General features: G+C 46.6%; 8 protein-coding genes across 42 annotated transcripts; 3 read left to right on the forward strand and 5 right to left on the reverse strand.

The window, feature by feature from the left end:
- Nucleotides 1-370: 370 nt before the first annotated feature.
- LOC133385673 (folate receptor alpha-like) lies at nt 371-20,205 on the reverse strand. Of its 6 annotated transcripts, none has more exons than XM_061629171.1 (5): nt 19,985-20,205; nt 8,487-8,628; nt 6,711-6,899; nt 4,583-4,772; nt 371-965 (listed from the first exon to the last, which is right to left on the reverse strand). In XM_061629171.1, exons 2-5 carry the CDS (start codon nt 8,622-8,624, stop codon nt 694-696), a joined length of 789 nt encoding a protein of 262 aa, XP_061485155.1. In that variant the 5' UTR covers nt 8,625-8,628; nt 19,985-20,205; the 3' UTR covers nt 371-693. The 6 variants fall into 6 exon arrangements, with proteins under 6 accessions (XP_061485155.1, XP_061485156.1, XP_061485154.1 ...); XM_061629172.1 differs by lacking the exon at nt 19,985-20,205 and adding an exon at nt 19,746-19,824; XM_061629170.1 differs by lacking the exon at nt 19,985-20,205 and adding an exon at nt 13,276-13,353.
- A 4,919-nt stretch (nt 20,206-25,124) lies between these two features.
- On the forward strand, nt 25,125-31,891 carry ANAPC15 (anaphase promoting complex subunit 15). Of its 6 annotated transcripts, none has more exons than XM_061629179.1 (5): nt 25,125-25,230; nt 26,947-27,072; nt 27,349-27,408; nt 29,115-29,255; nt 31,476-31,891. In XM_061629179.1, the coding sequence occupies exons 2-5, from the start codon at nt 26,953-26,955 to the stop codon at nt 31,521-31,523; spliced, it is 369 nt and encodes a 122-aa protein (XP_061485163.1). In that variant the 5' UTR covers nt 25,125-25,230; nt 26,947-26,952; the 3' UTR covers nt 31,524-31,891. The 6 variants fall into 6 exon arrangements, with proteins under 6 accessions (XP_061485163.1, XP_061485160.1, XP_061485161.1 ...); XM_061629176.1 differs by lacking the exon at nt 25,125-25,230 and adding an exon at nt 25,247-25,334; XM_061629177.1 differs by lacking the exon at nt 25,125-25,230 and adding an exon at nt 25,319-25,401.
- A 1,904-nt stretch (nt 31,892-33,795) lies between these two features.
- On the reverse strand, nt 33,796-38,594 carry TOMT (transmembrane O-methyltransferase). The gene is made up of 3 exons (XM_061629173.1): nt 38,333-38,594; nt 36,032-36,228; nt 33,796-34,827 (listed from the first exon to the last, which is right to left on the reverse strand). The coding sequence occupies exons 1-3, from the start codon at nt 38,592-38,594 to the stop codon at nt 34,507-34,509; spliced, it is 780 nt and encodes a 259-aa protein (XP_061485157.1). The 3' UTR covers nt 33,796-34,506.
- Nucleotides 38,595-42,227: 3,633 nt separating this feature from the next.
- On the reverse strand, nt 42,228-50,080 carry LOC133385677 (secreted frizzled-related protein 2-like). 3 transcript variants are annotated; one of them, XM_061629182.1, is made up of 4 exons: nt 49,989-50,080; nt 47,290-47,789; nt 45,830-45,907; nt 42,228-44,571 (listed from the first exon to the last, which is right to left on the reverse strand). In XM_061629182.1, the coding sequence occupies exons 1-4, from the start codon at nt 49,991-49,993 to the stop codon at nt 44,264-44,266; spliced, it is 891 nt and encodes a 296-aa protein (XP_061485166.1). In that variant the 5' UTR covers nt 49,994-50,080; the 3' UTR covers nt 42,228-44,263. The 3 variants fall into 3 exon arrangements, with proteins under 3 accessions (XP_061485166.1, XP_061485167.1, XP_061485165.1); XM_061629183.1 differs by lacking the exon at nt 49,989-50,080 and adding an exon at nt 49,769-49,862; XM_061629181.1 differs by lacking the exon at nt 49,989-50,080 and adding an exon at nt 49,378-49,706.
- A 7,235-nt stretch (nt 50,081-57,315) lies between these two features.
- LAMTOR1 (late endosomal/lysosomal adaptor, MAPK and MTOR activator 1) lies at nt 57,316-70,484 on the forward strand. Its single transcript, XM_061629209.1, has 5 exons — nt 57,316-57,647; nt 65,551-65,696; nt 66,613-66,690; nt 68,243-68,369; nt 69,566-70,484. Exons 1-5 carry the CDS (start codon nt 57,606-57,608, stop codon nt 69,656-69,658), a joined length of 486 nt encoding a protein of 161 aa, XP_061485193.1. The 5' UTR covers nt 57,316-57,605; the 3' UTR covers nt 69,659-70,484.
- Nucleotides 69,561-87,706, reverse strand: LRRC51 (leucine rich repeat containing 51). Of its 11 annotated transcripts, none has more exons than XM_061629200.1 (6): nt 87,082-87,140; nt 79,764-79,789; nt 78,454-78,551; nt 76,650-76,855; nt 75,237-75,385; nt 69,561-72,485 (listed from the first exon to the last, which is right to left on the reverse strand). In XM_061629200.1, exons 1-6 carry the CDS (start codon nt 87,082-87,084, stop codon nt 72,344-72,346), a joined length of 624 nt encoding a protein of 207 aa, XP_061485184.1. In that variant the 5' UTR covers nt 87,085-87,140; the 3' UTR covers nt 69,561-72,343. The 11 variants fall into 11 exon arrangements, with proteins under 11 accessions (XP_061485184.1, XP_061485183.1, XP_061485186.1 ...); XM_061629199.1 differs by having other exon boundaries at nt 87,064-87,140; XM_061629202.1 differs by having other exon boundaries at nt 78,454-78,546; nt 87,082-87,126.
- On the forward strand, nt 87,283-210,206 carry NUMA1 (nuclear mitotic apparatus protein 1). Of its 12 annotated transcripts, none has more exons than XM_061629184.1 (27): nt 87,284-87,525; nt 144,956-145,026; nt 147,467-147,552; nt 151,438-151,517; nt 152,627-152,709; nt 153,057-153,137; nt 153,663-153,747; nt 154,925-155,036; nt 157,874-158,031; nt 159,300-159,417; nt 160,435-160,552; nt 162,754-162,894; nt 171,718-171,843; nt 173,867-177,325; nt 178,379-178,420; nt 183,023-183,091; nt 185,029-185,139; nt 195,394-195,612; nt 196,992-197,152; nt 197,527-197,764; nt 198,692-198,986; nt 200,154-200,290; nt 202,472-202,690; nt 204,016-204,135; nt 206,797-206,961; nt 207,782-207,836; nt 208,463-210,206. In XM_061629184.1, the coding sequence occupies exons 2-27, from the start codon at nt 144,985-144,987 to the stop codon at nt 208,651-208,653; spliced, it is 6,711 nt and encodes a 2,236-aa protein (XP_061485168.1). In that variant the 5' UTR covers nt 87,284-87,525; nt 144,956-144,984; the 3' UTR covers nt 208,654-210,206. The 12 variants fall into 12 exon arrangements, with proteins under 12 accessions (XP_061485179.1, XP_061485168.1, XP_061485171.1 ...); XM_061629187.1 differs by having other exon boundaries at nt 206,800-206,961; XM_061629190.1 differs by having other exon boundaries at nt 197,527-197,740.
- Nucleotides 210,207-213,383: 3,177 nt separating this feature from the next.
- Nucleotides 213,384-222,816, reverse strand: IL18BP (interleukin 18 binding protein). Of its 2 annotated transcripts, none has more exons than XM_061629658.1 (6): nt 222,785-222,816; nt 221,615-221,683; nt 220,669-220,728; nt 217,832-217,961; nt 215,380-215,596; nt 213,384-214,129 (listed from the first exon to the last, which is right to left on the reverse strand). In XM_061629658.1, exons 1-5 carry the CDS (start codon nt 222,798-222,800, stop codon nt 215,392-215,394), a joined length of 480 nt encoding a protein of 159 aa, XP_061485642.1. In that variant the 5' UTR covers nt 222,801-222,816; the 3' UTR covers nt 213,384-214,129; nt 215,380-215,391. The 2 variants fall into 2 exon arrangements, with proteins under 2 accessions (XP_061485642.1, XP_061485640.1); XM_061629656.1 differs by having other exon boundaries at nt 213,384-214,260.
- Between the last annotated feature and the right edge of the window lie 15,111 nt (nt 222,817-237,927).

The raw sequence follows: 237,927 nt of genomic DNA on the forward strand, positions 1-237,927 counted from the left end.
CTGACAGGCAGCAGCTCTCCAGGATTTCAAGGCAGGGAACATTCCCAGCGCCCTACCCGGAGCTGCCGGATATCAGACCTGGGACTTGCTCCTTGCAAGGCAGATACTCCTGCCTGGAACGTTGCACAGGAGCACTCCTGCTAGGGAGAGGGGATCCAGCACAAGCTGCATTTTGCAGCTGCCACTTGTTTGCTTCCTAGTTCTGAGTTTGGAAAGTTTCACTTTTTAGGCACAGATTAATCCCTCTCCTCTGCCCCCCCTCCCATTCTCCACCTAGTAGTACCACCTATTTGCAGTTAAGCCCTGAGGCTGAGGCAGTGCTCTTCATCCTTACAGTTAAGGAGAGCAAAGGATTAAGGCACAACAGAAATTGAATTTAAGATCCAGACTTTTATTCTTTCTTCCAGCCCTGCATTTTCAGGTGCACCTCCCCCTTTTAAAAGGGCCAACAGCTCCTTCCTTTCAAGCCTCTGTAAGCTGATGGAGCTTGCAAAGATGATAGGAGCAAATAGAAGCAGAAGCTGCAACAACCCACAGACACAGTTCTGGGGAAGAAACCTTTTGCAAGCAGCTAGAGAGTTGTTTCCTGGGAACCCGGAGCAAGAGCATCCCACCATGATTAGAGCAAGTGGGAAAACGCAGCGCAATTGCACAAGGCCATGAGTCTTGGGGTCAGAGAAGGCCTTGCAAAGTTCACAACAGGGCTGCCAGGAGTGCAGGAAAAAGCAATACCAGGAGACTCTGTGGCAAGAAGTCTGCCCCTGCGTCGGCATAGTACTTTGCCACTGCCTCATTGGGGTTGCCTTGTGCAGGGTCAAACCACATCTCGATGCAGCGCCCGCTGCCCTTGGTGAAAGTGGTGTACTTGTAAGAGTTGCTCCAGATCTTTTCGCACAACAACTTTGCAGAAGGGAAGACCATCTTCATTGGTTGACACTTGGACGCAGCAGGGCACTCGTTTTTCCCTGGAATTGAAAGGACAAGCAGTCAGAGATGACAACATTTGTCATTCCAAGACCCTCAGAGGGCTGGCACCTGCCTCAGAGCCAGGACAAGAGTTGATAGGTATCCAGCGGGCATTAGTGGACAGAGCAGAAACCTAGTTGGACCACCAAGTCCACAGACTCTCGCTTGCCTACAAACCCAAGGAGACCCACATAGGCTGGCCCATTAGGGCAAATGGGGCATTGCCCCACCACCCTCAGTTTGCCAGCCTACTTGCTCTGCCTTCCTACTTGCAACCAGTCCAGGGGGTGCCCTTGCAGAACTCCAGCAGGTCTGAGGATGGGGGACAAAGCCAGCCTTCTCTGGCCACCTACTTTCTGCCCTCCCAATCCCAGGGGACCCCCACTTGGCTATGCAGAAACAGGGCTACCTTACCCCCCCCCGGTTTGGTTTGGTATGTGCATTCCTCTGTGGGGCTGGAGCCAATAAAGACACCCACATCCTAGGTGGGAGCGAACTCTTGCCACCAGACATCTGGATGCCGCTGTCTCCTGAACCATCACAAGGTCTACCCCTTGACGCACGGCCTGCTGTCCTGCCCAGAGACTTAGGGCCAGAAGAGGCACAATGTTGGGTGTCTGTGAAAAAGTCTCCCAGCAGTTACTTAAAGCACTCAAGAGCAACTATAGAAGACTCAGATTTTTACTGCAGTAGCAGCAGCAGCAGCATTTTAACCCCTGATTTCCCTGGTCACAAATTCATAGAGAGAGAGAGAGAGAGAGAGAGAGCATTACAGAGTTTGAAGAAATGGATTGCCTTCAAGTCGATCCCGACTTATGGCTACCCTACAAAAAGGGATTTCATGGTAAGCGGTATTCAGAGGAGGTTTCCCATTGCCTCCCTCTGAGGCTAGTCCTCCCCAGATGGCTAGGGCCTGCTCAGCTTGCCACAGATGCACAAGCCAGCCCCTTCTTTGTCCGCAACTGCCAGCTGGGGGGGGGCAACTGGGCTCCTTGGGACTGTGCAGCTTGCCCCCGGCTGCACAGGTGGCAGGGCACATCACCCCTGAGCCACTCACTGTGGGGTGATCTCTAGCTGGCCCTTGACACCCAGGAGACACAAGCAGGGATTTGAACTCAGACTCTGGACTCCCAGCCAGGCTCTGTTTTTAACCCAACCAGCCTAACTGCATACTCGATCTCTCAGTGAGCCTTCGCTAACCCATTGCCCTCCAGATGTTTTGGACTGCAACACTGATGGGAGCTGCTTGTTAAGATGCTTTTAAAGCTTCCATGGCACAGAGTGGTAAGTGGCGGTAATGCAGCCGAAGCTCTGCTCACGGCCGGAGTTCGATTCCAACGGAAGGAGGAAGTCGAATCTCTGGTAAAAGGGGTCGAGGTCCACTCAGCCTTCCATCCATCTGTGGTCGGTAAAATGAGTACCCGGCATATGCTGGGGGGTAAAAAAAGGCCAGGGAAGGAACTGGCAATCCCACCCCATATATACGGTCTGCCTAGTAAACATCGCAAGACGACTCGCACTATAAGTGCGGGGATACCTTTACCTTTTTAAAGCTTCTTTAAAAACTTTTTTTTACAGTTTTGTCTTAATATGTTTTAAAAGATGTTTTGTTTTTATTAAAGTCTGTTTTTATCATGTTGTGAAATGTTTTTGGTGCTTTTGATTGCAGCCCGGGCTCCTACTCCTAATAATAAATAAGGCTGGCGTATATATCAGAAAAATGCAGTGGGCGAGGGTTTGAACACTCCTCCTCCCCAGGCTCCACTGCTCCAGTTAAAAACCCAATATCTCCCTTCAGCTAAGAGCATAAGAACAGCTGGATCAGGCCGAAGGAGGCCCATCTAGTCCAGCCTCCTGTTCTCACAATGGCCAACCAGATGCCCCAAAGCGAGGTCCCCAAGCAGGACCCGGGTACAACCGCAGACTCCCCCCTCCTGCGGCTTCTAGCAACTTGCATCCAAAGGCATAACATAGCCATTGTGGCTAGTAGCGATCAATAGCCTTCTCCTTCACAGATTTGCTGAATGCTCTTTCAGAGTCATCTAACTTGGTGGCCACGAGCACTTTTATTTTTATTTATTTATTCATTTATTATTTAATTTGTATCCCGCCCTTCCTCCCAGCAGGAGCCCAGGGCGGCAAACAAAGCACCAAAAACACTTCAAAACACCATAAAAACAGATCCCAAAATACATCAAAACAAAACAGCATCAAAAACATTAAAAAAAATTTAAAAAGGGTTAAAAACAGTATTAAAAAACATATTAAGCAATTCTACCACAGACGCAGACTGGGATAGGTCTCAACCTAGAAGGCTTGTTGAAAGAGGTAGGCCTTCAAAAGGCGCCGAAAAGGTGGCCGAGATGGCGCCTGCCTAATATTCACTTTTGATCTCCCAGCTCATATCTGTTTGGACACTGAGCACACAGGGCTGCCTAATGATCAGGCCAGGCCATGGATCCGCACAGTAAGGCGACGCTGGGCCCAGCGGCTGTGGCGGAATACCCGTCTCGGGCAGGAGCCTCTGCAATCTCTGCTATCAGAGACTCTTTTAGGTGGCGATCTGGGACCTTGTGCACCCAGCACATTTTGTTCCCTCGCTGAGCCATGGGTGCATGAGAAAAAAAGCTGGTGAGAAATTGCCAAGCAGTCTTCTCTCTGCAGCTCATCCTTGGCCGGTGCACGCATGCACATGCACACAGACATGCCATTAAACCATAGCTTGAGTTTAACCTGCATGAGCACTTGCCCCCACACACCCTCCTGACTGTGCCATGCAGGGGAGGAAATGTTGCTGTGACAATGTCAACCTGGGTTCATGGTTCGTTTCCTCCAAACGAGCCACAGGTGGCCAGGCAAGACAGACAGCTCACAAGCCCAGGTTCACACTTCACCAACAACCAAGGCTCTGGCTATGACACAGTTAAGAGTGAAGAGCTCGTTAAACCACAGTTTAAAGCAGCAGTGGGGAGCCCGCACCCCACGGACCTAATCAGGCCCACCAGGCCTCCCTGTTTGGCCTGCGAGGTCACTTTGGTCAAGCAATGCCTACCTGCCTTGCACCCAGCGCCTTGTATCTTCTTAGGTGTAGGGCAGGTGAAGACGCAGCTGAGCCAAAAGAGGGGGTGCAGCCAATTGCTGGGGCTTGCAAAGCCCCCTCCTTCAGAGCAGTGGAGGCTGGTGCCTGCCAATGCCAGTGAGGCAGGGAGTCCGCTCCGAGTTTTAGTCCAAATTTTCAAGGAGCTGTCCAAGGTGCAGCATTTTAGAAATCTCCTTGAAAGTTCAGATTGAAACCCGGAGCGGACTCCACCAGTTAACACTTTGCAAGGGCCAACCATCAGCTGATCGCCAGAGCTTCCATGCACTGGGCTATGCAAAAATTAGTCACCTGACACCATACCCACCTGTCAAACATGGCCCACGGGGAGAGGAGGAGATATTCAACCATCCTGCTGGCCAGATCCAATTCTACACCTCAGTCTAAAAATAATGGTTTAACATGATGTGCAAGTTGGCTCCCTGCTGACCAGAAGTGCCACACATCTAACTCTTCCTGGGAGTGGGGAGCGGAGGGAGGAAAAGCAGGGAACGGTCACTCTCTGAAGCTCCTACTGACCTGTGGACCAGTCCCACCCCACGTGCCAGTTGTCCTTGCAGGTCATGTCATCCTGACAATCGCCCCACCATGTCTCACAGTCTTCTTTGCACAGCGGCACATGTAGGATCCTTTCTTTGCGCCAGCTGTTATCCACCTGCATGTGACGGCAGAAGATTTTATGTTGGAGTGGCAAGGGTGGGAGGGGGCCCTGCAACCAAAACAAAAAGATCCTGCAAGAACCAGAACCACTTGCAGTTCAATCTTGTTGGCTCCCAGAGCCAGGTCTCCCACTCAAGAAATACTTTGCCTCCTTTGAGCCCAGGTCAAGGAACGCAAGAAGACTCTTGCAGCTGATCAGACCAAGGAGGGCCCTCTGTTCCAGCAACCTGCTTCCCCACAATCTGTCTAGCAGACTGAGCTGGACAATCCCACACGAGAATGAACCAAGCTTCAAGTCTGGATCCTTTAGTCTTCAGAGAAAGACACCATTTTATTCCTTTGACTTTTTCTTGCAGTTCCAATCCTGTGCTTTCCAATTATAAATAAAAACATGTTTGCCAAAGCAAGAGGAAGGCATTCCCTCTCAGAGGGCTGGTAGGCAGGATGGTCAAGCAGGGCCAGATTATCCATAAGGCTTAGTAGGCTGAAGCCTAGGGGCCTGGAGTTCTTGGGGGCCCACGGGACACTGGCCCAAGGGCCCCTGGAGCTACAGAGGGCCCTCCGCTCTCCTTCCACGATCCACGGAAGCAGGACAGGAGCCGCGGATTGCGGTACAAGAGCTTCTGCACCGCCCGCCATCCCCCCGCTTCACTTACCTTTTTCTCCACTGTTTTTTGCGGTTTGCCATCAATCAAGATGGCAGCCGAGGTTTCCCTAAGGGGCTGAAGCCTCTGCCGCCATCTTGCTTGATGGCACGCATGCATGCCTAAGAGGAGAAGGGCCCCCCAAACACCAATCAGCCTAGGGGCCCTCCTCAGCTTAATCCGGCCCTGTGGTCAAGGCTTCCCTCATCTCGCTTCCCCTCAAAATCTCCCCTTCCCCAAACAGGCTGCCTCATTTGTTTTATTTGCGCATTCCCTAGACCAACCGTGGTCACCCACAGTGGGTGCAGGGCAGTTTCCATCCCAGTGTAAGTCGTCATGTGGAAAGAGTAAAATAGCCCAAAGCAACATGCAAGCCAGTGGGGAACAGAAAGCAGATCAGGAGCCACTGCTAGGTCGCTGGATGATAGGCAGGAGATAAGTTCTGACTCCCCCATACAGTTAAAGAACAGCAAGTAATATTGAAAGTTAAAAAGAGTTCTCTGCCATGGCAGTCTTTCTGTTGATGGCTTCTTTTAGTCTCAATGTCCCTAACCTGAAAAATACGCATATTAATTGGTTGCCTTCGTGCAAGACATACAGGCCACGTAAAGAACTGTGTGTTAGAATTCTTGACCTATTAACTCAGGCATAGATCTGTATTTGTCTATACAACGTGTAGACAAATAGCAGTTCAAGTAATTGACCCCACTACACCCCTCCCCACCTCTATTTCCACCTGGGGCTCTTATAAAAATCTACACTTGGCTGGGGAGATGATGATGATTATTTTATTTATATCCCGCCCTTCCTCCCAGCAGGAGCCCAGGGCGGCAAACAGAAACGCTAGAAACACTTTAAAACACCATTAAAAGACTTTAAAATACATTAAAACAAAACAACATTAAACATTTTTTTAAAAAGCTTTAAAAACATTTTTTTAAAAAAGGGTTAAAAACATATTAAAGAAAACATTAAAAGCAATTCTAACACAGACGGACACTGAAACAGAGATGTTTTGGAGACTGACTTGGAAGCACTTGCAGGGGAGCATTTGTGGGTGGGAACACATTAAGTAGCCCTCCTGTCAAGTCTCCCCTGCAAATGCTCCCCTTTACACACATACAGCACAGGGTTGGGGCCCCTGCATTTCCCCATCACATCTAGCTCCATCCTGATCATGGAAGAGACATCACTGATGATGGCCATCAGGGAGACCCTCTTTTGAATGCATAGTCTAATCCCTCTGTCAAGGAAAGGCAGAGCTGGGTGCACCAAAAGCCCAGCAAATTCAGTTTGATTGGACGGGGGTGTACACAGGTGAAACCCTGAGCCTCACTGCCCACCTTGCTAATCCACGGCCCCAGGTTGGGCGAGCATTCGTAGAGGCAGGTGTCCTGAATGAAATGCTGCTTACACTTGGACGACATGATTCCACAGTGATTCCAGGTGAAGTTGTACAGGAAGGACTGGTCGTTATGAGCTGCGTGGCTTGTGTTGGTGTAACAGCAGGCATTTTTCTTCCATGGGGAGCACTACAGAAAGAGAGAGAGAGAAAGAGGTACACCAAAGAATCCAAGTTATCTGGCAACCTCATGCTCTGTTTTGTTGCGAATAAAGCACCAACACAGAGGGAAGCAGTGAGTGACAATTGCCTTCTGTCTGTCTATTCTTCCCTCTGCTGATTCATCCTCTAAAATGGTTGTTGTTTTTGCAGGCTTTGCTCCTTACATTCTCCCTCCCCCTTCCTGACTTTGTTGTGAGCCCTGAGTGCAGGCTGCATGGCTGCTTCAGCTTACCCCTTTGTAGTAATAAACCTTAAGTTCCTTTATTATTTCAAATATTAGTCTAATAGACCAGTTAATTCTACACTCTGCTGATTTCATATATATGTGTGTGCATGCACATGCATGTATGAAAATTAACACATTTCCCCCTCCTTACAACAAAGGTGCAATGTGTCGGAATTGCTCTCTATTGAGATGTGTAGCAAAGTTGCGGAACGGAGAGTTTTGAGCGAGCTTAGTGTGTGTGTTTGAATCTTTGCTAAGATTCTACCTTCCCTGCAAATTAGTCAGACAGAGACTTTAAGCTGTAAAACAAGAAATAACTACGTTATTCTGGAAGTACATGTTTGATAGGAAAGTCCTTACATCTAGCTAACTAGCCATGTTGGAGCAGTCTGCACTTGTCCCAGTGCAGCTCTCATGCTGGTTGAGAGGAGAGACAAAGAGAAGATGTCTGCTCCCCTCTCGAGAGAAAGAGAACACAGAGAGAGGTGGGAAGGAACTGAGATCAACATTCCTTTGCTTATCAAAGGGATAGGTATAGCCTCAACCAACAAGAGGTCTAGGCTGCCCGTATTAACCCCATGCAGCCTCAACCCACCAAGTTGGAGTTGAACCTCATATATTCCAACACAATGTTCCCACGTTGCTTTCCCTCACTTGCATACTGAGCACTCCTTCCCATGCACAAGGCCCCATTAAGATCTGCCAAGGATACCCTGCCAAGGAGTTACCCACATTGGCAGGAGGGCCCCAAGGAACAGCTGCTCTGCTGTGGGCCTGCAATGACAAAACATGAGTGGCCCACCCAGCCATCTTCAGAGCTCTAGAACGGGTGTGGGGAAGGCATGGCCCTCCAAATGCTGCTGAACTACAACTCCCATCATCCTCCCTGGTCATTGGCCATGCTTGCTGAGGCTGATGGGAGATGCAATTCAGCAACGTCTGGAGAGCCACAGGTTCTTGACATCAGCTCCAGATGTTTAAGTGAAAAGACTTCTTACTTCAAACTTTTCCAAAAAATTATTGAGAGTACTTTTTTTAAAATGCCAGGAGGATTGCTATTTGATTTTTTACTATTCCGTTCCTTTGCTGCAATTCTATAAACTTTTTGACCTTTTTTTAAAAAATCACACACCACCTGCCATCAGCATATTAACCCTGAAGTACACTCAGGCACATGTTTTACTCATTTACATTCATTCAGGTCAGGCAAGAGGCCTCTTATGAGCACTGAGCACAGTGTACTTTGCTGGCATACTGCAGCCTTCACCAGCCTGGTGTCACTCAGCTAAAAGAAGGGAGCTGCGAATCTCATTTTGGGTGCACACCTACCTGTTGATGCAGGTCATCCTCTGAACCAGGCTCTGTTTTGTGATGCTTGCCATCCATGCAGGTGTTCAGCACAGATTCCCTCGCAGCCCCAGCTGCCAAAACAGCCAGCAGCCCCAGCAAGGTCCAGCGTGCTGCCATCTCCCTGAAAACACAGAGAGAGAGAGAGAGAATCAGCACAAAGAGCTGCCCAAGAATTCACCAGGCTTGTTAAGGCTAGAGAATGCAACTTAATGTGAGCTGACTGCAACTCTCAATGAGCTGCTTTGGGATTTGTGAACTGAGCACTTTTGGCCCTAAACATGTAAACTGGTAAAAAGGTGAAGGTGGGCGATTCCCAGCATGCCCCACTGGTCTCCATTTTCTCAGTCCCATATCTGGAACCCAATAACAGCTTGTCGTGTTACACTCACTCCCCATCCTCCCCCACTGACTTTTTAAAATACTTAGCAATGCCACTAGGCAGTAACTCAATAGAAAGTATCCTATTTAGAGTCTAATCATTATCACGCACTAGAGACACTGTTCAAGGCTTAAGTGGGGGTGGGGGAGAATAAACACATCCGGAGACAGCACTACAGCATTCTGGTATCTTTGTAAAATCTGGATCCAGAGGGTTCCCCCCCCCTTCATCTACAGATGTAAAATACAAAGCTTTTATGGGCCAACAGACTCCTAAGGCAGATAGCACAACTACTAGTCCTGCATTAAAGGTACAGGTGTCCCCGCACTTGTAGTGCGAGTCATTTCCAACTCTTAGGGTGATGTCTTGTGACATTTACTAGGCAGGCCGTATATATGGGGTGGGATTGCCAGTTCCTTCCCTGGACTTTCTTTACCCCCCAGCGTATGCCGGGTACTCATTTTACCGATCACGGATGGATGGAAGGCTGAGTGGACCTCGACCCCTTTTACCGGAGATTTGACTTCCTCCTTCCGTTGGAATCAAGCTCTGGCCGTGAGCAGAGCTTCGGCTGCGTTACTGCCGCTTACCACTCTCCAAGACTAATACAGCTCTAGTTCTCAGCTCCAATTAAAATGGCAAAAATTCTTCTAGTTATCTCTGCCCCATACGACACAGGAAGCTGCCTTGAACCAAAATCAGGCCATTGGTCCTTCTAGCACACCTATTCTTCAAGATTTCAGACAGGGAACATTCCCAGGTTTTCCTGGATATGGCAGGGCTTGACTGGGGACCTCGTGAATTTTGCAAAGCATGCACTCGAACAATGAGCCACACCCCTTCCCCATTGCGTACTGCATTCGAATAACTGAAGAGAGGGGTGTTAAGGATCATCCATTCACTTTTTATTACACTTCTGACCATCCATCAGATTAGTCATGCAAAACTATACTGCGATCATCACAGCAATAGAGACAGCCATATTCATAACACCACTTTTAAAGAGGAACTAACAGATGCGCAAGATCCCATGGCATAGTGCATAGGCGAACACACTGTCACTTTTAGCCAAACACAGTTTGGAACACCACAGGAGCCTGCTTATCAGAAGCAGATGGGTGTACACACCTCTAGCAGTAGCAAACCCACCTTTACCAAGGACCTAATGTCTCCAGCCAGATTCCAAACTGCAAAATCAACCCTCTTCGGAGCAGAGCCTCAAGGATATACACCCCCAAACCCACAAGCAAGTGTTAGGTCCAAACCCAACACGCAAGCTGCCCTGTCTACCCCAACTCGCTTATTACACCCGGGAAGAGTGCAGAGTTGAGTGCAAATGAACCCACTATCAGAGATCAAGTAACACAAGACAAAAACCTTTGCAAAGGGGACCCAATACTTACAAGCCGAAGCAGGCCAGCATGGGAACCTCATTTATTGGTGTTCAAGGGTTTATATAGGCTTATCCCGAAGTTTACAATATCGGGTTCAGTCATAAAATACAAAAGAAGCAATTGCTAACTGTCATAGCTTTGGGGCATATGTAAGGAGGTAAAGGGGTACAGGGGGAAGGACAAAGTGGAAACATCAAGACTATCTCTTAGACTCTATGTCTGCATATTTCGCATGTCCTTGAGATAAGCACTATGCATGAGCAGACAAAGGCAACTATTGAGGGGAGGCCCAGCTGCAACCGGGCGCCCCCTAAACCAGACACAGACATGGCATTATGCAGCTTCCATATCAAAAGGAGTGGTAAAAGTCAAGGATATGAGGGGCATTGGAATAGCGTTTGACATTTCTATGCAAGGCACATTAGTAACAATAAGCAAGGCCATAAGCATAAACATGATACAGAAATGCATAGTAGGGAAGTTTCCAGCTTAAACCGGCTTTTATTATGCGAGCCACTGGTATGTAGGTAAGGGTCAGGTCACCAGGAAATAAACCAACATTTTATATCAAAAGTCAAATAAAGGCCACTTTGGTTCTATTTCCCATAAAGCCCAAGCTGGTTTGGATAGGGCAAGTGAACTATAGTTTACAAGCACTGTGGATTTTGATTTATCCCTAACACAAGCAGACAAGAATACTGTTGTCAAAAGAAGGTCAACCCCAGATAACTGGAAGGTGCCTTGCAAGCCCCCAACAACTTCAGGAAAATAGCAAAACTGTAAAACAGAGCAGTTGAAGGAATCCCCCTAATTTTTATTTATTTATTTATTTATTATTTGATTTATATCCTGCCCTTCCTCCGAGCAGGAGCCATGGGCAGCAAACAAAAGCACTAAAAACACTTTAAAACATCATAAAAACAGACCTTAAAATACATTAAAACAAAACAACTTTAAAACCATTCTTTAAAAACATCTTGAATAAAAAGGGTTAATAGGAATAAATGTGACACATTTAAATGTTTTTTCTTTTCTTTTAATAATGTTATTTGTTATTTAATTTTGAGAATTGCATTATTGTATTTATGCTTTATGATGTGTTATATTCGTGTTTTTGTAAGCCGCCTTGAGGGCCTTTTGGCCATAAGGCGGGATATAAATTTAATAAATAAATAAATAAAATAAATAAAAATATTGTTTATGGGGGAAAAGGTTTAAAAAGCAATTCCAACACAGACTGGGATAGGTCTCAACTTAAAAGGCTTGTTGAAAGAGAAAAGTGACACCAAATTCATGCAATAATCATGCTGCAAGTTACTGAGTTATTGTACCTATCCAAGCTATCATGCCTTTAGCTGCTGCTGCTGCCAAATTTCGTTTTGTAGAGAGCCAAAGAGATGAAATGGTCCTGGCATTTTGAAGGTTAAAACAGGAATCCAGTTTGACTACATAGCTCACTGACTGGCAGAGCGTGCAGAGGAATAGTCCGCATGTTATGAGGGCCCAGGGACATACATTGCACCCAGCTCTTTGCAGGATCCCTGTCCACTGTCAAGAGGCAGAGGACAGATTTTGCCCTGAGTGTAGCCTGTCAGTCCTGCCCCCTCCTGAGAAGTGAACAATTAGGATTCTGGGAAGATAGAATATAGGAGGTTGCCTTATATTGAGCCAGGCCATTGATACATCTAGCTCAGTATTGTTTACTCTGACTGGCAGCAGCACTGAGGGGTTTCAGGCAGGGGGCATTCCCACCTTATCTGAAGATGCTGGATATTGAACCCGGGACCTTCTGCATGCAAGGCAGACGCTCTGCCACTGAGCTATGGAACATACAAAGGAACACAGGAAGATGGTTTGTACCAAGTCAGACCATCAGTTCATCTAGTTCAGTAATGTCTACACTGACTGGCAGCAGCTCTCCAAGATTTCAGAGAAGTCTCTCTCTCAGCCCTACCTAGAGATGCTGGATATTGAATCTGGGGCCTTCTGCATTTAAAGCAAGTGCGCTACCGCTGATCCACCGTTCAGCGCAAGAAATCCAATGCAAAGCTAAACCATCCTCAAGAAGTGGCTGCCAAGCCTCTGCTTAAAGACCTCTGGCATGGCAAAGCCCACCATCCCTCTAGGCAAGCCTGTAGCCTTGCCACAGCAGTCCATGCATTTGCAACCTCACATATGAACTACTGCAATTCGCTCTTCATGAGGCCGCCCTTGAAAGCAGTCCGGAGACAACAGCCCTAGAGTGACTGCGTTCTACTGCTGTACAAGGTAGCGGAGGTTTATGGCTACGTAATGCCATGAAGTGTATGTTCTAACCCAGGGGCTCCCAAACTGTGGTGCATGGGCCACCAGTGGTGCATGAGCTTCGTTCAGGTGGTCCATACCTTCCTTGCCCACATGAAATATTTATATAATTTTCAATTGCATTTTTTCATGCTTCTTTTATTGTATTTTATTACCATTTGAATTCTATAGAATGCAAATAGTAATTCAGTAAAATACAATGTCACAAAAGAAGCAGGAAAAACACAACTGAAGATCATACAGCACCTAGCACAGCGCATTAACATTACTACAACAGGCAGAAAAATCGTTAAGTGGTCCACCAAGACCCTCACCAACTCTCAAGTGGTCTGTGGGGGGGGGGGGAGTTCAGGAACCACCGTTCCAACCCAGTGGATGATCAGGCACCTAATAAAAGCAGTGTTGCAGTCCTTAAATCCCCTTCTAGTCTTTGTCACTAAAGCTAGAGACAGAAAGGCAGCGTGAAGGGTCACCAGGAAGCAATCCAACCCACTCCCTCAGCAGCACCATCCTTTGCAAGCCCACCCCTTCAAGCCCCCATACCTCACAACAATCTCAGGGCCCTCACAAAACTCACGCTTGAGATCACACCAGGGAAAGATAACCACTGAGCTGGGCCTCATCCACTTTTGAACCAATGGTACAGGCAGATCCCAAGAGTCTGCCTAAAAGCAGCTCATCCATCCCCTACCTGCACCTACAGCCACTACGGAAGAGAAGCCTGGAAGCAAGTGACCCTCCCAGCAGGGGAGCTTTAATACCTGAGCCTTGGCGGCTCCACCTGCTGCCTCTTCCACGTGGGCTCCTCACAACAGAGCTAACGAGAGTCAAGCCTGAGCAGCAGAGCTCATTAAAGCAGCTGGCTTGCTGCTGGGAATGGAGCCGGTTGTCTCTCTACCAAGAAACCAGTTTCAAAGATCAGTGGGGAAATCTCCGTCAATGATTGTACAAGACGGACTAAGCCCCCACCCCCCGCAGTGGACTTTTTCCTGCCAAGGGTGTGATGTAAGAGGGGGCAGAGAACACCACCTCTGAGATGCCCAAAGATGTCTTCTCAGCTGTGCTGAAACTCCCCTGATGAATGCATTTTCAACATCTGGCTGGGGACCATCCAGTGAAATGGGACCTGAAGATCCTTCATGCACCTCAATGCTATGCATGTTTCCTAAGGGGAAAAGGTCATAGAATCGTAGAATAGTAGAGTTGGAAGGGGCCTATAAGGCCATTGAGTCCAACCCCTTCTCAATGCAAGAATCCAAATCAAAGCATTTCCGACAGATGGCTGTCCAGCTGCCTCCAGTGTCGGACAGCCCACTACCTCTCTAGGTCATTGGTTCCATTGTCGTATGGCTCTAACAGGAAGTTTTTCTGAGTCCTGAGTACAAGGGGGATTACTCCTAAGAAAACTGTGCAAAGGATTTATTTATTTCCATTCATTAATTTGGATGGCTTTAAAAGAGAATCAGGCAAATACATGGAGGATGAGGCTATCAGTGGCTACTAGCCACAATGGCTATATTCTACTTCCAGTGTTGGAGACAGAATGCTTCTGAATGCCATTTGCTGAAAACTGCTGGAAGGGTGCATGCTCTTGCGCTCAGGTCCTGCTTGCAGGCTTCGCATAGTGGGTCTTGGGTTGGCCACTGCCAGAACAGGGTGCTGGATCAGGTGTGCCACTAGCCTGATCCAGAAGGTTTTTCTTCTGTTCCGATGAAATATCTTGAAGTGATTTCTCAGTAAAAAGAGGTTTTGCAATAAAAGCAGTTACACAACTTCATATATGGCAACAATTTTTCATGATTTTATTGGATTTTTTGAATATATTACAAATGTTAGCATAGGACACAAAATATGCACTTAATGCAAATATTATAAAATGTAACCTAGAACTACGATCAAGGCATCTTTAAGGGTGTTAAATATACAAATAATGAAATACCAAGCAAAGAGTGGAGTCAGTCCCAAAAAGAATAAATAAAAAACTCTTGGGGAGAACCAGTCGTATTTATGTTCTATTCACAGAACATATGGGAACACTGAGTCCATAATTATTGCCTGGGAGCCTTTTTTTTTTTAGTCAAGAAGCAATTACAACCGTTATAAAACTATTTAAACACATTTTCATATGTAAAGGAATTTCAAATCCAAGCTGGGATACCAGCTGGGATAAAGGGTTGCTGTCTTAATCAGGGGTGAGGGGGAACATCACATACCCCATTAAGGATGTCACTTTAAGCCACTTTCTTTGAAGTTAATTCTCTTGAAAAGATGCATCAGTCTGCATATGTGACTGAAGTATTTGAGGCTTATTTCTGAGTAATCGTGCATGGAATCTGCTTGGTGTGTGGAAAGGCCTTATGCTAATAAGGTCATGATAAGGACATAACAATAGTCCAACTGCCTTGTCATATCAGGCCAAGGTGCATCTGGGCCAGTCCTTGATCTTCTGTCTGCCAGCCAGATGCATCTATGACCTGCAGTTGCACTTGCACAAGCAGAGCAATCCTAACCAAGCAGATCCTCTACCACTTCTGAGCTCTCCAGCACGGAGTTTATGAGAAACAGATTATTAAATAATGCAGACTAGACCTTTGAGACAAATTATGGGTTCTAATTCCAGGAGGGAGTGGCTTGCTTATTGCCGAACTGTATGGCTTGCATTAAGGTACTAAAAGCAGGCAGCATTGACTGTAGTCACTGCAGGTCTCCCTTTTTATGGAGTTTTATCTTTAAACCAGATTCAGACTGGATGGCACAGTAGAGGACAGGGCCACCCTAAATGGATGTTATTATTATTGTTTGATCAATATACCACCTGAAGACATGATTCACTAGAAAGACAATAATGCTGGGAAAAACAGAAGGGAGTAGAAAAAGAGGAAGACCAAACAAAAGATGGATTGACTTCATAAAGGAAGCCACAGACCTGAACTTACAAGATCTGAACAGGGTTGTTTATGACAGATGCTGTTGGAGGTTGCTGATTCATAGGGTCACCATAAGTCGTAATTGACTTGAAGGCACAGAACAACAACAATATACCACCTAGATGCCAAAATGGCTTGTGAGTGGTTTACAGCACAAAAAACCCTGACAAAAAATGATTAAAATAGATTACAATCAAAACATTAAAACTTCTTCAGTTAAAATATACAATTGCCCATCAACAGCTGCACCTGCACAAGCTGAGCAATCCTAACCAAGCAGATCCTCTACCACTTCTGAGCTCTCCAGCAGGACGTTTATGAGAAGCAGCTTTCTAAATAATGCAGGTTAGACCTTTGGGCTTTTGAGACAAATTATGGGTTCTAATTCCAGGAGGGAGTGGCTTGCTTATTGCCAAACTGTGCGGCTTACATTAAGGTGCTACAGCATTGACAGCAGTAATTTTTATCACTTGGCAATTTGAAGGACTTTCTCCTGACCATGGGAGGAATTTGAATTCCTTTTCAAACACAGAAATGAGACACGCCAAGGGAGCTGTTTCATCTGGCTGACTTTGTTTGCTTGCTTGTCACCGAGGAGAGGTGAGAGGAGAGGAGAGAGGAGAGGCATTCTGCACATGTGTTTGGGTTGCTGTTTTTTAAATTGCTACTTCCCATATTCTATCTGGACCCTGACACTGAAAAGTGGCAGGCTCAACACACGGTTCAGAAGGGATTGGAGCTCAGGAATGTCTAGCAGTAATAAAAGCGGGCAGGCAGACAAGCTACAGGCTGTGATGAAACAGGCCGGCACTCTGACCAGGCCGGGGTGGGGGGTGATTTATAGGGAGTGGGGAAGTACAGGTAGGGGAACAGAGCCCATGAACAGAGCCCCATTCCCTGCTACCCTCCCCTGAATACAGGGTCCCCCCCCTAACAATTGTATTGGCTGTTGAAAAATGATTTACAAAGAGCTCTCACAACTGAAACCCTCAGCTATCCTGGGGGTTAGGGTTGCCAGGTTCCTGGCCTGAGACTGATCCTGTATCTTTAGGAAAAGATAAAGTCAGCCAAGTGCAGGTGTTCTTGCAACCCTGTAATGGGAAAAACCACAAGATGAAAGTCTCCCCTCTGCACAACTTTTAAAGATACAAAAGACCTCTTGGTTGCCAGGCCCAGCCTCCAAGAGGTCTTCTGTATCCTTAAAAGTTGTGCAGGGGGAAGGGAGAATTCCACCTTGTGGTTTTTCCCATTACAGGGTTGCAAGAACACCTGCACTTGGCTGACTTTCTCTTCTCCTATGAAGTCAGAGACGTTATAAGGGAAGAATGCATAAAGACAATACCTCTAGTTAAAAAGAGAGAAAGACCTCAATGGATGACTGAAGAAACTCTTCAAATGGTTAAAGAGAGAAGGAAAGCAAAAGCAAAAGGAGATAGAAACACCGTCAGAACCCTAAATGCAACAATACAGCGACTAGTACGTAGGGACAAAGAGAACTATTACAAGTTATTGTACAGAAGTAGAAGAGTGTAAACAAAACAAGTAGGATGGAACCTTAATGAATACCAAAGGTAAAAATAAAAAATAAAAAATTAAGGTGAATGTAGCAGTATAAATCTGAAAATATTTATTATAATAAGGTGAAATAAACCAAGAATTCATCAATATAACAGAATATATCTCAATTTAAACATGAAAAGTTTTTTACAAAAATATATGTCAAGAACAATATATAATAATAATAATAATAAATTTAATTTTTGAGTCGCCTATCTGGCCGAAACCACTCTAGGCGACGTACAACATTAAATTTAACAATACATAATAATACAATACATAGTAAAACGCAGTCAACAATAACCATTTTAAAAAGCGGCAGTACAGGGCCATCAATAGACAATTTTAAAACAATATAAAGAAATTAGCCCACCCCGGGGACCCCAAAGGCCTGTCCAAAGAGCCATGTTTTTAAGGCTCGGCGAAATGTATCTAGGGAAGGGGCATGGCGAAGATCGAACGGGAGGGAGTTCCAGAGAGTGGGGGCCGCCACTGAGAATGCCCTCTCTCTAGTCCCCACCAACCTAGCTGTTTTCATTGGTGGGACGGAGAGAAGGCCCTGTGTGGCTGATCTGGTCGGGCGGCTTAATTGGTGGTACTGGAGGTGCTCCTTCAGATAGACTGGGCCGAGACCGTATAGGGATTTAAAGGTTAAGACCAACACCTTGAATTGGGCCCGGAAAACAACTGGAAGCCAATGTAGATGAAATAACACCGGCGTGATGTGATCACGGCGGCAGCTGTTTGTAAGCAGGCGTGCCGCTGCATTCTGCACCAGTTGTAGTTTCCGGACCGTTTTCAAGGGTAACCCCACGTAGAGCGCATTGCAGTAGTCTAAACGAGAGGTAACCAGGGCATGTACCACCAGTGGGAGCTGATGAATAGAAAGGTAGGGTTTCAACCTCCGTATAAGGTGTAGTTGATACCAAGCTGCCCGGCTCACTGCCAAAATCTGAGCCTCCATGGACAGCTTGGAATCAAGAACAACCCCGAGGCTGCAGACCTGATCCTTCAGGGGCAATTTTACCCCATTAAGATTCAGGTCAGCAACACCCAACCTTCCCCTGTCACCCACAAGTAGCACCTCGGTCTTATCAGGATTGAGCTTCAGCCTGTTTCTTCCCATCCACCCACTCACAGATTCCAGGCACTTGGACAAGGTCTCTACAGCCAACTCCGGTGAAGATTTAAAGGAGAGATAGAGCTGCGTGTCATAAGCATATTGGTGACATCGCAGCCCAAAACCCCTGATGATAGCTCCCAGCGGTTTTACATAGATGTTAAATAGCATGGGAGAGAGGATAGAACCCTGTGGTACTCCACAAGTGAGGGGCCAAGGGTCTGAAACCTCATCTCCCAATGCTACCTGTTGATGCCTGTCAGAGAGAAAGGAACGGAACCACTGTAAAACAGTGCCTCCTATTCCTAATCTCTCCAGGCGATCTAACAGGATACCGTGGTCGACGGTATCAAAAGCCGCTGAGAGATCCAGGAGGACAAGAAAGGTGGATTCTCCCCTGTCTAGGGCCCTCCTCATATCATCTACCAGAGCAACCAAGGCTGTTTCAGTACCATGCCCAGTCCTGAAACCCGATTGGTATGGATCTAAATAATCCGTTTCATCCAAGTGTGCTGACATATATAAATATGAATATTGTTTCTGATATGGAACAAGATTGGTAGGAAAAATCAAATTCTAATGTGGTGAGGATGTTTTCAAGATGGTCCAGCCAGACGCGTTTCGACACAAAATGTCTTTTTCAATGGCTATAAACCTGGCTCACAACATGAATCAAATATAATTCAGTATCCAATGAATTATTGCAATTAATGCTTAAAATTTGTGGACAAGGACAATGTGCTAAAAGCATTAATTGCAATAATTCATTGGATACTGAATTATATTTGATTCATGTTGTGAGCCAGGTTTATAGCCATTGAAAAAGACATTTTGTGTCGAAACGTGTCTGGCTGGACCATCTTGAAAACATCCTCACCACATTAGAATTTGATTTTTCCTACCAATCTTGTTTCATATCAGAAACAATATTCATATTTATATATTGTTCTTGACATATATTTTTGTAAAAAACTTTTCATGTTTAAATTGAGATATATTCTGTTATATTGATGAATTCTTGGTTTATTTCACCTTATTATAATAAATATTTTCAGGATTTATACTGCTACATTCACCTTAATTTTTTATTTTTATTGTTACCAGAAGTAGAAGAGGACAACAAAAAGGGTAGAACAAGAGCCCTATTCCAAAAGATTAGAGAAATGAAAGGGAAATTTAAACCAAGAGTAGGGATGTTGAATAATCAACAGGGGAACACAATGAATGACCGAGATGAAATAAAAGGAAGATGGAAGCAATTTAGGGTTCTGACTGTGTTTCTATCTCCTTTTTCTTTTGTTTTCCTTCTCTCTTTAACCATTTTAAGAGTTTCTTCAGTCATCCATTGAGGTCTTTCTCTCTTTTTAACAAGAGGTATTACATGTCCCACTTTTTAGGCCAAATTAGTAATCATGCACCATTCAGAAACCTTTCCCAACTTCCACACAGAAATGCAGCCTTTTTCTTAGTCATCCTAGTTGTAACTTATCTATTTGTCCCATGCCTGCCACAATTTCTTAGTCATTTCCAGTCCCACTGGAAATTCTCCGTCCCTACCTTACGGTACTGGTACCCCTTGGAATTCCCGCCTTTTTGCAGTGAGGCCGTCCTGTGACAATCCAAGCCCTCTTCCTTATAACCGGGACAAAGCAGGCAATTCTTACACGAAAGACAAACAAGCCACACCATGCAGTCAAGGTCTCAGCATTCACTCAAAACAAAGCAATTTTTATCAGGGGACAAAATGTTTTAATTCCAAACTGCTGTAAAAATAAAACCACTTTATAGCTACTTACCCCAGAGCCCGTGTAAACGCCACCTTGAGACTCAAAAGATCTCGTGCCGGCTTTTGGGACGGTTCACAGCCTCCTGGATAATTCTGGCATGCGAGAATCTCCTGGCTGGCTCGCCAAATTGTTGTGGGAAAATAATGTTCGTTTCTCGCTCTGGCTCAAAACAAGATGCTAACAGCAGTTCAGGATAAAACTTAAAAATAATTTATTAGAAAATAAGCAGCACTCACACCAGCAATTCAGAGTGAGTGCAGTCGACCCAGACTGTCTTGTTCCCCCAATATTTCTGCCCTTTAGTAAACAACTTACAGGAAGCTTACAGTAGGAACTCCATATATGGTAATATTACAGTGTGTTACATTGAACTATAGTGTATTCCCTGAGTCATGCTTCCGGACATAGTACATGAACAGCTTATATTACTAAGATGGCGGATATAGACATCCGTTGCAAGATGGCGGTGCTTAATCAAAACAGTAGATAACTCTCAAGGATGACCCTCAAGGAGGTGCTTTAGTGTGTCAGAGGAATTAACCCTTAAAAATGGTTATGTTAATAGGTTTCCTGTTTAATCTCATTGATATCACTCGCTCAGACCTTGCGTTGTAGCTCCTAATTGCTTTTGCTACATCACTTCTCACTATTAAAGCAACCCCGTTTCTTCTTGATTTCTCATTTCCTGCATAAAATGTTTTGTAGTTGCCTGATTGGAAATGTCCCATTCCAGTCCATTTTAATGCACTCACGCCAAGTATTGTAATGTTGATGCGCTCCATTTCTTGCTTGACAATTTCTAACTTTCCCTGGTTCATGCTTCTCACATTCCATGTTCCTATCGTGTGCGTCGTACAACTCCAGACTCTCTTTTCGCATCTGTGCCCATCAGCCTCTGGATTTCCTTTTGGCTTTGACGCAGCTGCATCATTAGTCACAGCTCTACTCGTACTTGTCCTTTGTTCTTCCCCAGCAGCTTGGTGAGTGCCTTCTGACCTGGGGGTCTCATCTTCCAGCGCTATCTCGTGTTGCATTTTGGATACTCTGTTCATAGGTGTCAGCTCTTCACTGAGACAGCAGTGTCGGTGGGGGGTGCAGGCAGGGCTGGAGATTCCTTGGTAATTGCCAGGCCGTAAGTCCTCAGTCGGCAGCTTGGCTATAAATCTGCCAGGCTAGCAAAGAGGAAGCAAGATAAGGGCAGAGGCCGTTCAAAGCTTACGTGCCAAGCCAGAAATCCAGAAGAGACGTCAGTGAAGGTCTGGGTCTAGTTTGCCGAGAGATCAGTCCAAGTCAAGGTTCAGGGGATAGGAAGACACACAGTGGTCACGCCTGATGTTGTAGACAACAACAAGCTGAAGCCAAGGTTTGACTGTTAAGGAGCAGGTTTGTCAGCAGGTGTGAGCCATCAGCGTTTTGGCCTTAAGTGGACAGGCCTGCCCCTCTTCTGCCTGCCCTTCTGTTGTCTATGTTCTGCAGGTGAGGGGGGAGTATCCTGTTCACTGTCTGCGTCTGGCTGAAGGGCTTCAGCTGTGTCTGGGGTGCTCTGCAGCTGAGGGGGAGAAGGAGCTGGGTTCTCAGGAGTTTCCTCCATTTCTCCTTCTGAGTCTGCTGCTTCTGGGTCTGCTGCTGTTACTCCCGAGTCATCCTCATCTGATGAGTCCTCTGACGGGGCCATGACAATAGGGTTTTCATGGTAAGACGTATTCAGAGGTGGTTTACCATTGCCTTCCTCTGAGTTTGGATGCATCTTAGTCTGGTGTCTCAGCTTTGACCATTCCGCCTTGGGTGACCCTGCTAGGAGTCTAGCCTCTTGGTCTAGACTCCTGATGGGTGCCACAGCATCTGATTGTCCTGATGCGCAACGTATACTCTTCACAAGAGGCTACTGTAAGGACAGAATATGCAAAGATGTATCACTGAACACTAAAGTCGGGATCATTCAGACCATGGTATTTCCAAACTCTATGTATGGATGTGAAAGTTGGACAGTGAAAAAAGCAGATAAAAGAAAAATCAACTCATTTGAAATGTGGTGTTGAAGAAGAGCTTTGCGGATACCATGGACTGCGAAAAAGACAAATAATTGGGGGTTAGAACAAATTAAACCAGAACTATCACTAGACGCTAAAATGATGAAACAGGCTATCATACTTTGGACACATCATGAGAAGACATGATTCACTAGAAAAGATAATAATGCTGGGGAAAACAGAAGAGAGTAAAAAAAGAGGAAGACTAAACAAGAGATGGAATAATTCCATAAAGGAAGCCCCAGACCTGAACTTACAAGATCTGAACAGGGTGGTTCATGACAGAGGCTGCTGGAGGTCACTGATTCATAGGGTCACCGTAAGTTGTAGTCGACTTGGAGGCACATAACAACAAAAGATACAGGATCAGTCTCAGGCCCTGAACCTGGCAACCCTATTCTGTACCCACAGGGTAAGTCCAGCTCTTCCAAAGATCAACAATGTACATTCATGCTGCCATCAGTAATTTAGAAATTCTTTAAACTTTACATCCATTTTGTCATCTTTAAATAAAGTATAAACAGTTTAATTAATTAATTAATTAATTAATGCAGTGTGGTGTAGCTGTTAAGAGTGTTGGACTAGGTTCAAATCCCCATTCAGCCATAAAGCTTGGTGGGTGACCAGAAAAGATCAGAAAAGATCAGAAAAGGTACCGCCAGGGCCAAGAAGATGCCAGCATGGTTAACGAGCAAAGTCAAGGAAGCTCTTAGAGGCAAAAAGTCTTCCTTCAGAAAATGGAAGTCTTGTCCAAATGAAGAAAATAAAAAAGAACACAAACTCTGGCAAAACAAATGCAAGAAGACAATAAGGGATGCTAAAAAGGAATTTGAGGAGCACATTGCTAAGAACATAAAAACCAACAACAAAAAATTCTATAAATACATTCAAAGCAGGAGACCATCTAGGGAGACAATTGGACCCTTGGATGATAAGGGAGTCAAAGGTGTACTAAAGAACGATAAGGAGATTGCAGAGAAGCTAAATGAATTCTTTGCATCTGTCTTCACAGTGGAAGATATAGGGCAGATCCCTGAACCTGAACTAACATTTGCAGGAAGGGATTCTGAGGAACTGAGACAAATAGTGGTAACGAGAGAGGAAGTTCTAAGCTTAATGGACAATATAAAAACTGACAAGTCACCGGGCCCGGATGGCATCCACCCGGGAGTTCTCAAAGAACTCAAAGGTGAAATTGCTGATCTGCTAACTAAAATATGTAACTTGTCCCTCGGGTCCTCCTCCGTACCTGAGGACTGGAAAGTGGCAAATGTAACGCCAATCTTCAAAAAGGGATCCAGAGGGGATCCCGGAAATTACAGGCCAGTTAGCTTAACTTCTGTCCCTGGAAAACTGGTAGAAAGTATTATTAAAGCTAGATTAACTAAGCACATAGAAGAACAAGCCTTGCTGAAGCAGAGCCAGCATGGCTTCTGCAAGGGAAAGTCCTGTCTCAGTAACCTATTAGAATTCTTTGAGAGTGTCAACAAGCATATAGATAGAGGTGATCCAGTGGACCTAGTGTACTTAGACTTTCAAAAAGCGTTTGACAAGGTACCTCACCAAAGGCTTCTGAGGAAGCTTAGCAGTCATGGAATAAGAGGAGAGGTCCTCTTGTGGATAAGGAATTGGTTAAGAAGCAGAAAGCAGAGAGTAGGAATAAACGGACAGTTCTCCCAATGGGGGGCTGTAGAAAGTGGAGTCCCTCAAGGATCGGTATTGGGACCTGTACTTTTCAACTTGTTCATTAATGACCTAGAATTAGGAGTGAGCAGTGAAGTGGCCAAGTTTGCTGACGACACTAAATTGTTCAGGGTTGTTAAAACAAAAAGGGATTGCGAAGAGCTCCAAAAAGATCTCTCCAAACTGAGTGAATGGGCGGAAAAATGGCAAATACAATTCAATATAAACAAGTGTAAAATTATGCATATTGGAGCAAAAAATCTGAATTTCACATATACGCTCATGGGGTCTGAACTGGCGGTGACCGACCAGGAGAGAGACCTCGGGGTTGTGGTGGACAGCACGATGAAAATGTCGACCCAGTGTGCGGCAGCTGTGAAAAAGGCAAATTCCATGCTAGCAATAATTAGGAAAGGTATTGAAAATAAAACAGTCGATATCATAATGCCGTTGTATAAATCTATGGTGCGGCCGCATTTGGAATACTGTGTACAGTTCTGGTCGCCTCATCTCAGAAAGGATATTATAGAGTTGGAAAAGGTTCAGAAGAGGGCAACCAGAATGATCAAGGGGATGGAGCGACTCCCTTACGAGGAAAGGTTGCAGCATTTGGGGCTTTTTAGTTTAGAGAAAAGGCGGGTCAGAGGAGACATGATAGAAGTGTATAAAATTATGCATGGCATTGAGAAAGTGGATAGAGAAAAGTTCTTCTCCCTCTCTCATAATACTAGAACTCGTGGACATTCAAAGAAGCTGAATGTTGGAAGATTCAGGACAGACAAAAGGAAGTACTTCTTTACTCAGCGCATAGTGAAACTATGGAATTTGCTCCCACAAGATGCAGTAATGGCCACCAGCTTGGACGGCTTTAAAAGAAGATTAGACAAATTCATGGAGGACAGGGCTATCAATGGCTACTAGCCGTGATGGCTGTGCTGTGCCACCCTAGTCAGAGGCAGCATGCTTCTGAAAACCAGTTGCCGGAAGCCTCAGGAGGGGAGAGTGTTCTTGCACTCGGGTCCTGCTTGTGGGCTTCCCCCAGGCACCTGGTTGGCCACTGTGAGAACAGGATGCTGGACTAGATGGGCCGCTGGCCTGATCCAGCAGGCTCTTCTTATGTTCTTATGTTGTGGGTATTAAATTAGCAGGGAGAGAACCACGTATGCCACTTTGAGCTCCTTGGAGGAAAAGCTGGATATAAATGCAATAACAAATAAATTTTCTGTATCTGCATAATCTAGCTTTATTGACAATAATTTAAACGATATGAAGTTTAAAATGAGAATTAGGAATATATATATAATATAAATAAATCTTCCTCCATTCCTCCCTTTCTTTCTTATTAATAGTTGTAGTAATTATATTGTAGTAACACTTTCCCTCCTACTCCTCCACACAGCCCTACTGCGCAAGCGCGCAATCTTCCGCCTGGAAGGGGCGGGGCCCGGAGGTTCTTCCGCGGCTGCCAGAAGAAAGTCGCCGGGAGAAGCCCCACAGTGCGCTTGCGCAGCGGGCACTTTGCAGACTTAGAGATACAAATAGGTGAGAGTGAGACCCACTTCCGGAATATTTGAAAAAAAACAATGCGACGAGTGCTTCCGGCCCATGGCGGTCGTGGCGTAGGCGCACTTCCGGAGCAACTGCAGGTTCGAATCGGGACCAGCTTTTTCCCGCCCCCCACCCCAAGGCTTCTCCCGCAGCCGCGAGCGGGAGGTGAGACGGGCGAAGGGAACGGCGGCGGAATTGAGAGAAAAAGGACGGGGAGAGGGCTGCAGGGAGCACCTTCTCCAATAACCCGGATGCTGTTGGTCACCAGCTACCCCTTTCCCTGGGGAGGTCATGACCTTTCGCTGTGCATGGGAGTCCATCCCCCTTCAGTACCTAGAAGGGGTGGGGGGTCTTGCTTCATAGCCCCCCCAAAAGGGTCCTGCCAGATATTCCTGAGCTGAAAGAAAGCGGAGTGGGGCGCCCCCCAAATGCCCTCAGTCAGCGGCTGCTCGCCCAGGCTTGCCTCCTCCGCCTTGCAGGGGTCTCCAGGGTTACCTCGCCCCCCCCCAGCCGCCCCCTTTCCACGTGGAGCTGCCTTCAGGGATCCAGCCTAGCCAGGGTGGCTCTGCTCTGCCACCGCAGTCAGAGGCTTTATGCTTCTGGAGGGCAGCTGCTGGGCTTCACAAGCAGGAAGAGTTGCTGGTGCCCTCAGGGCCTGCTGGGGCATCTGGTTGGCCCCTGTGAGAAGAACAGGAGGCTGGACTAGACGGCCCCCCTGTGGCCCGATCCAGCTGCTGCTGCAGGGCTCTTCTTTGTTCTTATGAGCCTGGGGCCTAATGACTGCAAAGCAGCTGTTCTGTCCCACTGGGCCGCTTTGCCCTCCTCCCACTGGCAGGGACAGAGGAGGCACCTTGGGGCTCTCTCCTAAGGGTTCTGCTTTAGCATTGGGCACAGGTTACGTGTGGATGATGCTGAGATGTGCCCAGGGACAGAGGCAAGGGGAAAGCTGCCTTATGCCAGGTCAGGCTGTTTGCCCAGGATTGACAAATGCGAGAGCGAAGCGAAGAGGGTGGCAACAAGAGAGAGGGCCTGAGGAACACTCTCCCATGTGATGCCTGCCTGGTGCCATCACTTACATCTTTTCAGTGCCAGGTTAAGATTTCAATTGGGCATTTTCTGGAATGCGATCCAGCTGAGAAGGTTCTATGTTAATCCTATTCTGAGTTGCTGACAAGCCCCCCCTCCGAAGTTGATGTTTTATAATTTGACTGTTTAAATTCTTATGCCCATTGTTTTTAACAATTTTGTATGTTTTTCAACTTGATTGTAAGTCACCTAGAAGCTTTGCCCCGGGCTCTGCTACGGAACTAAAGTCCTAATCCAGGCCTAGTTGCCAACTACATGTCTTGCCAACACCACTGGATTTGCATGCACGTATTAGCAAAATTATTTGCATGTTTGCTTGTGGATATCATTTGTCCTTGCTCTCTGAAGTGCCAGTGAGAGATTAAATCCAAAACAACGTGAAAGGAATCAGTGTTAATTCACTTACATGCATTAACATGAAATGCCCGTTTTTATAGCACTGACACTGAAGAGCGTTTGGTCAGGACCATCTCTTGGGTATGGCTTGCATCTGCCACAGTGGGCTGTGCAGCTGCTGCGTGGAGGATCTTTCCTTGGGAATGAAGGATCAGACTTGATGTGCCTTTGCTGCCCCTCCTTGACTGACTACAGTACTCCTCTCATTGCTTTCTTCCCTGTCCTCAGGAAGACATGTCCACACTCTTTCCTTCCCTCTTCCCACGAGTCACTGAGGCCTTGTGGTTTAACCTGGACCGGCCATGTGTGGATGAGAATGAGCTTCAGCAACAGGAACAGCAGCATCAGGCCTGGGTGAGCAGTGCAGAGAGCAGAGGGGATTTTAGGAACAAACAAGAGGGAACAGCAGGGATTAAATGTTAGAAATTAATTCAGATCCCCAAAGGCAATGCAAAACTTTGTCTGGCTACTGGGAAGCCTTTTTTCTGTTTTCCAAAGTGAGCTAAGAAATGAACAGATTCACCTTCCTTGGTCCTGAGCATTCCTTTTGAGCGTCCTTGATAATTTCTCTGTACTAATGTTTAATCTTCTCTTAAGAGAAGATAATAATCGTCTCTTATTTTACCACAGCTGCAGAGCATTGCTGAGAAAGATAACAACTTGGTCCCAATTGGGAAACCTGCCTCCGAGGTAACAACCATGTTGGCGTACTCCTGGGTGTGTGTGTGGGGGACTGCACCTAGATTGGGAGGGTTCATTCAACCCTCCTTCCCTACCGTGTCTCTTGGGTGTTGAGATCAGCAGAGAGGGCCCTTTTGGTAGTTCTGCCACCCTTGAAAGCTCGGGGTGGTGGCCCGGGACAGGGCATTCTCTGTGGCGGCCCCTAAGCTGTGGAACTGCCTCCCCAGCGAGGTGTGTCTGGCAACTCCATTGTACAACTTTCGGTGAATGTTGAAGATGCACCTCTTTGCACCTGGCCTTGACACCTGGGATGTATATTTTTAGGACTCATCCTATTTTTTTTGATGTTATTTACGTTGTTTTTAACTGTTTTTACTTACATGTTTTAAAATTGTTGTAACCTGCCCTGGGACCTCTGGGTGAAGGGCAGGTAATAAATTCTAATAATGATGATGATAATAATGATAATACTAGGCACTATGAAGTTGGGCAGGGAAGCTTTTGCTTTAGGAGTGTGAATATGACTGATCCACGGACGATGATGTCATAGTAAAAGAGAAGGCGGTGTTGTGATGGCATTCCCCCAGCACTTGTCCCTCATTTCTTGATGCACCAATGATTTGCCTTTTTTCCAGAGGTCCTCTCCCCTCACTAGCTAATTTGCACCAGGAACTCACAACTCCGAGCTCAGGTGGCTAGCCTCCATCCAGCCTTTCTGTGGGCTCTTAAGATGGAATGTCTCTGTTCTCCTGGCTGCTGTTACAATCTTCCTTTGCAGTGTGAACAACAGAGCCAGCCCCCACACCTTTGGGGGCAAAAGCATATAATCTAGGCTTAATTAAGAAGTCAGCAGTTCTAATGTTAGGAGATTTGAAATGGAAATGGACTGCCTTCAAGTCGATCCTGACTTATGGTGACCCTTTGAATAGGGTTTTCATGGTATGCAGTAGAATATAAGAGGTGAGAAATTCTGGACTCTTTAAGAAGATTGAGACATTTTGTAAGAGAGGAAAAGATATTGAAATGGGGATTTCATATAATTTAGATTATGAGCCTGCAGGATAGAGATGAATGTTTTAAAGCTGTAATCTACCCAAAGCCCTTAAGACAGGGTGGGATGTAAATAAAATGTAATGCTGTCTTGAGGGCTCATAAGCTACATTATTATATATATTTTTAAATGTTGTTATACTGCCTTTAAAGGTAGCAGCCATCTCAAGGCAGTTTACAAAATATAAAACAGTAATGTATACAGTAGGGCCCCGCGTACTGGCGCTTTGCATTCCGGCCTTCCGCTAATGTGGCGGCTTTCAATTAGGGGAAATTCCCCGTTTTAAAGCTGTTTTTGCACTTTTGCGGCATTTTCACGTGACGCGCCCCATTATACTCAATGGGTTCTGCTTTACGGCGGCAGTCCGGAACGGAACCTGCCGTATAAGCGGGGCCCGCCTGTATATATAAAAAATACTCTAGACAAGACAAGGAGTGGGTGGCACAGCGGGTGATGCTGGCAGGTATGGAGGGGCCAGTTGTGGACAGGAGCTGGAGATGTCCAGCTGCTGGGCTGGAGAAGTGGCTGCCAATCCGGGCCTGGGAACAGAAAGCGAGGAGGAGCATCCCAAGTAGTGGACAAGGACTCAGCGGGGTGCAAGAGCAGGGATAGCAGGAGGAGAGGCTGGCAGGGAAGTGAGAGCAGTGCCTTTGCTTTGCCTTAGCAGACTTATGATGAGGAGGAAGAGGAGGATGACGAAGACGACGAGGACAGCGAGGAAGACTCTGAAGACGACGAGGACATGCAAGACATGGACGAGATGAATGATTACAATGAGTCTCCGGACGATGGGGAGATCAATGAGGTGGGTAGGGAGCCAGGAGCAGGGGATGGTGTCCTCGGAGAACCACCCCACGGGGTCCGCTGGGGCCTCCTTGTATCCGAACAGCAGCAGACCTCAGGGAGATGGCAGCAGAAACGTTTGGATGCATCAGGAGAGCCAGGGCAGCCTGCAAAGGACCAGCGCTTGTGTGTCCTTCCCCAGCTCCCAGCTTGCAGGATTATCCTGCCAGAAAGGTGCTGCGAAAGGCAGCCAAACTGTCCTCCCACGCAGGGTCTCCCATCTCTCGTGGGGAGCTGAAGCTGAGTTTCCCCAATCTGGGATGTTGCTTCTAAGAAGGGAATAGTCCTAGTTCCTAGTGTGAGTCTGAAGCTGAGATCCTGGATATGTTTATTCAGGACGTGTGTTACTGGTTGATTTATTATTGCATTTGCATCCCGCCTTTCCTGCCAGGAGCTCAAGATGGCTTACGTGGCTCTCCCCCTCTCCATTTTTTCCTCACAAGAACCCTGAGAGGTAGGTTAGCCTGAGAAGCAGTGACTGAACCAAGGTCACCCGGTGGAACTTCATGGCTGAATGGGGATTTGAACCCAAGTCTCCCAGGACATAGTCCAACACTCTAACCATTTGCCACTGTATGCCCCCTTCCTGGGCATTCCGGTTTCCGAGGTATCAGAGAGATGAGTCAGGCAGACTCAGCCGTAGGTTTACTTAAACGGAGACAGTTTATTGAGTAGCTTTCGACCCACAGATGTACCCAATACACAATGGGACAGGCTGCCAGGCCCTGCACGGACATGGACCAGACTGAACCCTGCACTAGGCAACCAGGGACCCCTTTATAGGGTACATTATTTATTATTTTTATTATTTATTAAATTTATATACCGCCCAACTAGCATAGCTCTCTGGGCGGTGAACAACAGATTAATACAAAATACAATAAAATCCAATAAAACGAACCACAAAGTACAGAGAATGGGAGATCTAAAAACAATTACAATTTAAAACAGAATTAAGTTAGATTAAAAGCCCTGGAAAAGAGGAAGGTTTTAACCTGGCGCCGAAAAGACAGCAGCGTCGGTGCCAGGCGTACCTCATGGGGGAGACTGTTCCACAGTTCGGGGGCCACCACCGAAAAGGCCCTAGTTCTTGTAACCACCCTCCGAGCCTCCCTGTGGGACGGAGCTCGGAGGAGGGCCTTTGATGAAGAGCGCAGTGTACGGGCAGGTTCATATTGGGAGAGGCGTTCCAACAGGTATTGTGGTCCCGCGCCGTATAAGGCTTTATAGGTCAAAACCAGCACTTTGAATTTAGCCCGGAAGCAAATTGGAAGCCAGTGCAAGCGGGCATGTTTACAGCACAATAATAAGCAACTAATTACTACAAGGATTATATCATCGCTTTCCCAACATAGCCCTTCAATGATGGGGCTCTTTCCCAGGGTCACACAGCATCACAATAGCTGATAAGCAAAGCCTCTAATTGCCTGGAGAAGCATTAACTGCTCCAATATCTACACTATCTGGTCAACAAGGCACCTTCCCAGCATCACACAGACACTCTTGGCAGAGCATCAGAACTTTGCCTGTTAGGAACCCCAGATTAGACCCCAGGTGGCTCTGAGCTATACATTGACCGTCCCTTGACCCATCTTCCTGCATATGCTTAGATGCTGAATGCTAAACTCTAAAGAGAACTAAGGCTGGGGGAGGGGAATACAAGCCCCCCTTGCCTACAGGCAGCTATTCTGCTGATATAGCTGCTGAGCTTGCCCACGGGCCGATACAGCCACGCTGAACACAGTGAGACTTGCAGCTGAGTAAATGCACTTAGGATTGCCTTCCATGGTTGATTTCGACCCAATAGCTGTCTGTGTGCCACTGTCTGCCTAAGGACTGAATTCTGCCCTCAAAAGGCTTTTCAGGGCTCTGCATTCCACAGCCACAGGCCATAAGGTCAGAAATCAATACTAGGTGCGAAAGTCTGCATTGTGTGACTCTCAGTTTTAACTCTTTTAAAAGGTTTACAGCCCTTAAGACTGGGAAGGTTCAAAGTATGGAGGTGATGTCATGTGAGACTTCAAAAGGATCTAAGCAGGATTCCTCACTCTCAGGGGGCAGGGCAGGTAGTTTACTTAGTAAATTCTCAGCTTGTATCCTCACTAGAGTTTACCCATTCACAGTGGGAGTTCCCTTCAGCTTTGCCTCTTAAGATTTCATCATTTTCTTTCTCTCTCCCAAGGTGGATATGGAAGGGGCTGAACAAGATCAAGACCAGTGGATGATCTAGACTCGGGGGTAAAAGGAGCTCATTCCAGCCTTTGGAGGCGCGTCTGACCTCTGTGAAGCAGGAAAAAGAAGGGACTCTCTCTGTCCCCAGCTAGCTAACGTGGGCGTTCCAAGCCTACCCTAGGTCCTGGCTGGGAAGCAGGATGCGTTCCTGTCACCATCCCTGCCGTGTAAGTGCTGCCCTGCTGGGTTGCTCCGTTGTTCTGCTGAACTGTTTTGGGCCAGCTGAAAACTCCAGAGAGGGAAGGACTTGAGGGTCAGCACCTGCCTTTGGCAGCAAGGGCAGCCTGCGTTGCGCTTGTTTGCATACATCTGTGTCCCTTTCTGTTCTCAGCAGAAACTATTTTGTCAATAAACCGTTTCTTTGTTTGCTTGTTTTCTGGCCTGTGTTTTTCTTGTCCTTTAGTGTGGTTTAAGGCTCTATCACGATGGCAGGGGGGGCCTGCGCACCTCTCACTACATTCCAGGGCCATGTTTGACATCTTTATTCTGAGTTGGCAAGGGAGGAAATGCTGCAGGGGAGCTGATCCATTCTGAGGTCCTGATAAAAGTCAGAAACAGACTCCCAATGATAAATAATGCCAGGGGACCTTGCTCCAGTTCTGGATGGTAGCCCCGAGATTGATTGTACTTCCCCCAACCGGGGGGGGGATGAGGTGCCAGTGGGGGTGCAGGGAAAGAAAGTAAGGAAGTGATTTGTGCTCAACAAAGTCTTGCTTTGCATGATTCTCCTCCCCCACCCTAATAATGAAGAATTATCCTTGAGTATGGATATGGGGCACAAGATGACAAGGGTGTGACTTGGGGCCAAATAGTTGGGGAATGGCAGTGTCACAGATTGCCACCTCTCTCCTCAGGCAGCTTCTAGACTAAAACTCCCTCACGGGGGTGGGGGACGGATTACTGGAGAGAGGGGGCAACACCTAAATTGTGAGAATTCCTCCCTAGACATGTGCACTTAGCACCTTTTAAAAACTTCTTTTGGCCCCAGGCCAAGTCAGTCCTGTTCTCTAATGACTTTAAATAACGTCTGAGTCCCTTTTTAATAATATTTTGTTGTTTGATGTTTTAATGGCCTGGTTTTACTGATTTTCCCCACTCTGCTGTTTTTATAGTAGTTTTTAAACATAAATTCTGTTATTGTAGGGTAGAAATCTTGATTAAATCATGGAACAATACAAGGAATTTGCGGTATTTTCTTTCTTGGTTCTTGGGGTGGAACAATGTCTCAAAACAATCACGATGCAATAGAATTAATTGCTGTTCTGAGATGGGACCATTCAGTTACAGACCACTAAACAAAGCCTATCCAAATGTCCTAATTTCTGGCAATCTAGGAAAGGCAGATTTAGCGCACTCCTTCCTTAGTTGTGAAGTCCTATCCATTTGTCCCAAGTTTTTCTGTCCTCACTGAAAAAAATATGAGAAAATCAGGGCAAACAGTTTCCTTTCATTCAGGTTATATTTCTAAATATAATGCAAAGTGAGCAGCATCTTGAACTAGATTAAAGTCTTCTGCTGTGTTAATAAATTTAAGTCTATGAATCTGTTTTAGTTGGCAGGGAAGGTTTGAAATGGCTAGTTAACTGCAACATCCAAATAGCTACATTGCCTAGTTCTAGCATCTGGCAAGGCCTGCCTTTAGGATTGTAGATCAGCATTACGCAACTGCTCAAAGTTCCCAGAGCGGGTGATAAAGAGATCAACTTTAAAAACTTGCTGCCTTACATTTGGAGAAAAGAGCTGGCAGGTCTGCAGGCTCTGAAAAACTCAGTTGGGGTGGGGATTATATATCTATTAAAACATCTAAAGTAATAAATGCATTTTTCATCTATATATAATTAAAAATCATAAAACATTGTTAAACAATCATATATGGCAATAAAATATCCTTAATCCATTCTGTGCATTCAAATCTTATACTAGATCTTTTCCATAATTCATTCCATGCATTAAGATCTTGAACTAGATCTTTCCCAAACGTGTTTCAGCCTGTAAAAAAGCTGGCTGACAAGTCATTCAAGTGAGTTTGAGAGGCCTACATTATCAAGGATTTTTACCATTCATTCACTAATCCAAATTAAGAGACTGAACAAGTTACACTTCTGTCTAAGATATGGTGTAGGTCAGATTCATTACCTACAAGATCTAAAAACATCAGATGAGCTCAGTAACATCTAGCCAACAAAAATCCAAAGTGCCCACTGAAGAAGGCCTTTATAGGTTGAAACACATTTAGGAAAGATGTAGTTCAAGATCTGAATGCATGGAATGGATTATGGGAAATATCTGGTACAAGAGTTGAATGCATGGAATGGTTTAAGGATATTTTATTGCCATACATGATTGTTTTGAACAATGTTTATGATTGTTAGTTATTATGTATATATTAAAATTACATTTATTTAGATGCTTTAATGGAGATTACCTAGCCCAAATGAGTTTTCCAAAGGCTACTTATGTTGAGTTTCTAATCTTTTTGGTTGAGGTCTGCAAAAAAACAATGAAATGGGCTGCCTTCAAGTCGATCCCGACTTATGGGCGACCCTATGAAAGGGTTTTCATGGTAAGCGGAATTCAGGGGGGGTTACCATTGCCTTCCTCTGAGGCTGAGAGACAGTGACTGGCCCAAGGTCACCCAGGGAGCTTCATGGCTGTGTGGGGATTTGAACCCTAGTCTCCCAGGTCATTGTCCAACACCTTAACTACTACACCACACATGCAGGCTCACAAAAAAAAAATGGGAAATTTGCACTAGAACAAAGTCATTAAAGTGTCCAACTTGTTTTGTGCTCTGTGCAGTTATATTTGTGCCATTTCCTGACTGATTGCTTCTGTGTGCAACCAGGACAGGATCTTTTTTTCCCTCCTCCTAACAAGGAAGGACCCCTCACATACACACACATACACATGTGCTCTTTATGGCTGCATCTCAGTCTCTGGAGGAGGGAGGCTGTCCAGGCCCCCATTAGTGACCACTCTCATCATTGCAGACCCGTGTAGGTGAGCTGGGCCATGCCATCAGGTATGGCCCGGAAGTACTGCAGGCTGGTCCTGTGAATTCTCCACTTGTACTTGCTGCAGGCCTTGACATACTGCAGGAAATGAGGCGCCCCGGGGAAGATGACGTTGTCGGCCAGGATGGTGGCCCCTTCAGGTAGAAGGCCGTGGGCTTCCAGCAGTTGCAGGTCCCTCAAATAGCAGCGCTTCCAGTGGTCCATGAAGACCAAGTCCACTTGGGGTAGCCCATACTTCTCTTTGAGCTGGGGGATGACTTCCTCCGAGGGTCCCACAATTAGCTCCACCTGCATGGGAGCGGAGAGAGGAGGTCAAGACGAGAGAGAGGCAGCCTGCTGTCAAGATCCAGCAGCCTCATCTAGCAAGAGAGATGTAAGCGAGCATTGCTGAGTTGGATCAGCTCAGAGATCCATCTAGTTGAAGGATAGAGAAACCTGTGGCCTTCCAGATGTTGTTGGACTCCAACTCCCATCAGCCCCAGCCAGCATGTTCAACTGTCAGGGGTGATGGGACCTGGGCATTATAGCATGTGTTTTTAAATTGGTTTTTTTAAATGTGTTTTTAAATTTGTATATTTGTTTTTAATGTTTTTAATTGTTGTAAACCACCCAGAGAGCTTCGGCTATGGGGCGGTATACAAATGCAATAAATAAATAATAAATAAACTTCTGGAGGGCTGCAGCATCCTTATCCCTGGCCCAAATAACTGTAATCTGATAAACACAGTGTTTGCGCTTAACATCTGACCAATTCATTCATTCTGAACAGCAGGCAGAATGGCCAGGAAGACATCGTCTTTGTAATGTGTTGACTCGGTAGCTGTTGGAGCTTCCAGTGGAATCAGAGGTAATTCTGCAGGACAGCACCGGAAGGGCTGTAGCCCAATGCTAGAGAAGTCCCAAGTTCAATTCCCAGTGTCATCTCCACGTAGGAATGGGAGAGACTCCTGCCTGAAACTCTAGAGAGCCGCTGCCAGTCAGTGTAGACAATACTAAACTAGATGGACTAAGGGTCTAATTCAGTATAAGGCAGCCTTCTATGTTCCTAATGTAGGGATAGCAAAGTGTGGAGGTGAGCTCAGTTCCAGTGACCGCTCCAGAACAGAATCGCAGTAACCCCATTGATAAATGTCTATGCTGACAGCTACCAGAGCTTGTGTTTGTCTGGATGCGACTCCACACAACTGGAAAGCCTTGCTACTTAATCCCAGCTGTGTGGAAGCAAGCTGCAGCCACTAAATACTGATCGAACAACACACTGCATATGCTCAGAGGCATTGCCATATCTTTCAAGGCTGGGCAGGTGCTAGTGGCCTTACTTGTCTATCGTTAGACTAAGGCGGTGTGTTCTCTACTCCCTATTAATATCACTTGAGAATATTTTCTTCTGATGGTTCTGATTGGCCTTGCTTGATCGTCTCTCAGGCGCACCTCCCCAAGGCCATACGACAGGGGTCTTACAAGGGCTGCCATGGAATCAAAAGTCACTCACTGTGTCATCGTCAAAGCCAGCAAGGCGGATCACCTTCTCAGCCAATGATGCTTTCTGTGCATCCATCTCCACAGTGTACAGCCGGGCACCAAGTGGTAGCGACTGAGCAATGAGGATGGTGCTGTAACCACAGTATGTGCCCAGCTCCAAGATGGTGAGGGGGGCCTTCTCGTAGATCAGCCGTTCCAGGATCTTGGCTAGAAGGCACCAGATAAATATCACATTGAGGGATGGTAAGAGGAAGTGTCAAGCGTGTCCAGCAACTTCCACTTCCTGGTTTCTGCCTAACAGAAGGGTTATTGTTTCTAGTATGTCCTTCACCAAGCTGGTCCCCTCCCCCCGCCTGATTATTTGGACAACAAGTCCCATCATCCCCAGCTGAAGGCTACCAAAGGCTCTCCAAGACTGCTACAGCATGGTGGCATGAACAGGCTGGGCTCTAGGCACATCATTGCCCTAAGAATAGCCACTGACGTAGCAGCCCTAAAGTCTCACGCAGTTTGTACAGCTGTAGCAACTACTGAAGACCTGCTAATTTTGGCACAGCAGCCTTTTGGCACAGCCTGTCCCTCACATTGATCAAGGCAGAAATTTAACTTTTTTTGGCTCCAAACCAAGGGTTGGGAAATGCGAGTAGGCTGTGGTTACTCAGTGCCACAGGAAAAGACCCTCTATGCATCCTCAGAGGTGATTTCTCCTTTCCTGTAGGGATGTGTTTTGGCACTGGAAACTGATTTGCATTGGCATCTGACACACTTAAGCTGCCTGCCAGAGTGTGTGCAGTTATTTATAGCTGTGCTGTTGGCTCTTTGACCACAGACAGGCACTAGGCACAGGTCACAAGAAGACCTGTTATATGCAAGGATCATGTTTTCTTGCAAGTGTTGTTTTTTTGGGTGGGATTTTCTGGAGGGGAACCATCTTTCTGTGCCGCTTTTGCAAATGTTAGTTCACTTAAACACGTTGAAAATCATCCCTCAGTAGTTAAAGGCTAACAAAGTGGTGGCCTGGGTGAGTTTGAACGCTGCTCTAAAATGGGGAAAATCCTGGACCCACTGCCATGTAATAAATTTAATTTATATGACCCTCTTTTACATTTGTAGCCTGAGTGCCTTCCAGCATAAAGGGAGAACAATAAACATAATATAATAATAGTAGTAGTAGTAGTAGTAATGCAATTAACAAAGGTTGTTAAAACATACAATATGATCAGCCCTAAAATGCCAACGGCATTTAGGCTGAAAGATGTTACAATTTAATAGCTAGTAATGGAACTAAAAGATATGGTCTGTTTAAAAAAGCCAATTGAAATAATATTGTGCTCAGTATCTGACAGTTATTGTGAATGGCCCCAACACTACGATTTTGTTTAATTCAGCAGCAGACGGGTGATCCGGGGATTTACGAGCTGCCTTCATGCTCCTTAATGGGGGCAAATCTGTCTCTAACTTTTGGAATGCCACAATCTTCTAGTAGGAACAGTATGGAGCAGTTTAATAGGCAAAAAGATCTAAACTTACTTACTTATTAGTTGTACGTTTAGCCCTCCCTTCACCAAATGGTCCCACAATGGGTAACAAAATATCACAATTAAAATTAGTACAATGTATTATTAAACTAATAAAACCACAAAATCAGCCACAGCTGTAAATAACAGCTCCACTTAGTTAAAAGGAGGGTGGGGGCTGTTCCAATGATCGTTTAGGAGTCTGATTTAGGATCAGCAGTTTTGCTGCCTGCTAGAAGTTTAATTGCTTCCGCTGTGCTCTGCTTGTAAATTTGTAGATACACACCTAATAAACGGACACCTGAAAAGCCACAGCACATAGTTAAAACTGCAGAATTCTCTCCCACAAGAGGCAGTGATGGCCACCACACTGAATGGCTTTAAAAGGGGACTAAACTAGCCCATGCAGGGTAAGGTTACCAATGGCTACTAACCCTGATGGCAATGTACTAGCTGCCTCCTCTGTTGGAGGTGGCAAGCCTCTGAATACCAGTTACTGGGACTCACAAGTGGGGAGAGTGCTGCTGTTGCACCCGGGTCCTGCACAACTTTTAAAGATCCTCTTGGAGGCCGGGCCTGACAACCAAGAGGTCTTCTGTATCTTTAACAGTTGTGCAGGGGGAAGGGAGAATTCCACCTTGTGGTTTTGCCCATTACAGTGTTGCAAGAACACCTGCACTTGGCTGACTTTCTCTTCTCCTAAAGATACAGGATCAGTCTCAGGCCCTGAACCTGACAGCCCTAGGTGGATAAGCGAGAAGCAAAGGCCGAGTATCCGTGTTGCGAGCCCACACCTTTTTGGGGTCCCAAATTGCTGAGGTACTCGCAGTGGTAGCTCCACTGGTCAAAGGTCTCCAAGATGTGCAGTGGGTCGCCGGGAATGGCGTGGGTTAAGACATACTGGAAGGCCCTCTCCTCCCTGGGGATCCCCGTCAAGTAGTCCTGTAGCCGCCGAACCAGCACCGCTCGGTAAAAGAGCAGGAAATAGTGACGGTAGCGGATGAGCAGAGTGACCACGAAGGGAATAAAAGCCAGTGCAATGGCCGGGGAGACCATCGCTGGGCGCAGGGAAGCAGGCCGGGGTTCTCAGACCTGTCAGAGAGACAAACAGGGCAGGGGAGCACTTGCTGCATCCCAGCACAGGTTCAGTCTGCAATCCTATGCCTGTTTACCTGGGAGCAAGTCCCACTGAACTCAAGAGACTTACTTCTGAGTAGACACGTGTAGGGCCGACCTGTTAACTGTGAATGTCAACAACCACACAGGAACCCTGACAGCCAGACTCATGTCAATTTCCAGAACATCTGAAAACTCCTGTCTGCTTTCCCTTATTCCAAAGATATATCGGTGAATTCTGACAAACTCTGTTATGTCTGTCAGTTGTTATTTTTAAGTTATTGATTTATTTATTAACTTATTATTTGATTTATATCCCGCCCTTCCTCTCAGCAGGAACCCGGGGCGGCAAACAGAAACACTAAAAAACACTTTAAAACATCATTAAAAGACCTTAAAATATATTAAAACAAAACAAAGTTAAAAAATTTTTTTTGAAAAAAGCTTTTAAAAACATATTTAAAAAAGGGTTAAAAACATTATTAAAAAACATATTAACAAGCAATTCCAGTACAGACGCAGACCAGGATGAAGATCTCCACTTAAAAGGCTTGTTGAAAGAGGAAAGTCTTCAAAAGGCGCCAAAAATATAGCAGAGATGGCGCCTGCCTAATATTCAAAAGGAGGGAATTGCACACGCTTGTGCCCTGTCTTCCTTCTAAAGAGGTCATGTTCTCCCTCCCCCCTGATAACAACCCTGTGAAGTAGGTTAGGCCAAGCGATAGTCACTGTCTCAAGGTCACCCAGTGAGCTTCAGGTCTGAGTCAGGATTTGCACCTGCTCTCCTCAGCACTCTACACTCAAGGGTAGCTAATCTCTGCAGATGTTCCTGGACTCCAGCTGCCGTCATCCCTGGCCATTGGACATGTTGGGGGGGGAGCTGATGGGAGTTGGAGTCCACCAACAGATGTTCGCTAGCTCTGCTCTGATGGCTTCCACTACCTTGTGCTGATGGCACTCAGTTCCCCGGCAGATCTGGGGTCTTGGACATTCCCAACATTTGGCAGGGACTGTCAGCATCCACATGGGAATAACAATCACCAGATTTGGGACTTTTCCTGTAACATTTACCTAAAACCATTTGAAAGTGCAAAAGAAAGAGAGAGTCAGGTGGTGTACCAAAGCATCCCTGGCAGTTCCACCTCCAAAAGGAGGTTGATAAATACAGCAAGTGAGACCCACCCACCCATAAAAGTGGCTAATGCTTTTAACGTCTATATATCTATTAGGGATGGGGGGAGAAATTTGATGCAGCTTGCATTTAAAGCCAAATTTATCAAATGCACACTTTCCAAAACAATATGAGAGCAGAAATGCAGCCAGCCTTCAGAGTTTGCACTTATTTGAATTTTGCAATGCAGTTCACCAACCAACCAATGTTTACTGAAAAGGCACATAGCAGAGGAAAGTGTGCATAAACATGAATGCATTAGGGAAAATATACAAAATTGCATTATATTAGGAGAAATTGCTTGCAAAAATATGAACATTTTAGACAAAAATGTGATTATTATGAGAAATTCGTACTAAACTATTGAAGAATTTTCATTAGGATTTTTTTAAATTGCAGATTTAAATCTATATGCAAATCTATATCTACATCTAATGTATGTTTTTAATTTGGTCCCCACCCTGAGTCTCCAGAACAGGGATAATGAACTAACATCAGTTCCAGCCATCAATGGGTAAATATAGTTAGTTACAAGATATGTTCAGCATGTGAAATCAAAGAGAAAACAATTATCTGGTGGTCGCTTTACTATCACAAGCGAATGTGGGCACAGGGCCCACGCAGATGGGGAAAACCCAATTCACATTTTCCAAAATTCCTCTTGAAGAGAGGGAAGTTATAGAGCAGCTAAGAAAATGAAGGGGATTCTTGAGCAAGCTGGTAGTGTTTGGGATTCTGGCTCTGTGAGCTAGTCTTTTTTCTCTCTGCCTCACCTGAAACAGCAGAGGCAACGTTTCCCTGAGGATGCCGAGGCCCGGGGGAGCTGCTCTTACCTGCTTGCAGCTGTTGACCATACCCTACCTGGAGGCTGAGATGCAGAGCCCCTCTAAGCTGCCCGAGGCATTTGGGGTGAGTGTGCAGCATCCTTCCTGCCCATACCTATAAATGATTGATGGTGTCACCTAAGCTGCCTCTTGGATTACCTCTTTGCACCTGTCATCCTGGAGCAGGTTAACAAGGAAGAGGAACTGCAAAGCTCTCTCCAGCCTCATAATCAGCATCGCTTTGGGGCTGCAAGCTTTGGTGGGTTTTTCTTCTGTGCAATAAACAGGCGGATGTTTTCATCTCAGGTTAAAATTTCCTCCCCAGTGAAATGGAGAGCTGAAAAGAAACTCCAGTTCAAAGCCGGGACGCTCTTGCAGGGCCACACAGACATGCTAGCACCTTTCTGTTGGGGAGATTTTGATTAAAAAACCCAACAACCTGTATTTTAAATCTGGATCTTCACAACACTCTAAACATGCAGGGTGTGCCCTGTAGTCAAATTGCTGCTGATAATTCACAAGAGGAGGGGGAATCAGGTCAGGTCAGGTCAGGGTATATACAGCCGTTTGTGATTGATTTTTCATGTAACATAACAGTTCCCTGCTATCCAGGGGAGGAAAAACATTTTGCGATACAAGAAGAGTAAACAGAATAAAGCCGGTAGATGCAAACTAGCCCACCTCACAGGGTTACTGTGAGGATAAAAAGGGAGTTAGGTTTATTAATGAATCCTCAGAAGAAGGGTGGGCTAAAATTGCAGCAAATTAATAAAACTGAGTATTTTGAAAGAACAGGAATGCTGGTGCGTTCCAACAAAAAAGCTAGCCTTTTGCAGCTATGTTCTTGATTAGGTTTTTAGAATCAAATTCCTCATTGTTGAAGAGCATAACTGGAAACACGTTGGAACGAATTTAATTTTGCTCCATTGATTCTGTTCACTTTGATCTCCAAAACAGACCCTGCAGGGTCTTGTTCTCCTCTGATCCCATGTACAGGTCTGGGCTTGACCCTACTACGCCTTTAACAGCTACAAGGCAGAGAGTAGCCTGGCTGGAGCCTAGGTAGAACACTGCAAGGAAAAGAGAGATTGTATCTGTTGAACTCCTGCCTGCCACACTGCTTTCAAAGGCACTATAGCATCCTTTGGTTGAGAAGCACCACCAGTGTTGGTGCAAATGCGATCTGTTTCCAGGCTGGCTGAAAAAGCTGCTCTGTTGACGGCGGGATGCCTGCAAGATGCTTTTGTACACAGACACACACCGTGACCTCCCCACAGATCTTAACTTGGCAGAGCTCAGCTGTCTGACCTGTTCTAAGGGCCAGAGTTCGGATCTAAAAAATGTGAGCCTCTGAGTATGTGCAGAGTGCCTTTTCCTGATCACTGAGTTAATCAGAGTCTGTTTCCTTCCCTTTCTTTAAGAGCAAGTCTGGGATTAAGGGACAGAGCTTCCACGTTAGAGAGAACATAATTTCTGCTAAGGCACAACCAGAACCTTAGGCCTCCTCAGGGCTCTTTCGTAGGGCAGCTTAAGACATATTTAGCCACTCCTGCCCCTGAAATAAAGAAGCAGCCGGAATAAGTGGCATTTTCAGTTTATTAAAACAAAGGTTTTAGCTAATAAACAACATAGTCATGAAAATCAAACATACAGTGTACAAAATGTCAGATTTCAGGGAAAATATCCAACCATGCCCCCCCCCCAATATAGCATTATTTTGAGACTGGGGAGAGACTATGTCTTTCTTGGGGTTTTGAAAGGGGAGCCAGTGGAGGGCAAAAAGGGCTGGCCCTCAGGGTTATAGCCCAGGGGACCACAGGGAACAAGAGATGATGGGCAGAGTGGCAAGGAGGGTAGGCAACTTCACCTGGGCTGGCATGCCGGGATCTACCACAGACTCCTTTTTTTCTTCTTCATTTCACTTTAGAATGTATATCATCCTTTTTCTACACCAAATTGGTGCTTATGCCAAAGTAAATTTGTTTAGCATCATGGCAGGAAAAATAAACTTCATTTTATTTCTGTAGCCACGATTTGAAATACAGTGCTGGAGGAGAGCTTTGTGCATACCATGGACTGCGAAAAAGACAAATAGTTGGGTGTTAGAACAAATTAAACCAGAACTGTCACTAGAAGCTAAAATGATGAAACTGAGATTATCATACTCTGGACACATAATGAGAAGACATGATTCACTAGAAAAGACAATAATGCTGGGAAAAACAGCAGGGAGTAGAAAAAGAGGAAGGCCAAACAAGAGATGGATTGATTCCATAAAGGAAGCCACAGCCCTGAACTTACAAGATGTGAACAGGGTCGTTTATAACAGATGCTCTTGGAGGTCACTGATTCAAAGGGTCGCCATAAGTCTTAATTGACTTGAAGGCACATAACAACAACAGCCACGATGGTGCTATGATGATTTTAGTTTAAAATATGAAACTGCACATGCTCAGAGTATGTCTTTTTTTAAAGGCTTTGCCCCAACCTCCACCCATGTGCTGTAAAGTACAGAGCAGGTGGCTTCACATGTGTTATGTCACAAATGTGTGGAGGTCAGGGGAAAGGCTCCTGTCATGATTCTGGAATGGGCATGAGGAGCAGACACACACTGCCATCTCACTTTTGCCTCCAGTCAAACAGGTTTTTAAGGTTTCAAAAACCTGCAAAGCCTATTTGACTTCAGGACACAGTGAGACCAAATTCATGACGTGTATACCCTGGGAAGCAAACTCTTTTCCAAACTACTTCTAAGTCCCTTTCAAGCAGTTGTCTTCTCTCCAGTTATGAGGAAATAGATTTCTGCTCGTCCCCAAATGGATGCTTGAGCCTTGGCAAGTTTTAAAACATGATGAAAGTATAAAATGTTGATGTCCTAGAGACAAAAAATGGCTGGGATGGGATGACAGGACTTTTGTAATGGGTAGGGCAATGGGTATTTATCTTGCAGGCACTGAAGCTGCTTTTGTACCTCAAATTTAGCATCCTTAGTACTACTATTTCTGTGTTATGTGCAAAGGAACCGCCCCCCAACCCATTTCAAGCATTCCTGCTAGTGTTGCCACTTGGCCAGTTTCTGTTAGCTGTCCTGGGTAGATTTGTTTAATTCACAGTCTCTGTTTTTGTTTAATAACCCTAAACCAGCCATCCCCAACCTGGTGTCCTCCAGATATTTTGGACTATAACTCCCAGCTGGAGACGCCACCCCAAAGTCAAGAGATGTTCCCTGTGCCCACGCTGGCTGGGAACTAGCCTCGAAGCTACAGTTGTGTTTTCCCTTTATTTAAGTACGCCCCCCATTGTCACTGGACCACAGCATGTGGGGAGGAGAAGTGTATCCCCACGCCCATCCCTTGTGGCTGAGGTTTCGGGGGGAAAGGGTCCCACTGCCCCCAATTTCCTAGGGAGTTTGGGTTCCTGTGAATTCACTCATTGTTGTCCCAAAAAGAATCATTCAGAAGGTCAAACCTCCCCCAGATTTCTGTCCTGCTGGATCCCATATAGCGCACTTTCAGGAACTGGAGGAATTCTGATGTCAAGGCTAAATTTAAACACGCTCTCTGGCTTGAACCATAAAGATAAACTGGGGAGGGAAGGGGGGATGTTGGTGCCTCTTAACACTGCAGCTTCCGCACAGCCCTGGTGAACTTCTTCAGCTCCTTCTCCCCCCTCCGCCACCGCCTGACCCAAGAGATGACGAGTCGCCCGGCCACCCTGTGCCCCATGGCGAGGGCCACAGAGCTCGGGCCTGTCACCAGCTCCTCGCAGGAGCAGGCGGCTCCATCGGTCAGCCACAGGACTGGCTTTTTCAGCTCCTCTTCCGACCAGCCATCCTGCTTGTAGAGAGTGCGGCCCCGGAGTTCTGGAACCACTCGGAAGTCCCCTTCGATGCCGGACAAAGATTTGATGCTCATTTTTAAGGCTGTGGGAGACAGAGATGGGAAGGCACGGACAGGCTGAATGGAGAGGCTTGCCCTGCAAAGGGTGGCTTCCTGCACCCACCCCTGCAGCTTCTCTGCTCTTCAGCGTCTGGTGGCTAGCACCCTACCCCTGTTTCCTCACTAAAATGTAGACAGGCAGGAGGGCAACTAATTCAGGTGTGGGGAATCTCTGGCTCTCCAGCTGTTGCTGAACTACAACTCCCATCAACCCAAGCAAGCAATCCTAACAGCAAGCAATCCCATCTGGAGGCCAAAGGTTCCCTGCACCCAAACGAAGTCAATGCACGAGCAGAACAACTTCCTCGAACGCAATTCAATTCCCCTTCCCTCTCCTCTCCTGTGTACCTCTGAAATCTGCCCTGAGGGCTCCTCAGAGATTTGGGGGTGGTGGGAGTATTATTTATTTATTATTTATTTATAAGATTTATATCCTGCCCTTCCTCCCAGTAGGAGCCCAGGGCGGCAAACAAAACCAGTAAAAACCCTCTACAATATCGTAAAAACAGACTTTAAAATATATTACAAGAAGACATCCTTAAATTAACATATTAAAACAAAAAATCTTTTAAAATATCTTTTTTAAAAAACAACTTTAAAAACATTGTTAAAAGCAATTCCAGACACAGACACAGACTGGGAAAAAGGTCTCTACTTAAAAGGCTTGTTGAAATAAGAAGTCTTCAGTAGGCACGGAAAAGATAGCAGAGATGGTGCCTGTCTAATATTTAAGGGGAAGGAATTCCAAAGGGTAGGTGCTGCCACACTAAAGGTCCATTTCCTATGTTGTGCAGAACAAACCTCCTGATAAGATGGTATCTGTAGGAGGCCCTCACCTGCAGAGCACAGTGATCGACTGGGTATTTAAGGGATAAGATGGTCTTTCAGGTATCCTGGTCCCAAGCTATATATGGCTTTATACACCAAAACTAGAATCTTGAACTTGGCCCAGTAGCTAATGGGCAGCCAGTGCAATTCTATCAGCAGCAGGGTGACATGTTGGCGATACCCTGGCCCAGTGAGCAGTCTTGCCGCTGCATTTTGCACCAGCTGTAGCTTCTGGACCAACCTCAAGGGCAGCCCCACATAGAGCGCATTACAGTAATCCAGCCTGGAGGTTATCAGTGCGTGGACAACAGTAGAGGGAGGGGAAGTTCCATTGCATTAGAGAAAGTTGTTCTGCTCACCCAACCTCAGGAACGCAACCGTCACCACCTCCACCCCCCTGGGGACAGGACTCACCAAAATCCTGGGTGCAAACATTTTCCAAGAATTCCTTCTCACCATGCCCAGTATCCAGGCAGGCTGTGCACACTGCATCTGGAGAAAAAAAGGGAAACGGAGGTGGGTAGGAGAGAACAGGGGGCCTGGGATGGTAGTGGTCAGAGGCTGGAGGGCAAGCTGAGCTACAGCTGGTGGTGAACACATCAGAGCACCACACCTGGCATTCAGTCCTTCATATGACCTTTAGAGAAGCATCACAAGTTGTACCTTTGCCCACCAAAGGCAGAAACGCACCTGCACCAGCAAACTTGTCCCTCCTAAAAAATGCACCAGCAGTGAAAGCACCTTGGACAGCTCCTTGAACGTTTGGACTAAAACCAGGAGCGGATGCCACTGCCCCACTGACATGGAGCCACCAGCCGCCAGTGCTAAGCTGGATGGACCAATGGTCAGCTCAGTATAAGGCGGATTCCCATGCCTCTATGTTTGTTCCTACATTTTGCCATTCTGCATCATTGGATGCCGCTGGGGTCAAGGAAACACCTGATGTCAGGCACGACTCAGGATAAGCTTTGCTACACGTTGAGAATGTGTGTGTGTGTGTGTGTGTGTGGTTTTTTTTGGGGGGAGGACTATTTCCAGCCCCATATTTACTGTGATGCAGAGTACTACTCTTCGGCTACGTCTAACACCAGCAATGCAAGCCAGTTTTAAACCCCTTTCAGTGCCAGGGCTATTATCCCTGAAGAGTGCCTATGGGAAGTGGTGATCAGTGAGGGTGAGACCATTTGGACACAGAACCACAGGGGCCAGAGCCTTGCAGAAAGATATTCCTCAGGATCCCTGGGGGCAGAAGGGCATGATGCAAACCAGTCTGCAGTGTAGACGAGCTTTCGGTGTTAATGTTAGTACCTCATTAAAGGGATCAGCTGCAAAGTCTCCCATCCTTGTTTGGGCAAACATTTTACAATGGCCCTCAGGGCCAGCCATTATCCCACCTCTTCTCCACAACGGAACCCTTTCTTTCTTTAATCTTTATGTACACAACATAGATCAGTCATTACTCCCATTAACTAATCTTCCTTTCTTTCTTTCTCTCCCCCCTTCCACCGCAGGCATTGCCCTCACACTTTTAAGCGTTATCTTCATCGCCCTCACCATGACTAGACGCTTTTTTAAAAAAATGAAAACTGAGGTTCTGAAGAAGCTGGGTTCTGCAGCTTGTATTCCAGGGCATGCTTTCTGACGGAACCGCAGCATATGCACTGAGTCTGTCAGGGTAACCAGCCAACTGAGCACTTATGCACTGCGATGGGAAGTAGTGAAGGAAAAGGCCAGCGTAGAGCTAAGGAAGAATAGAGCCATCTTCCCCTGTAGCGGCCTGCCTCCTAGCACTGCTAGCAATTCATCCCTGCACCCGCTGATGCACTCCCCGCTGAGGGTGGGACTGTCTCAACCAGCCGGCCAACTCCTCCTACCTTCCTTTGGGAGCTGCACCCTGTCGTCCGGGCCAGCGGGAGGGACACAGAGCTCATTCCCTCGAGGAAACCGGCTGCAGTTCAGCATCTCTGGCCAAGGGAAGCCAAAGGCGGCCATGACTGGGGTGCAGCTGTCACGGACCGCCTCGCAGAGGGACCTGCAGGGGAAGATGGGCTCGTCCAGCTCACTGATGCAGACAGGAGCGAAGAGGGAGCAGAGGAACTTCTTGGTGTCCCGGTGGCACTGCTTGGTCAGGAGGGGCACCCAGGAGGCGGCCTGCTGCAAGGCCTCCTTCATGGTGTCGTGGCCCAGGAGGTTGGGCAGGCGCATCTCGCTGTAGCCCACCCCGTGGCACAGGCTCATGCTGCTAGGCACGGGCTTGCAGCTGCTGCGCCGGGAGCTCGGCAGGGCCAGGCGGTACGGGAAGGCAGATGAGGAGGAGGAGCAGCCCCAGGCGGCCAGCAGGAGGGCGAGGGCCCCCCGGATGTCCATGAGGAGCCTGGAGGAGAAAGAGAGGAACAGACTTGGTGGAGATTTTGGAAAAGAGCAGCGCCGCGCATAACCCTTCATTGCACACACCGGGGGAGGCTCAGAGGGTTCATTTCTCCCCAGATGGAAGGCTTCCAAGGGCAGTCCTGGGAAACAGCCGGAGCGTGGTGGCAGAGCACCTGTTTGGCATGCAGAAGGCCCCAGGTTCAGTTCCAGCAGCATCTCCAGGTAGGGCTCGAATGTCCCCTGAGCGTGAAACCCTGAAACTCCCCCAGTCAGTGTGGCCAGTACTCAGCTGGATGGACCAATGGCTTGACTCCACAAAATCATAGAATCATAGTGGAGTTGGAAGGGGCCTATAAGGCCATCAAGACCAACCCCCTGCTCAATGCAGGAATCCAAATCAAATCATTCCCCACAGATGGCTGTCCAGCTGCCTCTTGAAGGCCTCCAGTGTCGGAGAGCCCACCGCCTCTCTAGGTCATTGGTTCCATTGTCGTATGGCTCTAACAGTTAGGAAGTTTTTCCTGCTGTCCAGTCGAAATCTTGCTTCCTGCAACTTGAGCCCATTATTCCGTGTCCTGCACTCTGGGACGATCGAGAAGAGATCCTGGCCCTCCTCTATGTGACAACCTTTCATGTACTTGAAGAGTGCTATCGTATCTCCCCTCAGTCTTCTCTTCTCCAGGCTAAATAGGCCCAGTTCTTTCAGTCTCTCCTCATAGGGCTTTGTTTCTAGTCCCCTGATCACCCTTGTTGCCCTCCTCTGAACCTGTTCCAGTTTGTCTGCATTGAAATATGACACTCACTCACACACACACCGCTCATCCCCTTCCAATTGAAGTCTGTTGTTGCTGGACATTAGACTGGAAACCCCTTGGGGCAAAGACCTAGCAGCAGTGGCTGTCCAGGATGTTCAGACAAGGGTCTCACCCAGCCCTAACTGGAGATGCTGGGGACTGGTCCTGGGACCATCTGCACGTCCAGCAGGTGCTTTGTGAGTGAGCATCAGACCTTCCCCAAATTAAGAATCATATGGAGCATCGAGGAAACTGCCTTACACTGCGCGAGACCACTGGTCCATCTAGCTCAGTATTGTCCACACTGACTGGCAGCGGCTCTCCAGGCTTCCAGTGAGAGATTCTCGGCTGACCCTACTTGGAGATGCCGTTGGGAACGGAACCCGGGACTCTCTGCAAGAAACGCAGCAGCTCTGCTACGAAACGACTTAAGACACACCTGGCAAACAGAGAAGGCTGCCTTTTACTGAGTTGGGCCATTGCCCCATCTAACTCAGTACTGTCCCCCTTGACTGGCAGCAGCTTCCATGCAGGGATGCCCCCAGCCCTAACTGGGATGCTGCAGTGCTGAGTTTGAACCCGGGACCTTGTTGCTCCGCCACTGAGCTAGGGCCCCTTGGCAGCTCCAGAATGCGTCCCCCTTGCAGGGATGCAGCCGTCGGTCTTCCCGGTCTGGGGCTCCCTCCTTCCCCTCCAGCGGCTGGGATGCGACGGCCAGCCCACCCACAGGGCCACCCCTCCGTCCGCCTCCCTCCGTCTTTCCTTTCCTTTTGAAGAGCCCCCAAGTCAAGGCTTTACCTGGAAGCGGCTGGCTTGGCAGGGAGTCCTGGCCGAGGCCGTGTTGCCCCCTGGGAATCAGAGGCTGGAGTGAGCCGCCTGGCGAGCGCAAAGACGCGTCTGGTCTTGCATGAGCGAGGCCGAGCATTTAACTGCTCGAAAACCAAAGAGGCTCGCCGGAGGGATTGGAGAGGGGGGATGGGCTGGCGGGGAGGCGGGGAAGGGAAACCTGCCCTGTAATTGCACCATAGTTCTTTCTCCAGAACAATAAAGTTAGACCTGGAGGCTGCTTCGCCCCCCGACACCCCCTTCTCTTTGCTTTGGAGAAGGGCCATAAGGCACGCGAAGCAAAACAACGCCGCCCCGAGCACCAGCCCCTATCATTCCCAGCCATCAGAAAAAGAGGCCAAACCTTCAACAGAAGAAAGAGAGCTGGTCCCCCAGCAGCGATGCATTTCCTTAAAAGCATAGATAAGGAGGGATCCTGTTCTCAAAGGCCGCGCCCGCCCCCGCCAAGCACACAAGCCTATGCACATTCAGTCTGAAGTACATCCCACAGTGTCGCCATAAGTCGTGATCGACCTGAAGGCACATAACAACAACAACAGCAAATGTCCCTCAGTGGGGCTTACTCCATAGTGTGTACGTCTAGGGTTGCAGCTTTAAAATCACTCTTCCTCTCCCTCGTTTTTCCACGCCAAGGTGTGTAATTCAAATGTGAAGTGTACACGGGGTGAAATCCAGCATCGCTATTCTGCATTAATTGCAAAAGGAATTATCAGTGATAGTAATTACAAAGTTCAGAAGAACTCCCTGTGGCTGATCACGACTGTATCAAATAGAAAATACGCACTATTCTGTTTTTCTCTGGATTCCTGACTTGTGCAGAGTCAAGAGAATGGGATATTTTGTTAATGAAATACCTGCCAGAGGCCCATGATTAAAATATTTGCATCTTTGCAGCCCTCTGAAATGCTTTTTAGATTGCTGCTGAATTGTAAGATGAATCTTTTTTTTCCTTCATAGTGCCCCAGCACACCAGAATCTTCTGCAGGAGGAACCCTAACTCTATAGTCAAGCCTTCATTTTCAGATACACGCTTTCTTTGACTGAGGTCAGAGCTAGTGTCCTGCACCCCCTGGGTGACCTTTGCCCATGGGAGTGGGGAAGCTGTGGGTGGCCCTTCCAGACTTGGTTGGACTCATCTTGGCCACCAGGCTAGCTGGTCCTGATGGGAGTTGAGTCCAACAACATCTGCAGGGCAGTGGCTATGTGATCTATGAACACAATCCACACACTGATCAAAGAAATTTTGTTCTTCCCATTTTATTTATTTATTTATTAAATTTCTGTCCTACCCTTCCTCCCAGTAGGAGCCCAGGGTGGCATAAAATAGGTGCAACTGTGTAGTACAGCTACACATAAACATGAAGCAGGCCCCAACCCTGCTATGTTTCCGGCATCTGTCAAAAACTTTAATTTTTCCCTAAATTAGCCTGTTTTGTTTCTGTTGTTTTTAATTCTTGTTGGCTTTCACGTTTTAATTCTGTTTTGCAGTGGCAGCTTGTTGCTCTGTGTCAGCACCTTGACAGCTCCTTGAAGATTCAGACTAAAACCTGGAGCAGATTCCACTGCCCTACTGACATTGGAACCACCAGCAGCCCTGGGGCTGTTTTATCATACATATGTATTATGTTTTATACTCCATTCCTGTACTACACTTTTAATGCTAGTTTATATTTTATTGTCAGGTGGAAAAGGTTTTATTGGAGATTGCTTTATGGAGGAAGTTCCTCAAAAAGTAAGGTACACATTTTTAAACAAACAACTTTCAAAAGCTTTTAAAAAAAATGTTTATAAAGATGTTTTGTTTTAATATGTTTTAAGGATGTTTTGTTGTAATATACTTTAAAGTCTGTTTGCATGATGTTTTGGAGTGTTTTTAGTGCTTTTGTTTGCCACCCTGGGCTCCTGCTGGGAGGAAGGGCGGGATATAAATGAAATAATAAATAAATAAATAAATAATAACCTGTGTGATTAATGATGATGGTGCAATTCCTACAAAATTCAAGCAACGGTTTAAAATCCCCTCCCCCATATTGGGTATGTATTCTGCACATAAACATTTAAACGAGTAAATATTTTCCTAAACTACTTGTGAAAACAGCTTTAGTATTGTGACGCGGCCAGACATAGAAGTAATATAACAGCTTCTTATGACTCTGCTGCGCATGTTTTGCAAATGAAGCATGATGGACATTTTAGGGTGCTTGATGGAAGGCATGCAGCATGATGCCACTTTCAGGAGCTGCAGCCTTCTCATGAGAACTTGCCAATGAAGATGTCTTCTGCACATGCCGACCATCTGCTGATTTCTTAAATTTCCTGCACGTGCAATCACAGTGCAAACGATGCATTTTCCTCTCCAGTTTCTTGCATGCCTTTTGAGTGCTATATCATATGGGAATGTATAAGGATGGTCTCCTGGGAGTGAAATTACAGTTGTACAGTTGGCCCAAGTACATCCATTGTTGAGTAGTTTAGTAAGCTAATGGCCCCTTAATTGCCAGCAAATAAATATCTGAATGCCAAGGAATGTAATTGGTGCCCGAGGAAGCTAACAGTATTTTGTGCTGCTGACTGCAATGGGCTTTCATTATCTGTCTGAGGGTCTAAGTGGTTGCCACCATCTATACCCAACCTATATATTTGTCAACAAACCAAATCTTGCAAAACTTAAAGCCATAAGCCTGCTGTGATCTCCTTCCAAATGACATCTGAACTGGTGGTAAGCAATCCATGCCAGGGAAGTCTCACTGCTCAGAGAGTTGGGACTGGCACAACATGCCAACCTTCTAGGTCATACTTTCCTAAATACTAATGTGAAGCTAAATGGAATTAAAAAGAACGGTCCTTTCCTGCCTGCATTTTCAGCACTAGACTTTAAGCAGGAATTAAGCCAAATATTACAAAATGCCATAAGTTCTGAATTTAGACATTAGATGATCTCTAAAGAGCAGGCAGAGGAATTTTATATTCAATCCTTAGCAGTAAGCACCACAGCACTACATCCTCTGCTTGTTCTTTAAAGGCAACGTTTCCAGCTGTCGCTACCCTAGTGCTGAAGTGGTAAGAAATGCTTTTTATTCTTAAAGAGCAGGCAGAGGGATTTATCTATGTTCTTAACAATATGGTACTTAGTGCTAAGATTGGAGATAAAAAATTCCCCTCTACAGAGCATGAGGAGGGATTTTATATCCCAGTTAGATTGGGAAATAAAGATGTGGTGACAGGCAGACCACTTCCTGTGGATTGGTGGGCTAGGTCCAGCCACAGGCCACATATTAGCCACCCCTGGTTTGACCTATGCACTATATAAAGAAGTATCTCCCTTTGTCTCTCCTGAAGCTTCCAACATTGTTTCATTGGATGACCCCATTGACCCCAGTGTTATGAGAGAGGGATAAAAGCTTTTATCTATATATTGTCTCCATGCCATTCATAATTTTATACATTTCTATCATGTCGCCTTTCTCTAAATTAAAAAGCCCAAATGCTGCAACCTTTCCTCCCGGGGGAGTAGCTCCGTCCCCTTGATCATTCTGGTTGCCTTTTCTGAACCTTTTCCAGCTCTACAATATCCTTTTTGAGGTGAGGCGACCAGAACTGCATGCAGTATTCGAAATGTAGCTGCACCATAGATTTATATAATGGCATTATATCGGCAGTTTTATTTTCAGTTCCTTTCCTAAATGCAGAACCACACAGGTTTCAAGATGCAGCCACCTCCCCACGCTTTTCTTCTGCTTTTGTCTGGCTGCCAACGTAAGGAAGAATTCTGGAAAGATTTAGTGATATATTGGTTTGTACTAATAAAGGCATTGACTAACCCTGGATATTTGTCTGTCTTTTCCTGATGAATCAATGGCTTCTTTTGTTTTTGAAATGCACTGCAAGTTTTGGGTTCTTGCCTCAGGGCTATCAACAGTCATTCTTTTGTCAAGTGGTCTGTGCTATTGCCGCAGGGCGGAGGACAACAGTCACAGCCCTATGGGAAACCCACCACCACATTATCCACCATTCCCCATCAAAAACAAAGTTGTAATGTTGATCTGATCATAAGCAGACAGACAGCAGCTGGCAACAGCCTGTCTGCACGCCTTGCTAAGCAAACTGAGCAAGGATGTGGATTGCTGCAGATTGAAGCAATCAGCAAAAGCGGACAGGCTTGCTCTTATAATCTTAGTTATATCCAAAAAAGGGGTGCTGATGGCAGAGAGCCTTAATCTAATAGGTTCACAGAGGTATGTTTTGTAACTTTTTAAAGGCACTCTGTCAGGTGCAAAAGAAGAGCCCTGCAGGATCAGGTCAAAGGGGGCCCATCTAGTCCAGCATCCTGTTCTCACAGCGGCCAACCAGATGCCCCAACGGGAAGCCCACAAGCAGGACCTGAGCGCAAGAGCACTCTCACCTCCTGTGGTTTCCAGCAACTGCGGTTCCAGGCTATGAAGGCACATGTGGCCAGCACCCTGCTGAAGCTAACCAGGGTCAGGTATGGTCAGTGCTTGGATGGGAGACCACCTGGGAACCACATGGAAGCCGCCTTTGGTTTCTTTCATGAAAAGAAAGGCGGGGTAGAAATTAAATAAATAATAATACAAATAATAAATAAAACTGCTATTCAGAAGCATACTGCCTCTGACTGTGGTGGCAGAGCCATCATGGCGAGTAGCTATCTAGCCTTATCCTCTATGAATCTAATCCTCTTTCAAAGCCATCCAAATTAGTGGCCATCACCGCCTCCTGGGGGAGCAAATTCCATAACTTAACTTTCCGCTGCATGAAGAAGTCCTTTATTTTGTCTGTCCTGAATCTTCCAGCATTCAGCGTCATTGGATGTCCACGAATTCTAGTGTTATGAGGGAGAAAAACTTTTCTCTATCTGCTTTCTCCATACCATGCATAATTTTATACACTTCTCTCATGTCGTCTCTGATTTGCCTTTTCTGTAAACTTAAAAGCCCCAAATGTTGCAATCTTTCCTCATTTAGAGGAGTCGCTTCATCCCCTTGATCATTCTGGCTGTCTTTTTCTAACACTACAACATCCTGAGGTTAACTACTAGCTCTAGTGCTAGCACCCCCTGCCTCACCGTGCTCTTCAATCCTGATTGCTTTTCCTTAACCCCCAAAGTATTATATTTCTGTCCTGAGGAATGGTAATGGAAACCATCTTAAACTGGAGCTGAATCTAACCTGTTTATCAGAGTGGGAAGGCTGGGGAGGAAACTGAATCATGTTCAGTAGACATGTGTGGAGAATACGTCGTCCAGCAGAAGGAGGGCTGATAAGACTAATGCCCTGAACAGTGTCTCAACCGCAAGGAAGTCATGGTGGAGTGATTACTGCTAAATTAAATTACCTCCCCAAGGGATATGGGAAGGAGCCAGCTTAGTCCCTAGTGAGTCTGGCTGCCCTCCCAAAATCATAGAATCACAGACTCGCAGAGTTGGAAGGGACCTTTAAGGCCATCCAGTCCAACCCCCTGCTCAATGCATCCAACTTAAAGCATCCCCGACAGGTGGCTGTCCAGCTGCCTCTTGAAGGTCTCCAGGGTTGGAGAGTCCACCACCTCCCAGGGTCAATGGTTCTATTGTTGTACCACTCTGACAATTAGGACCAGTTTTTCCTGGTGTTCCGTTGAAATCTGGCTTCCTCTAACTTGAGCCCATTATTCCATGTCCTGCACTCCCCTCATCTGGCCCCTGATAATCTTTGTTGCCCTCCTCTGAACCCATTACAGTTTGTCTACATCTTTTAAAGTATGATATCCAGAACTGGATGCAGTACTCACAATGAGGCCTAACCAAGTGCCGAATAGAGAGGAACCAATACTTCACGCGATTTGGAAACTATACTTCTGTTAATACAGCCTAAAATAGCATATGCTTTTTTTGCAGCCACATCACGCTGTTGGCTGTTTTTCAGTCTGTGATCAACAACAATCCCAAGATCCTTCTCACATGTAGTATTGCTGAGCCAAGTATCCCCCATCTTATAATTATACATTTGGTTTCTTTTTCCTAGGTGTAGAACTTTGTACTCATCCCTGTTAAATTTAATTCTGTTGTTTTCAGCCCTTTGCTCCAGCCTCTCAAGAGGCCTTTGAATTTTGTTTGTCTTCCAAGGTATTAACTATCCCTCCCAATTTTGTATGATCTGCAAATCTGATAAGCATTTCCTGCACCTCCTCATCCAAGACATTAATGAAAATGTTGAAGAGCACTGGGCCGAGGACCGAGCTCTGTGGTACCCCACTCGTTACCTCCCCACAGTTTGAGAAGGAACCATTGCGTACTATTCTGTAGCCAACTGTGGATCCACCTGAGAGTTATTCCATGCAGCCCACATTTACCTAACTTGCTAAATATCAGGGCATGACTGCAAGGAAGTGGTATAATGGCGTTTGTGAACAGACTGCATTCTCCAACTTGGTGCCCTCCATATGTGCTAGCTAGGGCTGATGGGAGTTGGAGTCCACAACATCCTGAGAGCATGAGATTGGCAGAGGCTGGTAAGCCATCAATAGACAAATGTAGGGAGGCGGCTAGCACCACCTGCAAAGAGCAAGGAAGCTCTTAGAGCTGCAAGTGACCCTCAGCTGTACCTGCCAGACAGAGCCAGGGGTGTGTGAAAAGCATACTTTCTTCTCCCCTGGTTAAGCTCCGATTCTGCACCTGTAGCACTTAATACCTGTCTTTCAGCTGTTCTAGACTGCAGTTTCTTCCAACAGGCACGATCTGCTGGGTGAGGTGGGACTTCCACAAGAACTCAACCTAGGCCAGCCCCACCTGCATAAACAACCAAGGAGGCAGGAAGGACAGAAGCTCCCTGAGCCCGCTTCGCATGCAGGGGCCCCAGGTGCAATCCCCGACTGCATCTCCAGGTAGGGATGGCAGCTCCCCTGCTGGAAACCCTGGGGCTTGCTGCCAGTCAATGTAGGGAATACTGAGCTAGATGGTTACCTCAATATGGTTTTCTTTTATCCAGTATGTTAACAATAAAGAGCACAATCAAAATCCACCATTGGTATTATGCTAAAATTTGGAGCAGCTAACGTTAAACAAATTTAGTTTTTTTTATTTTGCTCACCTGCTTCATCCACCATTGTTTCTCCCCTTTCCCCTTCTCTTTTTCCTCTTCCACTCCACATCCCCTTATTACTTAATGCCACCTGGTTGGGGGGTGGAGGGGATTGTTTGAGGGGCTTGTAATTAGTTGCATTGAAGTTGACATTTGTGTAGAAGATGCATGTTCTCAATTAACTACAATGTGTGCATTACCCTCTTAGCAGAAACAACAAAAACTTGTTGCATCATATTGTAAATTTTATTTGGAAAATCAGTAAAACATTATATACCAAAAAAAATACTGAGCTAGATAAACCAACGCTCGGACTCAGCATCAGGCAGCTTATCGGGATGGGCGTGCGTGCGTGCTAATGGCGCAGCTGGTGCAACAAGGGGTGCGTGCGTGTGTTCAGCGGACGGCGAGCAGACAGCTTTGCTACTTTTCCTTATTACTGTAAGCTCCTTGCGGGCAGGGGCCTGCCTGCTTCTTGCACAGCGCCATACACATTGGCAGCACTGGTTAGGTTAAGAAGGAATTAAAGGCGCTGTACTGGGTACACCGATTTTTCATGCTTGGAGAAGAAAGACCGGCCACTGCGTCAGCCCTCTGGAGCATGCGCAGTAGGTACAGACGATCCAGAGGCGAAACCAAACACACCACATGATCCGGAGAAATGGAAAATTCCTCTTCCACCAATTACGCACGCGCGCGCCCGTCCGAAGAACTGATTGGCGAGCACTTGGGCCACGTGATCAGCGCCGGTGTCCCAATCCCGGGAGGGAGAGGGCGGGATTAAAAACACTCACGCACACACCCGTCTTGAAGCTCCGCCTCTTTCCCTCTTTGCTGTGCTTCGAGCTCCGTTTAGAATCACGTGAGCTCGCTTCTCCGCTCTTCAGGTCCCCGGATGTTGTAGCGGCGTGGTCACATGACCTTCCCCCTCCCGAGAGCGAGGGTCACGTGGCCGGAAGAAGGAAAGGGAGGCAAACAGGCGCCTGGGGAGGGGAAGGAGCCGACGGGCCGGACTAGGTCGGGGGGGGTCGCCGCCGGGGGGGGTCTGGGCCGCGCCCCATGTGACCCGCGGCGCGCGCAGGACGCCGGAGCCCGTCCAGCACGGCCATGGGGTGTTGCTACAGCAGCGAGAACGAAGCCTCCGACCAGGTGAGGGAGGGGCGTGGGGTGTGTGGAGCCACCTGGGGGCCGGGCTCGGGGGCCAAGCACGAGGCGCCTCCGTCCGTGGCCTTCCCCCGCTGTCCCTCATCCAGGCCTTCTCTGCCCCCCCCAGGCGCAGGGGTGCAGCGGGTGGGGTGCGAGCCTTCCCTTGCTCCCTCCCCCCGGGCGTGTCGCCTTCGGCCGGTGTCACCTTCCCCTGCGGGCCGCGGACGGCTGCCCGAAGCGGGCAGGATGTGGCGCTGGGGCCCGGCGGCTGGGGGTGTGCGTCTCCCGATCTGTGGGGAGGCGGTTTTGGGGCTTAAAGGGCGACGGGACGGGAAGAGACCCGTGGCGGGGACGCGCACGTGAAGAGGGGGGAGGCAGGCAGGCGTGCGGGCGCGCCCCCCCAGGAGCTGAACGCTCCCTCCTTACCACCCCCACTCTGTTGGAAAAACGCGCGTCGGTTTCGAGGCTTGCACATCTTCCAGCCTGTAGGGCCGGACCGTGTGCGCGTGTAAAGGTGGAGCACAGCAGGAGGGCTGGGGCGGGCTCGGCGTATTTGCCCAGGAGAGCATTTGGGGGGAGCAGGAGGAAGCGTTGGGGAGGCTGCCACTGAAGGAAGGAACGCCCCCCCCCGTGCTGCTTTCGCCAGCCCGCGAGCCTTGCAGCTTCTCCGTCGCTGTGCCTCCTTGCGCTTCCTTGCGCGCTGTCCACTTGTCCCTTTCCATTGTCTTCCCGTGCCAGTGCCTTAGGAAGGGGGGGGTCCCTCCTGTCCAGTTGTGCTGCTGTTAGGTTGGTATTGAAGCCTTTTGCCTTCTTCCCTCTCCTGATCTGGTGTGGCACAAGGCAGTGATGGTAAACGGGACTAGGGTCTGTTACCTAAGAAACTTCTCTTTCTAAAAAAAAAAAAGCTTTAACTTTAGACACCAAAGCAGCTCTCCTTGCCTGCCTTGGTAACTGGTCACGTCTTCCTCCCTTGCGCTTCCATCCCACCTCCAGGTAAGCCCTCCGCATGCCAGGTAGGTGGGGCCAAGAGGAGCCTGTTCTTCAGCTTTCTAGCCTACCTCTCCTGTGTGGATAAATATGCTCAGTCCCAAGTGGCCCTTCAGTTGTCTCCTTCTAGTACTTACTGGCTGTGTGATGAAGCCTCTCAGAGACCCCTGCCCTTTTCCGTCTCCTTGAGGCCCTGGGTTTAGAATTCCCTTTTATCTAAAGCACAACTTCTCAAAGGCAAGTCGTATGACATTCTGTGTAATGAAATGTGAGAACTTTCACATTATCAGTGGTCTCAAAAGGGATCCCAGCCAGGTTTGCAGAAACATTTTGTATCCCAAGGAGCCAATATGAAATGGTGAGGAGCACCTTGACCACCAACTGGCCTTGGAATTGACTCCAGTGTGTTTTTATTTGCCTGCCTGCCTGTCCACACTTGCTTAGGTAGCTTTTTGTAGTGAACACAGCACTGGAAGACTGAAGGAAACAAAACCTTGGTCACTGGAGGCAGTCCTGTTTGCAGTGACCAGACGAGTGGCTGACATAAGGCACACCGTATAAGGTTATAATAATAATGATTTAAAAACATAAAACTTCTAGTGCATTGCTATCCACCCCAGGAATTTTTGAAGCATAGGAGAGAATCCTCCTTCCTTTTGTAATGGATTCTGCATAGAATTTATGTCTCACATGACCAAAATAGAGAAGTCTTCAAAATGGAGAAATAGCCACTTTCCTTTAGATCTGATGTGTCTCTGCTCTGCTCTTTGCCAAGTTGCGTGTATTTGGGCTGGGAGAGGAGCAAGAGTGTTGAAAATATGGGGGGGGGCGGGCACTGAGCTTGCTGCTGCCTGTCACTTGGCAAGCCCCACCAGATCAGCTGTCGGGGGCTGTCAACGTGCTCACTTTCCTTCTCTCCCACAACTATGCCTAGTGCCTTCTGCCCCTGTTGTCTTGAATGGCACCTGTGAAATAGTCATCAGAACCTGCAAAGGGTTGTGCATACAGTGTATGTGAGAGTGATTACCCAAGCATTTGTAGTAGCCTTTTGAACAAATACATGTTACTAGCCTCCTAGCAACATTATTTATTACTTACTTTTATTTAAAATACTTTTATATTGCCTTCAAGGGTGCATCCACAATAAAAAAAATCATTAGAGTTTGGATGTTTCCTCCCTCTGTTTACTTATCTCTGCTGATGTTATCACAGTGATGGGAGGACAGGATCACTTTGGCTGTTTCCTGGAATTGTCTTGTTTACTTCTGGGACATTTTGCATCAGCTTCAGGCTGCTAGCCATTACTGTTTAAGGGCACAATGTGGCAGATCTCCAGTTGGGCTACGCCAGCATAAGTCCCTCAGCCAGGGCCCAGCAAGCTCAGCTGAGACCAGCACAAGTGGAGCCAGTGTAAGCTGGTGTAAGGCCTGAAAAAGGGGCACGCGGGGGGGGTGTTAGGGGAGGGGCTGAGGTAAGGGGGCTTAGGCCACTTCCAACTCGTGTTTGGAGCGCTCCCGCAGGTCCCAATCCAGGCAAAAGTTATGCCAGGAAAAATATCCGTCTAAGAAAATAATTGCAATAGAAGTTAATGGAGAAGGCTTGCTCCCTGGTAAGGGGGTTTGGGAGATCTCGCTTTTACTTTCTGGTCCCTGTGTGCTGCTCCAGGCTGAGCTGGTGTTCAGCCACCCAGAAGCTCCTGAATGGCAATTAGATGATGTGGAATTTTCTGCCGGCTTCTCATGCTTCAACTTATGTTGGCTTCCCCCTAGTTTGATTGATGTGTAAAGTTCTCTGCGTTGTTCTGTTACTCATGGGTGGAGCATGCATAGCCTTAAAGGGAGAAGGGACCACTACCCAGGCTCTCTTCCAAATTTCAGTTCTGCCAGCTTGTCCTGAGGCAATGGTCTGACTTGCTAGATGGCCACTTCCTGTAGTGAAATGACAGATAACAAAATAGCTGCTTAGGTCTCATTTTCAGGCATGTCCAGCACTGTGGTTTACTGCAAGAGGTGGGAAGGCTTTGAGATGGCACAGAGTTCTTCAGAGAGAACCAGGTGACCTCTTGATGCGAGGAGTGTGCACATTCCTGCATCAAAAGAACGGGTAATTCCATAAAAGGTATTGCTTTGTCCATCCTCCACAGCTTCATAATCGGTGCAGTGGCTTCTGGCAAGACAAGGGGTGTCCTGTGGTTCCACTTCTTAGCCTTGGCCAAGAAGGAGAACAGAGCTTCCCACAAAGAGCTTCACTTCTGGTAAAAGCTTAAGAGCGTTCTCTAAATAAACCTTCCTTGTGAGTTATTCCGTTCTCTGTGGTTCAAACCCTGCAGGAAAGAACTGAAAGTACTCTTGTGAGGGAGTGACTTTTTTTCTTCTGGCTTCCAGCCTGTCCAAGTCTCATAAGGGGCCTCACAAAAGAGCAAGGAACTCTTAAGCCATGGCTGACCTGTTGCACATGGAGATCCTCTTTGAATGTTGCAGGGCACCCTTGGAAGTCACGCTGGGCTGTGTCCTATGAGGCTGGCTGCCTTGATTTTGTTTGGGACCAGCCCAGCAGCCCATGCTGGAGTGTACACTAATGTGGTTCCTTCTCTGCTCAGGTGCTGGTAAGGCCCATATATAGATGCTGTGGGACGGAACCAAGTTTCACGGGCCTTGAGGAGCCTGTCCCAGAGCCAGGAAAGCTGTTTTGTCACTAGGAGTTTTGATAGCGCTTTTGTCAGGTGTTGTTATGTGGACTGAAAGCCCTCTCCTTGGGAAAAGCTCAAGAGTCTGATTCATGTAACAGCAGGGAAGGTGACTCAGAGGTTCAGGTGGAAAAAGCCTCTGGTCTCAGGATCCCCTCTGCAGACAGAAGAAGCATTCTCTATCCTGCCCAGGGTCTCAAGCTGTTGGTTGGGCCCCATTTGGGGGATTTGGTGCACATTATGGAGGGATGCAAGCGCTGGTGGAAAACGAACTCTGTGTGTTGTGGGATCTCTGAGGCCTGGAGCAGGAACTCCACAAATAGCAGCTAGAGGAGAAAGGATTTTTCCTCTGTAGCAGGTGTGGCCCACCAGGTGTTGCTGTGCTAAAACTCCCATCAGCCCCAGCAAGCATGGCTGTTGGCCAGGGATGATGGGAGATGTAGTTCAGCAATATCTGCAGGGCCAAAGGTTTCCTACACCTGCTCTACAGCACGCTGCTCAGGTTATTTAGTGCTTGGAGCAGCCAAGTAGACTCTTGCCAGGCAAGAGGAGTGATATGGGGAAAAGGGCAGCCCTTCTGCTTATTATGTCCTTAGTATTACTTTGTCTTTACCTGCAGATTCTTGTGTGCAGCAGGATTTGTGCCACTCTGCACAAGAATCTCCATGCCTGCCAAGCAGAGTGTTGAAGAAGCTGAGAGCAATGCCGTCAGGAGTCTAGACCAAGAGGCTAGACTCCTAGCAGGGTCACCCAAGGTGGAATGGTGAAAGCTGAGACACCAGACTAAGATGCATCCAAACTCTAAGATGCTTCCAAAGAGGAAGGCAATGGTAAACCACTTCTGAATTCCTTTTACCATGAAAACCCTGTGAATAGACTATCCAAAATGCAACATGAGATAGTGCTGGAAGATGAGACCCCCAGTCAGATGGCCCTCAGCGAGCTACTGGGGGAGAACAATAACAGGTGCTGTTGGAGGTCGCTGATTCATAGGGTCGCCATAAGTCGTAATCGACTTGAAGGCATATAACAACAACAAGCAGTTTAGAAAGGGGGCCTAACCTCAGAGTATGTGGGGGGAAAGGGTGCAGTAGCACCCATCTTCCAGACTTTCAGAACTCCTGACGACAATTTCTAGGGCCCATCCTGCAAATAACTGAAATCTTGGAATTTGGCAGAATTTGACTATCAATACTAAGTTTGGTTATATTCATTTGGTTTGGAAGAGGGTGTTATATAATCTGCCCTTGAAAATAAGCCACAAAAGTTAGTAGCATGTCAAGAGGCTAGTAGCCATGCTGGTCGTAGGACAGGGAAAGCCTTGCCCTCTGCTGCTAGGAAGGAAATGCAGGATGTTAGTTTCTTTGCAGGTTGGCAGAGGAGAGATGAGACACATTTTACTTTTCGGTGTGTCTAACATGGAAACAAAGTGGACTGGTGGGGTGTGTGTAAAGGGATCTGCCCCTTTCCTTCCATCGCACTCACTGGTCTCCGTGGTGTCCTACTAGGCAGGCTGTGAAACACAAGGCTGGTATAATATGCCCAAACATGGACATTGACTTGACTGTAAGTAAAATGTAATCTTACTTGTCCCAGCGTATTTGATGTTTTCATGTTTCTTATTTAATATTTTATTTGTCATAGAACTCTTGCATCATTCTGCGTAGATTAGACTTACTCAGTTTTATGTATTGCTTCATACGAAAGGAGCCTCAAAGCAGTTTACTTACCAGGGGCAGCAACATGCGACATTGTGCAACTCATGTTATTTGAAAACTCTGAAGGACCGTCTCCTTCCCTACAGACCCTCCTGGGTGTTGAGATCCTTAGAGGGGCTCTCTTGGCAGTTCCACCACCCCCAGGCATTGGGGGGGGCAGCCTGGGAGATGACATTCTCTGTGGCAGCCCCTAAGTTGTGGAATTTCCTCCCCATGGGGATGCATCTGCCGTTAGGTGAATCTATCGCTGGTGTATGCTGACGTCTGTGACCAGCTAGATTGAGACTGGCTTCCCGTGCTGCCCTCAGAGACTCAAGGCCTTTGGACCCCATTCAAGTTGTCTGCCTAACATGGGCAGTAATAGACCCAGGCCCCAATCCAGCAGGAAGCTTGTTTTTATTTCTAACCTACTCTTCTCCCATCAAGGTGCTACAAGTTGGGGTTTTCATCCAGCCTCTGACCAGATCCAGGTTTGCTTAATTTCAGCAAAGGTACTGCATCGCTACCTTCAGATCACAGCTCTTGTGCAACTTCGTGTTTGTGTGTCCCAGTGAGGAGTGCTGTAAGAGCACAGCTGTGTTTCTTTCTCAATAGGGCTTCTGCAGGAGAACTTGCCGCTGACTTGTGCCCCTTTTTGCATTAGAAAGAGGGGGAGTCTCCAGAGTTAGTCCATTTGCCTTGTGTATTTACTCATTCAAATCTGCCTGCATTGACTGGGCTCTAGGATTGACTCTTGCACAACACTGTAAACCCAGGGTTGCATCCAGTGCTGCATGAGGCGTCTTCTGTTCATACTTTTGCGTGCCTCCCCAATCTCCGAGTGGTGAGATTTCTGGGGTCCCTGTGCTCCTCCAGGGTTTGGTTTCCTTTGGGAAGAAGGTCAGCGGAGACTGCGGTGTCTTTATGAAATATGGTTTGTTTATTTACACACCTTCCAACCTGAGCTTAGGATGGAGGGGTTCAGTGCATCACCAGCTTCTCCATCTGGGTGCAGGGGCATCCTATAGCCATGATGCAGAGGGATAGCCTCTCTGCGTGCCTGCAGCCCCAGCCATTCTCTAGAACACACTCAAAGTTACAAGCACCAAAACTCTCCTCGGCTCCAGGAGGAGGGGGGGAATGCTCTCCTGAAGAGTTTCAATAACAAAAGGATCTTCCTGGCCCATTTCACCAGTTGCCGGGGCAACTAAATAGGCCCATCATCTTACCTGGCCACTCTGTTTGATGAACAAAGGAGATTCCACTGGCTAGCAGAGCCAGCCCCCAGGGCAAAGGATTCCAAATCAGAGGCTGGAAAGGGGACCCCCAGGAACCATCCATTCCATGCTCATAACAGCACATTGGCACTTCCCCTTCCTCTCCTCCCCCCATGCATCTCCCCCTGTGGGCAGGGAGGTAACGGGAGAAGAGAGCCTGTGTGGGGTAATGGTTAGGGAGCTGGACTAGGACCTGGGAGATCAGGGTTCGAATCCCCACTCAGCCATGAAGATCACTGGATGACATTGGGCCAGCACTACCTGTCAGCCTAACCTACCTCACAAGGTTATTGTGAGGATAAAATGGAGACAGGAGCAGAACCACATATGCCACCTTGAGCTCCTTGGAGGAAAGGTGCATATAAATGTAATAAATAAAATTAGAGGGGGGAGTTCCACTGCCAGAGTGGAAGCCTGTTGCATAAACAGAGCAGACGTCTGTTGTGCAGCCATTTGACACAACCCCAAGCTTTGGGAAGAACTACCGTTCAGTGGAAGAGCACCTGCTTTGCATGCAGAAGGCCCCTGGTCCGTTCCCTGGCATCTCTAGGTAGGACTGGGAGTGCCCCCAGTCCGAAACCCTGGAGAGACGCTACCAGTCAGTGCATACAACACAACACAATGCCAGCCCCTTAGAGAAGCCTCCGCTGCCATCTTGGTTGATGACAGCCCTGTGCGCACAGTGGCAGAACGCAGGAGACAGGCAGGTGGAACAGGCAGGAGCCTCGTGCCTGGGGCAGGGTGGGGCCCAGTCATGCCTGGCGCCAGCCCTGGAAGTAGCATTGGATTACACAAATGTGGTCTTGTGTGTGTGTGAGAGAGAGTGACCGACCGACGACTGCTAGGCATGGAAGCCAGTCAGAAGCAGTCTGTGTTCAGAGGAGGGGGTCTGTCTGTCTGTCTCAAGCAGCAGATCCTGCAGACCAGTGGGGTGGAGGTGACAGTGCCGTTATTGGTCGGCAGGATGATGCCCTAGGCAGTTTGCGTGGAGGTCTGACTGCGGTGGTAGGCTCTCTGCGTGGTGAAAACTGCTTCTCCATCAAGCAGCTGTAGTGTTGCTCACCCCCCCCCCCAAGTCTGTGAACCAGGGTTGTGCTGGGCAATTCTAACTTCTGCTATTCAACTCCTGCGCGTGTATACAACCTGCAATAAGCCAATACTGCAGGGGCTATTCCCTCGTCCGTTTGTGGTCCCAGGCAGGTGGATCCCCTGAAACATACGTACTTCATATTTTCTTCTTCTTGCTTTCCTCATTCCAGGGGGAAGAGTCGAAGCCCCTGTTGCCACCTGCCTCCAGCCCACCCAGCAAGTCCTTGAATGGGACAGAGCCCAACTGCTACAGCCTGCCTTCAGCCCGGACGGATGAACAAGCTCTGCTGTCATCGATTCTCGCCAAGACAGCCATGTGCGTGTGCTTTCCTTTTACACAAAGAAAGCCCCCCCCCCCCGGATCTGCTATACTAAAAGCAACGTTCCCCAACCTGGTGCTGTCCAGATATTTTGGACTATAACTCCCACCAGCCCCATACATATGGCTTATGTGATGCTGGGGCTGATGGGAGTTGTAGTTCAAAACATCTGGATAGCACCAGGTTGGGGAAGGCTGACCTAAAGGATCTCTGGTGGGGAGACTGTTGGACCATCTTATGTAGAGCCATTACAGCTGAAAGTAGCTTCCATGCTCAGAGGCAGTCTACCCTTGAGTGCCAGTTACTGGGGGATGGGGGAGGGAAACACCGGGAAGGGGCTATTCCAAAGAGGCATCTGGCTGGCCACTGTGTTGAAAAGGTTGCTGGAGTCAGATAAGCATCCAGCTGGGCTGCTCTGAGGAAGGAGATTGTGCAGTCCCCTAGAGAGAAAGAGTCAGTTCTTCAGTGAGTGCATCTTCCCAAGGCTGAACCACAAACACATAGAATTCTGCACTGACAATGGCTAAATTCTGCAACGCGTGAGAAATCAGTAGTAGTATGTGGAGCACTGAAGGTGCATGCTGGTCCTCAGGATGCTGGCAGATGGGGTTCTTTCACAGTTACCCATCAGCTGCTTGGCGTATTTTTAATTTTTTTAAAATTAAAGTTAAATCCCGCCCTTCCTCTGAAAGGTGCCGGTGGTGGCAAACGCATCAATACTAAAACAATACAACTAAAACTTCTAAAAAGTTTTAAAAAAACTTCTAAAAATCCAGTTACAACTTCTTTTAAAAAATTGCCTACTTTCACAGGGTGGGAATTTCAGGGTTGCCCAGAACAGTGTCTTTCAGATTCAGCAGGAGGTTTACCTCCTACCTGCCCGTGGCCTCACCCTCTTCTGCTTTCTTGCAGCAACATCATTGATGTTTCAGCTGCAGATCAACAAGGCATGGAGCAACATGAGTACATGGACAGAGCCAGGCAGTACAGGTACGCCACAACACAACCCAGGAGGAGCTCAAAGCAACTTTTATTTATTTATTTATTTGATTTATATCCCGCCCTTCCTCCCAGCAGGAGCCCAGGGCGGCAAACAGAAACGCTAAAAACAGTTTAAAACATCATAGAAAGACCTTAAACTACATTAAAACTTTTCACTTAGGTAGCCATCCTCCCGTCCCCAGAATGCCCTTTCCTCCTTCATCCTTGCAAGAAGTTGTGGTGGCACCTGCTCCTCTGCACCCCACATTGGCAGATGCAAGAATCCCTCCCATGCAGGCGGAGGGGGAGAACAGTGCTTACCTGTTTTATTAAGGCTCCCACCTGAACACAAATGCTTCACCAGCTACAGCTGGTAAGACAGTTGCAGCCGTTTCTGGACCGGGATAGCCTGACCACTGTTGTCCATGCACTGGTAACCTCCAGGCTGGATTACTGTAATGCGCTCTATGTGGGACTGCCCTTGAGGTTGGTCCAGAAGCTGCAGCTGGTGCAAAATGCAGTGGTGTGACTGCTTACTGGGGTAGGGTTTGGCCAACATGTCACCCCGCTGCTGAAAGAATTGCACTGGCTGCCCATTTGATACGGGGCCAAGTTCTAGTTTTGGTGTACAAAGCCCTATACAGTTCAGGACCAGGATACCTGAAAGGCCGTCTTACCCCTTATATTCCCAGTTGATCACTGCGCTCTGCAGGTGAGGGCCTCCTGCAGATACCATCTCATCAGGAGGTTCATTCTGCACAAAATAGGAAACGGACCTTTAGTGTGGTGGCACCTACCTGTTGGAATTCCCTCCCCTTAAATATTAGACTGGCACCATCTCTGTTATGTTTTCGGCGCCTTTTGAAGGCCTTCCTCTTTCAACAAGCCTTTTAAGTTGAGACCTTATTCCAGTCTGCATCTGTGTTGGAATTGCTTTTTAATATATTCTGAAACCTTCTTTTTAAAATGTTTTTAATCTTAGATGTTTTGAAAGCTTTTTAAAAAAGAAATGTTTTCAAAGATGTTTTGTTTTGCTGGGAGGCAGGGCGGGATATAAATCAAATAATAAATAAATAAATTAATAAGAGGTGGGCTCCTAAATACATGAGTTGGGTACCCCAGAATTGAAAGTCATTCTGGCCCTTGACAATTGAATTCCAAACTAGCTTGGGACTGAGATACTTCACAGGACTGGTCACACTTTGCCCAGAAGTGAAAATAACTCTTTTCCTCCCAAGTTTTTTTGCCATTTAAGAGCATTGATGGGCAGACCTCTAAGCCCACGGTTGTATTGAGTAGCAAAATGATCTTCCCACACAAAAATCCACTCCTTGTTTACCCATACGCTATTCATTTCAGTGGTATAACTTAAGGTGAAATGGAGGGGGAGTAATTTTGCTGCTGCTGTTGAACGTTTAGGAGCCAGAGATCCTTGCTGCCCTATTGCGATCACCCAGATACCCCTTTGAGCCAAGAGGTGAGGCCCAGTCCCCTTTTAGCTCTGCTGTTTTCCTGCTGGTCTGATCTTTTACTCTTTGGCCTTTCCTCTGTTCCCGTCCAGCACCAGGTTGGCAATGCTGAGCAGCAACTTGATGCACTGGAAGAAGCTCTCGACGCTCCCATCGCTGACCACCCAGCCACATCAAGTGCTTGCCAGTGACCCCGTGCCCTTCGCAGACTTGCAACAGGTTGGTACGCTGGCTGGGAGAGTGGGCCCCTCTCCCATGGCTGTAAGGCTCTGTTGTGCACTGCACCATTTCCATGGTGTGATTGCTTGAGTCAGGGTGGGCCTTCCAGGTGGTGTTGGAGTACAACTCCTGTCATCCCTGAGATTTGGCCTCGGTAGCTGAGGCTGATGGGAGCTGGAGTCAGGCAGTGCCAGGAGGACCGCCAGTAATTCCCCAGCCCTGCTTTTTAGCTCTAAGTTGAAGTGGATGGAATGAGCCAGGCACTTGCACCATTCATACTAGTGTGGTGGGCTGGGTCCATTCTAATCAATAGGTTAGATCCCTTTTAAAAAGGGGAGTTGGGTGGACTCTCCTCTCTGCACGTAAGTATTTATATCCCGCTCTCTCATAAAACACAGCAATATAAAAACATTTTTTTTAAAAAAAAATAAAAGCGGTACAAAATGGCTGGCTACTCAGAAATGTTTTAAACAGCTGCAGAGGCCTGTCAGCCCAAAAAAAGTGTTAAAGAGACAGCTGAAAGTCAGAAGTGAGGATGCCTGCTGAATCTCTGCCGGAAGAGTGTGTTCCACAGCATGGGACTGGTGACACCAAATGCCCAACCTTGGCTGCTTATGTCGCATTGTATATCTTGCTCCAATCTTAAGATGATGATTTATTGAATGTATATCCTGCCCTCTCCCCCCTGAAGGAGCCCGTGGTGGAAAATATAAACAAAATAATTTAACAAGAAAAAGAAAAGCATACTAAAACCAGATCAAAACACCATTAAAATTGAAAACATTCTTAAACATAGTTAAAGATATTGTAAAACACAGCTTAAAAACATTCTTTCGTCAGGGATCTTCAGGTTGCCAGGAACAGTCCTTTTGAGCCATCAGATGCCTGCCTGGCTTTAACAGGAATGTTTTCAAATTTCCACATGTACTGGCTGGGGCTGGTGGGAGTTGTGGCACAGACTATCTGGGGGAGGGCGCTGGGTTGGCAAAGGGTGAAGAGAGGCGCAGTTACTAGTAAACCTTTGAATAAGTTGCATAAGTTTGTGGGGTCTTAAAACTTCTGCCTGGTGCCATGCCTTGTTTTCCCCCTCAAGGGGCTTTTCTGCGATTCACCAGGCACACAAAGAGAGTGGTGGGCCAGCTTGGAGATGTTCTTGCGAAGCCCCTCTTCCTTTCTCTCCCCCCCTCCCTGCCCAGGTCTCCCGGATAGCTGCATATGCCTACAGCGCCCTCTCCCAGATCCGAGTGGATGCGAAAGAAGAACTGGTTGTACAGTTTGGGATCCCCTGATGGCTGCTTTTCATTCATCTTCATATATATATATTTTACCCCTCATCTTCCTCTCTTTCCTCACCACAATTGGCTTGTCACCACAGTGGGACTTGTACAGATATTGACAATACACTGAATTCCCTACAACTTGCCACAGAGACAGTAACCTATGGATTGCCACCTTCCCCTTCACCCCCCCCCGAGGGGCTGATCCTACCCACACGTCTCCCCTCTTCCTACTCCTGCTTTTTCGTGTGTGTTGGGGTCATGTTTGGGCAAGCCAGCACATGAATGGAGGAGTGGGAGAGGGGGCAAGCCCTGAACACTAAGCTCAGCTCCTAAAGAAGTGTGGCTCTTTGGGCCAAAGTGGATGCCAGCGGGAAGCCTGTAGCCCACAGCTGTGTGTATTGGGGGGGGGGAGAGGGGCAGCTGTGATGGTTTCCTTCATTCACTTTTTTCCCTGTTAAGGCTCTCAAATTCTGACCGGTGGGAGTGGGAGGGGGTAAGGAGGAAGAGGAGTTGCCATGTGGGCGGCTGCTTGTCGCTTCCCACTTGGGTTTCCCTGCATCGCTTGCCCTTTGCTGCCAGCACGTGTGGGGTATTTTTTAGGATTGGCGGGTGGAAGAGCCAGTGCAGAGTGCGTTGGATCTTCTTTTTTTAAAAAAAGGGAGGATGCAGCACAATAGTTGAAGAGCAACTTGCTGGGGGTGAGTGGGAGGCAGCAGTCCCTCTTCCTGGGGTCTCACCCTCCACTCTCTTTTACATGGCTGAACGGTCATCTTGTTTTAATTTTTGTTAATTTTTTTTTGCTGAAGTAGATTAAAATATAAATACATTCATCCAAGCAGAAGGCTCTTCTTTTTGTTGGTTCTGTAAGGGGCAAGGGGAGGGCACAGTTGTCTTTGGGATCCCTGGAAGGATTGCAGGGACGGCACTGCCTCGGAAGTGCCTTGTGGATGGTGGGGTTGGCAACAGAGTCCACGTGGCGGCCGGATGCCAGGCAGCTTGCCCTCCCCTGCCTCCTTGCTCTGCCCTGAAGTCCAGCCAGAGGAGCGACACCCCTTCATTGGCCAAGTAGGCACATTCCCCAAGCCCCAAGGATTTGCAAATGCTGCTCTGCTCTTTGGGAGGATTGTTGCTCCAGCTGTTCTTGCGGGGGGGGGGGTTGTGATGTTGTTGCCTTCTCAGGCTCAGTGCAGTTGCAGTGACCCTCTGTGCCCCCGACCTCAGCTCCAATCTGGAGAGGAAAGCAGGTGCTCCTCATCACCGTTAGGCCAAAGGGCAATGAATGACTTGGCAAGTGAGTGGGTGTGTGGGCTGCTGCCTGGGTTGCCACATGCGGACTTGGAGGGAGATTAGCCGGCAGCCCTAGTGTAAGGCAAGGCAAGGCAAGGCGACTGAACCTGGGTACTGTTCCAAGGTCAGCAGAACCAGAGAGCTGACCATTTGGGCAAGTTTTTGTTGGATGAGAAGTCTGTGAATGCCAGTGAAAATACATAACGGTGCACACAACCCACTGGCTGCACAAACGTCACCGAAAGGGTGTTGTGGGAGCCGTACAAGGAACATAAAGCTGCTTTATAGCATCTCTTCAGTCCAGCATTGACCAGGAGCAGTTCTGCCGGGGTATCTGGCAGAGAGAGGTCTTTCCTGTCATTTACTGGGAGTTTGAAATGCTAAGGATTGGATTTGAGGCTTCCTGCATGCAAAGCCTGTGCTCTGGCAGGGAGGGTGAGGGGCAGCCATTTTCCTGCTGCATTCCCTGGTGGGAAACTGTCAGAACAGGAGCCACAGCTGGGGGTGGTGAGGGACAACCACTTGCTTGCAAAAGGCTTCCGAAATTAAGCAGAGGGCAACATGCTGCCTGCCCCTGCACTAAACTAGTGCAGAAAAAAGTGGGCCTGACAGCTCCTTTCCTGCTGATTTAGATGCAGGTGGCAAGGGGCTGTGGCCTTTTTTTGGCCTCTACTTCAAAACTGTCTTAGGATGGCTCTATGGTAGCGCTGCTGCCTCTTGGTGTAGGTGTCAAATCCATGTGGTAACCAGGATAAACAATATATAGATTGTGGCAATTCTGTTTTGTAATGGTGAAATAGGATAACCCCGAGCCGTGGGGTGGGGTGGGGCAGGTGCTGTGAAAAGTAAGCCTTATTCCTCCCTTTACTTGGTCATTCAGGGGGGTCTCTTCTGTCCCTGCCCTCCCCAACAGTTTTTTTCAAAAGTGACCCAGGGTTTAATTGGGTGCTTGCCTCCCCTACTTCCTGTGTAAGCAACCAGGTGATGCACGGGCTTTGGTTCCCAATTGTGAACACCAAGTGTTTTCCCAATTTGTGTGGCAGATGCAGATACGTTTATTGGGGGGCAGGGAATCTGTGGCCCTCCAGATGTTGGACCACAACTCCCATCATCCATGCTAGCTGGGGCTCTTACCAGCTGGAACATCTGGGGGCCCACAGGTTCCCCACCCATGATGTATCTCCGTACGCAAGAAGGCTAAGGCTGTTTGGCACATCTACGTTACAGAGAAACTGCTCAAAGTGCTGCTCACCCGGAGCGCGCTCCCCTCCACAAGTGGGCCTCTGGCTCTTGTTGCCATCCACACTCTGCCATGCAAGGCTGTTCTAATGCTTTATTCCTAAATGAGGGTGCAGATGGCAAAAGCCCCCTCTCCCTGCCAATGGGGGAAGCAGAGGGGCATGGTGTTCAATAGTCATCCCGTCTCTTCCGGACCACCTTGGGCTTGATGTTCATCCGTCTCCATACGGCAGCCGTCGTGCGGTCAAGCTTTGTGACGCCGCTGAAGTCGAAGGACTTCAAGTTGGGCAAGGTAGACAGAACGTAGCTCCTGTTACAGAGAGGGCACAGAGCCACAGTCATTTCTGCTCCAAGCCTGGGCAGCGGGTGCGAGTTCTTTCTCCCACACAATGGCAAGAGGAAACAGCAAGTGAGACCCGCTGCCAAGATCTGGTGATTCACAAGCCACCTTGTGACACTGCAAGCCAGTTAACCCTCTCACTTTGGGTCCTGCCCCTTGGACTAACCTAAGCAGACCTGTGTTTATCCAGCACAATGGTGGTAGTGGGGTGGACCCCTCCCTGCCTCCCACCAACGAAAGGCAAAGGGGCAGCCATCCTAGTGCTTGTAAATGCATTGCACAACTAGAGCAGCTGCTTGTCCTACCCTGAAAAGCTCTACTGCCACTTCAGGGTACTAAAAAGGGGGAAGTATGACACTATGATGGCTGCTGGGCTAGCTGCAGGATGAAGGAATGTGAGGGTCACCCAAGACCCCAGGCCAAGTCACTGACAATTCCTATGGAGAGGTGGCAGGATGGGGAAGCTCTTCCTACACTTGGTTTCTCTCAAAGGGAAAACAGCTGGCTTTCAAAAAAAGGAAAAGGCTTCATACTCTTTTTTTTTTAAAGAATCAAGAGCGCCCCCAATATAAACAGCCAGTTTGGACATGAAGGGCCAACAGTCAGATTATGGGAACTAACACAGCTGTATCTGGAGGGCCACAGGTTCCTGATTGCCGATCTAGACTCGTGTCCTGAAGAGGATTAGAAGCACCATGAAGACGGGGCAAAAAACACATGGCTGATGGCTATCCTGTTGAAAGGGCTGAGGAAGACGGATGAATGATTTTGGAGGGTGTCCAAACAGAATATGATGACATACACATGCCCCTCTCTTGGAAATGGAAGAGATTTCCCCATCTAGTTTGGATTTCTGGAGTTCTTTCCTTGGAATCCCTATTGATCTCATTACGGTGAATATTGCCCTTTTGCTAGATACCTGATATATGCTTGTTTTTCATAAGCAAAGTGCAGCTGTTGGGCCATCCTTGAAGACAGCCTGTTTTCCTCCTCCCATTTGGGAACACTTAGGAGCATTCTCCTAACAGGCTTGAGTAGGCAGTTCAAGATGGGTAGAGGCTGTGAGGGCTTGTTTTTGCTCAAGAGAACTTGCTCTGTGCCAGATCAGATGACATGGCTGATACACGTGCTCCAAACAAGGGCTGAGGTCCACATCCCCTCCCTGTTCTCCACTCCCCCCATTTAAGAACACAGAAAGCTGCCTTATGTGGAGTCTACCTCAGTACTGTCTACACCAACTGGCAGTGGGTCTCCAGGGCTTCAGACAGGAGTCTCTCAGCGTTCTACCAGGAGATGCTGGGGATTGCACCTGGAACCTTCTGCATGCAAGGCAGATGTTCTGCCACCATCTGCTCCCTTTACATACGCCTCTGCTATCCTGGCCCCTGTGTTTGCAAACCTGTCTGATTCCTTGGGTTGCAAACTTTAATTGACTAGTTGGATGTCTGCATCTGTGTTAGAATTGCTTTTCATATGTTTTCTTTAATAATATGTTGACTTTTAAAAAAGATGTTTTTAAAGCTTTTTAAAAAATGTTTTTAATGTTTTATTTTAATGTATTTTGAGGTCTTTTTATGATGTTTTAAAGTGTTTTTAGTGTTTCTGTTTGCTGCCCTGGGCTCCTGCTGGGAGGAAGGGCGGGATATAAATCAAATCATAATAATAAATCAAACATTAATAATGTATCAATCTAATCCCCTCCCAAAATCCTTTAAATAAACTAAGGTGGTGCCTTGATTAAATCAAGGATTTTTTAAGTGACAAACTATACCTGGCAAAGCACACTTCTCTCTGACAGGCAAGAATGCCTCTTCTAAGATTATACATGCACGTGTGTATAGCAGGCATCATGTAAGAACAAAGCCTGCTTTTTGTTTTGTATTTTTGAACAATAATTTTCACTCTGCATGCAAATTTAATTGACTAAAGAAATCTTTTGCTTATTCAAATAGATTTTAGGTGAATGACAACCATACTAATTTCTTATTTTGCATAACTGCTTCTCTTAATCAAGGGGAGGGCCAAGGAGCTCTGCTAGCTAGTGCGTTTTGCCACCAACCACCTTATGCAGAGTGTGTGTGCGTGCGTGTGTGCGTGTATATGCACACACCCCCTTCTGAGTTCTCACCAGGTCCTCTCTACCTACTTCACTGGTGCAACCAAAAGGGCTAGAAACATTTTTATAGGGCTGCACCGTTTATCCTATTGATCATTAATAAATTAGAAACATTTTGATTTAAAAAGGGTCTCCCATATAATGAAAGTTTAAACTTATACTAAAATAGTTTTAAAGTTGTAAGTATTTATTTAAACAGAAGAGGGGATGTGCCACCTTAGAAGAAGCTTTTTTCTGTGTACCTGTTTTACCAGCTAAAAAGAAAATAACTTTTTCTATAGAATTATTGTTTCTCATACACAAGTTTATGCAGATCTAATAAGTTAATTGATTAGCCAACTAAAGTTCTACAGATGTGAATGTTTGGGGGGGGAAGCAGAAAAAGTTGGGGGGGGATCCTCCCCCTCCATATTTTTCCAGGGTTTCCCCCCAAAACCTTCATATTAACTAGCACAGTTTTCTTTAATCAGGTAAGAGCCTTGGTGTGGAGGCCTTTTTATGATAATGGGGACTGTGCAGTCAAGACAACAGTCTGCTTCTGGTGAGGTGTGCTGTATGACCCCCACACACTGCCTCTGTTCTCTGGGACCATTTTTGGTGTTTACCTGTAGCCCTTCTCCTCTTCAATGGGGTTGCCGTGCAGCGTTAGGCTGCGCAGGTGTGGAAGCACAGCCAGTTTGTCGACTTCAGACAGCTGCTGAATAGCGTTCCCATGAAGGTTGAGGTTGTGAAGGTTGTAGTAGGTGGTCAGCACCTGGGGAGAGACCAGCAAGCAGCGGACTTAGAAAAGCCACAAAGAAAGAGGGAAGGGCCATTGTAGCTGAGTGGCAGAGCATCTGCTTTGCATGCAGAAGGTCCTAGGTGGTGGTGGTTATTATTGATTAAATTTATATCCCACACGTCCTCTCAGAAGCAGCCCAAGGACGGCCAACAAACGACAAAGCACATCTATAAAACCTCTTTAATTTTTTAAAAAAAAGAAACCTTCAAAAACATCTTAAAAAGCAATTCCAACACAGAAGCAAACTGGGATAAGGTCTCTACTTAAGAGGCTTGTTGAAAGCAGAAGGTCTTCAATAGGCGCTGAAAAGATAAGAGATGGCACCTGTAATATTTAAGGGGAGGGAATTCCACAGGGTAGGTGCTGCCGCACTAAAGGTCCGTTTCCTATATTGCACAGAACGAACCTCCTGATAAGATGGTATCTGCAGGAGGCCCTCACCTGCACAGCACAGTGATCGACTGGGCATATATGGGGTAAGACGGTCTTTCAGGTATCCTGGTCCTGAGCTGTATAGGGCTTTGTACACCAAAACTAGAACCTTGAACTTGGCCCAGTAGCAAATGGGCAGCCAGTGCAATTCTTTCAGCAGCGGGGTGACATGCTGGCAATACCCTGCTCCAGTGAGCAGTCTTGCAGCTGCATTTTGCACCAGCTGCAGCTTCCGGATCAACCTCAAGGGCAGCCCCACATAGAGCGCATTACAGTAATCCAGCCCGGAGGTTGCCAGTGCATGGACAACTGTAGAGAGGCCGCAGCTGTCTTACCAGCCGAAGTTGCTAAAAGGCACTCCTAGGCAGAGGTCACCTGGGCCTCTAGCGACCAAGATGGATCCAGGAGCACCCCCAGACTACAGACCTGCTCTTTCAGAGGGAGTACGAGCCCATCCAAAGCAGGCAACTGACCAATTACCCAGACTCTCGAACCACAGGGTTCAATTTCCAGGTTGGGCAGGGAAGTTTCCCTCCCTGAAGCCAGTCAGGGTCAACAGTGGTCTGAACTGGCATTTGGCAGCGTCCTCTGTCCAGGTGCTGCGTTCTGCAGAGATCGCTACTGATTTCCACATTCCACCTCTCCTCTGCAAGAACTCTAGCACCCAATGAATGCAGGTTGCCCCAGTTAGCATGGTGGTAGCTCCCCCCCCCCGAACTTATCTGATGGTCACGATGATGCATCACTGTGCTTTGTGGCGTAACCACTAATCTTTTTATGAAGTCCAGGGAACAGTCTACGGTACCGGGTCAATGTTGGCCAGGTCATTGAAGGAGAGATCAATCCAGTAGATATCATCGGGATACTCCAGCAGCTTTGCCATGATGTCTGTGAAGTCAGTCAACTCGCCAAGTGTGTTGTTGTTGAGCCAGATGGCCTGGGTCAGCAGCCGCCCCCCCTCTGACCGCTTGATGGGCTTTAAACCGGGGCGTGGCTCCTCAGTTAGCATGTCTGGTGAGGAAAGCGCAACAGGGAAGTGAGGAGAGTGCATCATGGATTGGGGAAAACAGCGGCGGAAAGGAGCGCAGGGGAGGTGTGTGGGTGGGTTTAAGGCCACGCTTAGGCTGTGGCTTGCATAATGCGTGGCCCGGTTGTAGCAAAGACCTGCTGGAGCTAGTGAAACAACACAGTCCCTTTGAACACATGCAGAGTACATTTCCCTCACCACTTTGCAAGCCTCTGGCTGCTCGTCACATTTGTAGACCAATTTGCTTCCTAACGCATCTGCCCCCTTTCTGATGTTCCAGATTGCCTTGATTTGGAAAGTGACTCTAGTGGGGTGCTTGCTCTCCTCACATATGCTCCCCTTTCTGAAAGGGGGGGCCAAGCTTGTCTCCACTTCTTCCTGGATGTGATTTAATGTTGTTGTTGTTGTTATGTGCCTTCAAGTCAATTACAACATACTGCGACCCTATGAATCAGGGACCTCCAAGAGCATCTGTCATGAACCACCCTGTTCAGATGTTGTAAGTTCAGGTCTGTGGCTTCCTTTATGGAATCAATCTATCTCTTGTTTGGCCTTCCTCTTTTTCTGCTCCCTTCTATTTTCCCCAGCATTATGATCTTTTTTAGTAAATCATGTCTTCTCATTATGTGTCCAAAGTATGATAATCTCAGTTTCATCATTTTAGCTTCTAGTGACAGTTCTGGTTTAATTTGTTCTAACACCCAATTATTTGTTTTTCACAGTCCATAGTATCCGCAAAGCTTTCCTCCAACACCATATTTCAAATGAGTTGATTTTTCTCTGATCCGCTTTTTTCAGTGTCCAACTTTCATATCCATACAGAGTCTGAATGATCCTGACTTTAGTGTTCAGGGATACATCTTTGCATTTGAGGACCTTTTCTAGTTCTCTCATAGCTGCCCTCCTCAGTCCTAGCCTTCTTCTGATTTCTTGACTATTGTCTCCTTTTTGGTTAATGACTGTGCTGAGGTATTGATAATCCTTGACAAGTTCAATGTCCTCATTGTCAACTTTAAATGTAGAGGAACAAATTCCCGAATGTGCAGAACCCATCCAGCAACTCATCCGAAGAGAAACTGGACCAGGATGTACATCTACACAATGGCCTGTTCTCCTCTTTGTTCATAATCCCTGGCGCCTTAGGGCTGCCTGAGTGTGCAGAAACAACCCTTCCGTACACTACAGGTTGAAGCCAGGGCTGAACAGCATTCCCTGCAGTGGATGTCTGGTGTGTGAAAGCTCACAAGAGGTGTGTGTGTGTATGTCCTATGCTGACATCGGTTTGCAATGTGTGTACACATTAAAACTAATGCGTGAAGTTAGGCTGAGACCACTTAAATTGGACATAAGCAGGAATTCATGGAGGGGTAACTGGAATCTTACCTCAGCATCAATTAAGGACACGTGCTACTTACCTCTGGCCAAAACTAATTTCACGTGGGGGGCAAGGGGGGAAGGGGAGCCACAAATACAGCTCCTAAACTCTGCTGTCTGTTCTGCTTAACTTGACATTTTTCTGGTTTGATCAGCTTGCCAATGCTTCCAGTGACAGGTGCAGCCAGCGACAGAATTTAGGCCATACCTTGCATGAAGCTGATTCCCCGGAAGGAGTAATCCAGAGGAGGAGCCTGTAAGGAGGCCGTACTGTAATTCCACCGGGTGCACATCTTTCCTGCTGTGCTAGCAAGACACAAGCGCGCACACAGAAAAGTTAACACCAGTTATCAATGGGGCTGCACAACTGCCACTGTCCTGCCCTCTTGGAACCTCTTAGCAATTTTCTGAGGAGCAAACTGAGATAAACTCCCCCCATCAGGAAAGGATGCAATGTCACAATTTTGGGGGGCTTATTATTTTAGAGAAAAGGCAAGTAAGAGGTGACATGGTCTGATCCAGCAGGGCTCTTCTGACGTTCTTAAGAGGGTATCCTGAGGGGCTTATTCCCAGCATGGTCATCTTTTGCTAAAAAGCAGGGAGAGCCTTGATGTCAAATGAAGGCAAGGGGGGAATGATCCGATAGCTAAAGTTCTAGGCTTGAATCTTGAAGTCCTGGGTGCAAGTCCCTTCAGAGCTTGGGCAAGCCATTATCTCCTAGACTTGCCTTTCCATCTGTAAAATGGGAGCATCTGTAACCCCTCTGGCACCGTTGGTAGCAGTGAGGACAAAAATGACCAAGTTTCTAAATGATGCTTCACCTGAGTGGCCAGAGACAGTCTCCTGCCCTCTTGGTTAGTGCTAAACCAGACGAAGTGGAAGCATTCTGAGGTGCAGTGCTCCCTTCCCTTTTCCAAGAGGCACCTTTCCCAAGGACATCCCAGTTGTGGTGCCATCACAGCCCTCCTGTGCAGGCGGGCCTGGCCCAGGAGCGTTGGGGCTTTGTTGGTGGTTAAGCTGCCCAGTTTTATCCAGTGGACGGCAGCAGCATTCTCTCTCCTTCGGTTCAAAGGGAGAGCGTGGCAAGGCTGGAGTTGGCTCAACGCACAGATTTCTCTGGATGCTGCCAGCTACTTGGCCACCATCACTGCTACCGAAGCAGACGAAGGTGTGGGTAGGTGGTACGAATGAGGCCTTTAGACACTCTTCTTCTCCCCTCCCCAGCCCCATGCAAATACTTTGGTGGTTTTTGGGCTGCGACTCCCAACAGCCAGAGTTGCAATCCAAAACTTCTGCAAGGCACCAGTCTAGAGAAGGCCAGTGGTATACACTGACACGGATTCTGAATTGGCTCTCACTAACTAGGAAATCAAACTTGGGGGTAATAGTCGAAAGCAATCTAAATTTTTAAAAAAGGGAAAATTCAGCGTTAGGAATGATTGGGTAAGGATTGGATACTGAAGCAGCCCATTAACCTAATGCAGTTACATAAATCTATGTGTTAAGGTCATTACCCACCTGGGAAAGGACAGAGCTGAACTAGTCTGCAGGAGATACGAAAAGGAGAAAGAAAAAGTTATTAGCAGCAGGGGAGACAAATCGGGCGTCACAGTATACACCAGGAATGGGCTGCTGACTCTGGCTCCTCAAACCATCCAATGTGTCTGTACCGCACCCTGTGTGGGCCCCAAACTGTCATCAAAGTGTGGGTTGAGAAGTCTGCCCGTCTGTTTCACTCTCATGAGAAAAACAAAACGGTCTTCAAGTTACTTTCAAAACAAAACAGGAATTTGTTAGGTTAGGAACATACTGAATAAGACCATTGGTCCATCAGCTCAATATTGCCTGCATTGACTGGCAGCAGGGGTTGAGGTGAGGGACTTTCCCAGCCCTACCTGGAGATGCCACTGGGATTGAGCCTGGGACCTTCTGCACGCAAGGCAGCTGCTCTAACAAGGAGCTAGGCTCCTCTGCATTACGCTTCTCTCTCTCTCCAGAGTTTTGTAGGAAATGTGCCTTCAAGTCGATTACGACTTATGGCGACCCTGTGAATCAGCGACCTCCAAGAGCATCTGTCGTGAACCACCCTGTTCAGATCTTGTAAGTTCAGGTCTGTGGCTTCCTTTATGGAATCAATCCATCTCTTGCTTGGCCTTCCTCTTTTTCTATTCCCTTCTGTTTTTCCCAGCATTACTGTCTTCTCTAGCAAATCATGTCTTCTCATGCTGTGTCCAAAGTATGATAACCTCAGGTTCATCATTTTAGCTTCTAGTGATAGTTCTGGATTAATTTGTTCTAACACCCAATTATTTGTCTTTTTTGCAGTCCATGGTATCCACAAAGCTCTCCTCCAGCACCACATTTCAAATGAGTTGATTTTCCTCTTATCCACCTTTTTCACTGTCCAACTTTCACATCCATACATAGAGATCGGAAATACCATGGTCTGAATGATCCTGACTTTAGTTTTCAGTGATACATCTTTGCATTTGAGGACCTTTTCTAGTTCTCTCACAGCTGCCCTCCCCAGTCCTAGCCTTCTTCTGATTTCTTGACTATTGTCTCCATTTTGGTTAATGACTGTGCCAAGGTATTGATAATCCTCATTGTCAACTTTTTTTTGTTATGTGTTTCCAAGTCGACTACAAGTTATGGCGACCCTATGAATCAGCGACCTCCAAGAGCATCTGTCATGAACCACCCTGTTCAGATCTTGGAAGTTCAGGTCTGTGGCTTCATTTATGGAATCAATCCATCTCTTGTTTGGCCTTCCTCTTTTTCTACTCCTTTCTGTTTCTGTTTTCTACTCCCTTCTGCCCCAGGTATGCCTCGGCATATAAGCTCCATTAACCGTGGAGGCTTTCCTGAAACCGCTGTTAGGAAGCCTGCCTGTTTATGCTTCTAGAGTTCAGGCCGCTGCCTGAAGAAGAGAGCGGTCCTCAACCAGTTGGCCACCCCTGCTTGACAGCGTTGGGAATCGAGGGAGAAATGACAGTATGGCATGTAATAAAAAGAAAAGCTTCTCAGACCTGTTATCAAGAGACCCAACCCTGGAAAAACCTATTAAAAATCAGGCAGCAGGCTTAAAAACAAACTTAAGTATTTCCTTTGATAATGTATAACTAATATAATATTACTATCAAACAGCCCTCCCATCGTGCCCTCCAGATGTTTTGGACTATAATTATTTATTATTATTAATTGCACTTATATCCCACCCTTCCTCCTAGAAGGCGCCCTGGGTGGCAAACAAAAAAACCCTAAAAGCACTTTGAAACATCTTCAAAACAAATGACTTTAAAACATATTAAAATAAAACATCTTTAAGAACAAAAGCTTTAAAAACATCTTAAAAAGCAATTCCAACACAGATGCAGACTGGAATACGGTCTCTCCTTAAAAGGCTTGTTGAAAGAGGAAGGTTTTCAGCAGGTGCTGAAAAGATAATAGAGATGGCACCTGTCTAATATTGAAGGAGAGGGAATTCCACAGGGTGGGTGCCACTACTCTAAAGGTCTGTTTCCAATGTTGTACAGAATGAGCCTCCTGATAAGATGGTATCTGCAGGAGGCTCTCACCTGCAGAGCGTAGTGATCGACTGGGTACATAAAGGGTAAGACGGTCTTTCAGGTACTCTGATCCCAAGCTGCAGCTCCCATAAGCCCCACCCAGACAATGCCTCTGTCTAGGAGGCATCTGTTAGACAAAGCTGACATAGCTAAGACGTTGTGAAGGCCTTTGTCGTCATTGGAGAAGTGGCTGAGCACCTGCCTTGCATGCGCAAGATCCCAGGTTCGATCCCTGAAGGCATCTCCAAGTAGGACTGGAAGAGATCCCTGCCTGAAACCCTGGAAAGCTGCTGCCAGTCAGTGTAGGCAATACTGAGCTACATGGACAAACTAGTCTGACTCAGTATAAGGCAGATTCCGGTGGGTTTTTAAAGCCATCAGTACTTACATAGAGCTTTGCACATACCATGGACTGCGAAAGAGACAAATAATTGGGTGTTAGATCAAACTAAATCAGAACTGTCACTAGAAACTAAAATGATGAAACTGAGGTTATCATACTTTGGACACATAATGAGAAGACATGATTCACTAGAAAAGGCAATAATGCTGGGAAAAACAGCAGGGAGTAGAAAAAGAGGAAGGCCAAACAAGAGATGGATTGATTCCATAAAGGAAGCCACAGACCTGAACTTACAGGATCTGAACAGGGCAGTTTATAACTGATGCTATTGGAGGTCGCAGATTCACAGGGTCACCATAAGTCAAAATCGACTTGAAGGCACATAACAACAACAGCAACAACTTACATAGATGGGCCTGTTGCTGGCTAGTAGCCAGAAGTACTGAACTCCCATGTTCAGAATCTGGATAAATCTGATCATTATTGGGGACAGATATCCCACTAGTTGCTGTTTGTGAGTCTCTCTACAGTATTGGGATCGACCGCTATCAGGAGGGAGGATGCTAAACGAGGTGGCCCTTTGGCCCACGGAGACATTTCTAAACATAGCAAGAGAGAGCCACAAAGAAGGATGGGCCTCACCCAGCAACCATTATCACGAGAACCTGTGACCCAGAGTTTATTTTATTTTATTTTTATTTATTTATTTATTATTTGTTTTACTGTAAACCGCCCAGAGAGCTTCAGCTATGCGGTGGTATATAAATACAATAAATAAATAAATTTATATCCCGCCCTTCCTCCCAGCAGGAGCCCAGGGCAGCAAACAGAAGCGCTAAAAACACTTTAAAACATCATAAAAACAGACCTTAAAATACATTAAAACAAAACATTAAAAACATTTTTTTAAAAAAGCTTTAAAAACATATTTAAAAAGGGTTAAAAACATTATTAAAAAAACATGTTAACAAGCAATTCTAACGCAGATGCAGACTGGGATAAGTTTCAACTTAAAACGCTTGTTGAAAGAGGAAAGTCTTCAAAAGGCGCCAAAAAGATAGCAGATGGTGCCTAATATTCAAAAGGAGGGAATTCCACAGAGTAGGTGCCACCACACTAAAGGTCCATTTCCTCTGTTGTGCAGAACGGACCTCCTGATGAGATGGTATCTGCAGGAGGCTCTCACATGCACAGCACAGTGATTGACTGGGTGTATAAGGGGTAAGACGGTCTTTCAGGTATCCTGGTCCTGAGCTGTATAGAGTTCTGTAGGACCTGCTCCCACTTCTGACTGAATTGCCCAGGGTAAGGTAATAATCTACCTGGCTCCCAGTTCGGGATGCTCAGTTTCAGGATATCTAATCCCTTCAGCAGAAGAGCCTGGCTGCTGGGTCAGACCAAAAGCCCACCTAGTCCAGCATCCAGTTCCCACAGTGGCCAACCAGGCAGACGCTTTCAGTCCAGAAACTGGCATGAGACAAGGAGGCAGCAGGGTCACTCTCTGGCACAGGGGAGTCCTGGGAGAAGAGCAGTCTGCCCTTCCCAGGGGCTACAGCAGCCTTTGCCAGCCAGGTGCCCTCCAAATGTTGCTGGATTCCAGCTCCAATCAACCCCCCTTGCCACCAGGATATGTACGATGCTGGAGCTGATGGGAGCATGCCTGTGCTGGCTGGGGCTGAGATCTAACAACATCTGGAGGATACCAGGCTGGCGAAGGCTGGGCCATAGCCTCAAACTAAGAGCAGAAGAGGCAGCTTTATGGCAATGTCAGTGGGGGCGGTGAAATCCGCTCCAGGTTTTTGTCCAAACTTTCAAGGAGCTGTCCAAGGTGCTGAAGCAAAACTGGAGCAGATTCTGCCACTGCACTGACATGGAGTCACCAGCCACCACTGGCTTTCATGCTTGCCAAAGCTGACGCTCAGCACAGTGGTCAGCAAATTAGTGGCCAGCCTGGGGGCCGAGTGGGCTACTCCCTGAAATCTCCGCTTGCCTTGATTTGGGCACCCTCAGGCTGCCTCCTTTCCTCTCCCTCCACAAACAGTCTCCTTTCTTTGATTTCAGCCTTATCTCCAAAACCCAAGGGGGCCCTTCTTTCACCAGCGCTTGCGTGCAGGCAAGCCAGCACTCGCATCTGGCAAAACTGTTTCCCACTCCCAAAGTCCCACAATCTTCCCACGAGGGGCAGGAGGAGGGTGCAAGACCCACGTCGCCAAGGGCAAAGGCTGCTGGCAAAGCCACCCCTAAGACATTTGGTATGCAAAAGGGGCGGTGGACTGAGACAGGACTCCCTGCCCAGATGGACTGCCAATCTCTACTTAGCAGCCAAGGCAGGTTGGGCAATGAGCCAGAGGTTCAGCTGAGAATGCCAATGCAATGATAGCGCTACACCACGGTACTAGTGTGCCAAGCCTGTATGAATACATGAGGAGAAAATGCAGGACTTCTAGAGAGGTACTACGCTAATGAAGGAATAGTGAATCTGCCTTACACCCATGGATCCATCTAGCTCAATACTGTCCACACTGACTGGCAGAGGCCCTTCAGGGATGATCCTCTCCAGCCCTCCCTGGAGATGCGGCTGTGGACTGATTGATTGATATATACACATAGCTGAAGCTCTCTGGTGGGACCTTCTGCATGCAGAGTGGAGGCTCAGCCGCCGAGACACAGACCTCCTCCTTAATTTAGTAGTAAAGGTATATCCCGCCCTTCCCCCTAGGAGCAGCCCATGTGTAGAATTAATGTGTAGAAGGAGCGTCATGACTGCAGCAGGAACCAATCCCCTCCGCCCCTGCTTATTCTAGAACAGAGTCCTCCTGGTTCAGAATCTTTGAAATGGCTTGTAGCAAAGCCCCCCTTGGTAGCTGCCCCACAACTCTCTCTCAAGCTGGGTCAGTGCAGGCCAGGGCAATTTTGGATCCGCAGCAATGCCGAATCCCACCGCCCCCATCCCCCTTCATGTGTTGCTTCTAGAATCTTTGAAACAGGCTGTAGTCCAAGCATCTGGGTAGCAGATGAAGAACGGTGGGGTACATCTTATCATAGGCACATAGGAAGTTGGCTTTATATTAAGTCAGACCAACGGTCCGTCTGGCTTAATACTGCCCACACTGACTGGCAGCAAGTTCCCAGGGGGTCAGGCAGGGGGCGTTCCCAGCCCTACCTGGAGATGCCACTGGGGACTGAACCAAGGGCCTTCTGCACAGAAAAGCAGGTGCTCTGCCACTGAGCTCCCCTCCCCCATCAAATTGCTCTGAGTGTCAGCCTGAGCAAATCTAGAAAATGCTGCAGGGAGGGTGGCCCGATCCAAAGATGGAGGGCTGGGGCTGATGGGAGTTGCAGTCCGAAGCATCTGAAGAGCACCAGGTCAGAGGAGGCTACTTTAACAGATGGGTTGTAGAGGGGGCCTGCTGGATTTTCTCCTTGTACCCCATTCTTAAAGGTACAGGAGCCCTTGTATCCCACTACACTTCCCGTAAGGCAAAGCTGGGGACCCTGTGGCCCTCCATACGCTGTTTATTTATTATTTGATTTATATTCCACCCAGCAGGAGCCCAGGGTGCCAAACAAAAGCACTAAAACCACTTTAAAACATCGTAAAAGCAGACCTTAAAATACATTAAAACAAAACAACTTTTAAACATTTTTTTAAAAAGCTTTGAAGATGTCTTTTTAAAAGAAAGGTTAAAAAACATGTTTTTTTAAAAAAAAGGTTTAAAAACATATTAAAAAGGAATTGGCCTACAATGCCCCATCATCCCTGACTCCTGGCAATTTGGTGGGGGTTAGCAGTCCAACAACATCTGGAGGGCCATGGGCTACGGGCCATACCCCACCGCCTCCTGCTCTGTTGCAGCTTGCCTAGGTTGCTTTTCAACAACTGGCATTAAAGCTGGTATTATGGGATCACTTCAATATATAACACAGTATTTTTCAGATGATTATAATTGTTAATTCCTTGTTGTTGCCATCAAAGAAATATGGTTTGAAAATTGCAGGTAGTAATTTAAGCCTCTGCCTAATTAATGACATTTATGACGCCCATGCCTACCAATGAAAGTTTTCCCCCTAGACAGATGATGAAACGCCTGGGCTTCACTCATGTCATGCATATTACTAAGCTCAGTAATGGCTTGTTTGCTTTTTTCACGTGGTCTCTGGGAGCAAAGTTGTCGTCTGTTCTTAGCCTTGAACCGGGCAGAGGGATCTTCGTCTTCATCATCATCATTATAGCAAAAAAGTGTGCAAAAGACAAAACATAAAAATGAAATATGCACCAGTGCTGGGGGGGGGGGCTGAGGTCGCTGCTGGTGCAAGTGGTGCGTTGGCTTGTCCGCTCGCGCTTCAACTTCGGCAGGCAAAATATTTGCCTCATCCGTCAGTTGCACAATGGTGCTGCCTAGTTAAAACAGGACCCCCCCCTTTCTTTTTTTTTAGCAACAACACAGCAATAAAGCAATCCCAGAACTGGCGGCACCATATCTTATCCGCCCCCCTCCCTAGGCGCTCAGGGGCGCGCTCTACCAAGGCTTTGCAGGGCCCGCGCAGTGCTGGCACCTTTGTACGTTTGTACGTCGCAACTTTGGCCAACAACTTCTCACCGACCGAGAGATTTCCACGCTTGTTGTAACGGAGCGCAGCCAAGGCTCGTGCAGTTTCCCACTCCACCGGCGGCTGGTTCAGGTTGCACGGATTTTTCACTGCGCACTGTTGCGTGTAACACCGGCATAATACTCACGCTCCCCTGTGCACGCTCCCTTTTCGCACTCTCGAGCAGCGACGCGGCTGCACGGATCCTTCTTGATCCTGGCCGTTTTGACGCCCACCCACCCGGGCTGACGCCTTGCACTGATTTATTCCCCCCTCTTCTCCCCCTCCATCCTTAACGCAAGACGCAGGTACACACCTTTGCACGCTCACTCACCATCGCCGCCGCTTCGCCCCTCGCGCTCTCTCTCTCTCCCCGCTTCGCACATTGGAACGGGGGGGGGGGAAAGGCGGGGCGGTTGCCACGGCAACAGAAACACACTGCCGGAGCCTCCCCTGCCCAACCTGGAGGCGCCGCGGAGGCTGCCGGGAAGAGTAGTCTTCTGCTCCGGCGGGGGCCGCCGGGAAATGTAGTTCTTTGCTGCTGGAATCGAAGCGCTCGACGTCGCCGCTTTTGCCAGGGTGTGGGCTCTCTCTCTCATTCTCCTCGTCATTAACCCCCCCGGTGCTGGCGCGCGCGAGGGCCGCGAGACGACGGCAGCCAATCGGGAGGGGGCGCCGTTTGAATCCGCGCGACGCGGAGGTGGGTGGGGGCAAGGGCCAGCTGCCGGCCCGCCGACTCGTGAGGAGGCCCCGAGCAGAGAGGGGGAGCGCCGCCGCGGTACGTAGCGGGCCGGCTTGGACCGGCAGGGGCCGACGGGTTGGAGGCCCCGAAGGGCGGGTCGGCGGGGAAGGAGATTTACCTCAGGAGGGAGACGGCGAGGCCCCCGCCCCCCTCTGCCCCTCACTGTGGGGGCCCCTCCCCCCAAACAGGAGGGCAGCAGCCACCCTCGTCGTCTTGCTCGTGTGGAAAACCCTCCGGGGGCCGTGACGGGCCGGAGGGGGAGGGGAGAGGGTGCCCACCGGCCCGCCTCTGAGGCAAATCTTTTTATTTGTTCAGCGTTTCTGAAGGCTTTGAAGTAATTGCATTTCTATATTGCCTTTTGGCTCTAGAAGGAGCTGCTGCTTCCCCTCTTTAAAAAGCCATCATTGTTATATCTGTTTTGAGGCTTACTCCTGCTTTTTTTTAAATTACCATTTTCTTCCACCCACAATGACCCTGGGTTTGCATTTGGTTCCATTTTACGCTCTTGACAGCCCTGCAAGGTAGGTTAGACTGAGAGAAGGACTCACCCACCCACAGTGAGTGGCTGGCCCAATCAAAGTGGAAGTTCGAATCCTGCCCTAGTCTGATGCGCTAAACCTCTACACTTACTTTATTGTGTAAAAAAGAAAAATTTTCCGTCTCTGTCTTAAAAACGTAAAAGATCTCTCCCCACCCCTGTGCAAGGTAAATGAATTGCAAAGCTTGGTGATTAAATCACAATTAAGTTTTAAAATATTAATTTAGCCATGATATAAATATTCTGTTATCCAACTGACCTTTGCCAATCCTCTACAAAGAGTCACATTTTTTACAATGCGCAGTATTTCAGATGAATTGTTGTTAAAATATTTTGGCATCACAGTTGTAGAGTCCCCTCTTGAAAGATGGGAAGATGCCTGCTTGGCCTCATGGCTGCTGCCCTTCCACAATGAAAACCTCTCAGCCTTCTGAATTTGCAACAAGAATACTGTGTGTACAAGATGTCCTAGCATGCCTTCAGTACTCCTGACTGCCTGATGGAGTATCTGACACTTAATAGTAATGATAATAGCAATTAATAATTCATCTGAAATGTTTATCATTGCTCCATATAAAGAAAAATCTCCTTGGCTAGACATTTGTGCCTAGTTACCTACTGTAGTTCCACTGACCCCAAGTTTGTGTGGGGGTGAGATGCTGAATTAGAATGAAGATGTGTGGTCCCAGTCTGGGAATCAGGCATCATCGTCTAAAGTAAGAGCCACTGTGCTGTAATGGTCAGGGTGTTGGACTGGGCAACCCAAGGTTCAGCTCTCCCCTTAGCCATTGAACCCCTCTCTATCAGCCCAGCCTACCTCAGAGGGCTGTGTGGATAAATATGTGGGAAAGAGCCTTGTACACTGCTTTGAGCCCCTTGAAGAGCCAGGACACCAATGGCCCTTTTAAAAAATGCCCCACCAGGATCTGTGTGAGGCCAATTGGTGGGTGTGGTTGGTGGAATTTTTTTAGTTCTGCTTAGCAAGGAGAGGGGCTGAGGGTGTGATGTCAGATCAAGTACCACCATGTGGTGGGTTATCCCCTCCCCAGATGGCTGTCAGTTTAACTTATGACAAGTGGCAGCCAGTGATAAGGCCTTCAGATAAGAACGGTGTAAGTGGGTGGGTAGGGGGTGGAGAGTCTGTCCAGGGCTGACTTTGTTTAATTTCAGGTCCCTAGTTAAAATTACTATGTTTTTGCAAATCTTTACTGAACATTGATGATGATGTTTATCAGTCCTGTGGAATTGTATTGTTTTACTCTGGGTTTGTTCTGTTTCCTGCTGTTTTGATTATTTTGTCCCATGCTTGTGTTTTATGGCTGCCTTGTCAATGTGTTGTTCAAGCGAAAGGCAGGATACAAATAATGTTGCAAATGACAGACAGTCCCAGGTATTCACCACCTCTCTGTGGTAGGAAAACAAGTGAGGCAATTGTAAGAGTTTTGTTACTATGCCATTGCTATTAGGTGTCTATGATTAGGTTGTTTTAATTGTATTTTAATTACTAAATACAGACTGGCACAACAGATCACTGATACCTTATGGATTGTTATAGCCTTTATTATGTTGGCCAGCAACTGCACTTTTTCAAAGTATGTATGGCGAAAGAAAATAATGCCACTCTGTGTTCTTCTTTTACAGTGTTCCTCTTATTCGCTCTATTTTTTTTAAAAAAAAACTACTTCTCCCCCCCCCACACACACACCTTCTTGATTCCTGGAGTGTGTGCCTGTCCAAAAATATAATTTTAAAACCAATGCAAAACACAGCTGCTGTGCAAAGCACACTAATTTGGGTTGGATCTTTTATTAATTTGGTATTTTGTATAGTAATGTTAGTTGTTTACTGCATTCTCTTGCGTTGCTTGGTCTTGTAAGTTCACCGACGCTATCCTTGCTTATCGGTTTTGCTGACCCCTTGAAAGCATCTGAAGAAGTTATTGCCTCAATAAATTTGTTAGTCTTGAAGCTACCACAGGACTCTTAGAGCTTGTCTGGTTACTGCTTGCTGTTCTCTATGCCTAGCTCCCCTTACAGAGGTACAGATAGCTGCTAGGGGAGGTTGCAGCAGGATTGACAGATGGAAGCGATAGACTTGTGTGGACTGCTTCTACTGTCAGTTCTTAACACTTTGCTGCACCCTCCATTTTGGAGCATCTTGGGTAATGCATAGTTGGCTGTTTGCTAGGCTTGCTTAAATATAAGGTTCTGCACAAGGTAGATTATTGGGCAAGTATCCACAAGCCCCTTTGCAGCTGCTCTATTTCTGGGAAATGCTGAGATCCATCCTACTACTTTGGAGTTGGGAGGCATGAATTGGCTGGCTGGCTGACTCTAAATCGTTTTCCAGCGGTTAAGTTTAGATTTAGTCACCCTCACGTTTTTGTGTATGTGTGTTTGGTTTATCTCATAATACCTACAGAGATTATTATTATTATTATTATTAGATTTATATCCCGCCCTTTCTCCCACCAGGAGCCCAGGGCAGCAGATTCTTCAGTTTTCCAGGCTCATCACTCTTGCACCTCCCTCTCCCCCCCCCTTATTCCTTTCTCTCTCCCCCCCCATCCTCCTTTTTGCCCCTAATCCACATCTCTTTGAGATACTGGCCAGGCACAGACTTTTTAGGCCAGAATTTCCTTGCCCTTTGTGCCTTTGCCCTTGCTACCCCTTATATAACTTTTTCTATAAATTTAAGTACTTTGGGGCCAGGCCCTCACAAGGTGACTCGTATCATCTGCACATATAATTGCAACATTGTATAAAAACATGCCTGGAACTTCCTCCCAGAATAGGTATGTAGGGCCACCTCTCATTCAAATCCCTCTTCAAAAGCCACCTGTTTCATGAAGTCTGTGACTTAACTCCTTATCCTCATATCTAAGCAAAGCCTCATATCCTTGTACCCAGCTTTAAAAAAGGAGAGAGAGAAGGGTGTGGTCAGGGGAAGAGAAGCCCACCCACACATACTTGTGACCCTGTCCAGCATTGGTGTGTCTTCTCATAGATTTCCCTCAAGGGAATGCAGCTGAAAAAGGGTGGCCACCTCTGCTTTAGATCCACCTATCCTGTGCAACTGTGGATGCATGGAGTGAGTTGTAAGCATGCTGTAAGATTGTCTTCATGGCTGGCACATCATGGCACCTAAAGCAGGAACCATAACTTACAGTCTCAATGCCTCTTAGTGCATCAGTGAATTTGTAAAAGTCTAAACTTTTACAAAGGCCTTGTGTTCCTAGATTTTAATATTAAATGACAACAAATGCTACGTGGGACATGAATGGAAATCTCTCTCTCTCTCTCTCTCCCTCCCTCTCTCTCTCTCTCTCTCACTCACTCTGTTTCATGGCCACATCAAAGTCTTGAAGATGGCCGTTAAAGCCCTAAATGGCTTAGATCTAGGGTACCTAAGGGACCAGCTCTGTCCATAACAGTCTGCCCTGTCTGAACTTTTGGCAGAGTCGCCCTTCTCTATGCCCTTCCCTGGTGGAAGCTGCTATGATAGGGACTGCAACTAAAATGTAGGACATTTTGCCCCAGGAGGTTCAGTTGGTTCCCTCCCTTATGCTGTGTGTTCATTGGACAGATAAGATTTTATCCAATGCTCTTGTTTTAGTCTGCAGCACTTGTCTCTGATTCCATTCTATCCTATTGTTTTGGAATTGAATTGCATATCATGGTTCGGTTTAATTGTTAAACTGATCTAAGGGTGGGATTTAAATCGTTATAAAAATGAATAATAAATAATGGGGTAAACATGAAAGGGCAGAAAGGGCTTGTAAACTAGTAGTAAAGAGGTCTGATAACAGAAAAAAGTACTGCCATTGCTCTCTGCAGGGCAGGGGGAGTGTGTCCCTGTTAGTTCTACTGGACATCTCAGAGGCTTTCAATACCATTGACCATGGTATCCTTCTGGACAGCTTTGCTGGGGTGGGACTTGGGGGCACCGTGTTACGATGGCTCCATCCCTTTCTGGAGGGACGAACTCAGAAGGTGGTGCTGGGGGACTCCTGTTTGACTCCTTGGCCGTTGACCTATGGGGTCCCTCAGGGTTCAGTTTTGTCCCCCATGTTATTTAACATCTATATGAAACCGCTGGGAGAGGTTGTCCGGGGGTTTGGGGTTCAGTGCCATCAGTATGCGGATGACACCCAACTCTATTTCTCCTTTCCACCTAAAGTCAAAGAAGCTGTCCTGGTCCTGAACCAGTGCCTGGCATCAGTGATGGACTGGATGAGGGCGAACAAATTGAAACTAAATCCAGACAAGACAGAGGTGCTCCTGGTCAGTCGAAGGGCAGATCAGGGAATAGGGATTCAGCCTGTGCTGGATGGGGTTACACTCCCCCTGAAGACACAGATTTGCAGTTCGGGTGTGCTCCTGGACTCAGCTCTGAACTTGGAGCCCAGGTCTCGGCCGCGGCCAGGAGTGCCTTTGCCCAGTTAAGACTAGTGCGCCAGTTGCGCCCATTCCTGGAAATGCCTGATTTGACTGTGGTGATGCATGCCTTAGTTACATCCCGTTTAGACTACTGTAACAGGCTCTACGTGGGGCTGCCTTTGAAGACTGTTCAGAAACTTAAACTGGTACAAAGAGCTGCAGCCAGAGTATTAACAGGGGCTGGTTACAGGGACCATACAACTCCCTTGTTACAACAGCTCCGCTGGCTGCCAGTTTGTTTCCGGTCACAATTCAAAGTGCTGGTTTTGACCTTTAAAGCCCTATACGGCCCAGGTCCAGGCTATTTGTCAGACCGTATCTCCCTATACAAGCCTGCCCGGGCCCTGAGATCTTCAGGAGAGGCCCTTCTCTCAGTCCCAACACCCTCACAAGTGCGATTTGGTGGGGATGCGAGATAGGGCCTTCTCGGTGGCTGCTGCTAGGTTCTGGAACTCCCTTCCTAGGGAGGCACAAATGGCCCCCTCCTTGCCATCCTTCCGTCATCAAGTAAAGACTTTTTTATTCCGACAGGCTTTTGGGATGGAAGGTGTTTAGTATTGGGCTTTACAAGGCTTGTTTTATTGTTTTATATTATTATTTGTATTATTTTAAATTGTTTTTAGATTTTTAAGTGCCGTTTACGGTTTTAAGGTTGTGCATAATTTAATTGTATTTTAATTGTATGTTTTTCTATGTTTTTAACTACATGTAGTTCTATTTGTAAGCCGCCCTGAGTTCCAGTTTGGAAAAAGGGCGGGGTAAAAATAAAGTTTCCGTTCAGTTCAAATTCTTGTGCTGGATCTGGAAGCTGAAGTTTGTGTAGAATGCTGCAGCACAGTTGCTGACTGGAGCGAGACCCTGTCAGCATAGAATACCTCTGCTCAGACATCTGCACTGGCTGCCAATTTGCTACCAGGCCAAGTTCAAGGTGTTTCTACTGGTGTTTAAAGCCCTTAAAAGCTTGGGACAGTTTACATGTAGGATCACCTTACCCCATCGCCCACTTGATCCCTTCGATGTGCAGAAGTCACAATATTACAGGTGCTATGTAACATTCTTTCTGCACCTGTAAGAAATTGATCTTTTAGTGTTGCAGTACCCATACTTTGGATCTCCCTGCCTATCAGGCAGGCACCTTTGCTGTACTCTTTCCTACTTAAAACATTTTTGTTTAGGCAACCCTATCCAAACATGTAGAATGCTGACATGGGTTTTAATCTTTTTGCTCACGGTTGATTTTAATTATTTTTGAATGTTTTTAAATACCTGTTTTTAACTGTGATTTATTGAGAATTTTAATGTTTTATTTTTTTGTAAATCTCTTAGAGGTTTTATTAGAATCAAGCAGTACATTTTTTGTTGTTATGTGCCTTCAAGTCGTTCAGACATTTGGCGACCCTACGAATCAGCGACCTCCAGCAGCATCTGTCATGAACCACCCTGTTCAGATCTTGTAAGTTCAGGTCTGTGGCTTCCTTTATGGAATCAATCCATCTCTTGTTTGGCCTTCCTCTTTCTAAATGTTGTTAAATAAACAAAAGAGGAGGCCATTGTTACCTACTGAAGGCGTCTCAGAAGTGGGTTTGAGAGAGGGTTTGTAGAATCAAGGAGATGTGGAAGCCTTTCTGAAGCAAAGGGACTTGCTGGCAAAAGGGTGTTGACTTGGAAGAGAGGAGGGTTGCCTGGAGAATTTTCTAAACTAGAAGTGTTGCTGTTAGGATTCTGCCTCAAAAAGCAGAGGAGTAAAAAAGGGAACAATTGTGTTTCTCTGTCTCTGCTGTGTATGCCACGGGTGGTGGTGGTGGTTGCTCAATCCAGGACTGGAAGAATTCCAGGACCATGAATATCTGTGTTGATGCCTAAGAACTTTTGGCATTTTTTCCATCCTTGACGGAGCCAACTCCTTAAACGTTTTATTTTGGCTGGGACTTAAGAAATGGATTCTAACACACACATTTACCCGGCTCAACACAAATTCATTTGAAGGTGGGATTTGGTGTGTGGTACAAGGTTGAAGCTGAAGTACTAAAAAAATATTATGGGGTGGTGGGATTGAGTCCAGCTATGATCGCCTCAGTGGGAGCCTGGTGGTTCCAAACATTTGAGTTGTATCCTTGCATCCAGTGTCATTCTCAGAGTAGACCCACTGAGATTAATGGACAACTTGCTCCACTTACCTGAGAATAAGCTCCTTTGAATTCAGTAGGACTTCTGAGTAGACATGGTTAGGATTGCATTCTATCTTATGCCCACTCATCTGAAGAGGTCTGCTCTGAGAATGACTAACATTGGACACAAACTACTGTCACAACTCTTATTTTGTGTTTGTGTGTATTACGTTCTTTACAATCTATGGGTGGTAAGTTTTATTTTTTAGGTTAAATCATCTAGCCTGCCTAATGCTGATGGACATAATTAACTCAGTTAATTCTGATTGTAATGTCTCAAATTAAAAGCAAATGGAAACCTATCTCCAGCTGAGCATAATTCCATCCAAAAATTCAAAACAGTCTTATCAAGTGTGACCTTTAGTGATGAGTCTTTGATTTACCATTCCAACTGCTTGACTCAGAAATGCAATGCAAATTTAAATCATAGGGCATGTCCTTCTTCCCTCTAAGAGTTCATGTTGAGATCATGAAGGCTGCTGCTGCTGCTACGATGCTTCATATTACTACACATTCCTGAGTGGGATGTGGCCTTGGAGAAACTTGAGTCAGAAGTGAGGTTACCCTCCTGCTCTAGAGCACAGGAGCAGTGCTTGTCATCAAAGAGCATGGGTACACCCTTGACCTTTTAGGGACATTTAATGCATTACATATTCCTGCCCAGAAAAAATGGCAACTGGTCAGACCATGATATACTCAGGGTAAAGTGTTGGGGGAGCCACTTCCCCATCTTTATCCTGGCCTCTGACACCTGAGATGTATGTTTAAGGACAAACTTCAGTATTTTGGCTGTAAATTGTTTTTATTTTTATTATTTGATTTATATCCCACCCTTCCTCCCAGCAGGAGCCCAGGGCGGCAAACAAAAGCACAAAAATTACTTTAAAACATCATAAAAACAGACTTTAAAAAACATTAAAACAACTTTAAAAAAAGGTTTTAAAAAGCTTTGAAGACATCTTCAAGCATATTAGAAAGCATATTTAAATATAATATTAAAACATATTAAAAAGCAGTTCCAACACAGAAGCATACTTCTGTTTTTATATTGTAGCTTTACATTGCTATAACCTATCCTGGGACCGTATGATGAAAGGTGGGTAATAAATCTGAATAATCATAATCTACCCTGGAGCTACCTAAAGATCCGGATGAAGACAAGGAGAAGCCCAGGCCAAGGGACTTCTGTCAGCAGGTTCTGTGAAGATCATAAGTGGCCTGAGAAAATTCTGTCGTTCTGTCGTTCTGTTGTTTTGTATTTTGTATTAATTATTTTTTTGTTTTTGGAATTTAATTAAATCACCTTGAGTGAGCTGGCAGAAAAGCAGCAGTGGTCACTTAAATTAACAGTGAGGGTTAGCACCAGTGCCAGTCAGTCTGCTCTGACAATTGAAGAAATTGATGTTGACATGTTCTGGTATGTTAACAGGTAAATCCAGTTGCACGGGGTATGCTGTGAATAAGTACCATGAGCACTAAATGTTAGGCATGCACCATCTCTGCTATCTTTTCGATGCCTATTGAAGACCTTCCTCTTTCAACAAGCCTTTTAAGGGGAGACCTTATCCCAGTTTGCTTCCGTGTTGGAATTGCTTTTTCATATGTTTTTAAACCTTTTTTTAAAAAAACAATGTTTTTAAACCTTTTTTTAAAAAAACAATGTTTTTAAACCTTTTTTTAAAAAAAGCCTTCAAAGCTTTAAAAATGTTTTTAAAGTTGTTTTGTTTTAATGGATTTTAAAGTCTGTTTTTATGATGTTTTAAAGTGTTTTTAGTGCTTTTGTTTGCCGCCCTGGGCTCCTGCTGGGAGGAAGGGTGGGATATAAATAAAATCAGTAAATCTATGGCAAGCTGACCGGTGATGACTCCTCAGTGTCTTATATAAAATTGTTTGCTGTATGTGTTCTTGTGCATTCAGCTAGAGTTGTGAGTCTGGGTGTTAGACTGACCTCTTTCAAAGGAAGGAGAGATGATTGTTTGGAAAGACTCCCTAGCAAAAGAAAACTTGTATGTGTGAGAGCGGGGAGCAAGCTGCAGATTTTGTCTCAGGCAGGTACCTGCATGCGTGTGGCTTACTGTAAACCTTGGATAGTACAGCCAGTAAAAGCTCATGTTGCATTGAAAAACTCCCTGGGCTGTGCATGTGAATGACTAGGCTATAGTTTCACCTGTAACCTGCTTAGGTAAGAGGGTTTCAGGTGACCAGTGGCAGACATATTTGTGTAGCCTTGAGCAGGAAATATTTGCAGTGACCTTGATAATTATTTTTTTACAAGGGAATGCAAATGAATTATTGCATATTCGATGCTTTCCTATAAGTAATTCAGAGTGACGTACAATGTTTTGTTCTCTCTGTCTCTCCACAAAAAGCTATTCACTTGCCTTTTTTCATTTCTGGGTATATTATCATGTCAGGGTTGATAATTCTCTATGCGAAGATAGACAAAATCCATAGCTTTCCCTAAATACTTCTGGCTTGTGAATGACACAAGGTAGGGAGCAACAATGTGAAGTTGAAGCAGAGCCTACTCTGCTAGAATGGCTTGTACAGAAGGATCCCCTCTGGCTCTTTGGTCATGAAACAAGCCATGGATAGAACTTCCAAAGTGACGGGGTGGGATTTCTGCTTGTGCAACAGTGTGACAGTTACTTTGTCCAGCAGATCATGGATTGCTTGATCTGGTCCTGCTTTTTCTACTGTGAACTAAATTTAATATTTCCCACTCTTCCTTTTAATAAACTTTTTTTGAGGGGGATATATTTGCAATATTTCAGTGTATTTGTTTCCCAGTGCTGTGTCATATAGTTGCCAGCTTAGGTGTGTTACTGATTTGCCAGAGGCATACTTGCCGATAAGGATAGCTCCCCCCCCCCTTTGCCTAGGGTATAAAGAAATCATTGGCCATGAGATCTGAATGGTGCAAAACTGGGAAGCAAATAAAAAATCTATTAAAGTGCTTCTGTAGCACTTTAAGACTGCAATCTTAAGCCCCATACATCTCAACTGAACTGAACTTCTGCATAAACATTTACAAAATTGGGTTGTATGTTGGTAAGTACCTTGCAGTCCTTTTCTCATCAATTCTGGCAATATAGGCAAAGTTTGTTCCTTTTTAAATTACAGACAGGGAACTGAGGCTGAGTGAATTGTTAGGCTACGTAGTGAATATTTGGCTTATGGCCAAGACTGTGGTCTCTCTTCCATACGTCACCTACTTTGACATTCTGCTTATGGGCTTCAGCTTGTATAATTCAAAAGTGTGTGTTTGCAGGGGTTCTGTGTCAGGGAATGTGTAGGTTCTGAGTTTGAAAATCAAAGGCAGGGAGACCTGGGTTCAGATCCTTAATCAGCCATCCCTGGGAGATATTTTGCAAGTCAGACTATACCTGTTTCAAAGTGGTTTATAGTTATAACTTTTAAAAAAAACTTCATTAGTCACATTTTAGGGTGAATAGTGCTTTGGCAATATATAACTATATACCTAACAAGAAATATATGCTGCTCTGAGGTGCTCTTTGTGATATTTAATCAACAGATGATAAAATGTGCAGTTAGCCCTAAGTAAAACTTTTTTCTTTGGGGTTTAGAATTCCACCAAACTTAAGCTGCAACTCTTCTATAGCTCTTCTGGCATACAGTGAACCTGGGATGTGGTTATAAAGCTCCAGCTGAGATCAGAATGTTGCAAGTGGCTAGATCTCATTGTGTAACAGATCACAAAGCAGGAGGGCTTGTAGAATGCTATGAGCACAAACATTAATGAATTGCTTTCTCCTGGTAATGCTGTCAGGTGCCAACCAGAGATCTGCTTGGCCCTGTAAACCAGGGTGGGGGGCCTTTTTCAGCCAAGGGGCACATTCCCTTCTTGGCAACTTTCCAACGGCTGTATGAGAGCGGTTGGGTGGAGCCAGTGGCAAAAGTGGGCACAGCAACAAACCTAAATTTTACCCGCATACAGTAGGCTAGTTTCTACACACAGACACCTTTCTCTGTCCAGACAAGCAAGAAGTGTTACCAGAGTTCAAAGAACACATTGCAGCCAGCCAAAAACACTTGGTATATGAAGCAGGGCTGGTGAGAGGTATGGCCTGGGGAGTGGAGTGGTGATCTTGGAAGAGTCCCAAAGGCCAGATAGAAAGGCCTGGAGGGGCTACATTCAACCCCTGGGCCTGAGATTCCCCACCTCTGCTGTAGGCAAGCAAAGGAGGTCACTGATGGAGGATGGGGCAGCTATTTGTGCCTCTTGCTCTGTTTATCCATGAGTTGCTTTGCTTGCTGCCCTCCTGCTTTGCCTGTTGTAGCAGCTGGGATTCCAGTTTTACCGTACAGTAGGAAGGAGTCAAAAGTGTTGGTATGCTTTTCTTCTCCATGCCCCTCCATCAACCACCATAAATCACATGGTCTTTGATGTCTGTATACTAATGTCCAGAGTACAGGAAACAAACAGGGCGAACTTGAACTCTTAATACAGGAGACACAACTAGATAGGTATAACTGAAACTGGTGGGATGACTCCCTTGACTGGAATACAGCAATTGAAAGATATAACCTGTTCAGAAAGAACAGAAGGAGTAGAAAGGGAGATGGAGTCAAGCTCTATGTTAAAAATATATATTCCTGCACAGAAATACAGGAGAATAAGCTTGATAGCTCCACTGAGAGTATCTGGATTAACATAAATGGGGCAAGTAATAAAAGGATATGTAATAAAAGGAATGTGGTGCTTGGAGTCTACTACCGACCACCCAGTCAAGGAGAAGGTAAAGATGAAACATTTGAAAACCAAATTGCCAGTGTTTCGAGGAGGCATAATATAGTAGCAATGGGGGACTGGAAGATGGACTGCTGACAAGTGATGGGTTGCACCTCACAAGGACTGGGAAGAATGTGTTTGGCCATAGCATGGAGAACTTCATCAAGAGAGCTTTAAACTGAATCCTAAGGGAGAGGGAGACATAAACTTGGCAGAAAACACTAACAAATCACTCTGAGCATCTGGTGAGTGGTGGCAACACCTGCTATCTCCAAAGATGGAGAATGACATTTTTGTATGTTGGTGGTGTTCTTACTTTGCTTCTTTCCTATTGTTACTAATGTTTCTACAGAGAGTCTAATCTAGAAAATTTTATTTCTCTTATTATTCTTCCTAGAAATCTGTGTCAAATTTATTTTTATTAATTTCAAAGCTTTTTTATTGGTCAGTGTCACATGATGATGAAGACAGCCTTTTGTGTTTCAGATTGGAGGTTATGTTCAATTTCTATTTTGGGTGCATTAGCAGTTGAATCTGAAACTGCAGTTTGATGTCAAATCAGACTGATTACAATATGTTGCTAGTTCAGCAATAACTAGATGTTGGAAAAAGAGGATGCATGTTTTCAGCCTGCTATGTTTAAACCACATCATTTAAGGCAAGGTGGCCACGGTCAATTAAAAACATAGAGCACACCTAGGATTTTGCTAGAATATATTTCACCTCTCACTGTTTTGCCTTGTGCAAACTGAGACACGCCTGATGTCCACTGGAGACTATTCTGCAGAATAGTCAGTGCCATTATTCCACAATTATTTTTGGAGTCTTTTTAGTGTAAATTTTGCAAAGTGTTGCTGTACTTCACATATTCACAGAAATAGAAACAAAAGAAAATGATTTCCTATAGGAAACTTCACTAAAATTGCAAAGTAAATCAGATATATTTAGCGACCATCTGAACTATATCAAGTGTCTTAATGTTGCTTCCTCCCTGCTAAAACAAGATCAGCACAGCACATGTCTTCTTTCTATTGTTTGGGCTGATTGCAGGTGTTGTCACCACTCACCATATGCTCAGAGGCACATGTTACCAAATTCTTCCAAGCTACACGGCAAGTGGATTGGACTGTGAAAGACCAACCCAAATTGTGTTTGCATTTTGACAAATTTGTAGGGCAGACCAATATCTCAGAGAGGTCAGGTCTCCTGTTCCCCTGGTGCATTCTCTATAGCTGCCCAATTTCCTTGTTTTTAAAGTTTGATAGAAATATCTGTGGGCTATAGGTATGTTCTTAAACCGCAAGGTTCTTTGCCTATTAGTGAATTCTTATATTGGTTCTTCATTGTTTAAGTAATTGGTATGAAAGGTCCATTCTCTATATGTGCTTACGTTGATGGTTTATTGTACAGGTACTGTACTGTCCATCTGATGGAGAGGTAGGACTCTTCACTATGAAAATGTTGGGTTCCATTTGCACTGTCTTTGCATTGCAGTATCAAGGGGCAGAAAGATAATACCCTGTGTGTTCAAGTAGGCCAGTGAGTTTTTGGATGGCCTGCATGCCGCTTTGTGCTCAGTTTCCTATCCAATCGTAAGAGATGAATTAAATCCCAGTCCCAGACAATGCAAAACTTCACTGGTCCATATCATCACATCGCTCACCATTTCCCTGACCCTTGATGCTGTAATGCTAAGATAGTTCCATTTGGTGTAATACTGTAGATCCTAAGGTTCAGAAACCAGAGGGCCAATAAAAGGACCCCTGACATTCTGTTCATATTGGCTCTTTTAGGGTCTGGCTAGTTGTGCCCTTCAAGGGTTAGCAATACCAGGAGTCTGGGTTTTCCAGCTAGCTAGAAGAATAGTGTTACCCCTTTTCCCAACATATAATCATAGAATAGTAGAATTGAAAGGGGCCTATAAGGCCATCAAGTCCAACCCCTGCGCAATGCAAGAATCCAAATCAAAGCATTCCCAACAGATTGTTGTCCAACTGCCTCTTGAAGGCCTCCAGTGTCGGAGAGTCCACTACCTCTCTAGGTAATTTGTTCCATTGTCATATGGCTCTAACAATAGCCCTAAAATGTTTTCCCTTTCCCCCTAGAGCCCTGACTCTCTGAGCAGGAGTGGGGGGAAAATAACAATGGCAAAAGCCCCCAAGCTGATTGGGTATCTTACTGAGCACTCTTCAGCTGCCTCTGTGAGGAAAATAAGCCTTCTTGCTTCTCTTCACAGCAGATCAGCAACTGAACAATCATATGATGCAGTGCAATCTTCCATTTTCTTTGTAGGGTTTCAGCAAAAACATTTCCAGGACATGCAGTCCTGCCTTGGGTAGTTTATTTTATAATATTTACAAACCACCTTTCTCCCCTATCAAGGGCCCTCAAGGCAGTATACAGAAACAAAACATTAAAAAAACCAGAGCAACACATCTTAAACCAGTGTTCCCTAGACAAACTTTAGATTTCCTTTCAAATCTTTTAAGATGCCAAGACCTGTGGGCAAGATATTGCCTTTTGGGACAAGGATGGCTTGTATGTTTATTTCTGTACTGCTTTCTGAATGCTGCATCATGAATACAAAATTAAAAAACAGTGAGCAATAAAATTGATAAGCACCATGACTGCCGATTGTTCAAGCTCAATAACAATAGATTTTAATTATACTATTTTAATCTTGGCCTTTCTGTTAGGAACTCAAGTCAGATGTCCCCTGCCAGTTTTATTTCACACCAACCCTCTGAGATAGGTTAGGCTAAGACACAGTGACTGTTCCAGGGTCACACACTGAGCATCATGGCTGAGCAGGCATTTGACCCCAAGGCTCCCCAGTCAAAGTCAAATATTTAATCCATTACCAAGGTTTTTGCTTTCATGTAAATGCCAGTAGAGAAGGTGCTGAAGACGGGATCTATTGCCTTTCTTGCAGTCTCTGCAAATAGCCAATCGCCTGGTTCCTTGTGGTCAATAAAGATTTCCTGGGATCTCGTTTGTGCCCCGTTGTTCCTTCTCCGTTCTTGGGCGGTTTGGCATCGAAAAGCGGCGAGGAGAAGCACTGCTTGGCTGTGCCTTAAAGGCCAAGAGGTGCAGAGCGCTGCCCCCTCCTGCCTCGGGGAAGCATTTTCCAGGAGTGGGGTCTGTCAGTCAACCGGCGGGCCGGCCAGGCAGCAGCTCCTTCCCTCGGCCAACTTAGTGCGCCGGGCGCCTTTAAAGCCTGCCGATTCCTTGCTGTGACGTCCGCCTGGCTGCTGGCCCGACGAGGGGAGGAGCGGTGGCTCTGCTGGTGCGGAGGGACCTTTTCCTCCTCCTCCTCCTCCTCCTGTCAGGCCGCCCGAGAAGCGAAGCAACAACTTTTTCTTTTGTGTGTGTGTGCGCGCGCGCGCCTTTACGCTCCCCCCTCCCTTCGCTCTCATCTCCAGATTTTAAACCCTAATGACGGATTAAAAATCTGGCGCCCAGACACTGTGGCTTTAGAAGTCCGGTAAGGCCTGAACAAAGACTCTTTTTTCCTTCTTCCGCTCTGTCTGCCTCGTTTGATTGGAACACAAGGGGGGAGGGGGGCGTTCTTTTCCCCTTCCCAAAGGAGCCACTCTTCCCTTCCCCCCCCCAGCTCCCCTTTCGCCCTCCGCAGCGCAAACAAGGATTTCCCTTCTGTAGCGTCTGGGACCAAGTTGGCTTGCCAGCATCCGGGAGTTGGGCTTGTTGGTTGCTCGCCCCAGAGGGGAGGGGTGTTTTGGAGTGGTGGCACCGGCGCTTTTCTCTGCCCCTTCCCCCCCGCGTGCGCCCAGGCCCGTGGATTGCTTCGAAAGAGCGCCGGAGAGGTGCTTGCGCGCGCCCCACTGAGCCAAGTGGCGAGCATTTAAGCTACGTGCTGGCTTGGCTTTCTGCGAGCGGATCCCGCCCCTCCATTCGCCTCTCCTTCCCTCCCTCTTAATCTGTGCCAAGGCTTGGAGGGACAGGAGGGGGAAAGAGATCATAAACAAGGGCGGGCGGAGGAGGAAGAGGAGAGCGAGCAACCAACCAGCAGCGCGCTCCCCTCCAGCCCCTTCTGGAAAGGCGCGCGGGTGGGGGGTTCTGTCGTCGGTAGGAAAGCTTGGCCAAAAAGCGGCCTGCGCCGCTGGTCCGCCGTAGAAGCCTCCTATTGGCTGTGCGCGCTGCCGCCGCCGCCATGACAAGTCCGGCCTGAACCGCCGCGCCGCCTGCTGTTCTCTTCACAAGCCGCAGCGGGGGGCGGGGGTGCCTTGTCCACTAGCTTCCGGGATCGTCGCACAAAAAAAAAAAAAAAAAGGTGTTCGGAAACAGTCTTTTGCTACGGAGATGCCCAAGACGCCTTGGCCTGGGCTGGCAGGTGTTCAGCAAGGCAGAGCCTTTCTTTCGCAGTAGATGATCAGTTCAGCTGCATTTTTCCATCGTGGCCTGCTGACCGGTCTTCTCCCTTCTTTGAGATTAGGGAGCATTGCCAGAGCTTCGACTCCTGTTTTCTGGACCTGCAGTCACTCTAAAGCACTGGGAGGAGGTGCAGCGCTTCCTACCCAAAGGCAGGCCTCTTTTTGTTCTCTGCAAGCGGGAGTGGGTGGGGGAAATGCCATGCTACATAACTGGCGAGATTCATGGCCTAGCTTGAGATCTAAGCCTCGGGGTGAGGAAGGAGCCTCTTGGGTTTCACCTCTCTTGGCATATGTGTACACGTTGTTGGAATGTGGCGGTCTAGTCTAACTGTGCTGTGCTCCTCTTTAGAATCCAAATGTAGAGGAAAACAAGTGGGTTTGCACCAAAACATTGCAGGCTATCTCCCCCTCCCGTCCTAAGAGGAGAGCTGCTGTTCAGGGCTCCAAACAGTTTGGAACAGTTAAAGGAGACCTCTCCTTCCCTTGCTGTACTGTTGAGTGCTAGAGGGCTGCCAGTCCCCACCTGAGGATGTTAATGAATGCAGTGTATGTGTTGGTGGTGCTGGAAAAGGAGTCTCTTTCCTCTGGAAACAAACCTATCTATGTAATGAAAGGAGGAACATTTTATTTCATTTTGCATCAAATATCCCCTTAACCCTAATTCCTTCTTCCCTTGTGGCTGTATCTGTGCAACATTAATCCACTTTGTTGAAGCTTCATATTCCCATGATTGTGATAATTTATTTGTTTATATACCTCTTATTTTTATCTTATTTAACAAAATGTTAATTGATTGTTTTTGCTTGATTGTTAAAGAAAAACCTCTAAGTGGTTTATATGGCAGAATGACTTCTCAGTTATCTCGGTAACAAATTAGCCAACATGCTTGGGGGCATATTGTTCAAGAAGGCTACAAAAGGTAAAGTGCTCACACAGATGTTTATTCGTCTACTTCTTAACACATACTTACGTTAGTCATTTGTGGCACATCATTTGTGTGAAGTGCCCTGACTCTTCTCCAGTTCACATCATCTTTCTGATATGGGTACCTGGAGACAGTTCTTTCCACTAGTGGCAATCAGGCAAATGCTGTTGTTGTTATGTGCCTTCAAGTCAATTATGACGACCCTATGAATTGGCGACCTCCAATAGCATCTGTCATGAACCACCTTGTTCAGACCTGGTAAGTTCAGGTCTGTGGCTTCCTTTATGGAATCAATCAATCTGTTGTTTGGCCTTCCTCTTTTTCTAGTGCCTTCTGTTTTTCCCAGCATTATTTTCTAGTGAATCATGTCTTCTCGTTATGTGTCCAAAGTATGATAACCCCAGTTTCATCATCTTAGCTTCTAGTGACCGTTCTGGTTTAATTTGTTCTAACACCCAATTATTTGTCTTTTTCGCAGTCCAAGGTATGCACAAAGCTCTCCTCCAACACCACATTTCAAATGAGTTGATTTTTCTCTTACCCGCTTTTTTCGCTGTCCCAACTTTCACATCCATACATAGAGATCGGGAATACCATGGTCTGAATGTTGCTGACTTTGAGTATCTAAAACTGTGGATTCAAAAAAAATTCCTTATGGAGAGCGTTCAGCAGAAATACGTTGTATTTATGTGGATTGGATGAGACTCGCATGTTTTACAAGTGACCCTCCAGCTAGTACATTGACTTCAATCCTTTCCTCAGATTTGCCTGCTTAATACCATCTTCCTTCCCAGAGCGAACAAGGCATTGAGCAGAGGGTTGGACTCGATGGCCTTATAAGACCCCTTCCAACTCTATGATTCTAAGGTAGCAGAACTGGATAGAATGTCTGTGTGATATGGGTGGTGGTGGTGAGGAGAGTCTTGACCTAAGACCAGAAGGTAGTCCTGTGCTTGTTTCTTAATTACGGCTAAATGAGGTTAATGGGACTTTGAAACATTTGGCAGCAGGTTTGACTCTGTGGATTGTAGCTAAGTGTCCTCAAAAAGAAATCATTGTAGATAGCGAGTTCTCTGACAGTTCGGATTCTTGCCTCTCTAGATCCTAAAATATTGCAGCTTTTCCCAACCTTTGGGTCCCCAGATGTTGCTGGACTTCAACTCCCATCAGCCCCAGTTAGCAAGGCCAGTAGCCAGGAATTATGGGAATTGTAGGCCAGCAACATCTGGAGACCAAAAGGTTAGGAAAGGCAGATATTTGCAGCATAGAGGTGGGCCGCCATTTCTTGCTTTTTTATTGAAGTTTTGAGGCTAAAAAAGATTTTGGAAGGAACTCTTTCCATAAATAATGAGTTCTTAACTCCTGTAACATTTGTGGGTTAAACAGGACAAACGCACATCACATTTACCTCTGTCATTTTCCACTTCAGGCATAGGATGTTGCTACCATATCTGAACTCTAGGATGACTGCTTTTCTGGGGATATTTGACTGGCTTGCTTGTGTCTGGTGACAGATTAGTTTCCCTCAAAGTTTTTTGTCTTGCCTCTGAGCAATAGGGTAAAGTCCACAGGTGTATTGCAGAGTGCTGTAGTGGCAGTTGTTCCAGTCATAGGTTAGGTCTATAGGGTGTTTATTGGATTTGTTTTTGAGCTGTAGAAGACAATTACAGTAGGTTTACACCGAGCTAAGCACAGCAAAAGAAAAGCTGCAAGCCAGCTGTGGGATGAAAACTATTTTTAAAGTTTAGGTAGGGTGTGAGACAGTATCCAGTCACTGAGCAGCCCCCACATCCCTACCACTGAGACAGCCTTGCAGGCAGATACAGGTGGTGGCAGCATCATGCCTGCATTGGCCAATTTAAAGGCAACATGGTTGGTGCAAAGTGTATTCAAGTCTTTTCATGCAGTCAGTCTTCATGTTCTTTTTCCTTGGCTAATATGCAGAAATTGTGAGCATTGCTCTTTGTGCAAAGTTGCTCACTTTCTCTAGGTTCCTTCTGTTGCTTTTTTGAATAAATAAATACTATAAATGTACAAGACATACTTTTGCTATGTCTACAAATCTTTAACCATTTATCAAAAAGATAGTGACACTGTGAATTTATAGAGAATAAAAAATAAAAAGGGAAAAGAAAAACATTTCTTTCACCACCCCATTTATTAAATACTTTTATGTTAGCATCAGCAGCAGAAAAAAAGTTTTACATGCATTTCTGCCCATGTTGAATTTCTGGTTCAAATAACCAACAAATAGAATCTAGGGTCTTTCAAAAAGTTATTTTCTTGGTCTTCCTTCACTTAATTGCACCAGTTTTGGTTTAGAAAAAAGGTGAATAAGGGGGACACAATAGTGGTTTATAAAATTATACATGGTGTGGAGAAAGTGAATAGTTTTTGTCCCTCATAATATTAATACCGAGTGAAGCAGTATGGTGGGAGATTCAGGACAAATAAAAGGAATTTCATCTTCACATAGTGTGTACGTAAACTATGTAGTTATGACCACCAATTTGGGTCGATTTATTTGTTTATTTAACAACATTTGTATATCACTTGATTGTAACAACAACCTTCTAAGTGGTTTACAAAAAAAATCAAAATATTTGATAAAACAGTTAAAAACAAGTAATTAAAAACTTTTAAAAAACAATTAAAACAGGCAACAGCAATAGGCTAAAGGATTAAAACACCTCAACAGTTATGTGTCCGGATAGGCTTTAAAAGGACAAATGAGAAACATCATCAGTGGCTGCTAATCGTGATGGCTGTGTATTACCCCTGAATACCAGCCACTGAGGAACAATAGCAGTGGAGAAGAGCTACTACTTTGATGGGCTTCCCAAAGGCATCTGGTTTGCCACTATAGGAAACAGAATGCTGGACCGAATAGGTCTTTGGTCCGATCCAGCACGGTGGTTCTTACCTTATAAAAAGTGTGCTGTTAAGTTATGCATAATTCAAGACAAACCAAACAGTGCTAATTATGAAGTGTACAAGATGTACATCCTTTTGCATTTATTCAAACAAAGCTATATATTGCTGTTTGTTAGGATGGAATTTACAGAGAACAGGTCTCTGTTCCTAGGGAACTTATAATCCATTTTATTTACTTGATTGACACATTTATATTCCACCTTTCTGTTGACAAACTCAATGTGCTTACAATTTCAAATATTAGAATTAAAAAAAGATACAAAAGATGGAACAATAAAACAGAAGTCTCTCCTGCCCTTGGTGGTCTGTCCAGGAGCTCGTTTGCCAGGCGCTTTCCTTCTGGCCCTCTCTCTCTCTCTCTCTCTCTCTCAGTTCACACAGGTCTTTAAGCAGCCCATGTCGATGTGTGTGTCCTGTCCCAGTTGAACTATCTCAGGTCAGGGATGGCCTTCTCAGGAGTTGATGGCATGAGCTTGCTTTCCTGGGCTTTTCCTGGTAGTGATGGGGCACTAGGGTAATGCACCTTGAGGTATCTAAGCATACATCTTTGCCACTTGTGCATTAGAAGCAAACAAATGTGGACTTACAACAAAATTATTGTTAATGTTACAGTGAACCCAGTATGGCACAGGAGCCTTGAGGCAAGGCTCACAAAGGACACCTTTTGTTCTTTCCCACCTTCCTGGAAACTTCCCCACCTATGTTATATATTGCTAAAGGCACCAGCTATTCCCTGGTGTGCCAGCTGCTCCTGTTTCTAGGGCAAGATCTTTGTTACTTCAGATTGGGCTGCTGTAACATACTCCGCGTGGGGTTGCATTTGGAAGCTTCAGCTGCTGCAATATGCTGCAATGAAAATTCTGACCAGGGCTGGTCTTCCAGAGCATGGGATACCTTGGTTCCTCCGAGATCATTGGCTTCTGATTGGTTTCCAGGCTCAGTTCAGGGTGCTGGTCATTATCTTTTAAAGCCCTAACAGTTTGGGACAAGGATAACTGAAGAACTGGCCCCGCCCATAGAGTACTACCCTGCTTTTTGAGGTCAACTGGGAAGGCTGTGTTCCATGGCCCTCAGGGACCTGCAGTGCCTCTGGGTAGGAGCACGCGAGAGTGCCTCAGCTGCAGCACATGCAGAGGAACTGTCTATCCATTATGACACCAGACACAAAGTTGAAAATAGGAGGCTATGTTAGGTGTGGTATGCACTTGCTCAGGCTGTAATGAAAACTAGCCTTTCCATGAACTAGTTTAGGTGTGGAGAACCTATTGCAGCCTGAGGGCCAGACCTTAACCAAACTGCTGGGGTACACATTCCAGTGATGGGCCAGCCCCCCCCCAAAAAAAACTCAAGAAGAAATGTATGTACCTCTATCTTCCTCCCCCCCAAACACACATGCACTCGGCATACACTCTTTCCCTCTCTAAAGCATACATACAAACATGCACACACTCATAAATACACTGTCATATACCAGGCAGGTGCATGCATATACACATACACAATCTCCGGTCTTCTCTACTCCACCACTGGGGTGGGGCTGGAAATATATCTTTGACTACTCTTTAAAGAATAGGCTGAAGGATTTTATCTCCCCACCTTAGCGCTAAAACTCCTGAAACTTACATATATGTAAAGTACTGGTAATTTTTGCCAAATGTTGTATTTCCATTTTAATTGTTTGGTTGTGACAGTGTTATAAGTATTAAGAATCTGTATGCTCTAAGTAACTACGTTAACCTTCTGCCCATCTGATTGCGTGTGTGTAGTTTGAGTTTGGCAAGTTACTGTCCCTGTCTGGATTGTAAACTGTAAGACTATATTAGGCTTTTGATGGATTGAAAGATCAACAGAGAACAATAGCAAAAGTTCAAATAAATATTTTGCTATTCAGTCTCAGTGAGTCTCTTCAATCTTTGTTGGTTTTCCAATAATCTGCACCTCTGCTACCTAAACCATATTCAAATGATTCATTTGTGGCACAGCGGTAGTGAGGCAAAAAAGCCTATTTTCACACATCTTACAAAAGCTTCTCTGTCTGTTCATCTGGACACACTTCTTACGACAGCTAAGATGCCAAGTGACAGTTTACATACCAGGTATTGACTGCTATGTCTGAAGTGTTTCCAAATAGCAAACATCCACTGAAAAGTAAGTGTTTTTACCATGTAAAGGTATTTGACCATATGGTTTGACTCCTCCAGAGAATTTGGACAGGTTTGTTTGGAGAGCATTGTGATGATTTCATCCACAAATACAACAGTTCTAATAGTGCCTGGGAAGCAGGTCAGAGTGAGTAGGCCTTCAAATTGGGGCAGCTGGCTCATCATTTTCCTATGCTGTATAGTTTTGATTTTTCATTTAGTATCTCTACAGAATACGCCACAGCCATTGCTAGGGAGCTTTCAAACGGGATACTTCTACAAACAACATTAAAAAATATATTTTTGTTCTTACCCCTCCCACATCGTAAGGTAGGTTTCAATGTGTTGTAGGAAACAACATTTTATATTTGAACATTAGGCTGTATATTTTGGCTGTTTTATTAGTTGTCTGAAAGATTGTTGGCTTCTTGACTGTGAACCAAGGATGCCAGAACCCTAGCATTAAAAAGGAACACCACATTCGCACAAAAGCACATTTTTAATCCTTTTAAAATACCAGAGTGCCTAGGGAGGGAATTTCATGCCCAAGCAGCCAGATATCACAACTGGAATTAATATAGCATGTATTGGTTAAATAAAATTTGGGATGTTTTGGTATGGTGATGTGGCCAATAAGCATGAAATTGCATAGGGTCAGTGTTGAGCAAAGGGTGCTATACAAGGCATACAAATCTGCCTATGCTGGAAGCTTTTAAAATTTCTGAACCTTAAGCAGGTAATTATAGCACACTTGCATGTTTCAACCTGCAATTATGAAATGTAGGAACTTCCCCTTTTTGTTTTGTGAAAGCTTATGCTGTCACAGTTTTAATATCTTAGCACAGAATCTGATATTCACATGAAAAAAGCACATGCTCCACAAAAGTTTATGCCCTAATAAAATGGTTAGTCTTTAAGATGCCACAAGACTCTTAGTTGAAAATGGGATTACATACTCTTAGCACTTAGGGATTGTTCAGGATGATGAGTTTTCTCTTCTGTATGGTTCAAATAAATTTTTTATGTTTATTTTCCCACAAGGAGAACTTTTAAAAATTCTGTAGTACCCAAATTTGAGCTGGCATATGTGAGAGAAATCTAAAACCGTATTTTTGAACACCCCCCCCCAAAAACCCTATTAAAAACAACATAGCTATCAGGATACCTGAAAGACCGTCTTACCCCTTATATACCTAGTCAGTCACTGTGCTATGCTGGTGAGGGGCTCCTGCAGATACCATCTTATTGGGAGGTCCATTCTGCACCGCATAGGTAACAGACCTTTATTGTGGTGGCTCCCTACCCTTTGGAATTCCCTCCCTTTGAATATTAGGCAGGCGTCATCTCTGTTATCTTTTTGGTGCCTTTTGAAGACTTTCCTCTTTCAACAAGCCTTTTAAATTGAAACCTATCCCAGTCTGTGTCTGTGTTGGAATTGCTTTTTAATATGTTTTTTTTAAAAAAATGTTTTTTAAAAGATGTTTTAAAAGCTTTTTAAAAAATGTTTTTAAAGTTGTTTTGTTTTGGTGTATTTTAGGGTCTGTTTTTATGATGTTTTGATGTTTTTTTAGCGTTTCTGTTTGCCACCCTGGGTTCCTGCTAGAAGGAAGGGCGGGATATAAATCAAATAAATAAATAAATAAATAAATAAAAATATTAGTAATATATATAAAAAGTATAAATCAGCAGCTGGATGACTTCCAGAGTAAGTGAATTTTGTGCTCCTTCTCTCCCCCCCCCATGAAAGGACACATGAGAAGGGCAGCTCTAGACCTCGGGGTGATTGATCCACAGCATTAGGGCTATTACAGAAAACATCCTGTTTCTTGCCTTCTGAAGTTTTAACTTTTCACATAGTCTGGCCTTAAGTGGCAGAGCACAGGGTGGGGACTCATGTTGGATGCAGACTCCAAAATATGTAGGTCATCCTATCACCAGGCTTGGTGGAGAGATTTAAACCTCTTCATCAAGCCCAGCACTGCAGTGGGGATTAGTGAGAGAGAGAGTCTATGTATGTGTGTGATGTGTGCCTGTGTGTCTTAACATGTATATGTGTTGGTTGTTATGTGTGAGTGTATGTGAGGAGTGTGGTGCCCATGTGTGTGTTGTTATTATTATTAGATTTATATCCTGCCCTTCCTCCCAGCAGGAGCCCAGGGCAGCATATGGCCCTCAGAGGGCTGGCCAAATTTGAATATAGCCCTTGGGCTGAAAAAGGTTACCCACCCCAGTGTATGGCTTTAAAAGCAAGCATTAGCCCCTTTGATTGTGCCAGAAAGCTGACAGGCAGTCCGTGTAACTGATGCAATACTGGGAGTGCTCATCCTAAATAGGTGCCTGGAGGTTGTGAAGGGCTAACAAACAGAAACTGGTTGCTGGTCAAGGGGAAAGCTGTGCCAGGGATAGGGCTGCAACCTGTTCTGGATGGGGTCACACTCCCCTTAAAGGAGCAGGTCCGCAGTTTGAGAGTACTCCTGGATCCTGTCCTGCTGCTTGAATATCAGATGACTGTGATAGCCAGAAGTGCTTTTGGCCAACTTAAACTGGTCTACCAGCTGTGCCCATTCCTGGAAGCAGTTGACGTGACCACAGTGCATTGGTGACATTGAGGCTTGATTACTGTAACACACTCTACATGGGGCTGCCTTTGAAAACGGCTTGGAAATTGCAGTTGGTTCAAAATGCGTCAGCCAGAATGTTAACTGGATCGCAGCAAAGGGATCTTGTCATGCCTCTGCTTTATTGACTCCACTGGCTTCCAATTTGTTTTCAGGCCCAATTCAAAGTGTGGGTTTTGACCTTTAAAGCCCTAAATGTCCTTGAACCAATGTACCTGAGGGACTGCTTATGCTCATATGTACATGTCCATGGTTGAAGATCTGCTGCCTCTGGTCTCTACATGCATGGAATGACAGATGTCACACTGGCAAACACGGGACAGAGTCTTTTCAGCGGTGGCCCCTAAGCATTGAGATACCCTACCCCAAGAAGCCTGCTCTGCTCCCTCCTTGAAGGTGTTCTGGAGACTTCTGAAAATGATCTTGTTCTGGAGAGCCTTTAGGAGGGACTGAAGGTAGAGCCTGAAACTGATTTTATCCCTCCCCCCCTTTTTTGTTTTGTTTTACCTCTTTGGTCCCCTTTGAATATCACTCCCCTAGATTTCTTAACTATATTTTATATATTTTTATCTATTTTAATTCCCCCCCTGATTTTTATTGTATATGATTTTATTGTGAGCTGCCCTGAGTGTCCTATTGTAGGGTAAGAAGGGCGGGATAGAAATGTTTTAAATAAATAAATAAAAATGCTTCCTCCTTACAACTGACAGGCGATCAGTGATGTACTGCACCAGCTGCACTTCTGAGTTCTCTTCAAGGGCAGCCCCATATAAGTAATCTATCCTAGAGGTCACCAAAGCACAGACGAGTGTGGTAACATCCCTTCCCTGCAATATGGGTGAGCTAATGCACTAGATGAAGCCGATAAAAGGCACTTCTGGCTGCTGCCACCACATCCAAGTGCAAAACAGGGTCTAGTAGTACTCCAAGCTCTGTACCTGCTCAGACGGGAGATGGTTGACCTACTTGACCCAGGCCTAAAATGTCCCACCAGTGTACTGGGATTTACCCACCAGTATCTGCCTTGCCTAGATTCAGCCTCCCTCACCACCTCCACTTGTTCTCGGTCTCCAGAAATGAATTTAGAGTGGGGACAACTGTTTCTAGATGCTTGGCTAATGAAATATAGAAATCATGTTCACCGAGGAAATGTGAAGGCCCATGTAGTCCATTATTCTGTTACATAAGAACATGAGAAGAGCCACTGGATCAGGCCAAAAGGGTCCCATCTAGTCTAGCATCCTGTTCTACAGTGGCCAACCAGTTGGCCATGGGAAGCCTGCCAGCAGGACCTGAGGGTGAGAGCACTCTCTCCTGTGGTTTCCAGCAACTGGTATTCGGAAGCATACCACCTACTTGGTTCCCTCAGTAGCCAAGCAGATGCCCCAATAGAAAGACCACAAGCAGAACATGAGGACAACGTGGAACCATCCAGAAGTCACCTCCCCTATGCTTTATAGAGAGGAAGTTGTTCTTAGTTTTTATGATGGAAAGAGGCATTCTGAAATGGGGTGGGAAGACTAATATGTAAATGTTCAAATGGATGATTTTTTTTCTAATAGCCTTAAGAGATGCTCCCATCTTGCTCATAACTTTTATCTAAGTCCAGAATGAGAATAAACATTTCATTAAATGTTTTAAAAACTTAAATAATAATTTGTGTAAAAAGACCCAGCCGAGCAAACTTCCAAGGTTTTATGGCACAACTGCAGTCCTGTAGATTTTCTTTCCCTGGCAGTACTTGAAGAGGAACTGATCACAGTAATGAACTCCTCATTGCTCCAAGGTGTTTGACCTCCTTTTGATAGCTGTGCTTTGATAGGAAGCAAAGGTTGCTCTAGCCAAGGTGCCATGGGGAAAGCTAGTAAAATTGGAACACCTTGTGTATGTGTCCATGCATGTGCACGCGCTTGTGCACACACACGGAATAGGACTGGGCAGTAAACTTCTCTTCTTCTGCTTCGTCCTGATCTTTTGACTGGAACCTTAGCATGTGGCTTCTGTCTCAAGTCAAGAGAAAATCTTTAACTGCTTAAGAGCTTGTTCTTTGGTGCTATAGTATTTGGATCAGTGGCTATGTTGGATCTTTCCCTGGTGCAGGGTTTTGTAAACTGACATGAACTTTCTTCATTATAGTTCTGTAGTGATAGGATAAAAAGAGTTGCTTGCAGAAATGACAGTCTTCTTCATGGTGGTCTTAATAACACTCAAGTGTTTCATAAAGCTCTAGAGCAGGCTCAGTAGCTTAATTGTGGTTTCCTATTAATACCAGAAAATTTTATGCTTTAATTTTATGGATAGTTTAGTTTCTACCACAAACTAAAGCACATATGAACAAGCCATTGGTGCTGTGACTTTCTTTTCAGCTCGCCTTAATTTCCTCCCCACTTCTCAGTGCGTGAAATGCATTATGACAGAGCAAGTCTTTTGAGAAGTCTCTTCTTTCCATCATGTTGGGGGGTTTTGTTTGTTGTTTGGGGAGCATGGCTAATGGAGGATGGTGCCTCTTTAGGAGCTTTTTGGACTGTGTCCTGAGTTAATGTTAACATAGACCAATATTGAATGTTCTGGGCCTAGATGTGCCATGACAGAGCATTTTGCTATAGCATTCTAAAGCTTTGAGTACAGTTCTCTCCGTGTACTCGAACAGGCAGGCAAGGGGCAGCCACCGCCACCACCCTGTGCTGGGTATCTCTCTCTCTCTCTCTTTCTGCCATCCTCCCCTACACTTGAGTACGTGTCTGCAGTAAATGGTGCTTCCAGGGCACCCGAAGCACTGTTTATTGTGGAGGCGTCTGCGCCACCATGGAGTGCCGTTCCAGCCACTCGTGAGAAAGAGCTGACTGCAGCAGCCGCAGTCCAATACACAAGGACCCATATTCTGACTATGTCAGAGTGTGTGGCCCCCCCTTGCCCCTGCGCCCAAAAAATACTTTGTTAAAAGGATTGCTGGAGGATTTGTTAACTGAGCTATTACTGTATAGACAGTACTGAGCTGGATGGACCAATGGTCTGCTTCAGTACAGCAGGGCCCTGCTTTTCGGCATTCCGCTAATACGGTGGCTAAAATTAGAGTAAGGCCCCACTCATACAGTGCTTGTTGCGCTTTTATGGCGTTTTTTGGGCATCGGGCGTCATTTTATTGAAGGAGTTCTGCTTTTTAGCGGGTTTCGCTTTTGGGCGGGGATCTGGAACGTAATCCACCATATAAGTGTGGCGCTACAGTATATGGTTGCTTCCTATGTTCCTAGACCAGATCAAAGAAAATCCTCTAGAAATCGGACATTTTCTATTTGACCTTGAATTTGAGTTAAAATATAGCTTGTTGACAAATGTGTATGTGATGGGTCTTAAAGTTTGGAGAAAGTTTTTTTTTAAATCCTACAGTTACTGGTAGTGACTTACCTGCATGGGGTTTGGGTCTAAATCTTCCCTGGCCAGACTGAGGCATTTTCCCAGTCCAAGTATGCACAGCTTGTTCTTAGAGGTTCATCCATAGGAGAGAGGATGTAGCACCACAATGACTGCATTTTGTGGGCATTTTGCAAAGTGTGAATTCCCTTCTCTGTCAGCACAGACAGGTATTCAGATGATAACATGAACCTGCTTCACACCATGATGTCTGATTCTTGTTTGCAGCCAACCACAAACTGTTCTTTGACTGTTTGGACATAACACTGAACTAAAGATTCCTTCAACCATGGTTTGATGTTGCATCTTGGTATCCTCAAGACTGGATTACTGCAATGTGTTCTATGTGGGCTGCTTTTGGGTCTGGCCTGGAAGCTCCAGCTGTTGTAGAACGCAGCCACTAGATCAGCGATTCCCAATGTGGGTGGCAGTGCCCCCCTGGGGGGCATTACAGTCTTTCAGGGGGCGTTGTCGTGACTACAAACTTTAGGGGGGCGTTTGGGTTCATTAGGGGGGGCTTTGATATTTGGCGGTCTGATGCGACAGTTGAAGCATTTAAGTTTAATTTTATTTAATACACAAAGCATTACTTTTTAAACTGTTTTGTCCCCAGTTAGAATGTATTTAATAGTCTCAGTTCATGGAAATAACACTATAAATAGTGTGAGCTCTTTAGTAAAGAAATTCTGAATAGCGGCCAGTGTCATATCAAGGAATGGGGATATTAGCCACGCCCCAGCACTAGGTAATGTTCCGATGCTGTCTTGAGGGATGTTGGAACCAATCACGAGAGAGTGTTTGATAAGCTGGGTGTATTGGTGGAGGGCGCATTCTTCCAACGGATGAGTGCCGTGTGCAAACGGGTGATGCAGACAGTCAGTTATTCGCTGGTTTTCTTCAGGAATGGGACACACTTGCTACCCGTTGTTTCTGTGATGTTTAAATGAACTAATTTAACAAAACAATGCCGGTAATCTGAATGAGTTTGTTGTGAAGTAACATAGATATACTCCAGATATGGTGAGGTTAGCCAAAACTCATCAAGCTCAAGGATCACACTAGTATTTTATAATAAATCTCATTTTATTTACTTTTCTATAACTAAGTATGTATATTAATAAATCATACTAAGAATTCAATGTGTAATCTAAGTGCAATAAAAAGGCATGATAAAAATGATCAGTAATAATCATTGAAAATACTTTTTGTGCATTACTCATATTTTAAGGGAAGAATAGGAAGCACTGGCATATACTTAATCTGAGGGGGGCGTTGGGCACAAAAAGATTTTGCAAAGGGGCGTTGGGTCGAAAAAGGTTGGGTAACGCTGCACTAGATTGATGATGGGGGCAGATCGCCGACAGCATGCGGCAACTCTTAATAAAACACCTGCACTGGCTGCCTATATACTCTCGGACCAGATTCAAAGTTGTTGATATACAAAGCTATGAACATCTTGGGTCCATGGTTCCATAAGGACTACTTGCTCGTGTGTGTGTGTTATGTGCCTTCAAGTCGATTATGACTTATGGTGACCCTATAAATCAGTGACCTCCAGTAGCATCTGTTATAAACCACTCTGTTCAGATCTTACAAGTTCAGGTCTGTGGCTTTGTTTATAGAACCAATCCATCCCTTGTTTGGTCTTCCTCTTTTTCTACTCCCTTCTGTTTTTCCCAGCATTATTGTCTTTTCTAGTGAATCATGTCCTCATTATGTGTCCAAAATATGATAACCTCAGTTTCATCATTTTAGCTTCTAGTGATAGTTCTGGTTTACCTTATTCTAATACCTTATTTGTCTTTTTCACGGTCCATGATATCCTCAAAACTCCTCCCACACTACATTTCAAAGGAGTTTTTTTCTCTTATCCACTTTTTTCACTGTCCAGTTTTCACATCCATACATAGAGATCGGGAACACCATGAGCCTGAATGATCCTGACTTTGGTGTTCAGTGATACGTCTTTGCATTTGAGGACCTTTTCTAGTTCTCTCATAGCTGCCCTCCCCAGTCCTAGCCTTCTTCTGATTTCTTGACTCTTCTCTCCAGTTTGGTTAATGACTGCGCCAAAGTATTGATAATCCTTGACAAATTCAGTCTCCTCATTATCAACTTTGAAGTTATATAAATCTTCTCTTGTCATTACTGTAGTCTTTTTGACGTTCAGCTATAGTCCTGCTTTTGTGTTTTCCTCTTTAACTTTTATCAGCATTCATTTCAGATCATTACTGGTTCCTGCAGGTCGCATGGTATCATCTGCATATCTTAAATTATTGATATTTCTCCCTCCAGTTTTCATACCTCCTTCATCTTGATCAAATCCCGCTTTCCATATGATATGTTCTGTGTATAGATTCAACAAATAGGGTGATAAAATACATCCCTCTCACACCCTTTCCGATTGGGAAGCAATCGGTTTCTCCATATTCAGTCCTTACAGTAGCCTCTTGTCCAGAGCATAGGCTGCACATCAGAACAATCAGATACTGTGGCACCCCCATTTTTTAAAAAGCATTCCATAGTTTTTCATGATCTATATAGTCAAAGGCTTTGCTGTAATCTATAAAGCACAGGGTGATTTTATTCTGAAATTCCTTGGTCCATTCCATTATCCAACGTATGTTTGCAATATGATCTCTGGTGCCTCTTCCCTTTCTAAATCGGGCATTTCTCACTCCATATATGGTAAGAGCCTTTGTTATAGAATCTTGAGCATTACTTTACTTGCATGGGATATTAAGGCAATAGTTCTATAATTGCCTTCATAATGGCCCCCACCCTGTAGAACTCCCTCCCAAATGATGTCCGCCATGCCCCCTCTATAATCAGTTTCCGCCGGGCCATGAAGACCTGGTTTGTCAGGCAGGCTTTTGGGGTGGGCTAGATTTTATTATCTTGTGTCCAGATTTTTAATGTTTATTGTATCTGTATGCTTATTTTGTACGTCGCCCAGAGTGGCTGGATAGCCAGCCAGATGGGCAACTAAGAAATTCAATCAATCAGTCAATCAATCAATCAATAGCTAGCTAGCTAGCTGTATTCTCTGGTATCCCCTTTCTTTGGAATTGGCATATATATTGAAAGCTTCCTCTCTGTGGGCCATTGTTTTCCATATTTGTTGACAAATTTTTGTCAAAATTTGGACAGATTCAATCTCAGTAACTTGTAGCAGCTCTATCGGTATGTCATCTGTTCCTGGTGATTTGTTTCTTCCAAGTATTTTAAGAGCAGCATTCAGCTTACATTCTAAAATTTCTGGTTCTTCATACAGTTCCTCCATGAATAAATCTGTCATCCTTACATCTCTTTTATATAATTCTTCAGTGTACTGGTTCCATCTTGACGATGTACTGCTTTGTCTCTTGACGAAGGGTGGTCTTGTTGTTGTTATGTGCTTCCAAGTCGATCACGACTTATGGCGACCCTATGAATCAGCGACCTCCAAGAGTATCTGTCACGAACCACCCTGTTCAGATCTTGTAAGTTCAGGTCTGTGGCTTCCTTTATGGAATCAATCCCATCTCTTGTTTGGCCTTCCTCTTTTTCTACTCCCTTCTGTTTTTCCCAGCATTATTGTCTTTTCTAGTGAATCATGTCTTCTCATGATGTGTCCAAAGTAGGATAACCTCAGTTTCATCATTTTAGCTTCTAGTGATAATTCTGGTTTAATTTGTTCTAACACCCAATCATTGGTCTTTTTTGCGGTCCATGGTATCCGCAAAGCTCTCCTCCAGCACCACATTTCAAATGAGTTGATTTTTCTCTTATCCACTTTTTTCACTGTCCAACTTTCACATCCATACATAGAGATCGGAAATACCATGGTCTGAATGATCCTGACTTTGGTGTTCAGTGATACATCTTTACATTTGAGGACCTTTTCTAGTTCTCTCACAGCTGCTCTCCCTAGTTCTAGCCTTCTTCTGATTTCTTGACTATTGTCTGCATTTTGGTTAATGACTGTGCCGAGGTATTGATAATCCTTGACAAGTTCAATGTCCTCATTGTCAACTGTAAAGTTACATAAATCTTCTGTTGTCATTACTTTAGTCTTCTTGACATTCAGCTGTAGTCCTGCTTTTATGCTTTCCTCTTTAACTTTCATCAGCATTTGTTTCAAATCATTACTGGTTTCTGCTAGTAGTATGTTATCGTCTGCATATCTTAAATTATTGATATTTCTCCTTCCAATTTTCACACCTCGTTCATCTTGGTCCAATCCTGCTTTCCGTATGATATGTTCTGCGTACAGATTAAATAAATAGGGTGATAAAATACACCCCTGTCTCACACCCTTTCCGATGGGGAACCAGTCAGTTTCTCCATATTCTGTCCTTACAGTAGCCTCTTGTGCAGAGTATAGGTTGCGCATCAGGACAATCAGATGCTGTGGCACCCCCATTTCTTTTAAAGCATTCCATAGTTTTTCATGATCTATACAGTCAAAGGCTTTGCTGTAATCTATAAAGCACAGGGTGATTTTCTTCTGAAATTCCTTGCTCCGTTCCATTATCCGGTGTATGTTTGCGATGTGATCTCTGGTGCCTCTTCCCTTTCTATATCCAGCTTGGACATCTGGCATTTCTTGCTCCATATATGGTAAGAGCCTTTGTTGTAGAATCTTGAGCATTACTTTACTTGCATGGGATATTAAGGCAATAGTTTGATAATTACTGCATTCCCTGGGATCCCCTTTCTTTGGAATTGGGATATATATTGAACGCTTCCAGTCTGTGGGCCATTGTTTAGTTTTCCATATTTCTTGACAGATTTTTGTCAAAATTTGGACAAATTCAGTCTCAGTACATCTCTATTGGTATGCCATCTATTCCTGGTGATTTGTTTCTTCCCAGTATTTTAAGAGCAGCTTTCACCTCACATTCTAAAATTTCTGGTTCTTTATCATACGGTTCCTCCGTGAATGAATCTGTCATCCTGGCATCTCTTTTATAGAGTTCTTCAGTGTATTGCTTCCATCTTCCTTTTATTTCATCTTGGTCAGTCAGGGTGTTGATTATTCAACATCCCTACTCTTGGTTTAAATTTATCTTTCATTTCTCTAATCTTTTGGAACAGGGCTCTTGTTCTACCCTTTTTGTTGTCCTCTTCTATTTCTGTTGTTGTTGTTATGTGCTTTCAAGTCGATTACGACTTATGGCGACCCTATGAATCAGCGACCTCCAAGAGCATCTGTTATGAACCACCCTGCTCAGATCCTGTAAGTTCAGGTCTGTGGCTTCCTTCATGGAATCAATCAACCAATCTCTTGTTTGGCCTTCCTCTTTTTCTACTCCCTGCTGTTTTTCCCAGCATTATTGTCTTTTCTAGTGAATCATGGCTTCTCATTATGGGTCCAAAGTATGATAACCTCAATTTCATCATTTTAGCTTCTAGTGACAGTTCTGCTTTAATTTGTTCTAACACCCAATTATTTGTCTTTTTCACAGTCCATGGTATGCGCAAAGCTCTCCCCCAGCACCACATTTCAAATGAGTTGATTTTCCTCTTATCCGCCTTTTTCACTGTCCAACTTTCACATCCACACATAGAGATTGGGAACACCATGGTCTGAATGATCCTGACTTTGGTGTTCAGTGATACATCTTTGCATTTGAGGACCTTTTCTAGTTCTCTCATAGCTGCCCTCCCCAGTCCTAGCCTTCTTCTGATTTCTTGACTATTGTCTCCATTTTGGTTAATGACTGTGCCGAGGTATTGATAATCCTTGACAAGTTCAGTGTCCTCATCTGTCATCTGGGCATCTCTTTTGTAGAGTTCTTCAGTGTAATAAAATAAATAAAGAAATAAATCTTCCTTTTGTTTTATCTTGATCAGTCAGTGTATTCCGCTGCTGATTATTCAACATCCCTATTGTTGGTTTGAATTTCTCTTTGATTTCTCTAATGTTTTGGAATAGGGCTCTTGTTCCACATTTTTTATTATCCTCTTCTATTTCTGTACAATAATTATTTCTGTACAATAATAGCTCTCTTTGTCCCTCCATGTTAGTCGCTGTATTATTGCGTTTCAGGTTCTAACCATGTTTTTATCTCCTTTTGCTTTTGCTTTCCTTCTCTCTTTAACCATTTTAAGAGTTTCATCAGTCATCTATTGAAGTCTTTCTTTTTAACTAGAGGTATTGTCTTTTTGCATTCTTCCCTGATGTCTCTGATTTCACTCCATAGTTTCTCTGTCAACTATGTTTAAAGCCTCAAATCTGTTCCTTATTTGATCTTTATATTCTTCTGGGATGTTATTTAGATTGTATTTTGGCATTATGAGTGCTTTGTTCTTCTTCTTTAGCTTTACTCTGATTTTTGATATTACCAGTTCATGATCTGTACCGCAGTCTGCTCCTGGTCTTGTTTTCGCAGAAAGTATGGAACTTCTCCATCTTCTGCTTCCAATTATATAATCGATTTGATTTCTATACGTATTGACCATTTGGTGATGTCCACATGTACAGTTGTCTTTTCAGTTTCTCAAAAAATGTGTTTGCAAGAAACAAATTATTGGCTTCACAGAATTTGATAAGTCTTTCTCCTGCTTCATTTCTATCTCCTAAGCCCCATTTTCCCACAATTTTAGTTCTTCTCTCTTCCCTACTTTTGCATTACAGTCCCCCATGATTATCAGAGCATCCTGTTTTGGTGTGTGATCAGTTTCTTCCTGTACTTCTGTGTAAAAGCTCTCCAATTCCTCTTCTTCTGCGTTTGATGTTGGAGCATAGACTTGGATGATGGTTATGTTAATAGGTTTCCCATTAAATCTCATTGATATCACTCTCTCAGACCTTGCATAAAAGCTCCTAATTACTTTTGCTACATCACTTCTCACTATTAAAGCAGCTCCGTTTCTTCTTAATTTCTCATTTCCTGCATAAAATATTTTGTAATTGCCTGATTGAAAATGTCCCATTCCCGTGCATTTTAATTCACTCACGCCAAGTACAGTATTGTAATGTTGATATGTTCCATTTCTTGCTTGACAATTTCTAACTTTCCCTGGTTCATGCTTCTCACATTCCATGTTCCTAATGTGTGCGTCGTACAACTCCAGACTCTCCTTTCGCATCTGTGTGCGTCAGTCTCTGGGCTTCCATTCGTCTTTGACACAGTTGCATCATTAGCCACAGCACTACCTGTACTTGTCCGTTGTTCTCCCGCAGTAGCTTGGTGAGTGCCATCTGACCTGGGGGTCTCATCTTCCAGCACTATCTTGTGTTGCATTTTGGATACTCTGTTCATAGGGTTTCGTGGTAAGAGAAATTCAGATGTGGTTTACCATTGCCTTCCTCTGAGTCTGGATGCATCTTAATCTGGTGTCTCAGCTTTGACCATTCTGTCTTGAGTGCCAGGAGTCTAGACTCCTGACGGCATTGCTCTCAGCTTCTTTGATATTCTCAACCTCCCTCAAGATTACGCTTTCAAACCCCCTCACCTTACATTGATTGATTGATTAGATTTATTTTCTGCCCTTGTTCCCAGTAGAAGCCTACACATATCCCAGCTTGATCACTGAGGTCATCTGGAAGAGTGTTGTTTGCTGTCCCTGGTGTTACAGAGGCCCGACTGGCCCACAACTAGAAGTTGTTGTTAAATTTATATCCTGCCCTTCCTCCCAGAAGGAGCCCAGGACAGCAAACAAAAACACTAAAAGCACTACAAAACATCTTTAAAACAAAAGAGTTTAAACATATTTTAAAAAATCTTTAAAAACATATTGAAACAAACCACATTTTAAAAAGTTAGGCAATCCCATGCCTAACTCTTCCAGCAGAGATTTGGCAGGCATCCTCACTTTTGACTTTCAGGTGTTCCTTGAAGGCTTTTTTTATGGCAGCAGGCCTTTGCAACCCAGTCACCTTAATGATTATCTGTATTTTTAGGTTTCGTTTCTAATTTTTTTACGTTTTAGCATCGTAAACCACCTTGATACTTTATGACATGGTAATATAGAAATACTTTTGTAAATAAAAATAAACAAACATGCTGTCTTTTCCCCTTAGCGGGCCCAAAGCCATTCTTAGGAAATGGAGAAGGTGGGTGACTGGAGCCTTGCCAGTGCTTCCCTTTGAAGTGTGCCTGCCAATTTCTAAAACGCTTAAGACAACAAGAAAAGAAAGAGAAAAGGGATGCCCCTGCTGCTAGGCCGGTGGGAGCAATGTGGCAACCGGGAAGGACAGGGGCGGGGTGTGTATGATGGATGAATGGTGGAATGTGTGTTTAGGGGGATTGTCCTGCAACAGAAAGAGGGTGGGGGTGTGATCCTGAGACAGAATGTCTTAGAGTGGGTGATCCTGAGTATGCATGTTGGGTGGTGATATTGGGGAGAATAGGATTGCATACATGTTCAGGTGGTGGTCCTCAATGTGTGTGTGCATGTTAGGGTAGTGCTTTGGGGGCAGTTGGGGGAATTGGCTGCAAGAGAGAGAAAGTTTGCCTTCTGTGAAATGGGTGTTCTGCTGAGGTAGGAGACTGTGGGTTCAAAAGAGAGGTTTCTCGTACCCCATCTCTACCTTATACTCCAGTTCTTGGGCAAATTATTTATCTTTTAGCCTCACACTTTTGCCTTCTGTGAAATGGTGTTTTGTGAGTAGCCACGCCCCACAACAGTAAGAACACCCTCCGTGGCAAACATTTTATAATGATGCTTACGACACACATTCAGAATTCTAAATGGGCCCAAGAAGGTGGGGACCCCTGATATAGTTTGTTGGACGCTGATCCGTATGATCAGGACTGCCCTCCCCCCAAATATATAACTCCAGAGTACTGGAAATACTCTTTCTAGCAGTACAAATGGTTTGTTTTTATTTATTAAAATACCCCAGCCTTTCCATTTTTACAGAAATTCCCAGGATGGTTTACAATATAATAACAAAGTGCAATAAAATGATAAAACAGCAGACATAACATGAATTCAAATAGTCAGTCGGTTTATTGCAGGCAACCAAATACAGGTTTTAGCCAGATAAAACGCTGATATACAGAGGCAGTATCTAATAACAGTGGTATCTAAAACTGTAACAAAAATTATGAAAATTATAACATTATGACATTTTAAAAATTCAAATAGTAAAATAAATATAGATGAAAATTCAGACTAAATGTCAGCTTCAGGGCTGGGGGCTGGGCAGTAATGAAGCAGCCGGCAGTTAGCTGGCAATAAATCAGTCAAGGCCAGGCAGGTAACGGAGGCCGGCTGGCAGAAGAAAGGCTTGACAAACTAACCAGTAGCAGTGTCCAAGAGCGTTGTCCAGGTAGGGAAGCAGAGTTCAGAAAGCCAGGGGTCCAGTCCGAAGGTCTAGAGGCTAGTAACAGCACAACCGATGTAGTCTGTAGTCTGCTGCAGCCACGAACTGCCTTTTATGACAGACTCCCTAAGCAAGGTGCCCGTGATTAGTCTCCCAGCTGCTCAGAGCTGCTTGGTCTTAAACGACCCGACCTCTTCCTTCGTTGCTGTGCTACTCGCTGGCGTCTCCTTTCTGCAGGGGGCAGGGGAGCCTCCTGTTCATACCCAGAATCCGATTGAGGGGCTTCAGCCAGGTCCTGGACATTCTCCAGCTGCGGAAGAGCCAGAGTTGTGTCCTCAGGGGTTCCACTAGTTTCTTCTCCTGGGTCTGCCAACTCTGCCTCTTCCTCCTCCTCCGAGTCCTCTGAAGGGGCCATGACACTAAATATTTAGTAGGTTGGCAGATTAAATGCCTCTCTGATAAAGACATTTGTTACCCACTTCTAATTGTTTATGCCACAGTGCTGCTGACTCATATGCTTTCTTTTCCCCAGTTGTGCCACAGTTCTCCTAATTTTAAACCACATGAGATAACTTAACAGTTTGGAAGATGCTGGTGGGTGGTACCAAGTGGCAGCCCAAAACACTCCTGTCCATTGTGTTATTCTTCTTTATCCCTATATTGCCTGTGCTTCCAGAAAGTTCCTTGGGGTGGATGTTCTGTGTGCCTACCTTTTCAAAATGAGTAAGATTAATGCTGATTTAATGTGGGAGTAAATAGTTGTATTTTGCAAGTCACACAAAAAGTAAAGGTAGCTCTGTTGGCTGAAATGCTAATATCCATATTATGTTGACCAAATAAGGATTTTGGAATGTTTACTTTGGACATTTATAAGCTGCATTCTTAGCCAAATGGTGCTTGAAGCTGCTTACAATAAAAAAATAAATGCAAAATATCAGGAAATACCAACCTGGAAGCAATCTTGATGTTGGTTTCAAGTCACTTCTTATGTTCTACTTGCAAACTGCCCACACTGTGTCTCTCAAGCCATCCCAGGTGAGGATGGCATAAAATATTGGTGAATCTGGCAGCAGAACTTCTAGATGGACATTGCTAGTGTGAATCCCTGCTGTCTTTTGCATGTTGGAGTGAAGTCCTATCTTGTTTGGATTAGGGTTGATACCTTTGGATACTAGAAATGAGATGTGCAAACTGAGAACATAAGAATCCTGCTGAGTCAAGCCAATGGCCCATCTAATTCAGCATCCTGTTCTCACACCCAGGCAGGACTGAGTACAACAGCTCTCTTCTCACTCTTGATTCTCAGCAACTGATATTCAGAGGCATACTATCTCAGATAGTATAGAACCTAGCCAATGTGGCTAGTAGCCATTGATAGCCTTATCCTCTATGAATTTGTCTAATCCTATTTAAAAGCCATCCAAGTTGGTAGCTGTTACCACATCTTTGTTGTTGTTCTGTGCCTTCAAGTCGATTAGGACTTATGGCGACCCTATGAATTAGCGATCTCCAACAGCATCTGTCATGAACCGCGCTGTTCAGATCTTGTAAGTTCAGGTCTGCGGCTTCCTTTATGGAATCAATCCATCTCTTGTTTGGCCTTCCTCTTTTTCTACTCCCTTCTGTTTTTCCCAGCGTTATTGTCTTTTCTAGTGAATCATGTCTTCTCATTATGTGTCCAAAGTATGATAACCTCAGTTTCATCATTTTAGCTTCTAATGATAGTTCTGGTTTAATGGGTTCTAACACTCAAATTACCACATCTAGTGGGAGCAGATTCCATTGTTTATCTATGTGCTGTGTGAAGAAGTTCTTTCTTTTGTTTGTCCTGAACATTCAGCTTCACTGGACGGCCCCCGAGGTTCTAGTATTACGAGGAAGGGTGGAAAAATGTATCTCCATCCACTTCTCCGTGCCATACATAATAATATGCACTTACGCATAATCTTGTACAACTCTGTCATCTCCCCTACATGCTTTTTTTCTACACTAAAAAGCCCCCAATGTGTTGTAACTTTTTGTCTGCATGCCCTTGATCATATTGGTTTCTCTTCCAGGAACACACTACTGCATTTCCACACATCATTAATGCTAACATGCACCACAACCACCGACTTACCTCCTCCAGTGCTTATCTACCAGACTATCTAAACAATGACATCCGCAGCCTTTCCACAATCACAGACCTAGTTACTTATGTCCATAATGACTGAATCACCCACTACCGGGATCCCCTCATCCCCCTGAGGAGGCTCTTTAGCGCAAGAGGACAACTGCTAATCTCCCAAGGAGTTGATCCCTTCTGAGGGCTCATTTCCCTGTTCCTCAGAGTGACACTGTCCTTGCCCCAGACCCTCATTTTCCATGACAGAACAGAAGCTGCCCGCCTGGGAGCAGGACGCAGCTATCAAGTCTCTGAAATCTTTGTCCACCAATTTCTCTGCCTCTCTCAGCTTCTCCAGGTCAGCCATCTTGGCCTCAAGGGAACACACTTCATCCTTGAGGGCCAGGAACTCATTGCACCGAGCACACATCCACAACTTCTGTCCAGAAAGCAGATAGTTCTGTATGTGGCATTCTGTACAGTACACGGCATAGCCTCTACACCCCTGCTGACTTTCTGTCTACATGACTGTTTTTGTAGGTTATTGAGTTGGTTTATCTGGAAGCTTAGGATTTGTTAGGTCAAAGGGAGGAAGGCAGAATATTCTGCCCTGGCTGCCTCACTCTGCTGCTGAACTCATACAGTTGCTTAACTTGCTTGTTACCTTGGCTTGACACTTTTGTCACTGGAGCTGAGATGGTGCGTCAGCCGGGGCTCCCCTCTTGCTCATGGAATGGGCTCCCTCACTAGGTCTAAATTTATAGTCCTGTCTAGGCTCCCCCAGAGGTTTGTTGATTAAGCAGTATATAAATCCAGATAGATAAATGGTGTCGGGTGATTGGTAGGCAGGTAGTTCCGTCCACCTGTCAAAGTTGGCCCTTGGGGGGTGGAGGAAGATTGTGTAGAATCTGGAATCTTCAAAATGCAAAGAGCTTTCCTTCTTTTTTATTTTAAGAGCCTGTGTGGTTGTAACACAAACCCTGCATTTTATGGACAATGTTGAGGAAAAACTGAAACTAAACGGGTCCTCTAGTCCAGCTTCCCCTGACACAGTAACATTTGAGGTTCCTAGTATTTCCTCACAGACTTGATTACTCAGAGTAAACTTGGGTGTCTTGTCACTTTGGAAGTGAAATGAGGCCACCCCAAAATAAGGTAGTGGCTTCTGTATATTAGGTACACAGTTGTATTTTTTTTAAATTCACACATAACCTCTCTCCTTCACAACAACAGCAACCCAAACTGCCTGACAGGAATATGTGAGCTTACACAATGTTGAGTCTTGGGAAGTGGGGCGTGCAGGCAAAATGTGTGATGAGCACTAGTAGCCTCTTTCCCCCTCCCCCTTATTGGTTATGATTTACACATGGGCCATTATTGAAAAAGGAAACTTTTAGAAGCTTCATAAATGATATTTTAATGTGTTTCTTTGTGAACTTGATGCTTGCAATAGATTACAGTGCAGAATTACTAATGCCGTTTCTGAACTCATGCCAAATACTACAAATGCCTGTTTTGCATGTTTCTATTTCAGCTCCATAATTTGGTGTACATTAGCACAGGATTCCAAGCCAGCTGCCCACACGTTTCCTGTTAGCTAGCTGCTTTTTATGTTGAAGATTCACACACTGAAGGAAAAGCCCATCTAAAATTCTAGAATGAGGAAGCATTGCAGAAATCGAGGTTTGCCTCACTTGTGCCACAAGCAAACCAGGGCATTTGTTGCAGGTGTGAAGTGAGCATGCTGCTTTTTCTTGATTTGTGCTGCTGGCCTGTATTTTCCTGTGCTTTAAAATGGAGACTATAGCTAAATAGAGTTGCTATTTTCTGGAACAGTGGTCTCTCTGAAACCCTGTAAAGAGCTCAGAGGGACATGATTTGTGCTTTCTTGTGGAAAGAGGAGTCTCTTGAGTATTGTTGGACAGTTTTGGCCTAACTCAGACTCTGAGCTTGGAGCCAGGAGTCCTGGTTTTTCAGTCTTCTGTCTGGATCAGAAATGCTGCTCTTAGGGTCGAGTAATGCCCTAGCTTTTGTTCTTCCAGTAGGTACAATGATGAATACTGAGCTCAGGTCTCTCATCTGTAAAATGAGAAAAATAAATTACCTTCTTCTCAAGGTCAGGTGGATAAAAAACAATGATTTAAAATAAATAAATAAGTGTAATTAATAATAAATGTACCTTGAAATAACCTGGCTTAAAATGAAATCAAACAAATCTCTGAAATCTCAAGGAGGCAAGAAGTAGTAGTGATGGGGGACTTCAACTACCCGGATATCTGCTGGGAGACAAACTCTGCGAAGCACAAAGCCTCCAACAAATTCCTGATGGGCCTTGCTGATAATTTCCTCTTTCAAAAAGTAGAAGAAGGAACAAGGGGATCGACAATCTTGGACCTGATCTTAACTAACGTGGACAAATTGGTCACGGGAATTAAAGCGGTCGGTACCTTGGGGGAAAGTGACCACGTAATGCCGGAATTCGGGATTCTGGGGAAAGCCAAAGAAGAATATAGTCAAACATGGACCTTGGATTTCAGGAAAGCCGATTTTAGCAAGCTCAGGCAAATGATGGGTAGGATCCCGTGGCTAGATAGACTAAAGAAAAAAGGAGCCCAAGAAGCGTGGGAGTTCATGAAGAACGTATTACAAAAAGCGCAATCGCAAACAATTCCAAAGAGGAAGAAAAATGGAAGACATTGGAAAAAGCCAATGTGGCTACACGGAAGACTGGTGGAGGAGGTAAAAGTAAAAAAGAGCATGTATAAAGAATAGAACATAAGAACATAAGAAGAGCCTGCTGGATCAGGCCAGTGGCCCATCTAGTCCAGCATCCTGTTCTCACAGTGGCCAACCAGGTGCCTGGGGGAAGCCCACAAGCAGGACCCGAGTGCAAGAACACTCTCCCCTCCTGAGGCTTCCGGCAACTGGTTTTCAGAAGCATGCTGCCTCTGACTAGGGTGGCACAGCACAGCCATCATGGCTAGTAGCCATTGATAGCCCTGTCCTCCATGAATTTGTCTAATCTTCTTTTAAAGCCGTCCAAGCTGGTGGCCATTACTGCATCTTGTGGGAGCAAATTCCATAGTTTAACTATGCGCTGAGTAAAGAAGTACTTCCTTTTGTCTGTCCTGAATCTTCCAACATTCAGCTTCTTTGAATGTCCACGAGTTCTAGTATTATGAGAGAGGGAGAAGAACTTTTCTCTATCCACTTTCTCAATGCCATGCATAATTTTATACACTTCTATCATGTCTCCTCTGACCCGCCTTTTCTCTAAACTAAAAAGCCCCAAATGCTGCAACCTTTCCTCGTAAGGGAGTCGCTCCATCCCCTTGATCATTCTGGTTGCCCTCTTCTGAACCTTTTCCAACTCTATAATATCCTTTTTGAGATGAGGCGACCAGAACTGTACACAGTATTCCAAATGCGGCCGCACCATAGATTTATACAACGGCATTATGATATCGGCTGTTTTATTTTCAATACCTTTCCTAATTATTGCTAGCATGGAATTTGCCTTTTTCACAGCTGCCGCACACTGGGTCGACATTTTCATCGTGCTGTCCACTACAACCCCGAGGTCTCTCTCCTGGTCAGTCACCGCCAGTTCAGACCCCATGAGCGTATATGTGAAATTCAGATTTTTTGCTCCAATATGCATAATTTTACACTTGTTTATATTGAATTGCATTTGCCATTTTTCTGCCCATTCACTCAGTTTGGAGAGGTCTTTTTGGAGCTCTTCGCAATCCCTTTTTGTTTTAACAACCCTGAACAATTTAGTGTCATCAGCAAACTTGGCCACTTCACTGCTCACTCCTAATTCTAGGTCATTAATGAACAAGTTGAAAAGTACAGGTCCCAATACCGATCCTTGAGGGACTCCACTTTCTACAGCCCTCCATTGGGAGAACTGTCCGTTTATTCCTACTCTCTGCTTTCTGCTTCTTAACCAATTTCTTATCCACAAGAGGACCTCTCCTCTTATTCCATGACTGCTAAGCTTCCTCAGAAGCCTTTGGTGAGGTACCTTGTCAAACGCTTTTTGAAAGTCTAAGTACACTATGTCCACTGGATCACCTCTATCTATATGCTTGTTGACACTCTCAAAGAATTCTAATAGGTTACTGAGACAGGACTTTCCCTTGCAGAAGCCATGCTGGCTCTGCTTCAGCAAGGCTTGTTCTTCTATGTGCTTAGTTAATCTAGCTTTAATCATACTTTCTACCAGTTTTCCAGGGACAGAAGTTAAGCTAACTGGCCTGTAATTTCCGGGATCCCCTCTGGATCCCTTTTTGAAGATTGGCGTTACATTTGCCACTTTCCAGTCCTCAGGCACGGAGGAGGACCCAAGGGACAAGTTACATATTTTAGTTAGCAGATCAGCAATTTCACCTTTGAGTTCTTTGAGAACTCTCGGGTGGATGCCATCCGGGCCCGGTGATTTGTCAGTTTTTATATTGTCCATTAAGCTTAGAACTTCCTCTCTCGTTACCACTATTTGTCTCAGTTCCTCAGAATCCCTTCCTGCAAATGTTAGTTCAGGTTCAGGGATCTGCCCTATATCTTCCACTGTGAAGACAGATGCAAAGAATTCATTTAGCTTCTCTGCAATCTCCTTATCGTTCTTTAGTACACCTTTGACTCCCTTATCATCCAAGGGTCCAATTGTCTCCCTAGATGGTCTCCTGCTTTGAATGTATTTATAGAATTTTTTGTTGTTGGTTTTTATGTTCTTAGCAATGTGCTCCTCAAAAATTTTTTTAGCATCCCTTATTGTCTTCTTGCATTTCTTTTGCCAGAGTTTGTGTTCTTTTTTATTTTCTTCATTTGGACAAGACTTCCATTTTTTGAAGGAAGACTTTTTGCCTCTAAGAGCTTCCTTGACTTTGCTCGTTAACCATGCTGGCATCTTCTTGGCCCTGGCAGTACCTTTTCTGATCTGCGGTATGCACTCCAGTTGAGCTTCTAATATAGTGTTTTTAAACAACTTCCAAGCATTTTCGAGTGATGTGACCCTCTGGACTTTGTTTTTCAGCTTTCTTTTTACCAATCCCCTCATTTTTGTGAAGTTTCCTCTTTTGAAGTCAAATGTGACCGTTTTGGATTTTCTTGGCAATTGGCCATTTACATGTATGTTTAATTTAATAGCACTGTGGTCACTGCTCCCAATCGGTTCAACAACACTTACATCTCGCACCAGGTCCCGGTCCCCACTGAGGATTAAGTCCAGGGTTGCCGTCCCTCTGGTCGGTTCCATGACTAACTGGTCTAGGGAATAGTCATTTAGAATATCTAGAAACTTTGCTTCTTTGTCATGACTGGAACACATATGCAGCCAGTCTATGTCCGGGTAGTTGAAGTCACCCATTACTACCACATTTCCTAGTTTGGATGCTTCCTCAATTTCATATCTCATCTCAAGGTCTCCCTGAGCATTTTGATCAGGGGGACGATAGATCGTTCCCAGTATGAAGTCCCTCCTGGGGCATGGTATCACCACCCACAACGATTCTGTGGAGGAGTCTGCCTCTTTTGGGGTTTCGAGCTTGCTGGATTCAATGCCTTCTTTCACGTATAGAGCGACTCCGCCACCAATACGTCCTTCCCTGTCCTTCCGATATAGTTTATATCCAGGGATAACCGTATCCCACTGGTTTTCTCCATTCCACCAGGTCTCCGTTATGCTCACTATATCAATGCTCTCCTCTAAGACCAAGCACTCCAGTTCTCCCATCTTGGTTCGGAGGCTCCTAGCATTAGCGTACAGGCACTTGTAAGCAGTGTCTCTCTTCAAGTGTCTTTGGCACTTGTGGTTAGGCCTGTGGTAATTTTGCTCTTCTGAATTTATATCCTGTGCCCCTGCTCTCACAATGCCTACTTCTAGGCCTACCCCTTTTAAAAGTTCATCATTTCTTTGGTTTTTATCCCAGGGGGGAGGTTTATTCCGAACCGGACCTTTCTCAGCTCCTGTCGGGTTTCCCCCCTCAGTCAGTTTAAAAGCTGCTCTGCCACCTTTTTAATTTTAAGTGCCAGCAGTCTGGTTCCATTCTGGTTCAAGTGGAGCCGGTCCCTTTTGTACAGGCCCGGCTTGTCCCAAAATGTTCCCCAGTGCCTAACAAATCCAAACCCTTCCACCCGACACCATCGTCTCATCCACGCATTGAGACTGCGAAGCTGGGCCTGTCTGGCTGGTCCTGCGCGTGGAACCGGTAGCATTTCAGAGAAAGCCACCTTGGAGGTCCTGGCTTTCAGCATCCTACCTAGCAACCTAAATTTTGCTTCCAGGACCTCACGGCTGCATTTCCCCATGTCGTTGGTGCCAACGTGCACCACGACCACTGACTCCTTCCCAGCACTGTCTACCAAACTATCTAAATGACGGGCGATATCCGCAACCTTCGCACCAGGCAGGCAAAACACCTTGCGGTCTACACGCCCATCACACACCCCACTGTCTATGTTCCTAATGATCAAATCACCCACTACAAGGATCCCTCCACCCCTTGGAGATATATCCTCGGCACGAGAGGATAGCTGCTCATCCCCCAAGGAATGGGTCCCTTCTAAGGGATCGTTTCCCTCTTCCTCAGCTGGATGCTCTCCTTCCCCGAGACCATCGTTGTCCATGATAGCAGGAGAGCTATCATCGTTGGAGTGGGACACAGCTATAACGTCCCTGAAGGCCTCCTCCACACACCTCTCTGCCTCTCTCAGCTTTTCCAGGTCCGCCACCTTGGCCTCAAGGAAATGAAGTCGTTCCCGGAGAGCCAGGAGCTCATTGCACCGAGAGCATACCCACAACTTCTGTCCAACAGGCAGATAGTCGTACATGCTGCAGGCGGTGCAAAACACTGGAAAGCCCCCACACCCCTGCTGGCTTCTTACCTGCATAGTTTTGTTTAAGGTTTATTACGTCAATGGGTTGGAGACTGCGGTTTAGTTGAGGTCAGGGAACAGACGGGCAGAGTGGGGGGCCGTGGCCTCCTCGCCCTGCTGCCGAACTCGCTCTGCTGCTTTACTTGCCTTGACGCTTTGTCAGCTGGGGCCTTGACGCTTAACTCGCCTTGATGCTTTGTCAGCTGGGGCCTTGACGCTTTGTCAGCTGGGGTCTTGACGCATCACCAAGGAAGAGTACCGACGAGTGGCTTGGGCTTGCAGGAATAGCGTAAGGAAAGCTAAAACCCAGAATGAGCTGAGGCTGGCGAGGGAAGCGAGGAACAACAAAAAGGGGTTTTTCAGATATGTTCGAAGCAAGAGAAAGACCAAGGAAACGGTGGGACTGCTGCTCAATGAAGATGGCAAAATGTTGACAGATAACGAGGAAAAGGCAGAACTGCTCAACACCTATTTTGCCTCCGTTTTCTCCCAAAAAGGGAACAGTGTGCAACCTTGCATCGGTAGCAATCTCAGTAAGGGGTCGGGAGTGCAGTTCAAGATTGATAAGGAGATAGTCAGGAAATACCTAGTTAACATAAATGAGTTCAAATCTCCAGGGCCTGATGAACTGCATCCCAGAGTATTGAAGGAACTTGCGGATGTACTCTCGGAACCTCTTGCCATCATCTTTGAGAAATCCTGGAGAACGGGAGAAGTGCCGGAGGATTGGAGACGAGCAAACGTCGTCCCGCTCTTTAAAAAGGGTAAAAAAGAAGATCCGGGGAGTTACAGGCTGGTCAGTCTGACTTCAATACCGGGAAAGATATTAGAATGGATAATAAAAGAGTCCATTGGCAACTATCTAGATGACAATGCTGTGATTAGTAGGAGCCAGCATGGGTTTGTCAAGAAAAAATCCTGTCAAACTAATCTCATCTCTTTTTTTGATCGGGTCACCAGCTTAGTAGATGGTGGAAATGCTGTAGATGTCATCTATCTAGTTTTCAGCAAGGCGTTTGACAAAGTCCCCCACAACCTTTTGATTAGCAAACTACTCAAATGCGGACTAGATGGAAATACTGTCAGGTGGATTCACAACTGGTTGGAAAACCGTACTCAAAGAGTGGTCGTCGGTGGCTCTGCTTCGGACTGGAAGGAGGTCTCGAGTGGAGTGCCACAGGGTTCTGTCCTGGGGCCGATACTCTTCAACATTTTTATCAATGACTTAGATGATAGGGTGGAGGGAAGCCTTATGAAGTTTGCGGATGATACGAAACTGGGAGGGATAGCTAACACAATGGAAGACAGGAATAAAATCCAAAGGGACCTGGATAGACTAGAAAATTGGGCTGAAATTAATAAAATGACATTCAATAAAGACAAATGCAGGATTCTGCATTTAGGCCACAAAAACAAAATGCACGGGTACAGGATGGGAAATACCCGGCTTAGCAGTAGTGCGTGTGAGAAGGACCTTGGAATTGTAGTGGATCGTAAGTTGAACATGACCCAGCAGTGTGATGCTGCGGCAAAAAAGGCAAACGCGGTTTTGGGCTGCATAAACAGAGCTATAGTTTCCAGGTCGAGGGAAGTAATAGTCCCACTATATTCTGCATTAGTCAGGCCTCATCTGGAATACTGCGTTCAGTTCTGGGCGCCTCATTTTAAGAAAGATATAGACAAGTTAGAGCGGGATCAGAAGAGGGCGACGAGGATGATAGCCGGTATGGAGAACAAGTCTTATGAGGAAAGGTTGAAGGAACTTGGCATGTTCAGTCTGGTGAAGAGAAGGCTGAGGGGTGACATGATTGCACTCTTTAAGTACCTGAAGGGCTGTCACATAGAGGAGGGTACAGATTTGTTCACTGCTGCCCCAGAGGGTAGGACTAGGTCTAATGGTTTTAAGTTGCAGGAGCGTAGATTCAGATTGGACATTAGAAGGAACTTCTTGACAGTAAGGGCAGTTCGGCAATGGAACCGACTGGCTAGGGAGGTGGTGGGATCCCCTTTGCTGGATGTCTTCAAGCAGAGGCTGGACAGCTATCTGCGGGAGATGCTCTAGCTGTGGATTTCCTGCTGTGAGCAGGGGGTTGGACTCGATGGCCTACAAGGCCCCTTCCAACTCTATGATTCTATGAAATCTGATTGTCTCATAAGTATATGGCAGCCTATAGCCATAATATTTTAAAAATGAATACCTGACCCTCAGTTAGTCACACTGGGTTAAAGTTCTGCAACAGGGGTGGCTAATTTGTGGTCTATGGGCTGCTTATGTACCTCTGAGAAATTGTTTGTGGCTCACCCCAAAATGCGTCATTTAAAAAAAAAAATGAAATGGATTGTAGAGTTGTAAACTGCCCAGAGAGCTTCAGCTGTGGGGCGGTATACAAATATAATAATAATAATAATAATAATAATAATAATAATAATAATGATGATGATGATGATGATGATGATGATGATGATGATGATGATGCTCCTGTGGGCCCCACACTGTGCTGCCAGCGATTCCCCTGCCTCGTTCCTCCCATTTGTTTTTTACTGACTGATCTCATAGGTACCCTGTCGTGATACTGTGATGCCCAAAGGTTTTGTGTCCCCCCCAAAGTCCCTCAAAATGTAACCATTTTGAAAGACAAGATGACAACACCCACTTTGCGGGAGAGCCATTGTCGCTCAGCGGCAGAGCATCTGTGTTGCATGCAGAAGGTCCCTGGTTCAGTCCCCAACGACATCTGCAGGTAGGGCTGGGAGAGATTCCCTGTCGGAAACCCTGGAGAGCTGCTGCCAGCCAGTGCAGACCACTGTTCTGCAACCCTTGGTCCTCAGATGTAGTCAGACTATGACTCACCTCATCCTTGGCCATTGGCAATGCTGGCTGAGGCTGATGGGACTTGTGGTCCAACAACATCTGGAGGCACGCTGGTTGGGAAAGGCTGCCTTAGCAAGTTCAATGTCCTCGTTGTCAACTTTAAAGTTACATAAATCTTCTGTTGTCATACTGAAAAGCAATTCCATCACAGACGCAGACTGGAATTAAAGTCACCGCTTAAAAGGCTTGTTGAAAGAAAGTCTTCAATAGGCACCAAAAAGATAACAGATGGCACCTGTCTAATATTTAATAGGGGAAGATTTCAAAGTGTCAGTGTCACAACACTAAAAAATTGCTTCCTATGTTGTGTGGATAAGATGGTATCTACAGGAGGCCCTCAGCTGCTGAGCTCAGTGATCAACTGGGTATATAAGGGCAAGACAATCTTTCAGGTATCCTGGTCCCAAGGTGCGTAGGGCTTTGTACACCAAAACTAGAACCTTGAACTTGGCCCAGTAGTTAATGGGCAGCCAATGGGTGGGATATAAGGTGTGGCTATCCAGACATTACTTGCCAACTGCATCTCCCTGCCACAGGTTGGAAGCTCAGCAGGTGGGGCTCTTTGAAGTAGAGAAGCACAAATCAACCTTGTGGTGTATTGATTACATTTACCTGCCTCCATGAAAATCCATCCAATATTCTACCGCTCTTTGCTGACCCCTGAGGAACTGCCACATCCAAATCGGGCACCCAAGCCACCACTCACTCCCATACCTGTTTATGGCTAGGAGGAATATGAGGTGGAGCAGATTCTCGATTGTTGACGACACTGAGGGAAGTTGCAGTACTTGATTCATTAGAAGGGGTTCAGCCCGGAGGAAAGATTCTAGGAAGCTGCTTCAGATGTTCATGTGCTGGACTTGGTGAGAGAATTCCATGAACACTACCCTGGTAAACCCAAGCCTTTGGCGTATGGGGAGGATTGGCATGGAATGGGGGATGATGTCATGAGCCCTGTGGAAAGGGTATGGGGTGGTGAGAAAGTGTAGGAGGAGTCGGACTTTGACTGGGAAGAAGGCACCAATGACATGTCTACGGGTGTGCTGGAGTCTGAGAATTCCGGCCCTGTAGCCAGTGACAGCTCTGCCCCTATGGATCCTGTTATCAGCAAGTAAGCCCAACCCAGTCAGGAAGATAACTCTCCACCTGCCTTTCACCCCTTCCTTCACCTGCTCCACTGTCACCACTGCACAGGCCCTCTCCTCCTATTGGGTGGTCCAGCCACCCTTACCTTGGACTGATATGGTGTGGTGCCGGCAATCTCGATGAGCCCTCACTGTCCCTCTGAGGGGGAGTGCTCATCTGTGCACGCACTCTCCACAGTGACACTCAGTCCACTCAAGTAGGGTGCCAGCTGATCCTTACTTAAGCTCAGTAAGGAGGCGTGTTTACTTGCTGAGACGTCTTAGTGCTGTGTAGTTGTGCCTTGTTTTTCCTAGTAATGATTCTGAATCCTGTGTAACCTGTAAACTGATTCATGAAGCGCTCTGAACTGAAACTTTCTGTTAAAAATACTGAAGGAAAGCACAACTATGCGTTCATGTCTGACTTCAGTGGGTTTGGGCAGGATAGGCTATGTCATCTGAAACTGATCCCAAGAAGTTGCAGCAGATGTTGTACTGGACACCTCGCTGGGGACTACAGTAGATGTGGATGGGGCATCAAGATTGTCACGGAGGCAAGCAACTTTACTCTCGAAATGCCTTGCAAACAATTCATAGTGGGCTTCCGAAGGGTCTAAAACTCCAGTTTCCTGGAGTTATACAGAAATACGAAAAAGCTCTGCTTGACAGCTACTTGAGGATGCAGTGGAGTCAGAGAAGTGGGCCTTCTTTGTCGCACTCACCGCCACACAATCGATTATGATGTTTTATTCATGCCCGATCAGCCTCACAGCATGTCTTTCACCACTTGCACTCTAGCTGTCATCCATCCTGTTCATTGCCCTTAGTTCACTGATGTGCCAAAGTGGAAACCAGGCCCCACAATGCCGAAGAGGGCGCTCGGGGGCAATCATGTCAAGAGCCTGACACACCTCACTATTCCAAAGCGTAACAAGGGCTTCAACAGAGTCACCTGCTCTGTCTACTGGGAACGCCCTCAGGACATTCAGGGATCCAGTGGATTCCATTAGTCTCCAGGGGCGAACCATCTTAACCTGTCCACCACAGACTTTGTTAACCAAAACAGCATAGATGTTTCCTTTTCATGTTATGATGGAGCATTGTTCTGCCCAATAATTACATATTCTTACTTCTTGCTAGTTCTGGGCACTCATGTCTTCAAGTGAGTGAGCTTCTTTGTGGTCCCCTCATGTGCATAGTGAAATCCTTCTATTTCACCCTTGCTCCTGTAAGTAAATGTAAGTTCTATACGTGTGGGCGACATGACCAGAGGTTTTGGATTATGCTGCTAGGTAGCATAAAGGCTCTGTTTCATTTCAAGCAGACATTTTAAAACTTTTATATACTTTATTTTAACGTAAACAACTAAGATAGCATTGTACATTCAAAAAGAAGATACTTCAATAATTCTAGGACATGCAAGGTTTTATATCGATTGAGAAAATGTTTAACGTGCAAGACAATATTGAAAAAGAATGCATTATCAAAGAAGTTTGCAGTGCATAGTTAAACTGGAATTCTCTCCCACAAGTGGCAGTGATGACCACCAACTTGGATGGCTTTAAAAGAGGATTAGACAAATTCATGGAGGATAAGGCTATCAACGGTTACTAGTTATAATGCCTATGCTCTGGCCCCACAATCAGAGGCACTAAGTTCCTGAATACCAGTTACTGGAAACTACAAGAAGGGAGAGTGCTCTTGCACTCAGGCCCTGCTTTTGGGCTTCCCATTGGGGCATCCGGTTGGCCCCTGTGAGAATAGAATGCTAGAATAGATGGGCCACTGGCCTGATCCAACAGGCTCTTCCTATGTTCTTCAGTAGACCAGTAAAAATCATAAGGTTGTATCTAACGCTGCTGTTCTGTTTATGCAGCAAACGTCCTGTGCGCTAGAACTTCCCCTTCCTTCTCCCTGCAGCCCCCTGTGCACCCTCAGATCTGTTCTAGAGAGTTGGACTCTCTGAAACAGATTTTCAGGACACGTGGCAGACGAGAGGAAGGGGAAATTGCAGTGAGTGAGCAGAACTATGTGCGGCACTGAATACAACCCATGCTGTATAGGAGGTTGTATAACATGAGACTTATTCTCAATAAAACCAAGGATATCTTTTTGGTCTGGACGCTTCAGGATTAACTGATCCCTTGGACAGCCACATTTTTTCTTTGAAAAAAAATCACCTTCCAAAGTTGGGAAACATCTTTTATTTGCTGTGGCGGCCAGTCACCATGCATACTTGCTGAAAAGCATGTGCGTATGAAGTAGACATAAGAACATAAGAAGAGCCTGCTGGATCAGGCCAGTGGCCCATCCAGTCCAGCATCCTGTTGTCACACTGGCCAACCAGGTGCCTGGGGGAAGCCCGCAAGCAGGACCCGAGTGCAAGAACACTCTCCCCTCCTGAGGCTTCTGGCAACTGGTTTTCAGAAGCATGCTGCCTCTGACTAGGGTGGCACAGCACAGCCATCATGGCTAGTAGCCATTGATAGCCCTGTCCTCCATGAATTTGTCTAATCTTCTTTTAAAGCCATCCAAGCTGGTGGCCATTACTGCGTGCTTCCCCCAGGCACCAGGTTGGCCACTGTGAAAACAGGATGCTGGACTAGATGGGCCACTGGCCTGATCCAGCAGGCTCTTCTTATGTTCTTATGAAATGAAACAAAGAATAAGAATAAGTTTGGCAGAGATTCATAAAAATCCCATTCTCCCACTCTGAGGAACACAGCCAGAGGAGGGCGGGGTAGGGGGTGTTTCAGCCCTGGGGTGGGCAAGAGCCACGCTGCCGCCGCCACTCTCTGTCTCTCCCTCTGGCTGGCTGCAGGGATGGGTCCTCCTGGCCCCAAGGCAATGAGAATTTGGACAGATTTTGTATTTATATATTATTGCATGTATATCCCTCCTTTTCTCCATAGAGCTTAAGGTGGCGTACATGGTTCTCCCTTTCCACTTTATCCTCACAGAATTTCTGTGGGTCAAGTTGAGTGATTGTGACTGGCCCAAAGTCACCCAGGGAGCTTCATGGCTGAACGGGAATTTGATTCCTGGTCTCCCAGGTGCCAGTCAGACTCAAACCACTACGCCACATTGGCTTTCATTGCCCCAGTGAGATGAGTGTTGTGCGTGCATGGATTATATAGCTGCATGCACAAAGTTCCTAACTTGATTATCATCCCAAAATATGAGATGCATTACGGATGGGAAATAAGAGAGCCCTTGGTTCTGGACTGGGGCTGTTGGTTGCGGTGTGCATGTGTGCGCCAGGGTCCAGGGCAGGCTGGAGCCCAAGGGCCCCAGCATGCTTGGGGCCAGTCCTGGGTATAAGTGCAGACGGGGCTTTCAGCTCCCCTGTTCTGTCTCCAGCGTAGTTAATCTTATAGCTGTTTATCTATGTCTGGGAAAGGGCCAAACTACTTATAAGTAGCCAGCTTTTTTGGAAGTGTGTCTAAGAGCCCCTAGTTAAACTGCTGCTGCACTTTCAGTCTGTATCTCTAGGTAATTCTGAAACTACAAATAAGAGCAGGTGTTGTTTTGGACAAATGTGAAAATCATGGGCTTTTTTTTGTTTTGCTGCTTGCTGAATTTTTGCAGGGGTTTCCCCTGTGAGTCAGAACAGAGAGCGCATGTGTATAAAATGCTCCCTTCCCCATTCAGGCAAGTCACCCACCCTTGCCAAGAGGACAAAGAGGATGTCTTCAGCCACAGGTAGGGAGCCAGCTGTGTCCATCACTCCTGCCTCTGCCAAGGCTTCCTTTCAGGGGGCCCCTCAGAAGTCTCTCTGCCTAGATAGCTAAATCTATACACAAATACATGTCTACACTTTCCTTTGCATGCCGTGGGAAAGATAAGCAGGTAGGCATGAATCACAGGGGGGAAAGGAGGGGAGGGAACTCCAAGTCCATGAGAACAACTGTTTAAAAGATTTATTTATTATTATGATCATCATCATCATCATCATCATCCCACCCTTCCTCCTAAAGGAGCGCAGCGCAGCAAAGGTATCAGCAAAACAGATGAACAATTAAACCCAATAAGCTTCAAACCGAGTTCTTTCGCAGGTGCATTCCTGAATGACCATTTTCAACCTGGTGCCACATCTAATTCTTATTATTATTAATAATAATTAATAATAAGCCTTTCTACTAAGGCAATTTACCATTGTAAAATACTAAGACACATTCAGTAAATGACACAAAATGTAGAGTTGGCCCTGCGTGGGGAGGGGGGCAGTCTGACTTTATTTAAATAAAATTAGTTCACCCTGTTTAGGATTGATGTGATGAATGAATGAAATTAGGATTACTGTATAAGGGCTCGGGTATTGGAGTGCTGTGCAAATGAATGATAGATGTACCTATTCTCACAAAGCTTTCTGTAGAAATCAAAGCTCAATTTATTTAAAAAAATTAACTTCTCCTTCAAGATGGTATCAAATTAAGAAAAAGCTTCATATCACTAGTTATCAGTGGTTAATGTCAAGTCCTTCCTTTCCCTTGGACTCCTGGTTCATAACAGGGCTCAAAGAAGGCCTGTCACTACTAACGGAAGGCAAGCTGAAACTGGCCTGTTTCCTCCCCCCCCCCACACCGCTAACAGTAGGGGCAAATAGCAGTCCTAGCTTGAGGCAAGCTAAATCTTGTTTTGGTTGGGGTAGGAAGAGAGATGTTGTGCTCACTTTGCTTCTGGGCAATTTTTTTCTACCTCTCATTCAAAGTTACTGTTCACAAAAGCACTACAATTTATTCAGTAAAGTTCTTGACATCCCATTAATTTGTTTGGTTCCCCCTCTAGTCACAACTGTTACTTAAGCCTCCTTGGAGCCAGTCTTAAGCATCCACGTGTCACTTGTTAGAATACTGATTAGGACTGTATTACCTTATGTATGCTTGTGGGGATTTTCATATATGGATGTTCACTAGCATGTTTTGCCTGTGCAGGGCACTGTTAACATAGCAGAGCTTTCAAATGTATAGTCCTCCTCATGGTCATCTGAGATGGTACAGTCCTCTGCAATTAAGATATTACCTGTTTGTTTTGTTTTGCAAAGTAGACTTGATTTTGGTCAGACCAAAAGTTAACTGACTCAGTTTTTACAAAACTGTTCCAGGGAGGCGTGGGGACGTCTGGATGGATTGGTTTTATATCACTGAAAGAAAACCTGTTTGAATCTCCTTTAGCAAGCGCGATTGGTGGGGACGTAAGATAGGGCCTTCTCGGTGGCTGCCCCCAGGTTCTGGAACACTCTTCCTAGGGAAGCACGAATGGCCCCTTCCTTGCTATCCTTCTGTCGGCAGGGAAAGACTTTTTTATTCCAACAGGCTTTTGGACTAGAAGCTGTTTAAGATAGGACCTCATAAGGTCTGTTGTATTGTTCTATGGTCCTATTCTTAATGTTTTAAATTGTCTTAGTATTTTAAGTGTATGTTTGTATGCCCTATAGTAGCAAAATATCTATGTCAGCTAAAAGATAGCTTTAGCATATTTACTTTAGCCTAAAGGATTATATTCCCCCTTTAGAGCCCCAGCATCCTTGGGCAGCCAGATCACCTCAGGCTCACCTGGACTCTAATCTAGGTGTTTTAATGAGTACATGATGGCTTGCCCAGTATGATACTGGGAAGGTATCTCATTAATCAAGACATGAAAGGAGCCCCGTTAGGCATCTAGTCAAGGCTAAGATTATCAGTTGCTCTGAAAGTATAAGTTATGTCCCTACGAAAGGTGGATGAGTCAAGGGACGGTCAATGATGGGATGGGGCAGGTGAGATAGCTGTGGCTAGTTGAAGGATGAAAGGAAGATGAAAATAGATCTTAGCAATAGACAGCTAGTTGGCAATTTATATTGTATTTTAAGGTGTCCTGTTAAAGGTTAGGTATGTGCAGGTGCCATAATATATTATTTTTGATGTCTGTATACTCATTAATCATTTATGTAATATTCTAGTTGTGTGCCAGTTTCTATGCTATAAAAATGTTTCTCGTACCCAATGGGAGTGTTCAGTCTGACACCAGCTACTGCAGAGCTGTGTGGCTGATCCACTTTTATTGGGGATACTTGGCTGTATGGTTTGTAAGTAAACTCAATAAATTTTAACTCTTTGTAAGCAAACCTCATGGCTGCATCTCATCTTTGGTAACCCAAAACAACCTGAAGGTATACAATGTTTCATGGTTTTAACGTTACGAATAGTTTAATTCTATTTTAATTGTATATTTTTGTATGTTTTTTACCTGTGTGTGGTTTTTATTTGTAAGCCGCTCTGAGTTCCAGTTTTGGAAAAAGGGCAGGGTAAAAACAAAGAGGAGTAATAATAATAATAATAATAATAATAATAATAATAATAATAATAGTATGTCATGTTTATACAGAAAAACACGTACTGTTTGGCTGGTGTAACCATGAAGCATTGTTAATCCAAGCACACACTTTGCATTCATAAGTTGTCAGAGTCCATCCGCAGTATCTTCACTTAAAGGCCAATACGGGGGTCGAGGAGCCGATTGGCAGACCCTCTTATAAGGTTGCTTCGTATGGTCATGTTGACAGTCTTGTATAACGAAATAGCCTGACTATTAAGGAATGTGACACTAAACCTTTGTACATGCCTTTGGACTGCAGTGTTCTATTGGTTAAGAGATATGAGACAGGAGAAGTGGTTGTATATGGCATCCATGTGTTTTTCTTTGTTCCGGCAAGACCAGTGAGCAAAGCCATGTACCCAGAACTCTTCAGAAGCATTACAAAGCTTCAAGCCCACTTTCCCTTTTCTGAAAGATGTTGAGATTCCCACAAGGCATAGGAAAGCTGCAGTGTTATGTTACTTACTGTTGGACTGTAATTTCTTGAAGGGAGCATGTGAAAACCTATCTGCCTCAAAGCTTTCAACTCTTCCCTTTCTCTTGGCCTTTCTAGGTTGAAAGGTAACCTGGCAACACCCGAAGATGTCACTTCACAGCACCAGAGCTTCTGTTCTCCTTTCCTGGGTAAGGTCTTCTTTATTCTTGGTAGCCACTTAGGATGCTGTTCCTTCTTGAGTTCTGGTACCTCTTCTTCCCTCTGCCCTTGTTGTCCTCTGTGAATTTTATCCAAATCAGTTGGGTGGCTGATAGTCCCCTTTGCACGGCTGCTGTGCCAATCCAGCAAATCTTCCTTGTGAGAAACAAGTTGCTGGGATGTGAAACATGCTAGTCTAGGAAAGGCAACGTTGACATAATAAAAGTTGTAGTAAGAGAACCAGCTGTTTTTCAGTGACAAAAATGGGTTATGAAATGAAGGCTGGAGAAAAGTTATAGCTCAGTGGTAGAGAGTCTGCACTGCACACAGAAGGTTTCAGGTGCAATCCCTGACGTCTCCAGGCAGGGCTAGGAGAGAGCTCTCTCTGTAATTCAGGAGAGCCACTGCCAGTCAGTGTAGACAGTGCTAGATTAGGATGGAACGGTGGCCTGACTCAATGTAAGACAGCCTCCTCTGTTCCTGAAACAAAGGATGGAAGATCAAGGGACATTAGCAGTCCAAGTTTCCAGAGACTGGAAATAACTGTATTTATCGTGAAGGTAAACTAAGAAAGTTTAATCTGTGTAATTCTGGGGGCAAAACATGGTTTTGTCTTGTGGAATTTGGGTGATTTGGGAAAAAGGGCAACGCTGTGCCATAAAGTTGGGGAGGCATTTTCTACTCCTGCTGTGTGGGAAAGGAGAGCCAGCCCATGTCTCCCAGCTGTGAGGATTGCTTTGACCTCAAGAACAGGATTGGCCAATGTTTGGAGGGGGGGCGGGGTAGGGTTGTTCAGTCTGTACCTCCAGTTGTTTTTCTTTATTTTAGGAATATATCCCCTCCTCTTCAGTAAATTAAAACAAGCAAACAGGATGGCTTTGTTTTAAAACCATACAAATTAAAAACAGGACAAAACAAAAACAGTAAAATCAATGGGAGCAGCATAAAAACAACAAAACATGTCCAGGATAAAAAAAAGGTTAAGTTAAAATGGATCAAGTGAGTTAAAGGGCCTGGGAAAATAAAAAGTGTCTTTGGTTTGTGTTAAAATGATGTCGGAAAAGGTGCCAGGCAAGCACTTAGGGAATACTCTTCCTTTCCCTGGTGAGGCCCTTTCCCTGATAGTCACTTTCTGTACCTCAAATGTATATTTGGAAAGACTTGAAGGCAATGGCCAATTTGAGAGCTGCTTAAACTGAGTGTGCTCTCACAGGAAAGAAATATCAGGTGCCCCCAGGCAGTCATGGGGAATGAGAGCTGAGGGTTCATTTGAGCAATGTCTTTCTGTGGCTCTGCCATGAAATGCGAGGGCAGAGAGCCTTCAGGTTTGCCACATAGATAGAACTGCTGGTATTAGTTCCTCCGTGGAGTTAGGTTACCAAGGCAGAGGGCATAAGAAAAGCCCTCCTGAAACAGACCAAAGGCCTGGGAAACGGGACAAGCAGGACATGAGAGCAGCAGCCCTCTCCCTGTTATGGAAATATGCAGAGATACTCAGCGTCTGAGCTGTGTGTGTGCCGATGTGTGTATTTACCTAAGTAGCAGGCTTTTACCGTGCATTTACATCACTGAGACTTAAGACTTGGTAAAATAAGAAAAGCTGCTTGATTTATAGAAATACATAGTAGATAGGAAGGCATACCTAGTTCTAACTAGCTAACTAAGTTGGAGGCGCAAAACGTGGATATTGCCCTCATGGCTCAGGAGAGAGGGAGAGAGAGCAGAGACAAAGATGTCTCCTGTTTCCTCGGACAGTTGAAGAAGACAACAAAGGAAGTAGGGTCAGGTCAGCTTCCCTGAGCATATCAGTTACGGAACGAAGTTAGGTACAGAACAGCACAGGTAAAGGTAGGCAAGCCTAGCCAGCTAGGGGACCCTAACTCTACCTTCCTTCTGGAGTGCACACAAAAGAACCCAAACAGGAGTTGCTCTTGCCCCTCTTCCAACAGTTCCCCAGCAACTGGTAACTCAGGCATGCTGTCTGTGATCCTGGAGGTAGCATATAGCCACCTGGACTTGTACCTACTGATAGACTTAACCTCCAGAGGAATAAAACCCTGTATGAACCAGGGTCAGTTGCAGTGCAGCCCTGTTTAGTTTTATTTTCACAACAGATTTTTTGAGCTAAGAGCTGTTGACTTGCTCGCTCATCTTTGTGGCTGACCTGAGATTGGAATCTGACTGAATCAACACTGATGATATGAGACCCAGATCCAGATCATGCAATGCATATGTATCTACTACTAACTGCCTACATGTTTACCTTTATGGGGGTTTCCATGAAGCATACATGTGGGCAAACTGTGATTCAGAGGGTTGATACCTCACCACAGATTATGCATTTGACTTAGTGGTAAGATGTTGACCCATTCCTTAACTTGCATGCTAGTGGGGATACCTAGCTTGTGACTTGGTTTATTTTTTCTCCAGGTGAACAGTCTGAAGCTGGACGACACCCTGAATTCATTGTCTCAGCTCCAAGACTGCAGCATCTTCATCAAGATAATCAACAAAATGTAAGCAGCACTGAGGACACTTTTCCTTCCTACAGTACAAAGTGCATGCTAATGTAAAGGGACTTTTTACTCTTGGACAGTGGCTGAATGCTACAGCCTGTGACAAGCAACAACAAATCTATGCAAATGTGGTCAGTACAACTCTTAGTCATAGGGAAGATCAAGCTGTGCAGGGCATTGAAGGTGTGTCTCCTGGTGCTGGAAAACCTTCCAGTTAGCTCCCTCCCTTGGCTTCTGTGGAGCCATTAAGCCCAACACTTTTAAGTTCTCTCTTTACAGTAAGAAGTACTTAGAAACCAGCTGCTTAAATAAACATGTGAACATGCCCCCAAATGGCAATTCTAATACAGATCTATGTATTTTTGCAAATGCACAGTTTCGCACAGCCCTGCTAGTGAATTTTCTCTCTTCCAGTGGGGTTCAAGTGCATGGCCTGAATCGGTGGAGTTCCATCAGAGTCTTGGGAATAATCGTGGTAGAACTCGCAAGCTTTTAAGAAATTGTAGCCCAGTTTGCTCGTTCAGTATTCAAATTTATTTCTGTAATGCTGGACACAAAGCACATAATCTTATCTGCACCTCTAGGCTGGGCGAAACTGCTAGATGAGATCGAAAGGCCATCTGGTCCAGCACTCAAGCTCCCACAGAAGGGCAAAATAGTATTGGGCAAAATAGTGACATCTGTCCCCTGTAGTTGGTGGAATTGGTGGTATAAATCATGCCAATGAATTTAGAGGTTTTGTTTCTGGCTATCATGGCTAATATCCACTGATAGATACAGTCATAGAGAATAGGTCTACTATTTCTGAGCAGCAGTCATGGTAGTGGCTGTTTCAGCTTAGTGGGGGCACTGAGTTTTAACAATGCCTTGCCTATATATTTTCATTAGTGATAAACTACTTATAATTGGTTTTATTTATTGATGCGGAGTTCTGGTGTTGTGATAAGGAAATATCTTGTCTCTCCACTCTCTCAGCGCTGTTCATAACTGTACACATCTCTTTTGCGTCCCTCCTTGGTGGGTGTCTCTTTTCTGAGCTAGAGAAGTCAGAACTATTTAAGGCTTTCTCTGTTGGCATCAGAGATAACAAAAAGCTTCTCAACTAGATTCTGAATTGAATACAGAATATGTTCTGATATAGCATTCTTTTATTTGATGGAAGTTATTTTTGTGTTTTTCCAAACTGGGAACCTCTTTTGATGACTGTTGGCTGCTGTCATCTCTCTTGCTGGACAGCTGGAGTTGCGTTTTAGAAATGGGTCCCATTTGTGTTGGAGGAAATGGGGAAGAGGAATTCCTGCATTTGGCTACATTTAGTCAAGCCCTGCTTAATCCCCTTCCATCTGGTTTTGAACTCAGATTAACAAATTAGCAAAACAAGCAGCCAGGCTAGGTAGTCTGCCTGCACCTGTGGGGTACACTGGCTGAGGAGACTGGATTCAAAAGAAGCACCTTGGGAAAGGGGTGCTGGGTTTTCCTGTAAGCTTCCTGGCAGGTTTCAGGAATCAGGTGTCCCTCTGTTGGAGTTTGGTAAATATTTAATCTTCATCTTCTTTTGGGGGTATATTTTCTAGGAACGCATTGGAAGTTTGCAGGTAGCCTGACCATCTTCTCTTTTGAAACTCCTACACTCCTGGGATTCAGCTAGCACTGCCCAGATACCATTTTAATGCTTTATCTGTCTAGTGCTCTTACTGTACTAAGATGTTTGTTTAAATGATATAAATCACATTTCTTCAAATGTACCCAAAGCAACATATACAGATAAAAATTAAAATACTACAGGCAACCAAACAACTGCAAAACAGCCAACAGACAAAACTCAGAACTCTGAAACAGGAGGACACGCTTAAAAGTGCTTGTTATTTTTTTTTTCTTGAAGTTTACTCTGGTACCTAAGTACTGTTAATGAAGGTGCCAAAGAAATCTGTTGGTGTTCCAAAAAGCAAGTGCTACCATGCTGTACCCACTAGGCCTTGGAAGTTCACAGAGGTCCGTCGGATATGGGTGAAGGTGCTCCCCAAGGGACCCCGTCCCGGGATATTTGCTATTCTTCACTTACCTGCTTCTAGCAGCTTGCAGTGAAGCAAACCCATTCCAGAAATCTTTAGAGCTAATATTTTAACTTCTGGCAGGTTTGCTGTGTCAGACTCTGAAGCTGTTTGGGTTCTGCTGGGCTATCTGAACATGGGTGGTTGGCAAAAAAAAAAAAAAAGACCACTGTCCAAACTAGATTACTCCTGAAACTATGAAACTTGCTTCTCAGATGGTTAAAAATTAGTGTTGCAAACTTGAGAAACAACACAATTGGCTCCCTCTGCTGGCTCCTTTGAATGCGTCATCATGCACTCGCTGATGGGCGTTGCTCATAATACAAACAAGGAAGCAAACAGAGCTGTAATCACTGGAATTGGGCCTGGGGAGTTCCACGTTTGGAAGCAAAGTATAAGTGGAGGACCCAAGGGATGGTGGCCATCTTTCTGAGCGTTTGTTTGTGGTGTTCTCTTTGGCAGTCTGCAGCCTTTGGTTTTCAAGTCTTCCTAAAATGATCTTGCTCCAAGATCTGTGTTGTGCCTCTCCTACTCTCCACTGAGAGTTTGCAGTAAGAACCCAGTCATGCTCCAGTTGTTTCTGGCCATGCTCAACCAACGACAACTGATAAGCAGTTGGCAATTATCATTAGACCAGCCTTCCTTCTCAAGCCTAGTGTCACGTGGCCATGCTGGCTGGGGCTGATGGGAATTGTAGTCCAAAAAATCAAGAGGGCACCAGGTTGAGGAAGACAGGTTGGGGTCTGGCATTGCTAATAGCCATTGACAGTCAACCCTCTATGTTCAGAGGCAGTCTATATCTGATTGCTCTGTGGTGGGGATGCCCCTTCTTCTTTCGAGCCTGCAAAATGATTTTTTTGTCTCCTTAACATTGTCTTCTAGCTGAATCTCCTGCTTTGTTAATTGTGTTAAGATTGAAACATTCAGACTCTTTCACTGAATGTAACTAAATGACACTCCCCCCCCCCCCGCACCAGCCTTGCTATGTATTGGAACTGGCCACATCCAGATTGTCCATTTTCTCAAGTCAAACAGCTTCAGGCTTTGAAGATAAGAACATAAGAAGAGCCTGCTGGATCAGGCCAGTGGCCCATCTAGTCCAGCATCCTGTTCTCACAGTGGCCAACCAGGTGCCTGGGGGAAGCCCGCAAGCAGAACCCGAGTGCAAGAACACTCTCCCCTCCTGAGGCTTCCGGCAACTGGTTTTCAGAAGCGTGCTGCCTCTGACTAGGGTGGCAGAGCACAGCCATCATGGCTAGTAGCCATTGATAGCCCTGTCCTCCATGAATTTGTCTAATCTTCTTTTAAAGCCGTCCAAGCTGGTGGCCATTACTGCATCTTGTGGGAGCAAATTCCATAGTTTAACTATGCGCTGAGTAAAGAAGTACTTCCTTTTGTCTGTCCTGAACCTTCCAACATTCAGCTTCTTTGAATGTCCACGAGTTCTAGTATTATGAGAGAGGGAGAAGAACTTTTCTCTATCCACTTTCTCAATGCCATGCATAATTTTATACACTTCGATCATGTCTCCTCTGACCCGCCTTTTCTCTAAACTAAAAAGCCCCAAATGCTGCAACCTTTCCTCGTAAGGGAGTCGCTCCATCCCCTTGATCATTCTGGTTGCCCTCTTCTGAACCTTTTCCAACTCTATAATATCCTTTTTGATAAGTCTGTTCAAGATGGCACAGGAAACAAGCTAGGCTGTAGATGTGAACTGCCTTAGTGGGCATACCTCTTCCCCATTTGCTTCTGGTTCCCGTCCTCCCTGTGGTCAGATACTCTGCTAGGAGTGAGTTGGTCTCTCTGTTGAAGTGATTGCTTTGTTCTCTTCCAGTCATGGCACTGAAGAGGGACGGGACCCTCTGCAGCAGAGTTTGCCGGACCGGGTTGCCTATGTCGTCTCCTTCCTCAAGAGTAAGAGCTCCTGCCGCTTGGCTCTTTGTGAATTAAGATAAGCTGTCAGTCAGAGTCTGTTGTCCACACACCTGCCTAAGCCTCCCTCTGCCACACTCCCCAATTCAGAGGGAGCTGGCAAACAAAGTTGACATTGGTGCACAAGCCTTGGATGTTCTCCCCCATTCCTGGAAGTTAGGAAGAGGATGGCGAGGGGGCAGCTGCCACTGTTTTCCATAGCGCTTTGCTAACAGTGGCTGCTAGTTCCCCCTCCCTCTGTTAAAGTTAACAAGATCTGGTGAGCCCATGTGCAGCTGCCATAATGATACTGCGAAGACTGAGTGTGGGAGAAAGTAGCCAGCCAGCCCTTTCTGCCTGTACAAGGCCAGGAGCCGCAAGGGGCACAAGCATGGCAAGTCTTTCTAGGCTGAAGTTCTCCTTCTGCCTCCCTGTCCCCCTTGTGCAGGAGAGAGAAAACTCAGCCAGAGACACCTAGTCGTCTGGAGGTGGGTCTTTCTTACCTTGGGTAACCCAGGGAAACGCCATTCCAAGCCGGATCTAAGGTGTAATCCAAAGATGCTCATGAATCTGTGGCCCCCGCCTCCTCCTCCATGCATGAGGACACGCTCCTGTGGAACTGCCTGCCAGTCAAAGCCTAGAAGTAGTCCACTAAGCAAGCTGCCAGGGCTGGGGGAGGAGAAGCCATTGCAATGTATATACTGCTTCTAAGCAGTAAGTGCCCTAGTGACTTTTCCCGGAGCAGATAAAAAGACAAAACATGCATAGATGTAACACAATCTATTTATTTATTAATCATTTGATTATATCCCGCCCTTCCGGGTCCCAGCAAGAGCCCAGGGCGGCACTAACCTTTAGAGTCTAAAGGGACACAAATGTAGTGGTTGCACTCCCCAACTCTGCTGCCAAAAACCTGTGGAGATCTTTTTTTGATAAACCATGACCACTGCCCTGCAATCCTGTGAGGCTCAGTTTGGCACCCTTGCTACCTGAGGATGGGGGCAGGGCTTGTCTTTGGGTTCCATAACTATAGTAGAGCGCTTTTCCTAGGGTTGATGCTGTGATGGAATTCAAGGATCTATTCTTTTTTTTGTCCACTTTTCTCCTTCCAGAACTTGGTAAGCACAAATCTACTGCACAGAACGTGGTATCTGAGCAGAAGCTTTTAGCAGCTGAGGAGTTGGAACTAGCCAAGGTATGAGCATGTCTGCTGCTCTCTCTATTCAGGGCCTCAGCCTGAATCTTATGCAACAGGGCAGGGGGCAATGGTTAGCAGTGTCATAAGGACAAGCCATTGTTTTGAACGCCTATGCAGGTGGTGTGATACATGGGAGGAGCTGTTCCAGCTATGGTGGAAAGATCGCTGCCAGTTCTGAATCTGCATGCAGCTTTTCTTGAAAAAGTCCTTAGGACATCTGTAGAAAGCTCACTATGATATCTTTGCATCTTCTGTCTGGTAAAGCACACAGCTAGTGCCAGCCTTGCCCATCCTTTGTGGCATGTGATATTACTTCTCTCTCTCTCTCTCTCTGCCTCTCTCAGGTGGCCATGTTGCTGTTTTACTATGCTTCCATGAGTGATAAGCTTCCTAGGGAATGGACCACAGTTGATTATGACCTCCAGGTAACATAAACCTTGTTCCTCCAACCACAGATTCATGTTAGTTAAGTGGCTTGTTTGGTTTATCCTATCCTGTCCAATCCATCACTGCCACTAATTTATATTTATATGGGATCCTGGTCAGCTTTTCTCCTTTGATGCCCACGAGCGTTGGAAGAATTGTCTGTGGTGATGATTGGAAGGATGGGGCACATTCCAAAAATGAGAGCAGAGTCAAAAGCTATATAGAAAAGCCTGGTCAAGGGGCCAGAGGATAGGCATATTTCCCCCTTGATCTCTTCCCCTGGCTTCATGTGTGCCCAGGAGTGCCAGTTGCTGAGAATCCCAAGTGGGGAGACCGCTGTTGTGCACAGGTCCTTCTTGTGGGCTTCCCCCATTGGGGCATCTGGTTGGCTGCTGTCAGAAGAGCAGGGTGCTGGACTAGATGGGCCCCCTTTGGCCTGATTCAGCCGCCGCCACAGGGCTCTTCTTACGCTCACAGTTGCTCATGCTGCCCTCTCTCTCCCTTCCTCCTTCCTGTTCCCTCAGGCGGAGATGGCCAAGTTCCTGAACTTTATGTTGTACAACGAAGATTGCCTTGGTGAGAATCTGGAGGCCTTTCTTCAAAAGAAAAGTAAGTGCCGGGTGAGCATGGGGGACTGAAATGTAGTGGGACAAGGCTGCCAAGCCAGCTACAGTGGCCCAGCTCAGGGCAGTTCACATGGTTTGCTCTTGAAGCTGCCTCTCCGAAGGTTTGTTGACATGCGAATGAGCAGCAGTGCGTCTTACAGCCTCCCAAAATGTGTCTCCTGCAGCACTGGTGGATCTCTGTTAAGACTGTGCTTCCTGTAGGATGGCCTAAAGAGAATAAAGACTGAAATAGCTAATAGTGTCATTTGGTGAGCTGTCTGTTGAGACGAAGGTATTTAGGCATCTATTCAAAAAGGCCTTGTTGAACCACTGTCTGTCCTTTTCACCACCGCTTATGAAGCAAAGTAGGAGCCACGTATGTCAGTATTAGCACAGCAGAAGGCACAGAGAATGGGAGTGTTGAAGGGGTGATGCTGGATGAGCTTCTGCAAATTGGCCAGAGTGAGCAGGAGCTTTAAAGGCTGGAGATACATGTTGATGCAGAATTACTGGGGTTGAGGGCTGGCTCAAAACGTATGGATCGTATTTGGACGCTTCTGACAAACCCTTGCCTGTGTGGATGCTCCATCTGGTGGGCAAAGCCAGTCCATGGGCATGCAATATCTGCTCACCATTGGTGTACATCCCTGGCATTGGCCACATCCTGCGTCTGCACATAGATGAGCGAGAGGATTTTAAGCACGGCTGGCTTTCCACGGTGGATACAGAGCAAATACTACTTAGCAGCCTCCATATGGGGGCCACAAACTGCTGAGAATACTGGAGAGGGGTGCTAGTTGTCATCCCAAGATGCCCAGTACAGAGTTCCGAAGGTAGATTGTGTTTTCCTTTAGACTGACTGCCTCTTGCTGTCAGGGAATACCCCTTTATCTTTTTAGAATTAATCTGTCTCCCCCCCCTTCGGTATTCCTAATTCTATAAACCTCTCATAGCCCCACGCGTGTCTTTTTCTTCCTGCGCTAAAGGCTTTGAATATTGAAGCCTTTTCTTCATAAGCCAGTGGATTTATCCATGTGATAAATTGAGTTGCTCTTTTCATGAACGTCTTCAGCTGACCAAAGCTGGTGGTGATAAAAACCAACTCTGGACTCAAGGTTTTGCTCCTCTTTGCTCCAGCTAAACTTGCTCTGACGTCCAACATGCTCTTCCTCTTCCTCCAGTGCAACAGTCATCCAGTATCTCCAGCACCAGCTCGGAGGAGAACACCCCACCAAGGCGAGAGGTACACTTCTTGAAGCTGCAGAAGGTTGCGTCTTCATCCAGTATAAATAAGTAAGTGGTTCATGGATTGCTTCCCAGTTTCACAGGTATGATCCCGGTGCTGTAATGCCACAACAGCAGATTAAAATCCCTTTCAGGTCAGTTGAAAGATCTGACCTAGGACCTGCCAAGTGAGACTAAGTGTGATGCCAAAGTGACACCAGATCTTTGTTTCAGGTCTAAGTAAATTGCACGACACTTTTCTCTCATTTTCTCTCCGACGCTGGAGGCATTCAAGAGGCAGCTGGACAGCTATCTGTTGGGAATGCTTTGATTTGGATTCCTGCATTGAGCAGGGGGTTGGACTCGATGGCCTTCTAGGCCCCTTCCATCTCTACTATTCTATGATTCTATGATGGTAGAATCTAGGTTTTTGCAGAATTCTGAGAGACTGTTGGATGCATGGAATTCATAGTGTGCAAGGAGAGTGAAGAGGTGTTGCAGGGGTGATAGGGAGTTGTATAGGATGGGAAGCTCCTCCACGAGGCTCTTGTTGGTGAGGTTTGGAGGCCTGGAATGGTGGTGATTCTTCCACCAGGGTGCCCGCCACCATGTGGGCAATCGGTGTGTCAGCCGCATGAAACCAAATGAGCAAATCTCAATTCACACATATGGGTAGGCTAAGAGATCTTGCATGTTACACTTCTGCATGAAGTTTGGAAAGTACATGTATAGCTGCTTCGGTTATGTTTTTAATAGTATACCCTAGAAAGAAGATTACATTTAAATCAACTTTACAGAAAGTTTTTAACATAGAAGATAATAAAATAAAATTGTAGATGAATGACAGTCTATCAAATATCATAGATTATAGTCATCTGGGCAGCAATATGACTTCACAAGGCTTTGGGTCTCAAAGGTTCCAGTTAATTAATTAACAAAATTTATATACTGCTTGATTGTATTAAAACCTCTAAGTGGTTACCAAGAAATAGTAAAATTATCAATAAAATTACTTGAATTTATTTTTTGTTAGATTTAGATTTCTCTCCACCATGTTTTTCCTGGTGGCCAGTTCAAACAGTTTGAAGGAAAACTGGGGAAATTACAATGCACCCTCAACAGTTTTCCTTTAAGCAGCTCTCACTCCAGACCTCTAAATAGTTTCAGGTTAAATTTTAAAGAGCAGTTTTGTTAGGTTCTGCTTGAACATCTCTCTTAGGGGAAGGGCCGTAGCTCAGTGGCAGAGCATCTGCCTTGCAAGCAGAAGGTCCCAGATTCAACCCCTGGCATCTCCAGGGAGGGTTGGGAGTGACTGTCAGGATCCCTCCTGCTGCCACCACCTGTCAGGTCCCACCAGTCAGGATCCTGGTTTTTATTTGTTCTCTCACCGGCTCTAGCACAGGTCACGCAAGATCCCACTGCTAGGCAGTACCACCAGCCACTCCCTATTTCACAATATTGCCTTGAGACTTTGCCTTAGTCTCCTTCTGGCTTATTGTTACTTTGTGTTTGGGTGCACTTGCAGGCCACAACCCCCCTGTATCTTTGTGTCTATAAAGCATACAGCCCTGGGTTGCTCTGGATACTTGATGATGTTACACTATCTCTTCACGGCTGCCACCATTTGATACTGTTTCCCAACCTTGGTAAATACCTTGCCCACCCTTCTGGTCTGTGAAAGCCCCAGCCAAGGATCAGGCTTTTGGTAAACCAAGGAAATATTTATTTATAAACACCAGGAAATAACAAGATTACTTAAGGTATATTTAACAAGCGTATGGTTTCATATATTGCGTTACTCTTTATGTTTCTAGTCATATATAATCTGCCTCAATACCAGCCTAATACAATCCAACCCACAACCAACTCCAACCCACAACAACAACCGACCCTCTCTCAACTGTCACCCTCTCATTTATACCTTCAGCCACTCAAACGCTCAGCCAATCATCATACAGCATTCTCTAGCATTCTAGTCCATGTACTCCCCCCTCTCACTCAGTCCACTTACCATATATACTGTAATAAACCTGCAGTTACCATATTTACAGTAATATCTATATACAGGGACATCACAGTGACCCCTGCCTGAAATCCTGGAGAGCCACTGCCAGTCAGTGTGGACACTATTGAGCTAGATGAGCCAATGGTCTGATTCAGTCTAAGGCAGCTTCCTATGTTCCCATCTGTTAGTGATGCACAGGAGAATTCTGGAAGCATAACTGGGAGATGAGCACTCAACCAGCAGTGATGGAGATGGTGGTGCATGTTGTAGACCCTGAACGTTGTACTGTGCTTGGCACTCCCTTTGTGATCTCACAAAGGGCCTTGTTCAGCTGGGTTTTCATTGTTATCTACAGTTAGAACTGCAGTTGTGATTAACATTAGCTCTGCTCTCATTGAATGAATGGTGCCAGATAAGCAGGGATTTGAACTCTGTTTCAATCCCTTCCATGGTAGTATCCCTGGTTCTCCCATTGCTAGTATTTGCTGAACTTGAACAAAGAGGAGGTAGGAACAACTGCCTCCATTGTCTTGCTCTAGATATTCTTCCCTGGCCCTGATTATAACAGTTGTGGTGATGGTCTGCAGGACCTTATCACTTGCCCTGTGGCTTGAAATGACCTTCTGAGTGAGGTTAGCACAGTGTGTCTCTGATGGCACGCTTAGAGACACTGCAAAACATCCCATCTCTTTGTGTGGTCTCTGTCAGCTACATAAGTCAGATGGCTCTCTGAATGTAGCTTTTATTGGCACTGTGTGGGATTTTTAATGGAGGTTGTTGAATCTGAATTGTTAAGCTTTTATTCTTGTTTCATTTTAAATGTCATAATGTAAACCACTTTGGGAAGAGTTTTTTCCATTTAAAAATAACATTCACATGTGCATGGGTTGGTACTTTGCAGATTGCTCCCTGGCTCATCTACCTCTCCCATGGGTGACATCATGCAGACACCCCAGTTTCAGATGAGGAAGTTGAAGAAGCTGCTGGAAGCTGAGAGAGAAAACCGAGACGAACTAGAGCACGAGTTGGCTGAGAATCGAAAGCTCATTGATGAGAAAGGTGAGGGAGCCACTCAGCAGTGTGGGTGGGTTGTTGCCAGGGATTTTGCTCGAGAAGGGCACTGTTAAAAGCACTTCAGTTTGTCTCCCCCCCCCCTTTTTTTTTTTGGTGGCAAGAAGCAATGCAAGTGCTCCTGCACCTTTGAATTGTAGTGTGAGAAGATGGGGGGGGGGCTAACGGGGTAGCTTGACAACAAAAGCAACTCAAGCAGTTCCTTGCCGCAACATCTGACAGGCCACTCCCCATGGTCACTTAAGAGCAAAAGCTGCCTTCTACTGAGTGAGCACATTGGTCCATCCAGCCCAGCATTGGCACTCTGACTGGCAGCAGCTGCCCAAGGTCTCTGGCAGAGGTCCTTTCCAGGCCTTCCAACAGATCTCCTTTAGCAGACGATGGCCGAGACTGAACCTGTGACATTTCCCATGCAAAGCATTTATGTTTTGCGGCTGACCAGGGCCGTAACTCAGTGGTGTAGCATCTGCCTTGCATGCAGAAAGTCCCAGGTTCAGTCCCTGGCAGCATCTCCAGGTAGAGTTGTTAGGGATTCCCTGCCTGAAACCCTGGAGAGCTGCTTCCAGTCAGTGCAGACAGTACTGAACTAGATGCACCATTGGTCTGACTCGGTATAAGGCTGCTTCCTATGTCCCCATGTGCCATTTCTCAAAGCAGCAAAAGGCCTTTTGACTGCTCATGGGACTTAAAGACCATCTAGCTGGATAGGCTGCTTTGAGACAGGACCGTCTGCTGACTAGTTCCCAGAGGAACCTACACCTGCAAGCAGAGAGATGGTTATTTGTAGAGGATATAGCTCAAGATTACTCATGCACATAAGCTCAGACAAGCCATGTAAATGGCAGTTGCTAGATCACCCAGGTGTTTGGTACCTGAGATTTTTTAGCAGCTTGGAGATCCTTGATGTATTTATAGATGTTCTAATGTTTTTGTTGTTTCAACCTGATGTTGTGTGGCTGTTCTGGTCTCCTCCCCCCCCCCTTCCAAATTCTGCAGTCAGATAAAGATTTTGCCAAGTGAGCAAATTGCCTCAGACATCCAAATGATGTTGTCATTTTTCTTTTCCCCCCTGTCCTGCTCTGTCTGTGGTGTAACCATGTTGTTTGATTGCTAGGAAGCAGAAGATCACACAGTGCCCCTCCCTCACAGAGTACCTGGATCTGTATGGAGATGGGCACGATTGCTGCAGGGAAAGCCAACATGTGCCTTTTAGATTCTAAACTGTGTGTGTCCTCCTTCCTACTCTCCTGTTCCAGAAACACGAATCCTGATGATGAAACAACGGATCGACCGTCTGACTCTCCTCCATGAGAGACAAGCAGCTGATCAGCTGGAACCCAAGGAAATGGAGGAGCTCAGAGAAAAGAATGAGAGGTGCTTCCTCAGGCTGCCCTTGTGTGCACTGCTGAATTGTTTTGGCACAGATTTGGAGTGCTTGATTGCTTTCCACTTGTGTTTTGAAGCTGAGCCATTGTAACTCCCTCAGTCTCTCCTTCCGTGTTCTCCTTGCTTCCCATCTCTCTCTCCACTGTTCCATTCTCCTTGTTCTTCCTTCCAATCTCATTTGTGCCCTAATGAGCTCCCTTTTAAGAAATGGTGGGGAGCCATTTAGTTGCTGCTGCTTTGTACTCAGGTCGCAGCTGGCTTGTGATTGCCTCCATCTGCTTAGACTTGATTCTGATTTAAAGCCTCTGAGAACTTAGGTGTGCTCTTCCTCTTTCAAGTGTGTGGCTGTCATTCAAGTTGGAGAGGAAGACTAGTTTTCTTTCCCCTTGGTTACTACTCCCTCTCCTAAGCTCCTGAGCACTTGCTTGGAAGGGGGAAAGATCTAGAAAGTTGGTCCCTATTTATATCCTAGAGAACTATGGAAGTGGTAAGCAGGAACTGATTTATTCAGTCTAGGGTTTCTTGACCTTCTGCTAATTCCTTGAGTAAACCTCTTTTTTCAGAGGTTGACCTGAGCCCTGAATCTGTGGGATGCTGGTTTATCAGCCTTGAAGAGCCTTGTACAAATGGCATATTTCAAAGACCTTTGCACTGGACTCTTGACACCTTCCTAGTAATTAGAGGGTAGCTGAGCTGATCTAAGTTGGAGCTCTATAAAGCAGTCACAGCACCAGCATTGCCTTTGCAAGCCTTACGAGCTGTGGAATGAGGCAGGCAGCTGGCATGTCTTTCAAACTGAAGAGCACCTGGCCTTCTAGGAGAAGCTCAAGCTCCAGCTGGGTGTCACCTGCTTCCTGTGATCTGCACCTTGTGTTGAAGGAGCTGACCTAAGTCACTGCCCTGCTTTTGGCTCCAGAGCCAGGCCAAAGCTGAAAGCTGCTTTGTCGCTGCCCTCAAGTAGCTCTCTTGCTTCTTGTCATGCCTGCCTTCCTCTTTCTCCCTCAGCTTCCTCATGCGCCTGCATGAGACACTGAAGCAGTGCCAAGACCTGAAGACTGAAAAAGGCCAGATGGACCGGAAAATCAACCAGCTCTCAGTAGAGAATGGAGATCTCACTTTCAGGGTATGAAAAGCACCTGTTTTGTGCTGCAGCGCTGCAGTCTCCAAACATGGGGGCAGGGGTGGCACTCCAGTATTGGACCTGCAGGCATCCTGTTTGGAAAGGAACTGAGCTAGGTGGAGGTGTTGCCTCTGCTATAAGCTCAGGATTCTTTTGCCATGCCTTGCCATCTCTGAGACGTTTTATTGAGTAACTGGACATGATTTTGGCCTTGGAATAGAAGGGTACTGAGGTGGCACCCTGGAGAAATGTGACCTATTCTTGGCTCCAATGTGCCAAGCCCATAGTGAGCCTTGAATAAATGGTTTACTTATTTACTAAAAATATGTATAACCCACCCTTCATCTGTGCAAATACCAGGGTGTGGTACAATACATAAAATAAAACAATACAATAATTTTTGTATGGTTACCTCCCCCAAGTTTGAGAAGAAACCATTGATAAGCACTCTTTGGTTACAGAGGTGTACTAAAAAGCTTATCAATGGTTTCTTCTCAAACTGGGAGGGGGGCGGGTAATGAGCAGGGTACTTCAGGGTTAATTCCTGGGCCCAGCGCTCTTCAACATTTTTATTAACAACTTAGATGAGGAGGTGCAGGGAATACTTATCAAATGTGCAGATGACACAAAATTGGGAGGGATAGCTAATATCCTGGAATACAGAAGCAAAATTCAAAGTGATGTTGATTGGCTGGAGCAATGGGCTGAAAACAGAATTAAATTTGACAGGGATAAGTGCAAAATTCTTCACCTAGGAAAAAGAAACCAAAGGCACAGTTATACGATTGGGGGGGGGGGATACTTAGCTCAGCCATACTACAGGTGAGAAGGAACTTGGAATTGCTGTTGATTACAAGCTGAATATGAGCCAGTGATGTAATATGGCTGCAAAAAAGGCAAATGCTATTTTAGGCTGCATTAACAGAAGCAAAGTCTCTAAATCACATGAAGTACTAGTTTCCCCCTATTTGGCACTGGTTAGGCCTAATCTGAAGTACTGCGTCCCATTCTGGACACTGCACTTTAAGAAGGATGCACACAAACTAGAACGGGTTCAGAGGAGGGCAACGAGGATGATCAGGGGACTGGAAACAAAGCCCTACGGAGGAGAGACTGAAAGAACGGGGCACGTTTAGCTGTGAGAACAGAAGACTGAGGGGAGATAGGATAGCACTCTTCAGTGTTGCCACACAGAGGAGGGCCGGGATCTCTTCTCAATTATCCCAGAGTGCAGGACATGGAATAATGTGCTCAAGTTGCAGGAAGCCAGATTTCGGCTGGACATCAGGAAAAACTTCCTAACCGTTAGAGCAGTGTGACAATGGAGCCAATCACTTAGGGAGGTGGTGGGCTCTCCAACCCTGGAGGCATTGAAGATGCAGCTGGACAGCCACTTGTCAGGGATGCTTTAATTTGGATTCCTGCATTGAGCAGGGGGTTGGCCTTATAGGCCCCCTCCAACTCTATGATTCTATAGACCTATTAATTTAAAAAGTGGTGATTTGGATGCTTTGATTTGGATTCCTGCATTGATCAACAGATTGGACTCATAGCCTTAGAGGCCCCTTCCAACCCTCCTGTTCTAATCAATCATAAAATTAAAAAACATGGCATCAAAGTAAAGAGAGGCAAGTAAAAATATCAGCAGAGCAGGTTAGACTCTGAAGAATGTACAGGGGCATGTTCAGCCTCCTTATACAGAGTCAGACCACTTGTCCATCTAGCCTAGTGTTGTCTACTCCAAGTGGCAGTGGTTTTCCAGGGCCTCAGGCAGAGGCAGGTCTTTCCCGTCATCTGATGCCTAAGGTCCTCTTGACTAGAGATGCCAGGGGCCAGACCTGCAACACCTGCCACGAGCAAAGGATTTACTCTGCCTCTGAGCAATGGAGCCCTTCCCTGAAAGGGTTAAGTCCTTTTCTCCTCTCCCCCCCCCCCCGGTGCATGGGCTTCTCTTGGCATTGAACGCAGGGTGTCCTTGCACTGGGAAGAAATCCTATTTCCCCCCTAGCCCGACAAGCCTGACCCAGGTATAAGCAGCCATGTTCTGCCAGAGTGTTAATGCCTGGCTTGGTCTCCTGCCATCTTTTTTCTTGTTCCTGTGTATCATTACAGTTCTGTATTTGTTTTTGAAGGTTTATTCTCCTTGGTCTGTCAGCAAAAATTGAACAAAGTCTGTCCCTGTGTTGTTGTTTTTGGTAACTCAGCTGCGAGAATTTGCTCGCAACCTCACGGAAATGCAGGAAGCCATGAGCGAGCTCTCTGAAGAACACAACGCGGCTCTGAGGGACTGGGAGGAGAGGAGAAGCCGCCTGGAGACTGAACTCCACAGTGCCCTCAGCGAGAAGGTCAGTAGGCAGGGAAAGGCCCCTGCGAGCTCAGGGCAGGAGGTCTGGCGTCTCAGGCCATGTAGCCCGTCATAGGGAGGGCCAAAGGAGTAAGTGTGTCCTTTGTATGCGCTGGAGTGTGCCAAAAAGGAATGAGTTCCCAAGACCCCTGCTCCTGGTCAAAAGCATTTGCCTTTTCACCTTTCAGCAGATGCAGAGCTTGAGTCTGACTCAGAGGGGCAGGGTGGAGGGTCACTGCCATCCAGAAAAATCATCTCCCCGGCCAGGAGACCAATCCACACTGTGCCTAGGTTCAAGGGGCTGTTTGTGGTGTTGGGCCAGAGAGACAGAATGGGGATGTTATTAGTGTACCGCTCACCCCACTGCACTACAGCCTCTTTGACCAAGCTGGCAGAGGTACTCTTGGACACAGTGTTGGAGATCCCCTTCACAGCAGCATTGGGGGACTTCAGTATCCATGCTGAGGCTCCCTCAAGTGGGCTAGCTTGGGACTTCATGGTCTCTGTGACGACCGTGGGGCTGTTTCAGTGCATCCTTGGCCCAACACATGTACCTGGGATGTGCCCTTGGCCTGGGTTTTGCCACTGAGTGGATTGCTAATACTCTGTTGAGTGGGGGTTTGTTTTGAGCCTATAGTCACGGATGGATCATTCCCTGGTGTGGTTTGGGCTGAACGTGGCTACCTCACGCTGCAGGGATTGGGGACCTATGGAGATGGTCAGTCCTCAGAGACTGAGGGAATCTGATGAATTCCTGAATACTCTGGGGAAATTTCCAACTGACATGACTGGCGGTCCTGTCAAAGCTCTCATCACGCTGTGGAATGGTGAGGTCGCCCTTGAATGCCCTCAGCATTGCTGTGGAGCATATAGGTCACCTTGGTACTCTAGTGACCTGTGTGCAATGAAACGGGAAGATAGATGGCTAGAGTGGAGATGGCGTAAATCTCAGCCTGAACCTGGCCGAGCACATACATTATTGTACTTAACGTGTGGTGCCAGTGAAGAAATCCTACATCTCCACCACCGTTGCACTCCCAAGGAGCTGCCTGGCAGAGCATTTCCAAGTGGCAAATGGTGTTTTGTTACCTGACCGAGAGAGCGTTGCTCTGACATCCTCAGAGGCCTGCTGTAACAATTTGGGAGGCACTTCAGGAACAAAATCACTCTAATTTGGACAAAGTTGGATGCCACAAGTCCAATGGAGGCATCCAGAGCACTGTCTGTCCCATCTGTTCTGGATCAGTTTTGATTATTGTGGCCTAAGTATGTAGACAGGCTGATTGAAGAAATGTGGCGGACCTCTTGCCCCCTTGACCCTTGTCCATCTTGGTTCCTTAAACCTAGCCATGGGGAGCTGACTGGGTGGCTCCTGGGAGTGATCAATGCTTCTCTGGAGGAGGTTAGAGTACCATGTCCACCTTGAAGGTGCCGGTGGTGCGTCCCCTCCTTAAGAATTCTCCTTGGACCCAGAAGTGTTGCATAACTATTGCCCAGTGGCAAATATCCCTTTTTGGGGCAAGGTGCTGGAGAAGGTAGTGACAGTCCAACTTCAGGCATGCTTGGAGGAGACCGAGTATCTAGATCTATTTCAGTCTGGCTTTAGGCCTGGTCATGGCACTGAAACTGCCTTGGTCAGCCTGGTTAATGACATTTGTCAAGAGAGAAATGGGGGGGAGTGTGACCCTGCTTGTTCTCCTTGATCTCGACTGCTTTTGATAACACTGACCATGGCATCCTTCTGGAGTGGCTCAGGAAGGTGAGGGTTAGGGGTCACTGTACCTCAAGGATATTTCCAGAAAGTAGTTATGGGAGGGTACTGTTTGGCACCATGGGAGCTGCCTTGTGGTGTCTGTCCCACAAGGTTCTATCTTGTACCCCATGCTATTCAACATATATATGAAGCCACTGGGAGTGGTCAACAGGAGTTTGGAGTGACGTATCATGAATGTGTGGATGACACCCAGCTCTGTCCCTCTGTTCCATATGAATCAGGAGATGCAGTTGAGAGGCTAGACAGGTGTCTGGAGGGCTGGATGTTGGCCAACAGAAACTGAATCCTGAAAAGACAGCGGTGCTATGTGTTCCAAGTTCTTTAGGAGATGAGAAGACAGTCTGTTCTGAATGGGGTTTCACTCCCCTGGAAAGAGTGGGTTTGTAGCTTGGGGGTACTCCATGATCCAGTGTTGTCACCAGAGGCTCAGGTAGCCTTGGCGGCTAGGTGTGCCTATATCAAGCTCCAGCTGGTTTACCAGCTACGGACCCTTTTGGACAGATATTACTTGGCTGCAGTGCTCCGTGCTCTGGTAACTTCTAGATTGGATTATTGTAATGTGGTCTATGTGGGGCTGCCATTAAACACAACTCGGAAACTTGAACTGGTCCAAAATGCAGCGGCCAGATTACTGGCTGGGGTTTATTTTATTTTTATTTATTTTAAAAGTTTATATCCCGCTTCAGTTCCAAAGAATTCTAAGCGGCCAAAAACAATAACATAGTGCAAACACATCATACAATATACAATATATAAAAAATATAAATTATCTCTCACGCTACAATTCAAAAGCTAACCGAAATAAAAAGGTCTTAACTTGGCGATGAAAACTAATTAGAGAGGGGGAAGAACGAATTTCCTGCGGAAGAGAATTCCAAAGAGTTGGTGCTACCACCGAAAACAATTTATTCCTAATGCCAGTCCGATGAATTTGGGAAAAAGAGGGAATATTAAGGCCAGGGTCTAATGAAGATCTTAAAGGACGAGCAGGCTCATAAAACGAAAGACGATTTGAAAGATAACTAGGGCCTGAACCAGATAAAGCTCTAAACGTTAAGACTAGAATTTTAAACTGAACTCGATAAGGAATTGGAAGCCAGTGCAGTTGTTTTAGGAGCAGGGTAGTATAGACTCGCCAGCCTGCTCCTATTAGCATCCTGGCAGCTGCTCTTTGGACTAGCTTCAGTTGATGAAGTATTTTAAGGGGAAGTCCAGTATAAAGCGAGTTACAGTAGTCTAACTTAGACGTAACCAAGGCATGGGTAACCGTGGTTAGGTCAGAGAGTTCCAGGAAAGGGCGCAATTGGCGAACCAATTTTAGGCGGGCAAAGGCGCGTCTGGAAGTTGCTAAGACATGGGCCTCCAAAGTCAAGGCCGAATCCAGAAGGACACCCAGACTACGAACCTGGGTCTTTAAAGGGAGTGAAACTCCATCTAATAACGGTACATTCCCTATTTCCAACTTGGTTCGGTTCCCAACCATCAGCACCTCTGTTTTATCTGGGTTCAGTTTCAGCTTGTTCTGCGTCATCCAGGTCTTAACTGCTGTTAGACAATTATTTAAAGGGAGGATAGCATCTCTCGTATCCGGAGGGAAGGAAAAATAAAGCTGGGTGTCATCAGCATATTGATGAAATCGAATTCCAAACCTCCGGATAACCTCTCCCAGCGGTTTCATGTAAATATTAAACAGCATCGGTGAAAGCACTGAGCCTTGTGGTACTCCGCATGACAACGGCCAGGGATCAGAGCTAAAATCCCCAAATAGTACTCTCTGTGATCTGCCCTCCAAGAAAGAGCGGAGCCACTGAAAAACAGTGCCTCGTAAGCCCATCTCAGAGAGGCGGCCCAAGAGAATATCATGGTCGATCGTGTCAAACGCTGCTGAAAGATCAAGAAGGACTAACAGAGAAACTTTCCCCCTATCTAACTCTCTCTGGAGGTCATCCACTAAGGCCACCAATACGGTCTCAGTTCCATGACCCGGCCTAAAACCAGACTGAGATGAGTCATAGTAATTTGTCAGCTCCAGAAAACTCTGGAGCTGAGAGGCCACCACTTTCTCAATAATTTTACTTAAAAAAGGTAAGTTGGACACAGGACGAAAACTGTCTAAGCAGGACGGGTTCAAGGAAGGCTTTTTTAATAAGGGAATAACGATTGCTTCCTTTAGGCTTCCTGGAAGGTGGCCTTGCTGAAGGGAAGCGTTGATCACCTCACTGATCCGGTCTGCGAGTCCCTTTCTGGACTGTTTTATCATCCAGGAGGGACATGGGTCCAGTGAACACGTGGTGGGTCTCATCCCTTCCAAAAGATTATCTATATCAGCGGGATGGATGAGCTGAAATGAGCCTAAAGTGGAAGAGCAGATAGTAACTGTAGTAGAGGGCATAGCATCGATTACAACATTATTAGTATCAAGATCAGAACGAATCTGGGCAACCTTAGTACTAAAATATGTGGCTAGTTCTTGGCAACGGGAGGCAGAATGATCGAAATTCGGCTTATGTTGATCATGATTAAGCAGATCCTTAACCACCCGGAAGAGTTCTTTTGGTCGGCTGTCAGCAGACGAAATGGCAGCCGAGAAAAAGGCTCTTTGTGCCGTAAGTCTAGATGTCATATAATGCTTCAAAAAATTCCTAGCCTGAAGTTGGTCAAAAAGGTTCTGTGTCTTCAGCCAACGACGCTCTAAGCCCCTGTAAATCCGTTTCATATCTGCCAGCTCTTTAGAAAACCATGGGGCAACTTTAGATCGAGAATGAGTAAGTGGACGTAAAGGGGCAATAGCATCTATAGTCCTGGACATTGTATTGTTCCAAGAATCTACTAAATCAACAATAGAATCACTAGTTCGGGGAACGAAAAATTTTTCAACAGTAGATAAAAAAACAATTGGATTTAATAATCTTTTTGGGCGAATCATTTTTAAAGGATTCTTTCCTCTAAAAGGAGTATGTAATGGTGGTATTTTGAATTTAATCAAGTAATGATCTGTCCAAAGTAGTGGGCGAATAGATAAGTCACTAATTGTCAAACCCTCTTCATCAGAGCCAGTATAAAAAACAAGATCAAGAGTATGACCAGCTCTATGTGTGGGTTCCTTAATTAACTGCAGTAGTCCCAAAGTGGTCATAGTCGTCATAAAATCACGGGCCGCACCATATAAAGAGGAGTTGACATGAATGTTGAAGTCTCCCAATACTAACAGTTTAGGGGACACCAGCATTAGTTCCAAAATCAAATTCGACAGCTCCTGCAAGGTGGTTATAGAGCAACATGGGGAACGATAGATCAATAAAATTACCAAACCATTCTGACTGCCAGATTTTAGACTAAGGGCTTCAAACCCAGGGAGAGATGGGAGCGGCATTCTAGTCAAAGAGATGGTCTCTCTGTATATTATTGCTACTCCACCTCCAGGATCCCCAAGCCTGGGTTGATGTAAAACCAAGAAGCCGGGCGGGCAAAGACTGATCAAGTTCACTCCGCCAGCTTCATCTAACCAGGTTTCGGTAATGCATAATAAATCAGCTTGTTCATCCAAAATAAGATCTTGGATAATCACAGATTTCCTATTTACAGATCTTGCATTAACAAGCAGGATCTGAGATCCAAAAAAATTATTTGGAGAAGAGGTCTGTCTCTCTTTTTGAGCTAATTGTACAGGAATTAGTAAGTGGCGGTATGCTCTACCTTCCGTGGGGCGGTCATATGGTGTCAGCTGATTATAATTCCCTCTACCCGATATTGTGGGGATAGGATTTCTATCAAAGACCCTTGGTAAACACCCGCCCTGATTCTCCGGGAAGGGGGGCATACGAGAGGAGGTCAAATCTAATTGTGATGAAACTCAAAAGGGAGCGGCACCAGATTCTGATAGAGATCTATATCTAAGAGGGTCTAAAAGCGATTGGTCTCCAAGGGAAGCAGAGAGTGCCGAATCCGCCATAACAATTTTTTCTGAGGAGCCACAGGCAGTTTCAGCTACTAAATGATGATTAGAACTTTTTGTACTCTGTGACAACCTGTTATCCTGCAACAGCCTAAGGAGATTGTGCAGGTCATCAATGATGTCTTGTAGACCCATGTCAGAAAAATTAGGAAATTTGGTCACTAGTTCTTCAACATGGAGCCCTTGGGGTATCAGAAGCTGACCAGCTGGCTCTATTCGTTTAGGATACTCAATTAAAGATGGAGATACAGCAGAAAAAGACGCCGATACTTTATAGTCATTACAGTTGGTTGAGGAGTCCCTAGAACTCATCAAAGCACCTAGGCTAGGAGAGGGTGAGGGAACAACACGATCCTGACATGATTCTCTTAAAAATGGTGATTGATCGTAGGAACTCAATAGGGCTCCTGACCACTTAATAATCAGGGGGGAAGGAGCCGCCAAATTTAAAAAGTATCTATGTACAGAAATACCTTGCTCCCAGAGCCAGAATTTCTTGGCTAAAAACAAATTGACCAATTTACAAGATACCAAAGAAAACAATACTGTAGACTCAGTGGGAGAATTAGACAAGACAACAAATTTAACTAAATCTTTAAAATTAATTGGACCGATATGCCAAGATTGAAATAATCTCAAATAGTACAGTTTTGGATTAGGCGGTTGTACACAGAAACTAGGGTATGGTAAGTGCGAGAGAACTATTGAATTCTGCTGGAGTTGTAAAGACCAACGATATATAGATTCTTTCTTTACAGAGATTTGATTCTGCTCCGTTGTCTGTGTCTTCATAGTGGAAGGAGAAGGGGATATACCTCTCAAAGGTGGTTGCAATAGCGGGGGGGGGGGATGCTTCGTCGGAGATGTCACACCTGGTATATGAGCTGAGGAAGATTGTCCTGAGCTCTTCCTAGTATGTTCAGATGAAAGGGCATCCTCTAATAATTTAAAAAGTTTACGAAAATCCATCTTTCCCCCCCGGGACGTTTATAGTTCTTTATATTCTTTGTTTTCTTTATTTGGATTATGTTCTTAGATCGTTTCTTCTTTTGCCCTTGATTTTGGGACACTTTCTTCTTCATAATCAGAGAAGAGAGATTAGGCAAAGGATTCTCAATGGGAACATCCAGTTTAGTTGGTGATAGTGACTTCAAGAACTCTTCAGTGAGGGTTCTTAAAAGGTTGTTGGTAACAAAAATAAAATCTATTATGGATTTCAATTGTTCAGAAAATATGGCCAGGTGAAGAGATAAAACAGAATCATTCAAGGGAAATTGGAGAAGACTTCAATCATCATTGGAGACAGAGGGATTTTGGATTTTTGAAAGATCTTCAATTTGAATAGAAGGTATCTTATTTGCCAGGGATTGAACTGTTTGAATTAGTTCTGATTCTCCTGAATGCTGCCCAGATCGAAGCTCCGCCTGAGCTAATTCCACCACTAAATTTGGAGTGGTTGGTACAGAAGACTCTTGCAATAGGTGGAATACTTTAGAGTCTAGGGACCAGTCAAGTTTTTCATTATTTAAAGTATATGCTGGAATGGAGCTAAGATTCACATCAGGGCTTGGCTCCTTTAAATCTTGACCTGTTGTTGAGCAGGAAGAAGGGTGCGGTCCTTCTGTTTCCCTGTTCTGTTCTGATTCTCTGTTCTCTCCATTCATTCTATGTTTCTAGCCAAAAAAGTGAGTAATCTTAAGTTGTTTCTTATTCTTACTCTTTAAGATATCCTTATCTACCAGTATTGTTTCTTGCTGGAGTTCTTGCTGGAATTCAAGGTCTCGGCACATTCTCCTTGTGAAAACCATAATTAAGCAGCTGGGTAAAAATAGAGACTGAGTGGGAGTTGTGGTTATAATTTAGAGTTTAAAATTCACTATCCCAGTAGCAGAGCCACCACAACATAAACAGAGGCTATTAAAATAAAAGTTTAAAAATAAAAATTTAAGAAATTAAAATAGAGGTACTCAGACTACTCAATTCTCCTCCACAAGGCCTCAGAGGACATCAGGCAGCGTCTTTCCACCAGCAGCCATCTTCTCCCCATCCTGCTTTTAGAACTCCTATAGCCCCTGTTCTAAAACAGTTGCATGGGTTGCCAGTTTGTTTCCAGGTCCAATTTAAGGTGCTCATGTTAGTGTTTAAATGACTTAGGCCCAAATATGTCAAGAGACTGTCTCCTTCCCTATAGACCCTCTTGGGTGTAAAGATCAACAGAAGGGACCCTCTGGGTAGTTTCACCACCCTCAGAAGTTTGGGGGATGGTGGCGTGAGAGAGAACTTTCTCTGTGGCAGCCCCTAAGTTGTGGAATTTGCTCCCTACAGGGGTGTGTCTGGCACTTTTGCTATACAGTTTTCAGTGAATTCTAAAGATACACCTCAGGCTACGGAAAAGAGGTGTATGTTTTCAGGACCCACCCTACTCCTGTGAATGTGATGTGTTTTAGTGGTGAAGGACAGGCAGCAATAATAATATTTAAGAAGGTTGTGGGTATCTGAAGTCATCATGGTGGCTCTTCCAGTTGTTGTGCTGCACACAGTCATAGAAACATAGAATCATGGAATTAGTAGAGTTGGAAGGGGCCTATAAGGCCAGTCAACAATGAAAGCCTCTCTAGAAACACTAACAAGCACTGTTGAAAGTGCCCCCCCCTTTGAGAGAGAGAAGGTCACCTCTGTGCTCAGTTCCAGAAGTCAACCATGGGCAGCAGAAGTGATCAGGTGGGGTGGGGAAAGAGGTGCAGATAAGCCACATGGGGTTTTTTCCTTGATTGGCGCCACACATAGGCACACGTGTGGCTGACTAGAAAGGCTCCCTGGATGGAAAGGAGGAACTGAGCGCTCATGCTACAATGCTACATCTGTCACGGAATCATGGAACAGTATAGAGTTGGAAGGAGTCTATAAGGCCATTGAGTTCGGCCCCTATTGTTACCTTTGCCTCCCTGGATCAGAAGAGGTATGAGCATGCAGATCTGCTTCCAGCAGCTAGAGGTGATGTGGCCCTTGGTGGGGGGGTTTGGACTGATTGGGTTGATGGTCCTTCTCAACTCCAGTTCCGTAATTTCATTCCTCATTTGTGTGTCGTTGCCCAGAGATGCTTGGAAGAGAAGCTGGAGATTCTGCAGGGGAAGAACTCGGTGCTAGAAGACCAACTGGCAAAGCTGAAGGACAACAGTTCTCTTCCAGAGAAAGGAGAGGTCATGGGTGATATCTTGAAGGTAGGAACAGGGGCCGGATAGGGCTTACTAGCAGCAGAGGGCTCACGTGCAAGAAATGGCACATGGGAGCTGTGGGTGTTGGGGGAGGAGGCTGGTAGGTTTTCTCTTGGTGGGGTTTCAAACTCACCCCTAAAAAAACAAGCATTGGTCACTTTGCAGTGTAGCTAAAGAGATCTCCCCAAATTTTGACCTACTTGAAAATGATCCTTGAATTCTGGGTCTGATGATTACTGTAATGTAGTAATTTTTGGACACGGTCCAAAGCCCTAAGCCAGGGGCGGGGAAGAAACAGTGCATGAGAGCAGTTTCTCAAACCTTAAAAACTTTGGCCCGCTTCTAAGGCCACATGTTTTATTTTATTTATTTAACAAACAAATTAAATAAATAGTAATAAATACATATTTTAATTGGTATTGTTTGGACTTATATACTCTGCATTTCCATAAAATATTCAGGGCTGGTTACAATCAGAATCAAAACAAATAAAAAAAAAAGCCTACCCATCAAAGCTCTCTTCAATGCCCACCTAAAAGTAAGCAGTGAATGGGCCATTCGTGGGGCCTTCCTCGGGAGGCAAGATTTTGGGCACCACAGCTGAAACTGTCTTGAGTACCAATCTCAAGAGTACCCTGTATCAGGCAGCAGGGAGAGTCAAAGCAGGATCTCAGAGAAGAAATGAGGGTGTCAGGCGGTGTCTTGTGGAGGAAGCCAATTCTTGCAATATTCTGGTCCCAGGGAACTCAGGGCTGTAAAGGTCAAAATCAGCACCTTGAATGAGTTGGCCACCAGTAATGCTGGCACAAGATCAGCACAACTCAGGATGATTGACTGGATGCTATCTGAACTCTTGCAGTTGCATATTAAACCAATGGAAGCTTCTGGAATGTCTTGTATTTGGCACCAAATTTAAACAGTGCCAAATGCAAACCCTGCTGCCAAGCAACAGTTGGGAGTGTACTCTTGATTGTTCCTTGCCAGCCACAGCTTCACATGTCCCAAGCCTGACATCATTTGACATCATTTGAGTGATTGGGCAGGGGCATGGCTGGCAGAATATGGGCCGGAGATTCCTCAGTACTAAATTAGACTTAAGAGTTGCACTTATTTCTTAAGATATGCCTATGGTAATATTTGTAAAGGGATTCTGCAACTGCTGTGCTCCAACATACAAGCCAGTGACTCATATACATCATGGACAATTCAGGCCACCCTTTACTAATTGCTTTTGCAGAATTAATGCAGATGTTCATGGCTTTTTAGTTCTCTACAAAAAATATTTATAGGTCATTGCACTTTTTAAATGTTAGCATTGGCATTGTTATGGAGACTTTGTCAAAAAAGAGCAAGAATAGATAGAATGTGAGTCTCTGTTCTTGCTAGCAATGACACTGTTAACTTGGACCATCTTAAAAATATTTTCTTCAATTGCTATTAATAATGAAATATAATTAACTTGGAAAAAAAACCCAGATATTATTAAATGGTGTTTTGATCTATTGAAGGTTAATTGGTTTAGCCACCTTCAGCTGTACACTAGAAGTACCTTAGAATTGGGAGTCACCTGCTCTCCCCTCCTCACCCCCTCAGCTTCAGTCTGCATTTGCAACCTTTTTTAGCAGACTTACTTGAGGCAGGTTGTCCTTTTTTTAAAAAAAGAAAAAATCGGAGCCTAGGGAGCAAGTTTAAAACAGCATCCACATCCATTCCCTGGATCATTCTGCACTTTTAGTTTGTAAAGGTACAAAATGGCCTGAAGGAGCAGTGGGGGAAGTGACATACATGGTCAGCCAGTTTGGTGCTGTGCCTGGCTGGCTTCTGCTGCACACAGGAAGAGCTGGTGTCCCTTGAGTGTAATGTTGAATGTAGAAGAGTGTAAATCATGGCGAGTGTCCTTTCTCGATGGGCTCACTGCCCTAGATACTTGTGTCTGGACACAGCCCAAATACCCCTGAGTATTGGAGGGGGAAGGGACAGTGATCTTCTCTGGATACATAATCTTGTTTATTCTTGCTTGTTCCATCAGCTTGAAGAACTGAATCAGCAAGTGGCCTACCTCAGTGGCAAGCAGGCTGAGCTCCAGGCAACTGTTCGTCACCTCGAAGAGGAAAAGCACCTGCTTGAGTCCACCCTCCACTCTGAACGGAGCAGCTTTGAAGCAGAGAAGCTCCAACTCACAGGTCTTCTCACTGAGCTGCAGAATTCTGTCTCTGAGATCTCTCGAGCCAAGGAGAAGCTGGAACAGGACTCCCGTGCGCAGGAAGAGAGCTTGATTGCTCAGGTCAACACCCTGACAGCAGAGATAGCCAAGCTGACAGGCTTCCTCCACCAGAAGGACCAGGAGCTGCTAGTTTTGCACCAGCAGAAGGGCCAGCTAGCAGAGGACTTGCAGAAAAAGGAGCACATGTCTAAGGCAGCCCTTCAGGAACGGAGTCTTCAGGTGGATCAGCTGAGCAGCGCGCTGAAGCAGAGCAACGAGAAGCTGGCACAGGTGGAATCGGCAAGTCAGGAAGAATACAACAAGGCTGCCCAGGAGAAAGAGCTGGCGCTCAGGCAGCTCCAAGAGAAGGAGGCACAGCTCTCTGCCCTGACGGAACGGCTGCGGTCTCTGGAGCGATCTCAGAGTACCTCAGCGGCAGAAGCCCAGAGAGAGAAGGCTGAGCTGAGCCAGGAGGTCCAGGAGTTGAATGCCAGGGTCTTGGCCCTCGCTGCCCAGTGCCAGCAGAGCGAGGCCCAAGCAGGAGCCATGTCGGCGCTGAAAGGGCAGCTGCGCGAGGCCCAGCAGAAACTGTCTGACAAGGAGAAGCTGGCCAAGGAGAACACCCGTCTCCAGGAGCGGCTCCTGGTCTTGGAGGAGTCTGTCTGCAACACCGAAGGCATCCTAGAGGATGAGAAGAGGCGGGCTGCAGAGTCCCTGGAGAGCAATCTCCGGCGGATCACAGAGCTGGAGGAGCAGACCCAGGAGCTGACCAAGCACCGGGAACAAGCGGTGCAGGAGATGGGCAAGGAAAAGGCAAAGAGGAAAACCCTGGAGGAGCAAGTGCGGCGCCAGGGGGAAGAATCCAAGGCCAAGGTGGAGCAGCTTCAGCACCAGCTGACGGAACTGACCTCTGCCGCCGCCACTGCCGCCACCGCCAAAGGAGAGACCGGGGAGGGCGGGAGGCTGGAGGAGAAGGTCCGAGCCCTACGCATGGAGCAGGAGCAGGCCCACCTCAGGCTGCAGGCTGAACAGCAGAGAGTGACGGAACTGGAAACTCAGCTGAAGCACCTGAATGCCAAGCACCAGGAAGCCCTGGTAGAGCTGCAGGCGGATGCCTCTCGTGCTGCTGCTGCTGCCACCTGGGCCAAGGAGAAAGAGGAGGTGGAGGAGGGGCTCAGGGCCGAGGTTGCCTCTTTGCAGGAGAAGGTGGCGGCGGCTCGGCAGGAGGCAGCCCAGAGTGCGGCAAAAGTGAAGAAGAGCGGGCGTGAGGCAGCCCAGGCCCTTGAAGCCACCACCAGGGAACTGGCTGAGGAGAAGCTCAAGAGAGCAGAGCTGGAGGCTCAAGTGCAGCAGGTGGGAGAGCAGAGCCAGAAAGACCTGCACACGGCAGAGTCCATCCTGTCCAGCACCAGAAGTGCCCTGGAGGAGAAGGAGCACAAGGTGGAACAGCTCTCCAGCCAGCTGAAGTCCCTCAAGGCCAAGCTAGAGGAAGCGGCTCAGCAGCAGAAGCGGGAGCTCACCCTGCGGGATGAGGAAGCGAAGCGGCTGGCGGGTGAGGAGGAGCGCACCAAAGCGAAGCTGGCTGCCGAAAAGGCCAGCAAGACAGCCCTGGAGGTGCAGCTGCAGAACGTCACCAACGAGCACCGAGTGGAGCTCTCTGGTCTCCAGGAAGAGGTGGCTAGGGTCCAGGAGCTGGTCAGCCAGAAGGAGCGGGAGCTGGAGGAGCTGCGCTTGAAGAACGTCTCCCGCAGCGAGGAGCTGAGGGACCTGCAGAAGACAGTCAGCAAGCTGAAAGGGGAGCTGGCCTCTGCTGAGGCCCTGAAGGAGCGAGCAGCCAAAATGGAGAGCGAGCTGCAGAGTTTCCTGGAAGTGGCCCGGACCCGGGAGGCAGAGATGGATCGCATCAGCTCCATGATGCACTCCAAGGATGCGTCGCTGAAAAGCCTGGAGGAAGAGAAACGGCAGCAGGAGCAGCAGTCCACGTCCAGCCGGGAGCTGTACCAGGAGCAGCTGAAGGAGTGCGAGGCCCTCCGGGGCCAGCTGGGGAAGCTGGAGCGGCAGTGCAAGGAGCAGCAAAGCACCATTGCCAAACTGGAGAAGGTGGCGGCCGCCTGCCAGCAAGAGCAGCAGGCAGAGGCACAGGTGCTGAAGCGGGAAGTGGCGCAGCAGAAGGAGCAAGCCGCCGAGCTGGAGAGGCTCCTGGAAGCTTCCAGGTCCACGCAGGAGAGCACGGTGGAGAAGCTGAAGCGGGAGCTCCTGGAGAAGGGGAAGGAGCTGGCCCAGAGCAGAGAGGTGGTCTCAAGAGCAGAGAGGGAGCTGGCCGCCCTGCGTGCCTCAGCTCAGGAGAAGGGCAAGTCAGAGGAGAGCTGGAAGGAGCAAATGTCGTGGTACCTCCAGGAAGCCGAGCGGAAGGCCGGCCTCATCAACAGCCTGGAGCAGGAGATGTCCCTCATGCACAGGCAGCTGCTGGAGAAGGAGGCAGAGGGCAAGGACCTGAGGCGGCTGGTCGTGGCAGAGTCCGAGAAGAGCAGGAAGCTGGAGGAGAGGCTGCGGATCCTTCAGTCTGAGATGGCGACTGCCGCGTCCCGAGCAGCCGAGAGGTGCTCGGCTATGAAAGCCGAAGCGCAGGGCTTCCAGGAGCAGGCCGAGAAGCTGAAGCTGTCCGTGGAGGCACTGAAGAAGGAGCTGAGCGTGGCCTCCAAACGGGAGGAAGACCTCTGCAAGGAGCTCGAGTCCTGGCAAGAGAAGGCCTCCCAGAAGGAGCAGCTCCTCTCTGCCCGGCAGCAGGAGCTTGCCGGTGCCCAGGTCCTGATTGGGGAGCTGATGCCCATCAAGCGTCTGCACCAGCAGCTGCAGGCGGAGCAGGCCTCTCTGGAGAGCAGGCACCGAGACAGGGTGGAGCAGATGCAGAGCGCCACCAGCCTCCTGCAAGCCGAGCTGACCAGAGCCAAGCTGGAGCTGTCAGAGCTGCTCTCTGTGAAGGAAAGGTTCCTGGAGCAGGAGCACGTCGTCCAGCAGCTGCAGGTGGAGAAGGGCGGCTACGCTGAGCAGCTTGCCTCGCTGCAGCGGGCCCAGGCTCAGTTGGCCGAAGAGAACCGAGGGCTGCAGCGCCTGGATGTGCAGCTGGCACAGGCCAAGCAGCAGCACGCCCGAGAACTGGAGGCCGCTCGGCTCGATGCGGAGAAGCAGCAGGCGGCGGGCAAGCGGGCGGCCGAAGAGGCCCAGCAGAAGCTGGAGGCCATGACTAGCAAGTACAAGGAGGCGAAGCAGAAGCTGCTGGTGCAGGTGAGACCCTGCCTGGTTCACCCGCGTTGGGAGGAGATGGGGAGGGGAAGGGGTTCCATTGGGAAAGGCTGGACCCCGCTGCATCTGTCGGGCCCTTTCTGGGCTGCGTCCCAGGGGAGCAAATCCCTTCCTCCTTCAGCCATCGTCCATCCTGCTCCCTTCTCCGTCTGGGACAGCCCTTCCATTGGAGACTGGGCAGGGTAAACCCCATGGGATCTGATCTAGATTCACCTGCCTGACAGATGGTGGTGGCTCTTAGCAGTTTTCCTGCTTACAGATTTTGCTCCAGTTCCCTGAAGGCATGGGAGAACTCTGTAAGGCCACCTTTTTAGTGATGAAAGCATCTCCGTCAGGGTTTGATTGAGCCAAAAGGCAGCTGTGGGAGCACCTCACTGCTTTCTGATTGAGAGAACATGCAGACATGAGGGGTGGCCTGTATTCTGCTTCCCTGGGTCTGGTGACTCTTCCCTGGGGAGGGTGATTTCAGTGGGCTGATCACAAATGCTCAGCAGACCTTGCTTGGCTCATGGGATGCTTCTTGAGCAACATGCTGAGCCTCTAGATCAGCCTTTCCCAACCTTGGGTCCCCAGATGTTGCTTGACTACAATTCCCATAATTCCTGACTATTGGCCATACAGGCTGGGGCTTATGGGAGCTGTAGTCCAGCAACATCTGGGGACCCAAAGCTTGGGAAAGGCTGCTCTAGATCTTTGGGCCTCCAGTAGAACTATGATGGATAATTTTCCTGAGGGGTGGAACATCCAAGTCACCAAAGGTGATGCTGTTGCTCCCGCCTCCACCTTGCATTGGGACAGCTAGACCCCCTTTTGCTGCTGCATGTGCACTCACAGACATGCCCCTCAGGATCCAACAAGTGGTCTTATTTCAACACTATGCCCTCTTGGCCTTTTAGCCTTTGGGGAGGGATGAGGAACCTCCTCTTGGTCTGGATTGGGTCGACAGTCGAGTTTCCACCAGCTGCCCTAGCTGCCTTTTGTGGTGTTTTCACATCTGCCTTCATTGCTTCCTCTTCCCACCCCCCAATCCTACAGGTGGAGCAGCTAGAGGTATATCAGAAAGAGCGAGCTAAGCAGGTAATGCATGCCAGGTGTCAGCTGCTTAAACGGTGACAGTGCATGGCATAGCTGCTGCTGCTGCTGCTTCCCCTCCATCGTGGCGCCATCTCCTGTTGTGAACTGTTTGCAATGGGGGCTTGTGGAGGACGAGTCTGGAACGCTGGTTTGCTCCCAGTAATAAGGCCACCACCATCCTCGCTTTTGAGCTCTGTGGTAAAACAGGGCTTCATAATCTCTATCTAAACATCTGCCTTAAAATGCTGCACCTTTTACCCAGATGTCTCCTCACACAGGTCAGCAAAAACATTTCTTCTCTTACTAAAAAAAGCAAAAGAAATAGAGGTGGCAAGAGCAAAAAGGTTAATGCCATCTGCCCCAAAGGGTTCACATCTAGATCAGCCTGTGGAGTCCAGTGCTGTGTGGCAAGCAGAGTGAATGTGCTTGCACAGAAAATAGCTCCGGCAGGCAACAGAGTTGCTGTGCTTTGTATTATTATCCTCTCTCCAGGTTTCCCAGTAGCGATGGGGTTTGTTTGATCCACAGGCAAAGTCAGGCAGTGACGTTTTACTGGGCCAGCTTCTATGGTGAGGTGTTGTGCAAGTTTCTGAGCTCCACAAAGCAGCTATCTAGACAAAAAGACGCACTAAATTTATAAAGGGATGAACACCTTTCCTTGACCACATTTTTAAAAAATGTCCATTTAGTGCCTCTTCTTCTGATGGTGCAGGGGTTGCGCTGGTGACTGTCTGGCATCACGTAACATCCTTTTTGATGTCTCCATCCAACTACCTTCAAGGAAGCCTTGAGAATCCCTTCTGTGAACAGCAGCGTGGGTGGGTTGCTGAGAGCATCCCCAGGAGAATTACCAGTGTGTCACCTTAGCTGCTGCCTGCCTGAAGGCCTAGCTCCGTGTTCTTTTGTGGGTCAACGAGTCCAGCAATGCTCCTCCTGGCCCTGTTATTCCCTCAATGTGCTTAACTGCGTGGTCAGGGTGTGCCTTGAGGGGAATGGGGAACAGTCTCACAGCTGGAGGAGAGAATGCCAAGAGATGTAGTAGCTGAAGTATGTCATAGAGTTGGAAGGGATTTGGAGATCATCTAGGCCAACTCCCTGTTCAGTGCAGTATCTGTAGTGTAGGATGCGACTGGCCATCCCTGACAGATGGTTGTCCAGTCTCTGCTTAAATGCTTCCAGGAAAGGAGAGCCCGCCACCTTCTGAGGCAGCCTGTTCCTGCTGTCAAATAGCTCTTGCCGTTGGGAAGTTTCTCCTCATCTTTGGTAGAAATCTGCTTCCCTGCAATTTCCCCCCCCCCCTCCGGGTTCTAGTTCTGTCTTGCAGAGCAAGAAGCCTGCTCTGCCTTTAGTGTGACTGGCAGCGCTTCAGATCTTTAACGGCCGCTGTTGTGTTTCTCCTTAATCTTCCCTTCTCCAGCTCTTTTGCCTGTTCCTCGTAGGACTTGGTTTCCAGCCCTCTCACCTTTTCTGGTTGATGTTCTCTCTGCACAGTCTGGTTTGTCAATGTCCTCCTTAAAAGGTGGTGCCCAGAACTGGATGCAGGACTTCCCTAGATGTGGCCTGATCACCACAAGAATAGAGTGAGGAGCTCTTACAACTTGTGATCTAGACACTCATCTAATATTAGTGCAGCCTAAGATTGTGTCCACTTTTTTAGCAGCTGCATTGTGCTGCTGGCTCGTACTGAACTTGTGAACAAGAGAGACGGGGATTGATACTTTGGGCGTGTCACTGAGGCGTCCCTAGAAATGCTGAGAGCATGTTGGTAAATGGAAATAGTTTGGTCCAGTGACAGACAGAGAGAGAGAGAGAGACACACACACACACACACGCGGTGCTGCCTGACAAGTCAGGTCATTGAATGTGTTGAAATTACAGAATGCTAGAGCAGAAAGGGATGCTGTCACTCACTTCTCTGCCCTGAGGCACCATTTTGCTAAAACACAGATATTCTGGGAGGTTTTCTTCTAAGTCCGGATACTGGATTCAGGATGAAAGTTTATTTATTTATTTATTTATATTCCGCCCTTCCTCCCAGCAGGAGCCCATGGCGGCAAGTTCAGTGGGATCTGAAAATAAAACAAAGAGAAAGATTCTTAGGGACGCAGGAAGCTGCCTTATGCCAAGTCCGTCTAGCTATTGGTCCATCTGGCGCATTATTGCCAACACTGACTGGCAGCATCTCTCTGAGGCTTTATTCAGGCGACATTCCCAGCCCTGTCCAGAGGTTCCAGGGATCAGACCTGGGACCTTATGCAAGGAGAGCAGATAGAAGCTCTCCCACTGAGCTATGACCCTTTACCTTCTTACAAGGTTCTCATGAGTTCTGCCATTTGAGGCTTTGAGAGACCCATAATTGCATCTGGTTGCAGGTGAGCCTGGTTGCTTTCTGGAGCTTTTTGCCCCCTCCTGCCCTTCTTCTGCACAATACATGAGGCTAGAAGGTTCTCAAGCTGACCAGCTGGACTCCTGATACTTTAGCTCTTCAGAAAGGGAGTATTTTCCTAGAAGACGTGGTTATGGTTAGGAAAGGGGAGTTAAGATGTCCTGGCCTTGCTCAGAAGTGCTGGTGCTGTTGTTCCCAGCCAGCCCCAGCACCATTCATGGAGATTCCCGGCTTCCGTCTTGCAGTGGCCCCAGATGCTGCTAGTGTGGAAAGAAACCACCACTACGAAAGAAAAAGGAGGAGGACCCTAGTGTAGTAGATCCTTGTGGTTGTGGAAAGTGGAGTGATTCAGAGCATGTTGACAGACTGAAGAGTTGGAAAGGGATCCCGCTGTTGCTCTAGCCCATTGTGGATATATCTCTGCCATACATGGAATTCTGAGTTACTTCTCCTCTTGTTCAACTCTGGGGTCAGTGAAGCTGACTGAATATACAGAGTTGCAATAATGGTGTATCTGACCCAGCGCTGTTAACTCAGATTGGCTTGAAACCTCCCTCCTATGTCAAAAGCACTCAAGGAATCTTGCTCCCTGAGATCTTGTTAGTCTAAACAGGAGGCTTCATGTTTGCCCCCAAAGTGGAAGCTCTGCACCGAGTTTTACCCCCTGCCCCAGCAGCTCTTCCAAAACCTTTATAAGAGTGGGTGATTAAAGGAAGTGGTCTAATACATGTTTTTCTCTTGCACAGAAGAGGATCACTGTGAATCCTGCTTTTGGGAGGGGGTGTTTGGTCATTGGGCACATTGTAGAGGCTGCAGGGTCTATGACGCTGGATGGCTAGCCCTCCAGCTCTCAGGTTTAACAGGAAGCAAAAGAAAAACCCCTTCTTGACTAGCCATCTGCAAATGTAGCTGTCCCCAAAATCCAGTCGTACTCGAACCCTCAGCCTTTCAGTGACATGGAGAGCAAACCAGCTTACATTAGAACCCTCTGAACCTGCCCCCTTCAGAAACCCTCTTGATTCTAATCTCAAATGTCAACGTGGATCCCTGATGTCACCCAAGTGCCCAAGAGGCAAACAGTTGGCAATGGAGACTCTGCTTTGGGGTTGCAGGAAAAACCTGTGGGGTGGGGGAGCAGGGGATTGCTAACTCATCTCCTGCACGAGTTTCCTAACACGGTCACAGCTCCAGGGCTGCCTGCTTGCAGCATGTCACAGCTCCTGCTTGTAGAAAGCTACTCTTCTTGCAGGGGGAGGTGCTAACTCATTTGCACCATTTCTGCTTCTGAAGGCCGCTGGCCAGCCCTGTGACTGACATGCAACGTGTGTGGGTGGAGGTGGCTGCTGCTTTGAGGCTCTGTGCTGCTCCTTTCAGGAAGCTTTTGCAAGTGGAGAATGTTGGGAGAGTGAGTGGGTAGGCGCTCTGGCCATGCTGATGCTGCTTCTGCTGGGTGGAAGGAAACCTGTGGGATGACCTGTGTACCAGAAATGGCGTGGGAGGGATGTGCATCCAGGTGTGTTGGGCCCTGGTCTGCAGGTATTCTTCCTGTGTTCCTGCAGTAACTCTGAAGGTGTGCCATTTGGTATCTGATGCAGAATTCAGAGTCTCACATTTCTAACCCTTGTAACTGCAGAAAGACGCTTGAAAAGGTGTGCAGTGCTAGTGAAATCCCATCAGACAAAGGGAGGCTGAACAAGTTGCAGTGAGTTGAGGCCTCAAAGCTGTGTGCAGCTCTCTTCCCCCTCCTCCTCCTGCTGGCTGTCAGAATTGTTATGCAAAGGCGCATGCAGTTACTTATTAGTGTAGGTTTTTCCAGGTGCAGAACTTGGCCTCCCCGCAGTCCCTTTTTTTCTGCATGGGCCTTGACTTACTAGAAAGGTATTTGCTGCTGAAGGGGCCAGGCTAAGTAACACAGACTGTGGCTCCAGAATTCTCCTTCCCACCTCCAATCAGGAACTTTGCTAAGTTAAAAGGAGGCAATCTCCTTGGTCTCTGCCCAGTCTGTTTCCAGGCATGGCTATTCCCGTTCAGCAGATCCATAAAGAAATGGGGGAGGGGTCACAGAATGACTGGTTCTCTGCAGTGCCCATGGGGTGTGGAGCTTTGGAGAGCCAGGAGGGGTGGCCAGCCAACCTCTTTGAGCTGGAGCGAGAGGGTTGGAATAACTGTTTTCTCTCTCTTTGTTTCCTTTTCCCTGTCCCCAACCCCATGTTCTCCAGGTGGAGGAGCTGCAACAAAAGCTGTCTCAACAAGAGAAGGTTGCTCAAGCCCAGCAGCAGAAGGCCAAGGTGAACGTCTGGGAGACAACTCCCGGTGTATCTATGTGGGGGTGGGCTTTCACCCCAGCAGCCCTTTGGGGCCTCGTGGAGATCCAGTTTCAGGTCCCCATGTAGCTGTGAAGCTTCCCTGGGGGTGGCCTTGGGCCAGCCGCTCCAGCCCTATTCTGGCATAATTGACCTAAGAGGGAGCACAGGTCCAGTTGGGCGGGAGGAGTGGGCCAGCTTCACCCCTAAGGCTGTGTTGAATTGTCCAGGCTCCTCCTCTGATGAGTGAACCTCTACCTTTCGTGTCTGTGGAGCCTCCTGGCATGATGACTGACAGCCCTGATCTTTCAGGGTTTTCAGTTGCACGTGGAGCTGCCTCCATAGGTGCAAAAGGCTCCCCCCACCTTAAAGGGTTTGCTTTCAGGACACAATGGGGCAGGACTGAATGCCCAGCCCCACTGTGCTCAGTAGTGCCTGACGAGAGCTTTTCTCTCAGCTCAGCTTACCTCACAGAATTGTTACAAGGATAAAGAGCAGGGAGTGGGGAGGGAGAGGGCCTCCTTGGAGGGAGGGTGGGATGCAAAGGCAATGAATAAAGGAGCACATGGGTGCCCTGTGCTTATTCCTCAGCGTGCAGGGGCTGTGGGCTGCTGCTGCCCTCAGCAGGGCCAGGCAGCCTGCAGGTGTAGAAGAAGACAGGCCGAGCTGACTGGGGCACAGCTCCAGAGGCCAGACTGCCCACCCGTGAAGTTCTGATGAAGGGCTGGATTCTGGGTGTGGCTCTGGAGTAGAAGCCGGTTGCTCAGAGGGCTCTGCTGACGGAGAGCGGCATACAGGGAGCATACATGGACTACTCAGGCAGCTTGTAGAGCAGGAAGTGCGTGAGAGGCCTTGGGCTTTGCATATGCAGCACTTCTAGACTTCTCCCTGAGCACCAGGCAGACCACACCAAAGGTGGTTGTCCTCCTTTCCTGGGAGGGTGTTGGCATTTTTTCAAAACGTCTAATCTGGGCATTCAAATAGGGCATGCAAAGCATTTCACATTTCAAAGTGCAAGTAATTCATTATAAAATCAAGACCTCAAATCCGGGACTGCAATACAAAAAGAAAGATGATAAAGCATCACGCTATCTGCCAGAAACACATCTTGACGGAATCAGGCGAGTTTGAGGGAGCGAATTTAGCGGTTGTGGGACCACTTCTGAGTAATTGTAGTTTAGCCATGAGGAAGTTGAAATGGATGAAACGGGAGGGTGTATGGCCTGCAGCTGTTTGCAAAGAGAGTGTGCCTTTTACTGCTGCCACCCCTCTCAATTACACAGCCACCTGTATTTTCTGGAACCAGTTGAGTTGTATGTAGTATCCGCATGCACCTTGCCTCACACAGCCCCTGCAAGACAAGAGGGCACTCAGCGCTTGGCTAGTGGAAGGCTGGAGCTCAGGCTTTGTTGCTGAAGGAAAGGAAAAAGAGGAGGTTGGTGATGGTGACAGCAGCAGGATAAAAAACCTTTCATGGAACCCATGTGTTGACACTCCTCCCTCTGGGGCACTGAGTAGCTTGTCTTTGTCCCTGCTGCCAAACTGAGGAGGTTATGATCCTGTGCGTGTCTGCCCAGTGCCTGTCCAGTTGCTCAAGAGAGGTTCACAGAAAAGTTCACAAGGCAGAATGGAAACACCAACGGGCCAAGTTAATTCTTCCTCTTCGGTAGTTGGTGATGCACATTATCTCTGATCATAAAAAGGCTCACAATAGTCTTGTGCCTCCATTTAAGTGAGCGGCTGCCGCATTGTGCGGTGGCAACGTGTTCCTTTGGCTCTTGGTAGGACCCGAACATAGACAGACTTTGGAGAGAGTACTTCTGGTGCAGCCTTCCTCCACGGGTGTACAAGAGGTTAGGGGAAGAAAGACAATCATTTCTGCCTCTGGCACTGTAAGGAAACATTGGGTCTCTCCTAAATAGGTGCGTGAAGAAGAGCTGCAGGCAGAGATTAAGCACCAGAACGAGAAGGTGGCAGATCTCCAGGCTCAGCTGTCACAGAAAGAGCAAGCTGCTGAGCATTACAAGAGTCAGGTACGAACAGCTAAGCTGGCTTCCTGCAGTGGAGGGTGAGAAGAGCAGCCACCCTGCCTTTCCACTGCTCCATCTTAAACAGTTTTCCTGTTACAAGCCTCAAAATCACATAGCTTATGAAAATGGCACATATTAAGCTAATAGTTTGGCACACATTAGCCACCTGATGAGGTCTACAAATGTGCCGAATTTCAAACTGATTCAGTGAAAGGTGCCTCTTCACAGCGTGTTAAAAAGTGCTGAAATTAACACTGTGACCATTTAACTGCAATTTCTATACAGGGAATATAATGTGTTTTATTCCAGTTTTGGTGAAAATGATTGCTGTACTTTATTCAGGCCTGTCCAGGAACATCTGCTTTTTTGTATTGGTTTGGTGAAATTCTGAGCAGTGGTTTGGAAGTTATTGAAGTTTCCCTGCTCCATTAAAGCCTGTGTCAGCAACAACTGGCCAAATAATGCAGTGCGTGCCAGATGAGATTTTTGAAGTGAAAATTTGCCAGGGCTTGAATGTTATTTATTTATTTCTTTTATTATTTCCTTTATATCCCGCCCTTCCTCCCAGCAGGAGCCTAGGGCAGCAAAGAAAAGCAGTAAAAACACATCAGAAAAACAGACCTTAAAATACATTAAAATAAAACAACTTTAAAAACATACTTTAAAAAAGCTTTAAAAGCATCTTAAATAAAAAGGGTTAAAAATATTGTTTAGACGTTTTAAAAAAACATTATTTTTTGTTGTTGTTGTTATGTGCCTCCAAGTCGACTACGACTTAGGGCGACCCTGTGAATCAGTGACCTCCAAGAGCGTCTGTCGTGAACCACCCTGTTCAGATCTTGCAAGTCCAGGTCTGTGGCTTCCTTCATGGCAGACTGGGATAGGTCTTAACTTAAAAGGCTTGTTGAAAGAGGAATGTTCATGGAGGACGCCATCTAGTGGATGTTATGTGCAATGCCTGCTCCACTAGTGATGGTAAATGACGATGTGTGCAGTGGTTAGACAGGTTGCCATCCTTCACGAGCCCATGCGCACATGCCCTGTGCCACAGAGGCACCAATGTCCGATATGAAGCACACACAGGCACCCAAAACTGTCTGAGGTAAGAGCAACAACACATTTAACAAAACATAGTATTTTGATATATTTCCTTTTCAAAAACCATGTGATAAAAAACCCGCCAGCCCAGCTTCAGACCTGATTTTTTCTCATGTTGGTCAAGTTCTGCAAAACTAGAAAATTGGGAGCTAAGCCTGATGCCTCTTTAACAGGCATGCCCTGAGACCAGCAATGTTGTCGCGCCATGTCACAAATGATGCTCACTGACAACTTGCCTGCATGCACCCACAGTTTTCCTTGGTCTTTAAGGCCCAAATCCAGATGCGGAGGGCCTGGGACCAGCAAAGATGCCCCATGTTATCCTAGTCCTGTATTTCCTTATGGAGCATCTGAGCTTTACTGTATTGCTAGAGGATCCCTTCTGCGAGTTAACGCATGCCTGTTTGTGTCTTACATTGGCAGCTTGCAGGATGGGTTAAACAGAGGGAGGTGGGGCTTTACTCTGAGGCAGTGGGGGGTGACAGCAGTGTGGCTGCTAATGGCTTTCTGGGATGTGTTGCTGTGTTTCCTAGCACCTGTGTGAGTGCTGATGCCTATAATGAAAAATCCAGTTTTGAAAATAATTCATCCGTTTCAAAAATATAAAGAGGTAGCAAGAAAAGATGCATCTTTATTGTATTGTATTGGTTTATTACAGTCAAAGACCCAAGAAATATAAAAGTTCACCAGTAATACAGCAACTATAAAAACATTATAAATCATTAGTACACATATACACTTTAAAACGAGGGAGATTTTCTTAGCCTCTGCACTAGATTAAAAAATTTGGCAACAGATTGTGTCGATATCTTATCAACGTCTGACATGAGATAATGCAAATACCAGTTGGAGGACCTACCGGGGAAGCGGTTAATAATAGGAAAGATAAGTCTAGATCGTTCTGCGTCATACAAGTTACAACGGAGCAAAGTGTGGGCAAGGGATTCAATCTCAGTAAAAGTACAAGGACAAAGGCGCTTCGCCAGTGGGATACCTTGAAAGCGACCTTCAAGGATAGCAGAGGGGAAACAATTAAATCTTGCTCTAGAGAATCCCAGACGATAAGTGGAGGTAGTTAAGTTTGCCAAATAGGCAGCATGGTTGGGAAAAGCGAAATTCAAGCCTAACGACAAAGGAGAACAAGTGGTGTTGGCCCTCGATCTAGAGTATTGGAGATCAATATCTTTGATACGTTGTTCTATGGTGTGCTCGGCTAAGGACGGATCCATAACAGATAGAAAGTCTATTGAAAGGCCAAGCATCTTTAATTTATTCTGAAAGTTCTTTGACCAAGAACTGGTAAAAGGATCTTCCCATAGAAGATGTAAATAACCCTTTGAGGGATCAGCATAAATTACTTTAATCCAATACCAAAAGGCCATAAGCCACGCCATGCATTCAGTGGAGTGGAGCCCAGCCTCAAGACGGAGAGCAGCAACAGATGCACAGCATACCAAAAATAGATCTCAGAAAGCGAGATAAAACTGATTAAAGCCCGGGGCCCAGATCGGAACTCCATATAAAAGTTGAGAAAAGATTTTGTATTTAAAAACTTGAATCGCAGCAGGGATATATTGCCCACCCGTGGTAAAAAAACCCCGGAGTATAGCCTTGGAGGTGTTCAAGGCAATTTGAACCGCAGAGGAAATATGGGCAGTCCAAGAAAGTGTTGCCTGAAATATATTTAAACTGCCTGACTTGATCGATAGAATGGCCCTTAATAATCCAAGGGTGTATAGAGGTCCGGCGAGAAAATACCATGATCTTAGATTTAAGAAAATTGATAGTTAAAGAATTTTCGGAGCAATAGCTCATGAAAGCACGTAGAAGCCGTTTTAAGCCAATATTCGATAAAGACATTAAAATGGCATCGTCGGCATATAATAGCAAGGGACATAAAATTCCAGCTAATTTGGGAGGGTGAAAATGATCAGACAAACAACAATTACTCAAATCATTAAGAAAGAGGTTAAAAAGTGTTGGAGCCAGGATACAACCCTTACGCACCCCCCTAGAGGCCAGAATGGGATTAGTCAGACTTCCGTCAGTGCCACAACGAATGCGGACAGAGGTACGATGATATAGGCAACTAATAAGAAAGAGCAATCTCTTATCTATGGTGGAATGATATAATTTGGACCAAAGTTTTGTTCTCGGAACAGAATCAAAGGCCGCTTTCAGGTCCATAAAGGCGACTGATAGACCGTTGCCGAAAGAGGAAGAATACTTCTCACCTAAATGTGATAATATTAAACAGTGATCAGTCGGAGACTTACCCTTTCTAAACCCGGCCTGCTCATTGCCCAATATGTTTTCTTCCTCAATCCATGCTAGGAGCCTGAGATTAAGAAAGCTAGCATATAATTTACCCACAATAGATAAAAGACTAATAGGCCTATAATTAGCGGGTTCGCTCCTGTCGCCTTTCTTATAGACAGGGATAATTACAGCCTCAAGCCACTTGGAGGGAATTTGGCCGGAGTGGTTAATGTGAGAAAATAAGTTGGCTAATAGGGGAGCCCACCAATCAATGTGCGTTTTTAACATTTCAGAAGGGAAGGCATCAATGCCTGGGGCTTTACCTGACTTAAGGTTGTTAATCAAGGAGATAATCTCCAACGAGGCCAAGAAGGAAAAGAGGCGAAGTCCGCAGATGACAAGGGACACATTAGGGGACCATCATCGTCAGAGAACAAGGCAGAAAAGTGCCATTCCCAAATAGCAGGGGGGATATTGCAGTGAGAAAATGAATGGGAACCGAGAGCATCGGTCACTAAAGACCAGAATAGTTGGGTATTGTTATTGAGGGAAGCGCTAATTAGGGACTTCCAGCTGTTATAGAGAGCTAATCTCTTCTTAGAGGCAAGTCATTGCTTATATTTCCTTTTAGTAGTAAAATATTGAGGTGGAAGTGTGGGGAGATTCTCTAATCTGTAATATTTATAGATCAATCTGAGTTGGTTTTTTGCCTCAAAACAATCCTTGTCAAACCAACGGGAAGTAGCAGGCCTAACGTCAGCATTAGGAAGGTTAGAGTTAGACATTAGAACCTCATATAAGGCAGAGGATAATGACGAATAATCGGCTAAAACAGCGGAGGCATCAAAGGAAGCACCAAAGGTAACATCCAAAATTCGAAATCTAAAAGCAGTGGCAGAGGGGGAAGTAAGGAAGCAGGCTACCTTATGCGAGGAAGCAATAGACCAGAGGAAGCAATAGACCAGTGTGTCCTCTTGTACCTGGGGCAAAGGGCCTTAGTTGCAAAATGCAGGTAGGCAGCAAAATGGCCGGGTTCGGCCAATGACAATGTAAAGTTTAAGGGAAAATGATCACTATCGAATTTATCCGCTATTGTAAAATCAGAGGTCCAAGAAATCAGGGGGGGTAAGAAGTTAGAATATAATCAATCACACTGCAGCCAAGGGGGGAGGTGAATGTGAATTCTGCACTGTTACCTAATTCTACATGACCGTTTAAAATCAGGAGATTAAGTCTAGCAACAAACTGAGTCAAACAAATTCCGGCATAATTTACTCTAAGATCTTTAGAGGACCTTTGATAGCTGGGTGTATAGGGGCGACCTTAAAAGGGCATTGTCATTTGGACCAATTCTCGCATTAAAATCCCTGAGAATAATGATGTTTGCCCTGGGATGTGAGGAGATAAGATGTAAAATAAATGTCTCCAAAGTATCCCAGGACAGTTCTATGTCCTTCTTAGAGACTGCAGGGGGAATATAAATGTTAATCAATAAGAAGGAAACAGATTGGAATTTCAATAGGCCCGCAAGAGCAAAGTTAGCACAAACGCCCAGCACCGTGAAATTTGTACGGAAGGAAGTGGATATAAGAATCACTAAACCAGCCCTGGGTCTGCCCCTATGAGTAGCAGGCACAGCGAATAGCTCACTTGTGACATATCCGTTCAGGTGGATGCTATTGGTGGACCAAGTTTCCTGAAGGCAAATCACCTCGTGCTTCTTGAGGAACTCCAAGAGGTCCAAAGAAAATTTCTTTGAGGCCCATCCAGCGATATTCCATGAAAGGATCTTAAACGAATCCTGGGGAGTATCTACTCTACCTTGAGGGGCCTGTAAAGCATCAGCGCATGGCACAGGAAGCGAATCGGGGGGGGGAGTTATGTGAGACGGAGATTGTCATTCCAACACAGTAATCTGATTAAGATCTCCCTCTCTGTCCACAAACACAGAGCCCACTCCTCCAACGAAGCCAGTCACCAAGGGCTGGATAATCTCAGGAGGGGGGGGTCTTCACAGGGGGGTGACCCAATTCCTCCGGGTCAAGATATCTAGCACGGAGCCATTCAGTACCTGATGTTAGGGCCAGCGGGTGGAGTTTAGGATGTTTAGGGGGAATCAGCAGATCACTAGAGCTATTTAATGTATTTTGTTGAGGCATGGGAAAAGATAAAGAAGGTTGAGCATGAGTAGGGGAAGGAGGCTTAGCAAAGAAATGTTTCTGATTGCAGAGGCCGGCCATCACTTCAGACTTGCCAGGCTTAAAGTTGGTTATCGGCTGATCGTTAAACAATATGTGAGGCTGAAGTGGAATAATCTTGTTATGAGGAAGAACTTGGGTAAGAGTATCGATTAAGGAGATAAGTCTATCAGTAATCTCCTGTTGAGATTGAAGGGGCAGAGACTGAAAAGATTTTAGTAATTCTATTTCTTCAGGAACCAGGGCAGAAATATGATCGAAGGGAACGGATCTTAAGGGAGATCCATTAGATTTAAAGTATAAGGAAGGATTACAATTATTAAGCTGGACAAGGGAGTCACAAGTTAGAGGGGTCCGATTCTTTGGAAAACAAAGGAAGAGGGGTTTGGTTAATGAACAGTCTAGCTATATATATATTTGCTTTAGAGAATAAAAATTTCTGGTTATATAACAAAAGAGCAGAGGCCGAGGACGAAAATGTGACAATAGCACGGGCTTTTCGGTAATTATAGAACAAATATACAATATCAATATCAAGCTGGCCACATTGAGGGGCTATTTTACGCATCAAATTTAAAACATGGATTTTGTGTTGAGAAAAAGAAAGCCATCCCTTGGGTTTGGGGTAATTTAAAAAAAATAATTTTTGGTTATTTAAAGTCAGATTCCACTTTTGCGTCTCTAAAGGAAGCGGTAAATATCGTGGTGACTGTTGCATGAGAGGAGCAGTCTCTAAGATATGTTGCCAAGGGTCTTGAATTGCAACCGATGGAGGTTCGGTTTCCAAATTTACTTTTAAAGATGGCATCAATGAGTCTTGTGGAGGCTCTCAGGGCAAATCCGAAGGGCAAGATGGATCAGGTGCAGAGTTTAGATGACAAGTAGAGCGGTTAGGCTTATAAGGCTGAGTAGAAACTTTCTTTTTCTTACTCGAAGGGGCTGTGGATGGTTGGGAAGAATCAAGGAGATTGAAAAGTCTTTTGAAGTTTAGCTCTTTACGTCGTTTTAAATTTTTGAGCCTGCCATTCTGAGTCTTGATGTTTTTTGGCTTCGGCTGAGCTGAAGATTTGTGCTTTCCTTTGCGGCTGAGACGATTTACCAACTTCTTAGAGACTCTTGGAGCAGATCGCTGCGGCACTGAAGGATTTGGCAGGTCATTAGCAGCAGCTACTTGGCCCAGAATGATTGCATAAGGATAAGATTTATGAAATTCAGCCAGGACTACCAGGAGATCATAACAGTTTGATAAAAAAGTTTTAACTGAGTCCAGCTCGTTAACCAAGAGAAGAAGGGAGGCTTCCAAATTAGTAGTCCCAGGGGAGATGGGGCTCATCTCTGCCACTTGCTCGGAAGAAGTCCGTTGAGAGGTGTGCTTGGTTATATCACAGAGCCAAGGAGGAGAGGAAGGCCCCACTACAATGGGGCATAGGTGAGTTGGTGTAGAAGGTAGAGACTGGCCATCTGAGTAGATAGAATCACTTCCCGTGCTCAGAGTAGATAAGGCAGGAGAAGGTGCGTAGAGATTAGACAGTCTCTCCAAAGGACAGCTTGAAAGGGTTGCTGTCTCAATTTCAGAGGCCAGAGTAGGACCCCCGGAAAGCCTTTCGGGGGGGTACTACTCCTTTGTTGAAATCCACTGACCAGTCTTTATTGTGCGGAGATAGGGGATGTGCTGGTTTTGAGCAGGAACAGGTTCAGGGGAAGGCAACAAGGATGATCAGGGGACTGGAAACAAAGCCCTATGAGGAGAGACTGAAAGAACTGGGCATGTTTAGCCTGGAGAAGACTGAGGGGAGATATGGTAGCACTCTTCAAGTACATGAAAGGTTGTCACATAGAGGAGGGCCAGGATCTCTTCTCGATCGTCCCAGAGTGCAGGACACGGAATAATGGGCTCAAGTTGCAGGAAGCCAGATTTCGACTGGACAGCAGGAAAAACTTCCTAACTGTTAGAACCATACGACAATGGAATTAATGACCTAGGGAGGTAGTGGGCTCTCCGACACTGGAGGCCTTCAAGAGGCAGTTGGACAGCCATCTGTGGGGAATGATTTGGATTCCTGCATTGAGCAGGGGGTTGGTCTTGATGGCCTTATAGGCCCCTTCCAACTCTACTATGATTCTGGGAATGCATTGCTTAAGTATGTCTATTTCAGGGCAGGTGTAGGGCAGTACCCCAAAGGTGCTCACAGGAACTTGCATAAATACAAAGTTTAGACAATTGAGCTCTTTTCTGTTGTGAAGTGGTGTTGGAAGAGTGCAAGTTGAAGCATGGAAGTAGTATTCTGGAAGAAGATACTTATTCCTTCCACTTATTTATTTACTTTACATAAGTGGGGGATGCCCGGTTCGTCCCTATTTGTGGAATGTCCCCCCAGTGAGGTGTGTCTATCTCCTCATTACTGACTTTTAGAAAGAATTGAAAAGCATTTGTTTGTCGAGGCATTAGATGTCTGACAGATACTGTTCCTAGCAACCTTGAAATCTCTCAACCTAGTTGAGAGTGTTTTAACTGTTTTTAGAATGCTTGTTAAAAAAAAAGACACTATTACTGTGTTTGCTGCCCTAGGCTCCTTCAGGAGGATGGGCAGGATGTAACTTGAATAAATAAATAACTATTATTGTTATTATTATTATTATTGTTGTTATTATAGTTTATTTATACCCCTCCTTATAGCCAAAAGGCCCTCAAGGCGGCTTACAAGAAAAACATAAATATAAAAATACATCAATAAAACAATAAAATTTACAAAAAATAAATAACTAAGAAATTGTTTATAGAAAAAATAAGCTGAATATGAGCCAACAATGCAACATGGCAAATGCTGTTTTAAGCTTCTTTAACAGAAGTATAGTTTCCAAATCACGTGAAGTATTGGTTCCCCTCTATTTGGCACTGCTTAGGTCTCATCTTGAGTACTGCTTCCAGTTTTGGACATCACACTTTAAGAAGGATGCAGACAAACTGGAACAGGTTCAGAGGAGGGTAACAAGGATGATCAGGGGACTGGAAACAAAGCCCTATGAGGAGAAATGAAAGAACGGGGCATGCTTAGCCTGGAGAAAAGAAGACTGAGGGGAGATATAATAGCACTCTTCAAGTATATGAAAGGTTGTCACATAGAGGAGGGCTGGGATCACTTCTCGATCGTCCCAGAGTGCAGGACACAGAATAATGGGCTCAAGTTGCAGGAAGCCAGATTTCGACTGGACATCAGGAAAAACTTCCTGTTAGAGCCATGCGACAGTGGAACCAATGACCTAGAGAGGTAGTGGGCTCTCCGACACTGGAGGCCTTCAAGAGGCAGCTGGACAGCCACCTGCCGGGGATGTTTTGATTTGGATTCCTGCATTGCACCAGGGGGTTGGACTCAGTGGCCTTATAGGCCCCTTCCAACTCTACTATTCTACAATTCTATGATTAAAACCACGGCTAGACCCCTTCCGCTAAGGAAAAGAACTGCTTCAGAACATCAGAGCACCCTTGCTGGATCAGACCAAAGGTCCCTCAAGTCCAGCATCCTGCAGGGGCCTTTGGGAGAGTCAAGTGCTTGTTTACTGCTTTTACTGTATTCTAGGCCCCTTCCAACTCTATGATTCTATAAACTGCTTAATTAAAAAAACCCTCTTAAGTGGTGTACATAAAACAATCAAAACAATTGCCAATGAAATGCAGATAAAAATCAGCAAATGTTAAAAACTAGTATACGTGATGTATCTGGATAGGCTTGCTGAATTTTTTTTTAAAAAGTATTCAGCAGGCACCTAAAACAGTATAGGCAGAGAGTTCCAAAGCTGTAGGAGCTGCTACACTAAAAGAGCTCATCCTAGCAAATGCAGAACATACGGTACTTAGACCACTTCTTTTCAACTGCAGGACTAGACCACCCAACCTTGGTTTATCTCCAACAAGCATCTCTGGTTCCAAAGGAAGCCCAGATGTCTTACAGCATGCATGCTGGTGGAAATCTCAACATGGATGTGAATTAATATTTTTCTCTTGTTCTTCATGTTGCAGTTTGCAATCTAGAATAATAAACATTGGAACTCTCATGACATTGTCTTACTGTAGTGCCCCACACAAACCTCTGCGGCAAGCCAGCGTAAGGATGGTGAAGGGTGCTAAAAGCGGCCCCCCATCTCCCAGTCTTTAACCCATCCTGCCAGCTACTGATGTAAGGCACAAACAGACACAAGTAAACTTACAGGAGGGTTTATCAGTATAGTAAAGCTGAGGTGCTTTATAAGGCAATACAGGATCAGGATAACATGGGACACTTTTGCTGGTCCCAGGCACGCTAGCCTCCTAATCTGGATTTGGGCCTGAAAAGCCAAGGTAAAACATGGGTACATGAAGGGTAATCGCAATTTGTGACGTTGCATAATACTGTTGCTGAAGAAGGGGCACGTCTGTTGTTGTCATATCCTGCCCTCCCTCCCAGAAGGAGCCCAGGGTGGCAAAGAAAAACGGTAAAAGCACATTAAAACATCTTAAAAGCAAAAGACTGAAACATATTCAAACAAAACATCTTAAAAACATCTTTAGGAGGTATTAGCCTCAGCATCCCAGTGTCCCATTTTTGCGGAGCTTGAGCCATCCATAAATTGTCTTGTGGACTTAACCTGGTAGGTGTTTGGATAGTTGCATTTCTGAAAAGGCCTTGCCTGTGTTTGACCGTTGGCTCTCTTCCTCGCCCCTCAGATGGAGAAGGCCAAAACACACTACGACGCCAAGAAGCAACAGAACCAAGAGCTGCTTGCGAGGTTGGGAGTCCTGGAGGAGGTAGAGCGGGAGAACGCTCAGCTGAAGGCTGAGTCAGAGCGCCTCGTGAAGGAGCAGCAGGATTTGGTTATGCAAATGAAGGAGGCGGAGCTGACCTCCAAAAACCTCACCAGCCGTGTCTGCAGCTTGGAGGCACAGGTGAGGCAGAGAGGTGATGGCTGATGAGACACTGTGGTAACCGGTTCCTTTTATTCCAGGCATTCATCTGTGCATTTTCCCTAGCAAGAAGGGTCTGTGGCAATCTATACTGGAAATGCCTAGAGGTGGGGAGGTGTCTCATCCGGTGCTAGTCACGATATTCATGAACCGAAGTTAGTCATGTCCAAGAACTTTAGTGGGTCTACTCTGAGTAGAACTTGGTTTGATCCCTGGTGGAGGCTCTCCTGGGTACTCTGCTGAGGCCAATGAAGAGAGGTGTTTCCAAGCTGATTTGGTCTCAGTGGCCGTAGAGCACTTGCTTTGCATGTGGAACACCCTGAGTCCAGACCCAGGAAGCATCTCCTCCTGAGACTGAAGAGCCACATAAGATTATATGGATGGGTACCTAAAGACTATCTAGTTCAACCCCCTGTGCCCTGCAGGAAGCTCAGAGCTAAAGCATCCCCAGCAGATGAATGACTGCCCAGACTCTGCTTGAAGACCTTCAGGGAGGGAGAGGGCCCACTGCTCCTCTGGGCCATCGGTTCCATTGTCCAGTTGCTCTTGGCGGAAGGCAGCTTCTCACATTCAACTGAAACCTGCCCTCCTGTAACCTAAGCCAAGTAGGGGAGCAGAGAGCCATTTGCCCTCAGAGTAGATAATACTGGACAAGATGGATCCAGTGCGACTTAGGAGAAGGCGGCTTTGTAGAGCCCCGCAAGAGAGAGAGATACTTAGTCATCACTTGGGATTGGGCAGCCGTTGCCCACATGCTTGAAAAAACCAGTCATCAGGGCCAATAACGTCAGTGGAAAGACTAATTCATACAGACAGTCTTTCCCCCCCACAATCGCAAGACCCCATTTCTTAATACATTTCCATTTGTAACGTAACTTTCCTGGCTAAGATGCCAAGCTTTAGTAACACTGAACCATCCTTTTCAAACTCTGTGCTGTTTAATCTTAGACTTGCCCTGGAACTGGAGTTGAAAAACCTGCTGTGTACACAGAAGGCAGGAAGGAGAGCACCAGGAAAGAGCATCCTGCGTGTCTCATCAAGAAAATGAAATATTGCAGGAGTTCTGCATCTTGGCCTGTTTCCGGTATACCAAGGATGAGGAGCCTGTGGCCCTCCAGACATCGTTGGACTCCAACTCCCACCAGCCCCAGCCAGCAAGACAAAGGCTCAGGGGCGATTGGGGTCCAGCAACATCTGGAGAGCCACTTGCTCCACATTCACTGAAGCGAGGAGGACTCTGTCCAATTATGTAAACATATGCAAAGACGTTTGAGAAGCACTTCTGGTTTTAGCTGGCGTATTGCCCTCTTGACTTTCTGTGACTGGCTGCCTCATGGCTCTCTGCCCCTTCCTGAATGCAGGTGGAATTTGCAGATCGGCAGCTGCGGGAGCAAGGCAAGTCACAGGTGGCCACAGACCCACTGAAAAGCCGCATGACCTTCCAGGAAAGCCCAGCTGACGTTAGCACAGACAGCCTCGACTTGAGCACCAGCGATGAAGTGCAGCCACTCAACTCCACCAGGTACAAGCCTTCAAAGCCGAGTGCTGCTTAAGAGTCAAGCACTCTGCAGGGCCTTGCCACAGTACTGAAGAGGTGCTTGGCTACAGCAGAACAGATCAGCTACCTGCCCTTCTTCCAACCTGACTCAGGGCTGACAACTTTGCAGCTCTAGGACCAAGTTCACATCTCCCCAAAAGTTGCCATTCTCGGGGTCCTTCATTCGGTAGCCCTGTCAGTGAAACGCCTTTGGAAAGATGCACTTGGCTGTCACAACGGAGTTGCCCATGTGGGATAGAGACTCCTCAGACTGATTGTTCCTGAGAATGTTAAGAGAGAGTTTTGAGTTTGTGACGGCTGTGTCAGTTTCACGATTCCCTTCTTGTATCTCTTCACAGCAGGAAGTCCCGTCGTTCACTCTCTGAATCTGGGACCGGCGAGCCATCGAAAACCTCACAGCTGCCTCGTAAGGTGGAGTCTCTGGAGAGCCTCTATTTCACGCCTATCCCCACCCGCACTCGGTCCAAACTGGAGAACAGCATTAGCTCTATAGGCGATGTTTCCTTCGAGTCGGGGCGGAAAACTCTTTCTGGTCGCCGGCGTACCACACAGGTCATCAACATCACCTTGACCAAAGTAATGTGGGGGCCACCTAGGGATGGGAACAGAGGCATTGTGGGAGTGGCTGCAAAGATTGGTGCCATTCAGATCTGCTCATGTGTGGATTTCCCATTCGGCATCCAATTCCGTCATACTCTTTTAGCAGCCAAGAAATGAAATTTTCTTGCTTGGGTATAGGGACCAGCAGATGACGCTTGAAGTTAGGGATGGATTCAGGGATCCTGGGAGTGGCCCTCCAGATGTTGCTTTACTAGGAATGTGCAGGGAGGTGCCACCTTCGCTGCTAATGCCAAAGTGTTCAGGGATTGTGAAGAGCTCCAAAACGAAGCTCTCCAAACTGAGTAAATGGGCTGTAAAATGGCAAATGCGATTCATTGTAAACAAGTGTGAAGATATGCATATTGGAGCAAAAAAATCTTAATTTCATATGTATGCTCATGGGGTCTGAAGTGGCTGAGATTGACCCAGGAACAAGACCTCGGGGTCATAGTAGGTAGCTTGATGAAGATGTCAACCCAACGTGCGGCAGCTGTGAAAAAGGCAAACTCCGTGCTAGGGATCATTGGGAAAGGAATTAAAAATAACACTGCCAATATCATAATTGTAATGGCATTGTACAAATCTATGGTGTGAGTGCATTTGAAATACTGTATACAGTTCCAGTCGCCTCACCTCAAAAAAGATAACTGTGAAGTTGGAAAAGGTTCAGAAAAGGGCAACCAAAATGATCAAGGGACTGGAGCAACTCCCCAGTGAGGGAAATTCACACAGCATTTGGGGCTTTTTAGTTTAGAGAAAAGGCGAGTAAGAGAGGGACGTGATGGAAACGTATAAGATTATGCCTGGTCTGGAGAAAGTGGACAGGGAGGATCTGGGGGCAGGGCAGAGTTAAGTAGCAGCCAGCATTCCTTGTGCTCACCCTCTCCTCGTGCTTCTTCACAGAAACATGCTGATCCAGAAGTTTCCAGCAGTGCTAATGCGTCCTTCTTCAGCGTGCAGTCAGCGGGGTCTCAGACAAGCACCTCAAGCCAAGAGCCAGTGAAGACCCGCCTGCGTTCCGCGGCTGCTTCCTCTACCCACTCACTTGCCAGCCTTCCCTCTCAGGAATCCCTCACCAGGCTGGGTGCCTCTTCCCCCGACAAATCAGCAGGCAATACCACCTTGATGAGCCTGCCTGGCTACCGGCCTGCGACCCGCAGCTCTATGAGACGCTCCCAGACTGGAGGGGCAAGTTCTGGTAAGTGCTAGGGATTGTGGCAAGACCTTGCAGCAGCCTCCACATGTTTTGGACTACAGCTCTCATCAACCCCAGCCAGCACGGCTGGGTGATGCTGGGGCAATGGGAGTTGTTGTTCAAAATCTCCAAAGGGCAGCAGGTTGGCAGAGGCTGCTCTAGAGTTCCACCCTCTGTAAGAATGTGGCAGTTGCTGTGTTGGGTCAGAGAAATCCAGTGAGCTCAGTGAACTGCAGATGATGCCTGTGTTTATTCTTCTTCCTGCCCACCATCCTTGGTCCTTAATGACTAACAGAGTCCCTAGCAGGCAGTCGCTGGAGGGGTATCAAGAGAGCTGTGTGTGTGTGTGAGAGAGAGAGAGAGAGAGAGAGGTGTTGACTTGTGACTGTGGATGTTCCTTGGCTTTCCCTTGCAGCACATGACTTTGCCCATTGGGCTGAGTCCTCCAGAGTTGCTTCCCCCTCAGGACCCTTTTCGCAGAGCATGTGCTGTCTGTCTCTGTGGCATGTGATTGCATAAATAGGAAGGTGGCCCTGCTTGGTCCCCTGTATTCTCCGGATTAACCCTTTTTAAAAGCAACTGGTTAATAACCATCGCAAGGCCTTTGGCAATTAATTCCTTGGATCAGCCTTCCCCACCTGAGAACGGCCATGCTGGCCGGGGCCAATGTAGTGAAGCTGAATGTTGGAAGATTCAGGACCGACAAAAGGAAGGACTTCTCCACACACAGCGTAGTTAAGCTACAGAATTTGCTCCCACAGGAGACAGAGATGTCCACTAACTTGCATGGCTTTAAAGGGGGATTAGACAGATTCATGGAGGGTAAGGCTATCAGTGGCTACTAGCCATGATGGCTATGCTCTGCCGCCATAGTCAGATGCAGTGCGTTTCCGAATGCCGGTTGCCGGAAGCCGCAGGAGGGGAGAGGGCTGTTGCATTCAAGACCTAATATAGGAGGGCTGTCCTTAGGTAGTCCAAAACACCAGGTTAGGGAAGGCTGACTGAAATAATTGTGCATTGGGTGCAACCTGTTGCTTGATTTGGGTTATTCTCAGTAGGGTCGGCTCTCTTGTAGAGATCACCTTGGAGGGACTCCCTTCTGTGTGTCTGGTGATGCAGGCTAGAAACCAAGGAGCTGCCGTTCCTTCCTTGCCACTTTTTCATTCCCAGGGCGCAGCAGCTTCTACATGGGCACATGCCAGGAGGAGCCTGAAGTTTTTGATGATTGGAACCGCATTGCTGAGCTCCAGCAGCGCAACAGGGTGTGCCCACCCCACCTGAAGACCTGCTACCCGCTGGAGTCCCGGGTGAGTGTGACCAAAGGGCCGTCTAATCCGACCTTCCTCAGTGGCTAACAAGGTATTTCCAAGGCGAGGGAGTGGAGGTGGGAGAGAGCCAGGAGATGCGATGCCTCCACCAGCTACTACTGATTTGTCAAGGCCTTGAGAATTCCTCCAGTGAAAAAATATGGATTCTGCAATGGAGATTGTAACGTGGTTGGGGTTTTTCCAGACCTTGGCTCTTACGAGGGCTAGTGAGTAACAAGTGGTGTGTGTGGTGTTTTTGCCATTTTGGGTTGGGAACTGATTATGTGTGCAAAGAACTATCCCCCCACCTCTTGCCATGCCAAGTAAGAACATGGCAACAGCCCTGCTTCTGGAGAAGGGTAGTGGCCCATCAAATCCAGCATTCTGTTCTGCCTGTGGCAATCTTTCAAACGGTCTCTCCACTCGTCATTCCCAGCAACTGGTATTGCAAGGCATGCTGCCTCTGGCGGTGGAGGGAAAACATAGCCGTCGTGCATAGCGAGCACCCATCGACAGCTGTATCCACCACGGTCATGATGATGATTAAATGTATTACGCACCCTTCACCAAAAGGTCCCAGGGTGGGTCACAACAATATAAAATACAATATTAAAAACAGTTTAAAATAATGGTGGTTCAGGGGCTGCCTTTAAGCATTAGAAACCACAGGATTAGGTGGGCCAGGGAATTTGGGCTATTGTAAAGTTTATTTTAGTATGATTATTTGATTTTTAAAAGTTGTTTTAATATTGTATTGAAATTTGATATATTTCTTTAATTTTTATTTTTCATTTTCAAATGATACAAAAAAGAGCTATAACGTATCTCCCCTGAAATTTGGTATTTTTATACCCCACCCTTCATCCACGTCCCCCCATGCTGGAGCAGGCGGTCTCTATGCGACTTCCTAACGTATTTCTTTCTGAGGAGGCTGCCCCCCCCAACTCCAGTCCAGGTTCCTCCCTCACAGCGTGACTCTCATTTGCAAGGTCATTGTCACAATAAATAAATAAGAATCCAACAGTTGAGGGGGGGGATCTTCATGGCACTCGTGCTGTGCAGAGCAACTGGCAGTGTCAATTCTTTGTTTTGGCTCCTCTGACTGTTAGCCACAGAGGGGCAATGCTGCCACCCACCCTTCCCTCCCAGGAGTTGTGGGGGGGCAGTGGTTGATTGGCAGCAGGAGAAGTTGTTGGCCACCGCCTCCTTCTACTCATTGCCGGCTTGAAAGTTGTAGCTGAGTGAAGGGATTTTTTTTTTCCCACCTGAGGGAGCAGGACCATTCTCCCATTGCCTCATCAATTGTGGCAGTGGCCCAGGTCCTGTGTTGTGGGGATGGCAACTTCACCTTAGCCTCCAGCAGCAGGGAGGGGTCCCTGGCCTGGGGCTTTCCATAGCGAGGCAAACGGGGCCCAATGGTCCCAGGAGCGGCCCACCTCCGTTTCTTCCTCTTCTTCACTGTCCTTGTGAGGGTGGGAGAGACGGGCACATCTTTTGAGGGCAGCCCTGACAAAATGAAAAGAGCAGGAAGCATACCCAGCAACGCTCCTGCAGTGCATCCAGCAGGGATCCTCACACTCGTCCCTGACTCTCTAATACTGAAAGGGGCGACAGAACAGGAGGGCCAGGTCTTCGTTAGGGCCCCTCCATCTCTCACCTGTTCACCCAGGCATCAGTCCTCTCTCAAAATGTGGCTCTTTGGAAGGACAGAAGTGATAGGGGAGGCACGGCTTAGAATTGTTATAAATGAAAAATAGGTGGCTTTATTTTTTTTACAATTAGTTACACCACTGTTCATAAAATGCATCACAGCAGATCGTAAGTTTAACAATATAGCTAAATAACACTTCACTAAGTAGAAGGTGGATTTCTGTTCCTCCATTTATACCGGCTGCTTGCCTCAATCTTGGCCAGAATTTTCCAGATGCTCCAAAGTCTGAACTTGCGTGGTGTTTGTCTAAAGTAACAAAAATCTGCAGAGTTTGTCATTGTATCGAGTGCAGACTGTGAATGCAGCTCCGGAGCAGGCCTTTAGCCCTAGTTCTAGAATGTGTGATGGTTTGGCTGTGACTAGCAGACGTCGTCTCTTGTGCATTTGGGGTCGTGTGTGTGTGTGTGTGTGAGAAGAGCCTTTGTCTGTTGACACATTCCTTGTCTCGTCTCTTCCCCCACCCCCTACAGCCATCTCTGTCGCTGGCTACCATTACAGATGAGGAGATGAAGACTGGGGACCCAAAAGAGACCCTCCGGCATGCCACCATGATGCCCTCTCAGTTTGCTGAGGGCCCTGCCACCCGTCGTAGCACGCTGAGCTCCACCTGGGCTGCAGGAGGCATGGCCACTCGGCAGCAAAGGAAGCGCATTTCAGATGAATCCCAGCAGGCGCCAGGAACCCCTGAGGTGAATGGCTCTGTGGCAGTTTTAACCAGCCTGACACACTTTCTGACCAGAGTGGGAAGAAAGGCTGTGCTGGGTATATCGGCTTGGCCTGGGATAGTTGGAGCAGATGTGCTTGTCTCCTCCTCTGCAGCAGGAGGGGGGAACCTGCAGGCAGCCTTGGGTAAACAGTTCCTGTTGTCCCTGACTGTTGGGCCTGCTGGCTGTGGTGGGTGGGAGTTGCAGTCCAGCAACATCTGGGCGGCCCCATGTTCCCCATCCCTCATCTGGAGCTTGCAAGCATCTTGCTGGTGACTCCCCGTTGGTGATAGGCTGTAGCCTGGACAGCGTTGGTGGATTGATGGATAGCTGGGGAAGCCGATTTTGATTGATTGATATGAATATGTGTAGGCTGCCCTTCACCTTATGGTCACAGGGCAGGGGGCAAAAATAAAACAAGTACAAACTTAATAAAAACTATTGCCAAATTAAAATTTCAATAACATAAAAGAGCATCATCATAAAACAATAGTACAACGGGAGAAACTCATCAGATTTGTCAAAATCATCCTACACCCCCCCACCCCAAAACCTTGGTGGGAGAGGTGCATCTACTCTTGTCATCTAAGAGCATGACGTGGCGGGATGCCCCTCAGTGGGGGGAGAGAGAGCTCCATGTTCTAAGCAGAGCCACCACTGAAGGGTTAAACGTAATGGCCTCTAAGTCCAAAAACTAGGTACTCAAGGCTCCCTTGGAGCATCCCAACAGCGCCAGAAAGGCCTTTTCCTCTATTTGTTGCTCTTTCATTTCATTAAATTAAGTTTATATCCTGCTTCTTTAGTTCCAAGAGCGGATCTTCAAGGCAGCTGTCCTGGCAACTCTTTCCCTGTCAGTTGTAACCTCGTGTGTTTAAGGAACAAAGGGGGGGGGGAGTGAGGGATCTCTCAACTAAGCCACGTTCTTCATGGCTGTCTTCCGGGGGCTTGGCTGTTCCAGACATCCTGATTCATGTGTTAGGGACCAGACCCTCCTATCACGAATGTTGTCATCTTAGAAAAATTCGGCAATTCGGAAAGAGACACTTCTTTGGGGGGGGGCATCCTGGGCTGCGGTGGGCATTGCAGGGTGCCCTTTGGGCTTGAGTGAGCAGAAGTAACCATCACGATAAATGGGTCCTGCCTTTCTCTTGTGCTTCTCCATGTTTTCCTTCCTTATGGTATACCTCAGCTGGAAGGGAGAGAGGAACGGCCCTTGAGGTTTTCAGGAGTCGTCGGTTTCCTCCAGCCATGAAGCTTTTGCTCAGTGGCATCAAGGCCCAACTCTTCCCCCCCCCCTTTTCTCTCTGCAGTCCAAGAAGTCTGCCAGCTGCTTCCCACGGCCCCAGACTCCCAAAGGGCGGACTGAGGAGCGCAAGCACAGCACCCACGCAGGAGGCAAGAAGAGCAAAGCCCAGGCAGCTGACAAACGGGTAAGGAAACCCCAGAGCCTGGCAGCACAGGAGGGCTTGGAGCATCTGAGGCTGCAGCATTGCTTCCCCATGTGAGACCTCCACAGACCGCTGGGTAGAGAAGCCCATGCAAAAGCGGCACAGAAGTAGAATCTCTCTCTCTTAACCACACACACTCTCTCCCTCATCTATCTGAGACACATCTATACAGACACACACGTGCACTCATCAGAAGCACCTGCTAGAGCAACGCATTGGCCCATCTAGTCCAGCATCCTGTTTTCACAGTGGGCAATCAGTTGCCCATTATGCGAAGACCCCAAGCAGGACCTGAGTGCGAAGAGCGTTCTCCCCTCCTGCAGTTTCCACAAATTGGTATTCAAAAGCATCCTGCCTCTGAGTATGGAGGGAGAGCATCATGGCCAGTAGCCACTGAGAGCCTTCATCTCCATGGATTTGTCTAGTCCTCTGTTAAAGCCATCCATCACTGGACTCCTCTGGGAGTGTGTGAAGAAGTCCTTCCTTTTGCCCGTCCTGAAGCTTCCAACATTCAGTTTCATTGGATGCCCACAAGTTGTAGTGTCATGAGAGAAGGAGAAAAACTTTTCTCTATCCGCTTTCTCCATGCCATGCATAATTTTATACACTTTCTATTGTTGGGTGAGATTCAATATCAATCTCACTGTGCCTCCTTCCCCAGGTAAGGCACGAGCTGGATTGGCCCTGAACCTTGCTTAGGAAGGAAGACACATTCACACGGAACAGATCCTTGGCCAAAGGTTCCACCCACACAAAGCAGCCCTCAGTCCAACCAAGCGACAGCCTTGGTCAGATGGACGAGTTTATTTAGGAAGCATCAACACTTTATAGACCACCAAGGCACGGTAAACAGTAAACAGATGAGAGACAGAGTCATAAACAAAGGCGTAAACAGACGTAATAAGAGAACAAAAGGTGCATGTAAAATTATGCATGGGATTGAGAAAGTGGATAGAGAAAAGTTCTTCTCCCTCTCTCATAATACTAGAACTCGGGGACATTCAAAGAAGCTGAATGTTGGAAGATTCAGGACAGACAAAAGGAAGTACTTCTTTACTCAGCGCATAGTTAAACTATGGAATTTGCTCCCACAAGATGCAGTAATGGCCACCAGCTTGGATGGCTTTAAAAGAAGATTAGACAAATTCATGGAGGACAGGGCTATCAATGGCTACTAGCCATGATGGCTGTGCTGTGCCACCCTAGTCAGAGGCAGCATGCTTCTGAAAACCAGTTGCCGGAAGCCTCAGGAGGGGAGAGTGTTCTTGCAGTCGGGTCCTGCTTGCGGGCTTCCCCCAGGCACCTGGTTGGCCACTGTGAGAACAGGATGCTGGACTAGATGGGCCACTGGCCTGATCCAGCAGGATCTTCTTATGTTCTTATGTTTTCATCCTCCCTGTCTTCCTGTTCTTCTAACAGATCCTATCAAAAAGTTATCACCCCCCCCCTTTGACGCAGACCCTTCATGACTTAGTGTATTGGAAAAGAACAGACATGTTTTGTTCTTTTCAGGGTTAAATGCGTCTCTGCAGGGAACACATTCTTTGCCTATGTCCTAGATACACAAGGCGACTTCAGCAGATTCTAAATGCCAGTACTTTACAAAGAATTAACATATACTTAGCTCAAGCCTGCAGGCTAAGGAGAGATGCATTTTAGACAGAACTTGGAAAAGTTACTTTTTTGAACTACAACTCCCATCAGCCCAATCCAGTGGCCATGCTGGCTGGGGCCGATGGGAGTTGTAGTTCAAAAAAGTAACTTTTCCAAGCTCTGATTTTAGAACACTCATCCTACAAGGGGATAGTTTAGATCCATTTGGGTTTGCCACTTGAGGCACTCATATTTTCCACGCCAACGTCTCCTCTGACCCGCCTTTTCTCTAAACTGAAAAGCCGCAAATGCTGCAACCTTTCCTCCCAGGGAAGTCATTCCATCCCCTTGATCATTCTGGTTGCCCTTTTCTGAACCTTTCCCAGCTGTGCAATATCCTTTTTGAGGTAAGGTGGCCAGAACTGTACACATAGTTCCAATGTGACCATATCATAGATTTATATAATGGCATTATGCTATTGGTAGTTTTATTTCCATTGCCTTTCCTAATGATCCCTAGCATAGAATTTGCCTTGTTTCATAGCTGCAGCACACTGGTCAACATCTGCTCCAGCATTCTCACAAAGAGACCTGAGATTTGGCAAGCCAAATTGATGTCATTTTATAGTTGGATTTCTCTTGGGTTCAAATCCCTCCACAGTCTCAGCCTTAGTCTGGAAAGCAGGGATTTCACAGGAATTGGATGTGTGTATGTCCTTTCAGGTCCAATAATGCCAGTGAAGTGCTGCTATATTAGATACAGTCATTAATAAAGACAAGATACAAAACTGTGTGCACAATGGGGCAAACTATTTATTTCATTTGCATACTTAAAAGTCTGGTTTGCTGTTTGTTCTTCAAGGAGCAGCTAGCATCAGGTTCTCCCAGGTGGTCTCCCATTTGTGGGCAGGGATGTGGAGTGCATGGCTTGCAGTGGTGAACCAACTACTTCTCTGCAATAGTTGTTCTTGGGGATGGGATGTCAACAAACATAAACTCTTTCTCGAGGCCTAGTAAAAAGTTTCAGAAATAATCCTTTCTCTCTCCCAGCAGTCCAACAGGCGTCAGTCATTGGCTTTCAGCATTCTGAATACACCGAAGAAATTGGGCAACAGCCTTCTGCGCCGTGGGCCAAACCGCAAAGTGACTCCTAAAAACTCCCCCCGGAGCAGCAGCCGGAGATCCCCGAGGGCAGCGGCGTCTCCAAAGGGCAAGGTAGGCGAAGGTGGAAGCGATTTCCTCTAGGGCTCTCTTGAGTCTCTCCCTCCAGATCCCTCTCCCGGTGTTCTTGACCACAGACAGCCTTCTCAGATAGCGTAAGCCATGAATTGCAGGGAGCAGGGGATATTTTGCCCTGAGTGCGATGCGGTATTTTAATATATTTAAACTAGGGGCTTTTGCCCCTGCATGCTTGGCACATCAACACTACCTCCAAATCCTAGGCGTCCTCTACCCCCCTCGCCAAACTACCTAGTGCCTCCAGGCATTGGTGTGCGGTGCCTGCCATCGTCTTGGTCACCTGAAGCTGGGCTGGGCCGCTTGCACACCTCAGGCGTTCACACTCACACATGCACACCTCTTGGCCACGTACTGCACATGTGCTCTCCCACCACGGCTGACCGCCACCACGGAATGCTGCGGGTCTTCACGCAGCAGTTCACAGCACTACCTGCCTGTGGCCAAGCAGACTGCAGCACGACCCTTGCACTTTTATCATACACGAGGATACATACTCTGTGGGCTGGCAGGGAAGAGCTTGGCATGTGGAAAAACCATGTTTGGAGGGACTTGAGAAGGGGGGGCAAATAGGATCCTAGGAGGGTGCTGATATGAAGCAGAGAGAAGGGTGCTGTGACCTGAACAGGGGGTGCAGAGAGGTGCCTGTTGTCCCTCAAGTCTTGAGTTTCTTGGAGCACCACATATGGTTTTCCAGCAGGGCCAGATCCATTGCTCAGCCTTCGGCCAGCCAAGTAGTCTTGCAAGTGCCACATCCTCCCCTGCAGCCTGTGACTTGCCCGCCCCTTTTCTTCTACAGGTCTCGGGGGCTGCCAGAACAGGCGAGCATCCCCTTGCCCAACACCAGCAGGCTGGTATGCCCCCTCTTCTAGTTGGGTCACACTCGGGGCAGCACAGGGTCTCCTGGCAGCACTCTTTGGGCCTCTCTCCCCTCCTGCTGTGGAGTGTGGTTTCTGGGTTTACAGCACCTGCCCTGCTGGTGGAAAACAGTATGTGCTGTGGGCTGAGCTCCCGCGTGGCATCATGCCTGCTGCCAGTCTGAGCGTGCACCCCGGAAAGCTAGTCTTGGTTCTCGTAAGGCAGCTGAGTTGGGCATCTGCGGGGAGCAAAGTGACAATGCTTGACCCTGCTTCCTTTGTGTCATTCTTCCTGGGCTCTGGGCTTCTTGGTAAGGGGTGTGGTCCCTGCCATGAGGCAGAGCAAGGCAGCCACCTCGGGTGTCGGGTGCACTAAGGTGACACAGTGAGAGAGAAATTGCTCCCAAGGGTGACTGAGGCCAGCAGGGGCAGAGCTGCACACAAACTCTTTCACCGTTCCCTTTCAGTTCCGTGGGGCTGGCACAGGAGAAGCCTGAAAGGGAATGATGGGAGGGGCATGTGCCAGTTAGATCTTCTGCTGTTTGGCCTCCGAATGCCTCCAGTTCTGTCCCAGCAGGAGCCCTCCTGGCTGCCAAACTCCGGTCTTCTTTTTGTTGTTGCAGGCAAACTCCAAATCCCTGAAGAACACGAAATTCTAACGCCATTTTTCCTGGCTGAAGACTCCCCCGTATGCCATGTCTCCCCAGAGGGAAGGGAGCAAGGTGCCAACGCCCCCCAGTCTCTGCTGCCAGCCAAGCCGCCAGCCATCTCTCTCCCCCTCATTGTATTCCCTCCCAACCCTGATGAGGTCTAAGACCGCCTCCTTATCAGGACTCTGAGTGCGTTGACTTCCCCCCACCCCCTGATTTCCATGTGGTGCTGGGTGGTGGCCTGCTTGGCTGAGGGATGGGAGGGCTTTTCCCTCTGTGACGAACGCAGCTCTGCGTGCGCATAGAGAGTGGAATGGGACAGTCTCCCAGCCATTCCAGGGCCTGGCCCTTGCATTACCTTCTGCTCAGTCAGGCTGGAATTGGAGTGCTTGGCAAAGTAGGGCAGAGTGGCAGTATCCTGTGCGCACGACACAGAAAGGGGGTGTCACAATAGGAATTCTGGTGGTCTTTGCCAATGCACCCCATGGCACCCCCCTGTGCCTAAAGCACCTAGAGTTGCGCCTCCCTAACGAGAAGCGAAGGTCTTCCCTCTCCTGTCTCCCAGCGCTGAGCAAGGAAGGGCTGCATCAGCAGGCCTAGTGGGCGCGGTGCACCGGGCTGCCCAAGGCAGGGAGGTTTTCCCCAGCTCTCCTCTCTAAATTCTTCACTCTGCAAGGGGTTGGGAGGGGGCAGTGTCCCCTTCCGCACCTCCTTTGTTCATAAAACCTCAACTGTGAAACAAGAGCCAACAGCCTGGAGAATTAAAAGTGGGAAGCTGCCAACAAACGCTGAGACCTAGTTGCTCATTCTTTACCAGAAGGCGGGGGGAGGGGGGGAACACATTTGTCTCCTGTACAAAACTTTGCTCTGGTCGTCATGGGAGTCTTGTGCCTGCTTCTTGGCAGTGTTAGCACCATTTGGGAGCCAGAGAGACGTCGTAGGAGCAGCAAGCCCCCTTCCTGGCGGCTGGGCGGGAAGAGAACGCGCTCTCATGTACAGGCTGGGCATTCACCTTCCCTTTATTCTTCCGCAGGCTTTACTTAGCTGTGTTGCTTTGTATCGTACTCTGTAGGCACCGGCACGGGACAGGAAGGGGCCTCACGGCAGTGTTCCTCCCCAAGAGGGCAGATGGGTTCACAGCTGTGGGGTGGTGGTGGTGGTGCTGGCTGGTCACTGGGGCCCGGGTCTTTATCTGGTGTTTTAGGGCAGGGTTGATTTTGGGCACCGTCTGGCGGGACGTTCTCCTGCAGATGCTCCATGGAAGTGAACGAGAGCTGTGCAAAGGCAGGCACTTCCATTCGCTTCAGTGGGTTGTGCCCCCTTTGTGGCGTTCAGGGTCACAACCCTTTGGAATTGGCCTTGGCCCAGAAAAGACGGCTCTCCTTCATCCTCTCCAGAGGCCAGCCAGCTGCCTGTTATACTAGCCCAGGCTCTCTTCCTTGTGGAAAAGAGCCAGAGTTGGCCACAAGGAGCCTCCAGGGGCCTTTCTGGAGCTGGCTCAGTCCGCAGCTGTGACAAGGGCCGCATGCTGAAGTGTTCCTCTGTGGATCACCCTGATGAGCTCTTTCCTGGACTGGGGGAGGGACACTGCTTGAGGATGCCCCCCACCCACCCCCGCAGCCCTCTAATACTCGCCTTTGTAGAGAATTTAGCAATCAAATGCATCATTTTAAATAATGTTTCTACTTGTAAATAAATGGTATTTTTCTCCCAATAAGAGGGGCTTGATTATGTTTTCCCAGTTATTGCGCCTTCATCATCTCACTTCTAGTGCACCAGAGGCAGGCTTGGCATTAGAATTAGATTTTATTACCCGCCCTTCACCCAAAGGTCCCAGGGTGGGTTACAACAAATTTAAACACATCATTAAAAACAGTTAAAAGCAACCTAAACAACATCACAGAAAACAGGGTGGGTCCTAAAAGTATACATCCCAGGTGTTGAAGGCCCGGGCAAAGAGGTGCATCTTCCGCATTCGCCTAAAAGTGTACAGCGATGTTGCCAGATGCACCTCGGTGGGGAGGGAGTTCCACAGCTTAGGGGCCGCCACAGAGAAGGCCCTCTCCTGGGCCGCTACCCCCAAGCATCTGGAGGGTGGCGGATACCAAAAGGGCCCCCTCTGCTGATTTCAACACCCGAAAGGGTCTGTAGGGAAGTAGATGGTCTTTCAGATATTTGGGACCAAAGTCATTTAGGGCTTGAAACACTAACGTGAGCACCTTGAATTGGGCCCAGAAACGAAGTGCTACTAATGTAGCTGTCTTAAAACGGGTTATATGAGTTCTAAAGGGCAGAGTCTGCCCCGGCAACCTCTTTTCCTGCTGTTAAGAGAAAGAAGAACGTGCTTTTGAGCTTGGGCAAAGTACATGGCTCTCAAAATTGAGCTTCCACAAAGGACCAATTCCACAAAGCTCGGTTTTTCTTTATTATCATTATTTCAATTTATATTCTGTCCTTCTTCCCAGAAGGAGCCCAGGGCAGCAAACAAAAACTCTGAAAACACCCTTCAACATCTTAAGAACAAAAGACTTCAAGACATATCAAAACAAGACATCTTAAAAACATTTTTTTTTAAATCGTAAAAATTTTTAAAAAGCAATTCCAACACACACTGGGATAAGGTCTCCACTTAAAAGGATTGATGAAAGAGGAAGGTCTTCAATAGGCGCCCAAAAGATAACGGAGATGGCACCTGTCTAATATCCAAAGGGAGGGAATTCCACAGGGTAGGTGCTGCCACACTAAAGGTCCGTTTCCTCTGTTGTGCAGAACGGACCTCCTGATTAAGATGGTATCTGCAGGAGGCCCTCACCTGCAGAGCGCAGTGATCGACTGGGTGTATAAGGGGTAAGACGGTCTTTCAGGTATCCTGGTCCTGAGCTGTCTAGGGCTTTGTACACCAAAACTAGAACCTTGAATTTAGCCCTGTAGCTAATAGGTAGCCAGTGCAATTCTTTCAGCAGCGGGGTGACATGTTGGTGATACCTTGTCCCAGTGAGCAGTCTTGCCACTGCATTTTGCACCAGTTACAGCTTCCGGACCAACCTCAAGGGCAGCCTCACAAACAGCACATTACAGTTATCCAGCCTGAAGGTTACCAGTGTGTGGATAACAGTGGTCAGGCTATCCCAGTCCAGTAACAGCCAACGCAGCTCTCTTACCACCCGAAGCTGGTGAAAGGCACTCGTAGCCACTGAGGTCACCTGGGCCTCTAGCAACAAAAATGGGTCTAGAGCACCCCCAGACTATGGACCTGCTCTTTCAGAGGGAGCACGACCCCATCGAAAGCAGGTAATCAACCAATTATCTGAACTGGGGAACCACCAACCCACAGTGCTTCCGTCTTGCTAGGATTCAGACTCAGTCTATTGGCCCTCATCCAACCCACCACTGAGTCCAGGGCTTGCATGAGCTCTCCCGATTCAGATGTTACAGAGAAATAGAGCTGGGTATCGTCAGCGTACTGCTGACACCTCACCCCAGATTTCCGAATGACCGCTCCCAAGGGCTTCATATAGATGTTAAACAGCATTGGGGAGAAAATAGGCAGTGAGGTGCTGCGGGGTGCCAACTGCCAAGGGGCCAAAAGACAATCACCTAATGCTATTCTTTGAAAACAACCTTGGAGATAGGATCAGAACCACTGTAAAACAGCACCTCTGCTACCTATCTCACTAAGTCAGCCCAGAAGGATACCATAGTCTATGGTTTCAAAAGCTGCTGAGATAGCAAGAATAACAGGGTCACACTCCCCCTGTCTTTCTTCCGATAAACACCCATCAGGGTGACCAAGGCTGATTCAGTCCCATAACCAGGCCTGAACCCAGACTGGAATGGGTCAAGATAATCTGTTTCATCCAAGAGTACTTGTGCCACAACCCTCTCAGTCACCTTCTCTAAGAAGGGGATATTTGCAACCGGGCGGTAGTTGTCACAAACCAATGATTCCAGGGTGAGCTTTTTCAGGAGCAGTTGGATCACTGTCTCTTTCAGGGCAGCTGGGACCACTGTGTGTCACAAAGACATGTTGACCACACCCTGGATCCACGCAGTCATACCTCAGCAAGCTTTAATAAGCCAAGAAGGTCAAGGGTCGAGAGGACACGTTGCTGGCCGCATCATGGCAAGCACCTTGTTCACATCATTAGGCCACATCAGCTGAAACTCATCCTAAGAAGTTGCAGCAGGCATTGCACTCTCACACTGGACACCCTGGACACTTCACTGGGGACTACAGTAGATGTGGATGGGGCATCAAGATTGCTAGAGGCGAGTAACTTCACCCTCAAAGTGCCTTGCAAACAATTCACAGTGGGCTTCTGAAGAGGCTAAAAGTCCATTCCCTGGAGTTGATGGCCCTACAGTGTAATTCCCCACAGAAGAGCAGATGTCTCCCTGCCCCATCTTCTGGAACGTGCCTGTCCACAGAGAGTAGAGCAGGACCCTCTGTTCTCCCCCCACAGGAGTGCTCCAGAAGGGATTCATGGCCTCTGAAGCTGAGAGGTGCAGAAGGAACCAGAGGGTCACATTCTGTCCCATTCCTTTCCTGGTACAGGTTTTCTACCAAGGCAACAAAGACAGTTTCCTCCCTAAACTCAGACTGAAATAGATCCAGATCTCTAAACACCTGAGATTAGGGATGGGTGAGAATTTCGATTCAGTTCGCATTTCAAACAGAATTTATCAAATTAGCACTTTCCAAAACAATATGAGAGCTGACAGCCATCCTTCGAAATTCACATTTATTAGAATTTTGGGATGCAGTTTGCCAACTAAACATTTACAAAAATGCATATATTAGGGGAAAGTGCATCAGAAAATAACATGCAAAAAAGCATGAAATGATGAGAAATGGCTTATAAAAATGTGTACCTTAGTCAAAATTGCCTACAAAATACGTCGGTTTTTTTTAGGAATTCAGACTAAAATGGAGAATTTTCATGAGGATTTTTTTAAAAAAATCAGATTGCTGTAGAAACGTAGAGAACTGAATTTAACATTGGAAGAATGAGGATCTGAAAGAACAAAAAGAGAGATCTTTCCATCCCTACCTGAGATAGATAGGCTCTCACTTGCTCAGGCCTCAAGCAGGGCGGATGTTTCGAAGGCAGGTCGTCGGCTGCAAGCCGCCCACTCCTGCTGTGAAGCTGGAGGAAGGCTTTGGGTGAGGGAGGGGGTGGGCCCCCTTTCTAACGGGGGTGGGCCCCCTTTCCCCAGGCTGTTAGAGCTTCCTAGGATCCAACCAACACTGTGAAATGGGTCTGGTCCCACACAGGAGCAGCATTTCACATACAATGAATTCACACACATGTGCATGCATACTGTCAAAGGGGATCATGGCTCAGTGACGGAACAGAGACTCCCCTGCGGCAAGGACTCTGGAGTGTTAATACAGTTTTACACATCAGACAAGGAAGAGAACAGGAAAAAACAGTGACAGCTGCCATTTGTTCGCAGAGGAGCGTAAAGAGACTGCCTCTAGATTTTATTTAAACGGTTCTGCATATGGTTTGGCGCTCTGAATGATGTTTTAAATCCTCCAGGAATGGCATTTTGCTAACTTCCCCACTTCCTTGGTGCCCTGTGTCTCGGGGCACTCCCTGCCTTTGGGATGAGTTGAGCAGGTGGAGCAGTCATCGCCTGGAGCAGAGAGGTGGGAAGGAGAAAGTAAGAGCAGGAGCACTGGAAGGAGGTGGCGGGCTGTCGATGGCAGCCGTGAGTCCTCCATCACTCTAATGCTGGGCATGCTCCTGTCCTCTGGCCACTCAGCCCTGTGGAACCATGAAATATAGAAAGGTGGTTGGTTTCTGCCTTAATAGTGAATGGATCCCTGTGTCCTATTAGATTATTTGCGACCGCTTGGTCATCAGATGCATGAAGGAGGTGATTGCCTAAGTCAGCCTCCCACAACCTGGGACTGATGCGAGTTGTAGTCTAAAACATCTGGAGGGCACCAGGCTGGGGAAGGTTGGGCATATATCCCCTGAGTACAGAGGCCAAAAGGTCAAGCAGAGCCTGACAGCCACAGAGGTCAATAACAATGCAGATTGTACACTGAGTGCTGGATCCATCCTGTGCTGGAGTAACTGACTCCTGCCTTGTCAGTTGTCTAAGGCTCCTGCTAGGAGGAAGGGCGGGATATAAATCAAATAATAAATAGAGAGGAGGAGACAGCCTGGCCCTGCCACAAGTGTGACGCTTAATATTGCAGCTGCCTCTCTGCTGAACGTGTCTCCCTCAAAATCGTACATAAACAGGCACAAAAGTGGGGCTTTGCTGTTTCCCGACTCCCAGCGTCAAGAGCGACCCTACGTTGCCTTCCGAAGGGGATGTCAGCCACTCTACAGTTGCATTTTCTGTGGGAAAACCTGGGGGTGGCGTTTCTGAGTGCTCAGCAACACATTTGCTAATCTGCACTTCCCAGACGGTATTTGGGAGGTGGACAGGGAGACCCCTCTGGGCCTGAACCTTTTACAGGGCCTGTTCCTCTCCTCCTCTTCAGGTGCTTCCTGGAGGTGGCCGGGTCAGTGGCACTGGGATTTGTCTACATGTGCAAACCGCTCTCCTGTATCGGTGCCGTTTACAGCAGTTGCTGGGAGAGGGCTGTGTCTGTGCCCCTACCGCGTGTGGGCACCTTTGGCCAACTGGTGCTGGAAATGGGCACTAGACCGCATGGGCTCACTTGGGCCTGATCCAGCAAGGCTCTTCTTACACTCCTACGCAGAGAGAAAGATTACATTTTGCAGCCCTAGTCTGGCATCTCTCCCTATGCAGGGCCCTGATGTTCACACTGTTGCTGTTTACAAACAGATGGAAGGTGCCGAGGCTTTGGCGGCACTTCAGTTGACAGGCCTCTCCTCTCCAGCATATCCAGAATGGGTGCTGCTTACCCAGAGCTCTGCTCAAAAGTTTCCAAGCACTCCGCTCCCACTCACTGCTGCATCTTGACCATGCAACTCCTTGTTACGCTTCCAGGTGACTGCTTTCCGTGCTGAGCCTGCTGGGTCAAGGACGATGCATTCGAACTTGGTGCTCAAGATCTTCTTTGTGAAGACAGGGATGAACAGCTCCCGTCTCAGGGCAAGGCCGGTGCCCTTGGCTTCCTCTCTGTGGGGAAGAAAGGGGGGAAATGAGCAGGAGGAGGAAAGCAGAATGAGAGTGTGTGGGGAGAACCTAACAGCCGTGGACCCAGTAGCAGGGAAGCACCAGGATGCCACAGATGCCAATTCAAGGGTGATGGAGAGACAGGCTGGACCCTCAGCAAAGCCTCTCCTCGTGGCCACTACGGACAGATGGGCTCATGGGTCACAAGGGTGGGTGGGTGGGTGGAGAGAGAGAGAGAGTCATTTCCCCATACTGTCATACAGCCCTTTTACTTTCTAAACACTAGTCGTTTGCTTCAAACAGGAGTGCTAGCTCGTGGGCCTTAACTGCCATCTCAACCCCCCCCAACGCCTAGTGATTTCTTTAGCAACTTGTTTTTAAAAATTACGATTAAAATATTGCTCCTGTATGTCTCCCTCCTGTGGTACTATGATTCCAAGCAAGTTTTTTGTGGCTCCCAAGACACACACACACTTTGTCCAATTTTTAAAAAAGCTTTACATTTTCATTTTTTAAAATTTTTCTAAATAATGAACAATAAAAAGTGATTTTAAACAGTTTAGAATAGCTGATGGGGAAGTCTTTTGGAAGGCAGCCTTAAGGACACCAGTCCTCACCACATCCACTTTTACAATTTAGTCACACCTACTTTGCTATGTGGCCCCTGGATGATTTATCACGGAGTCAGTTTGGCCCTCAACTAAAAAAAAGAAAGTTAGCCACGCCCTGATTAAAACTTGAAGCCTTTCAATTTTAAAAAGGCCTTAGTAACTAATGTAATTTTAAAAGTTACATATACTCAAATCACACGTTCCAGTCCTAAATGGAACAACATACTACATTTATGGTTCAAATGTGTGGTTTTAAATAACTGGTGAAAGAAGGTAATTGCCTGGTTCAGGAGCTGAACCTTTGAAAAAATACATCTGAAACACTGGGGAGGAGGGGTATTGATTTTGGCATGTGCAGGTATCAGTTGTTGCTTGCAGCTAATTCACTTCTTGTGCAAATGTATCCCAAGAGAGTCTTGGGCAGAGAGCTATTTACGCTTTGCACTTAAAATGACATGGTCCAAGTGTTCACACTAAGGAAAGTCTAGATTCCAGTCTGCATTGAGTTCTCCTGAGAGAGACCACAGTTCACTTTTGTGTAATCTTACCCCCTCTTGGTCAGGGGGAGAGGCGATGCTGACCTCCTCCTCACTCCAGCAATCCTGCTCTGCTCCTTGAGCTACTGAGGGTCCAGGCCTCTTTCTATACCCCTTGATTACATTTTCTTTTAATGCATTTCCCCAACTTTCTTTAGTTAGGAACATAGGAGACTGCCTTCGACGGAGTCAGACCATTGGTCCCTCTGGCTCAGTATTCCCTACAATGACTGGCAGGGACTCTTCAGGGTGTCAGGCAGGGGACATTCCCAGTCCTACCCAGGAGTGTGGTAGTCCAGGGTCTCGGGGGGTCTTAGACCCTTTACTTTTTTGGGAGCAGGGTCCCTATGTCTCCAGAATCCTGCGAGCCAGTCAACATGAAAGGGAAGTCTGTTAGCCACTGAGAAGAGTCTTCTAACAAGCTTCCTAGTCCTTTCCTACTGATTGGAGCCAAAGTAAAAGGTGACGAGTCAGCCACTGAGAAGACTCTTTTCAGTAGCTAACACTCCCCCCATTCATGCTTGTTGGCTCCTAGGGACGTCTGTTGTTGTGAGGGAAGGCATTAACAAGGAACTCATTCACAACTCAGTGGCAAAAAAGGGGGCATGGCTGTGACTATCATGAAGGGACCCTGGACTTCTGAATTAGCCACTACGTTGCTGGCCCTACCTAGAGATACCCATCATGCAGCTGTTCCACTAGAGCAACAGCCTTCCTTGCCCTAAAGGATGTGATTGTAGAAGGCATCCTGCCTTGTTTCAAACGTCTTTCTTCCAGGGCTAAGGCCACTTTGCCCGTTCCTCCTTGACCTTATTTATTTCATTTATGGCCTGCCTTTCCTCTGAGAAGGTCAAAGTGGCATCCAAACATGGTTCTCCCCATCCCAATTTCATCATCCTTGCAACCCTGTGAGGTAGGTTAGGCTGAGAGACAGGGATTGGCCAAGGTCCCACCCAGGGAGCTTCATGGCCGAGTGGAGATTTGAGCCCTGGCCTCCCAGATCCCAGTCCGGCACTCTAACCACTACACCACACTGGCTCTTGGGCTTCAGAGGAAAGTTAGGCCCTCTGGAAGTTGCAGGATTTACTCACATGGTGCTGCTTTCGGTCACTTCTTCTTCGGAGTACAAGTCTTCCAGGAAGGTTCCATTGGCCAGCCAGTACATGATGCCGCTGTCTGCAAAAGCTGTGTAGCCCTCACACAGGATGCGGATCGTTTCCCCTGAGAGGGAAAGGGAAAGTGGGGCTGAGTCTTCCACAAAGAGTCCAAAAGGATGGCAAACTATCGTCCTTTTGTAGGTCTGGCTCCTGATTACCAGGAAAGTGCCACCTCTCCAGAATGGGGCTGAAATCAGGGTGGGGAGGCTGTAGTTCCCACTCCATGGGGATCTAGACAATCTCTGGAAAGGACACTGAGAAGGCAAAGGGAGGGACAGGCACACAAATGCCCTGCTTTACCCAGGCATGTCAACGACACAACTAACTCCATGTGCAAATGTGTCAGTGTGATATAGAATCATACAATAGTAGAGTTGGAAGGGGCCTACGAGGCCATCCAGTCCAACCCCCTGCTCAATGCAGGAATCCAACTTAAAGCATCCCCGACAGGTGGCTGTCCAGCTGCCTCTTGAAGGCCTCCAGTGTCGGAGAGCCCACTACCTCTCTAGGTGATTGGTTCCATTGTCGTATGGCTCTAACAGACAGGACGTTTTTCCTGATATGTAATGTCACAACTAGAACTTGCACATTGCTTGAGCTTCAGTGCTTTGCAATAAAGTCAGTCCGCCCTTGTCATTGCCAGTCTTCATGTGTGTTTAGCATCAAAACGGAGCGAGGTGCATGCCGGCGTGGAGCGGCCCTCAAGCAGAGGCATCACACTTCAGACGACCCAGTTCTGTGGTTGCACTGCCTGCTGTCCATCGCCAGGGGGCACGTGGCATGCTGGTGCTCATCGCCGCCAGAAATGGCCTTTTACAGAAAGCCACAGGCTGGGTCTGGCAGAGGTCTTCCCAAAATGTAGCCTGCATTGTCCGAGTATGACATACCTCTTTCAATCAGGCACTGAGGATATGTGGATGATGCCTTTCTAACATACCTTCCTGGCCAAAGACAGAAGCTGGAATGTACGACGAGCCTCATTTAGTGAAGCAACTCTGAGCCCGCTTTGTCATGAACATGGGGGCGGAGGGGGCACTGCCTTTTCCCCATGTTGCTGCCTCATATGATTCCTCCACCTGAGGTGCAAGTGGAGAGTTCCTTCATCAGCATTAGTTTCAGGCCATGCAGAAGGGCCGAAATGGGAAAGAAGTAATAAATGTTTTGCTGGATCAAAGCAAACAAAGCAAACTCTCTATCCCAGTATTCTGTTTCCAACAGTGGACAGGCGGGTGCTTCTGGAAAGGTCACAAACAGAGCTCAAAGGTATCCTTTTGTATTCAGAGATGCCCTGCAAATGGATGGATCCATTTGACTTTTCATAGCTAATACCTATTGATAGATATGTACCCTCCCTCAGTCGTGGCATCTGCCTCATTCCCCCCCCCCATTTCTTTAAGGGATCTAGGCCAAGTCCTTAAGTTAATTGTGCGCTGGCTGGTCAAAAGGAGCCAGTCCCCGCCACATATCCCTCTCCTATTCTTTGCTGTAATTTGTTTTAACTGTTTTAATAGGTTTATTTTTTATTGTTGTAACCCACTAAGGAATCTCATGGTGAACAGTGGATAAGAAATCTAATTAATTAATAGTAATAATAATAGAGTTATTTATTAAGTTTCTCTTTGGCTTGCCTCCCAAAGGAGCCAAGGGTGTCAACCAAGCAGATCTGACAGAATCCCTCTTCAGGGACTGTTGTGGGGTTCCAGTAGAAGTCTCGGGGGGAGGAGCAAGTGTCCCCACTCTGCCTCCCACCCTGCAAGAAATTACTGTCTCAGCACCTTCCCACTTGAATGCTCTCCGTGTATTTTAGAACCCCAGGCTGGTTCCATGGATATAAAAAAAATGGAGATGGACTGCCTTCAAGTCGATCCTGACTTATGGCGACCCTATGAATAGGGATTTCATGGCAAGCGGTATTCAGAGGGGGGGGGTTTCCCATTGCCTCCCTCTGAGGCTAGTCCTCCCCAGCTGGCCAGGGCCTGCTCAGCTTGCCACAGCTGCACAAGCCAGCCCCTTCCTTGTCTGCCACTGCCAGCTGGGGGGCAACTCTGCTGCTTGCCCACGGCTGCACAGGTGGCAGGGCACGTCACCCCTGAGCCACTCCCTGTGGGGGTGATCTTTAGCTGGCCCTTGACACCAGGAGACACGAGCAGGGATTTGAACTCGCAGACTCTGGACTCCCAGCCAGGCTCTCCTCCGCACTGGGCTATCCCAGCTGTTATGGATATAAAAGATTTCCCCAATTCTGGCAGCCACCTGCCTATGTCACAATGATCAGTCTGGTAGTCTTTAAGGTACCACAAGACTATTTTAATTGGGGGGGGGTAACCGACTCATACAGCACCCCCTCCCCAAACTCAAGTTCATCAGGGCTTTCCAGGCGTGCTGCTGGAGGAGGAAATCTCTATGCTGCACATGGGTGTTCAAAGTCATGGGTGCTCTTGAATGGATCGAATGGATGTGAGACAATACTCCCTGGCCCGATACATTTCCATGGAGGAGCTTTAGTCCCGCTGTGCAGAAATGTTCAGGTGCTCATGGTGAGTTTTCCAAGGAGAGGAACTTTGGCACCTGACAAGTCTCGCACTCAGTAGGATAAGTACAGGTGAAGCACCCGCAATGCTCATGGAGCCCACCTTACTCTGGTGCCAAACATCCCCACAGTCAGACTTCTACTCGCTACAGTGCCTCCATGGACCAGGAATTACTCTCCTCCCGTCCATCCCCTCTCGAACGGGTCTGGCTGTTGTTAGTGGGCAGGGGCCAAGACTTACCACAGTCAGGCTGGTATCTGAGGTGAGAAGAGATGTAGGGCTGCAGATGTGAGGCTGAATCTGAAAAGAGAAAGTTCTGGATGAAGAGAATGGTAGTGGTGGGCGGGGGCTTTGCCCTTGGCAACTGAGCTCTTGCAATTGCCTTTGGCAACGGAGCTCTTGCAATTGCCCTTGGCAACTGAACTCCAGCTTTTGCCAACCTGGTGCCATCCAGATGCTACAACTCTCTTCACCCCCAGCCAGGACAGCCGGCCTGCTCCGTCGCCTGCCTTCCTGGAGCCCTGTGGCACTTGTTTTGGCTTGGAGAGGCAGACTCCTTGTTCCTTCAGTGTTTGAGGCCACAGCGCCAGGGACACCCTGGGGTCCTCGGTAAGCCTTCTTGCTGGTGCAGGCTGCTTGCCTCCTAAACACCCTGAGATGACTGCCTTGTGCTTGCAGATGAAGCCGCACAGCCTGGCTGTGCCTGTATGGCAGGGAGGGGAGGGCTTATAGCGGAGGAGTGCTGCGTTCAGGCCACACACCTCTTCATGGCAATGTGCGGACCCCACAGCATGCTGGCCACTACCCCCACCCCGGACTGCTCCCCACCCAGCAGCATGGCTGATGCTTGCAGGGCCCGTGGAACAGACTGCTCAAGGAGGCGGCAAGAGCTGCTTGGCATGGCTTTTCCAGAGACGCTCCCTTTGCATTTCAGGTCTGTTTCAAGGCAGCTGCTCTGCTGAAGTCTCCCTGCAAGACCGGAACCTGTGGAGTAGCCCCCGTCTGCCCCCCCCAAATCCATGAGGCTGTTTGTTCCAGAAGCCACCAAAGGCGATGGAGACCTTTTCAGGGACGTCTGGTGTGGACGCTTTTGGGGAGCTGATCCCGGTCTGTGTAGCTAATCCACCCCCTTTTAAGGAGGAGAAGCGTTTGGGGGCAACTCCTCCCACAGGCCCCTTTGCCTTACCTGTCCCTTGTAAGCAGGTACAGCTGCAGATCAGGGCTAAGAGGAGGCAGCGTGTCTGACCCCGGAGGCCTGCAAGCAGAGCGGAGGGAGCAGTTGGGATGTGCAGCCGGGAAGAGACGCAGCCAGGCTGACTGCTTGACGCTGGAGGCCTGCATCCGCCAGGGAATCCCCCCCCCCGTTACAGTGGGGCTGTCCTGCCAAGGCCTCCTTCACACAGGGCGTCATGGACCTACGGAACTGGCTGCTGCAGAACGCAGTGGGACTGCCCCCTTAGACGTCTTTGATGGATTGATGCAGGAGGACTATCCATGGCTATCAGCCGCCATGGCCGGTAGCAGAATGCCAGGGAGTGGGGGGCGAACAGTGAAAGCAACGCGCAGCCAGGCTTCAGGCATCTGGGATGTCTGCAAACATTTCCTTATTTGTATTTCCTTATCACTCTCTTTATGCCACAAAAGTCTCAAGGGGACTTATAACAAATACAAAGAAGTAAAAGATAGTGCAATAAGACGTGATAAAATGCTAAAAGTGATCAGGCGCTAATGCCCAGCAACTGAGCCCCTCCTGTCCCAGTTACATCAATGCGGTTATCAACGAGAGCGGGAGGGAGGCAGGCGAAGCAGCTATGGGGGCTGCGCAGTCCGACTGCCCCCCTCCCCACGCAGGGCCAACTCTACATTTTGTGTCATTTACTGAATGTGTCTTAGTATTTTACAATGGTAAATTGCCTTAGTAGAAAGGCTTATTATTAATTATTATTAATAATAATAAGAATTAGATGTGGCACCAGGTTGAAAATGGTCATTCAGGAATGCACCTGCGAAAGAACTCGGTTTGAAGCTTATTGGGTTTAATTGTTCATCTGTTTTGCTGATACCTTTGCTGCGCTGCGCTCCTTTAGGAGGAAGGGTGGGATGATGATGATGATGATGATGATCATAATAATAAATAAATCTTTTAAACAGTTGTTCTCATGGACTTGGAGTTCCCTCCCCTCCTTTCCCCCCTGTGATTCATGCCTACCTGCTTATCTTTCCCACGGCATGCAAAGGAAAGTGTAGACATGTATTTGTGTATAGATTTAGCTATCTAGGCAGAGAGACTTCTGAGGGGCCCCCTGAAAGGAAGCCTTGGCAGAGGCAGGAGTGATGGACACAGCTGGCTCCCTACCTGTGGCTGAAGACATCCTCTTTGTCCTCTTGGCAAGGGTGGGTGACTTGCCTGAATGGGGAAGGGAGCATTTTATACACATGCGCTCTCTGTTCTGACTCACAGGGGAAACCCCTGCAAAAATTCAGCAAGCAGCAAAACAAAAAAAAGCACAACGCCTGCTCTTATTTGTAGTTTCAGAATTACCTAGAGATACAGACTGAAAGTGCAGCAGCAGTTTAACTAGGGGCTCTTAGACACACTTCCAAAAAAGCTGGCTACTTATAAGTAGTTTGGCCCTTTCCCAGACATAGATAAACAGCTATAAGATTAACTACGCTGGAGACAGAACAGGGGAGCTGAAGGCCCCGTCTGCATCACTTTAAAAAGTCCTAGAATCCTGGGAACTGTAGTTTGTTAAGGGTGCTGAGAGTTGTTAGGGGTCCCCTCACAGAGCTGCAAGTCTCCCGAGTTCCCTAGGAAGAGGGATTGCCTGTTATTCCACTCTGAGAGGGAGAAAAGCTCTTCCCTGTCCGCTTTGTCTGCACCATGCATAATTCGCTCTCTCCAGGGAGTAAGCTGGGTGAACACGATGGGACTTAGGTATACATGCATAGGACCGTAGTGTTAATTGCACAGATTATTGGATAATTATCTGAATGAGGGTCAATGTGGTTGGCCAACTTTGCCTTCAGCACTTTGGCACCTGCAGTCCAACAGCCAAATGAGACTATTGCCCTTGATGTTTGGTTCACACCACTCAAGGTATGTTGGTCCTGGAGAGAGAGATTTATTTTACGACTGTATTGTAGACAAAATGATAAGAAGTCCAGTTTTGGCAAGATTTGTTTTCTCCTGTCAGAGCAGGATAAATATATAATGTCTCAGAATGCCCTTTTCATAGTAGCTGCTTAAAAGAAAGGCTAAGAGATGTTTGGGAGAGAGAGGGACATGTGTGTGTGTGTGTGTGTGTGAGAGAGAGAGAGAGAGAGAGAGAGAGAGAGAGAATGGTTTCCTTGAATGGCAAAGTGGTTGAGCTGCAGAGATGTTGGCGGGCTGTTAGCACAACCTATCCGTATGAACACAGGATGCTTCATTATACAGAGTTAGGCCCATCTAGCTCAATGTTGTCTGTGCGTCTCCAGTGTGTCAGACAGGAGTCTCTCCAGCCCTACCTGGAGGGGCCTTCAGGGACTGAATGTGAGACCTTCTGCATGCAAGGCAGCTGTTCTGCCACTGAGCTATGGCCTTTCTGTGAGCGTGCTTCTCTGCCCCCAAGATACTCAACCAGCATATCTGTTTGTTGTTGTTATGTGCCTTCAAGTCGACTACGACTTCTGGCGACCCTATGAATCAGTGACCTCCAAGAGCATCTGTCCTGAACCACCCTGTTCAGATCTTGTAAGTTCAGGTCTGTGGCTTCCTTTACGGAATCAACCCATCTCTTGTTTGGCCTTCCTCTTTTTCTATTCCCTTCTGTCTTCTCATTATGTGTCCAAAGTATGATAACTTCAGTTTCATCATTTTCGCTTCTAGGGACAGTTCTGGTTTAATTCATTCTAACAACCAATTATTTGTATTTTCGCAGTCCATGGTATCCGCAAAGCTCTCCTCCAACACCACATTTCAAATGAGTTGATTTTTCTCTTATCCGCCTTTTTCACTGTCCAACTTTCACATCCATACATAGAGATTGGAAATACTATGGTCTGAATGATCCTGACTGATCTTTTAGGATGCACACCTTAACGTGGTGAGGGGGTTTGAGAGTGAAGAAGAAGCTGAGAGCAATGCCGTCAGGAGTCTAGACCAAGAGGCCAGACTCCTAGCAGGGGCACCCAAGGCAGAATGGTCAAAGCTGAGACACCAGATTAAGATGCATCCAGACTCAGAGGAAGGCAATGGTAAACCACCTCTGAGTGTCTCTTACCACGAAAACCCTATGAACAGCATATCTGTAGATGCACCAGTTACGTGATGTTCTTTCGTTCAAGGAACTGCAGGAACATTGCAAAGAACATTGACCCTTCAAGAGGTACCTTGAACTTCTCCATTTCTTGGAAAGGGTAGCATGAAATCACTTAGCTTTGCTTTGCTTTTCATTTCTACAATTTAGCCCCCAAGTTACTGTGGAGTTCCTGAGTCACTCACTGGAAATGAGACTGAAGGCTCAGATTTAATCAATAATCGGAGCTAGCTCAGCATTAACTTGGGCGGGGGGAAACCCTACACTAGCTTATAATGAATATCAGAAACCCTTGATTCAGCACCAGAGCTCGCACAAAGGTCAGATGGCTGGGTCTTTTTGCACTTCTGACTGACACAGATTTGGTACATCTTGAATTTCAGGGGCAAACGTTTTCATTTCATTTCATTTTCAGATAAGCCATCTCTTATGTAGCCTCCTTACACCCTGAGGTGTTCTGGTGTTGTTCTTGAGCTAGAGAGCTCTATCCTACAGACAGTGTCTTGTCCAAAGCGAAGGCCTGAAGACCATGGCAGAGCCGGGATTGAAAGCCAAGCGCTGCCTCTGTGGCATCGTGTTCAACTTTCTGCCCGCCACCTGACCTCAAGGGGAAGGACCATAGCTCAATGGCAGAGAACCTGCCTGGAATGCCAAAACTTCTAGCCCTGTAGGCATCTCTAGGTAGGGCTGGGAAGGACATAGGAAGCTACCAGGGCCAGGCTTGACTGGGCACTTGGGCACCTACCTGCCCATGGCTCGCGGTGCCCACCTGCATGCCTCACCTACCTCTCCCATCGCTGTGAATGCCATGCTCACTGCGTGTGCATGCCTACTATCAAGCAAGATAGTGGCAGGGATGTCAGCCCCTTAGAGAAGCCCCTGCTGCCATCTTAGTCGATGGTAGGCATGCACACGCAGCACACACAACATTCACAGCAACAGAAGAGGTAGGGGGCATATGTGCAGGCTTATTGTATGAGGGGGTGCCTGGGAGTGGCTGCCTGCGGGCTGCATCTCCTCAGTCTGCAGCAAGGTCTGGAGCTGCCACAGATCGCAGAACGGAAGCATTACCCCCCCCACCCTAAGGAAGGACCCTTCAGGGGCCCTCAGCCAGGGCCCAACCTGGCCGTCTTCTGGCACCGGCCCTGGAAGCTGCTGTATACTGAGTCTGACTCCTGGTCTTTCTAGTTCAATGTGGTCTACAATTTACTCTGCAGTCTGGTCTCTGTACTCTCAGGGTTTCAAACAAGGGATGTTCCCTTCATGCTCCTATTTGAAACCCTGGAGATCTGCTGCCGGTCAGTGTAGCCCAGGGATGGGGAACCTGTGCCCCTCCAAATATTGCTGGACTCCAACACCCAGCATCCCTCATCTTTGGCCATGCCAGCTGGGCATGATGGGAACTGGGGTCCCACAGTGGGCTTAAACGCATGGGAGCATTAGTTCATATAAAAGACGCTGTTTTCAATTGCACTGTCCACAGTAAGGGCCCAGTCCCAGCTGCAAACAAGCTGTTTTCTGTTCACACTGGGAACAATCACGTTAGGTAGGGGCTGATTGTTGCAGAGCAGCCAGAACGAAGGGAGGAGGAGGAGGGAGTGGGCGTGGAGAGGGGAACAATTGACCCACCCACCTAAATGCATTGGAGCAAAGAGCCTGCAAGCAGGAGCGCAACACAGTTCAGATGGTTTTTCCTTCTTTTTCGTATTATCAGAGGATTGGGTTAGTATGGATTAGTGTGGCATAGTGGTTAGAGTGTTGGACAAGGACCTGGGAGACCAGGGTTCGAATCCCCACACAGCCACGAAGCTCCCTGGGTGACCTTGGGCCAGTCACTGCCTCTCAGCCTCAGAGGAAGGCAGTGGGAAACCCCCTCTGAATGCCGCTTACCATGAAATCCCTCTTCGTAGGGTCGCCATAAGTCGGGATCGACTGGGAGGCAGTCTGTTTCCATTACAGGGGGAAACTGTGTGATAGCTTCTATTTCTTGGTAACGTCATGTGATCCATATGAATTAAAAGGAGATGTGAGTAGCACCAAACACACCCTAAACCACCATGTAAATGATCCCACTCTCTGGAGGTTCCACAGGCCTGTTCCATTCTTTTCTCCTCCGTGCCTTGTGTTCCATCTCGGTCATCCCCTGGGAAGGGCATTCATGGCTCAGTGGCAGAAGGTTCTAGGTTCAATCCTCGGCATCTGACCCCTGCTAGAAATCGGGTTCTACATGAACAAGTGCCTGACTGACCTGGTATAAGGCAGTTGCCAAACTGTTGTTTATCTTTTATTTTGGATATGTCTCAATTGTGCTTTCATCCAAAGCATGGATTCCAGTGTGGTAGAGAAAAATATCAGCTATCAATACAATATATGTCCACCTCTCATGAGCACATTGTTCTAGATTGGGTGCTGCTATGTTTCCTGTCATAACAGTTCCACCAGCTGCCCATTAGCTCTCGGGCCAAGTTCAATATGCTAGTTCTGGTGTATCAAGACCGACATAGCTTTGGGCCAGGATGCTTGAAAGATCGTCTTATCCCTTATATCCCCAGTCGATCACTGCGCTCTGCAGGTGAGGGCCTCCCGCAGATACCATCTTATCAGGAGGTCCGTTCTGCACAACAGAGGAAACAGACCTGTAGTGTGGCGGCACCTACCCTGTGGAATTCCCTCCCCTTAAATATTAGACAGGTGCCATCCCTGTTATCTTTTCAGCTCCTATTGAAGACATTTCTCTTCCAACAAGCCTTTTAAGTAGAGGCTTTAAGTAGAGCCCTTATCCTAGTCTGCAGCAGTCTTGGAATTGTTAAGTTGTTTTATAATTTTTTTAAAAAAGGCTTTAAAGATGTTTTGTTTTTAAGATCGTTTTAATTTATTTTTTAGTGTTTTATCACTTGTTGTTTGCTCCCCTGGGCTCCTTTTGGGAGGGGGAAGAGGCACAATCCCCACAAGGTTGGTTGAAATAAATGGGAACTGTTCTCAGTTAGGCACCTGATGCCTTGAATTTAATAAGAGCATAACCAGAGCCTGCTGGGTCAGGGCAGTGGCCCATCCTGTTCTCACAGTGGCCAACTGAATGCTCCAAAGAGAAGCCCCAAAGCAGGACCTGAGCACAAGAGCACTCTTCCCACTTATGTGTACCAAGTGGTGTACCAAAGCATACAGCCTCTGACAGTGGAGGGCGAGCATAGCCATCATGGGTAGTAGCCATTTATAATCCTTTTTTTTCCTCCATGAATTTGTCCAATCAGAGAGCCAGTGTGGTGCAGTGGTTAGAGTGTCAGACTAGGACCTGGGAGATGAGAGTTCGAATCTCACTCAGCCATGAAGCTCACTGCGTGACTTTGGACCAGACACCATCTCTCAGCCTAACCTACCTCAAAGGGTTGTTGTGAGGATAAAATGGGAAGAGGTGGGAGTCATTTACACCACTTTGACCTCCTTGGAGGAAAGGTGTTATAAATAAATGTAACAAGCAAACAATCCTCTTTTAAAGTCACACAAGTTGGTGGCCATCACTGCGTTTTATTCCAGGAACCAGATGCTATCATGAAGAACGACGTCTCCGTGCACCCGACATACGCTGGATGCCTCTATTGCTCCCCCTCAACAGATCCTTGCAGATTATACTGCAGGCACGTCCCTGCCTCTGCCCACCTGTCTCCGTGTGGCTCGGGCAGTGGCAGTCTGTGGCCAGAAGCACCTGCTTTGTACACAATCTGTCCATGTGTCTGATTAGATGGTGGAGCGCCCAGTCAGAAGCACATGAGAAGAAGATGAGGACTCTGGTGGCCAAATTGACTAGATCCTCCTTCTTTTGTGGGTCCCACCCATATCATCGGGTGAGTAGTGTGGTGGAGATGGGAAAAGTCCCCCTGCATCAGCTCTCCCGCCTGCCACCCCCACCCTCCCTCCCACAGTGATGCATCATTTCATACATCACTATCATGTCACTGCCTGAGTGCTATGATCTGACTTCCGTTGAGGTGAACCCTTCCCAGACTGTCACCACCACGTTCAGAGACCAATCAGATCATGTCTGCCTTAAGATGCTTAGCTGTGAGAGCATGTGATTGTTTTTAAATGTTTGAAAATGTGTTTATTTTCACAGAAGCATAGAGTTGGAAGGGGCCCCTAAGGCCATCGAATTCAACCCCCTGCTCAATGCAGGAATCCAACTTAAAGCATCCCCGACAGGTGGCTGTCCAGCAGGGCAGGCATCACCCTGCAATGGGTGTCAGTGGATTAGTGCACAGTGCACACACGCTTGCCATTGCCCAAGATGGCAGAGGGGCATTAATGCCCCTGCCACCATCTTGGGTGATGACAAGCATGCATGGCCAGAGCACTGACGCAGTGGTGCCACACTGCAGGATTTTATTTATTTATTTATTTGTTTATTTGTTTCATTTATAAACCGCCCATAGCAAGTGGCTCTCTGGGCGGTGTACAAAAGATTAAAATACAAAATCACAATAAAATCAGCCTACAAACAATGAACACAAGCAGGAACAAAAGAAAAGAAAAAAATTTTTTTTTCAAATTATAACATAAACGCTTAAAATGCCTGGGAGCATAGCCAGGTCTTAACCTGGCGCCGGAAAGATAGGAGCGTAGGTGCCAGGCGTACTTCTTCAGGGAGGCTGTTCCACAGTTCGGGGGCCACTACAGAAAAGGCCCTAGATCGAGTAACTGTCCTCCGGGCTTCTCGATGGGTTGGTACCCGGAGGAGGGCCTTAGATGCTGAGCGAAGTGACCAGGTAGGTTCATAGCGGGAGAGGCGTTCCACAAGATATTGCGGATCTCTTCTCAACTGCCTCAGAGTGCAGGACACGGAATAATGGGCTCAAGCTGCAAGAAGCCAGATTTCAGCTGAACATCAGGAAAAACTTCCTAACTGTTAGAGCGGCACGACAATGCAACCAATGACCCAGGGAGGCGGTGGGCTCCCCAACACTGGAGGCCTTCAAGAGGCAGCTGGACAGCCACTTGTCAGATATGCTTTGATTTGGATTCCTGCATGAACTGGGGGTTGGACACGATGGCCTTGTAGGCCCTGTCCAACTCTACTACTCCATGATTCTAAGGATCCAAAAGAGCAGAAGAGGGGAAGATTCTTCTCTGCCTGGGATCCTGGAGAGCCATTGATCAGTCAGGCCTGTTGAGGCCAGGCTCTTTCCAGTGGACTAGCTGCCCAATTTCACCAAAGGCCATCCAGAGGCCCGAAGAAAGAGAGGCAAGAGGGCTGCACCACTGGAGACAGGCAGCTGGGAGGTAGGAAAGGCTGCTGCGAAGGACTGAGCAGTTTGCTTGCAGGTGCCAGGCGCTTCTCTCGCGGATCTGGACAAGACTCGGCCTGTGACTGTAGGTGACTTTGTGAGGGGGCAACTGCAGCCCTGCGTAGGCTGCCATTCTGTATGGACATGCTTGGGAGTAAACACGTATAGGATCACACTGGTATAAGCGCAATAAAATGGAATGAAATAGCTATAGGCAGAGGTTATAATAATAATACCAGTTTTATTTCTTTTTTCTCCTTAATAATTAATCTCTGACCTGGGGGTTTGGGGACGGGGGTGGATGGTAGACTGCGTGTTCTTCCCTGCCTTCATACCTTTAAGAAATTAGCACTGCTGGGTACTTCATGTCCACCTTGTCCCCTTTGGTGACACAGTCCTTCCTTCCTCCCTCCTCCTCCTCTCAGGAAGCATAGATCAATTTGTGCCAACACAGTCACAATGAGCTCAGCTGGTAACGTGGTGTTGTGAGAGCAACTCTCTGTTCTTGGCATACGGACAGCCTGTGCAGGGAATGGCACGAAGGGTGACGTTCTGGTCACCGGAAGGGTGAGGAGCAGTCGGAACCAGCCCATAACACAAAGCCAGGTGGAAGAACTCGACCTCTGAAAGGCAGCTGAGCGGTTGTGACACACATGCTCCATGTGATACTGCCCTTTGTTTCCACCTTATTTATTTTATTGATTTATTATTTGATTTATATCCCGCCCTTCCTCCCAGCAGGAGCCCAGGGCAGCAAACAAAAGCACTGAAAACACTCTAAAACATCGTAAAAACAGACTTTAAAATACATTAAAACAAAACATCTTCAAAAACATTACTTAAAAAAGCTTTCAAAACATCTAAGATTAAAAAACATTTTAAAAATATTTAAGAACATTAAAAAGCAATTCCAACACAGAAGCAGACTGGGATATGGTCTCTACTTAAAAGTCTTGCTGAAAGAGGAAAGTCTTCAGTAGGCACCGAAAAGATAACGGAGATGGCACCTGTCTAATATTTAAGAGAATTCCACAGGGTAGGTGCTGCCACACTACAGGTCCATTTCCTCTGTTGTGCGGAACGGACCTCCTGATAAGATGGTATCTGCAGGAGGCCCTCACCCGCGGAGCGCGGTGATTGACTGGGTCTATAAGGGATAAGACGGTCTTTCAGGTATCCTGGTCCCAAGCTGTATAGGGCTTTGTACACCAAGACTAGAACCTTGAACTTGGCCCAGTAGCAAATGGGCAGCCAGTGCAATTCTTTCAGCAGTGGGGTGACATGTTGGCAATATCCTGCTCCAGTGAGCAGTCTCGCCGCCGCATTCTGCACCAGCTGCAGCTTCCGGGCCAACCTCAAGAGCAGCCCCACAGAGAGTGCATTACAGTAATCCAGCCTGGAGGTTACCAGTGCGTGGACAACAGTGGTCAGGCTATCCTGGTACAGAAATGGCTGAAGCTGGTAAAAGGCACCTTAATCCTTTACACTGGAAAATTAAGTACTCACCTCAGATGCAGGGGTGTACTTGTGCAGGGTCTTGGGGAGACTTAGACCCTTTACTTGTTTGGGAGCAGGGTCCCAGCAGGGTCCCCATGTCTCCAGCATCCTACAAGCCAATCAGCATGAAAGAGGAGTGTATTAGCTACTGAGAAGAGTCTTCCAACATGATTCCTTTTTCTTTCCTGCTGATTGAAGCCACTATCTATTGCTGAAGAGGGGCCACTGTATCAAGCCCCCTCCTCACAGAAGTAAGGACAGGGAAGCCCCTCCCCTCATCTCCTTCCCTGTGTTTTGCTTTCGAGCGAGATCAGCCCCCTCCTCCTTGAGGGAGACCTCATTTTAAGCTCATTTAAAGGAGTTACAGTTGTTAGCGTGTTATTTACGAAAGTCTGTGTCAATTGATTCTGTTTAGCATCTTTTAAAGAAATATGCCAACTCCCTTTCATTATATTAAATTGTTTGAATTATACTTGCTGGCACTGTTACTGTTTTTAACAACAGCAAGAAGACATTAGCCCAGCTGTGATGCCGGGTCACCCCCTGCTCTGATGTGGTTGGGGCACTTCTCCCAGTGGAGAAAGTGGAGGCCCTCAAGGGTGGGTACTGGGCTTTTTAACTTGTGGCAAATATTCCCACTTCTAACCTAGCTGGACCCAGAGACGATGGAGGAATCAGAGCTAATATTCATATTAATAATTCCATTCAACCAAATGGGGCACAATTAAATCTAATACCCAGGGAATAGGCATCCCTTTGTCTATTAATGATGCACCCACTATAGAATCATAGAATAGTAGAGTTGCCTCCAGTGTCGGACAGCCCACTACCTCTCTAGGTAATTGGTTCCATTGTCGTATGGCTCTAACAGCTAGGAAGTTTTTCCTGATGTCCAGTCGAAATCTGGCTTCCTGCAACTTGAGCCCATTATTCTGTGTCCTGCACTCTGGGACGATCAAGAAGAGATCCCGGTCCTCCTCTATGTGACAACCTTTAGAGTGCTATCATATCTCCCCTCAGTCTTCTCTTCTCCAGGCTAAACACGCCCCGTTCTTTCAGTGTCTCCTCATAGGGCTTTGTTTCCAGTCCCCTGATCATCCTTGTTGCCCTCCTCTGAACCCGTTCCAGTTTGTCTGCATCCTTCTTGAAGTGCGGAGACCAGAACTGGACTCAATATTCAAGATGAGGACTAACCAGTACTGAATAGAGGGGATCTAATACTTCACACGATTTGGAAACTATACTTCTGTTAATGCAGGCTAATATAGTGTTTGCCTTTTTTGCAGCCACATCACACTGTTGGCTCATATTCAGCTTGTGATCAACAACAATTCCAAGATCCTTCTCACATGTTGTATTGCTGAGCCAAGTATCCCCCATCTTATAACTGTGTATTTGGTTTCTTTTTCTTAAGTGTAGAACTTTGCATTTATCCCTGTTGAATTTCATTCTGTTGTTTTCAGCCCAATGCTCCAGCCTATCAAGGTCCCTTTGAATTTTGTTTCTGTCTTCCACGGTATTAGCTAGCCCCCCAATTTTGTATAATCTGCAAATTTGATAAGCATGCTCTGTACCTCCTCATCCAAGCCATTTCAATAAAAATGTTAAAGAGCACTGGGCCCAGGACTGAGCCCTGTGGTACCCCACTCATTACTTCCGCCCAGTTTGAGAAGGAACCATTGATAAGCACTCTTTGAGTACGATTCTGGAGCCAACTGTGGATCCACCTGATAGTTGTTCCATCCAGCCCACATTTAGCTAGCTTGCTAATCAGAATATCATGGGGCGCTTTGCTGTAGTCGAGATATCCCACAGTCTACCAGGGAGGTTAGCCGATCAAAAAATGAGATAAGATTAGTTTGGCAGGATTTGTTCTTCATAAATCCATGTCGGCTCCTAATAATCACTGCATTGTTTTCAAGGTGCTTACAGATTGACTGCTTTATAATCTGCCCCAGAGTTTTTCCAGGGATTGATGTTAGGCTGACTGGTCTGTAGTTCGCCGGTTCCGCCTTCTTGCCCTTTTTGAAGATAGGGACAACATAAGCTCTCCTCCAGTCATCCGACACTTCACCAGTCCCCCACGATTTCGCAAAGATAATAGACAACTCTGAGAGTTCTTCAGCCAGTTCCTTCAATACTCTAGGATGCAGTTTATCGGGCCTTGCCGATCTGAACTTCTTCAAAGTGTTTAGATATTCCTTGACCATTTGTCTGTCAGTCTCAAGCTCCAATCCTGCCCCTTCCACTTCATGTTTCCCGGGAGGGTCACAGATCCTTTTTTGGAAGAAGACTGAGCCGAAGTAGGAATTGAGCACCTGCATTTTCTTTGTCATCTGTTATCATTTTGCCATCCTCATTGAGTAGCTGTGCCACCATTTCTTTTCTCTGTTGTTTACTATGGACATACCTGAAGAAAGTTTTTTTGTTGCTTTTAGCATCCCTCGCTAACCTCAGCTCATTCTCAGCTTTAGCCTTCCTGACGCCATCCCTGCAATTCTGTGCCACCTGCCTGTACTCTTCCTTTGTGGCCTGGCGTTCTTTCCACTTCCTGTATGTGTCCTTTTTTGTTTTCAGGTCATCTCTAAGCTTTTTGTGAAGCCACATTGGCTTCTTCTGTTGTTTCCCCCCTTTTTTCCTTGTTGGAATTGCTTGCCATTGCGCTTTTAGAATTTCCTTTTTTAAAAACTCCCACCCATCTTCAACTCCTTTTCTTATTAGGGTGGCTTGCCATGGAACCGTACCTACAATTGTTCTGAGTTTATTAAAATCAGCTTTCCTGAAGTCCAGGGTGCGCATATGGCTACTCTCAGCTTTTGCTTCTGTTAAAATCAAGAATTCAGGTATGGTGTGGTCACTTTCCCCCAGAGTTCCCGTAACTGCCACTTCATTCACCAAATCATCTCTATTGGTTAGAATCAAGTCCAGGATAGCTGATCCTCTGGTTGCTTCCTCCACTTTCTGTAGAAGGAAGTTATCTCCAACACAAGTAAGGAATTTCTTGGAGGGGCCGTGTTTGGCAGAGTTTGTCTCCCAACAGATATTGGGGTAATTGAAGTCCCCCATTACCACTACCTCATGCCTCCTCGAAACATTGGCAATTTGCTTTTCAAAAGTTACATTCTCCTTGACTGGGTGGTCGGTAGTAGACTCTAAACACCACATTCCTTTTATTACTTGCCCCATTAATTTTAATCCAGACCATGGCGTCTGATAGAAACCAGAACACCTTTTGGTGCCACAGTAAAACATCTCCAACCATAAAACCATAAACTTCAAACTTATCTCAAAGACATAAAATGTCAGAGTGACTACCATTAATTATGAGCAATTAAATTGCGTTAATAAGCCAATAAATCACTTATATTGTAAATTGTTAAGTGGTTCCACTTAGTCAGGCAATTGTTTGTATAAACAATGAAAACCATTCCTAAACTGACATTTTTTTAGCATGTTCAGATGCATACCAGATATCTTCCCATGTCTAAGAGATTTAATATGGTATTGTATTTCTTTAATGTATTCAGATACATTGAGGAATGTACCATCTTGTTATATTTTAGAATAGTCATTTTTTCTCTGACAATTGCACTAAGCAGCAATTAAGCTAGGAATGTTTTACAAATTTGTGATCTTCAAAGGACAATTTAGTATAAATATTCCTGCATTTTACTATCAAATCAGTGTTCTCCTAGGAAAGGCTCACTAATGCTTTCATCCCCAGATAGCTTTGTAAGATCCAGGTACCTAAGCGCTGCATCAATGTGTTATATCTACGCTATATATCAGGATTTTAGATCTATTATGCTTTAAGATATGTAGTGCCTTAACATGCTTTTATTTTGATTCTGTGCTGATTAATTTTTATTCTTTCTTATGGAATGTTTAAATAGTTTTATAAGTAAAGGAAACTTGTTTTACTGATCTTATCTGTCCAAACGGTTGTTCCCGAATCCTAAATTTCCTGTGTACTAATATGAGGAGGGGGACTAACTTTGAGGTGGCAAAGTTCAGGGAAAGCTCAGGTGCAACTTCACTGCCAGGCTCACCGCCTGCTACATAGACAGAAGCACGCTTGGACCTACACTGAACAGAGCAAATCTGTCGCAAACTTGTTCACAAACAGAGAATTAGGCATCAGCAGTGAGATGGTCAAATTTGCTGATGACACCAAATTGTTCAAAGGGGTTCAAACAGAAAGGGATAATGAAGAGCTCCAAAAGGATCTCTCCAAACTAGTGCAGTAAAGCAGCAAATGGAATGCAAGGGCAAAGCGATGCAAGTTGGGGCAAAAAAACCCTTCATTTCACGTAAATGCTGATGGGGTTTCAACTGGCGGTGCCTGACAAGACGAAAGGCGAATCCCCATAAGCTGTGCCTGAGTGCAACGGCAGTGCTCTGCCCACCTGTGATTCCCAGCAACAGGTATTCAGAGCCACTGGAGGCCTTTCTCACAGAATCCCCTTGCATGGGATCCTGCGTGGTTGACCTATGGGAGCATTGGTAAAACCTGCAATTAACTTAGGGAATTGATGGCCACGTGTTTAGATGGCTTTTAAAAAGGGATTGGGCAAATTGCTGGAGGGAGAATGGGTCTGTCAACGGCTAAGAGTGACTCTCTGTGATAGGCTGAAAGTGAACATACGAAGCGCTCTGCTGGATCAGGCCAAAAGGGGCCAATCTAGTCCAGCATCCTGCTCTCACAGTGGTCAACCAGATGCCCATTCATAGAATCATAGAATAGTAGAGTTGGAAGGGGCCTGTAAGGCCATCCAGTCCAGCCCCCTGATCAATGTAGGAATCCAAATCAAAGTATCCCCAACAGATGGCTGTCCAGCTGCCTCTTGAAGGCCTCCAGTGTCAGAGAGCCCACTACCTCTCTAGGTAATTAGTTCCATTGTCATATGGCTCTAACAGTTGGGATGTTTTTCCTGATGTCCAGTCGAAATCTGGCTTCCTGCAACTTGAGCCCATTATTCCGTGTCCTGCACTCTGGGACGATCGAGAAGAGATCCCATCCCTCCTCTGTGTGGCAGCCTTTCGTGTACTTGAAGAGTGCTATCATATCTCCCCTCAGTCTTCTCCAGGCTAAACATGCCCAGTTCTTTCAGTCTCTACTCATAGGGCTTTGTTTCCAGCCCCTGATCATCCTTGTTGCCCTCCCCTGAACCTGTTCCAGCAACCTTCTTCGTTCCTACTTTGTTGGCTTTTGTGTGGCGCAAAGTTTAATGACAAAATTCACTGCCACAAGATGCGATGACCACCAGCTTGGATGTCTTTAGGAGAGTGTTACACAAATGCGTGGAGGCACCTGCCTCTGAATACCGGCTGCTGGGGGGAAAGTATTGTTGTGCTCAGGTGCTCCTGCTTGGGGACTCCCCAGAGGACCCCCCTGGGTGGCCACCTGGCGAAGAGGGAGCAGCTGCACTAGGGGGTGTACTTCAGCAGGGCTCCTAGTGTCTTTTGGTTCTGATTAAACTTCCGCGTCCCCCATATAAACTCCCTTGAGAACACTCGAGTGGAAAAGGGGAATATAAATATTACAAACTGACTGTTAAAAAATGCTCAGCACTCCGTCATCCCCCCCCCCCACACACACTGCAGTCTCTGAAGGAGCTGGGATGTGGAGGCTTCTCACCACCACCAGCACCAAGCCTCAAGCGTATATTTGAAACCCCTCTGGAAGCCATGCTGTTCACTGATCTGTGGAAAGACAGGACACATTCCCCCCAGCCTCATATAAAATAAATAAATTTATTTATTATTTGATTTATAGCCTGCCCTTCCTCCCAGCAGGAGCGAATATATTATATGTAATGAGCAATGAGCAACTGAATGAACTGCTTTGAAACCAGTTTAAATTTATCTGACTCTTCTTCCATGGAGGTGAGGGTGGTATGGGTGGTTCTTCCTCCCCCCCCCCCCCCCAGTCAGTTCGTCCTCACAGCAGTCCTGTGAGGTGGGTTAGGCCAAGAGAAGATGACTGGCCTGAGGCAGCCTATTTATTTATTTATTTATTTATTATTTGATTTATATCCCACCCTTCCTCCCAGCAGGAGCCCAGAGCAGCCTGGTGACCATCATGGCTGAGCATGGATTTGAACTTGTGTCTCTCCAGTCCTAGGCTGACACTCCAAATGGGTAGGTAGGCACATCTTAAGAAAACACACTTGGTTAACATAAGAACATAAGAAGAGCCTGCTGGATCAGGCCAGTGGCCCATCTAGTCCAGCATCCTGTTCTCACAGTGGCCAACCAGGTGCCTGGGGGAAGCCCGCAAGCAGGACCCAAGTGCAAGAACACTCTCCCCTCCTGAGGCTTCCGGAAACTGGTTTTCAGAAGCATGCTGCCTCTGACTAGGGTGGCACAGCACAGCCATCACGGCTAGTAGCCATTGATAGCCCTGTCCTCCATGAATTTGT

This window comes from Rhineura floridana, chromosome 5 (genome assembly GCF_030035675.1).
Source record: "Rhineura floridana isolate rRhiFlo1 chromosome 5, rRhiFlo1.hap2, whole genome shotgun sequence".
In the NCBI taxonomy this organism is placed as follows: Eukaryota; Metazoa; Chordata; class Lepidosauria; order Squamata; family Rhineuridae; genus Rhineura; species Rhineura floridana.

Bases quoted from the DNA above. Each gene is read 5' to 3' on its own strand.
- IL18BP (XM_061629658.1), bottom strand. The intron at 217,962-220,668 runs GTAAGTCTTGGC...TTTCCCTCTCAG, and splicing joins CAGATACCAGCCTGACTGTG to GGGAAACGATCCGCATCCTG. The intron at 215,597-217,831 runs GTGAGTAAATCC...TCTTCCCCACAG, and splicing joins GTGACCGAAAGCAGCACCAT to AGAGGAAGCCAAGGGCACCG.
- NUMA1 (XM_061629184.1), top strand. From the start codon at position 144,985: ATGTCACTTCACAGCACCAGAGCTTCTGTTCTCCTTTCCTGG. The intron at 152,710-153,056 runs GTATGAGCATGT...TGCCTCTCTCAG, and splicing joins AGGAGTTGGAACTAGCCAAG to GTGGCCATGTTGCTGTTTTA. The intron at 158,032-159,299 runs GTGAGGGAGCCA...CTCCTGTTCCAG, and splicing joins AAAGCTCATTGATGAGAAAG to AAACACGAATCCTGATGATG.
- LOC133385677 (XM_061629181.1), bottom strand. From the start codon at position 49,691: ATGGCCCTTCTCCAAAGCAAAGAGAAGGGGGTGTCGGGGGGCGAAGCA. The intron at 47,790-49,377 runs GTAAAGCCTTGA...TTTCTCCTCCAG, and splicing joins GCCAAGCCAGCCGCTTCCAG to GCTCCTCATGGACATCCGGG. The intron at 44,572-45,829 runs GTGAGTCCTGTC...TGTCTCCCACAG, and splicing joins TGTTTGCACCCAGGATTTTG to CCTTAAAAATGAGCATCAAA.
- LRRC51 (XM_061629197.1), bottom strand. From the start codon at position 87,358: ATGACGAGGAGAATGAGAGAGAGAGCCCACACCCTGGCAAAAGCGGCG. The intron at 76,856-87,081 runs GTGAGTGAGCGT...TTTCCTCACCAG, and splicing joins GGGGCGAAGCGGCGGCGATG to ACATGCTAACTGAGGAGCCA. The intron at 75,386-76,649 runs GTACCGTAGACT...GTCTCTCCCCAG, and splicing joins ACCTGGCCAACATTGACCCG to GTGCTGACCACCTACTACAA.
- LOC133385673 (XM_061629166.1), bottom strand. From the start codon at position 13,207: ATGAGGCCCAGCTCAGTGGTTATCTTTCCCTGGTGTGATCTCAAGCGT. The intron at 4,773-6,710 runs GTGGGCAGTGAG...TTTTGGTTGCAG, and splicing joins TGGGGCCGTGGATTAGCAAG to GGCCCCCTCCCACCCTTGCC. The intron at 966-4,582 runs GTCAGTAGGAGC...TTTCAATTCCAG, and splicing joins GGGGTGGGACTGGTCCACAG to GGAAAAACGAGTGCCCTGCT.
- TOMT (XM_061629173.1), bottom strand. From the start codon at position 38,594: ATGGTCTCCCCGGCCATTGCACTGGCTTTTATTCCCTTCGTGGTCACT. The intron at 36,229-38,332 runs GTGTGGGCTCGC...GGTGCCTTCTAG, and splicing joins CAATTTGGGACCCCAAAAAG to CCAAGATCCTGGAACGGCTG. The intron at 34,828-36,031 runs GTGAGTGACTTT...GCTCCCATGCAG, and splicing joins CTGGCTTTGACGATGACACA to GTGGAGCTAATTGTGGGACC.
- LAMTOR1 (XM_061629209.1), top strand. From the start codon at position 57,606: ATGGGGTGTTGCTACAGCAGCGAGAACGAAGCCTCCGACCAG. The intron at 66,691-68,242 runs GTACGCCACAAC...GTTCCCGTCCAG, and splicing joins GACAGAGCCAGGCAGTACAG to CACCAGGTTGGCAATGCTGA. The intron at 68,370-69,565 runs GTTGGTACGCTG...CTCCCTGCCCAG, and splicing joins CCTTCGCAGACTTGCAACAG to GTCTCCCGGATAGCTGCATA.
- ANAPC15 (XM_061629175.1), top strand. From the start codon at position 26,224: ATGCGAGAGCGAAGCGAAGAGGGTGGCAACAAGAGAGAGGGCCTGAGG. The intron at 27,073-27,348 runs GTGAGCAGTGCA...ATTTTACCACAG, and splicing joins AACAGCAGCATCAGGCCTGG to CTGCAGAGCATTGCTGAGAA. The intron at 29,256-31,475 runs GTGGGTAGGGAG...CTCTCTCCCAAG, and splicing joins ACGATGGGGAGATCAATGAG to GTGGATATGGAAGGGGCTGA.